At 40.6% G+C, this 268,937-nt stretch overlaps 4 protein-coding genes across 9 annotated transcripts in view; 3 read left to right on the plus strand and 1 right to left on the minus strand.

Annotated features, from left to right (window-relative positions):
• lrrc10 (leucine rich repeat containing 10) overlaps positions 1 to 1,438 on the minus strand; it is a 1,785-nt gene extending 347 nt beyond the window's left edge. The window contains exon 1 of the mRNA XM_043709771.2: positions 1 to 1,438. This exon is cut by the window's left edge and continues 347 nt beyond it. Coding sequence (XP_043565706.1) covers positions 596 to 1,438 — 843 coding nt within the window. The 3' untranslated portion in view covers positions 1 to 595.
• Positions 1,439 to 18,026: 16,588 nt separating this feature from the next.
• Positions 18,027 to 45,296, plus strand: LOC122559769 (cathepsin E-like). The gene is made up of 9 exons (XM_043709769.2): positions 18,027 to 18,225; positions 27,510 to 27,693; positions 28,065 to 28,182; positions 29,953 to 30,071; positions 36,409 to 36,608; positions 37,352 to 37,474; positions 40,295 to 40,436; positions 44,741 to 44,839; positions 44,960 to 45,296. The coding sequence occupies exons 1-9, from the start codon at positions 18,110 to 18,112 to the stop codon at positions 45,149 to 45,151; spliced, it is 1,293 nt and encodes a 430-aa protein (XP_043565704.2). The 5' UTR covers positions 18,027 to 18,109; the 3' UTR covers positions 45,152 to 45,296.
• A 29,698-nt stretch (positions 45,297 to 74,994) lies between these two features.
• Positions 74,995 to 141,434, plus strand: rab3ip (RAB3A interacting protein (rabin3)). Of its 4 annotated transcripts, none has more exons than XM_043709763.2 (12): positions 74,995 to 75,142; positions 95,213 to 95,473; positions 98,866 to 99,121; positions 104,886 to 104,981; positions 110,902 to 110,979; positions 111,779 to 111,979; positions 116,944 to 117,072; positions 118,516 to 118,628; positions 129,276 to 129,299; positions 137,649 to 137,748; positions 137,868 to 137,937; positions 139,055 to 141,434. In XM_043709763.2, exons 2-12 carry the CDS (start codon positions 95,238 to 95,240, stop codon positions 139,135 to 139,137), a joined length of 1,386 nt encoding a protein of 461 aa, XP_043565698.1. In that variant the 5' UTR covers positions 74,995 to 75,142; positions 95,213 to 95,237; the 3' UTR covers positions 139,138 to 141,434. The 4 variants fall into 4 exon arrangements, with proteins under 4 accessions (XP_043565698.1, XP_043565702.1, XP_043565700.1 ...); XM_043709765.2 differs by lacking the exon at positions 74,995 to 75,142 and adding an exon at positions 75,175 to 75,292; XM_043709764.2 differs by lacking the exon at positions 74,995 to 75,142 and adding an exon at positions 75,517 to 75,652.
• Positions 141,435 to 144,351: 2,917 nt separating this feature from the next.
• Positions 144,352 to 220,331, plus strand: myrfl (myelin regulatory factor like). 3 transcript variants are annotated; one of them, XM_087997108.1, is made up of 26 exons: positions 144,352 to 144,370; positions 144,598 to 144,788; positions 150,704 to 150,794; positions 158,292 to 158,353; positions 159,771 to 160,038; positions 160,322 to 160,416; positions 169,810 to 169,957; positions 175,599 to 175,794; positions 181,344 to 181,420; positions 183,484 to 183,594; positions 183,845 to 183,935; positions 186,204 to 186,404; positions 186,797 to 186,905; positions 191,471 to 191,580; positions 192,690 to 192,850; positions 194,651 to 194,711; positions 198,517 to 198,605; positions 201,443 to 201,517; positions 201,695 to 201,759; positions 201,862 to 202,047; positions 205,546 to 205,593; positions 206,627 to 206,714; positions 207,980 to 208,054; positions 214,897 to 215,005; positions 219,703 to 219,777; positions 219,897 to 220,331. In XM_087997108.1, exons 2-26 carry the CDS (start codon positions 144,743 to 144,745, stop codon positions 219,981 to 219,983), a joined length of 2,724 nt encoding a protein of 907 aa, XP_087853234.1. In that variant the 5' UTR covers positions 144,352 to 144,370; positions 144,598 to 144,742; the 3' UTR covers positions 219,984 to 220,331. The 3 variants fall into 3 exon arrangements, with proteins under 3 accessions (XP_087853234.1, XP_087853235.1, XP_043565694.1); XM_043709759.2 differs by lacking the exon at positions 144,352 to 144,370 and having other exon boundaries at positions 144,384 to 144,788; XM_087997109.1 differs by lacking the exons at positions 144,352 to 144,370; positions 186,797 to 186,905; positions 191,471 to 191,580 and having other exon boundaries at positions 144,383 to 144,788.
• The last annotated feature ends 48,606 nt before the right edge of the window (positions 220,332 to 268,937 follow it).

Raw genomic sequence — 268,937 nt, forward strand, 5'->3', positions numbered from 1 at the left:
TAAATTTCTAATATCACTAACTCTGTTCTTCCCTTCACAGTTGCTACATAACCTGATGAGTATTTGCTGCATTGTCTAGCTTTAGGCATTTTTCAAATCAACCTGTTCAGAGGGTGGCTCGCCTGAGCAATGCACGTCCTCAGGAAGTGGTGAATGGGGGTACAATTATAAGACATTTGGATAAGTACATGAATAGGAAAGGTTTGTGGGCCAGGAGCAGGCAGGTGGGGCTTGGTTAGTTTGGGATTATGTTCGGCATCGATAGGTTGGACCGAAGGCTGTGTTGCTGTGCTGTGTGACTCCACGGACCTCTGCAGCAGCTGAGATTTGAATTTGGGAGCCTCCGGGCTCAGAGATAGGGTCACTATCACTGGGCCTAAGAGCCCTCCCTTGCTTAATTATTGCTACTTGTAATGGAGTCCTGGGGGTGGGGGTGGATATCAGTGTCCCATTCCGTTGACGTTCCTCAGAAGAAAACAAATCAATGTTTTAGTACTTTCTGCATATTTTAAAGCGAAACTGGAAGCCTGAAAATTACATTTCTCACGTGTGACATTGGGGTTTAAAATTGTCTGAAGGACTTTACACCTTTTCTTTAAGCGAACTCCTGGTTTTGTCCAGCCTTCGCTGCTGCTTCAACGTCCCTGCTCTCTCCCACTTGCTCGGGCGCTACCTCCGCCGGTGACTTAATGTGGTCCTCGGGGCGGTAGTCAGCCCAGCGCCCCACCCTCCTGACCTCCTGCGCCACCCTGGGGGCGTTCTTGCACGGGTTGTGGTCGTACATCACCAGCTTTAGGTTCTTCATGTGCGCCAGGCTGGGGAAGCACCTGATCTTGTTGCGGTCCACGTCGATCACCTCCAGGCTCTCCATCTCCAGCAGGACCGGCGGGAAGTCGCCGAGCTGGTTGCCCGGCAACCAGATGCTCTGCAGCTGCCGGAGCCGCCGCAACTCCCGCGGCAGCTCCCCCAGCTGGTTGCAGCCGGCGTGGAGGACCCGCAGCTGCCGGAACTCGGCGACCACCTGCGGCACGCGCTCGAAGCAGTTGCACTCGATCCACAGCGTCTTGAGGTCGGCGAGCGCGCTGAGCTCGGCCGGCAGGTCACACAGGCTGTTGTTGCCCAGGTACAGGATGGAGAGCTGACGGAGGCGGCACACCGCCACGGGGAGCTCCCGGAACCGGTTGAAGTCCAGCGCCAGGATCTGCAGGCGGCCCAGCAGCTGCAGCTCGGCGGGCAGGCTGCTCAGGTTGTTGTTGCTGAGGTACAACTTCAGGAGCTGCGTGAAGGCGCAGGCCTGCACCGGGAACCTCCTCAGGTGCCTCCCGCTCAAGTCCAGCATTTTGTCCGGCGGCATCTCCTCGATGTCGCCGCCCAGGACGAGTTTCTGGCACGATTTCGACGGGAAGAAAGCGACGACGGACATCAGAGCGTTGCCCATTCCCGCGCCCGCTGCATGTTCCTTCAAACTGCAGAATGCTCCCCCTGCTCCTGAGCTTTGCAAAGTGGGGAAGAAAAGGTTCCCCTGGCTTTTTAAAATGGTTGGAACTCACCGAGAGGTTTCCTGATAACTGCACTGTGTCGGCTGCAGAGCGAGTTGGACGTGACCTTACAGTGAGGACCATATAAGTTCACTTTCACTGGAAGAATCCAGCACACATTGTCAGCGCCCTTCCTTATCAACAGAGCTAAGTGCTGCTCTTGTCAGAGATATTTGCCAAACCTGAAAGCAGTCGGCTATAAATCACACTCCACTGAAATGCTATTATGCGGCCAGGTCTGTCACACATGACTCGATTTTTCAAAGTTCAGGCAACATTTAATTCAACGAGGTAAAAACAATGACTGCAGATGCTGGAAACCAGATTCTGGATCAGTGGTGCTAGAAAAGCACAGCAGTTCACGCAGCATCCGAGGAGCAGCGAAATCGACGTTTCGGGCAAAGCCCTTCATCAGGAATAATGAAGGGCTTTTGCCCGAAACGTCGATTTCGCTGCTCCTTGGATGCTGCGTGAACTGCTGTGCTCTTCCAGCACCACTGATCCAGAACATTTAATTCAAGTCAAATCCTCAGAACCATTGTCCTTAACTTGCTTCTCATAAATTAAGAAATGTCGCAGAGTAAACATGGAGATTTTATAAGCCCTCGTTTTTATAAATGAAACTATTTATTATTTTCTGTCTGGTGCGCCAAACCACAGGGTTTGTAGGAAATGCTGACACAACAGCTGGCAAAGGCAGGAGAGACATTCCAGCCAGTGCTGCCTCTCATCATCTCTGAACAAGAGCCTGCGATATTTTCTTGTTGCGTATGTATGGCTGCTCCCCCCACCCCGCCTTATCTCGCTTCCACCACCGTTTGCATTTTAATCACGTCTGCCAGAAACGAATCGATTCCACCAAATCCTAGGCATTTTCGATCGTATTGAATGGTGAAGCAGACTTAAGGGGCCGAATGGCCTACTCCCATTCCTTAACGGTCTGACCAACGTGGATTTTACCCTCTAAAGGGAGGCAATGGATAGTGGAATTATTACTGGACTATTAATCCTATGTAATGTAGTAGGGCCCCAAGTTCCTACTCCACCATGGGAGATGATAGAATTTGATTTCGATTTTAAAAACCTGTAATTAAAAGCCTTAAACGTGACCATAAAACCATTCTGGATTGTCATAAAAATCCAGCTGGTTCACTAATTTCCTTTAGAATTTACATACATGTTGAGGGGCAAGGGCTGGTTAGGGATATCAGCATGACTGTATGCATTGAAAATTGTATCTCACTAACTTCAGTGAATTTTTTGACGACATGATCAAAAAGTTAGATGAAGGCAGAGTGGTAGACATTGTCTACATGGACTTTAGTAAAGCCTTTGACAAGGCATGGCAGAACCTGGTTAGTAAAGTTAGATCACATGGGATTCAGGGAGAGCTTGCCAATTGGATACAAAATTGGTTTGATGGTAGGAATCAGAGGGTGGTGTTGGTGGAGGGTTGTTTTTTAGACTGGAGGACTGTGACCAGTGGTGTGCCACAGGAATTGGTATAGGGTCCACTTTTATTTGTGATTTATATATGATTTGGATGAAAATTTAGGAGGCTTAGTGAGTAAGTTTGCAGATGACACCAAAATTGGTGGACAGTGAATAAAGTTATCTAAGATTACAAAGGGACCTTGATTAATTGGGCCAATGGGCTGAGAAGTGGCAGATAAAGTTTTGGATAAATGCGAGGTATTGCGTTTTGGTAAGATGAACAAGGGCAGGTTAATGGTAGAACCCAGGATGTCGATCTATAATGCTGTCGAACAGAAAGTCCTTGGGGTTCAGGTACGTAATTCTTTGAAAATTGCAGGTTGTTAAGGCATTTAGCATGCATACCTTCGTTTCTCAGACCATTGAGAATAGGAGTTGCAATGTCATGTCTTTATACAGTACACTGATGAGGCCACTTTTAGAATACTGTGTACAGTTCTGGTCGCCCTGCCTATAGGAAGGATATTATTAAATTGGGGACAGTTCAAAAAAGCAATTGCCCGGACTGGGGGGGTTTGAGTTATAAAGAAAGGCTGGGACTTTTCCACTAGAGCATAGGAGGTTGAGGGTTGACCTTATAGAGGTTTATAAATCATGAGGGGCATAGATAAGGTGAATAGCAAAGGTCTTTTCCCTAGGGTGGGGGAATTCAAAATCAGAGGGCATAGGTTTAAAATGAGAAGAGAAAGATTTAAAAGGAACTTGAGGGACAACGTTTTCACCCAGAGGGTAGTACATGTGAGGAGTGAATTGCCAGAGGATGTGATAGATGCAGTTGCAGTTACGACATTTAAAAGACATTTGGACAGGTACGTGAATAGGAAAGGTTTACAGGGATGTGGGCCAAATGCAGGCAAATGGAACTAATTTAGTGAGGGAAACTTAGTTGGCATGGACAAGTTGGATCGAAGGGTCTAATTCCAAGCTTAATGATTCTATGAAGGCTACAGTCTCTACCTCATCTTGTCTACATATGACAATGGATCGCCAGGAATGACTCTTAACTGCCCCTGGAATGACCTAACAAGTCACTGCAGACAAAAAAAGTAAGAACCACATCCTATGCATACATTTTAGAAAAAAAACCGAAGAATGCACATGTTCTTCCATTCTTTTCCATTTAAATCATCGTATTGTCGATGCGCATGGTTATTTTATGCTCCATGAAGTTTCACGAGAGGTTAATGCAAATAATTTAATCACACAAGGTCCCAAGTTTATGTTGGGTTAAATGATAATATTCTATTTAGAAAACCAACTTGTTATTACAATGTCCAGCTAACTGGGGGAGGGAGGCAGTGTTGGCCCTGAAGTTATATAATTGAACTAGTCCAATAGGCCCCAAGAAATGTTGTGGGGACAGAGATTCAAATCCCACCATGGAAGCTGATGGATTGTAAATACTACTAATAAATCTGGAATAGCTGAGTAGTGACAATCATTAATTGTCAATCACATGCCCATTTCGGGACCACACTTACCTGGTCTAACCTGCATGTGATTCCAGACCTATGCCAGTGTGGTTGATTATTAACTGCCATCTGACATGATCTAGCAGGGAGAGGTAACAAATGGTGGCTTTGCCAATGTTGCCCACAGAGCAAAAAGAAATCCCAACCAAATTCTATTTAAATGTTCCAGAATTTTGCCTACACTTAAAAGCTCACTCCATATATAGGTCACCCGGTGTGTGAAGAACTCGCAAATATTAGTCCTAAATCTGTATTCTACCAACATGAACATGCTTACCCTCATTCTGCAGACAATTTGAAGCAATTTTATGGACCTACTTTATCTCTAGACATGCTTCTATACATTAATGGATTGTTTCAAAATGGGAATAGAATATTTTGCAGCCATCTTTCTTTCTTATGCAGTCTTCTGTGTCCTTCTAAGGATCACCCTCAAAGCATTTGAACCTCCTGAGTTCACAATTTCTCTCTTTGTCTCTCTGTGACTAGACTGGTAATCAAATTGAAATCAAACCAAAGTACTATTTAATCAAGGCACCAGCTCCACTGCCTCATGTTATAGTGTTGAAGCTATAGTATACAGTTCAGCTTTGTGATGTATGAGCGAATGCAGTTCTGCTTTGATTGGACACGTTGAAAACCCAACTCGACTAAGATTTGTAGTTATATTCAATCCTCTGCTTTTTCAATATAATCTATGCAGCACCATCTACTTCAGGTGCAGGTAACTGCACTTCGATTCCACCTGCCTTTATTTTGCTCAGTTGCCTGTTTCGCTCAATTCATAACCTCTCACAGATCAGGCAGTAGCATTTCCAGTCTGACACAATCGGAGATGTCATTTCGAGGAGGGCAGTTTTTTTCCCCACCAGTATCTTAAAATTATTTAGATGTCGCCGAACACAAAATCTGCCTTGATAGTTTTGAAAAATACTCTATGATATACTTACAAGCGGTAAATGGTTGGCATTTGATTAATGCAGTTGAAAATTGATTCATTGCAAAAAAGATGTTTTAATCACTATTTGCGAGCGATCTGACTTTACATGCATAATTTTCTATAAAGCGTCGGTTATAGCGGGAGGAGTGGTCGGTTTCTTGGTGCAATTAAAAGTAAACATTTAAAAGCTCTTAGGACAGTCCTATTTCCTTGCACCAAGTCGAGTCAGCGTAATTTTTCATCTGTTCAGAGGTCTGCAAACGAGCCTGGTGAATATAAACTCTCAGCGGTGATTCATTCATGCTGGCAGCTTGGCCAGATTGAATGTTTTTTTGCAAAGGGTCACGAGATGCATTGAGTGGAATTTGTGCTTAAAATTCCGCGATTCTTTTGTGGATTTCAGGCAAAATGCACCAAGTTAAAAATCAGCGTTACCGAACAGAAACACCCGGCTGATATTTTTGTGCGCTACCTTTAATCAGAGGTAATAGCTGAATATACCATATGTCAGAATATAAAGAGCGCTGTATTCACGCAGGGACGTTTTATTAACTTTAAAGTGAGAACAATAGATTTGCGATATCTGTCTTGCTCAATTAGTCCCCTGTTTTTTAAATCATCCATTTTCTTCTTCCCCTGGAATTTCAATTCATGGCCTACTCACAAGAGATTCTAACACGAATAATGCTCATTGCATTAATGTCATAATTAATTATACAATTGCTGTCTTCCTAGAATAACATGTATACATTTTAACCTGATTAATAAGACACCAATGGGTTCATATGGTGCAGTGAACCAATGAACCAGAAGGCTTGGGTTCAAGCCCTAAGGGATGAAAAAGTGTATGACCAATAACTGTGAACAGGTTGATTAGGAAAATAATGTATCTGTATCAAAGTGAGGGGCTCTTATTGGTGGAGTGACAACTTCTGAGCCAGGAGCTGTGTGCTGCAGAGGTACAAAGAACAATACAGAACAGGAACAGGCCTTTTGACTTCCCAAACCTTGGGTTCATGTCACACTACAGGTGACGCCATTGCATATACATACACTCGCACACAGACACTCCTTTAGACACACACCCTCTCCTACCGACCCATACACTCACCAGACCCTCTCTTATACACTCACACATGCACCCTCTTACACATTTACCCTTTTACAGTCACACTCATACACACACACTCTCTCACAGACACTCATAACCACCCCTCACCCCCACACACACCCCCACACACATGTTTATGGGGTGAATTGTACTTGCAGAATTACACTTTGCTCAAAAACTGCATGAATCCATGTAAGATTCTGTAAATCCGTTTTTTAGATTAGAATCAGTCTGACCATTGTGGCACAAACAGTCTCACACAGGGTACCTCACACCTTATCTGGGCTGACATGACACCAATTGTTAAAGGTCACTTGAGAATGTAACTTTTAAAAAGGTTTTGCGATTTACATATGAAAGAACTGAAATTAACATGGTCATTCTAAAAGATGAGAGACTTAACAAACAATCCATGTCTTTTTCAATATATAATTTCAGTTACCAACACTGTAAACGTTTGCTATAAATTCTGTGTCTTATGATCTTATACTCCACAACCACCTGATGAAGGTGCAGCGCTCAGAAAGCTAGTGCTTCCAAATAAACCTGTTGGACTATAACCTGGTGTGTGATTTTTAACTTTGTACAAACCTGCACTGACACATTTTTCTCTTCCATATTAAACTATCTTCACTTACAGGATCTGTATCCTTCTATTCCCTTCCTATTCATGTATTCATTCAGGTGCTTCTTGAATGCTTCTATTGTGTCTGCTTCCATCACCTCCTCTGGCAATGCATTCTGGGCACTCACCACCCTTTGTGTGAAAAATGTGCTTCACAGTTCTCTTTTAAACTCCTCCCCCCCTTGCACCTTGAACCTGTGTCCCCTAGTAATTGACCCCTCCACACTAGGAAAAAGCCTCAGACTTTCCACTCTATCCATGCCATTCACAATCTTATAAATGTCTATCATAGAGTCATAGCACAGAAACAGACCCTTCGGTCCAACTTGTCCAAGCAGACCAGATATTCTAACCTAATCTAGTCCCATTTGCCAGCACTTGGCTCATATCCATCTAAACCTTCCCATTCGTATACCATCCAGATGCCTTTTAAATGTTGTAAGTGTACCAGCCTCCATCACTTCCTCTGGCAGCTCATTTCACACACACTCTGTAGGAAAGAAGTTGCCCCTTATGTACCTTTTATATCTTTCCCATCTCACCCTAAACCTATGCCCTCTAGTTCTGGACTCACCCACCCCTAGGAAAATACTTTGTCTATTTACCCAATCTATGCCTCTCATGATTTTATAAAACTCCATAAGGTCACCCCTCAGCCTCTGACACTCCAGGGAAAACAACCCCAGCTGATTCAGCCTCTCCCTATGGTTCAAATCCTCCAACCCTGGCAACATCCTTGTAAATCTTTCCTGGACCCTTTCAAGTTTCACAACATCCTTCCAATAGGAGAGAGACCAGAATTGCATGCAATATTCCAAAAGTGGCCTCTCAGCTCAATGCTCTGACCAATAAAGGAAAGCATACCAAATGCCGCCTTCACTATCCTATCTACCTGCGACTCCACTTTCAAGGAACTATGAACCTGCACTCCAAGGTCTCTGTTCCGCAATACTCCCTAGGACCTTACCATAAAGTATATAAGTCCTACTAAGATGTGCTTTCCCAAAATGCACCACCTCACATAAATCCAAATTAAACTGGATCTGCCACGTCTTGGCCCATTGGCCCATCTGATCAAGATCCCATTGTAATCTGAAGTAACCTTCTTTGCTGTCCACTACATCTCCAATTTTGGTGTCATTTGCAAACGTACTAACTATACCTCCTATGTACATATCAAATCATTTATATAAATGATTCCTGTGGCACACCACTGGTCAGAGGCCTCCAACCCTCCAACATCACCCTCTGTCTTCTACCTTTGAGCCAGTTCTGTATCCCAAATGGCTCGTCATGAGATCTAACCTTGCTAACCAGTCCACCATAGGAACCTTGTCGAACACTTCACTGATGTCCATAGATATCACATCTACTACTCTGCCTTCATCAATCCTCTTTGTTACTTCTTCAAAAAAACTCAATCAAGTTCGTGAGACATGATTTCCCACACAAAAAGCCATGTTGACTATCCCTAATCAGTCTTTGCCTTTCCAAATACATGTACATCCTGTCCCTCAGGATTCCCTCCAACAACTTGTCGAACACTGATGTCAGACTCACCAGTCTGTAGTTCCCTGGCATTTTCTTATCACCTGTCTTAAACAGTGGCACCATGTTAGCCATCCTCCAGTCTTCTGGCACCTCCTCTGTGACTATCGAAAATACAAAGGTCTCAGCAAGGAGCCCAGCAATCACTTCCCTCAATTCCCACAGAGTTCTAGGGTACATCTGATCAGGCCCTGGGGATTTATCCACTTTTATGCATTTCAAGACATCCAGCACCTCCCCCTCTGTATTATGGACATTTTTCAAGATGTCACCATCTATTTCCCCACAATCTTTATCTTCCACGGCCTTCTCAATAGTAAACACTGGTGCAAAACTCGCCCCTCAACTCCTGTATTCCAATGAAAACACAGTCTATCCAACATTTTTTTCATAGCTAAAATGCCCCGTACCAGGCAACATCTTGGTAAACATTTTCTGAACCCTTCCCAAAGCATCCACATCCTTCCAATATTGTGGTGACGAAAATACTATGCAATATTCCAAGTGTGGCCTAACTAAATTTCTATAATAATGCAGCATAACTTGTCTATCCCTATATTCAATGACCCTTCCAATGAATGCAAGCACACCGTAGGCCTTTTTTACTACCTTATCTACCTGCGCTGACACTTTCAGTGATCTCTGGACCTCCACACCCAGATATCTCTGTAAATCAATACTCCTAAGGGTTTACCATTCACTGTATGATTTCCACCTGTATGAGACCTTCCAAAATGCATCACCTCACATTTGTCTGGATTAAATTCCATCTGCCATTTCTCTGTCCATGCTTCCAACTGATTTATATCCCACTGCATTATCTGACAATCCTCCTCAATATACACAACTCCACCAATCTTTGTATCATCCGCAAACTTACTACTGAGACCAGCTCCATTTTCCTCCAAATCATCTATGTAAATCACGAACAGAGAGGTCCCAGTAATGATCCCTGCAGAACACCACTAGTCACAGCCCTGCATTCCAAAAAGCATCCTTCCACCACTGCCTTCTGTCTCCTATGACTAAGCCAGTTCTGTAACCATCTTGCCAACTTACCCCATACCATGTATCTTTATCTTTTGTATCTTTATCTTGAGGCAAACCTTGTCAAAGGCTTTACTGAAGTCCATGTAGACAATATCAACCGCTTTTCCCTCATCAACCATCTTCATCACGTCCTCAAAAAACTCTAACAAGTTAGTGAGGCACAACCCGCCCCACATAAAACCATTCCGTCTATCGCAAATCAGTCCATTTGCTTCTAAATGCTTATAGATCTTGTCTCTGAGAATCTTCTTCAATAATTTCTCTACCACTGGTGTGAGGCTCACAGGCCTGTAATTTCCTGGATTGTCCCTGTTAACCTTTTTAAACAATGGGACAACATGATCTGTTCTCCGATCCTTTGGGAATTCACCTGTGGCCAAGGAGGATACAAAAACGTCCATCAATGCTTCAGCAACTTGTTCTCTTGCCTCCCTCAATATTCTGGGGAACATCCTATCAGGACCCAGGGACCTATCTATCTTAATACATTTTTAAAGATGCATAACACCTCTTCCTTTTTAATAGCAACGTGACTTAGAAATTTGACACTCCCTTCCCTGAGATCATCCTCCACCAATTCCTTCTCTTTGGTAAATACCGATACAAAGTATTCATTCAAGACCTCGTTTAAGACCTCTTCTGGCTCCACACATACATTCCCTTCTTTGTCCTTGGGTGGGCCAACCCTTTCCCTGGCTACCCCCTTGCTTTTTATATATGTATAAAAAGCTTTAGGATTCTCTTTAATCCTGTTTGCTAATGACTTTTCATGAACCCTTTCAGTCCTTCTACTGCTTGCTTAAGTTCTTTCCGACTTGTATACTTCAAGGGTTTTGTCAATTCCCATCCTCCTGGACCTCATGTATGTTTCCTTTTTCTTTTTGACCAAGGTCATAACATCCCTGATCATCCAAGGTTCATGTAACTTGCCATACTTATCCTTCATTCTCACAGGAACATGCTGCTCCTGAACTCTATCAACTGACATTTGAAATACTCCCACATGTCCAATGTGGATTTACCCTCAAACAGCCACCTCCAATCAATACTCTCCAGTTCCTGCCTAATATTGTCGTAGTTTGCCTTCCCCCAGTTTAACACCTTCACCCAAGGACTGCTGTTATCTCAATCCATGAGTATCTTAAAACGCACAGTATAATAGTCACCTCTCCTGAAATGATCCCCCACTGAAACCTCACTCACCTGGCTGGGCTAATTTCCCTAAACTAGGTCTTTCTCTGATTGGACTGATTACATAATGTGTCAAGGAACCCTCCTGAATTGTTCTTACAAATTCTGCACTGTCTAAGCCCACAATTCCCAGTTAATACAGGGGTAATTAAAATCATCTATTACAACAACCCTGCCATTTTTATATCTTTCTAAAATCTGTCTACATGTTCTCTCATCTATCTCTACTGGCTGTTGGGAGGCCTGTAGTAAACCCTCAGCAGTTTGATTTCACTTTTTTCCTATTCCTGAGTTCTACCCATACTGCCTCTCTGAGTCGTCTGATGTATCCTCCATCAGTACACCTGTGAAATATTCCTCTACCAGTAATGCAACTCCCCCATTCTTTTTACATCTCTTTCCATCACACCTAAGCATCTAAATCCTGGGTACACAGTAACACTTCTCAAAAGGTTAATTTTAAAATCTTGTACCTATAACAAGACTTTTAGACTATCTGTTCAAAAGCAGTGCACTCAGAAGCTTATGTAGCTGTAATCCAAGAATGCTGAATATTTATTACTGTGCTTCTTTATATACATAGTTGTTCTAAAAGTAATTCCAGTTCTGTCAAAATAAAGTAACTAAAGGCTAACAAGTACCGAGTATTAAAAACAATGAACTCAGTCACACAGCAAGTCAATAGAAATGAATAGATAGCATTACCACAGTACCTTTCACACCCTCATAACTCCCAATGAGCTTTGCATCACAGGAGAACAGTGTTTCAACACTACTGTTGAAATGTAAACAAGTATAGCAGTCAGTTCATGCACATCAAGATCTCACAAGAAGCAATATGTGTTTTAGTAGTGTGTTGAGAACTAAACTTTGGCCATCAGATTGGAAGAACTCCATCCCCAAGTGTCCTCCAGCTCCCCCATTCAAATAGTGCTATGAAATGCTTTATATCACCCAAACGATCAGAAAGGATCCATATTTGATATTTCACATAAGAGATGTTGCTAAAGTGTCACCCTCGATTATGTGCAAACGTCCCTGAATTGGACTTGAACCCATGAGGCAAGGGTGCAATTATTGAGCCAAGGTATACACTACAAAATAAACATTAAATAAAGGATCCCATTAGCTTTGTTCCTGTAAATTATGCAATTATTAAAATAGTGCCCAGAGTGAAAATGTTCAAATGCATAAATGTTCACTGCACATATGCTGACACTACAATGGTTAATTTTCCTGTAGCTTGTTTACATTCCCAATACTTTGTTGAATTTAGTAAACATAACATGCTGTATCGCAATGTTCTATCAGCAGTAGCAGGTCAAGATGTCCCTTTAGTGCTGAACCAACAGATTGCAAGTGAAGGTTACAAATCAATATTGTTGATACAAAATCAAATAACATAGAAAAATGTAAGGGTTTCCTTATGAGATAAAAATATCCAGAAAATTAATTTTCAAAGTAAGATGATAACCAAGCTGCCAAATATGTCACTGATCTTAACTACCAGTTGAGATTTTCACAGTTATCATTTTATCCTACACTTAGATATACATAGCGTTTAATGCATTTGCAACTTAATGAAAAAAATCTTCTGAATGAATGACTTTTTTTTCAAAATCCAATTATATTATTAAGATTTAACTCAGAAGATGTGCCAGATCTGAGACTCTGAGACTCTAGACTTTTGAATATTATCTTATGATGTAGTGATAGAGATGTATGCTGGAAGAGTATTTGGTTCATGCAATTTGAACTTCACAGCATAGAAAACTGCGAGAAAGGAATATACGTTGGTGGCCTTCTGCCTCAAAATGATATACACATTATATTGATCAAACCCCAGTTAAAGTCTCATGTCTTATATTTATCCCCATTATTACTCAGCTCACCACAAAAATGGACTTGTGTTTCATACAATGGCCTTCCTAATAAAGATAAGAGCATCGGAGGCTGAGGGGTGACCTTATAGAGGTTTATAAAATCATGAGGGGCATGGATATGATAAATAGACAAAGTCTCTTCCCTGGGGTGGAGGAATCCAGAACTATAGGGCATAGGTTTAGGGTGAGAGGGGAAAGATATAAAAGAGACCTAAGGGGCAACCTTTTCACGTAGAGGGTGGTACGTGTTTGGAATGAGCTGTCAGAGGAAGTAGTGGAGGCTAGTACAATTGCAACATTTAAAAGGCATCTGGGTGGGTATATGATTAGGATGGGTTTGGAGGGATATGGGGCGAATGCTGGCAGTTGGGTCTAGATTGGGTTGGGATATGTGGTTGGCATGGACGGTTTGGACCGAAGGGTCTTTTTCTGTGCTGTACCTCTCTATGATTCTATGACTCCAGTGCTTAATTTTCATTCAAGGCATTATTATTTAATTGTAAAGTAGTGCAATTTAGGCATGAGTATTTTTTCTTTTAGATTTTCCCCAATATTCTTGATGGCTGGCACAATTGTTGAAATTGCAACAAATAATATATTTACAATGGAAATTACTTTGAGGTGTTTACACACAATAAAATGAGGAAAATGTATTCATGACAGGACATCAAATGCACATGCATCAATAACTGATGTACTTTTAATATTCATCAGTATCCTGCACCACACTTCTATATGGGCACATCAGATGAATGATATCTTTGCTGTGTATTTCTCACTAGAGAGTTGCTTGCCACCATTCCATCTAACTAGGCTAACCTGCAGGACATTTCTGCTGTAAGAGACAAAAATAGAAATTGCTGGAAAAGCTCAGCAGGTCTGGCAGCATCTGAGGAGAGAAATCAGAGTTAATGTTTCAGGTCACGTGACCCTTCCTCAGTGCTCTTCTGCTGTAAGGATGGCTCTTCACATCACCAAGATTATCCAACATTACAGATTTAATTCTATGAAATACATGAACATCCCTAACGTAAAAATAAATCTGTCAAACCAGTCATGCATGGATGCACCAGATCTGGATAATTGTGATGATGCTATTCCTTTAACAAGGTTATGCTGTCCTTAGCCATTATTTTTCAGAGAGGTTGTAAAAGCAGCAATGCCGAAAAGTCTGGCTTTCAATAGGTTTTAGGGCCAATATGATTATAGCTAACAGGTACTGCCTCAGACAAAAGGCTTTCAGGCTTTTAAAAGAAACACTTGTACAATGAAAGTGGAGTGACTGGTTCTCCAAGCTCAGCTTTGCTCTGGTTAGGTTTGGTTTTAGCAGTCTGGTTGTTCACTGAAAGCAATCAATCAGTCAGTTTGAGGCTGCTGGTCCCAGAAACAGCTACATAGAAGACAGTGTTCCCTGCTGAACCTGTCTGCCATCTCTCTCTCTCTCTCTCTCTCCTGTAAGGCCCTGTGCTTGCTTTTACCTTTTTTGCCAAGGTCTGTTTATGGGGATTGTTGCAAGTATTTGGAACAGCAACATTAAGTTGGGATAATCTGTTAGATTTTCAGATAGGTTAAGTTATTCTGTATTCTGTTCTCTTTTATTTTTGTTTCATTCAGTAATCTTGTAAATAAATTCAGTTCTTTTTAAAACTAAGTGGATTGACCAGCTGAAATATCCACACTACACCTGCTTAAAACAACTAGCAAAGTTAGGGTCCAGGCTACTTTCTTGAAATGTTTTGAGGGGGTCTGGCTTGGTCCATAACAGTAATACCTTCAAAGTTGCCATCCAAGTTGATAGGGTTGTTATGAAGGTGGATGGTGTGTTGGCTTTCATTAGTAGGAGGATTGAATTTAAGAGCCCGGAGGTCATGCTGCAGCTCTACAGACCCCTGGTTAGACCACACTTGGAATACTGTGTTGAGTTCTGGTCTAGAGGAAGAATTTGGAAGCATTAGAGAGGGTGCAGATGGGATTTACTAGGATGGCTTGTCTTATGAAGAAAGGTTGAAGGAGCTAGGGGTTTTATCCTTGAAGCAAAGAAGGGTGAGAGATGACTTGATAGTGGTGTACAAGATGATGAGAAGCATAGATAGAGTGAATAATCAGAGACTTTTTCCCAGAGAGAAATGACCATCATGAGGGGACATAATTTTAAGGTGATTGAAGGAAGGTGCAGGGGAAATGTCAGAGGTTGGTTCTTTACACAGAGAGTGGTGGGTACATGGAATGCACTGTGGTAATAGAGTCAGATACATTAGGGACATTAGAGACATTTAAGCACTGTTGGAGAGGCACATGGATGATAGTAAATTGAAGGGTATGAAGGCTAGTTTGATCTTAGAGTAGAATAAAAGGTCAGCACAACATCAAGGGTCGAAGGTCTGCGTTGTACTGTTTTATGTTCTAATACATTCCTTGTAGAAAAGTGATACCATTCAGGCGGAACTTTCCCCATTGGGCAAGCACAGTGTTACCAAGAATCCACGGCCTAGTGGGTGAGTCCCTACCTACCCATCAGGACTCCTCACAACAACTGTACTGCTTACACAAGCAGCAAGATTTCCCATACAGTTAACATTAAGATGCATGTGACCATACAAACATCATAACGTAACTAAACGCAAGAAGCAAATATAGTGGACAGACATAGGATCTAACAGATATGCATCTTTTTAAAAAAGGTCTTTTGATCTATATTTACCTTAACTCAAAATTCTCATGATAAGTGCAACACCTGTTTGGAAGGACAATAAAAAGGTAATGGTTATGTCGCTGGATTAGTAATCCAGAGGCAAGGCTACTGTTCTGGTGTCATGGGTTCAAATCCTACCATGGATGATTTAAAATTGTCTGTTTAAAATATCTGGCAACTATGTTGATTGTTATAAAACAATCCAATTTGGTTCAATGACCTTTAAGGGAAGGAACTCTGCTGTATTTATCTTATAGCATGTCACTCCAAGTTAAGAGCAATGTGACTGACTCTTAATTGTGCTCTGGACAGTTGGTGTGGTGCTAGTAAAGCACAGATGATCAGGCAACAGGAGAGCCTAAGCTCTTCATCGGGAATGTGGAGGGGGGATTGCCCAAAGGGGCACAGAGATAAATGAGAGAGAAGTGGGGCTGGGGGGAAGGTAGCTGGGAAGGCGATAGGTAGATGAAGGTGGGGTGAAGGTGATATGTCGGAGAGAAGAGTGGAAGGAAGATGGACAGGAAGGACAGTTCAAGAGGGCGGTGCCGAGTTAGAGGGTTGGATCTGGGATAAGGTGGGGGGGGGGGGGGAGATGAGGAAACTGATGAAATCAACATTGATCCCGTGAGGTTGGAGGGTCCCGAGGTGGAAGACAAGGTGTTCTTTGTCTATGTTAGGAGTTGGCAGTAGAGGAGGCCCAGGACTTGCATGTCCTTGGCGGAGTGGGAGGGGGAGTTGTAGTATTCGGCCACAGCACAGTGGGATTGTTTAGTGCGTGTATCTCAGACATGTTCTCTGAAATGTTCCGCAAGTTGGCGTCCTGTCTCCCCAGTGTAAAGGAGACCACATTTACAGCAATGGATACAGTAGATGAGGTGTTTGGAGGTGCAGGAAAATCTTTGCCGCATGTGGAAGGATCCTTTGGGGCCTTGGATGAGGGTGAGGGGGAAGGTGTGGTTGCATGTTTTATACCTCTTGCAGTGGCAAGGAAGGTGTCGAGAGTGGAGGGTGGGTTAGTGGTGGGGTGGGGGGGGGGAGGAGTCACAGAGGGATTGGTCTCTGTGGAATGTTGAAAGGGGTGGGGAGGGAAATATATCCCTGGTGGTGGGGTCTGACTACAGGTGTCACCAGTTTCCTCATCTCCCGTTTCCCCACCTTATGCCAGATCCAACCATCCAACTCAGCAATGCCGTCTTGAACTGTCCTACCTGTCCATCTTCCTTCCCACCTATCCGCTCTACCCTCTACTCTGACCTATCACTATCATCCGCCCCCCACCTTCATCCACCTATCGCATTCCTAGCTACATTCCCCCAGCCCCACCCCCTTCCATTTATCTCTCAGCCTCCTTGGGCGCCACCAACATTCCTGATGAAGGGCTGATGCTTGAAACGTCAACTCTCCTGCTCCTCGGCTGCTGCCTGATTGTCTGTGCTTTTCCAGCACCACGGTTTTTGATTCTGATCTCCAGCACCTGCAGTCCTCACTTCTTCTGGACAATTGGGGATGGGCAGTAAATGCTAAAGCAACCAGCGATGCCAACTTCAATGAACATATTTTAAATAAAACTGTTGTTTTGGGGTGACCTTATAGAGGTTTACAAAATAATGAGGGGCATGGATAGGATAAATGGACAAAGTCTTTTCCCTGGGGTGGGGGAGTCTAGAACTATAGATCATAGGTTTAGGGTGAGAGGGGAACGATATAAAAGAGACCTATAAAAAAAACTATAAAAGATACTCAACTTTCTCACGCAGAGGGTGGTACGTTTATGGAATGTGCTGCTAGAGGAAGTGGTGAAGGCTAGTACAATTGCAACATTTTAAAGGCATCGGGGTGGGTATACTAATAGGAAGGGTTTGGAGGGATATGGGCCGGATGCTGGCAGGTGGGACTAGATTGGGTTGGGATATCTGGTCGGCATGGACGAGTTGGACCGAAGGGTCTGTCTCCGTGCTGTACACCTCTATGACTCTGTGACTCTATTCATATAATTACCAGCTTTTTAAATGACATTCCTAAAGTGAGTTTTCAATTTGCAGGAATCAATTACAAAGAATAATGCATCTCCCTACCACTTAAATAATGTAGCAGTTATTTAAAAGGAACAAATAAAAAGAGATTTGAGCTCTACATAAATCAACAGCATCAAAGTATCTTATTGATCTAGCTGCTCTTCCAAGATATTATTTTTTTAAAAAAAGGGTTTAGCTTATTTTTAGGCACTTCTCGGTACTGGAGAGTGGTGCAAAGCACTTGGAAGCTGCTCCCATTAAGTGTCGGTGATGTCTTCAGGGCAGCAGCATGGAAGCAAATGCACCAAACTGAAAAACAGATGCCAAGATTAGACCAAAAATGGTTTAGAAACAGATTGTAATTTGATCATTGTTTTGCTAATCTAAAATACAGTGGCTATTTTGAAGTCATGAAAACTTCAAACCACAGAATTACTATTGCATAATGTAAACTGTGGACTTCATGCTGCCAAACGGTGACGATGCCTTTTGTTTACCTTGTCTACCACGGGGTCTTGAAGAAAGTTCAATAAATTCACTGCGCCACTCAATGTTACTGACCTGCAGTGAAGTGACCAACTCCGGTTACATCTGTTCTGTCAAAGCAGAAATGAAGTGGTTAATAATAGTTTTATTTTCAATCTACTTTACCGAATCTGTCATCAGGTGAGTGATTTCTGATTGTTTTAAAGGTACAGAAGTGAATGTAATATCTCGAGTCATAACTTGAAAAATTCACCTAGACCGAAATAAACTCATGTGGATCTTTCTAGAAGACTGGATAAAGTCTAATTGTAAAGGTACAATAGAGAATTAATGAGCTAGCAGTTCATGTTCTTGTCTTGTTTCCATCTGAGTTATTAATGTTTTAAACACTAGAACAATATTACTGCTAGCCATGTTGACATTTTAAGTCCAATGACTCTCCTTTGGATCACTTGTGTTCTGAATAAAAAGCACTGGACTCGAAACAATTCTCTATAGAGTTTCTCTATAGCTTTCTGTTTCTATTTTGGATCCTTAGCATCAGCATTGTTTTGATTTTATAATATTGCTGCAACTTGTAATAGAAAGTTCATTATAAAAACAAAATGTGGCATGAAGCTCATATCTTCAACCAGTATGTAAATCCCATCATTGCAGAGGGTTCTGTTCTTAAATTGGGACATAATTGATGTTACACTATGGTTCATGTTTTTTAGTCTAGCTAAACAGATACAAGTGCAAATTTTTTAATAGCAGTGGAACTAAATAAACTGAATATTCTAAATGTCAGTCTATTCTAAATGTCAGTATATCACTGATGGTTAGGTACTGTACTCAAAATGGTGCCCTAGTTGTCTTTTGATTAGCATGAAAATATGTGAAACAAAAACTGAATGTTATTTTTGTACTTGCTGTTAATTTCTATTGTATAACAATAACTTAAACTCACCAGTGAGTATTGGACACTATATTTGTGCATGGAACTTTTGTTTGGAAATTCCTTGCACTTCGCATGCTTTGAAGAATGCGAAATATTTATGTTTAATGGCAAAGTATGAAACAGCATCCAAATAAAACATTAGTTTAGAAGATAATTCAATAATGTAAAACTACATTTTATAAAAGTTAACTACAATCAAAATATGGAACAATATTGGCAAAAGCATCATAAGCACTACAGGAAGATTTATGCACATGCATTTTGCATTAGCTGCTTTAGTCAGAAATTGTAGGGTTGGCCTATTCAAAATGATGCCATCACTGATGTCAGATTCACGAGTAAAGATTATGGAAAATTCAGAATTGGGTGCATGGCAAGGTTAAAACTCTGTACTTAAAGGGCTTTATGCAACGAAAAGATTGAGCAGACCCTGGTAAAAGGGGCTGAAATAGCTGGTAATTTCACAATAGATTGAAGATTGGCAACTTTAATATTTACATGGCAAAAGACTATGAAATGTGGAAAAGTGATTAATATCTCTATGTACATAGATTGTTAATACACAGATACAAAAAGTAAATTAAAGCAGTGAATGATATTGACATTATTGCAAGGGAATTGGAAAATAAAATAAGCAAGTTTGAGTTGTATAAATCCTTCAATGAGACCTGTTTGGAAATACTGCTGTTTTGAATATTGTACCTTTCAGATATGTTGACCTTGAAAGGCAATGAGTACAGAATTTGGTGAAGCTTAAAGGACTAATTTCAGGACAATTTTCATGAAGTTGGCTTGTATTCCCTTGCATTAGAAGGTTCTTCACTAACCTAACTATAGTGTTCAAAACGCTAAAAGATTTGGCAAAGAATCTAATTACTTCAACCTGTGTCTAGCTTTCACTCTATGTGTACAAGGGCATCAAAATCCCAATAATCCTCTGTAGTTCCTCATCTCTCACTGCTCAGGAAACATTTTGATTTGAATCCAAAGTGGACGATCCTCACACTTTTCCACATGGAAAGGTAACTGCCATTTTGCCCAATCAATAAATGAAACTATTTTGTTTGATGGAGAAATCCAGAATGCAGACATGAAATTGGAAAGTCCTTTTCCATACAATGGGTGATAGAGTTTCGAGCCTCTTTTTCTCATGAGGATGTATTTTTTATTCATTCAAGAGATGGGGGCGTCACTAGCACAGCCATCATTTACTGCTTATCCTTAATTGCCCCTGAAAATACGATAGAACTATGGAATCATAGAATCCCTACAGTGTGGAAACAGGTCATTTGCTCCAACAAGTCTACTCTGACTCTCCATAGAGTATCTATCTATTCCTCTATCTATTACTTTTACATTTTCCTCTGACTAATGCACCTAATCTACACATCCCTGAATGCTATGGGCTATTTAGCATGGCCAGTTCACCTAACCTACACACGTTTGGATAGTGGGAAGAAACCGGAGCACCTGGAGGAAACCCATGCAGACACGTGGAGAATATGCAAACTCCACACAGACAGTTGCCCGAGACTGGAATCAAACCTGGGTCCCTGCACTGTGAGGCAGTAGTGCTACACATGAGTTGCATTTTTGAACTGCTGTGGTCCTTTCAGTGTAGGTACATCCACAGTACTGCTTGAAAGGCTGTTCCAGGACTTTGACCCAACAATAAAAGAATGACAATAAGTAATTTTATCAGCTGTTAGAAATTAAATTCAATTATTAAATCTGGAATATGAAGCTGTTTCATGTCACAATTACTGAAATTATCAATTGAAGCAAATACCGATATGATTCAGTGATATCCTTTTAGGAATGAAATCTGCAATCTGGCCTATATGTGACTCCAAACCCATAGCAATATCCACCTTACGAAATAGCCTAGGAAACCACTCAGTTCAAGGACAATTAGGGATAGCAACAAGTGCTGGCCATGCTCATATCCAATGACATAATAAAGTGAAAAATTATTGTTCTAATTCCAGGATGGTGTGTGCTTCAAGGTGAACTTGCAGATACATCTCGCAAGAAGAGTCATACCAGACGCGAAGTGTTAACTCTTTCTCTCTACATATACTGCCAGATCTGCAGTGTTTCTCCAATGTTTTCTGTTCCTATTTAAGTTAGTAATGTTATACAGTAGAAAATAAATTTTTCTGAACAGAGGCCAAGTCATTAGTGAGATCTTATTTCAGTTAAACACACTTCATAAAACTCATACCCTGCTGATTTTTTAGCTGCCCATGTTTATACTACCAATTCAAACCCAATTAACGCTGAATTAATAAATCTCACCAGTTTCTTCATTTCATTAGCTCTCAGGCTTCTCTTCTGACCATTAAATGATAACAAATTCCCCTTTTAAAATATATGAATTATATAATTAAAGGAGGCAAAAGAAAATATACAAAGCAATAACAAATGTTCTCCTTTATTTATTTACTATTTAAAGTTGCAAGCATCTGTTTTCCAGAATGTTCAACAGGTTCTTTTAGAGCCTGCTATTTAAAGAAATTAAACAGCTGACCCCTGCTTTCCATCCATTTCAATTTGGAGAGTTCCCCATTAGATTAGATTACTTACAGTGTGGAAACAGGCCCTTTGGCCCAACAAGTCCAGACCGACTCGCTGAAGCGCAACTCACCCAGACCCATTCCCCTACATTTACCCGTTCACCTAATACTATGAACAATTTAGCATGGCCAATTCACCTAACCTGCACATCTTTGGACTGGGGGAGGAAACCGGAGCACCCAGAGGAAACCCACGCAGAATGTGCAAACTGCACACAGAGAGTCGTCTGAGGCAGGAATTGAACCCGGGTCTCTGGCGCTGTAAGGCAACAGTGCTAACCACTGTGCCACCGTGCCACCCACTTTTAATATTATCCATTCTCCAGTATCGGTTTTAAAACTGCAACAGCAATCCCCAATCTTTTGTCATTCACGCATTTTGAGTTACAAGTTATTCTATAGTGATCGTTATCAATGTAACTTGCAATGGGTGTTGCTGCCAAAATCTTTCTAGAACTTTCTTTCAAATTCTTAGCCTCACAAAGAGAGAGGATCTCTGCTGTGACAGTTCTGTTTACAGTACTACTCTTCTAACTCTGAGCTATAGACTGGTGGTGAGAGTTGATGGAGATGAGGCAATAGCAAGAGGTTGCGCAGCCAGTGGGAAGGAATTTCCTGTGAAAGATCCAAGGGATCAGTTAAAGTGTGTTTGCTTTAATGCAAGGAGTACCAGGAATAAAAGTGATGAGCTTAGAGCATGGATCAGTACCTGGTGCTATGATGTTGTGGCCATAACAGAGACGTGGGTTTCTCAGGGGCAAGAATGGTTGCTGGATGTTCCAGGGTTTAGAACATTTAAAAAGAATAGGGAGGGGGGAAGAAAAGGATAGGGTGTAGCACTGCTAATCAGAGAGGGTATCACAGCTACAGAAGTTACCATTGTCAAGGAGGTCTACCTACTGAGTCAGTATGGGTGGAAATTAAGAACAAAGCTGAAAGATGTGTTGCTGGAAAAGCGCAGCAGGTCAGACAGCATCAAAGGAGCAGGAGAATTGACGTTTCGGGCATAAGCCCTTCTTCAGTAGTAGGGCTTATGCCTGAAACGTCGATTCTCCTGCTCCTTTGATGCTGCCTGACCTGCTGTGCTTTTCCAGCAACACATTTTTCAGCTCTGATCTCCAGCATCTGTAATCCTCACTTTCTCCTTGGAAATTAGGAACAGTAAGGGAGCAGTCACCTCATTAGGGCTTTACTACAGACCCCCCAATAGCAGCAGGGAAATTGAAGAAAGCATAGATCTGCAGATTTTGGAAAAGTGTAAATGTAGTAGGGTTGTTGTAATGGGTGACTTTAACTTTCCCAATATTGATTGGAACCTCCTTCGAGCAGATGGTTTGGAAGGAGCTGTTTTTGTAAGGTGTGTTCAGGAGGGTTTCCTAACTTAGTACGTTGACAGACCGGTGAGGGGAGAGGCCATTTTGGATTTGGTGCTCGGCAATGAGCCGGGCAGGTGTCAGGTCTTCCGGTGGGAAAGCGTTTTGGTGATAGTGACCACAACTGCCTCACATTCTACATTGCTATGGAGAAGGAGAGAAGCAGGCACAATGGGAGGATATTTAATTGGGGAAAAGGAAACTATGATGCTATCAGACGTGAGTTGGGAAGCATGGACTGGGAGCAATTGCTCCATGGAAAGGGCACTATAGACATGTGGAGACTGTTTAAGGAACAGTTGTTGTGAGTGATGCACAAATGTGTTCCTCTGAGACAGGCGAGAAGGGGTAAGATAAAGGAACCTTGGATGACGAGAGCGGAGGAGCTTCTCGTCAAAAGAAAGAAGGCAGCTTACGTAAGGTGGAGGAAGCAAGGGTCTTGCTCAGCTCTAAAGGATTACAGACAGGCGAGGAAAGAGCTCAAAAATGGTCTGGGGAGAACCAGGAAGGGGCACGTAAAAGGCTTAGCAGGAAGGATTAGGGAGAATCCAAAGGCATTTTACACGTATGTGAGGAATAAGAAAATGATCAAAGAAAGAGTAGGGATCAGGGATAGCATAGAGAACTTGTGTATAGAGTCTGAGGAGGTAGGGGAAGCCCTAAATGAGTTTTTTGCTTCTGTCTTTACTAAAGAAAAGGACCTGTAGTGAATGAAACCATTGAGGAGCAGGTAAGCATGCTGGAACGGATAGAGATTGAGGAAGCTGATGTGTTGAAAATTTTGACAAAAATTAAGATTGACAAGTCACCAGGGCCAGACCAGATTTGTCCTCGGCTGCTTTGGGAAGCAAGAAATGTGATTGCTTCGCCACTTGTGAAGATCTTTGCATCCTTGCTCTCCACCAGCGTCATACCTGAGGACTGGAGGGAGGCAAATGTAATTCCTCTCTTCAAGAAAGAAAATAGGGAAATCCCTGGCAATTATAGACCAGTCAGTCAGTCTCACGTCTTTTGTCTGCAAGGTGTTAGAAAGGATTCTGAGGGATAGGATTTATGACCATCTGGAAGAGCATGGCTTGATTAAATGCAGTCAGCATGGCTTTGTGAGGGGCAGATCATGCCTCACAAATCTTATTGAGTTCTTTGAGGATGTTACTAGACAAGTTGGTGAGGGCCGAGCGGTGGATGTGGTGTATATGGACTTCAGCAAGGCATTTGATAAGGTTCCCCATGGTAGGCTCGTTCAGAAGGTCAGGAGGAATGGGATACAGGGAAATTTAGCTGTCTGGATACAGAATTGGCTGGTCAACAGAAGATAGCGAGTGGTAGTGGAAGGAAAGTATTCTGCCTGGAAGACAGTGGTGAGTGGTGTTCCACAGGGCTCTGTTATTGGGCCTCTACTCTTTGTAATTTTTATTAATGACTTGAAGGATGGGTCAGCAAATTTGCAGATGACACAAAGGTTGGAGGTGTCGTTGACAGTATAGAGGATTGTTGTAGGCTGCAGCGTGACATTGACAGGCTGCAGAGATGGGCTGAGAGGTGGCCGATGGAGTTCAACCTGGATAAATGTGAAGTGATGCATTTTGGAAGTTCGAACTAGAAAGTTGAGTACAGGATTAAAGACAGGATTGTTGGCAGTGTGGAGGAACAGAGGGATCTTGGTGTGCAGGTACATAGATCCCTTAAAATTGCCACCCAAGTGGACAGGGTATTGTTAAGAAAGCATATGGTGTTTTGGCTTTCATTAACAGGGAGATTGAGTTTAAGAGTCGTGAGATCTTGTTCCAGCTTTATAAAACTTTGGTTAGACCGCACTTGGAATACTGCGTCCAGTTCTGGTCACCCTATTATAGGAAAAATGTGGATGCTTTGGAAAGGGTTCAGAGGGGGTTTACCAGGATGCTTCCTGGAATGGAGGACTTATCTTACGAAGAGAGGTTGACTGAGCTCGGACTTTTTTCATTGGAAAAAAGAAGGAAGAGAGGGGACCAAATTGAGGTGTACAAGATAATGAGAGGCATAGATAGAGTTGATAGCCAGAGACTTTTTTCCCCAGTAGAAATTGTTAACACGAGGGGTCATTGTTTTAAGTTGTTTGGCGGAAAGTATAGAGGGGATGTCAAAGGCGGGTTCTTTACGCAAAGAGTCGTGAGAGCATGGAATGCGTTGCCAGCAGCAGTTGTGGAAGCAAGATCATTGGGGATATTTAAGAGACTGCTGGATATGTATATGGTCACAGAAATTTGAGGGTTCGTACATTAGGCTTACCTTACATGAGGATCAATGGTCGCCACAACATCGTGGGCTGAAGGGCCTGTTCTGTGCTGTACTGTTCTATGTTCTATGTTAAACTTTGTAGCTTCCCAAGCTAAGGGCAAATCATACCTCCCTTTCCCACAAGAAAAATTACAAACCCTTCTGCATTTGAGAACCCATCACAGATTTTCAGAAGAGGCATTACTAAAAACATCAAGTTCCATGAGGAGAGAGAAACAAAGTTAACAATACAAATCTGGTATGACTATTTAGAAGCCCTACTGGACTCAAAGTATTAACTGTCTTTTTCTCTGTCCATAGAACCTGCCAGACCTGCTGAGTTTCTCCAGCATTCTGTTTACTTCCAATTTTGAATTCTGCTTTATTGAATTTATGACAATGTTTTCAAATTCACGGCTCTCACTCAACCAGAAGTGTTTATGTTCATCAAAAGATGCCTGAAAGCTGCCTCTCATGGTACCATGCTGAAAATGTGTTGCTGGAAAAGCGCAGCAGGTCAGGCAGCATCCAAGGAACAGGAGAATCGACGTTTCGGGCATAAGCCCTTCGTCGATTCTCCTGTTCCTTGGATGCTGCCTGACCCGCTGCGCTTTTCCAGCAACACATTTTCAGCTCTGATCTCCAGCATCTGCAGCCCTCACTTTCTCCTCTCATGGTACCATGTAAACATAGCAGGGTCTACCTTTGAACTCAATTCGCCCCATTTTAATCAGACAGACTCTACTGAGAAGTACAAAACTCTAGAGCATCAATTAGACCATATATGCATTAATTTAACTTCCAGAGTGTTCCCACTGCATTTGGTGCCTCTTTTGAGGATGAATTTCCCTGCTGAGCTGATCTTCCTGCAGAAATATAGCTTTAATGTCAATTGATTAAGACTGCCAAATATTTGTTGCAAGAACATTTGCAAAATTGTTTTTTCTGCTATCAGTGAATCTACATTTTATATCTTGTTTCCCTAGTTTTGCTTCAAAACTTCATGCCACTAACCTTGCTTTAGCCTTACAAGTCATGGTTTCTAAAGAATGATGCCTGACAATTCCTCTTCGGTTGGTAAATTAGTGATAATTAATCCAACCCTTGCAATTAGCCACGCAGAGACATATACTCAAGGGTTTCTGGACAGTGCAGGTGAGGAATGCCCATTGATCCACCTCCCCCTCCAACTGTAGTATCCAAACAGCTTAAAACTATGACCCCTCGTGTTAACAATTTCTGTAAGCCTCTGATTGGGCAACAGCTCTTGGGGTCGGCTTCTGCCTATAATCAGGTGGTCTGGTGGCAACTATTTAATTGGAAAAGTATGGCCCTGGGTCTCACAGCTGGGGAGGTGAAAACTTTCCTGCCCACATGGTGGGAATTCTGCTGACTAAAATTCAGCCCTGGTCTTTGAGAGAGTGGCTGCCCATCATCAGGGGCTGTTAATATTTAGCTGCCATTCAGGCAGGACATAGAAGAGATCATAAAATGATTACAGTGTATAAGGAGACCATGTCCACGTTGACTTCCTGCAGGTCAGGTTTGAGAGGAGATTTGATAGAAGTGTTAAAAATTATTACTGTGATATTGATCTAAGGTGATTGCCAAAACACCCAACAATGGCACGCAGAAAGTTTGTTTCACATTGCAAGTGGGGGTCTGAAATATACTTCATGCTGAGGGTGTGAAGGAGGCAAATCCATTTGAGATTTTCGACAGGGTCCTCTAGTCGCACATGTCCACCCTCCAGCATGCGATTTCTTTCCTCCTCAGGTGCCTATTCACTTTGTTTTTGAAAGCAACCATTTCTATGGAACCCCAGCTTTTCAAATCTGTTCACGCAACTTAAACCACTGGTATCATTCTCAGAAATCTTTTCTACTCCCTTTCCAAAGCATTCATAGCCTTCCTAAAATATAAATCCCAGATTTTGATGCATTACTCCCGAACAGAATTTTAGAAAGGTTCATGATTACTTCTTTGCTTTCTGTAACTAGTATCCATGCACCTCTTATCCAATTTCTCAATTCAATATTGCCAAGGACCTCTTGATGTCACACTTTTGATTAATCACTTTAAAGGGTATTTTCCAAGATACATGGACAAAAATGGACAATAATTTCCTGCGTTTTCAGTAAATAAACAATGTGTAGTACAAAATGATCTCAAGGATGAGAAAATAATGGGAGAGCCAGTGAAATATTTGAATTGGTAGCATCTTAATATGTGAAGAACATGAATGTGTTTTGTGATCTGTATCTTGCATTTGTTCAAGTGCGATGTATTTATTTGAGAATTTAATGTATTTTACAGGATTCCTCTAATTCGTTTTAAGACAATAAGGAGATTGCTCAGAGAAAGAAATGAACTAGAAGAATTTCTCCAAAATCACAATTCAGATGCCTTTTTCCGCAAATACAATAGCTGTTATCCTTCTGAAGTTTTAATGATGCAAGATATTGGTGTCACTTCAGAGCACTTATCAAATTATATGGATGTAAGTTATCTTTAAAAATGACTGGAGATAAAAAGAGATGCCACTGTTGAAAATCTGAAGTAAAAACAGATCAGCTGCCCAATTTTCATTTTCCATGATCCAATTCACAAAAGCACTTTACATCCAGATGGTAAATTAAAACTCTACCCTGTTGAGTCAATCTGAGAAGTGAATATAACTAGGGAATAAAGTTATGAAACCTGAAGGTAGGGTTTATTAATGATATCCAAAACTGAGAGAGTGGTAGCTAACATGGGATAGCATCTTCTGGAAGCAATTCTGTGGCAGGAGACCTTTTAGATTTGAAGAATTTACTGTCAATATTTAAGATGGTGCAGTGGCTTTATTTTATTGTGTCTTTGAACACTTAGGCCCAATATTATGGAGAGATTAGTATTGGAACTCCACCGCAGACATTTACTGTAGTGTTTGACACTGGCTCCTCTAATCTCTGGGTGCCTTCAGCCTACTGCATCAGCAAGGCATGCGGTGAGTAAAATCAAAGTTATATCAATTTATGTTCTGATCAGAAATGATTATAACTGATGTCAAATGGAAATGTAGACTTGCAGTATGTTGCTGGTTTCAAACCAACAACAGATGGCAATCCTATTTTAACTTTCATCGTTATTGAAACAAATCTGTTTGGGGTCTCTCTAAGCAATGCTCGTCAACTTACAAATTTCACCTTCATGGCTAGGTCCATATTTTTGCTTACAAATGAATAATTCTTTGCGGAATTTTACTTGTTTGCTTCTCCATCCTTCCTGGTTGGAAGTTAAATGTAAGTATGGACCGAAGTCTTCTGGTCTCTGCATTGTTGGAGACCCCTGTAGGAATTGCATGGGAAGTTTCAATTTCTAATGGGAAATTTCCCTGCTCCCCAGATATTTCCAAATCTAGAGTTACTGACTTGAGACAGTTTGTGATACTTACCTGGTCATCACCCAGGAAATGTCAGACAAATCAAATCCTACAACCTCTGGTTAACTACCTCCCAAAAACTCACATTGACAGCCCCGCCCCAATGCAATACTCAGTGCTTGACTATTCCCCTGACTGTCCCCCAAATCCCCCTCACACCTGACTATCTCCTGACTGATTGATTAGATTTGATTTATTGTCATCTGTACCTAAGTACAGTGAAAAGCTTTGTTTGTGAGCAGTACAGGTAGATGATAGTAAGCAAGGACATACAGATCGTTGGGTGAAAAAAACTTGGACAGAGTGAGAGTTACAGGTTTTTCTGTACAGGATGTGCATAAGGCAAGAACAATATTAACAAAATGAACATGATTTGAAGTCAGAGTCCATTCAGCAATCTAATTACAGCAGAGAAGAGGCTGTCCTTGAACCTGCTGACTATCCCTAACACAGCCCTGATCCCTGACCTGACCCAACTATGCTTGCTGTCCACCCTCAGCCCTGACTAGCGCCAATTACCCTGTGCCACTCATTTAGCTAACCTAAACCTGACTGACCCCAAATCTAACTTTCCCAATTGACTAATTCCAATCAGAATGGATTAACCCCCATTATGACTGGACATGACAATCCCTCCTGCCCTGACTCAACTACTCCCTGTCCCACTTCATTAGCTCCCAGTCTACTCACTTTCCAGCCTACCTTTTATAAACAAAAACAGAAATTGCTGGAAAGGCTCAGCGGGTCTGGCAGCATCTGTGAAGAGAAATCAAAGTTAACATTTCGGGTCAGGTGACGTTTCCTCAGAGCCCGTGTAAATGTGCTTAGACAGGGAGCAGACCTTGGTAACCAGAACAGGTACTTCAGCTAAGTACATTATAGATAGTGTGGGAAGACAATGTCTTCTTCTGCACTGAGTGTCAGCTGACTGGACACCAATTCCTGTAATTTCCTCAGCTATCCTATTTATCGCATATTACTGTACCCATCTGTAAACTTGTCCACTTACCTTCCCTCACCTACTCTATTCACCAACATCCATTCACCCATCCACTAATATTTTCACACGAGACCATTAAATTTACCTTACTGGAACAAAAATGTAATAACAAGGGAGGAAGTAAACTTTGAGGATAAATTTGTAAGTAATACCAAGATGGACAGCGAGAGGGTTTCCTAATACCAATAACTTCTTTAAATATATAAAATGTAGGAGAAAGGCCAAAGTGAACATAGGTTCCTTAGAAGATGAGGCTGGGGAAATAATAACAGAGAACCAGAAAATGGCAGAAGGATTAAATATTGTATATAGTATCCATTCTTTTTTCTTTCTAGAACGACATCGACGCTTTCAATCATTTTTCTCATCATCATATTCTCCCAAAGGAAACTCTTTTGCCATACGATATGGCACTGGGCAACTCATGGGAATGATGGGTAAAGATAAAATCACAGTAAGTTGGATTACAACTATTACTAACGTGTAAAGAATCTCAATAATCACACAGGAGACAAGCATTGTTTGAGTCGACTCTGTAATAGATCTAAATAGGTTTACCCAAAGGGGTGGGGTGGGTGAGTGTGAATCTGGCTGGTCTGTGCCAGTGAATTTAAAGATGGGGAACACTTAACCAAAGCAGGTGGTGAGTCCACCTCTTTCACACCCATCCCAGGCCTGTACCCAATCTAATGAGGGTTGGGTAAGGCAGTCTGTTAACCCCCATGCCCAGCGTGTCCCTTAATAAGGACCTCATTCCATGTCCTCCCCAATAATATGTGCAGCTGGGGATGGCAACCAGCTGAGCAGTTTGTTGCTTGGGCAAAGGCAGGAAGGTAACGGGAAGTACTTTCTTTGATGTGACTCCTGTGGGCATTGGGAGCACCAATTCCCTTCATGGTACCCCCCCTCCCCCATATGCATTCCCCCCCCCCGAAATCTGGTCCCTCACTCCCTCCTGGGTGAGGTAAATTTCCTTCCCAAAACGAAATACACATGGAAGTCTGGTGTGTACATTCTTCCCTCCTGCAGTCCCAGTAGCAGCTGCTGCTGCTTCTGGCGTTGCTGGGATTACAGAGCTACACCCGATCAAATTGCCTGGCAGGTCTCAGATGTGGGACTGAGGTTCCACTCCTACCTCATTAAACGCATATTAACATGGTGGAAGCTGCAAGAGTTAAAGTCAGCATGGTGCCAGCAGACTTTCCAACTGAGTCATAGAGTCATAGAGATGTACAGCACAGAAGCAGACCCTTCGGCCCAACCCGTCCATGCCGACCAGATATCCCAACCCAATCTGGTCCCACCTGCCAACACCTGGCCCATATCCCTGCAAACCCTTCCTATTCATATACCCATCCAAATGCCTTTTAACTGTTAGAATTGTAATAGCCTCCACCATTTCCTCTGGCAGCTCATTCCTTATACATACCACCCACTGAATGAAAAAGTTGCCCCTTTAGGTCTCTTTTATATCTTTCACCCTCACCCTAAACTGATGCCCTTTAGTTCTTGTCTCCCCCACTCCAGGGAAAAGACTTTGTTTATTTAACTATCCATCTCCATCATGATTTTATACACCTCTGTAAAGTCACCCCAGCCTCTCCCTATAGCTCAAATCCTCCAACCCTGGCAACATCCTTGTAAATACTTTCTGAACCTTTTCAGGCTTCACAACATCTTTCCGATAGGAAGGAGACCAGAATTACATGCAATATTCCAAAAGTGGCCTAACCAATGTCATGTACAGCCGCAACATGACCTCCCAACACCTGTACTCAATACTCTGATCAATAAAGGAAAGCATTCCAAACACCTTCTTCATTATCCTATCTACCTGTGACTCCACTTTCAAGGAGCTATGAACATGCACTCCAAGGTCTCTTTGTTCAACAACACTCTTGAGGACCTTACCATTCCGTGTATAAGTCCTGCTAAGATTTGGTTTCCCAAAATTAAGCACCTTGCATTTATCTGAATTAAACTCCATCTGCCACTTCTCAGCCCATTGGCCCATCTGATTAAGATCCCGTTGTAATCTGAGGTATCCTTCTTCGCTGTCCATTACACCTCCAATTTTGGTGTCATCAGCAAGTTTACTAACTATACCTCTTATGCTCACATAAATGAAGAAAAGTAGTGGACCCAGCACCGATCCTTCTGGCACTCCACTGGTCACATGCCTCCAGTCTGAAAAACAACCCTCCACCACTACCCTCTGTCTTCTACCTTTGAGCCAGTTCTGTATCCAAATGGTGAGTTCTCCCTGTATTCCATGAGATCTAACCTTGCTAATCAGTCTCCCATGGGGAAGCATGTCGAACGTTTTACCGAAGTCAATGTAGATCACATCTACCGCTCTGCCCTCATCAATCCTCTTCGTTACTAATCCAAAAAAACTCAATCAAGTTTGTGAGACATGATTTCCCATGCACAAAGCTATGTACACTATCCCTAATCAGTCCTTGCCTTTCCAAATACATGTACATCCTTTCCCTCAGGATTCCTTCAAACAACTTGCCCACCACCGACATCAGGCTCAATGGTCTATAGTTCCCTGACTTGTCCTTACCACCTTTCTTAAACAGTGGCACCATGTTAGCCAACCTCCAGTTTTCTGGCACCTCCCCTGTGACTATCGATGATACAAATATCTCAGTAAGAGGCCCCGCAATCACTTCCCATAGCTTCCCACAGAGTTCTAGGGTACATTTGATCAGGTCCTCAGGATTTATCCACTTTTATGCGTTTCAAGTCATCCTGCACTTCCTCCTCTGTAATATGGACATTTTTCAAGATGTCACCATCTATTTCCCTACATTTTATATCTTCCATGTCCTTTTCCACAGCGAATATTGATGATGAGGTACTCTTGTTATATCATTTCTGAAGGCTTCCCATTTTCCAGCCATCCCTTTAACTGCAAACATTTGCCCCCAATCAGTTTTTGAAAGTTCTTGCCTAAAACCTCAAAATTTGCCCTCCGCCTATTTAGAAATTCGACTTTTAGGTCTGGTCTGTCCTTTTCCATCACTATTTTAAAATTAATAGAATTATGGTAATTGGCCCCAAAGTGCTCCCTCACTGACAGCTCAGTCACCTGCCCTGCCTTGTTTCCCAAGAGTAGGTCAAGTTTTGCACCTTCTCTGGTAGGTACATCCACATACCGAATCAGAAAATTGTCTTGTACACACTTAACAAATTCCTCTCCATCTAAACCCTTAACAGTATGGCAGTCCCTGTCTATGTTTGGAAAGTTAAAATACCCTACCATAACCACCCTATTGTTCTTATAAATTACTGAGATCTCCTTACAAATTTGGTTCTCAATTTCCCTCTGACTATTGGGGGGTCTATAATACAATCCCAATAAGGTGATCATCCCTTTCTTATTTCTCAGTTCCACCCAAATAACTTTCCTGGATGTATTTCCGGGAATATCCTCCCTCAGTACAGCTGTAATGCTATCCCTTATCAAAAATGCCACTACCCCTCCTCTCTTGCCTCCTTTTCTGTCCTTCCTGTAGCACTTGTATCCTGGAACATGAAGCTGCCAGTCCTGCCCATCTCTGAGCCATGTTTCTGTAACTGGTGGAATGGCAGAGATTATGATGAGGTCCTCATCATGAAATTCATCTCTGTGTCTTTTATTTTTCCTATTTATTTTTTTCAATGAATAGGTTTACATTTAAAACTTATCTTAACTGGACAATGTGAACAGTTAGATCATTGAAATGTATCTCAGTCATATTTTCACTGTTGCATTTTTGTTTAATAAATGATAAATAGCTTCAATGACATATGTCAAATTGTTTTTAGTATAAATTATTATCGTCCTCAACAATATGCACAGCTTTGAACCATTGAAAAGGCCAAATACTTTCATTTAGGCCATCAGAAAGGATTGAACATAAAATGTTCTTTCTTTTGCAGGAAAGAAGCAATAATTTCTGTAATAGAAATAAAATAGTGCAGACACTGGAAATCTCAAACAATCACAGAAAATGCTGGTGAAACTAAACAAGTCTGGCAGGAACTGTGGAGAGAGAGAGAGGCAGTTAACATTTTGAGCTCAGTATGACTCTTTCAGAAATGTTGAGAAGAAGTCATATTAGACTTGAAACATCAGCTCTATTTCTCCCTCCACAGATGCTACCTGGCCTGCTGAGGTTGCAATCAATTTTATAATGCTTCAAATATGTTCAGTGCTGTACTGCATGATAGTGAAGAAAATTAACATATAAACCCAGCAGAATGAAATTGATGCTGGTGCATAGCAATGCATTTCTCCATGAGTTTTAAGAAGTTCTTTCTCTCTCTCTCTCTCCTGCACTGTCCTCACCATATGCTTCCTTTGTCTGTTTTTCTCCCTTTTAAAAGGGATGTTGTTTTGACTTTTTTCTTTCCAAAGTTCCAAAACAATGCAATGGCATATAAAACAATAATTGCTGCCCCTGGAATTCGAGGAAATCACCTCCAACACCTAAAATACCTCAAAAAAGGAATATCTGTTACAGCCAGAAATATTTCCTGTCCCACTAGAGGGCATAGGTTTAGGGTGAGAGGGGAAAGATACAAAAGAGACCTAAGGGGCAACATTTTCACACAGTGTGGTATGTGTATAGAATGAGCTGCCAGAGGAAGTGGTGAAGGCTGGTACAATTGCAACATTTAAAAGGCATTCGGATGGGTATATGAATAGGAAGGGTTTAGAGGGATACGGGGTAGATGCTTGCAAATGGGATTTAGATTAATTTAGAATATCTGGTCAGCATGGACAAGTTGGACCAAAGGGTCTGTTTCCGTGCTGTACATCTCTATGACTCTATGACTCTATAAGTTCTTGCTAATTTAGTTTTATTCTCTCTTTTATTGCTCTGATTCAATTTCATTCAACTCATTTATTACCCGTAGTTTTCTGTTTCTCTGCTTTTCGTATATATACTTTCCTTTCTCATATATTACTTACTTGTCATAGCTCCACATAGGATTCAGAGTATGCTTGTGAATGTATCAAACTTGGCTTAAAGGCAGGTGACAGAGGGTGATGGTGGAAAGTTTTTTTTTGGACTGGAGGCTTGTGGCCATTGGTGTTCCCAAGGAACAGTGTTGTGTCCACTTTTGTTTGTTATTTATATAAATGATTTAGATGAGAACATAGAAGACATGATTAGTAAGTTTATGGATGACACCAAAATTGGTGGTACAATGGACAGTGAAGAAAGTTTTCTAAGATTACAAGGAGATCTTGATCACTTGGGTCAATGGGCTAAAGACTGGCAGATGGAGATAAATTTGGATAAATGTGAGAAATTGTATTTTGGTAAAACAAACAAGGGCAGGACTAATACAATTAAAAGTAAGACCTTGTATAGTGTTGTAGAACAGAGATATCTAAGGGTTGAGGTACATATTCTTTGAAGTTTGCATCACATATAGATAAGATGGTTAAGAAGGTGTTTAGCATGTTTGTCTTCATTGCTCAGACCTAGGGAGGCATAGTGGCTCAGTGGTTTACACTCATGCCTCACAGCACCAGGGACCCAGGTTTGATTTCAGCCTCGGGCAACTATCTGTGTGGAGTTGGCACATTCTCCCCGTGTCTACGTGGGTTTCCTCTGGGTGCTCCGGTTTCCTCCATAGTGTTAAGTACATTAGTCAGAGGGAAGTGGGTCTGGGTGGGTTACTCTTCAGAGGGTTGGTGTTGACTTGTAGGGCCAAAGGGCCAGTTTCCACACAGTAGGTGGTCTAATCTAATCTTTGAGTATAGGAATTGGGATGTTATGTTGAGGTTGTACAAGACATTGGTGAGGCCTCTTCTGGAATATTCTGGTCGCCCTGTTATAGGAAGGATATTATTAATTTGGAGAGGGCTCAGAAAAGATTTACCAGGATGTTGCTGGGAATGGACAGTTTGTCCATAAAGAGACGCTGGATATGCTGGAACCTTTTTCACTGGAGTGCAGGAGGTTGAAGGGTGACCTATTGAGGTTTATAAAATCGTGAAGGGTACAGATAAGGTGAATGGCAGGTGTTTTTCCCCTATGATGGGGAATTTTAAGACTAGAAGGTGTATTTTCAAGGTGAGACCAAAAGGATTTAGAAAAAAGGGGTAGTTTTTGTTTACACAGTGTGGTTCATGTGTGAAATGAGCTTCCAGAGGAAGTGGTAGGTGTAGGTACATTTGCAACATTTAAAAGATATTTAGCTAAGTCCATGAATAAGAAATGTATGAAGGATATGGGCCAAACGCAGGCAGGTGAGACTAGTTTAGTTTGAACTTATGGTTAATGTGGACTAGTTGGACTCTACCGACTGTATTTACTTTTTCATTATAGTTAATCTACGTCATTTTCCTGTTCAATTAATTGCCTCTAAGACTCATATACTTTGAGTCTATTCCCCATGATGATTGCAACATTGCATAGTATCTCTTTCTACTTAAAAATGTGGCTATCATGTATTTTGGGAGAGTCTGGATAGTATTCTGTTTATCAGTTCAAAACTGTATGAAGGCTAATGGAATAAATACCAAGACAGCATTTGCATTAACTTCATTAAAGCATTATATTTTAATCTTGTTTTTAGTATAGTAGTTACTTTGAACTATTACATAGATACTGTGATATGCAGACTATTTATTTTAGACCCAAAAACACGTGAAATAAGATAAATATTTTGTGTAAATGGCTGGAAGGTGAATATGCCTGTCAGTTTTCAGGGTTCAGTTCATTGCATTATGTGGATTTCAGACTTCTAAATACCCACCCATAATTCTTCTTCATTCTTCATAGATTGGAAACATTACCATAAATGGACAAGAATTTGGGGAATCTATCTATGAGCCAGGTTCGACATTTACTGTTGCACATTTTGATGGTATTTTAGGTTTAGGATATCCATCTTTAGCTGAAGGTGATGCCATTCCCGTGTTTGACAGAATGATAAACCAGAGACTGTTGGATAAACCCATGTTTTCCATCCTAATAAACAGGTTTGTTTTACATCTCTATTATATTAAATCAAATGGTGTTTATAAGGCAATTATCTACACCTTAAAGAAAATAAGCAAAAATGTGTATGGCTATTCTTAATGCTTTCTGTAATTGACAAATGGAATATGTATTTGCATGTGCCCACAGCAATCACAAACATTGTCTGATAATGAAGACATTTAACAGCAGGCAATACGAAATGCACTTCTGCATTGCGATGTTGAACATGCAGAAAAACATCCAAAAGAGGAATCAATATAATTTGATAAGAATGACCTTGATCTGTTCTTACAGACCCCATGATCTTAGGCACATCTGCAAGGGAACAAACTCTGTCAGATTAAATAATGACATTTTTCTCTTGAGAAACTTGTAGGGATATAATGCTGTTTTTTGGCAACCACACTATTCCCCCAGTCCAAGGCCACCTCTTCTTCAAACAGAAACCTTAGATTTCTACAGAAGCAAGTTTCCACAAATCAATCCTATCTTTCCAGCCAGTCATGGTAATATCACAAATGGAGCATATAAATGCCAACTACACTCTTAATTTTAATTTAAACTGAATAATTGTGTGTTGAGGCAGATTTATAAAAAGGGCCACAAAATAATACAAGTACAAGTTTCTGAAACAAATATGCAATTTAAATGTGCATTTTTGTTAATATAAAAATTCTGCAGTTTTTGTTTTTAACATGAAGCCTTTTTCATTTCTACACTAAGCATGTTTTTGTATTCCTAGAGAAATAGACAGTGAAAATGGTGGTGAATTGATCCTCGGAGGCATTGACCAATCACATTACACAGGCCGAATTAATTGGGTCCCTGTCTCAAAACAGGCTTACTGGGAAATTGAAGTGCAAAAGTGAGTGTGAAAATATTACTATAAAGCATCTGTAAACTCCCTGAAATGTACTACTACATGAGCAGTGTGCAATTATTGACTTGATACATATTGATGTATGAAACATGTGGAGGGGGCAGTTGGCTCAGTTGGTTGATTTGTAAGGTAAAGTGCTATGAACAGTATAGGTTTAATTCTCAAACCTGGCTGAAGTCATCATGAAGATCCCACCTTCTCAACCATGCCCCTTTCCAGAGGTACGGTGACCCTCAGATTAAATTTAGTATCAATAATACCTCTGTCTCTCTTGCTCCCTATTGAGATATCAATTCTCTGTGGCTACAGTGACTATCTCTGGGGTTTGATTAGATTAGATTAGATTACTTACAGTGTGGAAACAGGCCCTTCGGCCCAACAAGTCCACACCGCCCCGCCAAAGCGCAACCCACCCATACCCCTACATTTACCCCTTACCTAACACTACGGTCTCTGGCGCTGTGAGGCAGCAGTGCTAACCACTGTGCCACCATGCTGCCCACCACCATCATATGAAACCAATCAGAAATATTATTGTTAAGGAAGGCTGGTTAACCTTTATAATCAGTTAAGTTATGCAAATTTAAGCTTATTTTGTGACGATGCTGCTCCTTTAACAAGGCTGTGTTATCCTTAGTTTTTTTTCAAAAGTGTTGAAATGTCTGGCTTGATTTACCTGAAGAAGTTCTAAGTTAAAAAGAACACTTATACAATGAAAGGGGAGTGGCCAGTTCTCCCAGCTGAATTTTTCTCTGGTTTGGTTTGTTTTGTTTTGGGTTTAGCAGTCTGGCTGATCAGAGCAAGCAGTCAGTCAGTTTTGAGGCTGCTGGTAAAATGAAACAGCTACATGGAAGAAGGTGTTCATGCTGAATTTCTCTGCCATCTCTCTCTCTCTCTCTCTCTCTGACATCTCTTCTGTCAGACCCTGTGTTTGATTATACCTTTTTTTGCCAAGGGGTGTTTATGGGGATTGTTGTAAATATTTGGAACAGGATCATTAAGTCGGGATAGTCTGTTGGGTTTTCGGATAGATTGATTGATTCTATATTTTGTTCTCTTTTGTTAGTGTTTCATTCAGTAGTCTTGAAAATAAATTATGTTTTGTTTAAAACTAAGTGGTTGGGCCAGCTGCATCACTCCTGGAATATCCACCTCATGCCTACTTAAAGCAACCACAAAATTACAGTCTGGGCTACTTTCTTGAAATGTTTGAGGGGCCTAGCCTGGTCCATAACAATTTATATAATTGTAATCAGGAGCCAACAGTGAATCCTAGTTAGATCAATCATTCCCGCTTCTAGTACATCCTTTTCAATGGCAAATAGAGTGGCTGTTCTGATATTATTCAGCATAAGGGTATTGTATTATAATGCTTATATTATAAGAGGTCTGGACTAATGAGACAGAGACATGAAATCAAACAGCAGCTGGGGAATAGCATCAGAAATGGCAATCATTGAAACTGCTAGACTGTCATGAAAGCTCATCTAGTTCACTAATGTTTTTAAGGAGGGAAATCCCCCTGGTGTGACTTATGTGTGAGTCCATAGCCACAACAAGATGAGTAATTCTTAACTGCTTAAATGTTCAAACAGGTCCATAGCACCACTTTCCCAAGGGCAATTAGAAATTGGCATTGAACAATAGCCTTGCCATGCAGTGATGCAGGCAGCCTGTGAATTAATTTTTAAAAATCATGATTACCAGAGATGGAGATTTATTTTTGATAACCTGTACTTCAGAAAATTTGAAGTGAGGGAGTGTGAGGTAAAATATGAGTTAAGATTTTTTTTACACAGCAGCTTGGGTATGCCTACTGCAACAGTAAGTTGCATTTACATCAGGAAAATTTTCCTGAGAATGAATACAGGTGCAAACTCCTTCAATTCTATCCATCCCTAAATGAAGAATGAATGATACAAATATAGACATGTCTGGTGATATAGCTAAATCATTGAAGTCAAATGTTTCATTTATTCTTTCATCTCTTTATACTTTGCCCCAACAAATGCAATAATTTTGATCTGGACAATTTTCTCCCCATAAGTAAACCCTTAACTCCAGGCTCTGCGCACAGCTTTGAGTTGTTTGATCAGATTGGCCTAGATTTTGGCAGGATGCATTTTCTATACACGGGAATTGTTTTGAGTTTGGGAAAGACAGAAGAATGGATTTAAAGAATGCCTTACATTTTGGAGTTCTGAATCACAATTTCTGTGGGATGTGGTTATGACTGCCCTGTTTGAGGTGGTGGGGACATATCCCCATTGCAGGGAGGGGGTAATGGTCCAATTGTGATCAAAAGGGAGGTCTGATGATTTGGATGGAAGAAGAAGAGATAGATCATCGGGTAGGGGTTTACTGGCTGGCTTGTTGGGCCTCATGAAAACAATTCTATTCCACCTGGGCCCACAAGAAATGTTGTAAAGGCATTTACCTCATTTTGCCTACTGGGTTTCCTGAGGCTTGGGAAACATGGCTGACACAATTTTAAAAGTAGACAGAAAGCCTCATTATAATATTTGAAAAATTGGTCTCATGCTCCTTGTTCTCCCCTCATTAAAACCAGAAGTGATAATTTTGGCATGGGTTTCTATTTCTGATTTTGTGAATTTTAACTGACATGATGCCAAGTTGCCCATTACTGGGAGTTAAAATTCAGCTCTATGATTCATCAAAGTATCAATTTGTTATCTGAGATCAAAGTCTGTATCTGAATTACCAGTACGTTGATCAAATATAGGTCTACATATATTGTGCCTGTGGTTCAGGGATTACTTACATTTTGCAATGCTTTCTATCCAGAATAAAATATAATAACATTATCACCTGTCAGAATGGGTGTTCTGCAATAGTTGACACTGGAACTTCTTTGATAGCTGGTCCTCCGAGCTCAATAAGAACTATGTTTCCTAATTATAAAGAATTTCAGCTTGGCCGGGGAGAGGTATGTATTTTAACTTGATGTTTGTTGAATTGATCATATCTGTTTCATTTTATAAGAAATAGAAATGTGTAGTGTTTCATGCTGAATTCTAATTGTTCAGGCAAATCAACACATAACTTAAGTGATATTTGAAACATAAAAGAATGGATTTTCCAAGCAGTGGCAATTACATTCAGATTGCCACTCTTATGCTAATTTCTTTCATTAAGAAAGAGCTCCACATTTCAGGAAGGAGATTCTGGTTACAGCTCCTGCATAAATGGGGAATGTACTTTAAATCTAATAGCTCATTCAAGCCACACCACCTTTTTCATGGCATTAATTGCTATGCTCTGTGATTAAATGTCCAGCAGCGCTGGCAGCCATTTTGAAAGCTCCTGTGAAAGAGTAAGTATATAATGTAAGTGCAAGATTAGGGAGCCAGGTGAGTAAGGGCATCATGTAGGCAGAATGGCAACTAACAGGTAGGTAGGGTGCCAGATGGATAAGGTGCCTGGGTACAAGCTGGGAAGTGTATCAGGTAAGTGATGTGTTTGGGGTACGTCAGAATGGACTGAAGTATCATGTTTTGTGAAGAGAGGAGGTGTGAAGGTCTGGTAAGGAGGAGGGGGTATTGGGCGTGGTGGTGGGGTAAGTTGTCAGATCCGGGGATTGAGTAAGTCTGTTGGGCCCTGGTAGTGGGGGGTGCTATTGGGGGGTTAGAGGGTGTAAAAGGATAGCTTTCAGCTACACTGCAGAACTAACTAACTGTGCATCAGAAAATCTGGGTCCTGATATTCTATAAATAGATAGCTATCATATTTTTGAAATACAACTTGAATATTTATCTGCACAGTTAACTTTTGCCATTAAAACATTTGGGAGGTTTAAAATTAGGTTGTGACAGTAGTTACAAAATCATTTCTTGTTTCTGGGATTATGGTTCATGGGATTCTCAATGGAATCACTGTGGCACCTCCACAATTTGAGTGACTTTTTTTTATAATAGAATTAACTATTCATCATTTTTCAAAGTTTAGCCAGATTCCGTAGTTATCAAACCAACTGATATTGCACTTCTGTATAAAATACTTAAGATATATCAGACAACTTATGGCAATAGCAAATATTAACAAAAAGAAGCAGGAGCAAATTACTACTGGAATTTGTACTGAAAACAGAAAGTGCTGGAGATCACAGCAGGTCAGACACCTTCCATGAATGATCTTTTGTTTTCATTAACAAAGTGAAATTGGCTTTTCTTCTGAATCTGTGAAAGAGTAGACTGCAGTTTGTGAAACAGAGACATACAAATGGACAACACTTAGAGTCATAGAGTCAAAAGACCCTTCGGTTCAACCCGTCCATGCCAACCCAATCTAGTCCCACCTGACAGCACTCGGCCCATATCCCTCCAAACCCTTCCTATTCATATATCTATCCAAATGCCTCTTAAATGTTGCAATTGTACCAGTCTCCACCATATCCTCTGGCAGCTTATTTCATACACATACCACTCTCTGCGTGAAAAAGTTGCCCCTTAGGTCTCTTTTATATCTTTCCCCTCTCACTCTAACCCATGCCCTCTAGTTCTGGACTCCCCAACCCCAGGGAAAAGACTTTGCCTATTTATCCTATCCATGCCCCTCATAATTTTGTAAACCTCTATAAGGCCCCTCAGCCTCCGACACTCAAGGGAAAACAGCCCCAGCCTGTTCAGCCTCTCCCTGTAGCTCAGATCCTCCAACCCTGGCAACATCCTTGTAAATCTTTTCTGAACCCTTTCAAATTTCACAACATCTTTCCAATAGGAAGGAGACCAGAATTGCATGCAATATTCCATCAGTGGCCTGACCAATGTCCCGTACAGCCGCAACATGACCTCCCAACTCCTGTACTCAATACTCTGACCAATAAAGGAAAGCATAACTTAGCTGAGTTAATTTATTTCTGCAGTTATAATCTGTCAATTGATTTTTAAGTTTTTTGCTTCTTTAATATAATGCAACTCTTGATCACAGTCCTCTGCATTGTTTCTGATTAGACATCTGCATAAAATGGGAAAAGTCAAACTATTTCATTCAACTGAAGTTCCTGCTATGTCAGTGGATTGCATTAAAGATTTCATAATGTTTGCTCACATTTGAACAGATAATTTATGATGTTAAAAAAATGCAAAAAAGGCATGTTAAAAGACCAGCTGGTTCATTCAACCTGCCTTATTAAGGCATGATGAAATTTCTTCCCCTCCCTCCCTTCCCATCCATCCACATATAAGGCACACACTCTCCTGGAAGAAAGTGAGAGATAAAGAAATCATGGGAGAGTTTAAATAAATCTCTGAAAAAAACTTCTTGTATACATCTGATGGTAATCAATTTAACTATGGAAGGCTATGCTGGCTGAGTATCAATGATCCACCTTCATTCTTATAGGTAGATAAGTTTACTTCTCATAAGAACCTGCTTAGTTAGCAACAAATTGTCCATTATTGTTCAGGGCAATAACTTAATTCAGACTTCTATGGTAAAGAAAAGTTTTCTCACATCTAACTTACTTGTACTTAAGACACATATTTCTATTATCCTAATCTATCTAGCTTTTGGATTGTACTTATTCTTTTCATTGTTTTAAAGATCTTAATCAAGTCTTCATGAAGTTTATGCTTCTCTAAAGTAAAATTACCATTTCCCTTAAACACCCTTGTCCTCCCCAAGGAATGTTTTAGCAATAATTCTTGCGTATTTTTGTACTAAGCTTGCAGCACTGATTGTGGACCATCAATGTCCTATGGATTATAACCCGAGGTCCTTCTCCTATCAGAAAATTTGAGCAAAAGAGACCTTAATCTGTAGAGACATCCCTGGAGTTCTTCCTACATAGATATATAAAATGTAGCTATTATATCTAAATTTGCTTGCCAAAATTATTTTCATCTAAAGTCCTATAAACATAACCATTGCATCCAGTTCTCTCTAGACATGTTCATCCCAGATTATTGAGAATAACTTATCCCAGATTCTACTAATGGCCAGGCCATCTGAAGTCCTCACTTTCTCCATGTCCAGTAGGAGCTCTTCTGTCCACAAGAGAGCACCTAGTTCCATACCCAGCAAAATAATCTGCCAATCAGTTTCACAGGACTGATTCTCATTTAGTAATCTATCATGTGAAGCTTTGTCAAAAGGCTTTTGAAAATCAGAATACATAATGTTGATCTGACTCCCAATATCTACTGTTACGATATGGGTAAACCCCGCCCCCCTTGCTAATTTAAGCCCACAAAACAGAAATGATTTAACCCATTTTGTAATCTGTTTAAAATTGAGAGGCAAAGAACTGTTTGAAAAGTCAATATTTAAAGTAAAAACTAACAACTTTTTAAAAAATCTAACAGAGAATAATTAATTAACAATTATCTACAACTCCTTTGTCTCACCTATATTTTACCTCCCCTCTACAATACTAGTCTGATAAAACCCCCAATTAATATTTACCAGAAAATTCAAATTTCAAAACCAGCCAGCTGTCGAATCTTCTCTTTGTATCTTCCTCTGACTTATTTTCTTCTTGTTCGTGATTTCTGTTTCACAGGTCATTGATAGATAAAGGTATCTTTAAGAGAGCCATTCTACGGGAAGTCTGCAGATGTTGGTGGCTTGACAGTTCTTCCCTCAACTGTTCAAGTTTTCCTGGTCTTATCCCCCAAATTTTCAGATTGTTTCATTGGTTTTTAATATTGTCAATATACTAAATTCAAACTTGATTGGAGGTTGGTATTTTGGGGTATAATTTAAACTGATTGGCCAAATTCAAATTTATTTTTGTCTTGTAGCAACTCAGCTAGTGCGAGCTGCTGGACCAAATGTTACATTATAAATTCCCCAGCAGTCTGAGTGCTTGCTAAGTCCTTCACTCTCTTAAAAGGTACAGTACACTTCTCTACCTTCATAATACTACCAACTTTGTAACTTGAACATAAAATCCAATTATGTTGATGAAATATGACCTTTCTATCCAGTCGCTAAAATGACCTTCCACAATAGCCCTTCTCTGTCCCGGTGATTGCCTTTAATACTTCCTCCAACAACTTGGATATTACCAAAGTTATGTTCTTTTGAATAACTTGGGGTAACTACAAGCAAAGCTAGCAGCCTAATCTGTTTCGCAATGTTTCAACAATTTTAGACAGGATTGTATTTTATATCCATTTTGTACTTAAATAAAACAATATATAAAAAGAGAAGCCCATTCCTAAGTAAAGTAATTTTAAAATGTTTCAAATGTATATTTTCACACATGTATATTTGTTTCTTAATTGTTAGCTTAAGGTAGAATGCAGAAAAATTCCCCAGCTGCCAAGCATGACTTTCACTATTAAAGATGTGGAATATACATTGGAAGCACAAGACTATATTAAAAAGGTATCCCTTTCAACTGGATTATTTATTTTGGTTAGAGAATATTACTATAACACGTTACTATAAATAAAAAGTGTGCAGTTTCTTGTGACATTAAAATATGTCTTTTTTGTTCTTCTCAAGTTTCATGATGAACAGGAAATGTGCCTTTATGGATTCCAGGCAATAAATATGTACTCTTCTAAAGGACCTCTTTGGATTCTGGGAGATGTTTTCCTTGCAAAATTCTACACCATTTTTGACCGTGAACGTAATCAAGTGGGATTTGCTAAATCTCGACATGCAGTGAACAGTGGAGAGAGTGCAGTGGATTGAAATATCAGAAGTGAACTGTACCTATTTATTATCAGTAAAATTGTCTTTAATGGTTGAATGGTACAAAGCAATATTTCATAGCGTTTTTCAAATGAAAAATTTGTACTCAGTTTTACCAAAATAAAAATAATCAATATATAATCAATATAAACTCTCAGGCCTACAGAGACTACATTCCACAGCATAAATGCAAATGGAAAGGTGGAAGTATTTGCAATATCTTTCAGCAGAAATGGCAAACAAATGGTCTCCTCCTGAGATCCCAAACATTAAAGGTGTCAGTCCAAACAATTTCATAAGGAATTGGATAGAATAAAGACCACAAAGGTTGATAACATTTTGGCTTTAGTACTGAAGATTTGTGCTATGGAGCTAGCCAAGTTGTTGGGATACAGCCACAAATTGGAATCTATCCCACAATGTAGAAATTGCCCAGTTATGTCCAATCCACATGAAGGTAATCCAAATCCAATCCAGCCATTTATAGACTCATTATTCCATGATTCTTATTTAATTGTTTAATTATTAGAGAGTGATGCAAGGTGCAATTGACAGTGCTATGAGGAGCAGTTATCTAGCACCAACTTGCCAAAGACCTTTAGTTTGGGTTTAGCTAGTACCATCTGACCCTGGATTACATTACAGCCTTGCTCCAAACACAGACAAATAAGCTAAATTCAAGAGGTGGGTTGAGAGTTATAGTTTTTAATAAGAACATTCTCCATTGCTGAAGTCGTAACTCTCAACAGAGAAAATGGATCAGATGGTCATGATTGTTGGAGGTCATCACTGGCAAGACAATATCTCAGGAGTCCCCTCGGATATTTATATTTTGTAACCTGTTCAGAAATGTTATTGAGCACCTCTGGAACGGGTTGACTTTCAGGATCAGAGGTAGGACACTACCATTACATCACAAGACTCTTCCTTTCCCTAGGATAGTTATTTCTAATCAACTTGTCCAGAGATTATACGCATCTGGAATAGGTCTCACTTGAACAGAGGTAGAGACAGTGCCACTGTGCCAAAAGAACCCCCTTTTCCCTAGGACAGATTTTCCATTCATCTGTTCAGATGTTTACGACACACCTCTAGAGCAGGCAAGCTTGAACCCAGGTCTCCTGGCTCAGAGAAAGGTAGACTACCACAGCCTCACAAGAGCTCTATTTCTCCTAGGATAACTTTTAAAAAATTTCACCTATTTTCTAATCAATCTATTCAGAGATGCTATTACACATCTGTGGAACAGTAAGACTTGAACCCAGGTCTCCTTTCCCAGAAGTAGGAACTTTACCACTGCACCCCACAAGACCCAACCATTTTCAGCTGTTCATCTATTACCTACCCTGAGCATCTCCCCCCCCCCCCCCCCCCCCCCACCTACCTCCTCATTAAAAGGTCAGAAATGGAGATACTCACCAGTGATTGAAGATGTTCAGTACAATTGGCAGTTCCTCAAACAATGACGCCAGTTGTACATCCATGCAGCAAGACTGGGCAACATTCAGGCTTGGGCTGATAAGTGATAAATAACATTTTCATCATAAAAGTTCCAGGTAGTGACCATTTCCAACAGAAGAGAACCCAACCATCTCCGCTTGATATTTAATAGCATTACCATCGATATATCTCCTTCTTTGAATATCCTGTTCTTGAACAAAGCAAAGCATTGACCAGAAATTTAACTGAATCACATATAAATACTGTGGACACGAGAGAAGGCTAGAAGCTTGAAATTCTGTGGCTGGTAACCCATCTTCTACTACCCCAAATTCTGTCCACCATTTACCCGGCACAAGTTAGGAGTGTAAACAATTGTCTCCAGGTGCCTTAGAGATTGCAATACCAATAACCTCTTAATTGATTGCACCCATTCCCCATTTTAAATATTCAATCCTTCCAACACCAATGCAGAGTGACTACATTGTGTGCCATTTACAAGATAGGAATTGCCAAGGCTTCTTTGACAACAAATTCTAAACTAGTTACTTTTACCTCTGTTAGAAGAAGGACAGCAGTTCTTTTGCAAGTTTCCCTTCAAGACACATATCATTCTGAACTATATTACCAGTCTTTCATTGTTGCTGGGTCAAATTCCTGGAGTTATATTCATAACAGCACTATAGGTATACCTATACCACACGGACTGAAGTGGTTTAAGGAGGTGGGTCATCACCAGCTTCTAAGGATAGTTAAGTATGGCTTTGGCAGCAATGATTATATCTCATTAACAAGTAAAATAAGAGAGCCATTATAACTTCCACCACCAGCTAATTTTTGATAATTGAGAAATCAGGTGAATTGCCAACAGTACAGGATATTGTTCCCAGACCAGAAAGAATGAGAAAATAAGGTAAATCAGAATAAAGTCATAACTTGAATAACCATATGTGGAGAAATCACTTAGGAGCAAGGAGCCAACACAACTATGGATATAGTGTAACCAGTAGATGGATCAACTCCAGGCATATCAAAGGAGACAGATGACCACTGCCTAACAAGAGGCTCCAATTGACACAAAGGATCAATTTGTGGGCTGGGGTGGAGGAGCAAGAAATGTGCCAATTATTTATGATACATCGCTATCAAAATATTATCATATGTGTAATGAACCCAGCTGTTCTTAACAGTGGACAAATCAGATTTCAAAGTGAAAATGGGTTTGATAGATCAAACATTTTATTTTTTTAATTTGGTTACTACCATGGTGGTCAATTAATAAACATATTCACATGAGGCTGCTGGGTACTTTTAAAAAAGAACATAACTTTATCACACAAAAGCAAAAAAAAACTATTTTTGCATTTAAGAAAATTTGGAAAGATTATATCTTAAACAGCAGAAAAGAAAAATTCAACTTTTTTTGCAATAATATTCTTTACAGATTCTTAACAACAGTATTACACCCATCTTAACTGTTCAATCTCTACTCAACTGAAGGGATTGCAAGCATTTCATTTTGGATGGACGCTGTCAAACCTGCTAAATTTCTCTTGCATTCACTGTTTTGTTACTCTTTCACCTCTACTTTACAATTGAGTTCTGAAACAATAATAATATTCTACAAATTTACATTGTACATACATTCATACAGTGTATATAAGTATATCCAATTCCTTCTTTTAGATTAAGCATGAAAGCTAAAAAAAAAGTGCATTCTGACAATGACTGGGCATTTGATGTTTACACAGGTAATGATTTGTCTTTTCTACTTGGAATAGCATAGTACTGGTAGAGTAGCCAATGTCAGAGCGAATAAAGGCTGGGGAGGAAAAGGGGATCGATCTTGTGTTCTGTGTGACTTGGTGGGAAGAGACTAAGAAGGGTTAGGTATTGGGGAATAATGGCTTATGTATAAAAAAGGTCAAGCGTAGATACTGCAAGAACCTTGAGGCTAAAGAAAGATGTGAGGGGATGGAATTTAAACAATCCTTCAAAGACATTTGTCTCAAAATTAAACCTGTTTAACCTCATCCTTACCAATCTGCCAGCTGACACATCTGTTCATGACAATATCAGTAAGAGTGACCACCGCACAGTCCTTGTGGAGACAAAGTCCCACCTTCACATTGAGAATAACTCTCACCGTGCTAAATGGGACAGAGTTCAAGCAGATCTAGAACCTCAAGGATCGGCATCCATGAGGTGCTGTGGGCCATCAACAGCAGGAGAATTATACTCCAATCAACCTGTAAACTCATGGCCTGGCAAAACCCCCACTCAACCATTACCATCAAGCCAATGTATCAACCCTGGTTCAATGGAGAGTGCAGGAGGGCATGTCAGGAGTAGCAGCAGGTAAACCTAAAAATGAGCTGTGAACATTACTACTTGCATGCTAAGCAGCAAGTGATAGAGCTAGATGATCCCACAATTAACAGATCAGAACTAAGCTCTGCAGTCCTGGTGTTCCCATGTATCTGCTTCCCTTATCCTTTTTGACAGTTCTGGGTTTGGAAGGTGCTGCATAAGGTACTTCTGCTGTGCATCTTGCAGATCACGTGCACTACTACTAGTGATCATCAAAGAAGGAAATGGAAGCTTGAGGATGTGGTGCCAATCAAGCGGGCTGCTTTGTCTTGAATAGCGTCAAGCATCTTGAGTGTTGTCAAAGTTGCGCGCATCAAGCAAATGAGGAGTATTCCATCAAGTTCTTAGGAGTAAATATCAACAACAATCTGTTCTGGTCCATCAACGTCGATGCTACATAAAGAAAGCACATCAACAATTACACTTCCACAGAAGGCTAAGGAAATTAGGCATGTCCACAATGGCTTTTATCAGTTTGTATAGATGCACCATAGAAAGCATCCTAAAAAGATACATTGCAGCTTTGTATGGCAATCGCTCTGTCCAAGACCACAAAAAACTACAGAGAGTTGTGAATGCAGCCCAGTCCATCATGAAAACCAACTTTCCTTCCATTGACTCCAGCTGTATTCCTGCTGTCTTGGAAAAGCAGCCAACATAATCAAAGACTCTGTCCACTGCAGTTATACTCTCCTTCCACCCTCTTCTGTTGGGCACTAGATAACAATGGTTTGGAAACATATGCCAACAGACATTGTTATCAGACTTACGAACAGACCTCTCGTATATTAGAGTTGATCTTTCTCTGCATCTTCTCTGTGGCTGTAACACTATATTCTGCATGGTACCCTGTTGTACCATGTAAGGCACCATTTGTCTGCTAAGCACATAATACAATACGTTCCACTATATCTCGATATGTGGCAGTAATAAATCAAATCAAACTCTGGATGGCAATAAATGCTAGCCAGTCAGCGATGTCCATGTCCCATGAGAGAATGGAAAAAAAGACTTGGAGCAGAATATTACAGGGATCTGTGTGACGTGAGCTATGGCGATTAATGTAGCACACACTGAAAGATACAGCGAGATACTCAATCTTGAGACAAGAATCTGTATATCAAACTCAATACAACCTGCACTTGGCCAGAAAACTGTAAGTTTCATCCCCAGGAGTAACACGAATTGGTTCCATCCATTGGAAACCTCAACTAAAAACAGAATGTACTGGAAATGCTTAGGAGGCCAGGGAAAAGGAATAGAAGTAATACCAGGATTTGATCAGCATTGAGTACAAATGGAGGTGTGGGACCCATGTGAAAAGGGTTTTGGTATCATCTGATTAAAAATGACACACTGGCTCTCTATAGGACCACTGAGAGAGATGTTTGAGAGATAACCCATTTAGTGACAACATTTGGCTTCGTGGGAACAGTTTCTGTCCACCCACTGGGACTCCCCAGCATTCTACATTCCCTCCACTTCCTAGCCTGCTACTCAAGGCCAGTCAAATCTTGACTAATGATTCATATTGGGTGTTGGCCACCATTTTATATTTATTTCTCCCCTACATCAAAGACATCTCAGAAATGACTGCCAAACTACTTAGACCCCTTAGCATCATGTAGCCCACAAACCCACTAACACACTAAAACAGCACCTAGTAACTTGAAAGACCCTATACAGACAACAAGCAAAATTAATGTTATTTACAAAACACCGTGCAAGGACTGTAACAAACACTACATTGCTCAAACAGGCAGAAAACTAGCCACCAGGATACATGAACATCAACTAGTCACAAAACGTCAAGACCCTCTCTCAGTAGTATCCTTCCATACCGATGAGGAAGGACACCACTTCGACTAGGACAACACATCTATTCTCGGACAAGTCAAACAGAGACACGCATAAGAATTCCTAGAAGCATGGCATTCCAACCAGAACTCAATCAACAAACACATCGGGTTAGACCCCATCTACCACCCCCTAAGAAAAAACAGGAAATGACATCACCACATGAAATGATGTCACCACAGGAAATGGCATCACCAAACCAAAGAAACCTAAACATATAAATAGAAAGCAGGAATTATTAACAGTGCTTCACCCAGAAGCCCACTGAAGATGTTACCTAGTAGGGTGACAAAACGTCTGGAAATGAACCTTCCAGCTCAGCAAGCAAACCTACATCCAGAACCTCAACCTCAGCTACAAATCTTTCAAAACTTGCTAATTTCTCAATGTTTTAATGTTAAAATATTGTATAGTTCTGAAAAGAAGAAATTATACATATGATTAATGTCTTCAATTTCTTTTATGTTGAAGGCTGGTTTCTTCTTAGCCTATGTATTTATGCCTTTTTTAAGATTCAGCTGACATCTGTATTTATGTTGTGATAAAAGGTAGATAATATGTATAATCATTTTTGTGAGTCAGATTTTAAAACAAAGGTAGAGGAACTTTGTCAGTTCCGTGAAGGATTTTTTAAACAGGTCAAAAGTCAATTGGACAGTCACCTAAGTGCATCTGTTTTAAGAAGTCTTATGTTTGCAGCTGCCTATGGATTTAATTGATATGATGTTTATACTGGTGCGTTTATGACAGATTGAGCTTTGTTTTGATTTCAGATCAGAAGAGTTGACAATTCAGTTCAGAATAAAATTTTTTCTGTCAGGGGTATCAAGTTTTCACAATTCAGATCAGGGGAACCAGTCACCTCTGCAGACGTGTTTTCTAGTCTGTGGAACTTCTAAGCCAGGTGAGCTTGCATTCAAGTTGTTAGACTGAGAAAGTTGCAATCCTTCAGAATTGGGAAAAGTTAATATATGCAGACTTAGAAATCAGAAAGTAATTGCAGAAATGTCTCTGCAGTTCATGAAAAAAAGTAAAAGATTAAAGAGTTGAGATAGGAGTATAAAATCTCTGGATCTTAGTATGTGTAATGGATAGTGTTGAGAAACAGGTCAAAACTTTGTTTTGCTGTTTGCGTTAAGATCTTTCTCAGCAGTTTACTATATCTATATTCCTTTTTTCCCTAAGTAAGAGGACCAATTTAAGGAAGAAATACGTAATAATTGACCCAAAGCCCTGCCACTAACAGTTATTATCAGAAATTATTGTTATCACCATACGACCATAAGACATAAGAGTGGAAGTAAGGCCATTCGGCCCATCGAGTCCACTCCACCATTCAATCATAGCTGATCGGCATTTCAACGCCACTTACCCGCACTCTCTACGTATCCCTTAATTCCTTGCGAGATTAACAATTTATCAATTTCTGCCTTGAAGACATTTAATGTCCTAGCTTCCACTGCGCTCTGTGGCAATGAATTCCACAGGCCCACCACTCTTTGGATGAAGAAATGTCTCCTCATTTCCATTTTAAATTGACCCCCTCTAATTCTAAGACTGTGCTCACAGGTCCTAGTATCCCCACCTGACGGAAACAAATTCCCAGCGTCCACTCTTTGTAAGCCATGCATTATCTTGTAAGTTTCTATTAGATTTCCCCTCAACCTTTTAAACTCTAATGAATACAATCCCAGGATCCTCAGCCTTTCATGTATGTTAGACTTACCATTCCGGGATCATCCGTGTGAATCTCCGCTGAACACGCTCCAGTGCCAGTATGTCCTTCCTGGGGCCCAAAACTGGTCACAGTATTCTAAATGGGGCCTAACCAGAGATTTATAAAGTCTCAGTAGCACATTGCTGCTTTTACATTCCAACCCTTTTGAGATAAATGACAACATTACATTTGCTTTCTTAATCACAGATTCAACCTGCAAATCAACCTTGAGAGAATCCTGGACTAGCACTCCCAGATCCCTTTGTACTTTGGCTTTATGAATTTTCTCACCGTTTAAAAAAATAGTCCAAGCCTGTATTATTCTTTCCAAAGTGCAAGACCTCACATTGAATTTCATCAGCCATTTCTTGGACCACTCTCCTAAACTTTCAGCAGCCTCCCCACCTCCTCAGAACTACCTACCTATCCACCTAACTTCATATCATCGGTGAACTTCACCAGAATGCCCCCAATCTCTTCATCCAGATCATTAATATATAAAGTGAACAGCTGCAGCCCCAACACTGAACCCTGTGGGACACCACTTGTAACTAGCTGCCATTCTAAAAAAGAACCTTTTATCCCAACTCTCTGCCTTCTGTCAGACAGCCAATCCCCAATCCATGTCAGTAGCTCACATCGAACACCATGGGCCCTCACCTTATTCAGCAGCCTCCCGTGAGGCACCTTATCAAAGGCCTTTTGGAAGTCTAGGTAGATAACTTCCACTGGGTTTCCCTGGTCTAACCTACTTGTTACCTCTTCAAAGAATTCTAACATGTTTGTCAGGCATGACCTCCTCTTAATAAATCCAAGCTGACTTGTTCAAATCCGACCTTGCAATTCCAAGAATTTAGAAATCTCATTCTTAACGATGGATTCTAGAATTTTACTAACAACTGAGGTTAGGCTAATCGGCCTATAGTTTTCCATCTTTAGTCTTGATCCTTTCTTGAACAAGAGGGTTACAACAGAGATTGTCCAATCATCTGGGACTTTCCCTGACTCCAGTGATTTTTGAAAGATTACAACCAACGCTTCTGCTATTTCTTCAGCTACCTCTCTCAGAACCCTAGGATGGAACCCATTGGGGCCAGGAGATTTATCAATGTTTAGACCTTTTAGCTTTTCTAGCACTTTGTTTTGTAATGGCTACCATACTCAACTCTGTCCCTCGACTCTACTTAATTGTTGGGATATTACCCATGTCTTCCACTGTGAAGACTGACACAAAGTAGCTGATTTCCCAGTGCTCTTGGCCACTTTATAGGCTCTTTCTTTTTCAATGACACATTTCCTGTCTTCCTTTGTCAGCCATAAAGTTAAAAATCACACAACACCAGGTTATAGTCCAACAGGTTTAATTGGAAGCACACTAGCTTTCTGAGCGTCGCTCCTTCATCAGGTGATAGTGGAGGACTCAATCCTAAAACAGCCATGGCTGTCTAATCCCCCTCCAGATAATCTTTCTTTTCTTTGGGATGAACCTCTGTACTGTGTCCTCAAATACATCCAGAAACTCCTGCCATTCGTGCTCTGTCTTCCCCACTAGGCTCTGTTTCCAGTCGATTGTTGTCAGTTCCTCTCTCATGCCCTTGTAATTATTCATTTATTTTAAAAAATTAAGAAAAAATACAAGAGTAAGTAGCTTATTGATATATTGAAACTGTAATGAAACAAAATTATATAAGTAGAGAGAAACATTGATCAATAACAAATATGTTCTTTAATTGTATAAATCTTAGTAAATAATATTGTACATCATGTTTTAAACAACATCTCAAGTGCAACCTGGATATTAGTTTACTTTTACATTCCAATGACAATCTCAATAGAGCTGTTAACACATTTAAAATAAACAGGGAGTCAGCCCTTTAGAAGAACACATACAGGAATTTAATTAAAATGAGCTTAGGCTTTTATACACCGAACATATTCTTTGACCTTAACTCAACTAGGAGATAGAATCATTGCACTATTTTCATATACTGATCTATATTTATTTGCATATATTTTGAGATGCTCGAGTGGATTTTCTTGACTCTCCCAATGGTAATCTTAATAATAGCCTTGAATTTCTTGAGCTTTTGTGGAGGCAAGTATCAAAATTCCCCCAGAACTGCCCTCCACTAACAACACTATCTCTCCACTTCATCTTTCTAAGGCCTGATCGACAGACTGGATGGCAAACGTACTTGTCGGTTACAGTCCTGGAGTTGCGAGAGTGAAACCTGAGTCCCAAGACCCTTTACAATTCGAAATCTAATTACTGTATTGCTAAATTTCCCAAACTGGCTGAGTTACCATGAAGGTTGTACCTTGTTTATAGTGCTACTTTAATCATTTGCAAGTGTAATCAATATTAGTTCGAAATAAACTAAATTGCACTCTGTTGGCATGCCCAAAATTTTAATATAGTGATTATAAACACATTCAATTTCACTCTACATTTTCCAGTCTAAATCTAATTACTGTATTTGCTAAAATGAAAAGGTTTCTTAAAATTGCAAGATAAAAAAAGTAGCTGATTGCAGCAGTGATTAAGCATTATTCTGTGTACTGGTGATGCACGTAAATCACCTGCTGTTATTTATATTGCTATTTTACTTATGTGCCAATGTAATCAATACCTCTTAGAAATAAACTTGATTGCACTAATTCCCCATGCCCAAATTTTTAATGCACTTATTAGAAACAAATTCAATTTCATTCTTCACATTTTCTAGTTTTTAAGTGTTGCATCTTTTATTACCAGACTTCAATTTTTCTCTACCTACCAACACTCACATTTTACTTAATGCTTTAAATCAAAGTGTCATTGATCTTCACCTTGTTCCTGCCAACACCCCGCCTTGCTGCTGTAGAGCGGCTCCATCTAGTGGCCAAATATTGGAGAATATTTTCTTTAAAACAAATTTGGAAATCCATTTATGAAAGTTTACCAGTATTGTTACATGTAATGCACAGAGGAATTCTTCCCTGGACAAGTTTTCAAATCAATCACCTCAAGGTCATTGTCCAGGATTTGGAATCTAAGGGGGGAGTTTTATTTTTTTCTCTCTGGTGGATGGAGACCAGTAAACCTCTTGGGTGGCCTACCCAGTGGTCTCCCATTTATCCTGATTTCTCAGAAGTTTTAGAATGGGAGGAGGCGAGGTCTCAGCCGGATGACCCGTCCTTTTCCAATTGAGGCCTTTAAGTGGCCAATTAATGGCAATATTTGGATCATTTCCTACCTAGACTTAATTTTCAGATTGGAAGATGTTCAACAGCAGGAAGGGAACCTGGAAATCCCTACTCAGGCCTTGAGTGAGAAATTGGAAGGGGAAAAGATGCCTTCATCAACAGCCTCCTTTCAATGTTGAGTGGGGGCTTGTTTGTGGAGACAGAGACAATTTAATGCAGAAGCCAAGACAGTAGCATGTGACTGTAAGAAACAGTGAATAGTGAAAGGGCTGGGGGGGGGGGGGGGGGGGGCAGGTATTGGGTGTGGTGCTTCATTGATGTCAGATGTGGCTATCTGTCTGAAATGTACTTGTCAAGTACAGTGCACGTGGATGAATACCATGATGATATGTGAACAGGAAAGAGAAGATATGCTTTGTGGGTCAATGATGGACACCAGTCAGGTAGGGGTTAGTGCCATAGTCTAGAGCTGTTCCATTTTCAGTTGAAGAGAGTTGGTCCAATGCAAGTTCAGGGATTGGCATCCTTTCAATCCAGGATTGGGCAATGTTTAATCTTTTAACTCAACAAAAATCAATTCAGGTCTTGCTGGTTGCTCAGTTGATGTCACCTTGCAGATGGGCCATGGTTATCCAGGGATGCCTTGCAGTGTCTGTGTAGGATGGGCCATGGTCAACCACGAAAGTCATGCAAAGTCTGTTGGGGAAGGGGGATCACAATGGGGCAGGCAGGTGACTTGTAGAGTCATAGAGATATACAGCATGGAAACAGACCCTTCGGTCCAACTCGTCCATGCCGACCAGTTATCCCAACCTAATCTAGTCCCATTTGTCAGCACTTGCCCCATCTCCCTCTCAACCCTTCCTATTCACATACCCATCCAGATGCCTTTTAAATGCTGTAATTGAACCAGCCTCCACCACATCCTCTGGTAGCTCATTCCATACATGCACCACCCTGTGTGATAAAGTTGTCCCTTAGGTCCCTTTTGTATCTTTCCCCGCTGACCCTAAACCTATGCCCTTTGGTTCTGGACTCCCCATCCCAGGGAAAAGACTTTGCCTATTTATCCATGCCCCTCATGACTCTATAAACCTCTATAATGTCATCCCTCAGCCTCCGATGCTCCAGGGAAAACAACTCCAGCCTATTCAATCTCTACCTGTAGCTCAAACCTTTCAACCCTGGCAACAACCTTGCAAATCTTATCTGAACCCTTTCAAGTTTCACAACACCCTTCCAATAGGAAGGAGACCAGAATTGCACGCAATGTTCCAAAAGTGGCCTAACCAATGTCCTGTACAGCCGCAACATGACCTCCCAACTCCCATATTCAATACTCTGACCAATAAAGGAAAGCATACCAAACACCTGCTTCACTATCCTATCTACCTGCGACTTCACTTTCAAGGAGATATGAACCTGCACTCAAAGGTCTCTTTAGCTCAGTGGTTAGCACTGCTGCATCACAGCACTAGGGGCCCAGGTCCGATTCCAGTCCTCAGGCGACTGTTTGTGTGGAGTTTGCACATTCGCCCCGTGTCTGTGTGGGTTTCTTCCGGGTGCTTCGGTTTCCTTCCACAGTCCAAAGATGTGCAGGTCAGGTGAATTGGCCATGCTAAATTGCTTGTAGTGTTAGATGCATTAGTCAGAGGGAGATGGGTCTGGGTGGGTTACTCTTCGGAGGGTTGGTGTGGACTGGTTGGGCTGAAGGGCTGGTTTCCACACTGTAGGGAATCTAATCAAATCCTTTATAATAGGCACTAACATTTTTCCAACAATAAGCTTTAAGCTGATACCTGTTTCTTTTGTTGCACTCTATTTTTAGTGTTTACCTGGCAGTCAGTCCTTTTCTTGCTGTATGTTACATTCCTTTCAAATTGAATTGGTTTTCAATTTGATTTATTTCAGCATTAAAGTGTTGACTTTTTCTTTCGCCTGTATCTCTGATCTCCTCACAACTGTGAAAGCTAAAGCATGTGTGCAAACTTTAGCTTAGCACTAATTAGCTTTGATACATACTCCTGGATGGTTGTGTTAAAATGGTCCTTGAGTCAAAGACATATGAGTCACATTAGAAATTCAACTCCCATCTGAATATAAGTGAGCTGTCCCACATCCTGAGATTGCTCCTTACACACGCTATCCCTGCAATATTGAAGGATGCAATGCACCTTCACTGTATCTATGAAGCGGGTGGGACTTGAACTCAGGCCTTCTGATTGAGAGGTAGGGACACTATCTCTGCATCCCCCCTCACCTTTGCTGTATCCTTGCAATGCTTAAGAATCCTTAATGTCAAGGCATCCATTGTTATGGAGTATCAATTTTGGATTTTTTTTTCATTTGGCTACATTATTGTGATAAATTGACCTGTACTTTGCTCCTTGCCTACCTTACATTAAATGTTGTAACATGGACCTGATGGTCCAAGTCATATGATAGACCATTCTTTCCTGAAGCATGTTGAAATAACTGCACAGAAGCTGGTACCCATCAGCAAGTCACCAACTATTTATATAAAACATAGTACATAGAACATTACAGCGCTGTACAGGCCCTTTTGACCCTTGATGTTGCGCCACCCTGTGAAACCAATCTGAAGCCCATCGAACCTACACTATTCCATTCTCATCCACATGCCTATCCAATGACCATTTAAATGTCCGTAAATTTGGCGAGTCTACAACTGTTGTAAACAGTGTACTCCATGCTCCAACTACTCTCTGAGTAAAGAAACTACACCTGACATCTGTCCTATATCTATCACCCCTCTATCTGAAGCTATGCCCCCTTGCGCTAGCTATCACCATCCTAGGAAAAAGGCTCTCACTGTCGACCTGATCTAACCCTCTGATTATCTTATATGTCACAATTAAGTCACCTCTCAAACTTCTTCTCTCTAACAAAAACAGCCTCAAGTCCCTCAACCTTTCCTCATAAGACCTTCCCTCCATACCAGGCAACATCCCAGTAAATCTCCTCTGAACCCTTTCCAAAGCTTCCACATCATTCCTATAATGTGGTGACCAGAGCTGCACGCAATAATCTAAGTGCAGCCACACCGGAGTTTTGTACAGCTGCAGTATGTCCTCATGGTTCTGAAACTCGATCCCTCTACAAATAAAAGCTAACACACCATGTGTCTTCTTAACAGCCCTATCAACCTGGGTGGCAACTTTAAGGGATCTATGTACATGGACACAGAGACTCTCTGCTCATCTACACTACCAAGAATCTTACCATTTGTCCTGTACTCTGCACTCCTGGTATTCCTTCCAAAGTGAATCACCTCACACTTTGTATTAAATTCCATTTGGCACCTCTCAGCCCAGTTCTGCAGCTTATTTTTGTCCCTCTATAACCTACAACATCCTTCAGCACTGTCCATTATCTACTGACCTTAGTGCCATCCACAAATTTACTAACCCACCCTTCTACACGCTCATCCCGTTCATTTATTAAAATGACAAAACAAATCCTTGCAGTACACCACTAGTAACTGAACTCCATGATGAACATTTCCCACCAACCACCACCTCTGTCTTCTTTCAATTTCTCGCCAATTTCTGATCCAAATTGCTAATTTGCCCTCAATCCCACGCCTCTGTATTTTGTACAGTAGCCTACCATGGGAAACCTTATCAAAAGCTTTACTGAAATCCATATACACTACATCAATGACTTACCCTTATCCCCCTGTTTGGTCACCTTCTCAAAGAACGCAATAAGGTTAGTGAGGCACGACCTATCCTTCACAAAACCTTGTTAACTATCTCTAATCAACTTACTCCTTTCGAGATGATTATAAATCCTGTGCATGTGCACAATACTGGCTGTGTTCAGCCAGCTCGGAATCAATCCCTGAAGTGAGGAGATTCTGAATCCCCTGTTTATTTTCTTTTTTTCTTTATTCTCACACTGATCCAACTCTCAATATAGGCAAACACCCAAGTAGCCAGTGACAAGCACTGCCCTTCACATAAGGCAATGCTGTGTGATCAGACACTCCTTTTTTTTTAATTAACCCCCATACTACCACTTAACTGCAGTAGTGCTTATTTTTCCCCAGCACCCATGGTGTGTGTGTGCAGGTGTGAGACACAGTGAAAGACACAAAGTGCACAAATCTTTATTCAATTTCCATCACCAGGAAGATAGAAAAATGCCTGGGTGGCCAGTGACAAACACTGCCCTTCACATCAAAGGGTTTTTTTTTCTTTTTTTTGAGAGCTTTACTCCGTATCTAACACTGTGCTGTCTCTGTCCTGAGAGTGTTTGATGGTGGTGGGTTGGGATCTTCACTCTGTATCTAACCCCGTGCTGTCCCCGTCCTGGGAGGGTTTGACGGTGGGAGGAATCCCCACCTGTTCTTTTTTTCTTTTTAACCCCCACACTACCACCTAAGTGCGGTAGATCTCCTGTTTATATATTTTTTATTTTTTTTAAATACAAAGTCTCCTGGTTTTTTATTGTTCTTTTTTAAAATTTAACCCCCACACTACCACCTAAGTGCGGTAGTGCTTATTTTATCCCCAGCACCCATGGTGTGTGTGCGCAGGTGTGGGACACAGTGAAAGACACAAAGTGCACGGACCTTTATTCAAATTCTACCACCAGGAAGATAGGAAAACACCCGGGTGGCCAGTGACAAACACTGCCCTTCACATCAAAGGGCAGTGCTGTATGATCAAAACAGTGAAGGGGAGGGTAGGGACTAAATCAAAATAGAGTTGGAATCCACTGTTTCTATTTTTTTTTGCACTCCACTCCCTGCGGCGCCCACCTCTCCGGCACACCTGTTTTTTTTTTATATAGAGTTGGAGGGGGAACACTCCAGTTCTTTTTTCAAATTCCACCACCAGGAAGATAGGAAAACACCCGGGTGGCCAGTGACAAACACTGCTCTTCACATCAAAGGGCAGTGACACTCCTGTGTTTTTTTTTCTTCTTTTTTTTTTAACCCCCACACTACCACCTAAGTGCGGTAGTGCTTATTTTATCCCCAGCACCCATGGTGTGTGTGCGCAGGTGTGGGACACAGTTAAAGACACAAAGTGCACAAATCTTTATTCAAATTCCACCACCAGGAAGATAGGAAAACACCCGGGTGGCCAGTGACAAACACTGCCCTTCACATCAAAGGACAGTGATTAGATTAGATTATTAGATTAGATTAGATTACATTACAGTGTGGAAACAGGCCCTTCGGCCCAACAAGTCCACACCGACCCGCCGAAGCGAAACCCACCCATACCCCTACATTTACCCCTTACCTAACACTACGGGCAATTTAGCATGGCCAATTCACCTGACCCTGCACATCTTTTGGACTGTGGGAGGAAACCGGAGCACCCGGAGGAAACCCACGCAGACACAGGGAGAACGTGCAAACTCCACACAGTCAGTCGCCTGAGGCGGGAATTGAACCCAGGTCTCAGGCGCTGTGAGGCAGCAGTGCTAACCACTGTGCCACCGTGCCGCCCACTGTGCGATCAAAACAGTGAAGGGGAGGGTAGGGACTAAATCAAAATAGAGTTGGAATCCCCTGTTTCTTTTTTTTCTTTTTCTTTTTTTTATTTTGTTTTAACCCCCACACTACCACCTAAGTGCGGTAGTGCTTATTTTATCCCCAGCACCCATGGTGTGTGTGTGCAGGTGTGAGACACAGTGAAAGACACAAAGTGCACAAATCTTTATTCAATTTCCACCACCAGGAAGATAGGAAAACACCCGGGTGGTCAGTGACAAACACTGCCCTTCACATCAAAGGGCAATGCTGTGTGATCAAAACAGTGAAGGGGAGGGTAGGGACTAAATCAAAATAGAGTTGGAATCCCCTGTTTCTACTTTTTCTTTCTTTTTTTTTCAAATTCCACCCCACTCCTGTTTATTTTTTTTTCTCTTTTTTTTCCCCACACTACCACCTAAGTGCGGTAGTGCTTATTATTTTTTTTCCCCAGCACCCATGGTGTGTGTGAATTTCTTGTTTATTTTTTTTCTTCTTCTTTGTTCAAAACAGTGAAGGGACTCCTGTTTTTTTTTTAACCCCCACACTACCACCTAAGTGCGGTAGTGCTTATTTTATGCCCAGCACCCATGGTGTGTGTGTGTGCAGGTGTGAGACACAGTGAAAGACACAAAGTGCACGAATCTTTATTCAATTTCCACCACCAGGAAGATAGGAAAACACCCGGGTGGTCAGTGACAAACACTGCCCTTCACATCAAAGGGCAATGCTGTGTGATCAAAACAGTGAAGGGGAGGGTAGGGACTAAATCAAAATAGAGTTGGAATCCCCTGTTTCTTTTTGTTTTAGTTTTTTTTCTTCTTTTTTTTTCCTTCAGTGAAAGACACAAAGTGCACGAATCTTTATTCAATTTCCACCACCAGGAAGATAGGAAAACACCCGGGTGGCCAGTGACAAACACTGCCCTTCACATCAAAGGGCAAAGCTGTGTGATCAAAACAGTGAAGGGGAGGGTAGGGACTAAATCAAAATAGAGTTGGAATCCCCTGTTTTTTTGTTTTAGTTTTTTTTCTTCTTTTTTCTTTTTTTTTCCTTCAGTGAAAGACACAAAGTGCACGAATCTTTATTCAATTTCCACCACCAGGAAGATAGGAAAACACCCAGGTGGTCAGTGACAAACACTGCCCTTCACATCAAAGGGCAATGCTGTGTGATCAAAACAGTGAAGGGGAGGGTAAGGACTAAATCAAAATAGAGTTGGAATCCCCTGTTTCTTTTTTTTTCCCATGTTTGTTTTTTTTTCTTTAAACCCCCCTCTCACTACCGCCTAACTGCAGTCGTGCTTATTTTTTACCACAGCTGCTTTTTTTTAACCTGCTTTTTTTTTAAACCCCCACACTACCACCTAAGTGCGGTAGTGCTAACACTGCTGTTTATTTTTTTCCCCAGCACCCATGGTGTGTGTGTGTGCAGGTGTGAGACACAGTGAAAGACACAAAGTGCACAAATCTTTATTCAATTTTCACCACCAGGAAGATAGGAAAACACCTGGGTGGTCAGTGACAAACACTGCCCTTCACATCAAAGGACAGTGCTGTGTGATCAAAACAGTGAAGGGGAGGGTAGGGACTAAATCAAAATAGTATTGGAATCCCCTGTTTCTTTTTTTATTTATTTTTTATTTTTTTCTCTCTATTAACCCCCACACTACCACCTAAGTGCGGTAGTGCTTATTTTATCCCCAGCACCCATGGTGTGTGTGTGTGCAGGTGTGAGACACAGTGAAAGACACAAAGTGCACGAATCTTTATTCAATTTCCACCACCAGGAAGATAGGAAAACACCTGGGTGGTCAGTGACAAACACTGCCCTTCACATCAAAGGACAGTGCTGTGTGATCAAAACAGTGAAGGGGAGGGTAGGGACAAAATCAAAATAGAGTTGGAATCCCCTGTTTCTTTTTTTTCTTCCTTTTTTTTCTTTTCTTTTTTTTTCAAATTTTAACCCCCACACTACCACCTAAGTGCGGTAGTGCTTATTTTATCCCCAGAACCCATGGTGTGTGTGTGTGCAGGTGGGAGACACAGTGAAAGACACAAAGTGCACCAATCTTTATTCGATTTCCACCACCAGGAAGACAGGAAAACACCCGGGTGGCCAGTGACAAACACTGCCCTTCACAGCAAGGGACAGTGCTGTGTGATCAAAACAGTGAAGGGGAGGGTAGGGACTAAATCAAAATAGAGTTGGAATCCCCTGTTTCTATTGGTCGGTTTGGGTTCCCTGATTGGCCCAGGTTAATGACCCCAATCAAGGATCTCATAGTCAATAAGATCAACCTGGTTCCAATCACTACACACATAAAACATTTGACAGATTCTGCCACTGCTCCCTTAAGATGCATATACAAGTTCTACCAGTTGGATTTCCAATGCCCTGGCTCCTCTCCAAGACATTTTTGTTACCTTCTGTGTCCCTGCGAGTAACCTGCAGCACTTGACTGCAATCCTCAACCTATACTTGTGTGCTTCCTTAACAGATTAGGTAACCTCCAGTCGTTCTTTTACTGATACTGATATAGGTATCAAGGAAGAGTGATTGAAATGAGTGGTGAAAGTTTGAAATTCTACTTATTATTATAATCAAATGGCAATTAATGTTAGATCAATTGTTAACCTGAAAGCTGTGATTCATTGATTTTTATTCTCAGAAGATATGGGGGCCTTGGCTGGTGTATGGAGTTACATCACAGACCAGCCATAATCTCACTGAATTACACAAGACCTGAATTACCACGTTTTTATTAACAAACGTAATTTCCAATTTATATCCAGCATTAGTGATCCCTATTTAATGCATCATTACTTCATCATAATTACAAAGTTATGCAATAATAAATTATTAGCTCAAATTGATTGGAAGCGTGTATATGAAATTAGTTTGCAAGTAATAACAAGCAGGGACTTGGAGTAACAGGGTCATGGGCAGGGCAGAGTACTCTGAGCAAATTGTTAATATTTCCAAGCTTTAAGACTTTAAGACTAATAACTTACCAGGAAACAAATTCAAAGCTAGTGCAGAATTGGCAGAGAGGCAGTGGGCTGTGGCCCAAACTAACTTAGGCATTAGGCCGTGTTTGAATGTCACCAAGCAGCTACAGGCTAATGCTTATTGTTTAAAAATGGCAAGAAGTTAGATAGCTGCCAGACTGATCTGGCCAACAGCTCAAGAAGGAGCAGAAGTGATTCTGGTAGTGGTTGGGGGTAGGGGGGTTAACATGTTGGCAGTAGGACATGATTTTCTTGTGGAGTACTTTCTGCTCTTTGAGTGGCCTCCAGCAGCCCCTTCAAGGATCACTGGTTAGGCAGCCCAGTTCCTGACTCAACGAAGTGGAGTGTGTGCTGTGAGGGCTGTACAGTTTCCCTGGAATTTTCCAATCACCGTGTAACAATTTATCTCTGCTCAGCTATAAAACAGACAGGAGAAATCCCTGTGCTATTCTATTGGCTGATGTCATTGGGGCACACCTGGTTAATTTCTTCCCTGGGCTTTAGATACCTCTTGATCATTAAAGAGTAATCCTTCAGTGACTGTTTTCTCTAAGGTAAACAAGTATCTGAAAATAATTACGACACAGACAGAAGTGTGATTTTATATGGAAACTATTTCCACTATCTCTGTCTCTTTTCTTTCATTTCCAGTTTTCATCACTCACCTGGAATAGTTAGCTGGAATAGTTGATAGGCAACTAGCTCCAAGGGCTTTGACAAGAATCAGGAGTTGATTAGTATTAACAATATGTATTATCTTAAGATGAATTGACTTGGAATTTTTATTTGCTGTTTACAGAATTCACGGTCAAAGTATGTGGGCATTTACTGTCTTATATCAGAGTTTCTAATTTACCTTAAAAAATTGTTATATAACAGATAAACTTACTTATATAAAAGTAACAAGCCACATCAATGAAATGGTAAAAATGGTGGTGCTTGTGCAGGAACTGATATCATGTAGCAGTAAATAATGTTCCTGTTCTTCTCCAGAAAACAGTGAAAGCTGGGACATTCAAGTTGTTCAACATTGAGTGAGGTACAATTTTTATAAACAAGCGAGTCAAGGATTATGGAGTATGGATAGGAAAGTGGAGTTAAGATAACTACCAGAGTTGTCATGAGTTGAGAATGATGGTAGAGGTCAATCAGTAAATTAGCTGTGAGATGGCAGTAAGAGGGACTTTTGAAAGGGGTGATTGGTCATTTTTCCAGGAAAGAGAACAATGCTGCTTATAATTCTCCATTGGCACACAGAGAAATTGTCATAGTATTAAAGTTTAAGGTTTGGGAGGAACAGTGATGCCAAAAATAAAATCTGCCATGCATCAATTAAATTCCTTGGATATTTTGCAGAGGATTAGAATCAAGTGGGGCTGGGAACCAGGACGGATATACTGCAGAGAATAAAAAAGTTCCATAGCAGAGGTCTAGCAAAGTCGTGGGTTGAGTCGCTGGGTAATTCTCAAGCAAAGGTAGAGGATCTTGGATGTGAAAGGATAGCTGTGTATGTTTTATGATGTTAATGGTACAATATAAATAAGTTGTTAATGGTTTTACATTAATATTGTTTCTAACAAAGCCAAAACTGTAATATGGACACACACAAATGACTGAAAGTGTTCTCAAAGAGCTTATATTTTCCTCTCAATTTATAAGCTTCCAAAAAACAATTCATCATAGCAGACTGGAAAATTATTGCATTATAAAAAAGTAGTATGCTGCTCTGACAGCATGCATCAAAAGTTGCTTTCAACAAAACTATTGTTCGGGAAAAGCAATCGTAGGAAGTAACAGAATTATATAAAAGGCAAGGGCCTCTTATCTCTGCTCAGCAATCTGTGCAATCAGCTGGGTCATAACATGTCTGATGGTATTCCTTCTACAGGAAACAGACCCCAATGAGCAATACATTTGAAATAAATGCTCTGTGGCCAGTCACCCTTGAAACCTTAACTGATTAAAAAGTCTATCTCAGCCTCGAATATACTTAACAACCTGGCCTCGATAGCCTTTTCTGGTAAAGACTTCCACAGATTCAGTACTCTCCAAGAGAAGAAATCCCTCCTCTTCTTTGTCTTAAATTTGTAACCACTTATTTTAAGATTATGCCCTCTGGTTCTAGACTTGCCTTCCCCCCCCTCCACCAAGCGGAAAGAATCTTCCAACATCTACCTTGTCAAGTCCCCAAAGAATTTTGTATCATTCAATAAGATTACATCTCATTCTTGTAAATTCCAGTGAGTACAGGCCAAACTTACTCAAAATACAGTCCCTCCATACCTGGGACCAGCATAGTGAACCCTTTTTGGACTGCCTCCAATGCCACTATATCTTTCCTTAGATAAGGGACCCAAAATTGTTCACAGTATTCCAACTGTGGTTTGACTTGTGCCTTGTAGTTTTAGAATAATCTCCCTAATTTTATATTCCATTCCCTTAAAATAAAGGACAACATTCCATTTGTTTTCCCTGCTATTCATTGAAATTGGATGGCATCTTTTTTGTGATTCCCTTCATTCTACAGCTTTCTTCAGTCTTTTTCCATTTATACAATATGTAGCTCCTCATTCTTTCTGCCAAAGTGCATAAACACACACTTTCACACATTATATTCCATCTACCAATTTTTGCCCATTCACTTGATCTGTCTATATCCCTCTGCAGACTCTTTGTATCATTCTTACACCTTGCCTTCGCATCTATTTTTATGTCATCCACATACAGCTAAATTACATTCACTTTCCTTATTCAGGTCATTAATCTATATTGTAAATAATTGTGGCTCCAGCACTGATCCCTGTGGCGCATCACCAGTTACAGGTTGCACCTTTATCACAATTTTCTGTCTTCTAGTAGTTAGCCAATTCTCTATCAATGCTAATGTACTTCCTCCAACACCATGGGCTCATCCTATTAAGTAGCCCAATATAGCGCCTTCTGGAAATCTAAATATAATACATCCACTGCTTCCCCTTTATCTACCCTGCTTGTTATCACCTCCAATAATTCTCGTAAATTTGTTAGGCATGATTTCTCCTTCACAAAACTATGCTGATTCTGCTTAATCATATTAACTAGAACTATAGCAAGGTCCAGATAAACTATCCAAAATGGTATAAAAACAGGGTACATCTGCAGACTAATCTCATGGACCTTGTGAGGAGATCAGTATGCATCCTTGAGGTCCTGCGGAAAAAGGAGAAGGTGGATCCTGTCAGGTTGCTTCTTGTGCAGACTGTCAAATTCATGCCAGATCTTTCCAACAAGCACCATGACAACGCTTGATGAGAAGGGCACTATGTGAGATCCTTCATGTACACCTGGACGTTCTACGTTGCCCTTGGTGCGGCTGCGGGGTTGATGAGAATGTGCTGGAATGTGCCTTTGGAAAGGAATTCTGGAGAAAGATGTAGCATTTTTATCACGGTTCATCCCAAGCAGCTCTGTTATGCAGGGCTCTTGTGCTCTACTGGCTGTTCTGTGGGATGCACATTGAGACAAACATCAATTACTCCTGGAGAACCATCAACTTGGTGAAAGATGCTTTTTGGTCTGCCTGAAACTTGTTCGTCTTCCAGAGCAACGAGCTGACCATGACCAAGTATTGCAGACTTGCACATTCTAAGGTCTAGAACTAGGTATTTCTTCCAAAATCAAATCAGGGGTCTGTTTACTTATCAGAACCTCTCGGTGTCTCAAATGTATGTAATGTCTCAAATGTATGTAAACATAATCTTGTACAAGTAAGAAATGCCTTTGGTTTTTTTGTTGGATACAGTCAAACTCTAATGTTTGCTTATTTCTTCAAACTTGACTATACAGAACCGAACTGTTTCAGTGACTACGTATGTATATAAAGATATTTTATGAATAAAGTATATTTTTAAACTTAAAAAAAATGGCCAATGGCAGAGACCCACTGACCATCTGGAGAGAGAGGCAGAGAAAAACGTAGTATAGAAAGTGATAGAGAGAAAGAGAGAGACTGTGCAAATCTACAAGAGACTTGGGAAGTATTGTACATTTAAGGGGCTGAATATGATTAGAGACAGCATTGCTCTGTTGTATAAGCTTTTGTAATTGGTTTCCTAATAAAGTTGGGACTGTTTTGCATTGGCACCAGCTTGTGTTCATTGTGATTTGATCGCTTCATTATTGTGGGACACCTTGGCAAATTCATTCATAACATTCTTGTTGAAGTTGTCTAACTTGTGTTAAGGAGGAACTGGACAACAAACTTGATGCTATTCGTAGCTTTCCTGGTTAACTATGGTTGGCTTATCCCCTTCCTCACTTCTTCCTCACTGGGATGTGTCTTTGCTGTGAATTATGATCTATATTTTCTTACATGTCTGACATTGTTCCTCAACTGTCTTTGCTGCTAAATTCTTTTCCCAGTACACTCCATCCAGCTTTGCTTGTGAAAGTATGTAAGATGTACAGCTTAGATGATCAAACTTATAACAAAAAGCACCGTAATGGCAAACAGAGCTCCAGCTCCATCTAGAAGATGGTAGTCAGTCTTGGTACCCACATGAGATGTGAGATTCTGAGATCATGGAGAATTGGCCATGCTAAATTGCCCGTAGTGTTAGGTAAAAGGGGTGAATGTAGGGGTATGGGTGGGTTGCGCTTCGGCGGGTCGGTGTGGATTTGTTGGGCCGAAAGGCCTGTTTCCACACTGTAAGTAATCTAATCTAAAAAAAATTCAGATACCCAATAGATTAACAGCTCTTACTGACAAGTGTGCATTCATTCCAAATGTCTCCCTTTAGGGAAGAAATTGATACTACTGCTTACAAAAGTTAATTGGGGATCACCTCAAAAAGCAAAGCACATATGCTCAATGCAGTTGATTATCACCTAAATGTAAAACACTAATGTGATGGAAAGTGTCATAAACAGTGCACAGCACTGCCTGAGCAAAAACCTTCTTTATAACAATGAGGACAAATTTGACAGTTTGTGACATCAGAGAATCCTATTAAAATTAATCGCAATGTAAATCAGACAGAAAGCTCACTGGCTGGTGTCATATTTTGCACAAAGGAATATGTTTGTGGTTGTTGGAAGCCAATCATCTTGGTCCTATGGCATCACTACAATAGTTCCTCAGAACAGTGTCTTAGACCTAACCACTGTCAGCTGCTTCACCAGTGAACTTCCTTACATCATAATGTGAAAAGAAATAAATTTTGCTGATAGTTGAATAGCATTGGTGTTTGGGAATGATCATTTCCAATCAAAGAGAAGTTAATAAACTCCCTTTGACACGCAATAACATTCCCATATCTGCGTCCTCGTCCTTCAAGATCTTGGAGATCAATTTATACCAGCTACCTAAATACTTTGGCAACAACAGCAGGTCAAAGAATGGAAATCCTGTAGCAGGTAACTCACTTCATGACTCCCAAAGATTTCACCATCTCCAAGGCTCCAAGAATTGAAAGAACACTGTCTACTTTCCTAAACGAATGCAGCTTCAACAACACTCATTAGGCCTCAGACCATCCAGAACAAAATAGCACACTTGATTGGCACTGCCTGCTTAAAGATTTGCACCATGGCTACAATGTGTAAACAGGTGTAATGTAAAAGTTTCTGAATCAATTCTTCAGAACAAAGGTCATGAGTTCAACTTTCACATGGGTGATGGTCTAAAGGGTTGCTGTTAGTACTTGATTTGGGCCAGCTGAAATCCAAAAAAAGCTATACCAATGCAAAAATACACTGAAGAATTCCTATTAATTAACAAATACTTATTTATTAACATTATAAACTATATACATTCCATCCATATTATTTATCTAACATTTATTCATTAAATTGTAAATGTATAACTACTAATGTAAATGAGTAGATTGAAATCATTAACATCTCCATTATACACACATATTGCACAATTTTCTCATATGGCAATTGTTCTATTTTGTCAGCCTTGATGTGAAAATTCCAGAGGTATACCCAACTTGCATTGTGTCATATGATTAAACTTCAAAGTTTTACTCTGCATATTTATATTGAAAGGAAATTAGTTTTGGAACTCTACCTACAATGAAGGTGACAGATACATTAATTGAAGATGCATTAATAGATTAACATATTGAGGAGTATGTCAAGATACCAAAGATGCTACATCAACAGGTGAGAACTGTGACTGCAACATAATGAATTAATTTACAACCCAAAGGGGTGATGATGCAATGGTAATGTCAACAGACCAGTAATCCAGAGGCCAAAATCCAATGTGCTAGTGACCTCATCACAGCAGATAATGACAGCTGAATTCACTGGAATATATTAGTAGCTGGTTTAATGATAATCATGTAACCACTGTGAATTGCTATAAAAGAAACCCCATTCAATTCTTTAAGAAATCTGCAGTTTTCTTGCTCTGCCCTACATGTAATGTAATTGACTCTTAATTTGAAATAGCGGAAAACGTGTTGCTGGAAAAGCACAGCAGGTCAGGCAGCATCCAAGGAGCAGGAGAATCGACATTTCGGGCATGAGCCTTTCTTCAGGAAACTTTCCTGATGGGCAAAGATGGGCAGCAATATGTGTGTATAATGGAGATGTTAATGATTTCATGCCCGAAACGTCGATTCTCCTGCTCCTTGGATGCTGCCTGACCTGCTGCGCTTTTCCAGCAACACATTTTCAGCTTTGATCTCCAGCATCTGCAGTCCTCACTTTCTCCTTCTTAATTTGAAATAGCCTAGCTGCTACAAAGTCTAAGAAAAATAAACTCAGACAGACCACCTGACTTGGCATTGAAAGGACAACAGCATCCCAGCCCTATTGACGCTGTGAAGAAGTCCTTACTAACATTTGGTTTGTGTCACAATTGGGTAAGGTGTCCAACAAACTAAGTTTAGCGACAGTCTAACATAGCCACACTCAGAATCACATCTTTCCAGAAACAACCATCACCATCCTTGTCCACCAGCAAGGGCAGCAGGGTGGCATGGTGATTAGCACTACTGCCTCACAGTGCTAGGGACACGGGTTCAATTCCAGCCTTATATGGATGACTATCTGTATGGAGTTTTCACATTCTCCTTGTGTCAGCGTGGGTTTTCTCCAGATGCTCTGGAGTGGGTTTCCTCCAGGTGCTCTGGTTTCCCTTCAGAGTCAAAGATGGGCAGGCTAGGTGGAATAGCCATGGGAAATGCAGTGTTACAGGGACAGGGAAGTGGGATAGGTCTGGGTGGATTGCTCTTCAGAGGGTCAGTGTGGACTTGATCGGCCACACTGTAGGGATCCTATGAACAGTGGTCTACTGTGTAAGGGAGAGAGTTACTTTCAACATTGATTCTGGACCTATGAAGTCTAAATGCACCAGGTCAAATGTAGGCATGAAGATTTCCCACCGATTATCACCTACTGCCCAGCTCGCCTTCTCTTCTTGGTTGATGAATCAATCCTCCATGTTGAACAGGACTGGGAAGAAGTGTTGAGGATGGCAAGGTCACAGAATGTAACTAGGGTGAGAGACCTCAATGCCAATCTACCAGAGTGTCTCTATATCACTATTACTGGCCAAGATATCCAAGTTCTGAAGAACATAGTCACTAGACTGGATCTGAGGCAGATGAAATAAGAGGGAAAATCCTTTTGAACTCATCGTCACTAATCTACACATTGCAGATGCATCTATCCACAATTGCATTGGCAGCAGTGACAACTGCACAGTCCTCGTGGTGACAAAGTCTCATCTCCACATTGAGGATAGCTTTCATTGTGTTGTGTGGAGCTAACTATTAAATGGAATAGAAATAGATCTAGAATTCAACACAGGACATCCATAAACTGTTGTGGGCCCTCAGCAACAGCAGAATTATATTCAACCACAATCTATAACCTAATGGTCTGGCGTATCCCAACCTTGATTCAATGAAGAGCATAGGTGGAGATGCCAGGAGCTGAGCCAGTCATACCTAAAAATGAGGTGTCAACCGGATAAAGCTACAAAACAAGGCTACTTTAGGCAAAACAGTGGAAGCAGCATGCAACAAACATTGTTAGGCAATTGCACAACCAACAGATCCCTGCAGCAAGCTTTGCAGTACTGCCACATCTAGACATGAATCATGGTGGACAACTAAACATCTAACAGGAGGCAGCTCCCCAGCACAATAGCATAAATGTGTCAGAAATATTTGCACCCATCATCAGCCAAAAGTGGATAATTCATCTCAGCCACCGAATGTGATCTCCAGCACAACTGAGGTCAGTTTTCATCTAATTCAAGTTATTCCACATGATATGTAGAAATGTCTAAAGGCATTGGATACTGAAAAGATTGTCCACATTCCAACAATAGTTTTTAAGACTGACAGCAACAGCAGCATACACCTGACAATGTAGAAAATTGCCCTGGCATTTCCAGTACACACAAAAAAGGACAAATCCAATTTGAACACTTGATGTCCTATTGATCTAGGTAATGAAGGGCTTTTGCCCGAAACGTCGATTTTACTGCTCCTCGGATGCTGCCTGAACTGCTGTGCTCTTCCAGCACCACTAATCCAGAATCCTATTGATCTACTCGAAATCATCACAGTAATGGAAAGGGTCATTGATAGTGTTACCAAGTGGTACTTGATCAGAAAAATTCACACATTCAGTTGGGTTCCATGAGGGCCACTCTTATTTGGCTCAAGACAATAACTTGGACAAACAGGTTGAATGCCAGAGATGAGGTGACAATTAATGGCCATGACACCAAGGCAAGATTTAACAAGAGTATGGCATCAAGGAGCTCTATCAAAGCTGAAGTGAATGGGAATCAGGGGAAAACCTCTCCAATTTTTTTCATGCCTGGCATAAAGGAAGATAGTTCCTCATGGCAACATCCTAGGCTCAATTTTCTTCATATGTTTCATCAAAGACTTTCCCTCCAACATATGGTCAAAGTTGGGGTATTTATTGATGATAGCAAAATATTCAACACCATTCACAGCTCTTCAAATACTGAAGCAATGTGTTTCCATCAGCAGTCATACCTGGACAATATCAATGCTTGGAGTGATAAGTGGCCAGGAACATTCACTGCACAGCATTGCCAGACAGTGACCATCTCTAAGGCTTTTGCCCGAAACGTCGATTTCGAAGCTCCTTGGATGCTGCCTGAACTGCTGTGCTCTTCCAGCACCACTAATCCAGAATCTGGTTTCCAGCATCTGCAGTCATTGTTTTTACCATCTCTAAAAAGACAACCTAACCATTAAACCTTGGCATTCAATGACATTACCATCAAAACATGCTCCACTGTCAAAATCCTGGGTGTTACCATTGATCAGAAACATAAATACTATGGCTTCAAGAGTAGGTTAGGAACAAGGAATTCTATAGTGAGTAACTGATCTCATCTCCCCAAAGCACTCAAGATGCTCAGCACCACCAGGACAAAACAGGCCACTTGCTTAGCATCCCAGTCATCACCCTTCAATACCGATGCATAATGAGAGCAAAGATATGCAGCAGCAACTCACTCACACTCCTTTGACAACACCTTTCTAATCTGTGGCTCTATCACCTAGAATGAAAAGGGCAGCAGATGTGAGAGAACAGCACCACCTGGGAATTACTCAAGCCACATCATCCTAATTTGGATTTATAAAACTATTCCTTCAATATCATTGGGTCAAAATCTCAGAATCTTGACAATAATAGCAGCAGCTAATCACCACCTGAAGAACAATTAGAGATTGGCAATAAATGCTGGTCTTGCCAGTGCAGCCGACAGCATCTTACTGATCATTGTAGAGATTAGAAGTTGAATTTCTTGTAGTGCAGTGGCAGTGTTCCTGCCCCTCCGTGTTATGTGTGCCTAACACCTCTGAATAGGTTGATTTGAAAATTTTTAAAGATTGGATGCTTTGGTATTAATTGCACTAATCAGGCATTATGTTCACAGAATGATAGAATCCCGAGAGTGTGGAAGCAGGCCATTCGGCCCCTCAGTTTACACCGACCTTCCGAAGAGGAGAAAGCGAGGACTGCAAATACTGGGGATCAGAGTAGAGAGTGTGTTGCTGGAAAAGCACAGCAGGTCAGGCAGCATCCGAGGAGCAGGAGAATCGACGTTTCGGACATAAGCCCTTCATCAGGAAAGTTGCTATGCTTTCCCAGCAACACACTTTCGACCTTCCGAAGAGCATTCCACTCTGCCCCCTACGTTCAATAACAATTAGAGTTCGGGCACCCGTGCTCCAAACCCATCACTCAATTATCAATCCCAACCTTTTTAACCCAAATATTATCTTCCTTTTTTCTCTTCAATTTCCTAGTCTCCCATTTCTGCTTTGTCCATGCCCTTTCTTTCACTATTCTTGCTCTCTGTTCTCCCCTTGGTCCTTTACTGATATTTCCGCACAGATCCTATCTGACCTACAGAGTGTTCCTAGTATTTTTGGTTTTATCTCGAACTACCAGTATTCACAACATTTTGCTTATTTCCCTGCTTAGGCGACAGCAGCAGCTCTACGTGCCCGCGCAGCCGCACACAGTAGGGGAAGACCGGTGTCTGCGCAGCTGCATGCAAGCTCAGCGGAAGGGGGAGGGCGGTGATACCGCCGGTATTGCGCAGCCGCATGCAGGCTCGGGGTGGGCCAGAGGTGAACCGGTACTGCGCAGCCGTAGACGAAAGGGAATGAGCATTTCGGGCGGGATGAGAAAACTGGTACCGCGCAGCCGTAGACGAAAGGGAATGAGCATTTCGGGCGGGAAGAGAAAACTAGTACCGCGCTACCACAAAAGCGCAGGCGTAGATGGGATGAACAAGTGTTGCGAATGCGCAGCCGTAGTAGACAGACACAGGGACGGTGAAATGAGCAAGAAACAGCCGCTATTGCGCAGCCGCAGTGGTTTGGTGAAGGTGTTCAAGCCGAGAGGTAAATGGTGAAAACAGGTGGAGGGAAGTTGAGGGGGGGTCGATAGAAAGGTACGGTGACTGAGGTGGCCGAAGGAGGAGGGAAGGTGGGGAAAAAATACCTATCGACATGTCGGTTTGAGGTGAAGACTTATTGTTTGGCAGGTGTTAGGTGAGGAAATGGCTGTGACGTTAAATGAAACCTGATGTTTTTACCTGAGGAGTCCTGGGCAGTATCTGTGGGGCCCTGTTAATGCAGCTCCCTCTGTCCCGCATCACCAACGGTTTTAACGGCTCGACGTTCCATTATTTCCAACTTGGGTCCGTTAAAGGGAAAGTGGCAGGTTCTGATTTTGTTTTATTATGAATGGACTGAGTTGCCGGCCGCCAACAGCTGAGCCTTGTTGATTCAGCCCTTTAAGGAGAAGGAGGGCTCTCCCTGCGAGCCCTCCCGGCCTTGTTGCAGCTGTGAAACCCGCACTGCTGCATGTTTCTGCTGAGGATGGAGTCTCCGCCTATAATCGTGCATCAGGTTGGGCGATCGTTTTGGTTTTTTTAAAACACAGAAATCCCGACACTGTAGTTAATCTGAAGCTGTTCTCTGCACCCGCTATTTAAACGATAGGGCTGGAATATAAATACGTTGATGAAAGCAGCGAATGCAGTTAATCCTGCAACAGATTTGCATTTAATCGTGACAGCGTTCTGGGGTTTTGCAAATCTTATCGAGTTAATTTAATTTAAGCATTCTTTTATTGCGTATGCATATTTTATAATTAAGGCGAATTCCATATGCTTCTTTAAAAACAGAAGCCAGCTGCGGTAATTTTGTATGCAGTCGTCATTCTTTTGGCGAGAAATTAGTGTACTATAGTATGAAGAGTATGTAGTTATCTTACTTTGTAGAGCTGACAAAACACGCTTGACTTTTAAGTTTCCGGATCAGCTACAGCTTGTATATTGCCGAATTATTCGGGTGATCTGATCGAAAATTGCAGTACAGCACTGAGTTCGCTCCCATACGGTGCAGTTGTAGTTCGCTGCGTGTCCTTGAATGCCCCTACGAATCCCTGGTGGTAAGCGTTATAATAGTGTTTGGTGACAAGCCATCTGACTTTCTGAATCTACTCGGCATTGTATGCTGTCGTCGTCATCCTTTATCACAATACTCCTGTAACTTATTTTTTTTTACTTTTTAATTTGTTGACAACAATGAAATATGTATGTACTCTGAATAGTGGGAGAAACCTTTGCATTTCCATATGCAATAGGTATCTCCATACATGAGAGAAATTCTGGAAAAAAGATGTATTATGGTTCAGATTAGTATGGGAATTATATTGAAGATTAGGTTTGTAAAATGGTATTTTGATTTGTTTTTGTGGTGACGATAGTAATGTGATTATCACAATTTCAGAGTCGTGTTTCAATTTCAATGTGCTACATTTAAAACTGAGTAGAGGTGAAATTTATTGAAGGTCAATTTGCTGTCTTTGTGAAGGGGGTGATGTTAAAAAAACAATTTGGGTAGTTGAATACTTTCAAAGCTGAATTAGACAAAAATTTGATCTGTTAAGAGTGTAAAATTTTGGGGGCAGGTAGAAAATTGGAGTTGAGGCCATGTTCAGATCAGCTATGATCTTGTGTTTCATTCAGTTCAAAGCATGGCATTAAAATTGTGCTGCCTAGTTCTAGAAAACCTTCTCTTAGGATCTGCCCCCAAAAAGCAAAACATCATGTTTTAGTAGGATATCCTTTTACTCTTTTGAATACCAAGGAGTATGTCTTGCTAAACGCATCCTTTTGATAAGTCCTTCATACCATGAAACAGCACTGTGAATCTTTTCTGAATTGATACCAATGCAAGTACAAAACTAAGTAGGAGCTCAAAATTGTACAGAGTACTCTAAGGGTTCACTAATGTACAGTTGTAGTAAGACTTCATGACTTTTATACTCCAGCTTCCATTATTAGCAATAAAAGTGAGCATTCCATTTTCCTTTCCACTGGGAAATGTACAAAGCTACCATCTTTCCAGTTGTCAGATATGTTATTGACTTAGAAATGTAAATAATATATTAGTTCTTCATTATACTTTAAAAATATTTTTAAAATCTCAAATTATTCCAAATTGTCTTCATCCCATCTTGGAACAATGGGTCTGAGACATAATTAAAAGTTTCAGGTCTGTTACTGTTTGACGAACAAATGTCTGAAAAAGACCAGCTGCAACTTGTGTATAAATAAAACTTCTCCCTTTTCATACAATTTTAATCAGTTGTCTTACTTTTTGGTTAGTAACTTGGGGTCTATTTCCACGCTGTACATCTATAGACTTAGACTCCATGATCCAACATGTCCATGCTGACTAGATGTTATAAATTAATCTAGTCTCATTTGCCAGCACTTGGCCCATATCCCTCTAATCCCTTCCTAATCTACCTATCAGATGCCTTTTAAATGTTGTAATTGTACCAGCCTCCTCCACTTCCTCTGGCAGCTCATTCCATGCACTCATCAGTCTTTGCGTGAAAAACTTGCCCCTTAAGTCCATTTTAAATCTCGTCCCTTTCACCCTAAAACTATACCCTCTGGCTCTGTACTCCCCCAACCCAGGGAAAAGACTTTGTTTATTTACCCTATCCATGCCCCGCATGATTTTATAAACCTCTATTAGGTCACTCCTCAGCTTCCGACACTGCAGGGAAAACACCCCAGCCTATTCAGCCTCCCCCTATAGCACAAATCCTCCAACCCTGGCAGCATCCTTTTTAATCTTATCTCAACCCAACTGGATGCTTAAAAGTTGATTACTATAGCATGTAATTTATTGTATATTAACATTTTATTTTATTTGTTTTGATCTCTGCTACAAATTTTGTTTCTTAGCCGTTGAATTAACCCCTCTCTCAGGCAACTGTTTGTTGAATCAGAATCTTGGTATCAGAGTGTAATATTTGTGTCATCAGCATGTCTTTGTTATCTTTAGATTTAACTATTACAGTGTTCCCCTGACCAACTTCCCATCTTTCACTTTGTCTAAAACACCAAGCTCACCTAAAACTTTACACCTAGCCTGGTATTTCGGTTTCAACAGTCTTATCAGTTTTCCAAGTTTTTCATCGTCTTGTCCCTTTTCTATTATTGTAATGTCTCTGAATTACTCCTAGTTTTGTTCTCTTGACATGCTTGATTGTTGCACTATTGGCTACTTTAGCCCTATGCTTCTGGTATTTAGTTCCTCAGTGCTCAGTTTTTATTTCTGCCTCCTCTTCTTTAAAACATTCCTTTCAAAACTGACATCTTTGACCAAACGTTTCTTCATTTGCCCTCTAATAGCTCCTTTGTGACTCAATGTCAAATTGCCTCCATAAAGCTAGTTTGCAGCTGTGCCTGTTGAGGTTTAATCATTAGAGATGCTAATTAAATGTAAGTTGTTTTGATAAAACTCTTACTAGAACGATACAGATTGTAAATTATGTCTTGCTTCTGGTAATGAAATTGCTGTCAGATATTGTCATTCCCTTCAACTTGTCCGTTTAATAAACAGCTGACAACTAAAAATTGCTAGCACTGTAGCACTCCTAACTTGAAGAAGTTTTACTGGGTTAGCTTCAGCTATCTATTCCTAGCCATTTGCCTTTTGAATATATTTACCAGCTAGTGATTGTCTTGAGCATCTTTTACCTCGTTGGACTTGGAGATGGTTGGAAGGTGGTCGGATTGATTTCCCACTTAGTAACTGTTTCAAAAGTACCCCTGTTAGTTTTGTCTGTATAGTTCTGTAGAGTTTGCATCTACATACATAAGGTTACCTGCTCTTTGTCATTGTTACTTGACCTGCTGTTCTTTTTGCAACCATTTTTATTATTTTTTTTCTATTTTTAATTGCATATTGAAAATGGAATTCTTTGTAAGCTTGTCATGCAACAGTGTCTCACCTCAACTAGCTTGTAACTGTTAGCCTAAAAAAAGTATTTGTTGGCAGTTGTGGATTCAAGTGTGGAGACACAAATTATAATGGAATTCCAGTCATATGACCAGAAAAGAGAGAGATTTTGAAATAGGAATAGGAATGCATTGACTGGTCTCCAAAACACTCAATTTCTAGTTGTTTTACCTATAGATTCCTTGCTCTTTGACTCTGTAAGTTCACCACCATGGAGAGACTGATTTTGAATACATATATTGAGACCCTAAATTCTTTAAGGTACCTCTTGTGCAGTTTTTATTTATTTTGTTTTTACATGGAAAAATCCACTTCCAAATGTATTTTACATAAGTAGTTAGTTAGTCCCATTCATACCTATTTTGACTTGTGTTGGCTATAATGTGATTCTGGCCCATTAGTTTGGATGCTGTGAGAACGGAGCTGTCCCGTTATACAAGAACTGACTTGTATGTACTTTGTTCTTTTGAGAAGGTAACACACAAGATAGAAAAAGGGGGATGTGTAGATGTAATATATTTGGATTTCCAAAAGGTATTTGATAAAGTACTGTACGTAAGATTACTTTAGAGCCCATGATGTTGGAGTTAACATATTTAACATGGATAGAAGATTGGCTTACTAAAAGAAGACAGACAGTTCTTCTAGTCCAGTTACAACAGTGGTATCTACCTGACGATGTGGAAAATTGCCCAGGTATGTCCTGTACACAAAAGGCAGGACAAATCCAACTGGCCAAGTATTGCTCAATCAGTCTACTCTCCATCATCAATAAAGTGATGGAAGGGGTCATCGACCGTGCTATCAAGCAGCACCCGCTCAGCAACAACCTGCTCAGTGATGCCCAGTTTGGGTTTCGTGAGGATCACTCAGCTCCTGATCTCATTACAACCTTAGTTCAAACACGGACATAAGAACTGAATTCCAGAGGTAAGGTGAGCGTGATAGCCCTTGACATCAAGGCTGCATTTGACTGAGTGTGGCATCAAGGAGCCCTGGCAAACTGGAATCAATGAGTATTAGGGGGCAAACACTGGTTCGAGTCATACCTGACACAAAGGAAGATGGTTGTGGAAGATCAGTTATCGCAGCTCCAGGACATCTCTGCAACAGTCCCTCAGGTTAGTGTCCTAGGTCCAACAATCTTCAGCTGCTTTATCAACGACCTTCCCTCTGTAATAAGGTCAGAAGTAGGAATGTTTGCTGATGATTGCACAGTGTTCAGCATCATTCACGACTCTTCAGATACTGAAGCAGTCCGTGCTCAAATGCAACAAGATCTGGACATTATCTAGGCTTAGGCCAACAAGTGGCAAGTAACATTCACGCCACACAAATGCCAAACAATGACCATCGCCAATAAGAGATACTTTAACCATCGTTCCTGAACATTCAATGGTATTACCATCACTGAATCCCTTGGTTGCCATTGACTAGAAACTCAACTGGACTCACCACATAAACACAGTGGCTACAAGAGCAGGTCAGAGTCTAGGGATACTGTGGTGAGTCACTCACCTCCTGACATCCCAAAGTCTCTCCATGATCTACAAGACATAAGTCAGGGGTGTGATGTAATACTCCTAGCTTGCCTGGATGGGTGCAGCTCCAACAACACTCGAAGCTTGACACCATCCAGGACAAAGCAACCTGCTTGATTGGCAACACATCTACAAACATTCAATCTCTCCATCAGCACGCAGTAGCAGCAGTGTGTACAATCTACAACATGCACTGCAGAAATTCACCAAAGATCTTTAGTATCTTCCAAACCCATAACCACTTCAATCTAGAAGGACAAGGGCAGCAGGTACTTGGGAACACCACCACCTGCAAGTTCCCCTCCAAGCCACTCACCACCCTGACTTGGAAATATACCGCCGTTCCTTTCCAGTTGTTGGGTCAAAATCCTGGAATTCCATCCCAACCGGCAAATGGACTGCAGCAATTCAAGAAGGCAGCTCACCACCATCTTAAAGGCAAACAAGGATGGGCTATCAATGCTGGCCAACCAGTGACGCCCAAGAACCACAAATCTTGACAGATGGAATCTATCTGGGAAAATGAGGTTATGCAATTTGCCTGGAAGAATAGAAGAGCTGAGTATTATTTAAATGGAGTAAGACTTAGGAAAGCTGAAGCACAGAAGGATTTAGGAAACCTTGTGCATGAATCTCAAAAAACAGCATTCAAGTATAGCAGGTAAGAGGAAAGGCAAATGGAATGGATTGTTGACTTTTTATGTAACAGGGAATGGAGTATAAACATTGGAGAATTTGCTTAAACAATGCAAGGCACTAGACACACCATACCATATTGCAACATTATTTAGTCCCCTTACCTAAGGAATATAGATATTTTATAGTCAACCTGTTCAGATATTATGATACACCTCTAAAGCAAATGGGACCTGAGCCTTGGCCTCCTGGCTCAGAGGTGGTAAGTGCACCATAAGATCTCAAACTGTCATTGGAGGCAGTTCAGGGAAAGTTATTAGGTTGATTCCTGGTCTAATTTCCTTAGAGACTGAGTAGGTTGGGCTTGTACTCATTGGTGTTTAGAAGGATAAGAGGAGGCAATTTATTGAAACATAAGACTGGAAATGAATTTGTGGATTATCAGATCAACCATTATCTTATTGAATGGCATTGCAGACGATATAGACTGGATGGCCTACTTCTGATTCTAGTATTATGGTCCCAAAAGTTACTTAAAGCAGCTTTTATCCTGTTGCAATTTTGAAGTTTATTTTCTGAATGAATAGAAACTACATTTAAAATACACACTCCTTCCTGAATATATTGTAATATTGCGATGTTTTCCATCTTAAAAAGACGACATGCATTTGTAACTGAAATGGTTTCTTTTACATTCTAAACTTGCAATTGGTAATTGAGAATTATGCTGATGCTTTGTACTCAACTGTAAATAATTTATTTTCTATTCTTTGTGTTTTTAAATAAATAAAGACAGCACAGAAGCTTGAGTGACAGTTGATATCTGCAAATACTCATTCAAACAGCCAGCACATTAAATTGCTGTTGGCAGCTTGTTATCAGAAGTGCATCCAGCACTACCCATACCATATATTAGCCGCATGCTTGCATGGTGCACTACCTGTCACTAACAAGCTGCTAAGTGAATGGAATTCATTTATAATCTTAAGATATTTGAATGGTCATGGGGGACATGCAAGGCAATGTGGGTACAATCTATGGTACTTAACAATCTGAAGAAACCTACAGGGCATGTAAAAACTAGTGCTAACATACAAGCTAGGAGCAGAAATAGACAAGTCAGCCCCTGTTCTGCCATTTGTTAAGATTGTGACGGATCTGGTTGTGCTTTGAATTCCACATTCCCATCTACTGCCCAGCCAGAATCTATCCATTCATTTATCTTAAAAGGCTTTGAGTGCCTAAATAACACTAAGATTTTCCTTACCTATGTCCTGCAAGGGTAACCCCTAATTTTAAAGCCATTTTCACTAGTTTTGGACTGACCCACAAGAACAAACATTCTTCCCACATCCACATGTCTACACCAATCAGTATCTTAGACATTTCAATCAAATCATTCTTCACTGTTTTAAATGCCAGTGGAATCAAGCCCATCTTGTCAAACTTATCCTCCTTGGTCATCCTTCCTTAAATAAAGAAATCAAAACTGCACGTGATATTTGAGATGTGGTCTCATCAATGCCCTGTGAGACTAAAATAGAACATCCTTTCTTTTATGTTCATTTCCTTTAAGTAGTGAAAATGTTGCACATAATTGTGGTAGCACACTGAAATCAAACTCTGCTATTCCTGAAGTTGTCACAAAAATTAAAGATTTTTTAAAATGTACAGTATTCCTCAATTTACTTGAATTTCGGATCCAGGTTGATACCTGGCAATGTGATTGACTCTAAACAGCCCTATGGACAATTAAGGACGGGTAGTAAATGCTGAACTAGCCAGCGACATCTCAGTGATGAATTTTAGGGGTGGCATGGTGGCTCAATGGTTAGCACTTCACAGCGCCAGGGACCCAGGTTCAATTCCTGCCTCGGGCAACTGTTTGTGTGGAGTTTGCACATTCTCCCCATGTCTGCGTGGGTTTCCTCCGAGTGCTCCAGTTTCCTCCCACAGTCCAAAGATGTGCAGGTCAGGTGGATTGGCCATGCTAAATTGCCCATAGTGTTAGGTGCATTAGTCAGGGGTAAATATAGGGGAATGGGTGAGTTGCTCTTCGGAGAGTCAGTGTGGACTTGTTGGGCCGAAGGATCTGTTTCCACACTGTAGGGAATCTAATCTAATCTATTAATTAAAAGTCACAGTTTACAAGAACTGCTGATGGAAAAATTAAACTGCTTTTCTTCAGGCTTAAAGTAGTTCTTCAAGGAATCCTTAGTATGGAAGCAAGCCATTTAACCCATCGAGTTTGCATTGCCACCTGAAGAGCATCCACCCAGACCCACCCTATCTCTGTAACCTTTCATTTCCCATGGCTAATCCACCTATCCTGCACATCCCTGGATACTATGGGAACTTTAACGTGGCCAATGCACCTAATGTGCACATCTTTGGACTATGGGAGAAAACTGGAGCCCTCGGAGGAAACCCACGCAGGTATGGGGAGAGTGTGCAAACAGAGGCTAGAATTGAACCTGGATCCCTGGTGCTGTGAGGCAGCAGTGCTAACCACTGAGTCACCATACCGCCCTATGGCTGCAGAGAGCGTTCTTGAGTTGGTGAAGATCTGATGGCTTCTCCCTTTCCTATTAACAGCTTTCAGCTGTTCAGCTGTCTGATCACCAATCACAGAGTTGTTGGCCAGCAGAAGGCTTTTGTCATTGATAACTGTTTGCTAGTCCACAGAGCAATCAGCTACTTGTCACTGACCAAAGCTCCAAAAATAGCCCATCGGCTCTAATTCATCTGCAAGTTGCACCTCAACTACTGCTTCAAGAAGCAGCTATGGTGTTTACAGTAAATGTCAGGTTACTTGCTTTCAAACTGAGCAATAGTCCTCCAGCAATGCTTGGTTTTAAAATGTTTTTTCCCATTTCAGTTCGCAATTAAAAATACAGAAAGCAATAACCAGATGCTACCTTTACGTGTCCCATTAATGGTCTTGATTAGGTCCTGTAGACATGCTATCTTTGTGACTTAGGCAACAGAATCTCTCTACCTTGGAATACTTCAGTCATTTTGTGTTTAAGTAATGCTGTACTTCCTATATTCTTCCTGCCAAAGGTGAGCCACCAGTTCAGAGATGAGCAGGGGATTGGAGCGTTATCCCTAGTGTCCCACATTAGACTCGATCTGCAATATTTTTGCTTCTTTGCTCAACATAGATATCTGTTTTTAACAACCCCCAAATCCAACCTACCTTGGTATCATCTACAAGTTTACTCTCATGTAAAAGTCATTGTAAAATGTTGAGGCCCCAGCACAGGCCTTGCAGGATTCCATTTGTCACATCTTGCAAATCAGATACAGATCCATTTATGAAATAACTGGTCCAAAGAATTGCAAAGATAATTCTTGGTAACTTTTTATTTCAAATGTCCTTTACTGGTCAGAGCACTAAATGTAAGAGTTGGGAAGTTATGTTGTGGCTGTACAGCACATAGGTTAGGCCACTTTTAGAATATTGTGTGGAATACAGATCTCCCTCCTATTGGATGGATGTTGTGAAACTTGAAAGGGTTCAAAGAAGATGTACAAGGATGTTGCCAGGATTGTGGAAATTGAGCTATAGGGAGAGGCTGAATAGGCTGGGGCTGTTTACCCTGTAGCATCAGAGACTGAGCGGTGACCTTGTAGAGATTGATTAAAATCATTAGGGGCATGGATAAGGTAAAGAGTCAAAGTCTCTTCCCTGGATTGGGGGAGTCCAGAATTAGAGGTCATAGGCTTAGGGTGAGAGGGGAAAAATTTAAAAGGGACTTGGGGGCAACCTTTTCACGCCTAAGGTGGTGCGTTTATGGAATGAGCTGCCAGAGAAAGTGGTGGAGGCTGGTACAATTATGAATAGGAAGGGTTCAGAGGGATATGGGCCAAGTGCTGGCAAATGGGACTAGATTAGGTTAGGATGGATGGGTTGGACCCCAGGTTCTGTTTCCGTGCTGTACATCTCTGACTAACTCTGAACAGCAAGCAAGCCAACCATGGGATATCAACGAATATATTATGCTAGTTTTCTATAGAAAATCATCCCTCTGTGTTAGTTGGAGTTAGGGGCAATTACACCAAGACGTAATTTAGTCCAGAGTTTGAAGTTGAAAGGAAAATGTGGAAAATTGAAAGTCACACTGAACCGAGATGTTGATGAGATGCAAAAAGATTGCATTGAAGACAACAGCTGACTGCATTATTTAAAGTTTGATCTAATTTATAAAAACAAAAACCTGAATGCAACTTCTGCGGTTGTCAAAAATCACAGTATACTATACTATTGCAAATAATATGCATTTGAGAAACTACTACTACTCTTTATCTATCTATCTAGCTTGCTTCCTTCCACCAACCTTGCTGCTTTCTTGTCTTGGATCTGATGGCAAATTTAACTTCATCATGGATGCTGACATTACTTTAAATTAGTTGCTATTCCAGTTGGTCCAGTTGAGTGAAAAATGGAACTCGACGCACCTCTTTCGCACACTTGGTGGTTAAATACTGAGGCGGAAATGGTGTGAAATATCTACAACTGGAATTTAAACTAGTTTTCTTGAATTACAACAATTTGCTAAAGGTGCTGTTACTGAGATATATTTAATTTTTTTATTATTGCATGCTCGGCTGTATTTGAAATGACCATGCATAGAGGTATCTCTTTCCAGTGAAAGAACAATGCCCTTTTTAATTGTTTTGAGATGTGAACCAGTTCTTGCTGTGAGATATTTGCCAAGCCTATAAGATGACAAAAAGACCATAAAGTTACATTTTATAATTCCTTCCTTCATGCCACTTTTGGAGCTTTCCTGAAGTTGGGGTCTATTGCTCCCTCTATCATTTGGAGTTGAGATTTCACAGTTGTTAGGAGAAGGTTGAACTGAATGTGCAGGTAGCTGAACTTCAGAAGCAGTGGAGTGAAATCGTTCCGAAACTAGGTGGTGATGCATTCACAGATATGCTTAACTTGCAAATTCAGAAACACAGTTTTGATTAAGAAACACTGTTTTTATTAAGAAACAAAAACAGAAGTTGCTGGAAAAAGCCAGCAGGTCTGGCAGCCTTTATGAAGAGAATCATAGTTGATGTTTCGGGTCTGGTGACCCTCAGAACTCATTGTTTTGATTCAGTCAGACCCTTGACCTGTTTCATAACGATTTTATGAACATAATAAATATGCTTTCTTTTCGAATAGCACCTTTTTCTTTAATTGAATGTGGGCATCACTGGCCTTTCCCTAATTGTGCTTGAATGATCGTGTTACAACACTGAGGCGAACTGCTCGGTTAATTCAACCAAACACCCAGAAAAGCTCACCTTTCCTCATAATCTATTAAAACGAGTGACCAATAACTCCCAAATTCTGTTTCAAGAAAATAACATCAATTTATTTTCTAACTATAAAAGTGAACATTAAACAAAAAACTATTCACAAATCTAAGCCCCCCCCCTTGTCGTAACTGCTTACTATCTGCCTCCAACTCTATAACAATATGCTGTTCCAATGAGATACTTATTAAAATTACATAAACTTAATTTCAAAACCACACAGTCTCTGTCGTCTTCTGTGTCTTCATTCTCTGGCTTTTGATCTTCCTGTGTCGTCATCTTTCTTTTTACTGTGAGTACATAAAAAGGTACCTTTGATTAAAGAGTGTGTTCTAATTTCTTTGAGAGCAAGATGTTATATTGGTAGTTAGTGTGCGCTCTCTATGGCAATTGCTTTTTGACCAATTTTCAAAATTTCCACATTCTTATGCCCTCCAACATTGGATTGTCTCATTGGTTCGATGTTGGCAAAACAATAAGATCAAACTCGATTGGGTTTTAGTATCCTGGGGCATAATTTACACTGGTTAAATTCGAATTGTTGTCAAAACAGCAACCAAACCTCAGATATCCACTTCGCAGCCAAATTTTACATATTTTCAATTTGCCAGTACACTCTGGGACTGTTATCTGGTCATACAAGTAGGTGCTTAAAGTATCTCAGTTCAAAACAACATTCTCCTGTCTTAAAGGTACAATACATACCTTCAACTTCATAGCATTTGGATCAGCAATTTCAAAGGGTTGCTAAGAATCAACCACATCTGGAATTGCATATAGATCAGACCATATAAGGAAAGCAAATTTTATTCCCTCAACCAGATGGATTTTTACAACAATAAATGGTGATTTCATGATCATCGTTGCTGAGACTGTCTTTATAATCACATCTGTTGAAGGATCTAATAATGTCCCCAGAGCATTAGCCTGGGTCCTTGGATTACTGATCCAATGAAATTAGCACAGTGTCATTGTCTCAGTGCTATTTGATTTCTTGTGCCCTGAGTAATTTGTAAACTTGTAATAAATGTACCAAATAATACCAAAATAACTTGGCTTGAAAGCAGATCAATAACGTGTCTGTGAATATCTACTTGTAATTCTATATCAATTGTACTTTGAGCGAAAAGATGAATTTTAATGCCTGTACTGAGTCAATATAAGTACTTATCGAGGTGTTTGAGAAAACATTAAGCATGAATGTTAGGTTCTAATGGTCTGAATCAGAAAATTAGATTATAGCTTCGAATCTGTACTTTTACTAAAATAGCAAATCGATTTTTGTGGCTCAACCAGAATATTAATGCCTGTGGGAGAAGATCTGCCACCCACCCAACCCATAATAGGCACACACAGGCCATAGGAAAGCAAACTTGGCAAACTATACCAAAAACACCCAGAATGCCTCATGACCAAGCTGACTGACAAGTGAAACCAGACAGCACTCGCAGCCAAGGAATACACTTCCCAACACCCACAAACAATACCAGATCAACACAACTGTCGCAAAGCCCCGAGGGCAGTCTCAAAAGCCAGCATTACCAAAGCCACACAAAGAACAGGTCAGACAGAGAGACACCACCAAGGACACTGCTCTTGGGACAGGAACACTGCTCTCATGACAGGAACAATGGAAGCACCTTACTCATCTACCTGCAAAAAAGACTGGAAGCTCCTGACCCATTGCTACTGTCAGGATGTTGCATTGTACCATGAATCAGGACATTCTTCTGATAACTGTTTTCCAGTTACCATCGTTGTAACTAGATTACTCCATTTCCAAATACATTGTATTTTTCCCCGTTTTTAAGAGTCTTGTACAATAAGGTTAATTATAAAACCTGGCTTCACCCTCCGCTCAAGGGAACAGAACACTTGATCTACCTGTACAGACTGTCAGTTCTGTGTCAGCCTCGTCAATTTCTCTCCCAGCTATATTGCTTGTAATAAACAGCTTGTCAATTTCACCCATTCTGATTTGTGTGGTCTCTGCTTTATTGGGCCATAATTTAGTTGCAGGACTAGGTTACTTGGACTGCTGAAACTCACTTTTGAAGTTATGAACACTGACCCCCCTAGTAATTACTTTTGTGTGTATACAAAGTGAATTCTGGATTCTTTTGCTCTGTTAATGTCCTTACCTCTGAGCCAGGAAATCCAGGTTCAAGTCCCACAGGTTTCAGACGTGTGTCTTAGCATATCTGAACAGGTTGACTAAAATATCTATAGGCCTTTCTAGTGTAGTGGTAGTGTTCCTTATCTCTGAGCTCAGAGATCTGGTTCAAGTTCCACTGATTCAAGATGTTTGTAATAATATTTCTAAACCGGTTGATTAGAAATATTTCAGCAACATCAAAAACAATCTGGTAGGACAACAATCTAGACCTTATCAAATAGCAGGACAGGCTTGAAGGGCCTACTTCTCCCAAATCCTATGTTCAGCGCGAATAGTGCAAAATAATGATTTTCGGCTCTCTTAGTTGTGGTAGTTGATAAATTGATCTAATGCAAGGATTTTCTGCTTCCCCTTTCCTGTTGCATTTTGTGGTGTACAGCTTCATTGTAACTTGGGGCTGCCAAAGCCAATGTTCACGTGGTTGTTCCTTGTTTAAATTGAGTGTCATTCAAATGGCCTAACAATTGAACCAACTGCTGATGTCAGTATATTGCTCCTTGGGCTGAGAAAGTTACGTAAGCTATGCAAGGGAAAGTTCTTTATATCAATTGCAGCTCACACTGCAGAATTGAGGTAGTGAACCTTGGCACCTCAAACCCTATGTTAATATCCTACTAGGAAATCTCATTACCCACTGAGCTGTTAGTGTTTCCATTTTCCTTTCCATGTTAATTTCTAACTAAGTTGTGTATGCACTTATTTTACATCAATTACTGTTACTAAATTTCACTTCACCGTGAAATGAAGCCTTTCTGTTTCAATACAGTTGTTTTTACAGACAGGCAGTTCAGTTGTAATGGCATGTTGTTAGGCTGCTGCATGACCCAAAGTCATCTTTGCATAGGGTTTCTGAAATCAAAGGTTTGAAGGCATCCACCATTATTTTTAGGCCTGCTTTTCTGTAGGTATTAATTGATCTGTTTTATAGCGGGCATATCATTGCTGTAATTTGTTTCTTGCACTCCTTTTGAGAAACAATGGCAAACCTGCACCGCAACAAATCTCTGTCCAAGAAAACAACTGTATGACAGGGTGCCAGACCTAATCGCAAATATAATGGGAGCGATTTTGGGAAGAGCAAGTTTAATGTATGAAGAATAGAGAAAAGTAATTGTGAAGAATTAATATAGATATCAGATGAATAATTTGTCATCCACTTCAAAACTATAAAATTAATATTGCAGTATTGCACTAAAAGTGAAGATATGCTCTACCCAAAGTGTATAATGTGTACACCAGTACTACCTAAGAGTCTTTGAAATCCTTCGGAATTGAGATATTAAGTTAATAAGCATGAAACCTCTATTCAAGCACCATTTGCTTTTTGTCATTGTAATTAATCAGTAGCAAAAGGCTTGAGAACCTCTGCTGTAGCATATGACCTAAGTATTGTAAAATATGGGATCTCCGCAATGTGGTTAATTTAGCAGCCTAATGTGTAGTTGTGCCAGTAGAAAATAGTTTGGGAATTTTAATTCCTTTACAAAATCGCCATTCATCAAACAGATCTCTTTAAGTACAATATTTATTGCGTATACATTTTCAACATAATTGGCTTTAGTTGGGGCAATAATCCACGTGAATGTGTTGAAATTCACAACAGCAATGTCTATGTTGCAAATTTATTGTCTGACAGTGACTTGGCATCTCTTCAGCTTTTGAATTTACAGTGTAGATAATGAATGGAACTGGTCAAGGAGAGATCCACAGGATTCAAGAACTACAGGCTCTTATTAGCAGAGCTTATGATGTAAAACTAAAGCTTGGCCTTGCTGAATCAAGCTGAGCCTTTTCAGTTCTGCTCAGTTAATCAAGGGTTTTGCTCCTGACCTGCAGTCTGTCCAACAAACCGTTGTTCATTGATCTTGTAAAATGAACTTTGTAGATTTGTAAACCAAGGACCATAAGTTCTTTGTACTTGGCAAATAATATGAAAGATGGAACTAATAGTTCAGAGATTCTGTTCAAGCTGCACCATAAGAGCTTGAAACTTAAAATTGGTTTAAGAGTTCTGGAAAATGAAAAGTTGGTCTCAGTTATTCAATTTTGGGATTGTTGTTAAAGCCATCTCATTCACTAATGTCATTTAGGAAAGAACAATTGCTAACTTTACTCAGTCTGGAAATGAATTACATGTACCCCAGACTAACTCTTACCTGCCCTTTCATTAAAACAAATAGAAATAGGAAATAAAGGATGACCTGCCAACAGATCCAATAGACAGGGAATTTTTATTTAAATTGTTTATTGTACCTAACATAGTTGTTTTGAAAGTGAGCCAAAAAACAGATATAGGTAAAACTCTAAAATTCACATCATATTGAGTTGACTTAGCTGTGTCCTATCTTTTTAAATTAACATGCACCTGTTGCTGGTATCAAAATCTCTATTACTTTCAACTAGTCTGTGGGAGAAAATGAGGAATTGGTGACCAGTTTCACTGCTGATACAAAATCCTCACTAAGGATATCACTGGCAGGGTCAGGTCTGTTTTAGGATAGGTCATTCAACCTGGCCCAACCTGCTTTACTGGACAGAACAATCTCTGAAAGCGTGGGGCTCATGAGGGATACGTTTGTTTTAGTGCAAGATAGGGAGGTGGATGCCTGCCTCATCCTATATAAAGAGAAGGCCTTTGACAGAATATCGCACAGCCAAGTGTGGGAAGTGCTGCCCGTAGTGGGCATTGGGGAGAGAATTTGCAATTGGATCAGACTGCTCTATACCAAGATCATTTATGTAGACTCAATCAATGGGTGGGAATCAGAAAGCTTCCCAATCAGATCTGGAGTTCGGCAGGGCTGCCCACGCTCTCCTGCCTTATGTTGTAAAGAGCCCTTTGCTGAATCTATTAGGAAAAATGCAGGCCTGAGATGGGTGCCTATTCCAGGCAGCGGAGGTTTGCAGATCAAAGCCTCTCTGTTTTCCTTTTAGATCGGCTATAAGTGTGCAAGCTATTAGCATCTGTGGTGAAAATGTGTTGCTGGAAAAGCGCAGCAGGTCAGGCAGCATCCAAGGAACAGGAGAATCGACGTTTCGGGCATAAGCCCTTCTTCAGGAAGCATCTCTATTAGCATCTGTGACCAGTTTGAACTAACCTCTGAAGCCAAGATAAATTGATGCAAGAGCAAGGCCACACTCTTTGGGAACTGGGCCAACTGATCCTTTATCTCATAACCATCAGGACAGATTACCTGAAGGTTCAGTGAACATGCTTTGGACGGGCAGGAGCTTGCACAGAATCTTGGGAGGAATGCATCACCAAGGTGAGGTTGAAACTGGACTTTTAAGAGCACCATTTCCCTCTCCATTGCAGGTAGAAGCTTGGTGTTTAGGTGTGAGGAGCTCTGTGTTGTATGCGGTGCAGGTCTATCCCATTCCCTGAACCTGTGCCATTGCAGTCATCCAAGCCATCGTCCGCTTATCTAGGGGTCTAAGGTGGTCTGTGTCCGAACATATGCAACATATACAAACTCTAGGTAAGGTGGGAAGGCTGTACCTAATACCTCCCTCACGCTGATGGCCACTTGTTTGTGTTTGGCTGCATCAAGTTCTTCATTGACCATCATATGCAAACACCATAGAGTCATAGAAATGTACAGCATGGAAACAGACCCTTCAGTCCAACCCGTCCATGCCGACCAGATATCCCAACCCAATCTAGTCCCACCTGCCTGCACCCAGCCCATATCCCTCCAAACCCTTCCTATTCATATACCCATCCAAATGCCTCTTAAATGTTGCAATTGTACCAGTCTACACCACTTCGTCTGGCAGCTAATTCTATACCCGTACCACCCTCTGTGTGAAAAAGTTGCCCCTTAGGTCTGTTACCTGTCCCCACTGTTGGAAAGGCTGGAACTAGCCTCGTTGCCACGGAGTGCTCCAAACAGTTGGGTCGTTGTATGTCACCTGTCCTTTGTGGAGAAATTTGCAAGGAAAACATATTTGACAGCAAATCCATCAGGAAGTGATCAACATGTATTGTAGATCCCGTCACGTTGTTCCTAGAACAGACTGCCAAAGTAATTTGGCAGAATATCTCATCAGCAGAACTTTCCAACAAGCTTAGCTGGTGGTGAGAAGGGCATCACCTGTGAGATTTCTGTTTGCCTGTAGTGTATGCTACTGTACACATGTTACGGACCAGACCAGATAGTCTTTTTTTTTACTGGGTTGTACTCTTGTAAACCTTAAGTCTCATGATGTATTATGATCCCTGTTGCCATTACATTAACAAAACAGCCTAACTGGGCAAGTTCAAAAAACAGCTCAAAGAAAAATGCACCCTGTTTTCAACACCCAATTTAAACTACCCTAGTTTTATTATTGAACCCATAAAACTACTTTATTAAGTAATTCCTCCAGAACTAAATTTCCTTTTATTGAAGGATCTGTAGGTTATGGGCCATATTCTGTGGATACCGTGGATTTTTATGGTAGCCCATCAGATCTAACTGGGGCCAAGTGCAATTTTTTTGTTGCAAGTCACAAACAAGTTACTTTTGTGCTTTCACAATTTTGCCTCTGCATTAATAAATTCATAACTGGAATCCCAACTGAATATATTTAACTCAGTTTGGTGACGTTTTTAATAAAGCTAAAGTTTTTATTATATAGCTTCCACATTTATGTTTTTGCTTTCATTGATTTGGACTATTAAAGGTAGCAGTGGCAAACAAAATTAAAATAAAAGCTACAATGAGTTTTCTCCTGACTATTGAGTGTGAAACTATAAGATGTGCATTTTTTTGTTTGTCACCCCACCACCTGAAGAACAGTAGAGAATTTGTCCTCTTCAGTTGTTGAAGCCTGTGAGCTATTTAATGCTCGGTGGAGTGTTAATTAGCTGGAAATGGCTTTTCTGTCCTCACCAGGATGGAAATTTCACTTCCTGGTTGGCAGTCCCCCAGATCAGGAAACGTGTAATCCAGTGTGTTTCAGTGTGGTAAGGGGAAGTCTATGAAAAGAGAGAGTCAAGTTGGGGGTGGGTTCTTAATGTAGGTGCCCACCTGACTGACGAGGGTCACCTGCCAAGCTTTACCCTCTTCTTTCTCATTTTTCTACCCCTGATCTTCCTTTCACACTGTTTCAGCCTATGAAAATAAAATGCCATTAACAACATTCCATTTAAAATCAACGAGGTAAAAACAATAACTGCAGATGCTGGAAACCAGATTCTGGATCAGTGGTGCTGGAAGAGCACAGCAATTCAGGCAGCATCCAACGAGCAGCGAAATCGGCGTTTCGGGCAAAAGCCGCCCAAAACGTCGATTTCGCTGTTCGTTGGATGCTGCCTGAATTGCTGTGCTCTTCCAGCACCACTGATCCAGAACATTCCATTTAAGTCATACCTCTCTTATAAATGAAATTTTAATTGTAAAAGTCATGTGGAAAACTTAAGTTTTAAAGCTGCTATTGTCAGACAGTCTAAATTTTACTAAAGACAATTTATTAAATTGTGATTGCAATGAATGGAAGAGAAACGGAAATACTTGGTTCACCTCTTTGGTGCTGTTGCCGTATAACACGAATGTGCTTTGAATTTTACTAAGAAATCCTAATATTAAGGCAGGTCTACAAAAGTGGCAGGGTACAACCTAATTTCTGGCTTCACACTACAAAAACTATAACCTTCTGTATCATGTTTGCTGAAACATTTGATCTGTATTTTTGTATCAACACTGCATTTGGACTAATATGATGCGATGATGCAATGTCCTGAAAAATGACCAGTGCTTTAGAACCATAATTAGTGAAGCAGATTCAATCCCTTCTGTAGAAGAAGAAGAAAGTTAGTTTAAAAGCAGGTGGTTAAAGTTTTAATCTAGTGACACAGTAGGTTCAATTTCATAGATTCAATGTTTGTTTTTATTGTACTATACAATGAGGACAGCACTTTAGCAGGAGAGCTGTTTATTTCTTATCACAGTCTTGCTGTTTAGTTGTTGGTTACCTTGATTTTCATTTATCACTTAACAATTTGCAAATCATTATTATCCCTGTTTGTGCACATTAAAGAGATTTAAATTTGAAAGGATTATAAGTTATAACCGGTGCTGAGATTAGTAACTACATGCAAAGAAAGAGCAGTGGTCTTTATGATGGAAGTACTAGTGACATGGGGGGAAAATGCAGAATTTTTGATTACTGTTTCCTCAGCAACCAACTCAACTAAGGAAGCAAAGGCGCATTCCCTTTAGCCTGGATATCAGGGTGGTGCCTATCTGGCTATTGCTCTGTCACGGCTGCTTTTCATTGGTTTACTGCAAAATTTGAATTTCTGTCAGGTTCTCTTGCTATTTTTACTAGTGTGGTTAATTCAAAATGTTCTACTTAAGGACAAGCTGGAGGTGCTTGTTTCATGCTACTTTTTTTGCTGTTAAGAGATTAATGAATACATTAAAATTAATTGGATGTTATTGGGGGTCTCCTTTTCCCTAGACTTTTTAAAATTTATCTTTTCTACCTATTTAGGGCTTGTTATAATGAACCTACTGCTATGGCAAGCAACACTCTTGAAGGCTTCCATGAGGTGAACTTGGCTTCACCTTCCTCTCCAGGTTACCCTGAACTGGAGACCTCAGAAATTGCTACTTCAGAGCTTCCTTATCACCCTCTTTCATTGGTGAGCTCAACCCCAATTCAACCCACTACACTGGTTGCTGTAGATCTTCCTACACAGCCAATTTATCCATCCTCTCAACATCTCAGCAGTGGAGAGTCAAGAAATGTCAGGTATGTCTAACCTTCCAATTTGATCATGTGCTGTAACCAATGATATTCTTATGTTTGTTGATGAAGCAAAAAAAATTATAAGGGATAAATGGGTATTTTTGAAAGAAAAATAGTAATTTCAGAGCACGGCCTTTATTTTGGAAATGTCCTTTTTAGCAGATTAGTTTTAATGGCAGTCATTCATGTTTAAGTTTTGTTGCTCTATTCAGGGTTTGTCTAAAGATTTGTAGCTTGCGAGCTGGTTTTCATGGTTGTTGGTATGTTCGCCGAGCTGGGAAGTTGATTTGCAGACTTTTCGTCCCTGTCTCTCTGACGTCTTCAGTGCTATGGAGCCTCCTGTGAAGCTGTTGTTGTTCTATGCCAATAGTAAAAAGGTTGTATCTTAATTGAATAATATTTGGCCACCTATCATGGTGAGACATTTGGTAAATAAAAGTGCAACTAAGGTAGAAATCTTCAAGGAAGATTCCACAGGGTAGTTTTAGAATGCTACAGTTGACTATTATCACCCTTGAGTTAGGGGAATGCCAGCAAGTTTTCCACTCTGGCTCCATCTCAAAAATTATTTGAATCATTTCAATGCACAGCAGGGGAGGAGTGGATCTAACTTTGGATGTGATGGCCCCCATGGCACTAATTGTAAGCACCCCCATTAAACACAGGCAACTAGATGAGATGCTAGAGAACACTTGGGAATCTGAACTGTTTTAAATTTTGGTAGAAAATGAGAGAGAATTTCATTTTAAAACAATGGCAGTTTGCTGAGTAAGTGATATAGTTTTTAGGCAAGGAGGTTTGAGATTCATAACTGCAATAATTGTGCACTGAAAATACATTTTATGCAATTTTTCAAATGTTTTTGTATCAACTTGCTGCAATGTTGGTTTTCATTTTGCAGAAAATTCTTTTTTTTCTTTCATGCTTAGGTCATGTTAACTGTTGTATTTTGCTACCTTGGAGATGGAGAATTTGTTTGGTGTAGCTGTCAAGTGCTAAAAATATGTCCCATATCCTGAGGGCCTGAATCTAAATAATCCTGTATTTAAATTTTGCTTCTAGTTGTAACCGTTATTTTGTTGCATGTACAGAAAAATTAGAACACCGAACAATCTCATTATAGCTGTGCAACAGCAATCTGTTATTAATTTAACTGTGCAGGGTATACCTTTAATGGTCGGCACAGTGGCTCAGTGCTTAGCATTGCTGCATCACAGCGCCAGGGACCCGTGTTTGATTCCCGCCTCGGGCAACTGTATGTGTGGAGTTTGCGCATTCTCCCTTTGTCTGCATGGGTTTCCTCCGGGTGGTCCGGTTTCCTCCCACAGTGCAAAGATGTGCATTTCAGGTGAATTGGCCATGCTAAATTGCTCATAGTGTTAGGAGCATTAGTCAAGGGTAAATACAGGTTAGGGGGTTGGGTGTGGGTGGGTTACACATTGGAGGCTTGGTGTGGACTTGTTGGGCCGAATGGCCTATTTCCATATTATAGGGAATCTAATCTAATCTAATCTAATTCTGTGGTCCTGTAAAGTTTCGCACTTCAGAGTGAATAGGCTGAATTTTGTTAGACTATAAGGCATAGGAGCAGACATTAGGCCATTTAGCCCAGAGAGTCTGTTCCGCCATTCAATCATGGCTGTTAAGTTTCTCCATCCCATTCTCCTGCTTTCTCCCTGTAACCCTTGATCCACTTGACAACCAAGAAATTATCTATCTCTGTCTTAAATATACTCAATGACCTGGCCTCCACAGCCTTCTCTGGCAGTGAATTCCATAGATTCACCAATCTGGCTGAAAAGGTTTCTCTTTATCTCCATTGTAAAAGGTCTTCCCTTTACTCTAAGAATGTGCCTTTTGAATTTTAGTCTCTCCTACCAATGGAAACATCTTCACAATATCCACTCTGTCCAAACCATTCAGTATTCTGTAAGTTTCAATTCGATTCCACTCCCGATATCCTTCTAAACTCCAAGTATAGACCCAGAGTCCTCAAACATTCCTCATTTGTTAAGCTTTTTATTCCTGGGACCATTCTGAACCTCCTCTGAACTCCCTGCAGGACCAGTACATCATCTTGAGGTATGGAGCTCAAAACTGCACACACTACTCCAAATGTGACCTGACCCCAGAGCATTGTAGTGCGTCAGAAGTACATCCTACTTTTATATTCAAGTCCTTGCAAAATAATTGCCATCATTGCAATTGCCTTCCTAACTATGGAATACAGGGAGAACTAGCCATTTGGATACAGAACTGGCTCAAAGGTAGAAGACAGAGGGTGGTGGTGGTGGAGGGTTGCTTTTCAGACTGGAGGCCTGTGACCAGTGGAGTGCCAAAAGGATCGGTGCTGGGTCCACTACGTTTTGTCATTTACATAAATGATTTGGATGCGAGCATAAGAGGTACAGTTAGTAAGTTTGCAGATGACACCAAAATTGGAGGTGTAGTGGACAGCAAAGAAGGCTACCTCCGATTACAACAGGATCTGGACCAGATGGGCCAATGGTCTGAGAAGTGGCAGATGGAGTTTAATTCCGATAAATGCGAGGTGCTGCATTTTGGGAAAGCAAATCTTAGCAGGACTTATACACGGAATGGTAAGGTCCTAGGGAGTGTTGCTGAGCAAAGAGACCTTGGAGTGCAGGTTCAAAACTCCTTGAAAGTGGAGTCGCAGGTAGATAGGATAGTGAAGAAAGCGTTTGGTATGCTTTCCTTTATCGGTCAGAGTATTGAGTACAGGAGTTGGGAGGTCATGTTGCGGCTGTACAGGACATTGGTTAGGCCACTGTTGGAATATTGCCTGCAATTCTGGTTTCCTTCCGAAACTTGAAATGGTTCAGAAAAGATTTACGAGGATGTTGCCAGGGTTGGAGGATTTGAGCTATAGGGAGAGGCTGAAAGGGCTGGGGCTGTTTTCCCTGGAGCGTCGGAGGCTGAGGGGTGACCTTATAGAGGTTTACAAAATTATGGGCATGGATAGGGGCATGGATAGGATAAATAGACAAAGTCTTTTCCCTGGGGCTGGGGAGTCCAGAACTAGAGGGCATAGGTTTAGGGTGAGAGGGGAAAGATATAAAAGAGACCTAAGGGCAACTTTTTCATGCAGAGGGTGGTACGTGTATGGAATGAGCTGCCAGAGGATGTGGTGGAGGCTGGTACAATTGCAACATTTAAAAGGCACTTGGATGGGTATATGAATAGGAAGGATTTGGAGGGATATGGGCCGGGTGCTGGCAGGTGGGACTTGATTGGGTTGGGATATCTGATCGGCATGGACGGGTTGGACCGAAGGGTCTGTTTCCATGCTGTACATCTCTATGACTCTACTAAATTCTTCATACTTTCCTAAATCAGTGTTCATCATCTATTCATAATGTTATTAATGATTCCAGCAATCAGTTCTCAATGTCATGTGCCACTTCTGGAACAGTGTACGGCTCATCAAAACATCAGACGAGTGATATTGGCAATCATCGTGCTGAGGTGGAATTTTTACAAGGTGTACTCGCAAATGAAGTGCAAGAAGATGCAGAAGATGCCTTGGGCCAAAGTACAGACAGTTTGTCTCATTTGAGAAGTCCCTTTGTATTGGAAGTCAGGGAGAAAGGCTACGAAAGACTAAAAGAAGAACTTGCTAAAGCTCAGAGGGTAAGGTTATCTTTACTGTCAAAGGTAATATATTTATAAATCAGGGTTATCATAAATGGTAGTTACAAAGATATAATGCAAAGATTTAATGAAGCTGATACTAAAATAAATGGTTGGGTTTATTCATGACTTTTAGTTTTCTGTCTGAATGCCATTGCTGGCTTGAGAGAGATTATTACTATGGTTTTGCAAATGGGAAGTTTGCTTTTGTATTTTAATTTTCTTTTCACTTAACAACTACAGAAGCAGAAATTTCTCCACTTGAATATTGGAAGCTGTAGCAATTGTTTTCAGTATCTGCTCTGGAGCCCATTCTCTAGCTGCCACCTGCAATCCTCCTCTTAGAACATGACTAGGAGTACCAGCAGGCAATTCAGCCCCTCGGGCATACTCTGCCATTTATTATGATCATGACTGATCTCATCTTGGTCAGAACTCCACTTTCCTGTCTGCTGTTCATAACCCTTCAACTCATTATAAATTAAAAATCTGTCTATTCTCCTTAAGTGCTGGTATTCATCACTCCTGGGTAATGAATTTCTATAACTTGTTACTCTTTGGAGAGAAGTAATTTCTCTTCATCTCAGTTTTAAATCTGCTATTCATTATCCTAAACTGTGGCCTCTTGTTCTACATTGTCACACAAGGGAAGGCCTCTATTGTATATCTACTTTGTCAATTCCCTTTAACATCTTAACGAACTCACTTGGACCTCCCCTCAGGCTTAACTCGAGAGCATACAGGCCTAAATTGCTCAATCTCTCAAGGTAAAACTTTCTTCATTGGAATCAATCTAGCGAACCTCCTAAGCTGCCTGTAAAGCAACCACACTTGTTTTCTGTTCAGATGCCACTTAGGTTCTGCCATGGCCACTCAGCTCCTCGTTATAGCCTTGGTTCAAGCGTGGAAAAAAGAGCTGAAATCCAGACATTAGGTGAGAGCGACAGCCCTTGACATTAAGGCTCTTTTGACTGAGTGTGGCATCAAGGAGCTGTAGCAAAGCTGGAAACATGAGTATCAGGGGATGCAACCTGTGCTCTTTGGAGTCATACCTGGCATATAAGAATTTGGTTGTGGTTGTTGGAGGTCAGTCATCTCAGCTCCAGGACATCCCTGCAGGACGTCCTCAGGGAGTGACCTTGGCCCAGCCATCTTCAGCTGCTTGATCAATGATCTTCCCTCCATCGTAAGACAGAAGGTGGATGTTCCCAGTGATTGGTCTTGAACATTGCACAATCACGACGACTCAGATACTGAAGCAGTCCAATGAGATCTAGAAAATATCCAGGCTTGAGCCGACAAGTGGCAAATAACATTCATACCACACAAATGTCAGGCAATGACCATGAATACGAGACATTCTAACCAGTGCCCCTGATATTCAGTGTTACCGTCACTGAATCCCCTACTGACAACAACCTTGGAGTTACACCTGGCCAGAAACTCAATGGACCCGCCACATAAACACAGTGGCTACACGAGCAAGTCAGAGGCTAGGCATACTGCAGTGAGTAACTCCTGACTCTCCAAAGCCTGTCCACTGTCTGCGTGGTATAAGTCAGGGGTGAATTGAAATACTACCCAGTTGCATGGATGAGTGCAACTCCAACAGTACTTGAGAAATTTGGCACCATGTAGGACAAAACACTTCATCTTCAAACTTTCACCCCTTCCACCACTGACACTCAGTAGTAGCAGTTTGAACTATCTACAAGATACAATGCAGAAATTCACCAAAAGTCCTCCGATAGCATCTTCTAAACCCACAACACTTCTAACTAGACAGATACATGAGCACACCACCACGTTAAAGTTCCTCTCCAGTCCACTTACCATCCTGACTTGGAAATATATCACTGTTGCTGAGTAAAAATCCTGGAATTCCTTGCTTCAACATTGAGAGTTAATCCACAGAATGTGGACAACAGTGGTTCAAGAAGGCAGCTCACCACCATCTTAAGAGCAGCTTGGGATGGATAATAAATGCTGGCCAGCCAGCGATGTCCATGTCCCATGAATGTATTTTTTAATAAAAAAAAACACCTCAAGGAACAAAATTATACACTGTTCTCAACATGCAGTTTCACTAATACCTTGCACGGTTGCTGCAAACGACCTGACTTTAATACTCTTCCTTTAGCGGTAAATGCTAAAATTTCACTTGCTTTCCTTTAATACCTGCTGTAACTACATACTAGTTCTCTGCAGTTTGTGCATGAGGACTCCCAGATCCCCCTCTACTGAAGAACTTTAGCTTCTTTCCATTTAGATAACAAGTTGCTTTTCTATTCCTCTAACCAAAATGGATAAACTTTCATTCATCCACGTTAAATGTCATCTGCCAAACTTTAGCCCATTCATTGAAACTATCCAGACCCATTTTGTAAATATTTTAATTTCTTCTTTGCAACTTATTTTTCCACTTCTTCTGTGTCCTCTACAAATTTAGCTGTAGTTCTTTACTCTCCTTGCATTCATAGCCTTCATGTAGATTGTAATTAGTTGGGGTCTGAGGACTGAATCCTATGACACCTCACTTGTTACATCTTGCCAACCTGGAAAAGATTCACTTATCCCAACTTTTTTCTTTCTGATGGTAAGTGAATTCTCAATCCAAGCTAATACGTTATTCCCAATCCATGTGATAGTATCTAGTGTATTGATCTTTGTGGCACCTTATCAAATTCCTTCTGGATGTACAAATATACTACATCTACAAGATCTCAATTTCCATCTTGCTTATTACATCTTCAAAGAACTTAGAATAATCAAACATGATTTACCCTTCATATAGAGTTGAACAACACGGAACAGACCTTTTAGGTCTAACTTGTCCACTCTGATCAAAAATCCCAATTTGACCTAATTCCGTTTGCCAGCATTTGGCCATTATCTCTCCAGGTGAAAGTGAGGACTGTAGATGCTGGAGATCAGAGTCTAGATCAGAGTGGTGCTGGAAAAGCACAGCAGGTCAGGAATGAAGGCTTTTGCCCAAAACGTCGATTTTCCTGCTCCTTGGATGCTGCCTGACCTGCTGTGCTTTTCCAGCACCACTCTAATCTAGACCCCCATTATCTCTCCATACCCTTCCTATTTATCCAGATACCTTTTAAATGTTGTAATTGTATCCGCTACTACCACCTTCCTCTGGCAGTTCGTCCCATACACACACCAACCTCTCTTTTTAAAGAAAAAATTGTCCCTCGGGTCCTATTTAAATCTTACCCCACTCACCTTAAATCTGTCTTTTAGTTTTGGATTCCTCTAATCTGGGAAAAAGATCTTAGCTATTCACCCTATCTGTGCCCCTCATGATTTTGGGGCATTATATTGTGGTTTTCCAAAGGAACTGGGCCCATTGATTCATCTAGGGAATTTTGGAATAACCACTGTCTGAAACAAAACTAAACTGTTTGTAGACTTGTTGTCATATTCGACCCAAGTTTAGCTTTCAACCATGTCATTCATATCCTCATCAAGACATATCTTTTGTGTCATTTCTGTGTTAATTCATCTGTTGCTAAAATACTCCTGCATTCTCTTTTCACACTTATCCTCAACTATTCCAATGCATTCCTGGCTGGACCCCCACGTCCTACACTCAGTTCCACTTAAGGTTATCCAAAGACTTAAGTCAGAGCACATTCCTTTCGCCTATCACTCATTTGCTCATAGATCAACATTAGTTCCCAGTCAAACAATGTCTTGATTTCAAAAATCAAATTTGTTACTAAATACCTTTTGTAGCTTCCCTTCTTTCTATCTCGTTGAACTCCCTGTCCCGCAACCCTCTGAAATATTTGCTGTCTTTTAATTCTTGCCTCTTGAATATTCATAATTTCTGCCTCTTTGCTTTTGTTACTTTATTCCATTTTGGATTATGTTCTAACTTCAACTTCCTGACTCAAACTCCATATTTAAGTCCAGAGCCTTCAACTGTTTAACAAGACTAAATGTTAGATGTGCTGTGGAGGGTGCTGCGCTCTGTTCTGTAATAGCTGTAATTTACATTAAGTATAGTGAATACTTTGAGGAGAAAGTGAGGTCTGCAGATGCTGGAGATCAGAGCTGGAAATGTGTTGCTGGAAAAGCGCAGCAGGTCAGGCAGCATCCAGGGAACAGGAGAATCGACGTTTCGGGCATAAGCCCTTCTTCAGGAAATCCTGAAGAAGGGCTTATGCCCGAAACGTCGATTCTCCTGTATAGTGAATACTGTCTGTTTGTTGCCAATTGTGGGATCATGCAGTTTGCAAGTTGGTTTGTTCTTTCAATGGTGATGTTAAGGGGAAGAGGAATAGGGAGCCTGATTTAAGTCATGATGCTCTTGCCTTGTCTTAAATTGTCAAGTGGCCAAATTTGATAGACTTGAGCTGGGAAGTTTATGTAGTTATTCTAGTGAAGTAAAATATATAGTTTTAAAATATTTGAAGATGGGCTTATTGCAGTTTTTTAAGGTTGCATTTAATGTTGATGAACAAATACATTTTTCATCTTTGTTTTGGTATTTGCAATAAAGAATAGGTATCAGCTTTTCTTAACTCTTGCTTTTATATCATTATTAAAGTGTTTTTTTACTTGTATATTCTGTACATAAAAAATTGCTTTCTCCCCAGAAGAGTGCATCGTGGCAATAGTATTTAGCAACTTTGATTATTAGTTGAAATTTTAATGTGAAAGCAACTGAAACTTCAGCTTTTGAAATTTACTTCTGGGAATAGTACGGGATTCCAAGAGGTTTTTAAAAAACCTGTGATAGGGTCATTCTTAAATTTACACTGTTTAAAGATATTGAAGTGAAAATCTCTTAGAGTCACAGTCATAGAGTTGTTCAGAATGGAAACAGACCGTTCAGTCCAACTTGCCCATGCCAACCAGATATCCTAAATTAATCTAATCCCATTTGGCCTATATCTGTCTCAAACTCTTCCTCTTCCTCTTCATATACCCATTCAGCTGCCTTTTAAATGTTATTGTACCAGCCCCCATCACTTACTGTGGCAGTTTGTTCCTCACACGCACCACCCTCTGCATGAAAACGTTGACCTTCAGGTTCTTTTAAATATTTCACCTTAAATCTGTGCCCTATAGTTTTGGACCCCCCTGCCCAGGGAAAAGACCTTGGCTACTTACCCCATTCATGCCCCTATTGATTTTTATAAACCTCTATAAGGTCACTCCTCAGCCTTCGCTCCAGGGAAAATAACCCTAGCATATTCAGCCTCCAACCCTGGTAACATCATTGTAAATCTTTTCTGAACCCTTTCAAATTTCACAACATCCATCCTGTAGCAGGGAGACCAGAATTGCACACCATATTCCCAAAGTAGGCTAACCAATGTCCTGTACAGCTGCAACATGATTTCCCAACTTCTATGCTCGATGCTCTGACCAATAGAGGAAAATGTGCCAAACGATTTCTTCACTATCCTATCTACCTGCAACTCCACTTTCAAGGAGCTATGAACCTGTACTCCAAGGTCTCTTTGTTCAGCAACACTCCCTAGGATCTTACCATTAACTGTATAAGTCCTGCTAAGGTTTGCTTTCCCAAAATGCAGCACCTCACATTTTATCTAAATTAAACTCTGTCTGCAACTCCTTGGCCCATTGGCCCATCTGATCCTGTTGTACTCTGAGGTAACCCTCTTCACGGTCCACTACACCACCTTCAATTTTGATGTTCAGATAAATTTACAAAAATACAATATTGTTTGTAGTAGAACATGCAACCAATTAGTTTATAAAATGTTATAACTTGTTTCAGGAGCTGAAATTAAAAGATGAAGAATGTGAGCGATTATCCAAAGTTAGAGACCAACTGGGCCAAGAACTAGAAGAACTTACAGCTAGTTTATTTGAGGTTTGTATTTAATGAGTTTAAGTTGTGCTATGATCTAGAGCAGGTTGAATTAGTCTGATTTTGTTTTTTGCACATTTTAAGTTGATGTACACAAAATTGAAGAATTTAGATGAATATTAAGTGTCAGACATGCTTCATGCCAGTTTAACGTTGGTTTAAACTGATACTCCAGTTTCTAATATCTGCCATCTAAATAATTCAGTGGTGTAATAAATGTAGTTGGTAATTTTGACTCTTGTTCAAGGGTATCTACCAGACTCCACTGCTTTCGTCAGTGTTGTGGAAAACATGTTTGTTACCAATTTTGCAAAACTATCATTGATAGGATGGAAATCCAGTCTATTTTGTCTAAGTCTGTTTTATTTAACTGAGTGAGACCCCATACATTCTTTATTTATTTGTCTGGGGGACAGTAGCTTGTCCTGAGTAACATAGTTGTTACTGGCAACTTGGCCACCACTTCCTGTTTCCTCCTTAGGTCTCTTGTGAACCCCATCTTCTCACTTGGTCTTGCAGCTCCCTCCTTCAGCAACTCATGGCTGCTTGAGGAACCTTGACTCAGAATTGAAGAGCTGGAGTGTGAAGTGTGGATATTGTGACACATCAGGGAGGAGTGAGATACCTTGACTGTTTTAGGAGGCAGTCACATCCTTAGGTTAATTACACCAAATTTTTGTCCATGGTGAGGCAGATAATGGGATCTGGAATTTTCTTGGGATTAGCTGGAATTTGGAAGGATTATGAGCAGTTTGGGTATAAATTTTAAAAGCAGACCACAGAGATAGTAACCTCTATTATTAACTGAGCAACATAGAAATTGATGTCTAGTAAATGAAAATAGATAAATTTGTGGCTCAAAGATGAGGGGTTGGTGGGTAACCTTACAACCTTTAAAAAGCACTTGAAACATCAATGGACATTATGCCAGAAGGTGGAACTAAAGTAGGTGTGGTGTAGCTTTGATAGTACGGATTAGGTGGGCTGAGGGGCCCCTTTTATACTATATTATCTGTGATTGTAAATGTGGGAGAAATAAGTTCTGATTCATGGGGCACCAGCACCGAAACTGGGGAAAGAGTTCAGCTTTGAGATCAGCTTCATTTGAACCATAGGGATGTGCAGGAAGAGAGTTGAGATTAAAACAGATCAAAAATTATCTATTGAATGGTGGGGCAGACCTGTAGGCCTGAGTGGCTTACTCTTCTGTGTTTGTATTCTCGGACCTGTGTCTGGGTAAATCCTCTAACTTGGGTTGTAGGTAGGACCTTAACCTAATTAATGAGGAGGAGGGTTCAATTGGATGGAAGTTTAAAAAATTGAAAAGAAATGAGAGAACAGATGTGCAGGGTAGTGAAGAGGTGAATGATAACCAAAACATGATAAGCAGAAGAATGCAACAAAATAGTAATGTTAAAAAGTCAAAGTTTTACTGCTCTTTATCTGAATAAACTCAGCAATTGTCATAAGATAGATGAGTTGACAGCACAAGTAGAAATGAATGAATACAACTTGATCGTTATGGAGATATAGTTGTACAGTGACTAAGTTTGGAAACTCTATATTCAAGGGTATTCAATGTTTTGGAAGTGTAAGTAAATAAAAGTATTGTTAATACTGACATTTATCAGTGCAGTGGTGAGTAGTGATGCAGGCATGCTAGATTGTGATGTGGAATTAGTTTGGGTGGAAATAATGAATAGCAAGGAAAGAAATCATGGGAGCCAAGAGATGATTCTCATCAAAAGAGCTGTTTCACCATTGAACATATACATCCAGAAACAATGAAGGCCTGGAAGAGGGCAGTACAGTTGTCATAGATTATTTTAATCTGCAAATTGATTAGAAAGATCATTTGGGTGACGGCAACATGAAAGACCACATGTACAGTGTATCAGAGATTGTTTCTTAGTGCAGTATATTACATAGCATACTCAGGAATAGGTTTTTAGATCTGATAATGCATTGAGGTAGGATGAAGTAGGAAATCTCACATTTAAGGATCCTTAAAGAAGTAGCAATCACAATGGTATATTTTCTAAATCATTTTGAGGGAGAGCAACTGTGCTCTCAAACTAATGTCCTTAACTTAAAGGTGATTACAGAGGTACGGAGGAAGAGTTGTTTTAAATGGACTGGGAAAATGGATTAAGGGAAAAGTCAGTGGATAAGCAGTGGCAGACATTTAAGCCAATATTTCATATCCTCAGCAAAAATCTTTTCCGTTTGTAAAGGAGGTCACTATGGAAAGCTTGACTCAGCCGTAATTAACAAAGATGCTCTTGAGGAGCCAATACAATCAAAAAGCTAAGACACACAACGTGCCAAATATGAATGCCAGAGAACTGAGGATTTTGTTAATAAATAAGCAGCAGATGATTAAAAATATAATGAAGAGGGAAAAAAATTGATTATAAATGTAAATTGGCAAGAAATATAAAAATAACAGACTCTTCTATAGAATTATAAAAAGGAAGAGTAGCTAAATTAAGTGAAGCCAAAGGAAGTCACTTGGCAGATGCAAGTTCATAATTGGGAACAGGGAAATTGCAGCTAGGTTAAACCAATATTTTGCATTGATCTTCACAGTGGGGACCACTATTAACATCCCGAAGATATCGGATAAGCTGCTAATGGAAGGAAATATCCTGTGACAGTCTCTATCACAAACAAAAAAGTGTTTAACAAACTACTGAAGGCAGACAAGTTGTCGGAAGCTGATGTTAAAATGCTTGGAAGCAGGCCAAGTGGCTGCAGAGCAAATTGAAGCATTGGTAGAATAAGTCAGAACTCACTGGATTCTGAGGGTTCCAGTGGATTGGAAAATAGCTAATTGTACCACTCCTGTTCGAGAATGAGGTAGACTAAAATCAGGAAACTATAGGCCAGTATGATTGACATCTATCATTGGAGAAAATGCTAGTTTAGGTTATGAAGTGAGGAATTGCAGGACCTTTTAAAAAGGCTTGATGTAATCAAAAAGGTTGCTAAGTATGAAAAGGAAATCATGTTTGTGAAATTTGTTGCAATTCTATTTGAGGATGTAACAAGCAAAGTGGATAAAGGGGAACCGGCAGATGTGTATTTGGATTTTCATTTGATAAGGTGCCGTATAAAAGTTGTACAAGATAGAAGCTTATGGTATTGGGGATAATTTATTATTCTGGGTTGAGGATTGCTCTACACAAAATATAGAGTCAGGATTAATGGGCCTTTTTCAAGTTGGATGCATGTAACTAATGGAATGTTAGGATTCTGCAAGGGGAAGTAGATTGAGTGGAAGGGTAAAAATCTAGTCAGATGGAGCTTAAAGTTTAAAAAAAAAAGTGTGACGCCATTAGTTTGGCAAGAAGAATCAAAGGGCAGGTCACTCTACTAAATGGAGAGACATTCCAAGCAAGTGTTCTTGTGCTTAAAGCAAAACATTAGCATGTCGGTGCAACAAGTCATTGAGAAGGCTATCAGAATGTTAACCTTTTATTAGTAGGGGATTACAGTTTTGAAATGAGGGAAGTCTTGGTGCAACTATGCATGTTGGTGTTGAGACTCCACTGGAGTAATGTACAGTTTTGGTCCCCATATTTAATATACTGCACAATACAAAAAGAAAATGGATTTCATCTCAGACTTTGATTGTGAAAGTCTGATCCTTATTCTGATTACTGGCAAATACTCACCCTGTGGCTGTCTCTCAGCTTCCATGTTAATTCTGTTGACTACCTGTACTTCTTCCCACAAGGCTCAGGTGAGGATCAATAATGATTTCTTCTAGTTTCAAACTAGGCAAGCTTTCCAGCTGCTGTTTGCTTTGTGAATGACAAACTGAGCTTGAGACCTATCCACATTCTACATAACGAACAATAGTTATTTTCTCTGCATAAAGTAAAAGGTTTATGAACAATCATCTCCTGTTGGTGTTCTCAATCCAGTGAGATACTGTCTACTTCAAAGCAACACTGCAGTGCCTGCATTCAGAAAAAAACACTGAGACAACTTAACCAATAGAACTGCCTGTCCCCACGACCCAACTCAAGGACAAGGATATTTTAGAATACCTTCAAAATGAAAAGTAAATCATTTATTTTTCCATTCAACTGAACACTTTGAGCAACCCGTGAATTACTTCTATGTTTTTTTCATTATCTTTCCCAGAATGGCTGACTCTTTGCTGTATGGAGATAATAATAGACACTTTGGTTCTACCAAGATGGCCTTGATTTTTATGTCCTCGTTGTCTACAGGAATAGTGCCAGTAGACTGGAGGATAGCAAATGTGGTTCCCTTGTTCAAGAAGGGGAGTAGGGATAACCCTAGTAACTATAGGCCGGTGAGTCTCACTTCTGTTGTGGGCAAAGTCTTAGAGAGAATTGTAAGGGATAGGATTTATGCACATCTGGATAGGAATAATGTGATCAAGGATAGTCAGCATGGTTTTGTGAAGGGCAGGTCGTGCCTCACAAACCTTATTGAATTCTTTGAGAAGGTGACTAAGGAGGTGGACGAGGGTAAAGCGGTAGATGTGGTGTATATGGATTTTAGTAAGGCGTTTGATAAGGTTCCCCATGGTAGGCTTCTGCAAAAAATACGGAGGTATGGCATTGAGGGTGAGTTGGAGGTTTGGATTAGGAATTGGCTGGCTGGAAGAAGACAGAGGGTAGTAGATGATGGTAAAGGTTCATCTTGGAGTGCAGTTACTAGCGGTGTTCCGCAAGGATCTGTTTTGGGACCATTGCTGTTTGTCATTTTCATAAATGACCTAGAGGAGGGGCTAGAAGGTTGGGTGAGCAAGTTTGCGGATGATATGAAAGTCGGTGGAGTTGTTGACAGTGAGGAAGGATGTGTCAGGTTACAGCAGGATATAGATAAGTTGCAGAGCTGGGCAGAAAGGTGGCAAATGGAGTTCAATGTAGGCAAGTGTGAGGTGATTCACTTTGGTAAGAGTAACAAAAAGACGGGGTACTGGGCTAATGGTCGGATACTTGGTAGTGTGGATGAGCAGAGGGATCTTGGTGTCCATGTACACAGATCTCTGAAAGTTGCCACCCAGGTAAATAGTGCGGTGAAGAAGACATATGGCGTACTGGCTTTTATTGGTAGAGGAATTGAGTTCCGGAGTCCTAAGATCATGTTGCAGTTGTATAAGACTCTGATGCGGCCGCATCTGGAGTATTGTGTGCAGTTTTGGTCGCCATACTATGGGAAGAATGTGGAGGCACTGGAACGGGTGCAGAGGAGGTTTACCAGAATGTTGCCTGGTATGGTAGGAAGATCGTATGAGGAAAGGCTGAGGCACTTGGGGCTGTTTTCATTGGAGAAAAGAAGGTTTAGGGGTGACTTGATAGAGGTGTACAAGATGATTAGGGGTTTAGATAGGGTTGACCATGAGAACCTTTTTCCACGTATGGAGTCAGCTATTACGAGGGGGCATAGCTTTAAATTAAGGGGTGGTAGGTATAGGACAGATGTTAGGGGTAGATTCTTTACTCAGCGAGTCGTGAGTTCATGGAATGCCCTGCCAGTAGCAGTGGTGGACTCTCCCTCTTTATGGGCATTTAAACGGGCATTGGATAGGCAAATGGAGGATAGTGGGCTAGTGTAGGTTAGGTGGGCTTGGATCGGCGCAACATCGAGGGCCAAAGGGCCTGTACTGCGCTGTATTTTTCTATGTTCTAATTATGACCATGATCAATATGCAGGTTAGCTTTTAACTGTAAATGATCCAAACTTGAGGAATTAGATTCACTTCAAAGTTGATTCAGATTTTTTTCAAGTGTATAATCCTTGGAGCTAAAAGTTGTGCTTGACACACGAATTATAAATTCAATGTTTGCAACATATTAACTTCCATCAAATTTAGATCAGAACTGAACTGAAAATGCTTTGCCAATGTTTAACAGTTCTCACTTTGCCCTTTGCTTTTAAGGAGGCTCATAAAATGGTACGAGAAGCAAATGTCAAACAAGCTGCAGCAGAGAAACAGTTAAAAGAAGCACAAGGCAAGGTAACAGTGTGATTCCTATTACAAAATTTAATGAGTTTCCAAAGAGGCTTGTGGTTTTTCATTGATTATAGAGTAAAATTCCTACTTTTCTTAGATTACAATTTTTCAGTTTTGTGTTCTGGTCTGAACCTGTTTGCTTCAACTTTTTGTGGGCCTTTCATATATATATATTTTGCTAATTATAGAGTCATAGAGATGTACAGCACAGAAACAGTGTCTTCGGTCCAACTTGTCCATGCTGACCAGGTATCCCAAACCAATCTAGACTCGCCTGCCAGCACCCAGCCCATATCCCTCTAAACTCTTCCTATGCATATACTCATCCAGATGCCTTTTTAAACGTTGTAATTGTACTAGCCTCCATCACTTCCTCTGGCAGCTCATTCTATACACGTACCACCCTCTGTGTGAAAAAGTTGCCCATTAAGTCTCTTTTATATCTTTCCCCCCTCATCCTAAACCTATGCCCTCTAGTTCTGGACTCCCCGACCCCAGGGAAAAGACTTTGTCTATTTATCCTATCCATGCCCCTCATGATTTTATAAACCTCTATAAGGTCACCCCTCAGCCTCCGACGCTCCAGGGAAAGCAGGCCCAGTCAGCCTCTCCCTATAGCTCAAATCCTCCAACCCTGGCAACATCCTTGTAAATCCTTTCTGAACCCTTTCAAGTTTCACAACATCTTTCCGATAAGAAGACCAGAATGGCATTCTATATTAAGCAATATTCTGTTCAAACTGCCCATAAATTTGTTGAGCTAAATAACCAATGATTTAAATATTCTGCATTTACTTATAAGATTGACGTACTGCAAGCAGAAGTGGCAGCATTGAAAACACTAGTCCAGTCCTCTTCACCAACGTCACCTACGAAGGAGCTTCAGCCGAATGCAAAAGCTCACTTTAAAAAGGGACATGTTCGAAATAAAAGTACTAGCGCTATGGCCAGCAGCAGCCAAGAGCTGAATGTGATGCAACCTATTGTCCGAGATTGTAAAGAGGTAAGTTTCATTTCTAAAGGTTTTCAAAACTAAATTTTGAGTAATATGAGATCCAATGATGAATGGATAACTTGAAGGACAAATCAATGTTCCAAATTAATTGCAAAACCAGGTCTCACGGTGAAATTAATTGGCAATTCAAGGGTTAAATTGGCCCTGATTGAATCAGAAATAACATTATTGATGTGTGGCACGAACATTCCTTGTCCTTCTCAACCTTGATCGCAGCTTGTGATGTGGTCATCCAGCCCACCATCCTCTAATATGTCTTCTGTTTCTCAGGCTGCAGCAGCTGACTCCAGATAATTACCATTGTAGTCCCTGAAAGGAACCTATATTTGATCCCTCCTTTGTCTCACATGAATGTGTTGTTCCTCAGTGGCATTATTAAATGATTGACATCAGATTCTATATGTATGCTGAGAATAGTCACCTGTCCCTCACAATCCCCTCCCTCAAATCTTCCTCCATCATTTTTTTAGCTTGCTTTTTTGCCACCCAGTTCAAGATTAGCTGCAGTTTCCTCCGATTGTGTTGGAAAGTGTGATAAAGTTTCATGATTTATTATTATTTGGAAACTTGAGTTCTCACATGGGCAGAATTATATAAAGCTTGATATATGTAGAGTTAAGAAAGGAAGGCCATCCCAGGTACCGGGATGTCTCGAAATTTGTTCGTATATGTCTAAAAGAGGCGTTTCAAAAATAAACCTGAGAGGAGAGTGGTTTGATGCTTTGGAAATAACCAGAAAACATTTTTAGCCTAACAACAAGGTTTTCTATGACATAGGTAGGCAAAAACCATTTCCTATTAGGCAGAGAGAGCCATCTAGAAGATCTGAATGTGCAAGTTTCCTTCAGATAGAAGCAGATCATTCAGGGAAGTGAAGAAGTGCCAATAATAGCTGCAATTTAACAGCCTCCAGAACAGTCAAGTTAGGAGAAAAGAAGTCCTGTGTGGCTTAATATTAATAAGGAAGAACTCCTGACATGAGGCTAGGGAAGTGGAGTTTAAGGACTCCATGCTCAGAGAAGTAAGCGGTGCTAGCAGTTTATTTAAGAGTTTTTGGAAGAGACAGCAACTGAAAAGAGAGCATTAAGTAAATGCAGCTATTGCGGGAAAGCGGTACAGTTGCACTGACTGAAGAGTCACACTGTTTCCATTTTATTGAAATTTGGGAATCAGTAATATTGTTGAGGGTAAAAAGATTGTGAATCCGTATTTCTGATATTTGTAATAAGACCATTTCACCTAGATCTTGTGTAAAATATTTTGTATGTTTTCCTTTTTTATCTTGGTTCTTACATTAAATTACATTGGCAGTCTCTTTTGAGTACGTTAAGTGACTGATTACACAGTAATGAAACTACATGCTAAATGTATGGTCTATAAATCCAGGTTTCACTCTGATCTGACTTGTCCAATATTATTAGTTGAGACCATAGTTAGATTGGGGCTCTTTAGCAGGATAGAAAGCATTAAATTTAAGAGGGGTCGGTGATTTTTTTAAGGAAAGGAGTATGTAGAAATACAAGATATAAAAACAGGAAACTAGTGTATTAAAAAGGTTTAACTTACAAAATTACCTTGACTGATGCTAAGACTTTTCTAGGAGTAACAAATGTTAATAGTGGATCCTTTGAAATCTTGCTGGAAAAGCGCAGCAGGTCAGGCAGCATCCAAGGAACAGGAGAATCGACGTTTCGGGCATAAGCCCTTCTTCAGGAATCCTGAAGAAGAGCTTATGCCCCTGTTCCTTGGATGCTGCCTGACCTGCGCTTTTCCAGCAACACATTTTCAGCTCTGATCTCCAGCATCTGCAGTCCTCACTTTCTCCTTTGAAATCTTGGCCTAAGGCTGCACATAGAGTTGGTATTAGAAACAAAAGCAGGGTTTGTAAGGATGAGACACTAGTGTTGATCCAACTTTTAGAATTAAAATTGAGATACTTGAAATTTGGTTCATTGCTTGACTTATCTAAATTTAGATGAGATATTTTTAAAAAAACTTTAATTAGAAGAAATGGAAAGGGAATGGAACTATTAAAGAGCTTGCACTCCAAAGAGAGAGGGGAATAAGATAACATGGCTGGAGAAAAGCTTAGAATAGGGGGGAAAAAAAGTTAGCTTGGAGGGTAATTCTCATTCCAATGAGAGATTTGATTTCACCAGAAGCCTGAGTTTAATGCATAAATTTACAGAAGATGGCATTAAAAAATATTTTACTTCAACTTTGCAAGTATCTTTTGAATTGTTGTGGTCAAAAGGTGTTTGGAATTTTAAATGGGTGTGTGTGACCTGATAAGCAAGTCTGTGAACACCAGGCTGTCAGGAGCAATGTACAGATAAAAAGTTTGTGCTCATCTCTAAAGTGTATAATTAAAATTTACAAGGAAGGAAGGAACCGAATCAGACATTGGTAGAGTTTGCATCAGAGAACGAAATGCTGTGGGATCAGTAGTAGGAAATTACACACTGCTAAGCCTTCTTAGGATTTACTCATTTGGAAAAGTATGGACTTGTTAGCGATAGGCAGTATGGCTTTATGTGGGGAAAGTTCTCTCTCTCTCTCAAACTTGATTGAGTTTTTTTAAGGAAGTGACAGATGAGGGCATGGTGTTAGATTTTGTCAATATGGACTTCAGTGAGGCCTTTGAGAAGGTCCCTCATGGCAGGCTGAGACAAAAAGTGAAGTTACCTGGGATCCATAGTAAGCTGGTAAGACCGATACAGAACTGGCTTAGTCATACTCTTCAGAGTAGTGATGGAAGGCTGTTTTTCTGACTGTAGATCTGTGATCGGTGGTGTCCTGAAGGGATCAGTGTTGGGACTCCTATTGTTTCTAATATATAAAGGAGAATGTAGGTGGCTTCATTGGTAAGTTTTGAGGATACGGATTTGGGGGAGCTGTGGACAGCAAGGGGGATTGCCAAAAGATACAGCAGGTTATAGATAGTGGAGAAATAGTAGATGGCATTTAATCTGAACAAATGTGATGGGTTGCATTTTGGAAGATCTAATGCAGGAGGGATGCATGTAATAAATGGTGGGACCTTTAGTGGCATCATTAAAGTGTGGAAAGAGACTGTCTGGTCCATCAGGTCTGCACCAAACACATGAAAAGCATCCCACCATTTATTCCCTGTAACTCTACACAAACCTGGACACTATGGGGCAATTTGGCATGGCTGATCCACCTAACCTGCACATCTTTTGGAATGTGGGAGGAAACCAGAGCAAAATGCAGAAGCCCTCACAGTGAGAATGTATAAACTTCACACAGGCAGTCATCAGAGGCTGGAATCAAACCTGGGTCCCTGGCATTGAGGCAGCCGTACTAACCACTGGCATACAGGTCTACTGTTGCCTCAAAGTGGCAACACCAGTGGCCAATGTGGTCAAGAGGCATATGGCATGGTGTGTAAAAAATCAGCAAGTCATGTTGCAGCTGTTTGGAACTTTTGTTAGGCCACATTTGGAATTTTGCGTGCAGTTCAGCTTGCCACATTACCAAAAGTGGATACTTTAGGGAGGGTACAGAAATGCTTTACCAGGATGTTGCATAGTTTGGAAGGTATTACTTATGAGGAAAGATTGGACAAACCTGGTTTGTTTTCACTTGAACATCCAAGGGTGAGGAGTGACCTGATAACATTGAGAGGTCTGGATAGAATGGATAGCTTGATTCTTTTTTTTTCCCAGGGAAGAAATATAATTAGTAGGGAATATAAATTTAAGGAGATAAGTTTAAAGAGATGTGAGAGGTAAGTTGTTTTTTGGGTAGGGTGGTAAGTGTCTGAAATGCACTGCCAGAGGAGAGGGTGAAGGTGGATACAGTACCAACATTTAAGAGGCATCTTGACAGTTTTATGAATAGGCAGAGGGTAGATGTCTACAGACCATGTAGAGGCAAGGGGTTTTTTAATTTAGTAAGGCATCATGCATTGCTGCAGTCTTAGTGGATGAAGGGCCTGTTCCTGTGTTGTACTGCTTTTTGTTCTAGTTTTAGGGAACAACAGAAGGATGCAGGGATTTTTTCAAACAAAAAAGGAATTTAGAACCTAAGTGACATCAAGAAAATAAGCTTCCATTGTTGTAAGTCTAGACAATACTGAAGACAATTGCTGAATATTAAATGGGAGACACACTGCAGTAGTAGGAATACCTAAGGAAACTTCAGATATCCAGAAAGGAAATGTGTATTAAAACTGTACTGTTAGTACAGGTGGAGCATGTTCCCTCAAGCTGTTAGAAAGGGAGCAATGATTTGAGAAGATCAAGAAAATTATTTCTTGATTATTGCTAAAGAAAATTAGACCACTGGAAGATCTGTATATTTTCTTTAAAAAGGCAAGATATTTTCTTCTTCTAATCAAGGAGATAAATCAACAAAGATATTGAGACACGCTTAGAGGAAGCTGATTGCTGATGGTAGGTAATGAGATTTCCAGTGGGGCTTATGAAGGAAACTATTGGTCGTATACACTCCGGTTACAAACTGGTCCCATTTATGTGGAGTTAGATTAAAGAGTGTCTTAGAAAGTGGATACGTTGTAGTGTGTCAAATCCCTATGGAAGGAATTGCTATTATCTTGGGCAATAATCTGACTCAGGCCTCACCAATGGTGTTTTGGAACAACCAGTGGAAGTAAAAGAAACAGATGTTGCAAGCGGAACGTCCTTGATTGTTTCTTGACAATGTTGAGACTAGATATTGCATGCACAGAATTGGATAGAAAAGTGAGCTTGTAATTATGTAAACTTACCATCCAGTCAGAGTAGGTGCATGTGCTAAACCTTTCTCAAATTTTGTTGTACATTTGTTGGTAAATTAAAACTTCAATTAATAGTCTAAATGGCAATGTTAAATATCATTTTTTTAAAAAAGTTTTGGATTGTTCAAAATTAGAAACTTGCAGTTTGATTTTAGCTTTACTTACAACCTCTTGTCTAACTTTTAAAAAGGTTGATGCGCTTCTGTTTGGTGAATTTAAAGCCTGGAAAGAAGACCCTACAATTGATAGAACTTGCTGTTTTTTAGACAGAATCTATAAAGAAGATATATATCCTTGCTTGACATTTTCAAAAAGTGAGGTAAGAAAGAGCAACAATCTAGTGAAATTGCCAACATAGAAACTAATGAGATTAGTTTACTGAGTAAATTGTGCTTGAATTTATTTAATTTTAAAATATTTTTGTATTGAAACAGCAAATGATTTTGATTCCTCTGCAAATTTATTTCAAGCTGATAACTTTGCTAGATTGGCAATTCGATATCTTGTGTTCACATCTTACTATGGCAAAATGTTTTTGCTGTTCAGACATCTATTATTCACTAATATCTTCAAAAATTAGTCTTGAGGCAATTTTAGTCAATCCTGCAAAATTGTTCTCCTCAATATCAGTGGCTGGTGGGTAAAGCTGCGAGTACTGTTCCTCATAAAATCAGGAGCAGGCCATTCAGCCTAATAAACCTGTTCTCCAAGTTCATTTAGGTTTCAACTGATTTAACCACCTTGTAAAGTGATTCTCATGCCTAACAAAAATCACTGGACAGTACAAGTTTTTCAGTTGATTAGTACTGACTGTCTCCCAAAAGACAGTTCCAGGGTTTTGACTATGCAGTCATAGAGCTGTACAGCATGGAAACAGACCCTTCGGTCCAACTCGTCAATACTATCCAGATATTCTAAATTAATCTAGTCCCATTTGCTGCCAGCATTTGGCCCACATTCCTCTAAACCCCTCCTATTCATATACCTATCCAGATACTACTTAAACGTTGTAATTGTATCAGCCTGCAGCACTTCCTCTGGCAGTTCATTCCATACATGCACCACTCTTTGCGTGAAAAAGTTGCCCCTTAAGTCCCTTTTAAATCTTTCCCCTCTCAGCTTAAACCGATGTCCCCCTTGTTTTGGAGTCCATTACCTTGGTGTGGGGAGGGAGAGAAAGACCTTGGCTATTCAACCTATCTATGCCCTCATGATTTTATAAATTTCTATAAGGTCATCCCTCAACCTCCGACCCTGTAGGAAAACAGCCCCAGCCTATTCAGCGCCTCTTTTAGAGCTCAAACCCACCAACCTTGTAAATCTTTTCTGAATCCTTCAGGTTTTGCAATATCCTTCCTGTAGCGGGGAGACCAGGACTGAATGCAGTATTCCAAAAGTGGCCTAACCAATGTCCTGTATAGCCGCAACATGACTTCCTAACTCCTATAGTCAGTGCACTGACCAATAAAGACAAGCACACCAAATGCCGCCTTCACTATCCTGTCGACCTGGGACTCTACTTTCAAGGAACTATGAACCTGAAATCCAAGGTCTTTGTTCAGCAACACTCCCTAGGATATTACCATTATGTGTATAAGCAGCCAAACATTTAATTGGAGAAAGTGTTCATTTTTATCAGTTTGTTTGGATCATGATGCATATTCGATATTTTAAATTCAAGGTGAAAGTAATATTAATATATTGTAATTCCACTTAAGATTTTTAGAATATTATATTAAAAGAATTATTTCCTCTGATTTAGCTAGCTTCAATGATTCTTGAAGCTGTGGAAGGTAACACACTTAGTATTGAACCAGTTGGATTTCAGCCTCTACCTGTTGTGAAAGTGTCTGCGCTGGAGTGTGGGGGACCCAAGTAAGTTAAAGTTAGACTTGTGTTGTTATTGCTTGAGTGTCCCTCCTACAATTATTTTGAGTAAATTGGGATAAAATATGTATACTTCTTTTCAAATTTGAATAATTCTTAAAAATCTAAGGCATGGCATGTATTTTCAGTTGCTTTTAAGCAATAGATATCAGGAATCTTAAGACAATGATTTGTTGAGTAAGAGTGTCGCTAGAGGGGATTATCTCCATCCTTGAATTCTTTGAAATCATCGAGTTTATCTTTGGTATTCAGACCTTTGTAACACTGGTTTGCTGTACATATTGTACCAGGATATTTGTTCAACTTCGCAAGGTATTGATGGGATCTTGACCTATGAAGTCTAATCATTTCTCTGCATATAGTAGGGTTTAGATGCTCCAGATTTTTCTGTGCATTATCATTTTCAAATTGTTCACAACCCCTCTCATTTTAAAATGTAATCTCAATATCAGTATGTTGTAATATTAAAGATTTTTTAATATGTGCAGACTACATTTGGCAACTTTATCCATTATAAAGTACATTTTCACATTTTTAATGAAATTACGTAAATGTAATTGTTCTGATATAATAATGGTCCTGCCAGCGGTGTAACTGTGGAAGTTCGGCTTTGTTTGAATTTTCCTCTGTACTGATATGCTGCAATTAACTTCCCTTTTTTGCTTCCCAGGTTACTTCAATGTGTATTAATTAACTTGTATCTTATTTGAAAATGGAAACTGACTTATTCTGGGTCCAATTAACCTCCACTCCCTGACTTCACTGTTCAATGATTACACCTGGTGTTGATTTCCCATATGCAATGCCACAGGCAGTCAGTTAGAAACCTTGTGTTTGCATGAGATTTCTGTCTACATAATTTCCTGTTTTTCATTAACCATTTTTCCATTGCCACTACTTATAATGTAAGCTGCGATGTAAATAATTCTAATTGTACAATTTGGCCATTGAGTTGTGTGTATTAGCCTGTACATCTTTCAAAATGCTTTTGAAAATTCTTACCTGTTTTGATATTGGAAATGCTGTAATTGTTTACCCCCAAGAGACATTGATTGCTAACCTTAGTGAGACATTGTACAAACATATAGACAGAGACTTGCTTTATTTCAATTACTTTTTAAAAAAGTATAGCGTTTTAAAGCAAAATTATTTGAAGCTAGATATGTTCAGTTTTGTTTATTAACCAGAATAAACATTATTAAATTCAATTTTTTTATTACTAGAAATTAACAACTAATCTTTAACAATTAATACAAGCCTGCCTTGCTTGTGTGGTAACAGTGGGAAATCTTAGAATTGAGGCACATTATGTAGCTGAGTGTGATGGATTCTGGGAGTTTGTCAAGTTTTAGTTTTTTTGCAGCTCAAAGCCAAAAGACCTTGCTTAAATACTATCTCGCTCGCACGCTCTTGTGCTCGTAAGGAAGAGAACATAGTGCTTGTAAAAACCCTGAAGGGCATTATATATGGTTATGAACAACAACATAACACTCATATTTGATCAAGTAAAATAAGCTAAATCACTTGGCTGCAGTTGAATATGAGCATTGGGTAAGAGTAAAGATAATAGAGGCTCTTCTTTTCAAGCTTGCATGAGAGAGGGATCCAGAAAACAAGACAGACATGAGAGAGAAGCTTAAAGACTAAAACTGTAAGAAGAGGGGTCATTGTGCATTTATTATCTAGGATTATCTGTTTGAATTGAGAATCACCCCTCGGAACTTAGTCACCCAAATAATTAACGTGTTGACCCTTTCTTTCCACCTATTGTACATCTTCCAGGTTGCTACCTGTACATCAATTGTGTTACTTTTTTAAAAAACTGATTTTTTTTTTCTTTAATCTACTTAGATGTTGTTATACACCTCTGGAATTGAACCTGGACCTCTGGTCCAGGGTTATGGTCACTACCACTGCACCACAAGAGGGCCCTTAAGGTAGAGACAGAGACTACCTTGGTCCAGGTAACTCTATCTTGGCCTTGTGTGCAAAACTGAGGATGGCCCTTATGGGAATCTAACCCGCAACCTTGGCATTATTAGCACCATGCTGTGACCGACTGTGCTAACTGTCCTAGTTTTTAGTGACCACCATCTTGCGTAAAATGTTTCCTTTCCACAAATTTATAATGTCCATCAGGGTAGTTGCTGCTCAAAATATAGTTTTCTTAGCACTGGGGAGTCCAAATGCAGGAAAATGGATTGCTATGTTTTGTTCAGTTGTTATTTAATCACTTTTTTTTTTTGAAATTCTTCACCTTGCTTCCTTGCTGACCTCTCTATCTTCAAGTCTCCAGTATGCTTTGTGTTTGAGGATCGGTGCTTCACTCCTTGATGAGAAGCTTTCCAATGTGTTCAATAATCTCAGACCACAATCTCTGTCTCTCTTTCTTTTTTCATGGATGTTCTCGATTTTAATGTTTTTTTTATTGCATTGAAATTGTGGATCATAATCCTTCACACCACCTCAAAATATAATTCTTTACTTGACTCATTTCTCTACCTTTTTGGCTTTGCAGCATCTATGCTTTCACCATTTAGTCTCATCCTATCACAGACTTTGCCTTCCTTTTTCTCACCCTCCCTCCCTTTCACTTAATTAAAATCTCATTAATCATGAATTGATAAAAGCTTGTAAAAAGGATAGTATGATTGTCACGAGTGAGCATATGGACTGGACGAATCAGTTAGGCAAGATAACTTGGAAGACAAATTTAGAGTGTGTTAGGGATTGTTTCTTAGAGCAGCAGATTACACAACCTGCCCAGGAACAAGTTGTTTTAAATCTAATATGTAATGAAATAAAATTAATTGGAAATCTCATATTTAAAAATCCTTTAGGGGGTACCAATCACATGATTAAATCTGAAATTCAGTTTGAATCAACTTGGATCCCAAACCAAAGTCCTTAAGTAAAGGAAAAGAGAGATAAGAAAGAGCTGTCTAAAACAGAGTGAGAAAGTAGACTGAGAAGAAAGTCATCTGTAAATGAGTGGTGGCAGACATTTAACATATTTATAATGCTCAGCCAATATTTATTCCAGTCAAAAAGTAGCAGTTCACAAGGCAGTCAAGGAGCGTATACAATCAAACTACAGTGTACAAAATGGCAGAAAATTAGTAGTCAGCTAGAGCACTGGGGTTTCTTTAGGAACCACCTGCAGGTGACTGAAAAGCTAATGAGGGATGTTAATTGGGAAGAAATATCAAAACAATTGGTAAAAACTTCTCATGTATATTTAAGAATAGCTAAAGTGTGGGGAAGGTGTGACTGAGGAATTGATAACAGGAAACACAAAAGTTGCAGATAATCTAACTTTGCGTTGGTCTTCATGGTGAAGGATGCAGTAAATATCCCAAAAATGTAAGGTAAGCAAAGTACTAATGGAAGGAAATGTTGTGTACAGTCTCTATAACATGGGACAAAATAAGCTAATGAGACTAAAGGCAGACAAGTTGAATAGATCCTATAGCCTGTATCCAAGAATTTAAAGGAAGTGACTGCAGTGATATTGGAGGTATTGTTAAAAATTTTACACAACACCGGAGTCCAGGAAGGTTCCAGAAGATTGAAAGACCATTCTTCTAAATAACACCCCTATTGAAGGAAAGCAGAAAAGTATAGCGTTTTACCAGCAACAGATTTTAGATCAACTGGTCTAGAATCTGTTAATGAGGAAGAAATAACTGGATATTTAGAAAAGCTTAACACAAAGTCAGCATGGTTTTCTGAAAGGGAAATAATATTGACAAATTTGCTAGAATACTTTGAGGATATAACAAGCCGAGTTCATAAAAGGGAACCAGTGGCTATCATGTATTTGGATTTTAACAAGGCACTTGATAAGGTGACATGCAAATGATGGTTGCACAATATGGTAGGAGCTAACAGAATTTGATATAATGTATTAGCATAGATTGAGAAATAGTTGATACACAGAAGACTGAGGCAGGACTAATAGGTCCTTTTCAGGTTGAAAAGACATGTTTAGTGGCATGCCATAGGGATCAGTCCTAGTTCCTTTTTAATCAACTGTGTGTATGGCTTGGAGGGAGGAGCAAATTTTGTAATAACTAGGTTTGCTGATGATACTAAAATAGGTGGTTGGGCATGTTCTCATGAGAGTGTAAAAGAATTTGCGAGGGATATAGATGGGTTGAGTGAGTGAGCAGAAACTTGGCAGATGGAGTTTATTGCAGAAGATGAGAGGTCAAGTGGAGTGCCACAAGGATTGGTACTGGGTCCACTATTTGTCATTTACATACATGATTTGGATGTGAGCATAAGAGGTATAGTTAGTAAGCTTGCAGATGACACTAAAATTGGAGATGTAGTGGACAGCGAAGAAGGTTATCTCAGATTACAACAGGATCTTGACCAGATGGGCCAGTGAGCCGAGAAGTGGCAGATGGAGTTTAATTCAGATAAATGCGAGGTGCTGCATTTTGGGAAAGCAAACCTTAGCAGGACTTATGCACTTAATGGTAAGGTCCTAGGGAGTGTTGTTGAACAAAGAGACGTTGGAGTGCAGGTTCATAGCTCCTTGAAAGTGGAGTTGCAGGTAGGTAGGATAGTGAAGAAAGCATTTGGTATGCTTTCTTTTATTGGTCAGAGTATTGAGTACAGGAGTTGGGAGGTCATGTTGTACAGTGCATTGGTTAGGCCACGATTGGAATATTGCGTGCAATTCTGGTCTCCTTCCTATCGGAAAGATGTTGTGAAACTTGAAAGGGTTCACAAAATATTTACAAGGATGTTGCCAGGGTTGGAGGAATTGAGCTATAGAGAGAGGCTGGGGCTGTTTTCCCTGAAGCATCAGAGGCTGAGGGGTGACCTTAGAGATTTACAAAATCATGAGGGGCATGGATTGGATAAATAGACAAAGTCTTTTCCCTGGGATGGGGTAGTCCAGAACTAGAGGGCATAGGTTTGGGGTGAGAGGGGAAAGATATAAAAGAGACCTAAGGGGCAACTTTTTCACGCAGAGGGTGGTACTTGTATGGAATGAGCTGCCAGAGGATGTGGTGGAGGCTGGTATAATTGCAACATTTAAAAGGCATTTGGATGGGTATATGAATAGGAAGCATTTGGAGGGATGTGGTCTGGGTGCTGGCAGGTGGGACTGGATTGGGTTGGGATACCTGGTTGGCATGGATGGGTTGGACCGAAGGGTCTGTTTCCATGCTGTACATCTCTGACTGTGTCATTTGGTGGAAGAATCAACAAATATGCTATTTTTAATGTAGAAATTGGAAAAACTCCAGAAACTCAAAAGATCTCCGGTCTTGTGCATGTAACATAAAGTTACCATGCAGGCGCAGCAAGTATTTAAGGCGAGTAAAATGTTGGCCTTTATTGCTAAAATGTTGAAGTTCAGAAGTAGAGACATCTTTGTTATTGACGTGCAAGGAGCTGGTGAGACTGTACCTGGACTGGATTGTACAATATCAGTCCCTGTATTTAAGAAAGGGTACCATATTCTGAGGGGGCTTGACAGAATAGATGTTGGAAAGATATTTCCACTGGTTTGGGAATCTTGAACCCAGGGCCGTTGTTATAAAATAAATTTTCTTTTAAAAGTCCAATGAAAAGGAATTTCTTCTCTGAGGATAGTGAATGTCTAGAATTCTCTACCCCAGAGGATTGTGGAGGCTAGGTCACTGAAACTATTCAAAAATGATTGTAGGTAGGTTTTTGAAATATCAAGGAGTTGAGAGTTAAGAGAAGTTGAGGCTTCTGTCTCCAATCAGCCATTATCTTTTAGATGGGCGAGACAGCCTTCAGGAACTGAATGGCTTTGCCCTGCTTTTTAAAAATGTTTTTATTTCTAAAGTTTCTCAGTTCTGACAAAGTTATCAATCCGAACCGTTAACTCTTTGTTTATGAAGATGCTCCTGTTGATCTGAGTATTTCCAGAATTTTCTTTTCAAATTAAATTTTCTGTTTAATTTCAGGCTCCCACATCGGCAGTATTTTGCCTTTGTGTTAGATTTCGTAAGGATAATGAGTTAGGAGCAGAAGTAAACCTGGGCCTGCTCTGCCATTCAATAAGTTCATATCTAATCTGATTGTTGTCTCAGCTCTATCTCCTGTCTGTACCACCCCTTTCCCTCTCCTGCCCTGCCCCAAAATTCTGATTCATTTGTCTATCAAGAATCTACATAACTTAAAATTGAATAAATTAAATGAATCGGGCTCCATTGCTTTCTGAGAAAAGGAATGCCACAAATGAGCAGCACTTTGAGAGAATAATACCTAACATGATCACTGTATGATGTTAAGTTGAGTGACTCAGAGAATACAAAGAACAATGGGAAAATCTCAACTATGCATATGCCAAAAGTCACATCAAGAAAATTTACTCATTTTGGTATGCAGTGTACAGTATATAAAAATTTTAGATCTGGTAGATTTGTGTCCAGGTTATATTAGAATGTTATGTGCAGAAATTGATTTTGTATTTTTAAGTTGGCAGATGTCTTGATCAGATTGGCTAATTAACACACAACTTTAAATTGTCTATTTCAATAACTACTTTAACAGTCACTGTTTTCAAAACTTATGAGCATATTTCTATTTTCATGATGCCTACTTAAACAGCATAATATTTAAATTTAGATATCCGCTGCCTGAACTATTTTGTGTTCTCTATGACAAGCTTTGTAGCACCTTAACAAGGCTTGTTTGGCAGCATCTCCAAAACCTGTGATATCCTCTACTTAAAAGAACAAAAAGAATAGAGAAATGAGAACAGTGTACCCACCAAGTCTTGTACCAATCTTGCGTGGTCATACATTGCTCTTTGTTCATTGTTACTGGGTTAACTTGCGGTATTCACTAGTCAACAACATTGTGGGTGTGTCAGCAATACCCATATCACAAGGATGATTTTTAAAATTTAAAATTGATTTCAACCTCCTATACCAGCACTGCAGAAGCATTTATATTTGTCACTCATCATTTCTAATTTTGTTTTAAACTTTATTTTTTGTGTTTGACTGCACACTTTGCTACATTATATAATTTTCTGTTTAACTACATATGCACTCTTTGTGACAAATATGCCACAATATGAAGAAATTTTTGAAGTCAAACTGAAATAGCAAGTTTTGATTCATGAAACTGTTTGAACTTGAGTCAACCTTGTGTGGAATGAAGCAAGCTGTGAAAAATAGCCATTGTTGAAGAGTTGATTTTTGATCTAGTATGAATATTGCTCAATCCATATGATACAGAAATGTTGAATAAATAAAGATTTGAGTAAAACTAGCAATCTCTACTGCAGTTAGTGAGAGCCAGTATACCTAACTGGGATGTTTTAGGTATATTTTTCAAATATATATTAGATTAGATTACTTAGTGTGGAAACAGGCCCTTCGGCCCAACAAGTCCATACCGACCTTCCGGAGAGCAACCCACCCAGACCCATTCCCCTACATTTACCCCTTCACCTAACACTACGGGCAACTTAGCAGGCCAATTCACCTAACCTGCACGTTAATGGGTATTCAGAGAAAATCTATGTTCTACAATCTTAAAATCAAGAAGTCAGTAAGTTTGAAACAAGAATTTTGCAGAATATTGACCTGTACAGATTCTTCAACCTATGTTCAACAAATGTGTAAATTGAAGTTGACAACTCATGATAAAAGCACAATAGTGATAATTAGTCACAATTAAATAAGATGTTGCATCTTAGTTGTAATCCTTCTGTCATTGGAGGGAGTGGACGTTTGTGGATGTGGTGCCACTCGAGCAGGCTGGTTTGTCCTGGATGGTGTCAAGGTTCTGGAGTGTTGTTGGAGCTGCACCCATCCAGAAAAGTGGTTGGGATTCCATCATGCTCCTGACCTGTGACTTGCAGACAGTGAATAGGCTTTGGGGAATCAGGAGGCAAGTTACTTGCTGCAGTATTCCTAGTCTCTGACCTGCTGTTGTAGCTGATGTGTTTATGTGGTGAGTCCGGTGGAGTTTCTGGTCAGTGGTAACCCCTAGAATGTTGTTAATTGGGGGATTTAGTGATACACCATTGAATGTTGCCATTGTCGCTTTTTGGAGATGCTCATTGCCTGGCCTCTGTGTGGCGCGACTGTTACTGTCCAGGTCTTTTTGTATTTGAACATGGATGCTTCAGTATCTGAGGAGTCCGGAATGGTGCTGAACATGTGCAATCATTGGCAGACATCACTATTTCTGACCTTTTTTGAGTGAAGATCGTTGAAGCAGCAGAAGATGGTTGTGCGTTGTCCACTACCCTGAGGAACCCCTGCAGAGATGACCTGGTGCTGAGATGACTGACCTCCAAAAACCACAACCATCTTTCTGTGTGCTCGGTATAACTCTAACCAGTGAAGAGTTTGCCCTCATACCCATTCTTATCCAGCTCTCCCAATTTTGGCACTAGCTCCCACATGTCAGTAAGGAGGACAAAACTGTTTCTACTTTTCTCTTTGCCGGTGCCTAAGTTGATGCTAGGTGGTCTGGTTTTGTTTCTTTGAGACTTTGTAGTGGTTGATACAACTGAGTGCCTTGCTAGGCCATTTAAGAGTGCAGGTGAAAGTGAGGACTGCAGATGCTGGAGATTTAGAGTTGAGTGTGTGGTGCTGGAAAAGCACAGTAGGTCAGGCAGCATCCGAGCAGCAGGAAAATCAACGTTTCAGGCAAAAACATCGATGTTCCTGCTCCTCGGATGCTGCTTGACCTGCTGTGCTTTTCTAGCATCTCACACTCGACACTTGAGTGCAGTTGAGAGTCAACCACATTGCTGTGAGTCTAGAGTCACATGTAGGACAGATCAGGTGAAGAAGTTAAATTTCCTTCCTTGAAGGACATTATTGAACTGACAAGGTTTTCTGACAATTGATAATGGTTTCCCGATCGTCAGATTCTTAATTTCAAATTTTTATTGCATTCAAATTCCACCATCTGGCATGGCGGGAATGTTCCCCAGAAGGTTAGTCGAGTTTCTTGATTTAATGATCTTGTGATAACACCACTAGGCCATCACCTTCTCTAAAATTGCATATGATGAAGTTATTTCCAGGGATTTTGTTAAAAATGATTTTGGTAATTCCTTTGTTGCAAAACATCAAGTAGTCGTCTTTTGACTGAATCAGAAGTCACACGACACCAGGTTATAGTCCAACAGGTTTACTTGAAATCACAAGCTTTCGGACCGCTGTTTCTTCGTCAGGTGAAATCACCTAACAAAGGAGCAGTGCTCCAAAAGCTTGTGATTTCAAATAGACCTGTTCATCAATACTTTGGTGTTGTGACTTCTGACCTTGTTCATCCCAGTCAACACTGGTACCTCCAGATCATCTTTTGACTGAGAATAGAAGGAAGTTAATTTATTCAGTCAGGGTGTTGAAGTATGTTTCATTGAGCACAGAATTGGGCTCAATATCTCTCATTACAGGTCAAATATGGAAGCAGTTATAAGCAGGCAGTATGTACTGAGATGCTATCGGGGTCACTTGAGTTTGCCAAGGAAATAACTTCAGTCATATAGATTACTGCTGATCTGAAATTTATCCCCAATTTCAACATAGGAAATAGGAACATTAATAGACCAATAGACCTTTTGAGCTTGCTCCAGTATTAATAGAATCTTTATTGATCCTCAGACTGAAGTTCACTTTTTGACCCACTCCCGTTTTCCCTCTCTTTCCCCGAGAAATGAAAAATCTTCTATCTCATTATACAATACTATAAAAAGGAGTATCCACAATTCTTTAGGATAAAGAATTCCAAAGATTTATGATCCTGTGAAGAAATTTCTCCTGTCTCAGCCTTAAATGCCCCTTATCCTGAGCCTCTGTTCCCATGCTTCAGGTTCCCTAGTCAATCTGGTTTGTTTAGCATGTGCTGTCCAATTTCAGAACCTGTCTAATGTTAGATATCTATTATGTGTTTTGTAAGCATGGACTGGTTGAGTATGATCAGTGACCCTGCCCGATATGAACTGTGAAAGAGATGTGCTGTTTGATACATTCACCAGTTATTTGGCTGATTTTGATTCTGCTAAGAATAGCACTAAAACAAATTTAAATTATTTGGGTCTTGAAGTGTAGGCCATTTGTGTGCTAGAAACTGCATATAATCGCAAACACAAGACATTGTCTTTTGCATCACAAAACGAACATCCACATTAGTAACGAAACAAAAGCTTGAGGGATAGTAATTCCCTGGTGTGTTCCACATGGGGATAATTCAATCATCTGACTTGCTAGGTATGAATTGAAATAAAAGCTTGTCTGCCATGTGTTTCCTGGTGCATTCTCTGCGGCAGTGCCACTTATCCACCCGTCTTCCAATCAGCACCTGCTTGTTTTATGTCATATAGACCATTTTTCCTTTAAAATGTAATATTCTTGCAATTATGCCCTGATAGATGCAAGATGAAAAGCTTTGACAGCCTGTTACACCTTCCAGTAATAATCGAGCTCTGTATATGAAGCAACAATAAATTTTCCTATTTTGTGATTAGAGCAGTTTCAAAACTAAAATACTCAAGATTTCTTTTGCATGAAAAACAAACTCATCTTTATCCTTTGCTTTGCTGAAGCTGCTTTTTTTCTTTTTCTTTCCTATCGTTTTGCATCCTGATGCCTTTCCCCCCACCTCTCTGTATAGTGGATGGAGAGCTGAAATTGCAACGTAAGTTATTTTTTGCACTTTGTGTAACCAGTGAGCAATTAACATTGTATCTTTCTTGATCAATTGATTCTCTAGAATACCAAAATTAGTTTTACTATCATCCCTCTAAGGTTTATTTTAAACAAAAAACACAATTACAAAAACATTGACAGACATTTATTATCATGTAATATGCAAAGTTTGAATTTTAAAAAAACTGCTGAACATCTGGATTGAGAGGCTGAAGGTTGTAAATTTGTGGCCCAAGAATGGTACTTCAGTATTGTTAAGAGCCTTGTTTTATTAGGGTAATGCAACAATTTTAATAATGTGATAAATGTAAATAGTGTACAATACATTTAATAGTGTTGTAGAATATTGTGGTAGTTTGAGCTCAACTAATGCCAGGTGGATATAGAAACAGTTCCCCTCAATTGGGTAGCAGTTGACCATGACTTGCACTTCTGACTGATATCCAATTCCTCCATGTGGCAAGTACATATAAGTAGACATTATTCTGGTGCCAACAGTTGCAAAGTAACTTGTTAGGTCGATGGGAAGAATGGTATTTTGTAGAGAACACATTCCATTTGGGTGCATTACCTCTTTGAGAAATCCATGCCCTCTTTTGATGCTAAGTTAAAAATCACACAATACCCGGTTATAGTCCAACGGGTTTAATTGGAAGCACACTAACTTTTGGAGTGCTGCTCCTCCATCAGGTGATTGTGGAGGACACAATTGTAAGGCACAGAATTTATAGCAAAAATTTACAGTGTGATGTAACTGAAATTATACATTGAAAAATACCTTGATTGTCTGTTGAGTCTTTCATCTGTTCGAATACCATGGTAGTTTCACTTCTTTCATGTGTAAGTCACAAAACCTTTTTTTAAAAAAGTTGCATTCTCAGGTTAGCTGTAACAATTGGTGTTAGCTAGCTACACATGGTGTTGTGTGACTTTTAACTTTGTACACCCCAGTCCAATACCGGCATCTCCAAATCATGACTGTTTTGATGCCTGTTTGATAGAGTAATTTCTCACTGCTAGATTATAGTGAGTTTTTTTAAAAAAAAATTCTTGAGACGTAACGGCATAAGGCAAGGTATCTCCAACCATCTACTTATCCAACGAGTTTTGCATCAAAAACCAATTTACTGATTATGAATCACTTTGTGATGTCTTAACATGCTGAAAGATATTTCTTTGAGAACATTGCTGCATAATGCCTATGTGATTTGTTAAAAGGCAAAAGGATTCCAGTCATCTATTAATTTTACAGAAGGCAGTATTCTTAAGTAGTTTGTCTCTGGTTCAGTAAATTAATTACTAATTCACAAAAATGTATCTTTAGAAACCAGAGAAATTACGTTTTGAATGCAAATGTCTTTCATACAAAAATGCAGCAAACCTTAAAAATTAAGCTATTAGTGGCTAGAAACTGAGGATCTGATTCGGGCATGTTCTTCAGATTCATTGCATTAAATTGCTGTCACATTTGTAATCTATTGACAAAATTCATCCATATTGAATAGAAGTGCTGATATGTGTAATAGCTTTACACAAAACACATTGACACCATAATAAATAAGTAGTTCAAATACTATAAAAAATGGTGAATTTATTTGTAAAGCAAATTCACTGACCAGAGCAAGAGATTCTTCAAAATACCTGTTGTTTATGTTGTAGTATGTTGCGTGGCGATCATTTTCTGCATTATGACAGTTGGAAGAGCAGAGTCTGATTAGAACAAGTCAACATGGATTTAGTAAAGGGAGGTCATGCCTGACAAACCTGTTGGAATTTTTTGAAGAGGTAACATGTAGGTTAGACCAGGGAAACCCAGTGGATGTGGTCTATCTAGACTTTCAAAAGGCCTTTGATAAGGTGCCACACGGGAGGCTGCTGAGCAAGGTGAGGGCCCATGGTGTTCGAGGTGAGCTGCTGGGATGGATTGAGGATTGGCTGTCTAACAGAAGGCAGAGTGTTGGGATAAAAGGTTCTTTTTCAGAATGGCAGCCGGTGACGAGCGGTGTCCCGCAGGGTTCGGTGCTGGGGCCACAGCTGTTCGCATTATATATTAATGATTTGGATGAGGGAACCGGGACCATTCTAGCAAAGTTTGCCGATGATACGAAGTTAGGTGGACAGGCAGGTAGTACTGAGGAAGTGGGGAGGCTACAGAAGGATCTAGACAGGTTGGGAGAGTGGTCCAGGAAATGGCTGATGGAATTTAACGTGAGCAAGTGCGAGGTCTTGCACTTTGGCAAAAAGAATAAAAGCATAGACTACTTTCTAAATGGTGAGAAAATTAATAAAGCCAAAGCACAAAGGGATATCTGGGAGTGCTAGTCGAGAATTCTCTAAAGGTAAACATGCAGGTTGAGTCCGTGATTAAGAAAGCGAATGCAATGTTGTCTCTTATCTCAAGAGGGTTGGAATATAAAAGCAGAGATGTACTACTAAGACTTTATAAAGCTCTGGTTAGGCCCCATTTGGAGTACTGTGTCCAGTTTTGGTCCCCACACCTCAGGAAGGACATACTGGCACTGGAACGTGTCCAGCGGAGATTCACACGGATGATCCCTGGAATGACAGGTCTAACATATGAGGAATGGCTGAGGATACTGGGATTGTATTCGTTGGAGTTTAGAAGATTAAGGGGAGACTTAATAGAGATGTACAAAATAATACATGGCTTGGAAAAGGTGGATGCTAGGAAATTGTTTCCGTTAAACGAGGAGACTAGGACCCGTGGACACAGCCTTAGAATTAGAGGGGGTCATTTCAGAACAGAAATGCGGAGACATTTCTTCAGCCAGAGAGTGGTGGGCCTGTGGAATTCATTGCCACGGAGTGCAGTGGAAGCCGGGACGCTAAATGTCTTCAAGGCCGAGATTGATAGATTCTTGTTGTCTAGAGGAATTAAGGGCTACGGGGAGAACGCTGGTATGTGGAGCTGAAATGCGCATCAGCCATGATTGAATGGCGGAGTGGACTCGATGGGCCGAATGGCCTTACTTCCACTCCTATGTCTTATGGTCTTAATTTTCAGCATAGCTGTGCCATGGGAAATACAGCACGGGATGTGACAATTTCTTAAAAAAAAAAAATCTGCCACATTTCAGGAACAAGTTGTAGGAAGAATTAGAAAAAAATAAGCATTTTGAAGATGATGAAAAGGTGTCATTAGAATGAGTAAATTATGTAGTTATTGCTCTTGGACAAGCATATTGATAGTTTGAACTTATTTTAAAAGAACCCTGGAAATGACTATTTGGTTCAGTTTTTAAAAAAAAACTGAAGCTGTTAGATTGATGTAGAAATTCAGCTGGTTTGATTGAAAGCTGTCATTACCTAGTCTGGCCTACATCTGATTATAGTGAAATAAGATTAAAGGTAGGTTGGAAAAGCTCAGCAAGTCAGGCAGCATCGGTGGAGAGAATCATAGTTAATGTTTTGGGTCAATAAAATCCCCAGGACCTGATCAGTTGTACCCGAGAACTCTGGGAAGCGAGAGAAGTGATTGCTGGGCCTCTTGCTGAGATATTTGTATCATCGATAGTCACAGGTGAGGTGCTGGAAGATTGGAGGTTGGCCAACATGGTGCCACTGTTTAAGAAGGGTGGTAAGGACAAGCCAGGGAACTATAGACCAGTGAGCCTGACCTCGGTGTTGGGCAAGTTGTTGGAGGGAATCCTGAGGGACAGGATGTACATGTATTTGGAAAAGCAAGGACTGATTAGGGATAGTCAACATGGTTTTGTGCGTGGGGAAATCATGTCTCTCAAACTTGATTTGAGTTTTTTGAAGAAGTATCAAAGAGGATTGATGAGGGCAGAGCGGTAGATGTGATCTATATGGACTTCACAGTAAGGCGTTCAACAAGGTTCCCCATGGGAGACTGGTTAGCAAGGTTAGATCTCGCGGAATAAAGGGAGAACTAGCCATTTGGATACAGAACTGGCTCAAAGGTAGAGGACAGAGGGTTGTGGTGGAGGGTTGTTTTTCAGACTGGAGGCCTGTGATCAGTGGAGTGCCACAAGGATCAGTGCTTGTCCTCTACTTTTTGTCATTTAAATAAATAATTTGGATGTGAGCATAAGAGGTACTGTTAGTAAGTTTGCAGATGACACCAAAATTGGAGGTGTAGTGGACAGAACTAGAGGGCATAGGTTTAGAGTGAGGGGGGAAAGATATAAAAGGAGACCTAAAGGGCAACGTTTTCACACAGGATGGGACGTGTATGTAGTGAACTGCCAGAGGAAGTGGTGGAGCTGGTGCAATTGCAACATTTTAAAAGGCATTTGGATGGGTATATAAATATGGGTTTGGAGAGATATGGGCCGGGTGCTGGCAGGTGGGACTAGATTGGGTTGGGATATCTGGTTGGCATGGGCGGGTTGGACGGAAGGGTCTGTTTCCATGCTGTACATCTCTATGACTCTGACTTGTTGTCAGAACTGAAGAGAAATGGTTGTTTAATTGAAAGTAGTACAAAATTCTCCATATCACTTGGAGTGTTTGGGGCTTTGGATGGTGAAAAAAAAATGAAAGTGCAAAGGCAGGTGCTGTATTTCTTGAATGGGGAGGATGGATATGTAAGCAGTGACTGGGAAATGCAATCAACAATCTCTGCAGAATGAAGAAAAGGAAGGCAGTGGAAATGTCTTCAGTGGTTACTTTGTAGTGGAGCTGGTGGAAACCAGGAAGGCTGATGCATTGAGTATGAAGTCTGGGAGTGGATGGTGAGGATAAAGGGAAATGTTATCATGGTTTGTAAGGGAGGGTGAGGGGTGAGAGGAGATATGGGCGTTTTGCTGCTTTATCTTTGTCATATTCCTTTATCCCTTCATGTTGCATTCAGATTTTTAAAATAGGATTTCATACCCCATTTAGATGCAACCTTAATTGATTCAGTATATTTATTGCTACCCTTTTTGGCTGTTGTCATTGAATCTTTTACTATTTTATTTCCTTTGGCACTATCCTATCAAAGATCGCCTCTGTTCCTCCCACCTTCTGCTTGTTTTAAGAACTCTTAAATCTCTCTTTCTGCTCAGTTCTGGTAAAAGGTTGTCAACCTGAAATGCTCACTTTTCTTTGTCTCCACAGCTGTTATCAGTACTGTTAAGTTTTCCAGCATTTCTGTTCTTATTTCACGTTCCCAGTATCTGCAGTATTTCACTTTTGCCAAGCCAAAGGAATTAATTAATTCTGACTGCCCTTTTAAGTAGCCTAGTAAGCTACTTTGGTTCAAAGAAGCTGCCTGCTATCACCACCTTGAGGCAAGCTAGAGTTGGGCAATAAATGATGCCGGAAACACGCATCCCCAAGAGTGCAGTTTTTTTTGAGTTACACAGAACATTTATGGAGGTGAAAGATTTCTTTCATTTACAGGGACACACGTGAGCTTTTACTTGGAATATCTTTAACCACCATCAACCCCCCATCCACACGCTTGCGCGCTGTCTCTCGCGTGTAGAGCCTCCACTGGCTTGCACGCGCTGCCCCTCCATCACGATTCGTGCACCCCCGCCCCTCCCTCACAGCAGCTCCTGCACACCCCCCCCCTCCCACCCTCTATCACGCCTCGCGTGCACGTCCCCTGCCCCCTTTGCGCGTTCTCTCTCTCTCTCTCTCTCTCTCTCTCTCTCTCTCTCTCTCTCTCTCTCTCCTATGCCCTGTCTCTCCCTCTCAGAAGACATCTAAGGGATTGTTAGAATGCTAGCTTGGTGATTACTTCCCGCTCCTCCGCCCTTGAGCCCCGTCCCTCCAATCGCCACCAGGACAGAACCCCACTGGTCCTCACCTACCACCTCACCAACCTCCATATACATGTTGTGGTTCTGTTCGCCGAGCTGGGAGTTTGTGTTGAAGACGTTTCGTCCCCTGTCTAGGTGACATCCTCAGTGCTTGGGAGCCTCCTGTGAAGCGCTTCTGTGATGTTTCTTCCGGCATTTATAGTGATTTGTATCTGCCGCCTCCGGTTGTCAGTTCCAGCTGTCCGCTGCAGTGGCCAATATATTGGGTCCAAGTCGATGTGCTTATTGATTGATTGAATCTGTGGATAAGTGCCATGCCTCTAGAAATTCCCTGGTTGTTCTGTTTGGCTTGTCCTATAATAGTAGTGTTGTCCCAGTCGAACTCATGTTGCTTGTCATCTGAGTGTGTGGCTACTAAGGATAGCTGGTCATGTCGTTTCGTGGCTAGTTGGTGTTCATGGATGCGGACCGTTAGCTGTCTTCCTGTTTGTCCTATGTAGTGTTTTGTGCAGTCCTTGCATGGGATTTTGTACACTTGCATGGGGTTTTGCTCATGATGGGTATCGGGTCCTTCGTCCTGGTGAGTTGTTGTCCGAGAGTGGCTGTTGGTTTGTGTGCTGTTATGAGTCCTCGTGGTCGCAGTAGTCTGGCTGTCAGTTCAGAAATGTTTTTGACGTATGGTAGTGTGGCTAGTCCTTTGGGTTGTGGCATGTCCTCATTCCGTTGTCTTTCCCTTGGGCTGCACCCGATGTGGCCTTCTCTATATTGGGGAGACAGGTCACCTACTTGCGGAACGTTTCAGAGAACACCTCTGGGACATCCGGACCAACCAACCCAACCACCCCGTGGCTCAACACTTCAACTCCCCCTCCCACTCCATCAAGGACATGCAGGTCCCTGGACGACTCCATTGCCAGACCATAGCAACACGACGGCTGGAGGAAGAGCACCTCATCTTCTGCCTGGGAACCCTCCAACCACAAGGGATGAACTCAGATTTCTCCAGTTTCCTCATTTCCCCTCCCCCCACCTTGTCTCAGTCAAATCCCTCGAACTCAGCACCACCTTCCTAACCTGCAATCTTCTTCCTGACCTCTCCGTCCCCACCCCCACTCCGGCCTATCACCCTCACCTTAACCTCCTTCCTCCTATCGCATTTCCAACGCCCCTCCCCCAAGTCCCTACCTTTTATCTTAGCCTGCTTGGCACACTTTCCTCATTCCTGAAGAAGGGCTCATGCCCGAAACGTTGATTCTCCTGCTCCTTGGATGCTGCCTGACGTGCGCTTTTCCAGCAAAACATTTTTAGCTTGGTGATCAGCAAATTCTCTCTTTGCCTATGCCAAGACCAAATGCAGATTGCTTCACTGCTTTGCAGAGTACCTCTGAGCTCTCCACAAGAATCACATTGATCTTCCATTTGCTTGGCATTTTTAATAAAAATCTTTTTGCTTCCATGCTAACAGTTCCATCTTGTGTTTGGTGTAGTCTTCCAGCAAAGTTCTACATAAGCTCATTTTCCACTTAGGTGCTTTACAGTCTTCAGGACTCCACATTGATTTCAACAACTTCAGAGCATGATCTCTCTCTCTGCTTTGTTTTGATTCTACCCCTGCTGATTTCTTGACTTTGCTCTTAGCAGAGCAGGTTCACTTACTCCTTTCTAACACCTATAATTTACACCTATTTTACATTTCTATTTATCCTTTTCCACCATTAGGACTCATTTTGCCTTGGGCTTTGGGCATACTTGCCATCTGTTCCACTCGCTCCTCCTTCCCCCTTCAACAACATTAAACTAACCATTTTCCATCCCCTTTCAGTTTTGAATAAGAGTAATAGCAGAATTGAAACTTGGAATTCTGTTTCTCTCTTCACAGCTGTTGCCAAATGTGCTGAGGTTCTCCAGCATTTTCATGTTTCGATCAGAAAACTGTAATTGGTAAAATAATCTATCTGGATGGACATGGGTGGGAGGTGAATAAGAATGCCACTATCTCCAGTTCCCATGTAAACCCACACCATGCAAACCTGAGCATGCATCACCATTTCTTTTAAAGTAACTTGCTCAAAATCTTGGAACTTGCTATCTAACCATTCTGTGGGGATACCTTCGCTATGTGAACTGCAGTGGTGTAAGAAAAACTGTTTTGCCATCTTTCAGGAACATCTGGGGGTGGATAACAAATTCTGGCCATTTCGGTAATACCTGTGTCTTGAAAATGAACAAAATAAACAAGTTATTGAAGACATTATTGAATACCTATACTCTAAGGTTCTAATAATTAAATAGTTTGGCCAATAATTGCCTCAAATCACTTTTTTTTTTATTACAGCAAACACTCCATTTGCTCTTTCAATTCAAGGGTTCCTCACCATTGGTTTAGTAAGGAAATATTGAAAATAAGAGGTCTTCCTGCGTTCCTAGTTCTGGTATACATTTAAATATGTATGTTTATCCCTTCAATGATTTTTGGTTAGCATATAGTTTCCTGTGCCTTAGCTTCACTGGAGCGAATCTCCAGCTATTAAGTTTTGATGATGATTACATAATATGATTTGAATTTGCTTCATCTCTCTTATTCTGCCATACTATTTTCACAGAAAATGTGCTCTAAGTGGTCAAACTAAAACGTGTAAGCATCGAATAAAATTGGGAGATTCCAGTAGTTATTACTATGTTTCACCATTTTGTAGATACAGGGTAAGGAATGTTTCACCTTCTGTATATTCAAAAAGTATCATTGTACTTTAATTCTGTAAATCAGATAATTGGTATAATTCTGGTACAAACATAGTTTTTTTTTCTGTCTTGCCCTCTAGATTATGTCTGTATGCAACTTCTTCACTTATATTCGGTATATTCAGCAGGGTCTTGTTAAACAGCAAGATGGTAAGTGATTATTTTGAAAATGGCAATTGCAATTAAACCCTTTTTTTTTTTGACTGTTAAGGGTGCACCAGAGTTATAGTATCATACAGCACAGAAACCGACCCTTCAGTCCAACTCCTTCATACCAACAAGGTTTCCCAAACTGACCTAGTCCCAAAGCAAATTATGAACTTGCTTTTCTAAGGTCCCAAAACATGCGCAATTTTTAAGTGGTTGTGGTGGTATCTGACACTGAAATTGCAACTTTCAAAATAGTAGCAGTATCGAAATAAAGTTCAAGTAGGAAACTAGCAAAAGTGGCTCAATGAATTCAAAAAAGAAGTTGTTGATTCAAAACAAATTACCTATGGAGTTAACTGTGAAGCATTCTGAGTTGTCTCCACAGGTCTACCCAAACCTTTCTGCTTATACAGGAGGGACTTGTAATAAAAAAGCTTCCTTGCCAAGAAATTGTTCATATGCTTTTGTGCCCTTTATTGTGTATTGGATTGTCGCAGTGGCACAGAAGCATTCTTTGTTGCACCTCTTTTTCCAAGTTCATACAGGTGTATTTTACTTTTCCATCAACCAGCCATTCCCTCCCTTCACATCTAAATTCTCACCTCCCATCTTCTCAGTTCCCAGTTTGTGCTGTTTTTCCTGCTTATGGACTTGCTGATATAGGAATTCTTTATTTTTTTTTCTCCCTTAATTGGCATTCTCTTATTATTAAAGAAAACAAAAATAATTTGCGTTTATATGGATGCTTTAATCTTAAAGAACATCCCAAGCCATTTTGAAGAACCACAATCAGTCAGAAATGATGACCAAGTAAAAGAAGATTTTAGCAGCCATGATTAAAGTTTGCTCAAAGATGTGATGTTCGAATTTGGAATTCTCATCCCCAGTGAGCAGTGAAGGTTGGGTCAATGCGTGTATTCAAGTTGGGTTAGACAAATTTGTTTTGAGGTATGGGTAGAAAAATGAATTAAAGCACAGACTGGATCAAGGATGATCTTATTGACTGTTGGAGCAATTATGAAGTGTCAAATAACTTACTCCTCCATCTATGTTCTTATGTGAGAGTTATCTATATATATAAAATTTATATTTTTCTGTTTGCATTTTGTTTTTACAGTTGAACAAATGTTTTGGGAAGTGATGCATCTGAGGAAGGAAATGTCACTAGCCAAACTGGGATTTTACAAGGAGGAACTCTGAAGTCCAGCCATTGGAAAAAATGCATGAGTTTTACTCAAACGATCAACAATGATGTAGTTCCTAAGACTTATTCTCCAAATATTTATTTCTGTAGTCGGCCTACCATCTCTGATTTTGTTTTTAATAGTTGTGCTTAAGTACTACAAGGGTAGTTAATTTCAACAAATGACAATGGACTGGAAAATATTCTTTCTGTTATTTGCATTTAGTTTCGGGCATTTGAAGGACTAGAGAATATTTGCGACTGTATCAGTGGCATTGCATAGAAAATAAATTGTGTGTAATGAAAACAGCTGAAATAAATGTTGACCTCTTAACTGTTCTGCAACATGTTTGCAAGAGAACTAAATGCTTTGTGTGTATTGGCTTTCTATTTTCATAAGGAATATTTCAAAATAATTTGACAGGATGTGTGGCTTTCATTCACTGTAAAGCAATCAAACTTTGCATCATTTTCATTCAATATTAGTTAATAATGGTTGAGTTATTGATTTGACATTGTGCACTTTAAATACAGTGTATTTTCTGAATACAACACTTTGTAATGCAAATCTAAGACAAATTAAGACATGAAACTGACTAATATGAAATGCATTAATGATACAGTAACAATCTTAAAATGCACTAAATGACAATAAATATGTTTGGTAAATGTTAATTTGCAGTTTTGAAGATTATCTGCTCATGTTATTGTATAATTGGGAATATTAATGCTCCTGAATTACCAGGAGAATTTGATGTGTACAATTTTTGTTATACTTGTCATATTGTGAGCATGCTATTCTGAACTTTGGTCATTTGTATTTTTATGCTGTACCATAGAATTTCTGAAGGATCATAGAGTCATAGAGATGTACAGCATGGAAACAGACCCTTCGGTCCAACCTGTCCATGCCGACCATATATCCCAACTCAATCTGGTCCCACCTGCCAGAGCTGGGCCCGTTTCCCTCCAAACCCTTCCTATTCATATACCCATCCAAATGCCTCTTAAATGTTGCAATTGTACCAGCTTCCATCACTTCCTCTGGCAGCTCATTCCATATACGTACCACCCTCTGTGTGAAAAAGTTGCCCCTTAGGTCCCTTTTATGTCTTTCCCCTCTCACGCTAAACCTATGTCCTCTCGTTTTGGACTCCCAGACCCCAGGGAAAAGACTTTGTCTATTTATCCTATCCATGCCCCTCATAATTTTGTAAACCTCTATAAGGTTACCCCTCAGCCTCCGACACTCCAGGGAAAACAGCCCTACCCTATTCAACTTCTCCCTATAGCTCAAATCCTCCAACCCTGGCAACTTCCTTGTAAATCTTTTCTGAACACTTTTTCAAGTTTCACAACGTCTTTCCGATAGGAAGGAGACCAGAATTGCACGCCATATTCCAACAGTGGCCTAACCAATGTCCTGTACAGCCGCAACATGACCTCCCAACTTCTGACCAATAAAAGAAAGCATACCAAATGCTTTCTTCACTATCCTATCTACCTGCAACTCCACATTCAAGGAGCTATGAACCTGCACTCCAAGGTTTCTTTGTTCAGTAACACTCCCTAGGACCTTACCATTAAGTGCATAAGTTCTGCTAAGATTTGCTTTCCCAAAATGCAGCACCTCACATTTATCTGAATTAAATTCCGACTGCCACTTCTCGGCCCATTGGCCCATCTGATCAAGATCCTGTTGTAATCTGAGGTAACCTCCTTCACTGTCCACTACACCTCCAATTTTGGTATCATCTGCAAACTTACTAACTATACCTCTTATGCTCGCATCCAAATCATTTATGTAAATGACAAAAGTAGATCCACTGGTCACAGGCCTCCACTCTGGAAAAACAACCCTCCACCACCACCCTCTACCTCTTGAGCTAGTTCTGTATCCAAATGGCTAGTTCTCCCTTTATTCAATGAGATCTAACCTTGCTAATCAGTCTCTGTTTTCATTTACTTAATGCCAATAATATCCTTCCTGAAGTTAGGAAACCAAATTTGCTTCCTATCCCATGTACTTTAATTTTGCTTACCAGCGTTTTGTGGGGAAGTTTATCAGAAACCTTCAAAAATCGAACATATTGTGTTCACTGAATCTCCTTTTTTAATTCTGTTAACTGTGATTTTAATCCTGTGACTCTTAAGTCACATTCTTGAGATAACTTAAAAGTAGTTCTGAGATTTATGTTTTAATGAACCGAAACCTGCTATCCATGATAAAAGACTTAACAGTCATCTAGGTTTGTTCAAGATATCATTTCAGTTGCACGACACTAATCTTTTGCTATAAATTCTGTGTCTTATGGTCCTGTTTGAAGGCTCATCATTTAACAACTTTTGCTTTTTGAACTTACTAAGTATTTGATGGCTTTAGTTTTCAATGGGGTAGGGAGAAGGGTACATGGAATTCTAATGCCCAGCAATGAACCCAATAGGGATGGGCTATAGAGGCTCTTCCAATCTTCAGACTTCTCTCCAAAAAAACCTTGCGTTATCTTGCCTGACAACTAGCCAGATTAACTATCTAGCAGGCAGACATTGAGTAGCCAGCTCTCTGGTGTATGAGGCACAAGTTGAGGTCTGTATGATTGGTCGCAAGTGGTACGAGGAGGAGAAAGGTGGACAGAATCTCTAATGGGAAAAGCAGTATTTTCAGAAAATTCTGATCATGTGAGAAAGAAATTTGGTGGGTTGTTGAAGAAGCTGCTAGAGTTTGGGCCTAGAGCATAGTGAATGCCCAAGGTTTTCATGTGAGGCTTGAAACAACACACTTGGTCACTAAGTATATACAAACTTAAATTACATTTGGGCCACTTCTGCCCCACTCACTCATTCAAAACCTGCTGCCTTTATTCTAGATCCTAATGTTAACCTGATCTTTTGAACCAACTGTTTCTTTCATATTTAAAAATCCCTAGGAAAAGCACAGTATCTGTGAGCGTCCATCATTTATTTTCTTTCTGGGCCATCAGGTTGAACACTGAAGAAACATAAGTGGCCTTCTATTTATAAAGATTGAGAGAAACAAGGCCTAATTTTTGCTGCCAAATTAACACACATTTAACAGTGCAAGTGTGGAAATCCCTTAATTCATGGGACTATTGCAGTGAGCTATTGTTTCCGCCATGTTCACAGTTGTGTTGCAAATCATCCAGCAGTTTGTCAACTCAGTTTATTTCTTTCTCACTAAATTACAGGGGTTTTGTTTTACACACAAGCAATACATACAATTAACTTGATAAATGCAACAGCGTCTTGATCAAATGGGCCTTGCCAAAACCCTGCAGTCCCACCTTAATCTGCAGAGGGAGATGGGCCAAGTGCTGGCACACAGGACTAGATCAGTTTAGGATTTCTGGTCGGCATGGACGAGTTGGACAGGAGGATCTGTTTCCGTAGTGTATACTTCTATGACTCTGACCCAATCTATCAGTTAGAAATGTTTCTCAACCTGGTGGCCCAGAAAGAAATGAAGGCTTGGATTGCATCGTAGATGCGGGAGTGATAAGATCATGTGTCATTAAAATCTAATGTACAAGTATAGAAATGGAATATTAGCCCTAATCTCAAGTGATGGAAATTAAATGCGACAGCATTGTGCTTGTGTTGAATATGTCTTCAGTCAGATTCTATAATGCTTTTGGTTGTGGACACTTCAGCAAGTATATATGGATCTTCACTAGGCTGTTGTGCCAATTTGCTAGTATGATGTAGGGCCTGGAGAGTTAAAATACAAGAGTAAGTTGCATAAACTTGATTATAGAAGATTGAAGGTTTGTATGATCGAGGCATATGAAATGTTAAAATGATTTGATAGTACAGAAATGGCTGATACTGAAAGCCAAAACAGTAGATGCTCTAGAGGATTATAGTGTGTGCAAGGGGAAACTTAAAGAAATCAGGAGAGCAAAAAGGTGGTATGAATGAATAATGGCAAACAAAATAAAGAAAAGAACTTTAAAAAATATATTTGAGATTGGTGTAAATGTAGAAATCAGGGAGAAGAACTGATATGCTTAACAAAGTTAGCATTGACAGAGAAGAGGTTCTGAGTGGTCTGGAAGGCTTCAAACTGGATCAGTTTCCACTGCCAGATGAAATGTATCCCAGGCTGTTAAATGAGGCAAATAAGGAAATAGGAGAAGTGTTGGCAATAACTTTTTTTTAGTTTTTTTGTGCAATGAAAATCATAGGTTTGGAAATAGTGTAAATTTTGGATGAGAGTTGCTGAGTATAGTGTTTTGATGACTTATTCCACAGTGGGAGTTCCAAATGAGTTTTGCGTTATAACTACTTTTTTTAAAAAATGGTCTGAATTTTGTGCTTTTGCACTTGCCATACTGCAATCTTCAATTGCTTTTAAAGGGAAGAAATTTAAGGATTTGCAAGAAAATCTGACAACTCAGCCTTTCTTATTTATTTTTCATGATTTAAAGGAACTGTGGTCCACTGTCCAAATTGCATTGTCCAGACCATAGCTACAATGTGTAAGCTCCCTGTACTTCAGCTGATACAAAATGTGACTACAATGCACAAATATAAATCCTGCATTAGCATTTAAGGAATTTTGTTTGTTAAAGGTAAAACATATGTACAGTACAAGAAATGATATCTCACAGCATTGATCATTGTTGGGAGGACAGAAAGACCAGAAATTCAAATCAAGCATTCTAACTTTGTCATCCTCTGAATCAACTAATTTATCCAGTTCAACATTTAATCAGACATGTTTGTTTTTGGGATATTAACAATCAAGATGACACAATGTGGAAGCGTGGGTATAAGTAGTAGGCCTCAGTCTTAGCAGCTTAAACAGTTTATGATTGCAAACGGTATACTTGTGATACAAAGCACTCAAGGCCATGGCCCAAGTACTGAAAAATGAGATGAGAACACTTAGGTTGGTTTTGACTAGCACAGGCATGATGGGTCAAATGGTCTTTTTATGTGCTATTAACCTCCATGACTCAGACCTCTATTTTCATATTTTTCATAACCATGTATTGATTCTTTTCTGAAAGTAAATAACCCTATTACCTTAATAGTTCTTGCCCTTTAACTCTCCTCCTTTCATATCTCATTATTAACAGTGCTTTGACCTTGGTAACCAGGAAACAAGGAGTGTAGTTTAACAAAGTGCGCAGTTTGTCACTTACGTAATAGTTTCACTGCCTATGCAATAAAAGTAAATTGCTGTGTTCTGCTTGTATGGTAATAATTGGGAAAAAAAAAGGTTTGAAGGTACTGGTCAAAGGTCTAAGTATTAAGAATGAGGAAAGAATTTGTGTATTAAGTGGGCTTATTGAGACTATTCGAGAAGGGCTTATTCAAAATCATTTGCCATCTTGGAATATTATAAATCACCATGAAGATCTGGCAATTTCCTGTCGAATATTACCTTTAAAAATACAGTAATTGGGCAAAGGTAAATTGTATAGGAAGATTGAAAACAACTTGTACTTCTGCAGGTTCAACATAGAAATGTACCTCTTGACCAGTTTGCTGAATGTGAACTGGGAGTGTAATCTTTTCTGAACAGCTGAGGAACCTGAGAGCTTGTTGAAGAATTTTTAGAGAAGAGTTTCAGGTTCGTGTGCTCTTAAGACTTATCCAATGGATGTTTTAGGAGAAAATGAAGCACTGCAACAGTTTTTTAAAGGTAAGATGGTCTCTGAATTGTCAGTTTTAGAATAAGGTTCTCTGTCTTTCAAACATATTTTACTTGTATAATCATTACAGAGTGATTTTGGAATGAGGACAACTTGGAAGCATGAGCCAGAGAACGTCCTTTGGCTCTTTGAGTCTGCGCTACAACTCAATATAATCATGGCTGATCATCTGTCTAGACTTCTGACCCACTGTGATCTCCAGTATTTTGTTAGTTTCAGTACCCTATTCTTATTTTCTCCATATACCGTTTAGCCTTAAGAATCTAGTTTTCTGTGGCCGAGATTTCCCGGGCTCATCAGTCTGGATGAACAAAGTTAAAAATCACACAACACCAGGTTATAGTCCAACAGGTTTAATTGGAAGCGGTGAAGGAGCGGCGGTCTGAAAGCTAGTGCTTCCAATTAAACCTGTTGGACTATAACCTGGTGTTGTGTGATTTTTAACTTTGTACACCCCAGTCCAACACCGGCATCTCCAAGTCAGTCTGGATGAAGAAATTTCTTTGCATCTGTGTTCTAAATGGCTTTCCCTGCATACTTAGACTGCAATTCTGGTTGCCTCCTTCATCAGGAGTATCATTCTTGCCTTTACCTTGCCTAGTTCTGTTGAAATGTTATAGGTTTCTATGCGATTCCCTGAAACCCTCATTCTTCTAAACTCCAATAAATATCATCCTAACTGATCCAAGAAGCTGGAGCATGCTTAAGATGCTGACACATTGAGTTGTGTAGCGATGTGACCTGGTCATCTAGATTTCCAATTTATACCTTGTCTTCCCACTGCCTGCCATCCTGCTTCCAACCAACATGTCTTTGAAATGTATTCTACCCTAATTTATACAATGTAGTTTTTGTTTGGGTGTTTGTTGTAGCTGTCACGAATCAGGTAGTGAAGGATGGAACAGACGGCAGACCTACCTGACCAAACTATCTGCTTTTGTTATTGATATGGCTTTAATTTACTCACTGCAGACTAATAAAAATTCCAGTTTCTTGTTCATATTAATAGAGGTCAATTATACTGATCTAGTAGAAAAATGTTTTTAAAATTTTTGCTTTAAAAAAACAAATCCAGAAGAAGCAGCATGATGTTGAACTAAGTAAATGTTGAATATTTGATTTCCATGGTAATTTTAATTTTACTTCAATAGTTCGTTATACACTTTGAGTGGAGGCCAAAGTCATACAGTTCTGAATGCTGATGGATGTAAATGTTCCAGCCTTAATTGTTTTTTAGTTGCAATGTATTTTTAATCTTTTTTCTTAATTTGAATTTCATTGGATTGTTGGAACCAGCCATTTTTCTTTACGTATTCTGTAGTGGCAGCACTTGGGTCAGCTTCCCCTTCCCTGTTCCACATCTGATTCCTCCTTTCAATGCCCAGGGTCAGTTCTGTCATCTCTGTCTGCCCCCTCTTTCTCACTAGCTAGTCTCTCGGATATTTATCTACCTTTGTCTCACAGGTCAGTGACAGCTCCCAGGGTCCAACTTCCCTGACTTAATGGGTCTTTTTGTTCAACATTAGTGATCAGCCAAATTTGCTGACTGTTTGGGCACTACTGCTCCCTCCTCCCAAACGGGAGTCTGAATTGGAAAGAGTGTGGAGTTTTTGAAATGCCCCTCGAGGGGTATTATCTCTCTCAGGTGGTTTCAATTTTAAATGTCCATATCAATGATCATAAATGAGTGCATTAAACTATTCTTTTACTTGGTGTATTCTGAACAGACCATTTCTTAAGGGTATAGCCTCTGGCACTAACCAGTACACAGTCAAAATAATCCTTTTTGCTACCTCTGAGGATAAGAGGGAATAAGCTAAATGAGCCTTTCCTATCAGCAGCATTCCTATTTTTTTTAATTCTGTGTGGACCTCCAAGGACAATACTGATCAGAGACTACCGGAAGTGGAAGTCAATGTAACGGATAGCATGAGCAAACTGATTGTTATGTGCAGAGCCAAGCAGAAATTTGTCTGTCAGACTGTCCTGTAACTGCTCAACAATTGACTTTCAAAAAAGGTATAGAAGGTGTCCCCCTTTTCCTCTTCTAAGTTAGGGATTAAATGGCCAAACTTAAATGCTTCAGCTCTGAAGCCTGAATTAGGTGTCTTTCCCTCATCAGAGTTGTCTTAATTCTCTCCTTTCAGCTTAAGCTGTCTCATTTGGAACTCTGTCTTTCTTAAAACTTTCTGTTGGTCGGTCATTCTCTATCTGTTCCTGGAATCCTCTTTTCTCTGATGGAATTCTATTTCCAATCCCTGCTGCTCCAGGTTTAATTTGATTTCCAGGTTTTCTTTGCTTTCTGGTGGAACTCTATTCTAAGTGCTTAGTTATGACTTTTAATGGGTGGCTCAGTGGTTAGCATTGCTGCCTCAGAGACCCGGGTTCGATTCCAGCCTCGGGCGACTGTGTGGAGTTTGCACATTCTCCCTGTGTCTGCATAGGTTTCCTTCGGGTGCTCCGGATTCTTCCCACAGTCGAAAGATGTGCGGGTTAGGTGAACTGGCCATGCTAAATTGCCCATAGAGTTAGGTGCATTAGTCAGGGGTAAATATGGGGAATGGGTCTGGATGGGTTACTCTTCGGAGGGTCGGTGTGGACTAGTTGGGCTGAAGGGCCTGTTTCCACACTGTAGGGAATCTAATCTAATCAAACTCTTAAAAGAGTGTGGTTTTTAGTTTTGCACAACTTATTTTGTTCTGTCCTACAAAAGCATTAATTTCAAATGTTGGCACCTTGAAGGTCAGTTAAGACTAAAAAAAAATTTTTGCAGGTTTTTTTGTGCGTGGCATTTGAAGGAAAATTTGTTTCCCCCACTCCAATTCTATCATTTGCCAATGGGACACCTCAGACAAATCCATAATTTATTATAACCATGTGAGGAGTGGTTATGGCGTACATTTTGAAAGAAATCATCTCTTCATTAGTCGCAACATTTCTTTTTTCTTTAGGACCTAGCTATCCTACTTCCATTAAATTTCATTAAACAGGTCAAAATGAAGGAGAGCCAATTCCAAGGTTTAAATGAAAGGAGAATAGATACTTTCAAGGTATTAACAAGGAACGACAAGGTAGATAAAGAATTTCCACTCGTTGGGGATTTTAGAACTAGGGGCATAGTCTGAGAATTAAGGCCAAACCATTCCGGAGAGGTTAGGAAGCACTTCTACATTCAAAGGGTGGACAAAGTTAAAGAAAATCACACAACGCCGGATTATAGTCCAACAGGTTTATTTTTCAGCTCTTTCAGAGAACTGCTCCTTCAACAGGCAGCTAGTGGAGCAGGATCATAGGATACAAATTTATAGTAAAAGATCATAGTGTTATATAACTGATGCAATGTATTGAGCAAACCTAGATTGCTGTCATAGACTCATAGAGATGGAAAGTATTCTGCTTGGAGGTCAGTGACCAGCGATGTCCCATTGGGATTTGTTCTTGGGTTTCTGCTCTTTATAGTTTTTACAGATGATTTAGATGAAGAAGTGGGAGGGTGGGTTACTAAGTTTGCCGATGACGTAAAGGTTGGTGGTGTTGTAGATAGTGTTGAGACTGTTGAAGGCTACAACCTGACATTGACAGGATGCAGAGCTGGGCAGAGAAGTGGGAGACGGAGTTCAACCTGGATAAATGTGAGGCGATTAATTTTGGAAGATCGAATTGGAATGCTGAATACAGGGTTAAAGACTGGATTCTTGGCATTGTGGAGAAACAGCGGTATCTTGGGGTCCATGTACATACATCCCTCAAAGTTGCTACTCAAGTTGATAAGGTTTTTAAGAAGGTGTATTGTATTTTGGTTTTCATTAACAGGGGGGATTGAGTTTAAGAGCCACAAAGTTTTGCTGCAGCTCTATAAAACCCTGGTTAAACCACACTTTGAATATTGTGTCCAGTTCTGGTCACCTCATTATTGGAAGGATGTAGAGAGGGTGCAGAAGAGAGTTACCTGGATGCTGCCCGGATTGGAGGGCTTGTCTTATGAAGAGACATTGAATGAGCTCAGACTTTTCACACTAGAGAGAAGGAGGAAGAGAGGTGACATGATAGAGGTGTACAAAGTAATGAGAGGCATAGATAGAGTAGATAGCCGGAGATATTTCCCCAGGGCAGAAATGGCCGTCAAGAGGGGTCATAATTTTAAAATGATTAGAGTAAGATACAAGGGAGATATCAGAGGTAGGCTGTTTATGCAGAGAGTAATGGGTGTGTGGAATGCACTGCCAGCTTTGGTGGTAGAGTCAGAGACATTAGGGATATTTAAGTGACTGCTGAACAATTACATGGAAAGCAGTAAATTGAGGGGTGTGTAGGTTAGGTTGATCTTAGATTAAGATAAATGGTCAGTACAACATTGTGGGCTGAAGGACCTGTACTGTGCTGTACAGTTTTACGTCAATGTTCTATGAATCGAAACCTGCAACCCATTCTAAAAGATGAAAGACTCAACAGCAATCGAGGTTTGTTCAATATTTTGCACCAGTTGTATGGCACTATGATCTTTTGCTATAAATTCTGTGTCCTATGATCTTGCTCCACTAGCTACCTAATGAAGGAGCAGTGCTCTGAAAGTGTGTACTTCCAAATAAACCTGTTGGACTATAACTTGGTGTTGTGTGATTTTTAACTTAGTAATTCTGAGGAGATTTTTGATCATGAGACATGAGGGAGGTTAACCAATTTTGAAAAGTAACTTACATGGGCCGGTGGAAATGTTCCAGCTCACCTTGATTTATCAGCAGTGCTGTAACTGCATTTACATGTTGGTAGAGGCAGTGCTCACTTCAGTCTAAGTTTCCTGAGGCATGAGGAAACTTGATAGTTATTAACTCCAAATAGCTGCAAAAATCTCATTCACGCAGTCTCACCTCAATGTTATTTATTGACTAAAATCTCAAAACTGACTTACTCCCCAATCTTTCCCCGTTAAACTGGAAATAGACAAGAGCCCTTGTGGGATGTGGTCAGATTTTCCAGTTTTTTGTTATAAAGGTGGCTCAGTGGTTATCACGGATGCCTCACAGCACCAGGGACCTGGGTTCAGGCGAATGTCTGTGTGGAGTTTGCACATTCTCCCTGTGTCTGCGTGGGTTTCCTCTGGGTGCTCCTGTTTCCTCCCACACTCCAAAGATGTGCAGGTTAGGGTGGATTGGTCATGCCAAAATGCCCATTGTGTTCAGGCATGTGTAGGTGAGGTGCTTTAGTGAGGTATAAATGTAGGATAAGAGGGTCGAGGAATGGATCTGGGTGGGTTACTCTTCAGAGGGTCAGCATGGACTTGTAGGGTGGAAGGGCCTGTTTCCACACTGTAGGGATTCTAGGATTCTAACTCCTCCTCCTTTTACCACCATACTGTTCTTCCTGGAGGTTTAAAATTTGACCCACCTCCGATCCTGTGTATGATGACCTCAAAATCCTTTCCAATGTTTCACTTTATTCATATCCATTTCCCATTTTCATTTGAACTGTATTTTGTGCAGCAACTTTCTGGACATCATTTAATGAATATAAATTCTTCTCATTTGCTGTGTTTATGGTGATTAGTTACTGTGATTGCTTAGTAATTCTTACTTGGTCTGATAGGGACGCTCTTCACGTCTTCTCACCAGTGCATAAGGGGTTTCTGTTGTGGGTCCACCGTTGCAGGTTGGCTGTGCAAAGTCCCCAATTTGTCCTGAACCTGTTTATTCTTACCATGTTCTCCAGTCATAAATTAGTTGCCTGACAGGAATTGTTTGTTAAATAAGTACGATTATAAATCAAATGAACACATGAAAATGTATTGGTGTATATTATAATATTGGGCCAATATTAAAGCTTTTAAGTCAATTAATGTTCTTTAGTGTCTGCATTATAAAATAAACCGTTTTGTACAACATAGCAATAGTTCATTTTTCTCTCTCAGGTCAGGATGTAACTGGAGCACTGGAGAATCCTTTTGTTGACACCAGTATGCTGGAAGCGTATATTAGTAATGACTTGGATTCAGGAGCCATGTAAGTAGATGACGCCATGCATGGAAGTAATATTTTAAATGGTATTTCTGATTTGGTTCATGTGCGTATTAACCTGTCTTTTGAATTGCAATTGTGATTTTGCCTTAATTTTATTTATGACTTGTATTTGACAGAGGTATCATGATGACTTCTAAATAAAATTTGCATCAATTAAATTACCTTGTGGATTAAATGCTAATTGAATGACCTGTTTGTGTGTATAAATTCTGTGTCAGCTGAATATAACAACTTCAGAGGACAAAGTGAAAAAACAAAATAAGAGAACTAAAGACAGAATATAGGAGAATGGAGCTAACATAAAATCAAATCCAAAGTGTCTTCTATAGACACACAAAGAGTAGAAAGCGGAAGAGCAGGACCAATTAAGAACAAAAAATAACCACACATGGAGGCTGAGTACTTGATTGAGGTGCTAAACAAGGACTCTGTAAATGTCTTTATCAGGAAGATGATACCACAAGAGTTATGATAAATGATGTAGTTGAGATGCTGCTCAGACTCCTAGAAATTGATAAAAAGGTTATTATGAAGGCTGGTTGTCTTAATGTGGACAAATCACCATGAGTGAATGCAGAGGGAAGTAGGGTGGAAGCTTGAGATATTGACCATATTGGAATGATAATCCAGGGCAAAATTATCAGTCGCTTCAACAAGGGTAAATTGATCCAGCACATATTTGTAATAGGCAAATCATGTTTAGCTAATTTAATGGAAACTTTTGATTAGAGTATCAGGAAAATGTAATGAGTGGTAATGAATTGATGTGACATGGACTTCCCAAAAACATTTGATTAAATGTAATATGTTTACTAGCAAAATTAAAAATTGTGCAATACAGGGGACGAGTAGGATGGTTGCAAAGTTGTCTGAGTGATGGGAACTGGAGAGTAGTGGTGCAAATACTTGAAGAGGAAGGAATACAGTAGGGCTTACTGCAATCAGTACTTGAGCCATTGCATTTCTTGTTATATATTAACGATCCAGGTTTGGTTGCATGAGCCAAAGTTTCAAAATTTGCAGATGATAAAAACCTGTAGTAGTGACAGATGCCATGACAGCATAGACAGTCTGGTGAAATTAGTTGGGCACACAGCAAATGAATCACTTGACAGTTCTCTGCATTAAATGGTATTTTAATAGGAAAGATGAAAGAACACAGCGAAATCTGGGTGGATAGGTGTATGAATCATTGGAAGTATCAGGGCAAGTTGAGAAAATATATTTTGCAAAAGCATGTGTGCCTAGGCTTTAAAAATGGAGGCATACAATACAAAATCAAGGAGGTTATGGTGAACCTCAATAAAATTCTGGTTTGGCCTCCACTCTGTACAATTCTAGGCACCACAGCTTTAGTGAAAGTACAGAGAAGCTTTATCAGAGTATTGAGTACAGGAGTTGAGAGGTCATGTTGTGGCTGTACAGGACATTGGTTAGGCCACTGTTGAAATATTGCATGCAATTCTGGTCTCCTTCCTATCGGAAAGATGTTGTGAAATTTGGATCGGTTCAGAAAAAATTTACAAGGATGTTGCCAGGATTGGAAGATTTGAGCTATAGGGAGAGACTGAACAGGTTGGAGCTGTTTTCCCTGGAACAACGGAGGCTGAGGGGTGACCTTACAGAGGTTTTTAAAATCATGAGGGCCATGGAAAGGATAAATAGATAAAGTCTTTTCCATGGGGTTGGGGAGTCCAGAACTAAAGGACATAGGTTTAGGATGAGAGGGAAAAGATATAGGAAGAGATCTAAGGGGCAACTTTTTCATGTAGAGGGTGGTATGTATATGGAATGAGCTACCAGAGGAAGTGGTGGAGGCTCTTCGGAGTGTTGGTGTGGACTGGTTGGGCTAAAGAGCCTGTTTCCACACTGTAGGGAATGGAATCTAATCACTCCTTCCCCTTCTTTATGGATGACGGAAAAAATTTCTGGCTGTAACAGCTGCTCCTTTTTTGAGATATTTTAGGTGTTGGAGGTGATTTCCTCGAATTCCAGGAGCAGCAATTACTGTTTTATATGCTGTTGCATTATTTTGGAACTTTGGGGAAAAAAAAGTCAAAACAACAGCAGTTTTGAAAGGGAGAAGAGCAGACAAAGGAAGCACATGGTGGGGACAGTGCAGGAGAGAGAGAAAGAGAGAGAGAAAACCTGCACAGTTACTGCCTTTGCTGTTTGAATTCATGTATCGCTGGACATTGGAGTGCATCTGGGAAAATTAACAAACGGTGAAATTTACAACTGATCTTGGAGGAACTGTTGGGCGAAGTTCACAGCACAGAATCAGATAAATTAATTGTTGTTTTTAAGTGTGGCCTACAAAGAATTTGCAGTAGTGAGTAGAGTGGGTTCTTTCTTGATTATATGTTTTTGGAGATATGCCATAACTATTAATTTAACCTGGGGCAATGTTTGTAGGGGAATAAGACTGTGTTATTTTCTGGGTCTGTAGATTGTGAAGGAGCAAAAATGGCCTTTAATAGAGTGATATGTACTACTTATCAGATGTGGGAGTTTAAAGAGAGTTTAAGGGTTACTGCGAATTATATCTGCCATAAATGCTGTTGGATGCGAATCTTATCAGATCGAATGAATTGGTTGGAGAGACCGTTAGAAGCGATGAGGAATTTGCAACAGCAACAGTATGTGATGGATGGCACTTATAGGGGAGCGGGGGGAAGTCTCAGATACAGTCACATAGATGGGTTAACTCCAGGAAGGGGAAGGGAGGTAGGCAGCTAGTGCAGGAGTCTTTTGGGGATATACCCAATTCAAACAAGTATGCTGTTTTGGAAAATGTAGGGGGTGATGGATTCTCAGGGGAACGTAGCACGAACAGCCAAGTTTCTGGTATTGAGACTGGCTCTAATGCAACGAGGGGTACGTCGGCTTCCAAGAGATCAATTGTGTTAGGCAATTCTCTAGTCTGAGGTACAGACAGACGTTTCTGTGGCCAGCAGCGAAAAAACAGAATGGTGTATTGCTTTCCTGGTGCCAGGATCAAGGGTGTTTCAGAGAAGGTGCAGAATGTTCTCATGGGGGCGAGGGGCCAGCAAGAGGTCATTGTCCACACTGGAATCAACGACATCGGAAGGGAAAAGGTTGAGATTCTGAAGGGAGGTTACAGAGAGTTAGGCAGAAATTTAAAAAGGAGGTCCTTGAGAGTAGTAATGTCTGGATTACTCCCGGTGCTATGAGCTAGTGAGGGCAGGAATAGGAGGATAGAGCAGACGATTGCATGGCTGAGGAGCTGGTGTATGGGAGAAGGATTCACATTTTTGGATCATTGGATTCTCTTTTGGGATAGAAGTGATCTGTACAAAAGGACAGATTGCACATAAATTGGAAGGAGACTAATATACTGGCAGCAAAATTTGCTAGAGCTGCTCAGGAGGATTTAAACTAGTAAGGTGAGGGGGGTGGGACCCAGGGCGATAGTGAGAAAAGAGATCAATCTGAGACTGGTACAGTTGGGAACAGAAGTGAGTCAAACAGATAGGGCAGGCAGGGACAAGGTAGGACGAATAAATTAAACTGCATTTATTTCAATTCAAGGGGCCTAACAGGGAAGGCAGATGAACTCAGGGCATGGTTAGGAACATGGGACTGGGATATCATAGCAATTACAGAAACATCGCTCAGGGATGGGCAGGACTGGCAGCTTAATGTTCCAGGATACAAATGCTACAGGAAGGATAGAAAGGGAGGCAAGAGAAGAGAGGGAGTGGCATTTTTGATAAGGGATAGCATTACAGCTGTGCTGAGGGAGGATATTCCTGGAAATACATCCAGGGGAGTTATTTGGGTGGAACTGAGAAATAAGAAAGGGATGATCACCTTATTGGGAGTGTATTATAGCCCCCTAATAGTGAGAGGGAAATTGAGAAACCAACTTGTAAGGAGATCTCAGCTATCTGTAAGAATAATAAGATGGTTATGGTAGGGGATTCTAACTTTCCAAACATAGACTGGGATTATCATAGTGTTAAGGGTTTAGATGGAGAGGAATTTAAGTGTGTACAAGACAATTTTCTGATTCAGTATGTGGATGTACCTACTAGAGAAGGTACAAAACTTGACCTACTCTTGGGAAATAAGGCAGGGCAGGTGACTGAGCTGTCAGTGGGGGAGCACTTTGGGGCCAGCGACCATAATTCTATTAGATTTAAAATAATGATGGAAAAGGATAGACCAGATCTAAAAGTTGAAGTTCTAAATTGGAGAAAGGCCAATTTTGATGGTATTAGGCAAGAACTTTCAAAAGCTGATTGGAGGCAGATGTTCGCTGGTAAAGGGACGGCTGGAAAATGGGAAGCCTTCAGAAATGAAATAACGAGAATCCAGCGAAAGTATATTCCTGTTAGGGTGAAAGGAAAGGCTGGTAAGTATAGGGAATGCTGGATGACTAAATAAATTGAGGGTTTGGTTAAGAAAAAGAAGGAAGCATATGTCAGGTATAGAAAGGATAGATCGAGTGAATCCTTAGAAGAGTATAAAGAAAGTAGGAGTATACTTAAGGGGGAAATCAGGAGGGCAAAAAGGGGACATGAGATAGCTTTGGCAAATAGAATTAAGGAGAATCCAAAGAGTTTTTACAAATATATTAAAGACAAAAGGGTAACTAGGGAGAGAATAGGTCCCCTCAACAATCAGCAAGGTGACCTTTGTGTGGAGCCACAGAAAATGGGGGAGATACTAAATGAGTATTTTGCATCAGTATTGACTATGGAAAAGGATATGGAAGATATAGACTGTATGTAGATATGTAGGGAAATATATTGGTGACAGCTTGAAAAATGTCCAGATTACAGAGGAGGAAGTGCTAGATGTCTTGAAACGGGTAAAGGTGGATAAATCCCCAGGACCTGATCAGGTGTACCCGAGAACTCTGTGGGAAGCTAGAGAAGTGATTACTGTGCCTCTTTCTGAGATATTTGTATCATCGATAGTCATAGGTGAGGTGCCGGAAGACTGGAGGTTGGCTAACGTGGTGCCACTGTTTAAGAAGGGTGGTAAGAACAAGCCAGGGAACTATAGACCGGTGAGCCTGATGCCGGTGGTGGGAAAGTTGCTGGAGGGAATCCTAAGGGACAGGATGTACATGTATTTGGAAAGGCAAGGACTGATTAGGGATAGTCAACATGGCTTTGTGCGTGGGAAATCGTGTCTCACAAACTTGATTGCGTTTTTTGAGGAAGTAACAAAGAGGATTGATGAGGGCAAGCGGTAGATGTTATCTATATGGACTTCAATAAGGCGTTCAACAAGATTCCCCATAGGAGACTGATTAGCAAGGCTAGATCTCATGGATTACAGGGAGAACTAGCCATTTGGATACAGAACTGGCTCAAAGGTAGAAGACAGAGGGTGGTGGTGGAGGGTTGTGTTTCAGACTGGAGACCTGTGACCAGTGGAGTGCCACAAGGATCGGTGCTGGGCCCTCTACTTTTTGTCATTTACATAAATGATTTGGATGCGAGCATAAGAGGTACAGTTAGTAAGTTTGCAGAGGAGACCAAAATTGGAGGCATATTGTACAGCGAAGAGGGTTACCTCAGATTACAACAGGATCTTGACCAGATGGGCCAATGGGCTGAGAAGTGGCAGTTGGAGTTTAAATCAGATAAATGTGAGGTGCTACATTTTGGGAAAGCAAATCTAAGCAGGATTATACACTTAATGGTAAGGTCCTTGGGAACGTTGCGGAACAAAGAGACCTTGGAGTGCAGATTCATAGCTCCTTGAAAGTGGAGTCGCAGGTAGATAGGATAGTGAAGAAAGCATTTGGCATGTTTCCTTTATTGGTCAGAGTATTGAGTACAGGAGTTGGGAGGTCATGTTGCGGCTGTACAGAACATTGGTTAGGCCACTGTTGGAATATTGCTTGCAATTCTGCTCTCCTTCCTATCGGAAAGACGTTGTGAAACTTGAAAGGGTTCGGAAATGATTTGCAAGGATGTTGCCAGGGTTGGAGGATTTGAGCTATAGGGCGAGGTTGAACAGGCTGGGGCTGTTTTCCCCGGAGTGTTGGAGGCTGAGGGGTGACCTTATAGAGGTTTACAAAATTATGAGAGGCATGGATAGGGTAAATAGACAAAGTCTTTTCCCTGGGGTGGGGGAGTCCAGAACTAGAGGGCAAAGATTTAGGGTGGGGGGGGGAAAGATATAATTGTGACATGTGGGCCAACTTTTTCACACAGAGGGTGGTAGTGTATGGAATGAGCTGCCAGAGGAAGTGGTGGAGGCTGGTACCATTGCAACATTTAAGAGGCATTTGGATGGGTATATGAATAGGAAGGGTTTGGAGGGATATGGACCGGGTGATGGCAGGTGGGACTAAATTGGGTTGGAATATTTGGTCGGCATGGATGGGTTGGACCAAAGAGTCTGTTTCCATGCTGTACATCTCTATGACTCTATGATTCTAGTGCAATTGCAACATTTAAATTGCATTTGGATGGGTATATGAATAGGAATGGTTTGGAGGGATGTGGGCCCTGTGCTGGCAAGTGGGACTAGATTGGGTTGGGATAACTAGTCAGCAGGGACGGATTGTACTGAAGCGTCTGTGTCTGTGCTGTACAGCTCTATGACTCTGTCTCTAAGAATTAAGAGGACAGTAAAAAGGATAAGTCAGAGAGAGAACGTTCAGAAAAAAATTGACAGCAGTGTTCACAGTTCGGCAGGTTTCAGAGAGAATTTGATCCCAATGAAGGAAAGGATGAGAATCAGAGGACCCTGATTTAAGACTATCTTTAGATAGCACCTTCCAAACTCATGACCACTCCCATCTAGAAAAATAAGGGTGACCAACACATGGGAACACCTTCACCTGCAAGTTCTCCTCCAAACCACACACCATCCTGACTTTGAAATGTCATTCCTTCAGTGTTGCTGGGTCAAAATTCTGGAACTGCCTCCCCAATGGTGTTGTGGGGCTGCCTACAGCAAATGGACCTTAATGGTTCAAGAAGGTAACTCAATATCACTTTTCATAAACACACAAATTAATGTTTTTTTAAAAAGTGATATTTGTAAAAGGACCAAAGATGACACAAAAAGGAAACTACATTTATGCAGAGTGAATAGGATCTGGAAGTACACTGGCGGAGAGGCAAATTCTCGTATGTTTTCAAAAGGTGATTGGAAGAGCACCATTTTTGGAATTACAGGGAAAGTGGAGAAAGTGGAATCAGTTAAATGTTTCTTGTAGAAAAATGGGTGGGCTGAATGGCTGTCCTCTCTTTGCCTGTAATCTATAATTCTGTATTATATATCAAATAGTTGCAATGTAGTTGATTTACCAGGTAATTACAAATTCCAGTCTATATGTTCTTTCTTTCTCTCTTGCTCGTCCTCTCAGATCACTGATCCATGCTTTCTGTATAATCATGCCCACTTTGATGTGAAGCTAAAATGTAGCAGTATGAAGTTTGTTTTTAGCATATTGCATTTAAGTTAAATCTTTCCTCCTTAACACAGTACTTTACCAGACTCCCCACCGGATTCTGTATCTGAGCGCTGTTCACCTCCACAGATGACGGGTATGTGACATGTAAGATGTAGCTCCAAGTGACAAATGTTGAGTTTTTTTGTAAAATGAAGTTTTTGAATGTGTAAGTGTGCAATATTGTAAGTTACAGTGAAGCTATCTTAATGCTATTTGAAATTCTTGTTTTGTTGGCTTCCCAAGAACAGAAGGCTATTCATCCTGCTCCACAATTAATATGATTATGGCCGACCAAACACTTTATAAATTTTACCTATAATCTTCCCATTACCCTTTGCACTGTTGTTTCCCTCTGTTCTAAACGGCATCCCCACTTATTTTAAAATTGTGCCCCAGTTTCTAGACTTTTCAACCAACTCAATGATAAATTTCTGATACCTGCTTTTATTTTCAAAGTTTACAAGCTGTATTCTAATTTTCAAACTGCCATAGTGAGATTTTAGCCCTCAATCTTGGGACGATAGTCCAGGCCTCTGATTTATTGTGCATCCAATCGAATACTTGCCAAACACTTTTCCTCACTCTGATCTCATTTTGAAGTTTAAAAATTGCCACAACTCTTCAGTGAAAATCGTTGTGTGGGAGGACAGTTGTACAGCTGTTAGAACTGGGTGACCATTACTGCCTCAGTTCATGACCCCAAATTCAAGCTCGTTACCCCACTTGGCATCCTGATCCTTGCTTTGGGAAGCCCTGGTCTACTGTCTCTCTGTACTGGAGCAAATAAGTTCAGAACATTTTAAGAGGATTGTAAAGGTATGAAGATTTTGACAGAATCACAACATGGTGAATATGATTAAAAGTCATAAATCTGGAATATAAAACTAGTTTCACTATTGGTGACTCTGGTAACTATTATTTATTTTGTAAAAACGCATCTTGTTCACTAATGCCTTTGGGGAAAGAAACCTGTCAGCCTTACAAGTTCTGGCCTGTGATTCGCCATCAACAGTAATGTGGTTTATTTTTAACCCTTCTACGATTGCCAAGCAAGCCACCCAGTTTAAGAGCAGTGAGGGAGTAGATAACAAATGATGACTTTCACATTGATGCTTAGAAATCTTTCTTTGAGAGTTGTAGTAGATATCAATTTAATATGGTTATTAACTGGCGACAGAGTTTAAGAAGAATTTTCTATTATGGTGAGAATGGTTGGAATGCTTTCCTGTAGTTACTGGTTATAACAAGGACTACTGTGCCTTTCAGAGAGAAAATTGAACAAATACTTGAGATGTCGAACTCTGATAGAGAATATAGTTTTGAATTATTTATAAAGCCAGCTTAGATACCAGAGTTCAAGTAACCTCATCTGTGAACTTCTATTGCTGACCTTGCATGTGGCTGTACAATTTTAAAATGTAACTTTAGTTTTGTTTTCCTTCGTCTCACACTCCATTTCAAAATGGCAGAAATGCTTTTCAGTATTTCAGGAATAATTTTCTTTCATTTAGATGTCCAATATGGTGGTCCACGTGGAGCTGGATTTAATTCCCAAATAGATCAATCATCTTCAGTGAGTCATCCAAACACTCCATGTAGGTTTACTGAGCTGGTTCTGCCTACTCATTCTAACTTGCCACAACAACATAGACAAACTGGACGTCGTGAATATTTTATGAAACCTGATGTAGCTATCCCTGCAAACAAAACTTCAGAATCACCCAGTTATGTGGATTTCCCAATTCTTCCCACTTATGAGAGTGCCCCTTGTCACTCTGAGTAAGTAACGTTTATATCAATATTAGCACAACATTTTATATTCGAGTTTATTATTGTGGGGTGATCAAACCAAGTTTAATGCATTTCAAGTTGTTCATGATATTCACCTGTTACAGTTTAGCACACTGAAATACCTTTGACTTAAAACTAAGCAAACAAATTAAATAGTCAGTCCAGAAGAGGTAAGTAATTGGAAAATGGTTTGCACTGGGAACTTTATTCATAAAACCAGAATTATGCAAAACATAATCTACAGATGTTTGACAATAATTCTCTGTTCTAGAATTTTGATTCAACATTCAAAGAAGAGGAAGCGTTCAGAATTATGTGAGAATACCATTGATATGTGGAATGATATTCAAAGCCAAGAAGGCAACAGTAGGTATATTCAGGATGTTTTGATGTTTTAAAATTTGAATTTGTCCATTGCCGGCAAATATGAAGAATTTCTTGAATAAGGTATTTAAAATTGGAAATAATTTTATTAAAGTGTAGAATTAATTTAAATTAATTTAGCCTTAATTTTAGAAAGTTAACTGTATCTTTTAATATTATTATTTGGTCACGGGTGGTGAAATGGCGAATTTGTTTGTAACTGATCAGATCCAAACATCTGTGTAATCCCTGTGAGGAAGTTAACCTTTATTCCTGAAGTGTGTGCACAGTTTGAAAATGGAGTTGGTCAAAAATTACTTGAGAAGGGTATCATTCCTTTGCAAAGCTAAAATATACATAGAGACAGATGTTATCTATTCAAGGGGGATTTTTAAAAAGAAATAAGTGTGAATGAGTTGGACTGAAGGGTCAGTTTCTGTGTTGTATAACTTTATGACTCTATAACTCTATGACTCTATGATTGTTAATCTCTCAATATTAACGTCTATCACATTTTTAAGAATAATGGGATATGGGTGTCATTGGCTAGTGCAGCCTTTATTGCCCATCCCTAGTTGCGCTTGGGTAGTGAGCTGTAGCCTTGAACTGCTGCAGTCCATGTGCTGTGGATAAACCCACAATGCTGTTAGGGAGGGAGTTCATGATGTGACATGATGGATTTCTCTTTAGGATAAATTACAATTCTGAAATTTAATCTGGTTCTTGCATGCCATCTGAAACAGGCAGGAATTTTGAGCCACTCATTAAAATATTGCATTGTGAAGTCCAGGTTACATATTTAACTGCTTATTTTCATTTCTAAAACGGCCTTATCAAAATTAGATGAGAGTTAGATTTGTTCATCGGGGCATTTTATTTTTAAAAATTCTAACAAAAGCAGGGAATATGGATGGCCACCATCTTGCAAAATGGCATTTTGGAAGGAAGCCTTCTAGATTAATACAAATAGTTTATTTTTATTGCAATGCCTATTGTTTCGTGTATTATCTTATTACTAATACTGACTTCTAGTTTTAGCATGTGTGATTATATAACATCTACTAACTTTTTAGAATATTCAGAATTTGGTTAGTGACCCAGATGACCTTCAGTGACCATTATTTCAAAATAATTTTGAATCCTTAGGCAATTTCTCCATCTGATGGCAAGTATAAGTGTAAAGTTCCAGTTCATTGGAAATTTGGCCTGACCATGGGAGCCCAGTGGATCATTTGTGAACATGATGTAATTTAACAATGTAATAATTGTTAATATCATAACAAGATTTATGCTTGGAATAAGATTGTTCCTTCATCTATAGTTTTGTTCCTTGATACACTATAGTACCACAGTGCTTGCTCCCTTCTTGTTGTTCATGTATCGTCTGGTCATAAAAGATGTGCAATTGTGCTTGGTAACAGCCATCTGTTGGATGATGCATGTATTCAGAGGGATCCAAAATGCTATCCACTATCTAGGCACATGTTTCTGAAGTAAAACTTGTCAGAAGTCTTTTTGGTAAATGGATTAGAGAGTTCACCAGGGGAATGTATAGATCATTACGTCAGTTGGCATGATATGCTGTTTTGACACTAGCTTAGCCATTTTCTAGCCTCATGCTTTGGTCTTTTACCTTGCCTCACCCAAAAAGAGTGTTAGTGGTGCTGGAAGAGCACAGCAGTTCAGGCAGCATCCACGGAGCTTCGAAATCGACATTTCGGGCAAACGCCCTTCAGGAATAAAGGCAGTGAGCCTGGAGCGTGGAGAGATAAGCTAGAGGAGGGTGGAGGTGGGGAGAAAGTAGCATAGAGTACAATGGGTGAGTGGGGGAGGGGATGAAGGTGATAGGTCAGGGAGGAGAGGGTGGAGTGGATAGGTGGAAAAGGAGATAGGCAGGTAGGACAAGTCCGGACAAGTCATGGGGACAGTGCTGGGCTGCAAGTTTAGAACTAGGGTGAGGTGGCGGAAGGGGAAATGAGGAAACTGTTGAAGTCCACATTGATGCCCTGGGATTGAAGTGTTCCGAGGAGGAAGATTAGGCGTTCTTCCTCCAGGCGTCTGGTGGTGAGGGAGCGGCGGTGAAGGAGGCCCAGGACCTTCATGTCCTTGGCAGAGTGGGAGGGGGAGTTGAAATGTTGGGCCACGGGACGGTGTGGTTGATTGGTGCGGGTGTCTCGGAGATGTTCCCTAAAGCGCTCTGCTAGGAGGCGCCCAGTCTCCCCAATGTAGAGGAGACCGCATCGGGAGCAACGGATACAATAAATGATATTAGTGGATGTGCAAGTAAAACTTTGGATGTGGAAGGCTCCTTTAGGGCCTTGGATAGAGGTGTGGGAGGAGGTGTGGGTGCAGGTTTTACAGTTCCCCTGGCCTCTGAACCTATTCCGCCATTAGCCATGCGGCTAATGCAGCTGCCACCCCCACGCTGATTGACGATGTCACTTCCGCCCCCATCATGGCCACTCCCACAACCACTTCCACCCCTCACAATTCCTCATGCATCACACGTGACATCACTTCCACCCTTCACATCATCGCTGATGCCACATGCTCAGTGACTTCCACCACCCCTACTGCTGTTGTCACCACCACTTCCGTCCCCATCAGTGGCACTCACCTGCATTTTGCTGACATTTCCCCCATAGACCCCACTGTCACTATCCCCACCCCCCAGAACCCCGAGGGGAACACTACTCCTGCTCATGATTCCACCCCCACTCCCCCCACCATCACACCCCCCACCATCACACCCACTCCAGTTACAGGTTCCGCCCCCACTCCCAGCTCTACACCCACACCAGATCCGAGCTCCCAGCCCTGCCGAGTTTTAACCATCCCTCCAGACCTTCCCCTTACTGAGGATGAACGATCAGTCCTCAGCAAAGGACTCACCTTCATCCCCCTCCGTCCACGCATCAATGAATTTAATACACGCCGTGACGTCGAACAATTCTTCCATCGCCTCCGCCTCCGAGCTTACTTTCACAATCAGGACTCCCGCCCACCTTCCGAGGACCCCTTTGCCCACCTCCAACACACTGCATCCACCTGGACACCTCGCGCTGGCCTATAACCTGCCCTCGACCTCTTCATTTCCAACTGCCGCCGGGACATTAACCGCCTCAACCTGTCTACCTGCCTCCCCCACTCCAACCTCTTACCCTCACAACACGCAGCCCTCCAATCCCTCTGCTCCAATCCAAACCTCACCATCAAGCCAGTGGATAAAGGGGGCGCAGTGGTTGTCTGGTGCACTGACCTCTACACCGCTGAAGCCAAACATCAACTCGAGGACACCTCTTCCTACTGCCCCCTCAACCATGACCCCACCCCCCATCACCAAACCATCATCTCCCAGACCATACAGAACCTCATCACCTCAGGAGATCTCCCACCCACAGCTTCCAACCTCATAGTCCGGGAACCCCGCACTGCCCGGTTCTATCTCCTTCCCAAGATCCACAAGCCTGACCACCCTGGCCGACCCATTGTCTCAGCATGCTCCTGCCCCACTGAACTCATCTCTACCTACCTCGACACTGTCCTATCCCCCCTAATCCAGGAACTCCACACATATTTTCGAGACACCACCCACGCCCTCCACCTCCTCCAAGACTTCCGTTTCCCCGGCCCCCAATGCCTCATCTTCACCATGGATATCTAATCCCTCTACACCTCCATCCGCCCATGACCAGGGCCTCCAAGCCCTCCGTTTTTTCCTCTCCAGACGTCCGCAACAGTACCCTTCAACCAACACACTCATTCGTTTGGCCGAACTGGTCCTCACCCTTAACAATTTCTCCTTTGAATCCTCCCACTTCCTCCAGACCAAAGGGGTAGCCATGGGCACACCTGTGGGCCCCAGCTATGCCTGTCTCTTTGTTGGCTACGTAGAGCAGTTGATCTTCCGTAATTACACCGGCACCACTCCCCACCTCTTCCTCCGCTACATTGATGACTGCATTGGCACCACTTCATGCTCCCGCGAGGAGGTTGAGCAATTCATCAACTTCACCAACACATTCCACCCTGACCTTAAATTTACCTTGACCATCTCTGACACCTCCCTCTCCTTCCTGGACCTCTCTATCTCCATTAATGACGACCGATTTGACACTGACATTTTTTACAAACCCACCGACTCCCACAGCTACCTGGATTACACCTCTTCCCACCCTACCTCTTGCAAAAATGCCATCCCGTATTCCCAATTCCTCCGCCTCCGCCGGATCTGCTCCCAGGGGGACCTGTTCCACCACAGAACACACCAGATGGCCTCCTCCTTTAGAGACTGCAATTTCCCTTCCCACTTGGTTAAAGATGCCCTCCAACGCATCTCGTCTACATCCCGCACCTCCGCCCTCAGACCCCACCCCTCCAACCGTAACAAGGACAGAACGCCCCTGGTGCTCACCATCCACCCTACCAACCTTCGCATAAACCAAATCATCCGCCGACATTTCCGCCACCTCCAAACAGACCCCACCACCAGGGATATATTTCCCTCCCCACCCCTCTCCGCCTTCCGCAAAGAACGTTCCCTCCGTGATTACCTGGTCAGGTCCATACCCCCCTACGACCCACCCTCCCATCCCGGCACTTTCCCCTGCCACTGCATGAACTGTAAAACCTGCGCCCACACCTCCTCCCTCACCTCTATCCAAGGCCCTAAAGGAGCCTTCCACATCCATCAAAGTTTTACTTGCACATCCACTAACATCATTTATTGTATCCGTTGCTCCCAATGAGGTCTCCTCTACATTGGGGAGACTGGGCGCCTCCTAGCAGAGCGCTTTAGGGAACATCTCCAGGACACCCGCACCAATCAACCACACCGCCCCGTGGCCCAACATTTCAACTCCCCCTCCCACTCTGCCGAGGACATGGAGGCCCTGGGCCTCCTTCACCGCCGCTCCCTCACCACCAGACGCCTGGAGGAAGAACGCCTCATCTTCCTCCTCGGAACACTTCAATCCCAGGGCATCAATGTGGATGTCAACAGTTTCCTCATTTTCCCCTTCCCCCACCTCACCCTAGTTCTAAACTTGCAGCCCAGCACTGTCCCCATGACTTGTCCAGACTTGTCCTACCTGCCTATCTCCTTTTCCATCTATCCACTCCACCCTCTCCTCCCTGACCTATCACCTTCATCCCCTCCCCCACTCACCCATTGTACTCTATGCTACTTTCTCCCCACCCCCACCCTCCCCTAGCTTATCTCTCCACGCTCCAGGCTCACTGCCTTTATTCCTGATGAAGGGCGTTTGCCAGAAACGTCGATTTCGAAGCTCCTTGGATGCTGCCTGAACTTCTGTGCTCTTCCAGCACCACTAATCCAGAATCTGGTTGCCAGTATCTGCAGTCATTGTTTTTACCAAAAAGATTGTTATGCAAGCTGAATGATCCCCTGCCCCTCAGCAGTAGTTGCTGGTTCATTGCTCCTGCTTTGCCACAATTCTGCATATTTTAGGTGTTTTTTTTGCCATTATTTTAAGGTTCAGAAGTCCATATGAAGTGTGGTGGCACGTGATGAAATATTTCTCTGCTGAATTGAAGACTTCTGTACAAACCAATTGCTTCCAGACATTGGGTGCATTTGTAGGTATTTTCTGTTAGACCTGAGCATGACTAGGACAATGACCAGAGGTGCCACATGGTAGGGTTAGCTGTTAGGATGAGAAGGGTGTATCTTCATGGTCATAGAGTCATAGAGATGTACAGCATGGAAACAGACCCTTCGGTCCAACCTGTCCATGCCGACCAGATATTCCAACCCAATCTAGTCCCACCTGGCACCACTCGGACCATATCCCTCCAAATCTTTCCCATTCATATACCCATCCAAATGCCTCTTAAATGTTGCAGTTGTACCAGCCTCCACCACATCCTCTGGCAGCTCATTCCATACACGTACCACCCTCTGTGTGAAATAATTGCCCCTTAGGTCTCTTTTATTTCTTTCTCTTCTCACCCTACACCTATGCCCTCTCGTTCTGGACTCCCTGACCTCAGGGAAAAGACTTTGTCTATTTATCCTATCCATGCCTCTCATAATTTTGTAAATCTCTATAAGGTCACCCCTCAGCCTTCGATGCTCCATGGAAAACAGCCCCAGCCTGTTCAGCCTCTCCCTATCGCTCAAATCCTCCAACCCTAGCAACATCTTTATAAATCTTTTCTGAACCATTTCAAGTTTCACAACATCTTTCCGATAGGAAGGAGACCAGAATTGCACACAATATTCCAACAGTGGCCTAACCAATGTCCTGTACAGCCGCAACATGACCTCCCAACTCCTGTACTCATTACTCTGACCAATAAAGGAAAGCATACCAAATGCCTTCTTCACTATCCTGTCTACCTGCGACTCAACTTTCAAGGAGCTATGAACCTGTACTCCAAGGTCTCTTTGTTCAGCAACACTCCCTAGGACCTTACCATTAAGTGTATAAGTCCTGCTAAGATTTGCTTTCCCAAAATGCAGCACCTCGCATTTATCTGAATTAAACTCCATCTTAAAGGTTTCAGTGTCAGTAGGGGAGCGACCATAATTCTATTTGTTTTAAAATAGTGATGGAAAAGGATAGAACAGATCTAAAAGTTGACGTTCTAAATTGGAGAAAGACCAATTTTGATGGTATTAGGCAAGAACTTTTGAAAGCTGATTGGAGGCAGATGTTCGCAGGTAAACGGATGGCTGGAAAATAGGAAGCCTTCAGAAATGCGATAACAAGAATCCAGAGAAAATATATTCCTGTCAGGGTGAAAGGAAAGGCTGGTAGTTATAGGGAATGCTGGATGACTAAAGAAATTGAGGGTTTGGTTAAGAAAAGGAAGGAAGCATATGTCAGGTATAGACAGGATAGATCGAGTGAATCCTTAGAAGAATATAAAGAAAGTAGGAGTATGCTTAAGAGGGAAATCAGGAGGGCAAAACGGGGACATGAGGTAGCTTTGGCAAATAGAATTAAGGAGAATCCAAAGGGTTTTTACAAATATATTAAGGACAAAAGGGTAACTCGGGAGAGAATAGGGCCCCTCAATGATCAGCAAGGCGGCCTTTGTGTGGAGCCACAGAAAATGGGGGAGATACTAAATGAATATTGTGCATCAGTATTTACTGTGGAAAAGGATATGGAAGATATAAATTGTAGGGAAATAGATGGTGACATTTTCCAAAATGTCCAGATTACAGAGGAGGAAGTGCTGGATGTTTTGAAACGGTTAAAGGTGGATAAATCCCCAGGACCTGATCAGGTGTATCCGAGAACTCTGTGAGAAGCTAGAGAAGCGATTGCTGGGCCTCTTGCTGAGATATTTGTATCATCGATAGTCATAGGTGAGGTGCCGGAAGACTGGAGGTTGGCAAACATGGTGCCACTGTTTAAGAAAGGCGGTAAAGACAAGCCAGGGAACTATAGACCGGTGAGTCTGACCTCGGCGGTGGGCAAGTTGTTGGAAGTAATCCTGAGGGACAGGATGTACATGTATTTGGAAAGGCAAGGACTGATTAGGGATAGTCAACATGGCTTTGTGCATGGGAAATCATGTCTCTCAAACTTGATTGAGTTTTTTGAAGAAGTAACAAAGAAGATTGATGAGGGCAGAGCAGCAGATGTGATCTATATGGACTTCAGTAAGGCATTCGACAAGGTTCCCCCATGGTGTTTAGATTTTCCTGTCTGTACCTAATTGACAACTGATGTTTGAGATGTCTGCTCTTCATGAGAAGATTGTCACTGGAATTGGTATTTTCTGCATCTACAACTCTAAACTCAGCTGCTCAAGGACTGCATTGCTAGTGACTGTAAACTTCTAAATGCCTCACTTCTTGCAGGTTGGGCAGACAAGCAGCATCTCTTGGTTTACAGTGTGTTGTGTAGCCACTGAGACGTCTATTCAAATAGAGATAATGTCATTTTATTCTTGCCTGAGTGGAGTGCGCACAAGAGTTGCAAGAATTGCAGGCTTCCCAAAGTACAGAGTGCTGTTGACTGCATGTACTTTGTATCTCATGTCAAGTCTGTTGTATAACGTGAACCAGAAGAAGTTTCACTCCATCACTGTGCAGTTTGTATATGATGATAGGCAGCACATCATGCATTCCTCAAACTTGTTTTACATGCAATTTTGATACTACAACCCAGTGGAGTAGTGCACCATAAACTGGGCCATACTAATACTGCAGCTGTGCCAAATGTTAAAGTGTGCATGGTATCCCAATTTACCTGACTTTTTGACCAAAGCTCATTGAAACCACAGACCAGGTTTTCTTTGGAACAAGAATTATATTCATTACAATTAATTAGACTATAGCTACAGCTAAACAAATGTAAACCATGGGCATAAAACACTACTAATTAAAACTCTAATCCCCTTATAAATCCCTCTGAGTCATTCAGACAATAGTGAAAATAAATTATCGGTGGAAATAGAAAAATTATGTAAAGTTGGTTCAACAGTCTTTGATTCCTGGCTTCAATGATGGGATGATCATTCTTTGGCTGGCCAGACTTGTTCTTTTCTGAATGGTTTCACTGGTTTGTAAGAAATACAGAGTGGCTAACTCACTCAGAAATTGTCTCTGATTTATCAATTCAAAAATCACAGTTTGTCGCAATTGTTGTAGGATTAGTAACTGGTTTTCCTCAGGTTTAAACTGAGTTTTTGGCTGTAGAGAACAGGCAGCTCCTGTTGGGGAGAACAACTGTGTACGTTTCTTGCCTTTCACTGTGCCTCTGTGTCTGTAAGTTGTTTCCAGTTCCAGCCTACTTAGCTGTGAACCAATCAGCTTTATTTATAAACAATGCCTTGTTTCCTGATCATCTTACTCTTTGCAGGAGCCAAACCAACAGAGTTAACAACAGGTATCAAATTCCTTGCTGTGAAATTATGCAGCCATCCTGGTAAATCCTGTTTTGAAAGCAGTTTTTTTTTTTCATTGCAGTCCATAGTTTTTAAGAGACAGAAAAGTAAAAAGACATGGTCCATACACTCTTTGCTATAAGCTCCAAATATTTCTTGCTTTATTTGTCCAGAGGTTTAGTTACAGTTACGGACTTGTAAACTACATTCACAGCATTTTCTGACTTTTTTGATTTTCATAATGGATTCTACTTTTCATAGAATCCATAATGGATCCACCTGGACTCACCCATATGGATTCTACAATCCTGATCCTCTCAGCCAAGGCCCTTTCTTGATATTGCCGTGTCATTAGCACAATGTCTTTGTTGCCTCTATGTGGTTTGCAGTGATAATTAAAATATTGATGACACAGTGGACTGCTGCAGAATGAATGCATAATTAACTGATATATCTTCTGTAGATAATTAATCTAGTCAATCACGTGAAGTAAAAGTTTGAATATTTATATTTATTTTCTGTCAATAATAGATTCTAGAGAACATAGCACTGATGTCTATAGTTATGATAATGACAGTCAAAATGGAGTTTGCATGGACTGGAGCTATCCATGTTTGAAATGGCACCATTTTCAACCCAATCATTGGGCAACTTTGTTTGACAGTAATTACAATGAATTGTAAGTATTCATTTTGTATTTATGTTTGACTTTCAGCTTTAAACATTTTTTTCAACAAATCTTGCAAGTGGCACAGATGATGAGACAATACTCTGGGGAAGGTGATGGTCTAGTGGTATTATCGCTGGACTGTTAATCCAGAGATACAGATAATGTTCTGGGGCCCCAAGTTCAAATTCTGTCACAGCAGATAGAATTTTAATTCAATTTAAAAAAACGAACTGAATTAGGAGACTAATGCTGACCATGAATCTACTGCTGATGGTTGGAAAAACCCATCTGGTTCACAAATGTCCTTTAGGGAAGGAAACTACAATCCTGGTCTGGTCTACATGTGACTCCAGACCCACAACAATGTGGTTGACTCTTAACTGCCCTCTAGGCAATTATGGATGGGCAATAAATGTTGCCTAGCCAGCATTGCCCTCATCCTGTGAATGAATGACTAAAGAAATACGCCCTGGACTTTGCTCTAATAATATTGTGATGCTCTCAACATCACCATCATGATTGGGTAAAACCAAAAGTAACTTCAAAGGTCTGCATATGCACAATTAAATGTGGAAATACAGATGTTGCTGACAGAAATGACAAACGCTATCACAAGGTACACTATTGTAAGATCACTGATTAAATCAACATTAAATCACTGAACAATGAATGTATGAACCCAAACTGATTATTTACCTTATTTACTTCCATAATAACACTGCCTTTGCTATAAGCTCCAATTGTTTGTTGCTTTATCTATCCAATAATTTAACGTCTTATGAACTACATTAACCAACATTTTCTATTGTTATTCCTAAATTTCACCCATGTTGATGTTCTTGGCCAAAGTTACTTTCAAGTGATGTGGCAAATGAAGCAAGAGTGATGTGTGGGAAAAAAAAAACTTTTTTTCACACAGCAAATATTTAGGGTATAAAACATACTGCGTGGACATATTTTGGAGGCAGGTTCAATTGAGACATTCAAGAAAGTATTATGCTAAATCATGGAGATGGGCAACCAAATCAAATCAACATCCCTATCCCTGGTTTTGCAACACAGTAAAACTAAAATACTCAATGACCCTCAAAATTGACCACCTTAGTTCCTAACCAGATTTTTTGAATAACCAGTATCATACTGTGAATAATCAATGTCAGACACCAAATATACAGCTTAAACAAAACAATGAAACATTTATTAATAATATAGTGGTTTTAAGAGAGCCAGGTTAAACCTCAAGGTAACCTAATTAATGTCAGGATGCATTTGGCTAGTTCATGATCTGTAATCTCACAGGTACATGGGATTATATCTTGCTTGGTTTCTGAAGCTGTCAGTTAGTACAAACAGATTTCAGTAGGCACAGAAGAATATTTACTTATAACTGAGAATCTGTTCTCTCAAACTTTTCATAATTTGATAATGGAAAGACAACCACAGAGCAATCAAACTTCTGTTCTGTAGTTTTGGCAGGAATAACCCTTCTGACTTAAACACTGTTAAAAATCCAGTTCAAACTTTGGTTCCTCTGGGTTAAACTGTTTACATCCTTACGAATTGAATTGAATTTATTGTCATGTATACTGAGGCATAGTGAAAAGCTTTGTCATGTGAGCAGTTCAGGCAGATCACAGAGTTAAGTAGCATAGAAAAGTAAATAATAGGTAAACAGCAGCAAAAAAAAATACAGGTACAGGCAAATATTAAGAGTTTGTGAATCCATTCAATATTCTAACAACAGGAGGGTAGAAACTTATGAAACCGGCTGGTGCGTGTGTTCAGGCTTCCGTACCTTCTCCCCAATGGTAGAGGTTGTAGAGAAACATTGCCAGGGTGGGATGGATCTTTGAGCCTTTCCTTGACAGCGGGCCTGGTAGATTGATTCTATACATGGGAGGTTAGCCTTTGTGATTGTCCGGGCCAAGTACACCACTCTCTGTAACTGTCTCCAATCTTGAATGGTACAGTTGCCATACCCAGGTAGTGATACATCCAGACAGAATGCTCTCAATGGCACACCTATAAATGTTGGCATGGGTATTCGCCGTCATGCCAAATTTCCTCAGCTCCCTGTGGAAGAAGAGACGTTGTTGGGCCTTCGTAACCAGTGTGTCCACACGAAGAGTCCAAGAAAGCTTGTCATGACCCCTATTAACTTTCAAATATCTGCGATCTGTTTGAGCACATATGCATCTCTGGGACTAGAACATTAAGGGAATTTTTTAAATAAAAATCAACCTGCAATTGGCTTTCTGGTCTGGCTTCATTTAAAAAAAAACACGTGTAGTATATGTGTAGCATACTAACAGTCTGAAGGTCACCTTTATCTCTCAGCTCACAGCTCCAATACAAAAAGAATTTTAAGAAAAATGAAAATCAGCAATGATATGGGCAAAACACAGCAAATTAGCACTAAATAATAGAACTAGGTGCAAGCACAATGGGCCGAATGGCCACCATCTGTACTGTAACAATTCTCTGATAGCTTTATTTTCACTATACAAATCAATGAATGATTTGAACTTTTATTGAGATGTCCCAAACATCAGTGCAAAAAGGCAGAAGCATTTGCATCCTCTTTCTTACAGAAGTTAGAAATGGGTGATCCATCTCAGCTCCCTCTGAGGTTCCAACATCATGAATAACAATCATCACTCAATTCAATTCGATCTACTTGATATTAAGAAATGAGTTAAGGCACAGGATGCTGCAAAAGCAGTGGACCTGGACAGCATTCTGCCAATAGTACTGAAGCCACCCTCAAGTCAAATGGTTTCACTTTAGTTACAACACTTTATCTGCTGTGGAAAATTGCTCATGTAAATCCTGTTCACAAAAAAAGCAGGACTAATCTAGCCCAGCCAATTACCACCCTATCAGTGTACTCCAAATAATTGACGAGTTGGACTGAAGAGTCTGTTTCTGTGCTGTACGTCTCCATGACTCTAAGTGATGGCAGCGGTCATTGCCAATGCTGTCAAACGGGATGTACAATAATCGGATGTTTAGTTTGGATTATGTTGGAGCCAATCTGCTCCTGGACTTTATACAGCCTTGGTCCATATGTGGACAGTACAGCTGAACCCCCTGAGGTAAGATGAGAGTGACTGAACTTGACATCAAGGCAGCATTTGACAAAATATAGCATCAGAGAGCCCCAGCAAACTGAAGTAAGTAGGAATCGGGAGGCGGAGTGAAATGGAACTCTCCATCCGTTAGGGTCATACCTAGAATGAAGGAACGTGGCTGTGGTTGTTCGAGTCAATCATCTTTCCCAAGCCATCAACTGCAGGAGTTCTTCAGGGTAGTATCTTAGTTGCAATAATCTTTTCTCCATCATAAGGTAAGAAGTAGGGATGTTTGCTGATGATTGCACAATGTTCAGAACCATTTGCTACTCTTAGAATTAAAACAAAATTAGCTTTATTGTCACATGTACTCAACTGAGTACAGTGTCAAACTGTACAAGTCGCCACTTACAGTGCCATTTTAGGTACAAAGGTGCCCAGGTACAGCTTTTTCAGTTACTGTCCTTGGAAAAATAGAGAAGCATTGCAGATTTTAGGAATAAATTATAAAAAGGAGGAAAAAGAAGTTCAGAACAATGGTCTTCTGACCTATACCTTACTGGCACCTTGCCTCCAATCAGCACTGAGCCTTGATTCCAGACTGCACTGGCTGCCCTTCGGTTTCACAACACTGGGAAGAGGAAGGGAAAACTAAGATGAAAGAGGGAAAAAAGAGGAAAAACACGGAAAAGGAATGGATGGAGCAGACAAGCTCCAGCTGAAGCGTCCTACTCAGCTGCCATCTTGGAAATAAATATTCTCATTGAAGCAGCTTATACAGTAATACATAGACACCGTCCAGGGCTGATAACTGGCAAGTGATTGTTATGCTACACATGTGCTAGGCATTGACTATCTCCAACAAGAGAGAGAATCTGATCATCTTTTTGATATTCAATGGCATTATCATTGCTGAATGTCAACATGGTTAAGAAACTGACTAGACCAGGCACAGAAATACTCTGGCTATAAGAGTAGTTCAGAGGGTAAGATTCTGCAGCAATAACTCCATCCAATCTCTGCCACCACCTGCCCACTATCCACAAGGCACTGTAAGGGAAAACTTTCCCCTTGTCTTGGTGGTGCAACCACATAACTACACATGCAGCACAACACCATCCAGGACAAAGCTTGATTGGCACCTCCATTCAGAAACCTTAATCTTCATTCCCTCCACTATCAATGCACAGTGGCAGCAGTGTGTGCCATTTTCAAGATGCCGTGTAGCAATTCACTGAGGTCCCTCCTACAGCATATTCCAAACTTGTAAGCTGGACCTCCTAAAAGGATAAGGGGCAACAAATGAATGATGACACCACCTGCAAGTTTACATTTCTGGTGTACACTGTCCTGACTTGGAACTGTATCATTGTCGTTTCACTGCTGCTGGGTTAAAATCCTGTAATGTGGGTGCGTCTGTACTCCATGGGCAGAAATGGTTCGAGAAGGCTGTCCAACACCACCACTTCTTCAGGACTTAGGGATGGGTAACAAATGCTGGCCTAGCCAGCAATGCTAAGATTCCATGAAGAAATTTTCAAAGTACTTTATTTTAAAGTGAATTAAGCTAAGCTATTACAGAGCAATGTATATGGCCCTATAAAAATAATTCTTTCAAGTGTACAGTATAAAAACTCAAAAATTAAATGTTGTTGCCTTTTAAAAAAAAGTTTTGTTTTATATTTTTTATTCCATTCTATTTGGGTTTCTTCCTTGATCCCACCTATTGTCCCATTCCGATGAAAGGATGTCAACTTGAAACAGTAACTGTCTCTCTTTCTAAAGATCCTGCCAGACCTGCTGAGTATTTCCTGCAATTTCTGTTTTTATTTCAGATTTTCAGCATTGGCGGTGTTTTGCTTTTGTTTATAACTCCTCTTTATTTTGCTCCTGCCCCATGATTTAAATGTAATTTTGATTTCCTGCTTTATAACTTTCTGCTTTGCCATCTGTGGGAATTCTTCGATTGGATTGGTTGATCAGTTTCCTTCTGCCCGCTCTGTTCCTAGTCCCAACAGATCCCCTGTGATTCAATTCACACACCAAAAAGAGAGATTCTCCACTGTAGAAACTTCTATATCTTTATGAACATTATGTTTCAAGGGGGAAAAAGAGAATGCCAGTCCTTGACTGCTGACCACAAAATCTGGGCCACTACTTGTGATCTTTGGGAAAAATCATCATGCAATTATTATATTTTCAACTTCAATGTCAGGTTCTTGCTGTTTATTAGTTCATTTGTTTTTTATTGTTTTAGTCTATCGCTTAAAGTGATTAAATCTAAATGTAAGGCAGTCAGCTATTGAACTATGACTTTTCTATAACTTTATACTTTAATAATTGGTCTAAACAGTGCAAAAAATATCAGATTTTATCTTGAGCATCTTTTGTATATTGGATTTGAAAAGCAGACCATAGCTTGAGGAGTTGTTTGAATTATAATGATTATTGCTGCAAAATGTTTAGAAAATATTTTGTTCAATTTCATTAAATTAATTTCAGATCATTTTAGGTTATGATTAGGATTATTTATTTATGCACTTCAACTTTTCATTTCTTGTATTTGCTGTTTTATTTAGACCTGCTCCAGGCTATAGAGTAGATGCGGACAAAGGATTTAATTTTTCTACAGTAGATGATTCATTTGTTTGTCAAAAGAAGAACCATTTTCAGGTCACAGTTCGTGTCAGTTTGATTGGATGTCCAAAATATGTTAAAACGCCTCTGGGTCTTAAACCAGTTGAAACATTCTTCTTGAAGGTATTTGGATTAAAGGTAAGTTTCAAAATTAGATTTGCTTCGGTAGTTACATTTTAATATTGAAATAACTTGTATGTGATTTATCCTTAACCTTCTATCCTGGAAGGAGAATAGTACCTATTTCTGTAATCCCACCACATGACTGATGTCTTTCATCAATGACACTGTTCTATTAAGCCTCTTCTGCTTCTGTCCTGAAGCCTTGCTCGGTTAGTTGAGGCCTAATCAATGTTTTAAAAAGATTTAACATAACATGTTTTTATTAATGAATGGTAAAAATTTGCAGACCTTGTAGGGAGAATAAAAATGGAAAAAGTAAAGTTGCTCTGTGAACGTATCTAAACTGAATTTGATTTATTAATATTCATGAGAAATTGAAGGCAAATCAGCACCAACTGCTGCATTTGGAAAATATTCATTGCTCTTCTGTGAACTGAAGAGATGGTAAAGTTCCTGTTGTCATATATACTTATGAGGTGTTTAAACTGGAATAATAAGAACCTGCTAACTCAAATGGAGTTGGGTAAGAACTTTGGAAGTTGATTTTAGCAAATTTCTGTTACTTCTGTGATTTCCAAGTAGGTGTACAAGAGATAGGAAGTATTTGCGAGAAAAGTTTTTGTGTCAAACAACTGACATACGGTATTGTTATGGGTGATAGAAAGTCATTTGAGAGTGAAAGAATTGCAAAACTAAGTCACTGCAGAGTGATCAGTTGCATGGTGTATAAAAATGTTTGAATACTATTTCAAGAATAATTTACAGTTTGAGGCTACTGGCTACATTTTGCTTTAGCTGGTCTCTGACGTATAAAACAACAAATTTCTGGTGACCCAGCCTAGAAGCAGCCTTCTTTGTTACCATCCACATAATGCAGACTTCCACATCATTACCACTCCCTTTCAAAAAAAAACCCCTCATATCCTTCCTGTGTCTTTTACCCTAAACCTTACATTAACTCCATTTTATACAACCCCATCCCTTGTACTGTCTGCTAATGGGAAAGCATTTCTTTGGCTGTTTTATCTAAATCTTTCATAGTCAAAAAACTGCTTAAACAAAATTATCCTTATGCCTTGTGTCACAAAGTCGAAAACAGTACGTTCACTTCAAAACACAGTGTTTTCTGAATGTTGATGTAAACTTAAAGTGCAGGCTCAGCTGTCCAAATGGAAAGGCTGGGGGATGAGCTGTTCCAAAATAGACACGTGTAGCAAATGGCTGCCTGAGTTTTAGTTGCTCTTTCAGCAACAATTTAAATTTAGCCAATCAGTTTAAATTATGCCCAGGATACTAAAACCCAATCGAGTTTGAATTTACGATGCTGCGGGGCAAAAGAAAAGTGGGCATTTTGAAAATTGGAGAGAAAGCAACTGCCTTTGATCAGCCAAGCAACTATCTTAGAGCTGGAGAGCTAACAGCCCATTTAACATCTTGCTCTCCAAAGAAATTAGAAAACACTTTCTATCAAAGGTACCTTTTCATGTAAAACAAACTCGCAGAAAAAATTAAAAAAAGATGACCCAGGGAGATCAGACAGAAGATTGAAGACAGTGGAGAAGACAGAGACTGTGTGGACTTGAGATTAAGTTAATGTAATCTTTAATAAGTATTTTTTGGAACAGCATTTTTGTAGAGTTGGGGTCAGATAGTAAGTAGGCAAGAGAAAGGGGGCTTGGATTTGTGAATGGATTTTGTTTAGTGTTCACTATTAGAGTTAGGAAAATAAATTGTTATTTTTCTTTAAATAGTGGAAATTAGGAGTTCTCTGTCACTCATGTACATTTTACCAGATTAGGCAAGGCAAGCTTTTCTGGGTGTTTGGTTTCAATTAACAAAGGAGTTCAACTTCCGTGTTGCAAAACTTAAAGTTAGTTGGTTCCATGTGCTTGGTGCTTTAGTGGAGGAAATTACCAGTCTGAGGAATACCTGGAGTTTTGATAAATGATAAATTCTGATCCATAGTAGTCTCTAAATCAATAAACCATTTTTCTTTCTGGCTATTACTTTTTGCCCACTGAACTGCTCTGGTCCATAGCTGAAAACAGTAACGGGCAGTTTTGGCTATCTCGTCTGGATATCCACTACAGCTCTTTGATATATTTCTGTTTCTCTTGTCCCCCATTTATTCATGGGAGCCTGTGTTCTCCTTGAAACCTATTTGTGATTATTGTTTTGAATGCATTTGATAATTAACAATTTTTGTTTTTTAACCAAAAACATGTAATTACTATTTTGTCTTGTTGTCCCTTTTTAAAAAAAAGAGTAAAGTACTCCATGCACTTAAGTTCTATACTTGGTAGAAAACAATATGGTACTTACCATGGCAGCAGAAGGTCATTAAGCCCACTGAGTCCTTGCCAGATCCCTCTTGAGCAATCCAATGTGTCCTATACTCCCAGCTATACTTCCATAGCTGTTCCTATTCAATACATTTTTGTAAATCAATCAAGATTTCACCTGCCGCCACCCTCATAGCCAGTGACTTTCAGATTATTCTCATTCATTTTCTCTTTTGTTTTGAAAAAAATGATCCTTCACGCCCCTGTTGTACGTTTTGCTAAAAACCTAACATAGAAACATAGGAGCAGGAATAGGTCATTCAATATGATCATCAAGCCCAGTACCCTGCTCCCTCTCTCCCCATACCCTTTGATCTCTTTAGCCCTAAGAACTTTTATGTGGATACTTCTTGAAAACATTCATTGTTTGTCCTCACTTGCTTTGTGGCAGAGAATTTCGCAGACTCCCTGCTCTGCATGAAGAATTTTCTCCTAATCTCAGTCCTAATCAGCCAACTCTGCATCTGTGAACTGTGACCCTTCTTCTGGCCTTCCTCGTGATCTGGAACACTCTTCACATTTACCCTGTCTTGTCTTGTTAGAACTTTATAGCTTTTTATGAGATCCCCTCTCATTCTTCTGAGGTCCAGTGAGTGTAGTCATAACCAATCCAATCTCTCTTCATATGCTAGCCCTGCCATTCCAGAAATCAGTCTGATAAACTGACGTTGCACCCCCTCCATAGTCAGAACATTTATTCTTTAGATAAGGAGACCAAAACAGCATACAATACTCCTCCCAAGGTACTGCACAACTGCAGGAAGACATCCCTGCAACTGTCCTCAAACCCTCTCTTTGTGAAAGCCAACATACTATTTGCCACCTTTACTGTCTGCTGCATTTGCATGCTTACTTTCAGACTGGTGTGCAAGGACACCCAGACATTGTTGTACTTCCTCCTTTCCCATTCACATCCTAATTCACCTCTCTGTTGTTTGCTACCAAAGTGAATAACCTCACATTTATCCAAATTATACTTCCTCTGACACACATCTGCTCACTCTCTCAACTTATCCAAATCACACTGAAGCATCTCTGCATCCTCCTCACAGCTCAACCTCCCAGTTTTGTGTTGCCTGCCAGCTAGGTGAGAGAACATCTCTGGGACACATGCACCAAACAACTCCACTGCCTGTGGCCAACCACTTCAGTTCCCCCTCACACTCTGCTGAGGATATGCAAGTCCTGGGCCTCCTCCACTGCCAGATCCAAGCCACCTGACACATAGAGGAAGAATGCCTCATCTTCCACCTTGGGACCCTCTAACCAGATGGCATCAATGTCGATTTCACCAGTTTCCTAATGTCCCCTATCCCCACCTCATCCCAGATCCAACCCTCCAACTCAGCACCGCCCTCTTGACCTGTCCTACCTGTCCATCATCCTTCCCACCTATCCGCTCCTCCTTCCTGTCTGACCTATTGCCTTCAACCCCCACCTCCATCTCTTATCATCTTCCCAACTACCTTCCCCCCCACCCCCAGCCCCACCCCCACATTTATCTCTTAGCTCCCTTCCACCCCCCCCCCCCAACATTCCTGATGAAGGGCTTATGACCAAAAGCAACAACTCTCCTGCTCCTCAGATGCTGCCAGATCTGCTGTGCTTTTCCTACACCACACTTTTCAATCCAGCAAGCTCGGTGATATTGCATTTCATTCCCTAATGTAAAACATCAATATATATGTATTGTGAATAGCTAATGTCCAAGCATTGATTCTTTCAGTACACAACTCTCTTCACTGCCTGCCACTCGGAAACCTTTGTTTTGTCTCTGCCAACCAGTCCTTTATCAAAGTTAGTACAGTACCTTCAATCCCTCGCACTTTAAGTTTACATTGCTAATCTATTGTGTGGGACCTAATTACAAGCCTTCCGAAAGTCTAAGTCCAAGCCATGTCTATCGGCTCTCCCTTATCAATTATGCTAGTTACATTGTCCAAACATTGCAGTACATCTGTCAAACACTATTTTGCTTTCATAAATCTGTATTGACTCTGGCCAATCTGGTCACTATTTTTTAAGTGCTATGCAATTAAATTTTCTGTAATAGACTCTAGTAGTTTCTCCACTACTGATGTCAGGTTAACCAGTCAACAATTTCCTATTTTCTTTCTACCCCGTTTTTCAAAAGGGCTGTTACATTAACTACATTACAATCCATAGGATCTACAGTATTCTAGAATCTTGAAAGATGTCCAGCAATGCATCCATTATTTCTAGGGACACTTCCTTAAATATTCTGGAACATATTGAACTCTTGGGATTTATCTTTCATTCTTCCCAATGATTTTCCAACACAATTCCCCAACTAATACTGATTTCCTAGACCTTGTTTCCCCCAACAATTTGGAATATCATTTCTTTGTCCTTTGTGAAGATGGAACCAGAATATGGATTTAACTGGCCTGCCATCTCTTTGATCCCTTTTATAATTTCCCTTGTTTCTGACTGTAGGAGCTTTACATTTGTCTTCACTAATATTTTCCTTTTCACATACAAACTGATTATAAAAGCTTCTATAGGTATGTTCCCTGCAACCTTGCCCTTGAACTCTATTTTTCCCTTCTTAATGAATTCCTTTGTCCACCTTTGCTGAAACCTGAACTGCTTCCATTCCTCAGGAATGCTGCTGCTTTTCTTGGGTCAATTTGTATGCCCCTTCCTTGGATCTAATATAACCCCCAACTTCCACTATTAGCCGTGGTCGGCCACCTTTCCTGTTTTGTATTTGTGGTAGACAGGAATGAACAATTGTAGTTTATTCATGTGCTGTTTAAATGTTTGTCATTACCTGTCTACCCCAATCCCTTTAAGTAACATTCCCCAGCTTATTATAGCCAGCTCACATTCATACCATGATAGTTTACATTCTCTTTAGGGCTCAATTTTCCCTTTACCGATTTCCCCTATTGGTAATCTGCCTTGAACTTAGACTTGCTCCCCACTATGATATCTCTTGTGGCTGTAACACTTGTTTAAATCTTCATCAACTTTAACCTGTACCCATAAATCTAATATTTTTATCTACATTTCTTTGGTGAATACTTTAGAAAATGAACTAAAAGTACTTTAGCAAATTCATTATCTTCAGATACCATTCCCTCAATTACATTTTTTTTAGGGGGCCCCTTTTTGAGCTAAGTTTCCCCATGTAGCTGTGTAATATTTTCTTTCATACTTGCAGTTAAAGTATTACAGAATTTAAACTTCCCTTCATAGGTTGAGACCACAAATCAGATGATCACCATTGAACAATCTCAATCAGACCGGAGTAAGAAATCTTTTGATCCAGTCAGGTAAAATGCTTCATATAGGAGTCTTTATTTTTGAGTTGTAAGATATCATAATGACCTCTTCAATTCATGCATAGGCCTGGATTATTAAGAAAAACAGTTGCTATCAGAGTTTACACTTTTGTTTTGAAAGAGTAAAGCACATAGAACTTTCTAGCAATGAACTTGTGAAGTAAGCGCACAAATCAGGAATATGTCCTTTTTGCCCTTCTACTGAACTACAGCAGACAGTGGAGTCTCACTGAGATTGAAATGTGATGCAATGAATTTAAGGTATTCACTGACTACAAACTCATTAGAAAAAGTAAGAGCTTATCCCTTCAAGTGTTAGTGACTTTTTAAATAGTGTGTTGCGTCCTATGTAACTTATCTCCTTTTGAAAAATCAACTTTTTACACTGGAATCTCACCCCTTCAGATTTTAATTATTACTGGAGATTTTAAAGGAGACTTGTGAAATATTTTGTTCTGTCCGTTCTATCTCTTAAATCCACCTGACATTTCCGTTCTGTCACTTTCTTTTCAAGATTTAGAGGGAAATGGATGCAGAGTGAAAATGTCACTGGGTTGATAATCCTGAACTTTACATTGATATCCTGGGAACATGGGTTCAAAATCCCAATATGGCACATGATTAAAATTAAATTTAATAAAAACCTAATAGTAACAATGGAACTACTGTTGATGATTATAAAAACCCATCTGGTTAACTAATATGCTTTAGAGGGGAAAAAAAGGTACCATTCTTGCCCCATCTGGCCTAATTGCAACTCCAGATCCACAGTAAAGCAGTTGACTTTTAGGTACCTTCTGGGCCAAGTGAAGCCCACATCATACAAATGAATAAAAACACATTTTAAGTCGCGCTTCTTGATCATAACCTGCATGACTAGATGAGAATTCTTCAATCCTATTGGTTAATAATATTCACCTTTAATAATGCTGTTAAGATTAAGATGCGTTGTAGAGGGACTTTGTGCTTTTTTGAATTTCTGTTGGCTAAAGCATAAGATTAAAAAAATTCTGGGACAGGTGTAATTGATTAGAATTTTTCACTTTCCCATAACTACAAAACCAAACACAATAGAATTACTCCAAATTTTAAAAAAATGTACAGTTTTGGTACCTAGTTCTTAATAGTTGCTGATGTCAGAAGCAATGCACCACTTGGCTTAAATTGCTGAGCAAGGTGGGGTTATTATCCATATCTACTCCCTGCTGGTGTCAATTGGAAAGAGTTCTGTTTCACTGCAATGTCTCCTACATTGTGGTTTGTTGACAAGTTTTAATAGAAATACTTGACGAAAGGTTCAAATTGATACAAAGAAGGGGTAGCAGTATCTCATTGAGAAACATGCAGAGAATGTGGTAATAAGTAGAAATTTGTACATTAAAATTTTCATCACATCATCATTATTGATACTTTTAGCATTTCAAGGAAAAGTTAATTAAATTATTGGTAATCAGTGAGCGATATGTTGTTAAATATCAGTAATGTTAAAGGCACAAGTAGTTTCTTATCTTTGGATGAACACAACAATCCAATTGTTAAGGATTATCAGATCAATCATAATCTCATTGAATGATGGAGCCACCATGATGGGATGAATGTCCTACATTTCCTTCTATGTGTTATAATTTTTGTCCTGTGACTGTAACCAATAAATTGTAGGATATATTGAAGCTACAGTTTCAGTACTGGCTCAAGGAAGCATCCATTTAATGTTGTGGAGTGACGGTTTAATTCTAGAATTTGGGTACACATTGACTTTTCAGGGACATTAGCCCCAGCACTGCATGAAATAGCAACCAATTTACAATGATTTACAAATGTTTGAAGATTTTAGCCCATGTTATTAAAGCATTTAAAACAAAACATCTGAGAAACACAACCACTGGTTGTATCTGTGTGATTCTACTGTAAACAGGCTAATATCTGGATTGACACAATGGTGCAAATCTGCAAGTTTTTGTTAAAGCAATATTTTAGGTTAAATGTCTATCAATTACCTCACATTTTACACAGAAACTTTCATGGTTTATGCTGAATTGAGTGTTTTTTTTAAGGATTGATTTGCCAGGGAACCAAACTACAAAAGTAACTTTAGGAAGATTGCACTTTGGTGAAACAACAGCAAACAACATGAGGAAGAAGGGTAAACCTAATCCTGATCAAAGGTATATGTGACCAATATATAATAAAATATATGGACAGTATAGATATATTATTTGACACTCTGTATTAATTGCAAGGAGGATTGAGAGAAAGTATTGCTGATAAACTTGTGCAAGGATCCTGTGTTTATTTTTATCTCAATTTGTGTCTTTTTCAATATTAATGATTTTGCAAAAGACCACTCATAACTCATTGTAATTGCCAGTGTTTAATAATGAAAAACATCTCTCTAATCAGGCTCTTCTTTTTTAGATACTTTATGCTTGTAGTTGGTTTATATGCTACCTGCCAAAACCAGAATTATTTATTGGCTGCTCACACATCTGAAAGAATAATTGTGCGGGTAAGTATGTTGAAATTTGGCTGTTTACCAAAATAATTTTAAATGCAATAGAAAAGTATAAAAAATTATTTATGTAGCTAAAATTTAAAAGTGGATCACTCTGATTATGTTTAACAAAGGCAAAAACATAATGAAATAATAAAATTTCAATCTTTATCACATTTTTGCAGTTGAACAACAGGTGTGTAATTTTAAATTATATTTAAGTTTTTGTTCGTCATGTTTGATAGAAACTGATAGTTAGCTCCAACACAGGCCCCGACTCATTTGGGAAAGTGTATTGATATTTGAATGACATTGTTCCCAGAGTCATCATAAACGTTAAACAATTTAATCAAATTACGCCGTCCTCAATTTCCTTGTCTAATGAACTCAGGTTAACAGAAAACATTGACCAGACTTCTATATTTGCCAAAAACTATGTATTACAAATAAATCCGTTCTAACCATAGGCAAACAAAATATGAAATATGAACAACTTATAACTCTACCCGTTCTTAAATCTCTGCACATATGAAGATAGACCATTGAAACAAATGGTATTGGTGGAGAAAAAAAACTGCTAGAAGAACACAGTCCAATAGCACCAGTTCATGGGAGAAGATGAGTTGTCCTTTTGCTGCTTCAGCATCGATGACTATTATTCTTAGTCCTTCTGATCTCTGATCTTATCCTTCCAAGTCCTTTCAATTATTTTCTGAAGACAGAGGGCACACCAATTGTTCAGTATTTCCATCAGTAATTACAGGCAGCAGCTAATTAGCAAGTGATGAGTGAGAACAGCTAGCTATCTTCCAATTCTTAATTACTGTTTTGTATGGAAGAAGAGGTGTTGTTTTTTAGGATTGTTGAGGCTTTCTGCTGCCATCTTGAACACCTGTCCAGGAGCCAGTCTGAGATTGGTTGCCATAAGCTGATCCTGTGTGAAAAACACAATCAACTGCTTTGGGATAAACGTGCCCTGAACACGCACAAATGAGTCTCCAGCTTTATTTCCTCCTCCTCTTTCCTCTCTCCCTCTCTCTCGCTCTCCCTTCCTCCTCTCCAACACCTTGAGGAAGGCATCAGTACAAATACTACTCACAATGTGTTCTAGTAACTTGTGTGAAAACTGCAACATATCCTTCCACAATCTCCTTGGTATATCAGACAGGTAATCAGGCAGAGCTGGCATGGCTGTGTCAATGAGCAATCATTTTTAACCAACTTATGAGCTCTTTGAAGAAATAACTTGTTCTGTAGATAACGGAGAACCTGCGGCTTTGTTGTGCTTAAATTTCCAGAAGGCATTGATGCCACGTTAAAGGTCATTGCAGAAAGTTAAAGTTCATGATGTTGGAGGTAACAAATTGGCATGGATGGAAGATTGGCTAGTTAAACAAAAGCAAACAGTCTTCTTCAGGCTAGAAGGGTGTCACAAGGGCTGTGCCACAGGGATTGGTGCAAGGACCTCAACTCTTTACATACAAATGATTGGGATGAAGGAATCAAAGGTATAGTAACTAAATTTGCTGATGACACAAAGATAGGTAGGGATGCTCCTTTAAGACACAGCTGACGAAACATGTTTTCCCTTGGAGAGTCTTTGAAATTCTCTTCCTCAAAAGCGGGAGTTGCAGAATATTTTTAAGAGATATGTAGATAGACTCTTGATTTCCAAGGGGATGAAAGATTGTCGGGGATATGCAGGAATGTGCAATTGAGGTTAAAATCTGATTGGTCATGATCTTATTGAATGGTAGAGCAGGCTTGAAATGCGTAGTTCCTTCTTTATATGTTTGTAAAGCTGAATCCTTTTTCCATTTCAGTCCACAAACCAGAATTTTAAAAGTATTTACAAACAATACTGTGGGATTATTCAGGAATTAACTTTGTTGTTCGATGCAATAGAAGAAAATCACTTCTGCATGTTATAAAGTCTTATCTTCAAATGTTACTGTCCTTTCAATGAAAGAAAAAATAGCTATGGTCTTGTAATTTGATTTTACACATGTAAGATGTTATCTAAAGTTGCAGGAGAAAGTGAGGACTGCAGATGCTGGAGATCAGAGCTGAAAATGTGTTGCTGGAAAAGCGCAGCAGGTCAGGCAGCATCCAAGGAGCAGGAGAACCGACGTTTCGGGCATGAGCCCTTCTTCAGGAATTCCTGAAGAAGCGCTCATTCCTGAAACTTATCTAAAGTTGCATAAAATTACTTCTTCTTCACTTATGTCTTGATATAATATCTACAGCTCCTGTTCAGGAATTTGAATATTTAATTTCTTTCAGGCTTCAAATCCTAGTCAATTTGAAAGTGAACTTGCAGGGACATGGCAACAAGGGAACGCTCCTAACGCAATTATCTGTCACGGTCAAGTGGGAATCAACACAGATACTCCAGATGAGGCATTGGTTGTGTGTGGCAATGTAAAGGTAATGGGATCAGTCCTGCATCCATCTGACAGACGAGCTAAACAGAACATTCATGAGGTGAGTTTGTATTGAATGTACTAAGAAATTCAAATTTTCTTCTGAAGTACAATTGTCAGCTAACAGAATAAGGATACTATCTCTCTTTCCCTCACACTCTAACCTACTTTGCTGTAGTGTAAGATCATCAGAAAATTTGTTTTGGTTGTTTTCTGGTGGCATATGCATCTGTGCTCGAGTGAGCTTGCTTTTAGGGAGGTGGATGAAATGGTTGTTGCTAATACAGTACAGGGGCAGGCAACTTTATTGAGAAGAAGAAAAAATGCGAATATTTTAAAGTGTTCGAAATTTCATGATGCAGATCTTTTGCCAATGCTGTCATGGAAAACTGTCTTAGTTTCCTTTCTACAAAATGTTAGGATTTGATCCATTGCAAGTATCTTATCTTGTAGGTTGATACAACGGAACAACTGAAACGGATAACACAAATGAGGCTAGTTGAGTATGATTACAGGCCTGACTTTGCAATAAAAATGGGAGTAGACCACCCTCATGAGACTGGTAATATGGCTCTGGTTTCATTAACTATTCTGAAAATGTTCATTGGGGTATCTTATTTTAATGCTTTTAAAATTGTTAATTTGGTGTGATGGGTGCATATAAAAACAAATAAGTGGCATACATGAATACAGGCACCAGTATAATGAGCATTTAACTAGCGAATAGGACAGACTACAAACCTCTGTGTAATCTGTCTTTGTCTAATGGTTGCATTATTGACATGTCACAACAGGAAAACATGCTAGGTTGGGGTTACAATAATCATAATCTGGATGAGGCAAGAGGGACAGAATGACTAACCCCTGTTTCTACGTGAGATATTTAATGTTCAATGATCAGTTGATTTATGTGCATTATCAATTTTATTGTGTCATAGTTTTATGTAATGACCCAATTTAGTTTTTCTTATTTGATGATTATGTTAGCACACATCTTTTTCCAATTGGGGTCATTTATCCTCATCACAAGATCAGAAACTGGAATCTTCAGCACCATTTGCGATTCCTCGAACACTGAAGCAGTCTAGCTCCATTTGCAGCAAGACCTAACCGCTTTCAGGCTGGGCAGTTGAGTGACAAGTAACATTTGCACCACTCTCTGCAATGACGATCTCTAATGAGAGAAGCAAACCATCTCCCTTTAATGAATCCTCCATGATTAACAAGCTTGGGTAGGGGTGGGGAGGAGGGCGTTATCATTGACCATAAACTGATCTAGACCAGCCATATGATACTATAGCTAAAAGAGCAGGCTAGAGGCTAGAAATTCTATAGTAAGTAACTTGCCTCCTAATTCACCATGTTCTGTCCGCCATCTACAATGCACAAAGCAGGAGTATTACTCTCTCCCCTCACCCCCCCAGCTTTTGGAACAGGCTGTTGCGCAGGCCCAAAAACACTCAAGGAGCTCAACAATATCTGACATGAAATATCCTGCTTGTTTGGAACCTGATTCCACCACTGCAGACAGTGGCACAGGCTGTGCTATCTGCAAGATGTACTGTCACAACTTATCAAGGCTCTTTCAACAGGACCTCATAAAACCCGAACTCTACCACCAAGAAGATGGTGAGGGGTGAATCACCATCTGCAAGTTTCTCTCCAAGCTGTACCATCCTGACTTGGATTTATATAACCAGCCCTTTTACTCCTGATGAGTCATATTCTTGAAACTCCCTCACTGAAAGCAATGATGGTGTATGTACCCCACCTCGCTCTCCAATCTCCAATGGCTCTAGTTTTACACATGGCTACAATAATGGTTAATCTCTATATCTTTTACATGGGGTAACTGGATTAATTTATCATCTGTTATGCTGTATTCTCAGTTGGCACCTCTCAGTTTTTAATTTTTTTTTGCACTTGCCTGTTGTTTTTGGCAGTGCAGTAACATTGATTACCCCTTGTATTATGTAACAAATTACTATTTCATGCTGTTTGTTTTAATCTGTCATGGAAATACATAGCATATACAGAAGCCAGCGACTAGTAATGGCAGGTTAATGAGCTAGGAAAATCAAAGTTGTTTCTATTTATAGATTTTAGTTGGCACCAAGTTTTAACCATATTCATCTGCACCATAGTATTTTGGCCATTTATTTTAATTTCTTATCCTTGCAAACAGTTTCTCCAAAAGCATTTTGTTACCGTTTACACATCATTTATTTGGTGCTTTTGCTACTTAAAAACAATCTCTTGTTTTTCTGGGTGTCCAAAATTAGGAACATTCAGTTTTGGTCACTGATACATCTAACAAGAAATTCAGAAATGCTACTTAATTGAGGTGTAAGATTGTGGGACACTCTACCAGGTAGAGTAGTTGAGGTGAATATTATAGGAGAAAGTGAGGACTGCAGATGCTGGAGATCAGAGCTGAAAATGTGTTGCTGGAAAAGCGCAGCAGGTCAGGCAGCATCCAAGGAACAGGAGAATCGACGTTTCGGGCATAAGCCCTTCTTCAGGAATCCAAGGAACAGGAGAATCGACGTTTCGGGCATAAGCCCTTCTTCCTGAAGAAGGTCTTATGTCCGAAACGTCGATTCTCCTGTTCCTTGGATGCTGCCTGACCTGCTGCGCTTTTCCAGCAACACATTTTCAGAGGTGAATATTATAGCCAAATTTTAAGGGAAAATGAGATTAGTAAATAAGGAGGAATGTGCTGGTAGGTTTTGCTTACGTTCTGTGACTTTACTGAGTTCTTAATCGAATTTGAGAAGATTTGTAGCTCAGATTGAGGTTCTGGATGTAGGTTTGCTCACTGAGCAGGAAGGTTCATTTTCAGACGTTTCATCACCATACTAGGTAACATCTTCAATGAGCCTCCGGATGAAGCACTGGTGGTGTCACCCGCTTTCAATGAATGTGGTGACTCATTAAAATAATGTGGTAATTTTAGCTTCGCTTGTGGCTGCAGCACACTGCAGCACAGAGGAACTACAGAGAGCAGAGGAAAATCACATATACAATGTATTCAAAAAGAATGGGTACCCAATGATTACAGTCCGCCGATTTCTCAGCAACAAACCCAAACAAGCAGACAAAACATGTCCAGAAACCCTAGCCACTCTCCACTACATCAAAGACATCTTGGAAAAGACTGCCAGATTACTCAGACCCCTTGGCATCATGGTAGCCCACAAACCCACCAAAACACTAAAACAGCAGCTAATCAACTTGAAAGACCCAATACAGACAACAAGCAAAACTAATGTCATTTTCAAAATACCTTGCAAGAATTGCAACAAACACTACATTGGACAAACAGGCAGAAAACTAGCCACCAGGATACATGAACATCAACTAGCCACAAGAAGACATGACCCTCTCTCACTAGTATCCTTATATACGGATGAGGAAGGACACCACTTCGACTGGGACAACACATCTATCCTGGGACAAGCCAAACAGAGACATGCACGAGAATTCCTAGAAGCATGGCATTCCAAATGGAACTCTATCACCAAACACATTGAATTGGATCTCATTTACCACCCCCTGAGAAAAATAACAGGAAATTACATCACCAACCTAAGGATACCCAAACATCTATATTGAAAGCGGGCTACACCACTAGTCCTTCACCTGGAGGCTCACTGATGGTCTTACCTAGTATGATGACGAAACGTCTGAAAACGAACTTTCCAGCTCAGTGAGCAAACCTACATCCTGAGTTCTTTATGTTAGAATTTAATCTGTTTAAATGACACTGTTTATTTTGGGATGTGATATCATGGTAGAAAATTTGTTCATGCAGCAAAATGCAGTTAATTCACTTGCTAAAAAGAAACCAATGGTGAAGTGATATTATATTTAGAACATAGAACATTATAGCGCAGTACAGACCCTTTGGCCCTCGATGTTGTGCAGACCTGTAGAACCAATCTGTAGCCCATCTAACCTACACTATTCCATTCTTGTCCATATGCCTATCCAATGGCCATTTAAATGTCCTTAAAGTTGGCGACTCTACTACTGTTGCAGGCAGTGCATTCCACACCCCTACTACTCTGAGTAAAGAAACTACTTCTAGCATCTGTCCTATGTCTATCACCCCTCAATTTAAAGCTATGTCTCCTCGTGCTAGCCATTGCTATCTGAGGAAAAAGGTTCTCAGTGTCCAACCTATCTAACCCTTTAGCTCAGCAGCTACTTCGAGCCAGTTTTAGCTCAGTAGCTATTTCGATTTCTTTGAAACCTGTCTGGTTGCATGTTCGCATCCAGTTAACTGCGGGCGCTGCCCGGCGCTTCATTCCTTCAGTGGACGGCACGGTGGCACAGTGATTAGCCACTGGTTCAATTCCCGCCTCAGGCCACTGTCTGTGTGGAGTTTGTACATTCTCCCCGTGTCTGTGTGGGTTTCCTCCGGGTGCTCCAGTTTCCTCCCACAGTCCATAAATGTGCAGGTTAGGTGAATTGGCCATGCTAAATTACCCATAGTGTTAGGTGAAGGGGTAAATGTAGGGGAATGGGTCTGGGTGGGTTGCTCTTCGGAGGGTCGGTGTGGACTTGTTGGGCTGAAGGGCCTGTCTCCACACTATAAGTAATCTAATCTAATCTAATCTTTACTGGTGCTTGCTGTACCAATAATTATGGAAACTGGACTTCTTTTACATATGACTATCTTTAATATTAGATTGCAAAATATTAAACCATTGAATCAATAGCAGGTTTAAAAACCATTGTTATAAAATTTTAATTTAATTATGCAGTGTTTTAAAAATACAGATTTGCTTTTATAATGACTTAAAAATTGCACAGGAGAAAGTGAGGACTGCAGATGCTGGAGATCAGAGTCGAAGGATGTAGTGCTGGAAAAGTACAGCACGTCAGGCAGCATCCAAGGAGCAGGAGAGTAGACATTTCAGCCGTAAGCCCTTCATCAAGAATATAAAGTCTGATGAAGGGCTTATGCCTGAAACGTCGACTCTCCTGCTCCTTGGACGCTGCCTGACCAGCTGTGCTTTTCCAGTACCACACTCTTCGACTTAGAAAATTGCTCATAATACTAACCACATTCTGTCATTAGGTACAGCAAGCTTTATACCTAATGACCTTTGTTTTAAACAGGTATTATAGCACAGGAAGTGAAGGAAATCCTGCCATCAGCTGTAAGAGAGGTCGGGGATATCACCTATACCAATGGTGATAAGATCGAGAATTTCCTTATGGTTGACAAAGTAATAGAATTTGGAATTTCTAATATTTGTGACTGTTTTGTGATCTGAAATATTCAGAAATATTGGCAATTTCTTTGGCTTTAACCTTATAGACTCCTTGACAGTTAACATATTAGTACGTGAATCAACATTGATGCATTCTTTGAAAAGCTGTCTTTCAGCATGTTAGTGATTAAAACTGTTTGAATATATGCTTGCCATAAAAGATCTTCAAAACAAAAATCACAAGGTAATGACTGGAACCCCAATTTGCATTTGATAATGAGAAACCAATTTCGACTTTCTGTGAAATAAAAGCTAGATTGCATGCTACAACATTTACACACCTCTAATGAAGGTCAAATGAATGTAGAGTTATAAAACACCTTTCACTTTTTAATTGTTATAACTTTGTTTAAATACTCATTGCAAAGAATGTGTAATCGTTAACTTTTGACGTGATAATTGCTTGTTGTTTTCAATCTTTCGTTCCTCATTCTAAGATGAAAATGTGCTTTGCAGTTTACTCTGTAACGCTCTGAAAGACCTATCTCTTCACACAAAAGACTAAAAGGATGTTTGTCCAATTCACATTGTTTTCTTAAGGTTAAGCCCCAAGTTCTGTTAACAGCTCGATAAATATTCTCCTCCATTAAAATTAACACACACTATTTAATTATGATTATTCTCTTTCTTGTTCTAAATGGCCTAACCAAGACTCCATTCGCTACACTATTCCATCGGTAACAGCTTTAAAGTTCCTCTTGTATTTTATTCTATTCTTCATATGATCAACTGAAAAGACTAATTGACAAATCCAACAAGTTTACTTTGATATTGCCATTGGCTGCATCGCACCTACATCTAGGGAGCTCATGAAGGAAGTATCAAACACAATATTAAAGCTACTTAAGTTAAAGCAGGTGCTATTTAGAATGTTTTTCGTCCAGCGGTTGCTATGAAGGCAGCCCAAATCTTTTCTCTCTTTATAAGACACTTAATTGGTAGTTAGTAATTTTAAAGAAAATTGATGTCACTGTTAGTCTTATTGTTACTCCAACTGTTGTACAGATTTATGGATTTCTCCCTTCTTTCATCAGCTAAAGGCCAATGTTGACTTTTTCCTGTAGGAACAGATTTTCATGGAGAATGTCGGAGCAGTGAAAGAGTTATGCAAGTTGACTGACAATTTTGAAAAAAGAATTCAAGAATTAGAAGTCTGGAACAAAAATCTTGCCAAGCTGAAGTTGATTGGGAGTGTGAAATCTAAGACGAGTGAGAAAAATAGCAGGTGTGTATACTTTCCAATTTATATCTTGTAATAATTAACTTCACAGAAAAAGTGAACTACTTATATGTGGCCCTGCATGGATAATTTCTCTCTAGAATGGGGCATTTGGCCACATACATGAATTTCCATAGTTCTTGTAGTGATTTGGCAAGTCTTGTCAGAAGAAGAAATAAATCCACAAAAATGACCATGTATTCCTAGACTTGGGAAAGAAACAATTCCCTGAAGTTCCCATCTTAATTACTTTTGGTACTTGGTGCTGGAAGTGATTATGAAAGGCTGACGTGAAGAGGATTAAAATAGTCTGACATCACTCATTGGATAATCACTCATACTAACATTATCTGGGAATGCCCAAGTCCTTGTAATGCCTGTGAAGCTGGATAAGGGTACATGCAGCAAAAGAGAAGGAAACTAAATTAATATAAAAAAAAGAAAATTAAAGAAAAGTTGTACTTTGTTTCACAAGTTATTTCCATGAACACTACATCATACTATTACCACAATATACTAATGTGTAAATGATGCTAAAATATAATTATCATTACTATTTTAATGATACTAAAATGGTATAATTAAGTGGTATCTGTAACTAACTTGCTATAAACATATTCCATGATTAATTACATCATTAGCTGTGTGAAACAACATATTAATAATTCGTTACAACAATGAGTATATGCCTGTGATAGTCTGTATTCTTTCTTAAAACAGAAATAGATAACATTAGCTTTATTCGTGTTTGTAAAAACCTTCTCTGGTATTAAAAATATATAAATACAACCTTAGATCAAGGGAGAATGAATGATTGTGCTTTTGTTTGGGTTCTTTGGGTCTTGAGATAAGCTCAGTCCAGACTTCTTGGAAGGTTTTAAATTATGTTTATTGTTGCACAGTACAGGATAAGGCAGCAATGCAGAGTGCTGTCCTGTAAAGGATAAGGCAGCAATGCAGACTGCTGTGGTGTACAGGATAACGCAGTAATGCAATGTGCTGTGCTGTACAGCATAAGGCAGCAATGCAGACTGCTGTGGTGTACAGGATAAGGCAGCAATGCAGAGTGCTGTGCTGTAAAGGATAAGGCAGCAATGCAGACTGCCGTGGTGTACAGGATAACGCAGTAATGCAATGTGCTGTGCTGTACAGCATAAGGCAGCAATGCAGACTGCTGTGCTGTACAGGATAAGGCAGCAATGCAGAGTGCTGTGGTGTACAGGATAAGGCAGCAATGCAGAGTGCTGTGCTGTACAGGGTAAGGCAGCAATGCAGAGTGCTGTGCTGTACAGGCTCCAACACTGATTAGAACATGAACTTATGACGACTGAGGTCTCAGTGACATCATCTCAGTTGTTCATCACATAATGATTAAACTCTATCACTACAAGAAGTCAGCATCTTGCTGAGTACTTCCTTTTACTCTGAGGAAAACTGGAATTTTATTTTGGCTCTTTATCTGATTTTGTTTTTTAAATCTTGCCAACTATAACATTTTTTTGAAGAGTCATTTACCCGGGAATGAAGGGAATTTAAGGCCAAACTCACTGCTCGTTCCTGCACTATTCACTCTCTCTCATCCTGCTTATGCCCATCTTTTGTATTCTTTTTGTTCAACCCAGCTGATTCCATTTCTGCATCCCTGTGTGACCAATTCTTCAACTTCAATCATCAGCTGAGATGGAGATATGTGGCTCTTTGAACACAATTCAGTGCATTTATGCATTTTTTTTTTTAGAAAAAATGTTATTTCTTTTAGCATATCAAAAGCGAAGCTAACATTTGTTAACTTTGTGTTTTTTAAAGCATATTTCGCCGGGCAAGCAACATGACAACACCAAAGAAACCTGTTATGGCCAAACACAGGGTAAGTGCAGCAAATTTGAATGATGTTATTTCATCAGTTCCTTTCCTGTTGGAGATGTGAGCAACATGGAAGAGTATTTGTTTGAAATGCCAGCATTTCTGCATCAAAATTATGAGGGGGTGGGACTATGCATGCAGGAGAGAGCGTAGTCCAGTGTTGAGTGTAGGTAACCATAGGGCCAGGTTAGAAAGCTTGTTCTGGTTCACCCTTTTGCCCTCTTAACCTCACCGCGCCCTCCTTGGCCATTCATATCAGATTTAAGACCCGCCTACTCCAGAAGTGTGTAACAGTATCTTTGAACAAGTTGAATGGAAAGTAGCTGGAGTGGGATAATATGGGTGATTACTGGTGATGATTAACAGTTTTTAAAAAAAACAAAAAAAGTGGTGATTTGGTGGGAAAGCTGTTCCATTGTGTGTGATAATACTTCTGGATGTAAAAAAAGGAAAAAAAAATGCAGAGTAGGCCATGTCAGGCTGGCTATAAACAAGGCCAACCAGCAAGCTGTGGAGAGGGTTATATCTGCCAACTATCCTGTCCCTCTTCCGTGTTTATGTCCATGCCTGGCTATTATTGGAGCGGTAATGTGTATTGTCCATCAACGCTTTCACTGCCTTTAGAGAGAAGTGGGATACAGTGCTTTATTTCCTGCTCCAACTCGATTTTGATTAAGTTCCTTCCCTTTCTCCATACCATCCCCACCATTTCTGATGGTTCATATCGCCCATAGTGGGCTTTGCTTGTAAATTTCGAGTTGGCTGCACGGAAGATTAATACTTGGCTTCCTTACTGTGGTTTGTTTGAACTTTGCAGTTTGAATTTGATGTAAATGGAGGCCAACTTCTTAGTAGAACAGGAAACAGGGGCTTCAGCATCCAGATCCTATTCCCCCAATTTGTAAGCTCGGGGAGTCTGTAAAACTCCACAAAAATCCAGCCCAAAGCCTGAATTAATGAAGTATTCGTATACCTAGATTAATATTAATTCCTGTGGTGCGGATCTCAGCAGTGAATCCAGAATTGGAGAATGTGGCACTGTGGCACAGTGGTTAGCACTGCTGCGTCACAGCATCAGAGACCCGGATTCAATTCCCGCCACAAACTGACTGTGTGGAGCTTGCACATTCTCCCCGTGTCTGCGTGAGTGTGCTCTGGTTTCCTCCCACAGTCCAAAAAATATGCAGGTGAGGTGAATTGGCCATGCTAAATTGCCTGTAGTGTTAGGTAAATGTAGGGGAATGGGTCTGGGTGGGTTGCGCTTCGGCAGGTCGGTGTGGACTTGTTGGGCCGAAGGGCCTGTTTTCACACTGTAAGTAATCTAATCTAATGTGAACCTTAGTTGAGAGTGTGTTGCTGGAAAAGCACAGCAGGTCAGGCAGCATCCAAGGAGCAGGAAAATTGATGTTTTGGGCCAGAGCCCTTCATCAGAAACTGACTGATTTGTTGTGCTTTTCCAGCAACACACTTTCAACTCTGATCTTCAGCATCTGCAGACCTCACTGTCTCCATCATGTGAACCATAGCTAATTCACATGGATTGATGCACTGAATGTAACGGGCAATGAAGCACTGTACCTAGCACCACCTGAAAACCAGAGACTGACCTGCAACAGTGCTGTCTTAATATTCAAGCTCTACTGAAGAAGCCAAGTAGTGCACCAGCAAACTGCAGCCAACATATCAATGGGAAACGTTGAGTGGTTCCATAGTTGAGAGCAGGTTCTCCTCCAGGCTGCATGTGAAAGATAGAAGATAATTTTCCTGCCTGGCCAAAGAAGCCTGGATGGAGATAACATTGGAGGTCAGCAATCATGAGTCAATCAAAGCTCATGAGCCTTCTTAATGCAGCAATGTGTTGCTGTGGAGTCCCTGTACACATATGGATCCCTGGAAGGAATTAGATGCATAAAAGTTCAATGCAACTGCATCACACATCTGCTGCATGGGTTTTCAGTAAGATCCTGATGAAGGGCTTATGCCCGAAACATCAATTTTCCTGCTCCTTGGATGCTGCCTGACCTGCTGTGCTTTTCCAGCGTCACACTCTCCACTTTGTTCTCCAGCATTTGTAGTCCTCCCCTTCTCCTGGATCAGTTGTCTTGCTTGTATTCCCCATTATCACACAATGCTGTTGGATGAGTTTATTCCCCGGTTCCCAGGAATCCAGCTGGACACTGTAGCACTGCACCTGCACTTGCTCTGCTGAGAAGCCATGGCCACAATTGAAACCACTGATCCTCAGAGCTGTTTCCCATTCGAGATGACCCACTGACACATGTTTCTCAGCCTCAGTTTCTCAGCCTGCAAGTTCCCGTTCCTCGGAGCTGGTCCAACAACATTTTCCCCTCAGTTTTGACTTCTGCCTCTTGCCCCACAGTTTGGTACCCCCTTTCTTTCAACCATCTACAGCACACTAGAGGCAACTGTGATATGACTGACATCCATATGTGAACCTGAAGATTCTCCTAGCTCCTATCAGCGCTCTGTGTTCAGGAATTTGAATGCCCGTGATCCCAATGTGCTGCTTATTCAATTTGGAACACTACACCTCACTTGATTGCATTTGATTCATTGTTAATTGTCTACATGACATGCACAGTTTGTTTCCTGCTGCATTTTAGTCATAACTCACATTGAAAGCTTCCTGCAGCTGGAAAAATGTAGAATCAATATCGAACCATTGTGTTTCCTCTCCCAGTTCTATGTCTGTCCATCCTCCCATCCTGCTTTGTAGTTAGATTGAGCAAGCCATATTAGATTACACCCTTATTTATGCCTGACTGACATGCTTCCAATTGAACACCAATAGAATTTCCAGAAGAATCACTTCATACAAATTCTAGATTAGTGTGGTGCTGGAAAAGCACAGCAGTTCAGGCAGCATCCGAGGAGCAGGAAAATCGACGTTTCGGGCAAAAGCCCTTCATCAGGAATAGAGGCAGAGTGCCTACAGGGTGGAGAGATAAATGAGAGGAGGGTGAGGGTGGGGAGAAAGTAGCATAGAGTACAATAGGTGAATGGGGGTGGAGATGGAGGTGATAGGTCAGAGAGGAGGGTGGGGGAAGGTAGCAAAGAGTACAATGGGTGGATGGGGGTGGGGATGGAGGTGATAGGTCAGAGAGGAGAGTGGGGGAAGGTAGCAAAGAGTATAATGGATGAATGGGGTTGGGATGAAGGTGATAGGTCAGAGAGGAGGTGGAGTGGATAGGTGGGAAGGAAGATAGGCAGGTAGGACCAGTCATGGGGACAGTGCTAAACTGGAAGTTTGGAACTGGGGTGAGGTGGGGGAAGGGGAAATGAGGAAACTGGTGAAGTCCACATTGATGCCCTGGGGTTGATCTCTCTACCCTGCAGGCACTCTGCCTCTATTCCCGATGAAGGGCTTTTGCCTGAAACATCGATTTTTCCTGCTCCTCGGATGCTGCCTGAACTGCTGTGCTTTTCCAGCACCACTCTAATCTAGAATCTGGTTTCCAGCATCTGCAGTCCTTGTTTTTACCTCATTTCATACAAACACAATCCTTCATGTATTACCCATATCAAGGGTCAAATTCCGTGCAAGCATATCATTCCATTTTCGCTAGAATTTTGGTACATTTTTCTATAATGCATGAAAATGGTACATCCTATATGGAATAATTTTTAATGATGGCATTGCTCATCATATTAATTTTTTTGTTGATGACATTTAGTCTTTTAAGCTACTTGTGAAACTTTGTCTTTTAAATAAATTCTGCAAAGGCTCTGGCATCAGAAAGTTGGCTAATCTCAATGTAAAAGTTTTGTTCTTAATTATTTGTAAACAGGCCTACCTTAACCAGCATAAAGGTGACTGCTCTCTTCAGAAGGTTTTCCATATTGTCATCATGGCTCTAATGGGTCTCATGGCCTTTTGGTAAGAAACTAAACTTGGTAAACATCATGCAGCAGTTTCTCAATTTGTTGTTCTGCATTTGTTAGTTTCTGCTTCAGGGCTATGATTGCAGCTATGATCTGTAATTCTTCAGTGTTTGCCCCAGCCAGGGGGATAAAGAAAACATGTTGAACTTGCTGGTTTACTTATAATGTCCCATTTACTGTTCCCTGGATGAGAGAAGCAATTCATTTCAATCTTGTGTCAATGACTGCTCTTTACTTGACCCATTGTAATAATGTAAATAAGCGTGCCATGATCTTCCATTTTCATATTATCTTCCAATGAATAACCTATTCACTGTTTCTGCTGACCAGGACTGCACAAAACCTCCTATTATAGGTTCAACAGAATGTATAACATCTAGTTTAATATTCAGTTCGTACCAAATGTCAGAAAGCTGAAAGAACAAGATGTAACAAAATGAAGTAGAATTGATATGCTAATTTTAAGTTTTAAAGTAGATGACTGAAGAAAGCAAAGTCTGAGGGAGCTAAGAGTTCTACAGTTGTGAGAATAATTGAGTGAAATGAGTTGGAGGATGAGTGTGGGAACATTAGAATTTTTACTACTGAAGGGTAATTGTGCCATGCCATTTTGTTGCCTAGTTTTAAATATTCTGAAGAACTTCTGGAACTGTTATTGACTTAATTTTCCATTGGATGTTTGGTTAAATGTGAAGCCAGCGAAAAAGAAATGAAGACATTAATCTCAATTTAATATTCATGGCAATATGACTAAAATGACTAAACAATAAACGATCCTTAACTTGACAATTCAACCTCCTTTATTGGGGCAGTCATATTGTGGAGAATGATTCACCCTGTTCACTGACACGGAGTTAGGATCTGCCAATGCCACTTAGCTCGTGATGTTGTTACTGCTTTGGTTCAAAAGTGGACAAAGTATTTGAGATCGAGGTGAGGCGAAAGTGACTGTCCTTGTCATCACAGCAGCATTTGACTGAGTGTGAGATTAAGGAATCCTAGCAAAACTGCATGTGATGGGAAAACTCTCTCCTGCTGTTTTTGGATGCCAATAATCTCAATCTTGAGAGATTGATGCAGGAGTTTTTCAGGGGAATGTCCCAGTTCCAACTATATTCAACTGCTTCATCAGTGACCTTTCCTCTAACATAAGGTCAGACGTGGGATGTTTGCACAATATTCAGCACCATTTGTGACCACTTAGATACAGAAGCAGGATGAGCCCAAATATGGCAAGACCTGGTTGTTGCCCTCGGGCCATTAAATGGGAGGCAATGTTTTCATGAAACAGATATCAGGTAATGTTGAATTCCAACATGAATTCTAACCACATCCCCTTGACATTCAATGGCATTCCCATTGCTGAATCCCCACACATTAAATTTCTGGGGTTAATATTGACCAGAAACTGAACTGGTCAGCCATATAAACGCTGTGTTTGTAAGCGCTGGCCAGAGGCAGGGAATTCTTTTGTGAATCTGTGACACTTATATCTTGTGAAAGAATTAAGAAAAAAACTTCACACATATGCACGCCTTCCTGCCATTTCAAAATGTTGTATCCAATGGAAAATAGTTTTCTGATTGATCCAGTAAATCTATCTCGTATTGATATTACTTGTACAGTCATTCTTTATTTTGTGGCATGAGAAAAACCTCTGGTTATCATTGAAATCATAGAACGTTTGCAGCACAGAAGATCAATTGTCCATGCATCTGCACCAGCTGTACTACCCACCCAATCTAATCCAATATTGCGGCATTAAATTTGTGTTCCAACACATGAGTATCCAACTAGATATCTTTTAAATGAATTGAGAATCTCTGCTTCTGCTATCTTTGAAGAGAGTTCCAGACCCCTTATGCTCTCTGGGTGAAAAATGTTTCCTCATCACACCTCTAATCTTTCTACAAATCAATGCTCTATTGTCCTGACCTCTCTGCTAAAGTAGATAGACACTGTTGTCATTACTTAAACCCCTCACAATTTTGTACATCGCAATTTAATCTCTACTAGCTTCACCTATTCCAATAACAACCATCTGAGCCTATCCAATATTTCCTGACCTGCAATTTTCCCATCCAGACCAGAACTGCAGACAGTATTCAGGTTGTTGCCTAACATTATTTATACTGTTTCAGGGTAACATCTCTTATCTTATATTCTAGGTTAATAACAGAAATGACTCTGCATGCCTTTTTAATCAGCTTAGTGACCTATCCTGCTACCATCAAGGATCTGTGGACATTTTGCTCCAAGTTCCCCTATCACTTATTCCTCTGCCTCGTTTGATCTCCCCAAATGTATCATCTCACACTTCCTCTTCATTGTGCCAATTACCAATTTGATTATAACAGCATAAGTGTGAGTGGAATCTTTGTTTCTTGATAGATGAACAGAGCATATATTTGCTACAATTGTAGTGGCTTCCTAAGTAGCAATGGATGAGGAATGGCTATTTGTATGGCCATAATCCATTTGTTTCCTGAAAATCAAGCTTGCTTACCTACAATAATAGGCTCTGAGTTTAAGCTCTACCTACTTCAGTTTAAGTGAAAAGGTGCTGGTAACACTAGCTCTTGTAGAATACAATGTCCGGCTCTCTTGTTATGTTTTCATTGTCATTGCATTTCAACAGTGAACTCAGGGAACAGTTAGTGACAGCAGAACAGTAGCTTTTAACTAAGACAGTTTGGGCTTGAATAAGTTGAATCAGTTGAAACTTTTATTTACACTTAAGCCAAATTAACCAGAGGTAAGGAAAATTAATTGTTTATCTATAGAGTTATTTATATTAGTTATGTGACAAATAACACTTCCTTTTTGTGACAGTGTCATTTTGATATCCGCACTTTACGTACTAACGTTGAATGAAGAACGAAGTGCTGTTAACAAGCTGAATGAAAGGTAAATACTTTGTAATACATCAGTACAACTACCTCTAAATTTTTGCTGTTTACATTTCCTGACCATCTTGCTGTTTGTAACAAAATAAAAGTCAGCTTTTTGGTTGGCGATATGTTTAGTTTTAAATAAAGATTTCACAAAAATATGTTAACTCACTGATTATGTTTACTGTTACAGCTTTATTTCAGAGTCATTTACAACAAACAAGCATGCTACCTTTATAACATATACAGCATTGCCAGGTAAATTGTTTCCCTGAATGCATTTGAAGTGTTAAATAGTTTTTAAAAATTATCAAATGTTTTGTAACATAAGCATGCTTTGCCCATTTTATCTTTTAACAGAAAATGCAAGTTTAGTTTATGCAACAGCAACCTCTGAAATTCCCCGGCCTGAAATAAGCTTCTGTAATATCCTACCTTGTGTCACTGTGCAGTGTTGTGCACTTCAATCACAAAAAAAAGACATTTCTAATGATTGGACAAACAGGAGAATTGCCAAAGGTCTTGTACAAAACTACTTTCAACCAAGTAAGATTTTATGATTCTCTAATCAATTTAAAGAAATTAGCATTTACATTTAAAAAATATTTATACTATTTTCTTTTCCAAGAACACCAATAGTTGATGGTACTTGCATTGCATAGTCTGTATCGTGTTTTGAATTCCCAAGTGCACATTTTAATGTGATGATATCTATTCCTGATACATAATAAAGGTTCTCCACTGTTTTGTCTAGGGATGGATATAAACAGACAAATAAGTCACTTAAGTAACTTACCTCTTATTTGGTTAAGAATGATTATAAAGGACCTTCACCAGCAATCCTATGCTGGGTATCAGGATAAGTAAAGTGCAGAAAATATCTTGGAGCAGGTTAAACTTCCATAATGCAATGAGTGATAGTGATGGTGAAGACCATAATTTGAGCTTTTTATTATGGTCAAGAATTGTTGCTGTTTGAAAATATTTACTTACAGAAAACAGATTTGAACTATGTATCACTACACTAATTTAGTGAAATGCCTGACTGGTGCACCAATATAGTTTCTCCTGGATTTTGTTTTTCTGTTCTCGTAGTAAGCTCCAGAGAAAACAAATTGTAATACATCTGTCCTGAGCTTATTTCCAGCTATAAAGAATTGTGGTGTTTTATACAGTAAGTAACTTAGGACCATGAGGAAAATGGTGGGAGCAATGCTTTACACAAAGACAAGGTTTTATAACCGATACGTTGAAAAATAGATGTAAATAATGCATTCTTATTTATTACTGTTGCCACCAATCAAAAAGAGTCTATTCCATTATGAGTGTTTAATGTTGGAGAACTTGATAACAATAACAAATTCTCAGAAATAAAGTTGTATATTGGATAAACTGTTTAGAATGCCTAATTTTTAATCAAGCATTGGAGCCTTTATAGTTAGATTTCTGATTGATTGTGTGCACACAGATTTAGTCCTAAAGGGGTCCTTTCAACAGTTTACCTCCTGTTGAAAACACTGAAAGTGGTGAGCAAAATAAAATGGTCTAATGTAGACATAAAACTTTCTCGTTTTGCCAGATTTTAAATGAAATTGTAGTAAGAGATACATGAAGGTAGTTTTCATCTCCACTTACCATCTGTCTTTTCCAGCAGAATCTTTGTCCTCTCTATCCAACCTATCAGATGCTGTATTCATCAGATCATCCTCCAGCACGATACTGTCACCAAACTGAGCTGCCGCTCTCCTCTCCTTTAGCATTCTGATTGGACCTTTATTTCCCAGATACCCTATTGCAGTACTCCATCATCATCATTTCCTTTTTCCATGCAAGTTTAGGAGATGCAGCACCTATTGTTTTTGCCTCCTCCCTTCACACCATCCAAGTCACCAAAGCATTTCTCACAAATTAAACTGCAATTTACTTGCACTACTTCCGTTTTAGCTCACTGAGTTTACTGTTGACAATATGCTACCTTCTGCGTTTGAGAGATCAAATGTGGACTGAATAATCCTTTGCTGACACTTGTATCCAGTCCACTGGAGTGACTTCAAGTTTTCAGTTACCTGACATTTTGTTTCCCCCGACCTTCTGTCTTTGGCTTGTTATGATGTTCCATTGAAGCTCAATGCAAGCCCAAGAGACAGCACCTCAACGTTTGACTGAGCAATGTGCTGCCTCTGAACTCAACATTTGCATTCATCACTTTTAGATCAAAGCTTCTACTCACACTTCACTTCCTCCTCTTTGTTAGTTTGTTTTTATGCCCCCTATTCTTATTTCCTTTAATTTTTGTTCAGGCGGCAGCTATTCTGTCATTCACGCCACCTTGAGATATAGTTTTTGTTTCTTGTTCCATTTATGCTCCTTTGGTTTTGTTCCATAAAATCTTTTTCCATTTTATCTCTCCTGCCTTTCATCCTGTCACAAATTTGCTTTTATGTTTTTTTTTCTCCTTTTCTCTTCCCCTCCACCATACTTAGTTAAAACGTATTGCATTTCTAACACCAAAAGAAAAATTGCTGGACCATTTGTCAAAGCTGCCAGGCCTGCTGAGATTTTCCAGCATTTTCTCTTTTGGTTTCAGATTCCAGCATCCGCAGTAATTTGCTTTTTTTTTTGCATTTCTAACACTTCAGCTTGGATGAAAGATCACAGACCTGAATCATTGATTCTTTCTCTGATGAATGCTGCTAGAATTCCTGAGATTATTCAGCCTTTACTGCTTTTATTTTGTATTTTGGGCATCCACAATATTTTGCTTCCTGGTATTTTATTTTGACCTTCCTGGAAGAAATTCTATTTGGGCATATTATCTGCATTTTCATGTATTTTATCAAATACAATACTTCAGTTTAACTGAGCATACTGTACTGTGTGGAAAAGTTTCTGTTTACATCAGCCCATCATCTTATTCTCTTGATTGTCAGCATTTTCAAGGGAGGGCTAATCTGCTCAAAAGATCCCTTCATATCACTGATGGCACCTGTCATAACCTCACCATCATCTTTAAATTGTCAGACCACTTGTCCAACATCCAACAATGGAGGATGTGAAATTTCCTCCAATTATATATTGGGATGAACGAAACTATTGTCTTTGGTCCCTCCTACTGAACCACTAGATCCCTCTCTCTTCCTGGTGACTCTGATGCTGATGGAAATTGCTTGCAATATTGACTTATCACGTCATCAAAGTTGATGCCAATGTCTACATTTATGCCATCAGAAGACTGCTTATTTTCATCTCCATATGGTCACCAACTCCAGTCTTGTCTCAACTCATCTACCACTAAGTGCACACCTATGCTTTTATTACTTAAAGACTTGGTCATTCTGATGCATCCTGCCCGGCTTCACATTTTCCATTCATTGTAAATGTAAGGTCATCCACAACACTGCCCTTTTCCTAACTTGAATCAAGTCTTATTTGTCCCTCACTTCTGTGCTGACTGACCAACAATATCTCCTCGTTAAGCTATGTCTTGATTTTTATATTTCTATCTTTGTCTTCTAATTACTTCATTGTCTCACCACAAGCTATTTACATAAGCTCCCGCAATCCTATACCTCTCCCAGATATGTATATTCCTCAAATTTTGGGCTCATAAGCATCCTGATTTTAATTACTCTATCATGGATAAACATGCCTTTGGCTGTCTTGTCGTAAGTTCTGATCTCATTAAACATTCCACCTGTTCCTTAAGGTGTTGCATGAAAATATTCATCTGTCTTAATATTTCCTTATATGGCTTGATATGAACATTTGTTTGTTCAACTACATATGTATCTTTGAATGTCTGGTCTGACTCATTAGGTTTTTAAACCTTTGTTTGACTGTTAACAGTTATAGAGCTTAAAAGGTATTGAAACTAGCACAAGATGTGCACGTTTTGTTTTTCTACATGATGAGTTTTGCTTCTTTTGTTCAATAACTTCAACTGCAACATATTTTCAGTTCCAAGATTTCAATAAATCACAGATATGCTTGTTCTGTATATTATACTCAAATGTTAGATAACAAGGTTTTGAATTCTTCTTTCAGAACTGGTAACAAGCCAAATAAATATGAAGAGAAATCAAAATAGTGATTGTAAGTAAAATCTTTAGTTTGTTTCTATGTCTTCAATAACAAATTGGTAACTATTGATTTTTTAAAAAAAGTTGTATAATGTTGTGATAAAATATAACATTTGTTAATTTAGTTACATGTTTCCTAAACGAGAGTGATCTATTTCAGAATGTTTCCCTAGCATTGGGATTTGAAAATGATCCTACAATGCATCATAGACCAGGAATTAAAAAGACAGCAAAGAGACTGACTGCTTGTTTTTAAACAGCAAAGATTTTTTTATAAATCTCTCGATAAAAATTGGTAATGGGAAACATTGTTGATGTAAGATAGATGATGCTTTAATGAGCAATAAGGAAATATACAGGAACCTTTATAGGATGATAAAAGACAGATCTGATCCGGATTTTGACAACATTCCCAACTTTACCATTTTCACTCAATACAGTATTCGAGTATCAGCCTAAATTATGTCTGAAGTGATATGTCACTTAAGTGACATTATGTCTTATGTCTTCACAACTTCAAGCTTGTGACTCAGGCTTCAACTATTCTGTCATATAATAAATAATCATAGATAAGATTGAAACAATCAATCCATACTTGTCAAGTCAATACATTTATTGTATTATATGAAAAATATAAGACATAATGTTGTTACACTAGGTTTTAAGCTAAACATGATAGTAAGAGAAACTTGGCTTTCCCTCAAGACGAGTTAAGTATGTAATAGAATAACCATTACAGGCTTCTGGGTATACAAGTCTTGATGGGCTGAATGATCTTTACTGAAATATATTAATTTGGTGTCAACTTTCATCGCTTTGTTCTACAAATAAATAGTGGTAAAACATGCATTGTTATATTTGCTGTACAGAGCACTGGCACTTAAGAGCTATAAAGAAATGTATGCATCACAGAACTGATTAAGAATGATTGGGTCATTTGGTGAAATGTATTTCAGTAAAGTTGATATTTTGAACAGTTACATTGGTTGAAAAATTGTTTTGCAAATTGAATTTTATTGATTTTGGTTTGTTTTTGATATTCATAGGGTTTGATACATCTATTAGATCAATAAGAGTTATGGAAAGTCAGCAACAAATTGACCAACATTACTGTGTTAAAGGAATTCATTGTGGGTTAGTTACTTTAAATATTATTGATATAACAATTTCATTTCTCAGAAAGCAATCCTACTTCAATTGGTGTTTTTCTATTATGTTTTTCAAATTTATGGTCAGAGTTGGGAAAATATCAAACCAATGTTGATTGGAATTTAACTTGGGCATGGCTCTATTTGTGATAGGTCAGACACCAAGATACAGTATATGTTACAATTAATTCTTGAGAATAATATTTCCCTCTGCTAATTATATTCATATGTTTCTTAGTTGTCATTTCATTTTTCAGTTTTGTAGAAGGGGTTTTTCTCATAATTTTTTTTGTGTTTATTTCTAACCTTGGTTTTGTTTAGATTAGATTAGATTACTTACAGTGTGGAAACAGGCCCTTCGGCCCAACAAGTCCACACCGCCCCGCGAAACGCAACCCACCCATACCCCTTACCTAACACTACAGGCAATTTAGCATGGCCAATTCACCTGACCTGCACATCTTTGGACTGTGGGAGGAAACCGGAGCACCCGGAGGAAACTCACGCAGACACTGGGATAACATACAAACTCCACACAGTCAGTCACCTGAGGCGGGAATTGAACCCGGGTCTCTGGCGCTGTGAGGCAGCAGTGCTAGCCACCGTGCCGCCCACGGTTTAATTTTCCAATGGTTTCGTTTTTATTACATTTGTAGTCTGTACTTCAAGTGATAGGACCATAATTGCTCCATCCCACTTTACACTCTAATTATGTTAATTCTTCGTCCAATGATAGCATTGATTACGAATCTTTTGGCTTTTCTAGTGTAGTGGTCATGTCCCTACCTCTGAACCAGGAGGCTAAGATTCAAGTCTTCATCTGCTCCAGAGGTGTGTAATATCATCTCTAAAAAGGTTGATCGGAAAATATCTGGGTTGCTAATTTCGCAGAGTGATGAGTGAGGAAAAACTTTGTAAAATAGTTAAATGAGAGCCGAGTCTTTCTGTTTTACTCTTGGACTATAATTGCATAATCAGGTTGTAAGGCTTTTGAAGGATGCAGATCAAAAGATACCAATTGTAGTCATTTTGGCTTGTGCAGTCACATGCCATTAAAGGGTATTTCACCTCTGTTTGAGTAATGAGTGGGCTAAATTCATTTAAACTGTTATTTAAAATAGTATAGCTGTTTTTTTTACTGTATATGTAGTCCTTGGAATTCAAAGTTTAATAACTATGTGCTTTGCATGACTGATGAAACTACTGTACTTTGTTTTCAAATTAGTTTTGTTTTCACTACTCATCTTTCAGGAATGGCAGCTATAGCTACGTAATTCCAATCAACAAGTATACACCTGTTAATATGAGAATTACTTTGGAAATGAAGTAAGTACTATTATAAAGATTTGTATTTTATATTCTTTCTAAATCAAACCCTAATTAGCCTATAAGTACCAATATTTATTTGTAATCATACCTTCTATTGTTTCCCATGGATTAAACTTAATTCAAGCCTGTTGTTTGAAATGAATTATTTAATGAAGTTTCTTATATTTTCTAATGGATTTTGTTTAAGAATATTTAAAAGTTTTTTAAGCATGCTGATGTGATTTTTCTGTTTTGGAATACTATGTGACATTGTTGCAAGGTGACACATGAATTTTTATTTTGTACATTTGATAATGCTACAATTAATTAATAATTTGAAATATTAGCCATGGCAACATTATTAATAACGCAGTACAGGTTCGTGTTGGAAGGCAATTTTTCAGTTAAAAGGATTTGCTGTAATTTTAACTGCATTTTTGCATGATCAAATATTTGCACGTCAAAACTGCAGTGTTCTGTGCATGTATAGGTTAGAGAATGGCAACTTAGAAAAAGCTGCAAGCAAATATGCTGGGCTGATCAATGTTAGGATGGATCTCTTTGTGAAATCTTCTTGTGCATTATTTAATTAATAGGAAAAGGGAATAGCCATTCCCAAAACAATATGCCTTCTGTTTTACCACAGCTTTGTGGCCCTTGCCTATCCTTCATTAAAGAAAAATGTCCATTATTTTGGTCACCTGTATTATATAAACTTTATGTCAGGAGAAATAGAGGACTTCATATGCTGGAGATCAGAGTTGGGAGTGTGGTGCTGGAAAAACACAGCAGGTCAGGCAGCATCCAAGGAGCAGGAGAATCGATGTTTTGGGCATAAGCCCTTCATCAGGAACCTTTATGCCATGAAGAGTTACTCAGCATTAAGATTGTTATGAAAATGTGGGTATACTGTACCTTTAAGAAAGTTAAAAGCTAACAGAACTACCTGACAGCACTAAGTGTTCTCAACAAGATACAATGTAGCATGTGGTGCAGCAGTTAGTGTAGCTGTGTCCTAACAGTTTGGGGGCTCCTGTTCGGGATTTGAACTGGTGCTGACAGATTTGAATAGTTTTGGAGGTATGGAAAATCCCAGCTGATTTAAACACTTGCAGGTTAGTGTCCCAGATCTTTAAATAAAACGTAGGTGAGACAATTTGTTTAATTTCGGTGATTTGTGGTTGATTGAATTAAAAGTAAGAGAAATGGCTCTTAAAATTGCTAAAGGAGGTTCTGGGATTTGAAGATGATTCTCAAATTTGCCAAGAAAGTTTAGAAGGGAAGAAAAATGCCATACTTTCAGAATGAGCAAATAAGTTAGATTTGGGTTTTACCAAGGACAAAAGTAAAGCTGAAATTGTAATGAAATTACTCAAACACTTAGATATGTCAGAGAAACAGACAAATGCAGTAGAGGTAAAAAAAAACTTAAATTACAATTGAGGAAATTGGAGTTAGAAGATAAAGAGAGGAGAGAGAGGAAAAAGCGAGAGAGAGAAGGTTCTTGGCTGAGCAAAGGGAGAGAGAAAGAGAGAAAAGGTTCTTAGCTAAGCAAAACGAAAGAGAGAGAATTTGAACTTGTGCAGTTGCGGCTTAGTCAGCAAAGTCAAGTTAACAGGATGGAGCTTAAAAGAGAAGGTAGAAATATATATAAATATGTCAAAACTTTGCCACATTTTGATGAGAAAGATGTTGAAACCTTTATTTCATTTGAAAAATTGACTAGACAGATGAAGTAGTCGAGGATTTATGGATAATGCTAGTTCAGACTAAAGTGGTAGGCAGAGCTAATGAGATAACGGGTCAATAGATTATGAAGAGGTTAAACAGGCTATTTTAAGTGCTTATGAATTGGTACCAGAAACACAAAGAAGGAACCAGGTCAGATTTATGTTGAGTTTAAAAGAATTAAACATAATAATTTTGATCAATGGGTGTGTGCTATGAAAATAGATAGGACCTTTGAGGCTTTAAGAGAGATTATTCTGCTGGAGGAGTTTAAAAACTCACTTAGAGATGGTAAGGATTCACATGGAGGAACAGAAAGTTCAGGAAGTGAGAAGGGCAGCAGAATTAGCGCATAAGACAAGCTTCTGGCCAGAATTTCATCTTGTGAGGGATAGAAATTGGGAGAAGGGGAGATCCTACACAACGAAACCAAGAGTAGAGAGCACTGGATAAAAAAGAAGCCCAAGAGGATAGAAAGGCCTCAGGTGTTTCCACTGATGAAGTGGGACAAGTAAAGCCACAGTGCTGATCGTTAAAGAAGGGGCTGTGGGAAAAGATGAGGTAAAAGAAGCTAAGCCAGTGGCATTAGTGAAGGTAGTAAAGGAGACCCCAAGAAGAGCCGAGGAGCTGCAGGAGAGTGTACAGCCTGGGCAGGGACTGGGTATGGAATTAGTACATGATCTCTACAAAGAATTTGCCTCTGTGGGTAAAGTTTACTCGGAAAGAACAAGGGGACAATAAATTACAATTTTGAGAGATACAGGATCTAACCAGTCGCTGATAGTAAGGGATGAGCAAATATGCACCCTTTCTGACCTGTTACCCGAGAGTATGGTAATTTGTGGGATAGATAGACAGAGATTTAGTGTTCCCCTATGTAAGATCAGGTTGGAGTGCCGACTCAAGACTGGGGAAGTTACAGTGGGAGTGATTGACAGAATGTCAGTTCCAGGAATTCAGTTTGTTCTTGGGGATGATTTGGCAGAAGCCAAGGTAGAAGTGGCACCCCCTGTTGTGGAGAAGACCAGGAAACTGAGGAGTTAAAACAGAAATATCCTGGTATTTTCCGAGCCTGTTATGGTAACCAGATCCCACTATCATAAGTCACATCATGAAGTGAAAGGTTAAGACAAAGATGAAAGTGTTGAAGTTCAGTCAGCAGATACCCTGTTTGACATAATGTGTTGGAAAAACCTGAACAGGCTGAGAGTCAGACAGAAGTGTTTAGTCCTGATAGGCTAAGAAACTTGCAACAGCAAGACAAGACCTGTGGATGTGTACTCTGAAAAGAAGGCTGAGAATATTCCGGAGGGTTATTATCTTAAAGATAGAATCCTAAGATGGAAATGGAGACTACGGCAGGTTAGTGCAGAGGAGAAATGGACTGAAGTGCACCAGATTGTGTTGCCAGTAGTATACAGACAAGTGGTGTTGGGGGTAGCACATGAACTACCTGTAGGAGGTCACCTTGGGATACAAAAAACTCAGGCTAAGGTACAAAAACATTTTTATTGGCCTGGAATGCACAAGGATATGGTTAACTTTTGCCGAATGTGTCATACATGCCAAATGGTAGGTAAGCCACGGGCGGTAATAAAATCTGCACCTTTGTTGCCAATTCCCGCATTTGAAGAACCTTTCACGTGAGTTATAATTGATTGTGTCAGTCCCCTCCCAAGAACTAAAAGTGGGAACCAGCACTTGTTAACCATAATGGATGTGTCTATCAGATTTCCAGAGGCAATTCCATTACACAGTCTCAAGGTAAAAAAGGTGGTAGAGGAGTTAGTACGGGCTACCCAGAGAGATTCAGTCAGACCAAGAGTCAAATTTTACTGCTAGGCTGTTTTAGAAGTTTATGGATAGCTTAGGTGTATAGCACTTTAAATTCAATGCTTATCACCGTGAATCCCAGGGAGCTTTAGAAAGGTGGCATCAGCCCTTGAAGATCATGTTGAGAACGTACTGTCAGGATTACCTGAATGATTGATTGGGATAAAGGTATCCCATTTGTTTTGTTTGCCATTAGAGATGCCCCAAATGAATCTACTCAGTTCACATACTTTGAGTTAATATTTGAGCATGAAGTGAGATGCCCTTTGAAATTAATTAAAGAAAAATTGACAGGACCAATGACGGAGATCTCACACTTAGATTATCGGAGGTGAGGGAGAGATTAAATCAAGTAGGTAAGTTAACTAAACAGCACCTAAAGAGGACACAGCATAGAACGAAGCAGGTGGCAGATAAAATCTCTGACACTCAGACGTTTTCCCGAGGGGTGATGTGTTAGTACTGTTACCAGTGATAGAAGATCCTTTCAAAGCCAGGTCTAGTGGTCCCTATCAAATTGAGAAAAAGTTGAATCAGGTGAATTATCTAGTAAATATGCCAGATAGGAAAAAAAGGTATTAGGTATGTCATGTGAACATGTTGAAACTGTATTATACTAGAGAGAAAGAACTGGAGAAACAGGTGTTAGTTACTGCCCTGCAAAGTGAAGAATCAAATCCAGATGATGTGGATTTTGAGGTGCGTCCAAATAGATTTAAAAATGAAGAAGTCCTTGAGGAGAGTGATAGGTTAGTAAATTATCTGTCTCAGGAGCATAGAACGCAGTTGAGAGATTTGTTACTGCAGTACAAGGACATATGTAAGAATCAGATGCTATTCTACAAGAAGTAGACGTAGGGAATACTGCTCCAATAAAACAACACCCCTATTGGCTTAATCCTTTCAAATCTAGACAGGTCCAGATGGACAAGGACATCATCGAACCAAGTCAGAGTGAGTGGAGTTCGCCGATCATCTTAGTTCCTAAACCAGACGGGACTCAATGATTCTGTGTGGGTTATTGGAAGGTCAACTCCATTACAAAATCAGACTCATGTTCAATTCCTAGATTGGAAGATTGTATCGAGAAAGTCAGACAAGCCAGTTACATCAGCAAGTTGGACTTAATGCATGGTTACTGGCAGGTATCTTTATTAGAGACAGTGAAAGAAATTCCTGTGTTTGTAACCACAAATGGGCTATATCAGTTTAAAGTGATGCCCTTTGGAATGAAGAATGTACCCGCCACATTCCAAAGACTCATGTACAGAGTTGTGTCTGGGTTAACAAACTGTGCAGTCTATTTGGATGATGTAGTGATCTTTAGTAAGTCCTGACAAGATCACATGGTACAGTTGACAGAGCTCTTTGAATGACTACGAGAAACAGAACTGTTGATAAGCTTAAATAAAACTGAATTCGCGAAAGCAGAGGCGACGTCTTGGTACATAACATCGGTCATGGAAGGTTGACCCCACAGAACGCAAAGATGAAGGCCATCGAGGAATTTCCACGACCAATCTTGAAGAGGCGCTTCGATTCTTAGGACTCAGCAGATTCTATTGGAAGTTTGTTCCAAACTTCAGCAGTATAGTGGCACCGTTAACCGATTTGCTGAAGAAGAACACAAAGTTTTGGTGGACAGAACAATGCCAGGAGGCATTCGACCATTTGAAAGCCATATTAACCATCAAACCAGTTTTAGCCACACCAAACTTTTCAAAACCTTTTAAGGTCATCATCGATGCTAATGACATTGGAGTTGGAGCTGTACCCCTACAGAAAGATGAGGATGGGATTAAACTGCCAGTTGGTTACTTTTCAAAGATGATCAACATCCACCAAAGGAAAAAGAACTATTGAGTTTGGTATTGGCCTTACAGCATTTTAATGTGTATGTCACGAGCAATGTGTCAGAGATGGTTGTGTACACGGATCACAATCCCCTTACATTCTTAGAATGCTTTAAAGACAAGAATGAGGCAATTTCTTTGGAGTATTATGTTACAGACTTTTAATTTAAAATCATACATGTTGCAGGTTGTAAGAATGTAATTGCAGATGAGTTATCGTAAATTTAACTGATAAAGTTTAGATGAGATTTGTACACGTAGAAGATTCTTTATCCAAAATTGTCAGGACTAGCTGTTTTTCGAATTTCAGAATAAGTGATAGTTTGATGGTGAAATTTTAAAAATCCCACCAGAGGAGCAGACTTTCTAACTAAAACAGGCCTTGAGTAAGAATCCAGGCCTGCTGGTGCTGGGCCATGTCTTCCCACGTCGCATCTGAGTGACACACATTGAGTGGGTGTCGACTTGGGTTAATTGTTTGCACGCCAAATAACCTTGTTAATGAGAATAAAAAGTCATAAAAAACTTCAGTTTTTGGATTTTGGAACTTCTGATAAAGGATCATCTACTTGGATTTATTTAATGTTTTATATATATAATGTGTGTGTGTATATATAAATAATATGGGAAGAAGTTAAGGTGAACTTAGATTAAAGTTAATATATGTTAGGGTAATGTGTTTAAAGAATAGGAAAAGAAAGCCATATTTTCATTATGATGGTTCATTGTTTCTTAAGGGGGGAGGTGGTATGAAGAGGTGGGTGTACTGTACCTGCAGACCTACCTGACAGCACTAAGTATTCTCAATAAGATGCAATGTAGCATGTGTTCCAGCAGTTAGTGTAGCTGGTTGCCTGGAGACAAAACAGATTCCATTAGGCCAATCAGTTTAAATTACACCCTGAAAAGTACCAAACTCCAATCAAGTTTGAATTTAGTATATTGACAATTTTAATAGCCGATGGCACAATTTGAGGGTTTCAGAGTATAATACTGGGGAAAATTGAACAGTTGAGAGGAGAACTGCCACACAACCAGCATGTAGAGACTGCCTGAAAAATAGCTCTCTTCAAGGTACCTTGATTGATCAGTGACCTGCAAAACAGAAATCCCTAAGAAAAAGAAAAGAAAACCGAGGAAGAGAAGATTTAATGTCTGGCTGGTTTTGAAAACATGAATTTTTGGTAAAATTTAATCGGGGAGTTTTATCGGCCTAGTATTATAGAAGGGAAGGTAAAAGATAGGTTAGAGGAAGGAGTTGTAAATAGTTGTTAGTTACCTATTCTCTGTTATTCTTTAAGAAATAAAGTTGTTAATTTTTACTTTAAATAGTTCTTGGCCTCTCAAATTTTCACAGATTATGGGATAAATCTGTTCGGTGTTGCTGGTTTAAATTAAGCAGGAGGGTTTACCCCATGTTATAACAATATTATTTATATGTTGCAGCACAACAGCACCCGTGATTGTTTATAAATGTAAAGTGAACCTTGGTGAGACATGTGTAACACCTGCACACAAAATAATGAAAAGGGATGCATCACAGGAAATGTCTCAGGTAACTTGCTATGCTGGACATTACAACAATATTGTGAAATATATGTTTGATTTTAGAAATTATCTGCACTGAGGAAACGTTTGACTGGGCTTTTCAACAATTGATGCCTACAGATGCTGACCTGCGCTTAACACTGAAATTTATTGCAACATAACTGAAAACAAATTGCATTTGTACAGTCCGTTAATTGAAATATGTATCTTAGAGATTCACAGAGGGTTTTTCAAACTTCCTCCAGACCAAGTTTGTAAGCCATTGCTTCCCCTGTCTTCCAATTGCCTGCATGTTCCAGGACTCTCCTTATGACCTCAGCAACCATGTATATCAGTCTGTCTTGGGACCAGCCAACTTCTGAGGCCAGAACTGGCTGCAGCTCATCAATAATAATACAATAAAAGGCTGGCAGAACAATGTCCTGCAGTCCTGCCACTGATCCCATTAGATGTATGTAGCACTGAAATCTTACCTGGATTTTGATACAGTGTAATTTCTACCCCCTTTACATCAGACATGTGGTCATAGGGTAGAACTTAGTTTCACTAACACATAATGGAAAATGACTCAGATGCTTTAAGCTTAGAGATAATGGGGAACAGTAGACCAAGGATATCCTTAACTCAAGATGATCATGAAGCAAATGGAGGAGAAATCCATTACGAAGACAAATAGAATGTTGGCCTTTATTTAGAGGAATTTAGAGAATAATGTGGCGTTGTTAGCCTATGGTATTATCGCTGGACTGTTAAACCAGAGACCCAGGTTCCTGGGTTTGAATGCCACAACAGCAGATGGTGGAATTTGAATTCAATAAGAATCTGGAATTAAGAGTCTAATGATGACCAGAAATCCATTGTCGATTGTTGGAAAAACCCATCTGGTTCACTAATGTCTTTTAGGGAATGAAACTGTCATCCTTACCTGGTCTCGACTACATGTGACTCCAGACCTATAGCAATGTGGTTGGCTTTTAACTCCCTCTAGGAATGGGCAATAAATACTGATCTGGTCAGTGATTCTGCCATCTTGTGTATGAATAAAAGAAAAATGAAGTTAATGAAGTTTTGCTATAATTGTGCAGGGCGTAAGTGCAGTACCTTGAACACTATATTCAGTTGGTTTCATTGTTTAGGGAGAGGTGATATATTTCCATTGCACATCACACAAAGAATATTGACTAAGTTGATTCCTGAGGTGTAGGGTTTGTCTTATGAAGAATGGTTGGTTGATCAGACTTGGCCTACACTCCATGGAGTTGGGGTGAATGACATGTAACCTTATTGAAACTGACAAGATTCTGAGGGTTCATGGCAAGCATGGATGTTCAGAGGATGTGCCTTCTCACAAAGGAGTCCAGATTAATGGAGCAAAGGACTACTTGGTAGCATTTTTGTTTTGAAAGTCATGGATCTTTGGCAGTCTCTACCCCAGAAAACTTGAAGGGGACAGCAGATTTTTGAAGCAGAGCACTCAGGTTTTGGTGAACAAGCAGTAAGGTGGAGGTTAGAACAAGATAAGATTAGTCATCATTTTACTGAATGGCGGAATGGGCTTGAGGGCCTGTACAGCCGGTTAAACGTTTTTTGGTCTTATGGTTCTGACTGTGAATGTAACATGGGAAGAACCCAAACCTGGCAGGCTTAAATTTGATAATGATGATGTGGAGGAGCAGGTGTTGGACTGAGGTGGGCAAAGTTAAAAATCACACAATGCCACAGCATTCCGAAAGCTAGTGCTTCCAAATAAACCTGTTGGACTATAACCTGATGTGTGATATTTTACTTTTAAATTTGATAATACAGTACAACTTCAATAAACAATGTAAGCTGAGAAACTGATGCCTACAGCATTGACCGAGTTTCAATTTTATAGATTTGCCATTTTTCATATCATTCTCTCTTGTATATACATGAGAGCAGTCAGAGTTGCTTCCTTCCTGAGGCATCTTCGTACCTCATACCAATTTTGACCAAGATTCCCCACAGAGGTATTTATTTAGAAACCGCTGTTTTGTGCTAATTATTTGTTTCAGATTAACAAAAAACATGTCCAAACTTGGGTAGCAAAATAACTCAAAAGTTAGACTGGAAACTTAATATCCTGAAGAAGTTATTTTTTTTCAGTGGCGTTGCTATCTGATGTGATGCAAGTCGAGGGCCTGGAGTCACAGAGGTTTACAGCATAGAAAAGGCCATACAGCCTGTCTGTGCTGATCAAAACAATGACCTACATATTCTAATCCCATTTTCCAGCATTTGGCCTATAGCCTTGTATGCCTTGACATCGCAAGTGTACATCTAAATATAACTTGGGCATTGAGGGTTTTTGTCTCCACCATCCTTACAAAACAGTGAGTTCCAGATTCCCACCACCTTCTGGGTGAAATTGTTTTCCTTACATCCTGCCCTCAACCCCCACCCCTTCCCTTGAAACTATTCCCCCCAGTCATTGATCCCTCCACCAAGGGGAAATGTTTCTTCCTTCTGTGCCCCTCATAATTTTATAAACTCAGTCATGTCTCCATTCAGTCAATTTCAGCTCCAAGGAAAACAACTCCAACTTATCCAATCTCTCTAAATAACTAATACTCTCCAGCCCAGGCAACATCCTGGTAAATCTCCTCGATACCCTCTCCAACATAATCACATCTTTCTTATAATGTGGATTCCAGAACGGTACACATTATTCAAGTTATGGCCTAACCAACATTTTATACAGTTACAGCATCATCTCTTTGCTGTTAAATTCTACAATTTTGCTAATAAAGGCAAATATCCCATTTGCTGTCTTGACCACCTTATCCACCTATCCTGCTATGTTAAGAGTCCAGTGGATCTGCACACCAAGGTCTCTCTGATGCTTTTTTCATGTATTCCTTTGCCTTGTTTGTCCTGCCCAAATGCATCATCTCACATGTATCTGGATTGAATTCTGTTTGCCACTGATCAGCCTACATGACCAGCCAGTATATATCCTCCTGTAATTTGGTTTAAGGCTATCCTCCTCACTACTTACCATTGCACCAAATTTCCTATCATTCTACTTCATGTTGATCAACTCTCCTGCATTCAAGTTTAAATTGTTTATATATGCCAACACTAATCCCTGAGGAACTCCACTAGACCCAGACTCCAGTTACAAAAACATCCCTCAACCATCACCCTCTGCTTTCTATCTCACAATTCTGTATCCTGTTTGCCAAATTCTTTGGATCCCAGTGGTCCAACCAGCAACTGCTTTGTCTTGCCACTTCCTAAGGCTTGTGCATTGTCTTTTTTTTAAGTTAATACATTAAAGTTATCTAAATATAAAAAAAAAACTGCCCAGGTAAGCATGCTCAGAAAGCTATCCTCATTTCAATGAGGAGACCCAGTACTGGCAGTATACTTGTGGTTTTCTAAGCCTGTGTAAGCAAACTTAAGAATTGCCGCACATAAAATCTTATTTCTGGCCAGTGATAGAATCCCAAGAGTGTGGAAACAGGTCATTTGGCCCAACAAGTGCACACCGACCCTCTGAAGAATTTTCCACCCAGACCCATTCCCCTACATTTCCCCTGACTAACGCACCTAACCTACACATCCCTAAGCACTATGGGCAATTTAGCATGGCCAATTCACCTAGCCTGCAAATCTTTGCAGCATGGTGGCACGGTGGTTAGCACTGCTGCCTCTCAGTGCCAGAGACCCGGGTTCAATTCCCGCCTCAGGCGACTGACTGTGTAGAGTTTGCACATTCTCCCCGTGTCTGCGTGGGTTTCCTCCGGGTGCTCCAGTTTCCTCCCACAGTCCAAAGATGTACAGGTCAGGTGAATTGGCCATGCTAAATTGCCTGTAGTGTTAGGTGAAGGGGTAAATGTAGGGGTATGGGTGGGCTGCGCTTCGGCGGGTCAGTATGGACTTGTTGGGCCGAAGGGCCTGATTCCACACTGTAAGTAATCTAATCTACGAGGAAACTGGAGCACCCGGAGGAAACCCACACACACTGGGAGAATGTGCAAACTCTACACAGACAGTTGCCCGATGCTGGAATCAAACCTGGGTCCCTGATGATATGAGGCAGCAGTGCTAACCACTGAGTTACCGTGTCACCCTAAAATTCCTCCCCATCCGGGAACCGGACCCTGGTTTCCCACATGACAGGCTGGTATACTAACCACTGTACTATCGAGGAAATTCAGTCATACAAGATAATATAAGAAAGATTTTAAAGGGGCTTGGTAGAGTTAGACACAGTGATCGTTCCTCCCTGCCCGCGGAATCTTGAACATGAGGGCACAGCCTTAGGTTAGCCGGTTGATCATGAAGGGTTGAGAGACGGATCTTGGAATTCACTGAGGATCATATATACTCCATAATTCAATATATTCAAAGTGAAAATTGAAAGACTTTTATTCTGCAGGATTCTGAGTATGGGGTAGACAGGTAAGTGGAGTTAATGCTGAAGAGCAGCCATGTTCATATTGAATGGAAGAGCAGGTTTGATAGGCCATATGGTCTTGTACAGCTATTGTTTATGTTCTTGTGTACACACACAGTAGGCAATTGAACTGCCAGAAATTGAAGCAATCTGAAACAATTGGTTGTTATTTATAAAATATTTAAGTAACATAGCATTTTTATTGGCTTGCTTAAAATGTATTATACACTTGATAGTTTGTTGTGAGCTCCCTCTCATTAAATGTTTAAATATTCTTGCAGGGGTATCAACATTTCTGGTTCTTGCCAGTAGCACATCTTCATGAGTGTACATACCACTTTCGCGTTGCAGCACCAGTAAGTCAATCTGCAACTAACTTAAAAGCTGAGATCAATCTGAAGCACTTGTCAAAATAGAAATTGTGTGCAAATTGTATCTTTATCTGCTTAATCATTGAGTATTCTCTATTGTACAGGGCCTGGCAGACTGCAGAACAAATCCGAACTTTGCTCGAATATTCTTCACAGATTACCACTTGTACTTCTATCGACAATGCAGCTAATTCAGAAGAACAAATCCTATACCTGTATTGATCTTTATTGAAGTACATTCTTTTCATACAGACTTCATATAGCATCTTTTGTTATTTAACATCTATTAATCAACCAGATTAATTCTTGGATGTAAAATACACACATTACATACTAATTATGATTCTTGTCATCTCGAGGTATGTGAAACACAGGAGTAGCATCTGACTGGAATGGAGGAACAGCACATTTTTACATAGATTTGCCAGTTGTATTTTACAGGGATTGCTAAGAGTGAGAACTAATTTAATATTTTTACTTCTGTGAAGTTTATAAATTAATAAAATTTGAAGCAGTCTAAATTCTTAGGGTTTTTTTGCTAAATACAAGTCTTGTTGAGTTTGGAGTAATTCTTGCTGTGAGGCAAAGGGAATTTTTTTCAACGTATCCCACCAAACCAAACACACACATTGGTTTTGGATTATTGCAAGTTTCTTATCTATATCCTGGCCCATCGTACCAGGTGTTGTTACCAGGGCAACTTGCCACTCACTGGTGATACCAAAACTGACTGGTATTCCTGACGCTGGTGCCATATTTAAAAGGCCATTGTGCACTCAGAGTGGGCATGAGGAACTTACACTGGTGGGGTGAAGGAAGGCATTGAACTTTATTTCAACATTGCTGGACATTCTGCCAATCAACTGAGTCTGCTCTAACATTAGTGGCAATCATGGACTGGGCTGGCATGGTCTAGTGACATAGCCTCCATAGCTGGTCTTTGTGTGGACATCAAAATTCAGCCCGTGCACCATCCTGTGCAGTAGGATCACATCCACAATAAATGAAAACAGGTCTGATTACAAATACACGGCTGCAGGGTGACCAGGGATGGGAACTGAATGTCCAGGAGTATTCAATATTTAGGAAAGACAGATAGAAAGGAAAGGTGGCGGACTTGCATTGTTAGTTAAAGGGGAAGCAACACAATAGTAAGGAAGGATACCAGCTGGAATGCTGTGGACTGTATGGACAAAGCTGAACAGCACCAAGGGGCAAAAAGCATTATTGGTGGTTGTACATTGACTCTTGAAATGTAGGGGTGATTTTGGGATTTGTGTTAAACAGGAAATTAGAGATGCATGCAATAATGGAACATCTGAAATTATGGGTGGCTTCTGCCCAATCTATATGCAGGTTAGTCATATTAGCACCCAGACAGCAGAGAAGGGATTTCTGGAGAAAAACAGGATAGTTTTCTAGACCAATATGGATAACTTGAGGATCCAACTAGAGAGTAGGTTGTTCTAGACTGGATATTGTGTAATGAAAAAGAAATAATTAGTAATGTAGTTGTGTGAGGCCCCTTAGGCAGAACAACTATAATATGATAGAATTCCCCGTCAAGATGGAGAAGGACATAGTTGATTCCGAGACTGGAGTTCTGAATCTAAATAGAAGAAATGGCGATAATGAGACCAAGTTAGTGTGATAGACTGGGGAACATTACTTAAAAAGGATGACAGTGGAAAGGCAATGGAAAGCATTCAGAGAGCAAATGGGTAAACTGCAAAAATTGTTTGTTCCTGTGTGGCGCAAAACGGAAAGTGGGAAGGTATCCAAACGATGGGCTACAAGGAATGCTAGAGACAGTGTTAGAGCCAAGGAAAAGGCATACAAATTGTCGAGAAAATAATACATGTATAGATACAAAAGGATGTTCCCATGATGGGAGAGACAAGAACTAGGGATCATAGTTTTAAGACACAGGGTAAACCATTTAGAATTGAGAAGAAGAGAAATGTTTTCACCCAGAGAGTGGTGAGCCTGTGGAATTTGCTACCGCATTGAGCAGTCAACACCAATACATTGTATAATTTCAAGGAGGATTTGGATGTTGTACTTGGGGCTAAAGGGATCAAAGGATATAGGAGAAAACATGAACCAGCGATTGAGTTGGATGATCAGCCACGATCATAATGAATTTGCAGAGAAGGCTTGAAGTGTGAATGGCCTAGTTCTGCTCCTATTTTCTGTTTCCATGTTTCAATGAGCTGGGCCTGTGTCTTGGAGCACATAGTGTCCTTTCTGCTGTATTACAATGATGATTGCCCTTGCAGCCGAGGTACAACATTGAAGTGCAGAAGAATCCTATAAGTGGATTGGATCCATTCCATGGGGGTGTGTCTGATGCTGATGTCCGTGGAACATGCCTGAGGTGTTGGGACCTGATGTTCAAAGTGGAGGTCTTTTGGAGCAAGTGGCAAGAACACACTCTGGTTTTCATGTCGACTTTTCCCAACTGCTAAATTTTACTGTGGGTTTGATTCAGATCCCAGCCTCTGGCAAACTGTACTATTAACAAGGTGTTTAACAGCCAACAATGTGCGTCAACTGGGAATTCACCGCTGCCTAGTGAGATTCTCACCATGTCACTTGGGAAAACATACAAGATGAAGGGAGGTGATCTTGATGCTGTAATGGGGCTCGCGGAGCATTCGGCCTGATTCTCCCACTCATTTCCCCATAGCCCACAGTGCTCAGAGCCTGATGAGATTCCACCTACAGAATCTAAATTGCTGAAATATTTCACTATACGATATCCACAATGGAAGCAGCATAGGCCTTGATATTTTAGAAATCATAATTTCCATAAACTATATATCAAGTTTATGCATTTTGCTAAATTAGGTGGTGTAATTAAGTGAGAAGATTATAGTAGAAAATTTCAAAAGCTATAGATTCCATGAATAGACCAATAATAAATGGAGTATAATATTTGTAAGAAAGTACACTTTAGATGAACAGATGGATGTAACATATGATCAAATTAAGGAAGCATGCGAGGAGGGGGATTTAATGTTCAAAGGGTTGTGTTCAGGTACAAAACATTTAACTCATAGGTGCAAGACTCAAACAAAAAAAACCCATAAAATTTAAATACAAATGTTAGAATATAATACAACTGTCATATACCAAGCACTAGTTAAAATATATTTGGAACATCATTTTTCACTTTGGGTACTCCATTGTAGAAACATGGTTTAATGTAGCCCTGAAAGAAAATATTCAGCTCATTTGAATGTTGTCAGCTATCCAATTCATCCCACACCTCTATTTTCCCATGACAAGTCTTCCCACTAAATACTTAATTATCTTTTTTGATCAGTATTATTAAAGCTGCTTGTGCCATCTTTTAGGCAGTGCATTCCAGATCATTAATTGCATTTTTTTTCTCTCATGTTGTCTCTCGTTCTGTAGTTAATTGCCTTAAATTATGTCCTTTGGCTACTGATCCTCCTGTCACTGAAACTGTTTCCTCTTTATTCATGATCAAAATCCATTGTAATTTTATTTTCCATTTGTTTAAAGATATGTAAATTGCTGGAAAAGCTAGCATTTAGAGTCATAGAGTCATAGAGATGTACAGCATGGAAACAGACCCTTTGGTCCAACTCATCCATGCCGACCGGATATCCTAAATTAATCTAGTTCCATTTGCCTCACCCATATCCTCTAAACCCTTCCTATTCATCCAGATGCCCTTTTAAATGTTGTAATTGTAGCAGCTTCCACCACTTCCTCTGTGAAATCATTGCAAATATACACCAGCCACTGTGTGAAAAAGTTGTCCCCTTACGTCCCTTTAAAATATTTTCCCTCACACCCTAAGCCTATGCTCTCTAGACTATTCAACCTATCTATGTCCCTTATGATTTTATAAACTTCTATAACGTCATTCCTCAGCCTTCGACGCTCCAAGAAAAACAGCCCCAGCCTGTTCAGCCTCTCCTTTAGTTCAAACCCTCTAACACAGGTAACAGCTTTGTAAATCTTCTCTGCACTCTTTCAAGTATCATAACACCCTTCCTATAGCAGGGAAAGCAAAATTGCACGCAGGATTCCAAAAGCAACTGAACCAATGATCTGCAGAGACGCAACATGACCTCACAACTCCTATACTCAATTCACTGACCAATAAAGGAAAGCATACCAAATGCCTTTTTCACTTTCCTATCGACCTGCACTCCAAAGTCTCTTCGTTCAGCATCATTCCCCAACAGGACCTTACCATTCAGTGGATAAGGAGACAGTGAGGTCTGCAGGTGCTGGAGATCAGAGTTGAGAATGTGTTTCTGGAAAAGCACAGCAGGTCAGGAGGCAGCATCCGAGGAGCAGGAAAATTGATGTTTCGGGCTGGAGCCCTTCATCAGGAATGAGGCTGGAGCCTCGGGGGTGGTGAGATAAATGGGAGGGGGGTTGTGGCTGGGGAGAAGGTAGCTGAGAGTGCAATAGGTGGATGGAGGTGGGGGTAAAGGTGATAGATCGGAGAGGAGAATGGAACGGATAGGTGGGAAGGAAGATTAGGTGGGACAGGTCAGGAGGATGGTGCTGAACTGGAAGGTTGGAACTGGGGTAAGGTGGGGGGAGAGGAAATGAAGAAACTGGTGAAATCCACATTGATGCCCTGGGGTTGAAGGGTCCCGAGGCAGAAGATGAGGCGTTCTTCCTCCAGTCGTTGGGTGGTGAGGGAGTGGCGGTGGAGGAGGCCTAGGACCTGCCTGTCCTTGGCAGAGTGGGAGGGGGAGTTGAAATGTTTGGCCACGGGGCAGTGGTGTTGGATGGTGTGGGTGTCCCGGCAATGTTCTCTAAAGCACTCTGCGAGAAGGCTTCCACTCTCCCTAATGTAGAGGAGACAGCATCGGGAGCAACGGATACAATAAATGACGTGTGGAAGTGAAGATGAAACTTTGATAGATGTGGAAGGCTCCTTTGGGGCCTTGGATGGAGGTGTGGGCGCAGGGTTTGCAATTCCTGCGGTGGCAGGAGAAGGTGCCGAGAGGGGAGGGTGGCTCGTTAGGGAGCGTGGACTTGACCAGGTTGTTGCAGAGGGAACGGTCTTTTCAGAAGGTGGATAGGGGTGGGGAGGGAAATATATACCTGGTGGTGGGATCCATTTGTAGGTGGTGGAAATGTCAGCAGATGATGTGATTAATGTGGAGGTTGGTGGGGTGGAAGGTGAGGACCGGGGGGTTCTGTCCTTGTTGCAGTTGGAGGGATGGCATTCAAGGGTGGAGATGTGGGACGTGGATGAGATATTTTGGAGGGCATCTTTAACCACGTGGAAGGGGAAATTTTGGTCTTTAAAGAAGGACGCCATCTGGTGTGTTCTGTGGTGGAATTGGTCCTCTTGGGAATATATACGGCAGAGGCAGAGGAATTGGGAATACGGGATAGCATTTTTGCAGGAGGTAGGGTGGGAGAAGGTGTAATCCAGGTAGCTGTGGTAGTCAGGTTTGTAAAGAAAAGTCAGTGTTGAGTTGGTCCTCGTAGATGGAGATGGAGAGGTCTAGAAAGGGGAGGGAGGTGTCAGAGATGGACTTGGTGAATTTAACATTGTGAAGTTAAATTCACTAACATTGTGTTAGTGAAGTTGATGAACTGCTCAACCTCTTCACGGGAGCATGAGGTGGCGCCGATGCATTCATCAATGTGACGGAGGAAGAGGTAGGGAGTGGTGTCGGTGTAACTCCAGAAGACGAATTGCAAAACCTGTCCCCACACCTTGCCCCTTACCTCCATCCAAGGCCCCAAAGGACCCTTCCACATCCATTAAAGTTTCACCTGCAGTGCCACACATGTCATTTATTATATCCATTGCTCCCAATGCAGTCTCCTCTACAGTCTCCCGCACCAACCAACACCACCACCCAACAGCCAAACATTTCCACCCCCTCCCACTCTGAGGACATGCAGGTCCTGGGTCTCCTCCACCGCCACTCCCTCAACATCTGATGGCTGGGACCCTTCAACCCCAGGGCATCCATGTGGACTTCACCAGTTTCCTCATTTCCTCTCCAACCCCCTTACCCCAGTTCCAACCTTTCGGCTCAGCAGGCCCTCATGACCTCTCCCACCTATCAATCTTCCTTCCCACCTATCTGCTCCACCCTCCTCTCCGACCCATCACCTTTACCCCCAACTCCATCCACCAATTGCACTCTCAGCTACCTTCTCCCCAGTCCCACCCCCTCCACATTTATCTCTCCACCCCCCAAGGCTCCCAGCCTCATTCCCCATGAAGGGCTCTGGCCCAAAATGTCTATTTTCCTGCTCCTCGGATGCTGCCTGATCTGCTGTGCTTTTCCAGCAACACACTCTCAACATTGTGGATAAGTTCTGCCCTCATGTGCGTTTCCGAAATGCAGCACCTCATACTTATCTAAATTAAACTCCATCTGCCACTCCTCAGCCCATCTGATCAAGATCCTGTTGTACTCTGAGGTAATCTTCTTCATTATCCACTACGCCACTAATTTTGTTATCATCTGCAAATGTACTAACCACATCTCCTATAGTCACAGCCAAATCATTTATATGCAGTCTTGTGGATCCATCTCTCTCCATTGTCTCACAGTGGTCACCTTGCATGGTCATATCTTGACAATATCAGCAGGGCATGTGACCACATTATTGTCAAGATCCCCTCCCATATACCTCCCACAGGGATTCAGTCAGAGCAACTACGGCTTGTGTTCTTCCTTCTTAACGCCAGACACCAATTTTCTTGTGTTCAACTTAACTACTAAGTCAGGAAGGTGCTGATGTCAGTCAGAGCCAAACAAGACAGAAAAACAACAGATAAGTAAAGTGACCACAGGCTGACATCTCTTTAGAGAGAGTGAAAGATGGTGGTGGTTTGACCGGTTGAGACGGAGAGTCTTTCATGATAACCTCAGTGACAGAATTGAACCCATGCTGTTTGCATCACACTGCATTGCAAACTAGCCACCCAGCCAACTGAGCTAACTCACCCCTAACAGAGATCAATTAAAATAATAATGTAATAAAGTTAAAGCTGATATAGGAATCTGCAGTCAGAATGGAACCGAGCAGTGAGATTCAGTGTAATCTTGCTGAATTGTTGGGAACTTAATGCCAATTGTCATTCAGTTTTGGTTAGTTGAATTATTGCTCATCAATAATTGTTCTTGAAAAACCACATTTGTTCTTGAACAACTACAGTCCATGTAGTGTGCCTATTAAAAAGGGGATTCCAGAAGTTAAACTCAGTGATAGTGAAGGAACAGTGAAATTGTTCCAAACTGAGGGGGAAATTTGCAAGTAACAGTGTTCTTGACTTCCACACTGGTCCTTCCACAAGGTTAGAGGTTGTGGATTTGGATGGTGCTGTCAACTGAGACTTGGTGACTTGCTGCAGTATGTTTTGTACATGATACACACTCCTGCCACTAAGAACGCCCTCCACCGCAAATTCTATCAAATCTCTCCAGAACAAAACCAGTTTCTCAAATTTTCCCTTGTAGTAGAATTATTTCAACCCTGATATTATTCCAGGCGTTTTCTTCAACACCATTCTCTGTGATCTAGATATCCTGCATAAATTGTGGAATCCAGAACAGGCCACAATACTTCAGCTGCAGCATAACCAGTGTTATTTAATGTTTGAACTTGACTCCCTGGCTTTTGGGCTCTTTAAAACCAAGGATCATGTGTGATTTATCAGGCTTGAATATACTCCATTATGTTTCTGCACTTCTTATTAAAATGGTGCAATTTTTCTCTTCTTCAAACACTACCTATAACCTCTTGCCCATGCATATTCCTCCACTCCTCCATTATAGTCAAGCCAGGGGACTAACCCTGATTGCAGGACAGCGTGCCAGGAGCAGCACCTGGCAAACCTAAAATTGAGATGTCAACATGGTAAAGCAACCAAACAGGCAGAAGCACCAAGTGACAGATAAAACTAAGTGATTTCACAGCTCTCAGATCAGATCTAAGGTGTGCAGTCCTGCTACATCCATTAATGGTGATGAACAATTAAGCAACTGACTGGAAGAGGAGGCTCCACTAATATCCCCATTTTCAATGATGAGGGAGCCCAGTGCAAAAGATAATACTGAAGCATTAGCAACAATTTTCAGCCGGAACTGCCCAATGGATGGTCTGTCATGGTCCGCAGATACCAGTCTTCAACCAGTCTGATTCACTTGACATGATATTAAGAAATGGCTAAAGGCACTGGGTACTGCATAGGCCAAGGATCATGATGACATGCCAGCAACTGTACTGAAGAAATTCGCTCTATAACTTCTTGTGCTGCTAGCCATGTTGTTCCAGTACAGGTATAACATTGGTATCTACATAACAATGTGGACAATTGCTGAGTTATGTCCCATATACACGTAACAGACAAATCAAACTCAGCCGATACCACACCATCTGTCTCCTCTTGATCATCAGTAAAGTTAGAGAAGATGTTATCAACAATGCTGTCAAGTAACCCTTGCTCAGCTTAATGTGGTCACGCATGCTCCAGAGGGTAGGTGAGAGTAACAGCTCTTGAATTCAAAGCTACATTTGACTGAGTGTGGCATCAAGGTGCATTAGCAAAACTGGCATCAGTTGGAACTGGGGTGGGTTTCTGATAGTTGGAGTCTCCTATGGCACAATGAAAAACAGTTGTAGTTGTTGGAGGTCAATCATCTCAGCTCTAGGATAACTGAGTTCCTGAGTGTAGTGTCCTAGGTCCAACCAGCTTCAGCTGCTTCATCAGTGATCTTCCTTCCACCATAAAGTCAGAAGTCGGGATGTTCACTGATGATTGCACTACATTCAGCAACATTTGCAATTCCTCAGATATTGAAGCAACCCATGTCAAAATGTGGCAAGAACCAGATGATAACCAGGTTTAGGCTGACATGTGACAAGTAACATTTGCTCCATGCAAGTGCCAGGCAATAACCATCTCTAACAAGAAAGAATCTAACAATTCAATAGCATTCCCATTGCTGGATTCTCCTGGGGGTTATTATTGACCAGAAACTGAACTGGACAAGCCATTATAAAGACTGTGGTTAAAAAGAGCAATTCAGGGAACAAGAATCCTGCAGTAATTCATTTCCGGTCTTCAAAGTCTGTTCACCATCTACCTCACACAAGTCAACATTTATCTCCTTTAAGTTTCATTTATCACTTGTCTTCCTATTTCATCATTGTATAAAATGTATGTCACTATTCTATAGTTTACCATAATTACAAATCTGTTTCATAATTCTGCCATTGGCATACTTTTAAATTATGCTCAACATACCCAATAATATCTCTTGACTGGGTTTTATTAGATCTGTAATGAACCTCCAGAAAAATGCAAAGGATGAAGGAAAAGATGTATCCACAATAGCATTTTGGATAAACTTCAGTTGCACTCACTCATCATAAGATTAAGGGATGATTTGTTTAAGGACATTTGCAATGCAAGTAAAAGCTCCAATGAGAGAATCAGGATAATCAGAATCAATTACAAAATCAATCAAAAGAAAGACACCTTACCTGAGAAGCAAGATCATTGAGTGACTGTGGAGATAGGGTTTGAGGAGACAGAGCTTCTGTGACTAGTAATATAGAGGAACAGACTGAAGAGTTTGTCATACTTTGTTCTTTTTTCCAATTCCAAAAATGGAGTATCTGGTGTTCCAGGAGTTAAAGTGAACAGCTGAAGTTTGCCAGTCATGGTTGAAGATGATAGAATGATTCCTGAAGAAGGGCTTATGCCCGAAACATCGATTCTCCTGCTCCTTGGATGCTGCCTGACCTGCTACGCTTTTCCAGCAACACATTTTCAGCTCTGATCTCCAGCATCTGCAGTCCTCACTTTCTCCTCGATGATAGAATAATGGTTTCTATGAATCAGTTGGAGAGATAGAATGAATAGGAAAGTGCTTTGCTAATCCAGGTTGGTACCAGTTTGACACAGTTGGATATTTTAACAAATGAACTTAGAAATGATATTGCACAGTGAAGGAGGAGACAAATAATTAAACGTAGCAAGGAAAGAGATGTGCTCAGGATTTGAGAAGCAGTGGAGGTACCAGATAGACAGGAAATAATAAGCACAGTTGCATGTTCCACTAAACAGTTTGATATTCAATAAATTATTTCTCCTTTAATTTTAAGGGTAATAAATGCTTTAGGAAGAAGAATATTCCATCACAACAATGCACAATAGCTGTGTTTCATTAAAAGTGTTGCACTCATGCTCTGTCTTAATAAAGAAGCTTGTGGAACAACTTTATTTTATACCTTTTAACATTGAAGTTTGGATGTAAATTCCCAAAATATCACAAACTTATTTTCTGAAAAAAACCTTCTGGCCAAAGTATTTTGTTCAGACAAGTCGTTGTGCAGATTAATGGAATTTGCAGTACAAGTCCACCAGAGGGCTGCATGTAATTCTACAAATAAAACAAAATATGAGTTAATTTTGTAAACAAGGATAGGTCATTGCAAGAGTTCCACTCTCTTTAGAAGCACATTTTCATTGTGGATAAAATAGTCACCTAGTGTAAAGCAAAGACAAACAGACCAGAGATTGTAAGTACAATTGCTTCTAAATAAAAACAACCTGTTCAGACAGCTTGTGACTCATTTATTGAACCCAAGTCACAGAGGTGGGGACACTATCACTGCACCACAAGAATAGTACCTAGGTTCAAATCCTAGAGCACTGCATTAATCTATTGCAACACAGTGGCTCAATGGTTAACATTGCTGCCTCACAACACCAGGGATTCCTGGTTCCATTCCAGCCTCAGACAATTGTCTGTGTGGAATTTGCATATTCTCCCCAGGACTGTGTGGGCTTCCTCCCACAATCCAAAGATGTGTAGGTTAAGTGAATTGGCTGTGCTAAATTGTTCAGGGATGTGTTGGCTAGGTGTACATGTAGAATAATAGGGTAGGGGGAATGCGTCTGGGTGGGTCACTCTTTGGAGAGTCAGTATGGACTTGTTGGGCTGAATGGCTTGTTTCCACACTATAGGGATTCTAATGTAATAATTTAATATTGGATATGAACTTGGGCACCTTGGGTAGTTTTGCCACTAAAACCGTTCTTGTAGGTGTCAGTCTAGGCTACTTATAGTTTGTTGGGAAGGATGCCAACGAACATCCTAGGCAGAAGGTAGGCACAATCCTCTTGAACATTAAATAGGTTTTTCCACATTACTTCATAGCTGGTTACTTTGTTTTTTTGTAACAATTGGCTCAACTTAAAAGTAGATTTACAAAGTACCGCTTTGGCTGCATACTGTTAATAAGAAGGTCAACCGCTAATTATTTCCTCCCAACAACCATCCTTATATCCTTGGGACATCATGTTATGGTTATACAGGATGGTAGTGAGGCCTCTTCTGGAGTACAGTATGCAGTTTTGGTCGCCCTGTTATAGGATGGATATTATTAAATTGGAGAGGGTTCAGAAAGGATTTACCAGGGAATTGCCAGGAATGGAAGGCTTGAGTTATAAAAATAGGCTGGATAGACTGGGACTTTTTTCACTGTAGCGTAGAAAGTTGAGGGATGACTTTATAAAATCAGGAGGGGTATAGATAAGGTGGATTGCAAGGGTCTTTTCCCTAGGGTGGAGGATTTCAAAACTAGGGGACATACTTTTAAGGTGAGAGGAGAAAGATTTAAAAAGGACTTGAGGGGCAACCTTTTTACATGGAGAGTGGGTTGTGTGTGGAACGAACTTCCAGAGGAAGTGGTGGATGCAGGTGTAGTTACAATATTTAAAAGACATTTGGATAAGTACTTGAATAGGAAAGGTTGGGAGGGATATGGACCAAATTAAGACAAGTGGGATCAGTTTAGTTTGGGAACATGGTTGGTGTGGACCAGTTGAACTCTATGACTCTAGATAGAGTTTGTCTCATGCTACCGGTTAACCCTTACAGGTTCAAATAGCCTCATTCAAGAGTTAATAGTTAAGTTATTACAATCAGTGTTACAAGGATATGAAGGGAGAGGTCGGCTGAGATTCTTTTTACTGACTGCTATCCAGTAACACTTCACAGAGGAAGCTGTGTGTGGGTATGAGATGAGAAGACACTCCTGGTTCTGCCCTCTGTGCCATGCACTAAATGTTGCATGAAAATTGAATACTATTCTAATGAGGTATCAGACAGCCTATTGAAAGGAACCAAAGGAAACTAATTCAAGACAAAGGGAGGTTGGGGTATGGAAGGAACAGGGTGTTATGTTTGACGAGTCTATGTTAAACTGTATCATGTACATTATAGGAGGGAGATGGTAGCCTAGTGGTAAAGAATTATCAGTTCACTGAACCGGTAATCAAAAGACCCAGGTTAGTGCCCTAGGAGCATAAGTTCAAATCCCATTGTGGTAGCTACTGGGACTTGAATTCAGTTAATAAATCTGCATCATAAAATTAATCTCAGTTTCGTGGTCTCCATCAATTATTAAATCTCATCTAGTTCAGTGATGTCCATCAGGGAAGGAAATCAATATGTTACTCCAGACCTGGGATACTGTAGTTAACTCCTAACTGCTCTCTGAAATGACCTAGCAAGGCACAAAGGTGCAATTTGGATTGGAAAACCAATATTGATCTTGCTCATGACGGAATGGGCACTAACATGTAGTTGAAAATGGGTTGGCAGTGCTGGGACAACCCATAGAGAACAGGACCTAGGTGGGAGATTCAGTAACAAACACGATAGAAGGTGTTCTAAATGTCTAGGTTTGTTGACAATGCAGGTGGGAAGGCCAGCCACATAGAAGCTACAAGGGCACACAAACAGATTAAATAGACAGTCAGAAAATAAAACAAAGAATCGAGGATGCTGGATATCTTAAACAAAACTAGAAATTGCTGGAGAAACTCAGTAGGTCTGGCAGCATCTGTAGGAAGAAAGCAGAGTTAATGTTTTGAGTCAGGCGACTGATGAAGAGTCACCAGTCATCAGCAATTCTGTTTCTGTGTAAGTAGAGAGACATTTTGTGAGTTGGCAAAAAGGTGGCAGATGATGCTTAATGTGGGAAACTATAATATTAATCACTTTCATCATAAGAATAGAAGAAATATGTTTTAAAATGTGTGAAATTTTAAAATGCTAATTGGGAAATATTGGGTGTACTTGTACAAGATACCATTCTTATTTTTTATTCTTTATGTTCTTCTTATAAGATATATTGAAAAATATGATTTCTTGATTCTCAAGAATAATTGCTGGGGTCTTTCCTGTTACAAATCTTAACTATTAGGGTTTCTCATTCATACTGTTGCATTTGAAGTTGGATTGTTTTACTAGCAATTTCTGGCACTCTTTAAAAAAAGTCTGGATATCAGTATAGCACAAGAAAAGTTAAAAGTGAAATGCTGCAAATCTGAAATAAACACAGAAATTGTTGGAAATGCTTATTAGGTCAAAACAAATCTGTGGTGGGAGGAAGAGGTTACTGTCTCGGGTTGATGTCTTTAACCAGTCAGGTGCATTAGGTTTTATCAAATACAGAAACAAGGAATGGGGCAGGAGGAGAAACAAATAGGAAAATTGCTGATGGGGTGGAAGGCAGGAGAGATTAAATGATAAAAGGGATGATAAAAGGCAAAAAGAGATGGTGATGCAACAAGTTAAGAAACAAAAAGTGATCCTGGCAGTATGTTTAAATAGAAGAAGCAGAATAACCAATAGCTGTCATTCAGAAACAAACAAAAGGGGACAAAGTTTATGCTCTGAAATTGTTCCTCTCTGAGTCCATTAGGACGCAAAGCATCTAATCTCACGACTCTGTTTCTTGAGCTCACACTAAACCTCACTGGAACGATGCAGGAAGCCAAAGTCAGAGTGGAATTTGGGTGCAGACTAAAATGACAGTCATGCTACAGGATGAATGGAGCTGATCGCAAAGTGACAATCTAACTTTTACTCTGTCTCCCAAATGTGGAATAGCCTCATAAATAATAGTGTACTGAATAGAAAAAAAAAATCTATTTTAGCTGGAATGAATTTTTGGGGCCTTGACAGGGAAGAAGCAAGGAGCTAAAAGAGCAGGTGTTCCAACTCCATGCCGAGATTGGTCTCTGGAAAGAGCTGTGCATGGATCTTACTGAGGGAATGGTCCTGCAGGAAGGCTGAAAGCAGGGGAGGGGGATATATTTCCTTGTAGCAGCATACTGGGTATGGGGGAAGTGATTGATGCCATTTGATTAATGTAGAGCCTGGGGTGAAAGATAAGGGTAGGGGAACACGATTGCGGTTCTGGTAAGAAGAGGAAGTGGTGCCAGATACTATATATTAAAAATTTACTTTTCCTGCCATGTGTCTGTTGGAAAAATGTAAGAACTATGCAACTGTGTTTTCCAGTCAGCAAATCATTTCCTGATAAATGGCTGTTAATGATCTACTGGAAACAGTGCCACCGGTTAAATAGAGTCAAAGAGTCACAGAGATATAAAACATGGAAACAGACCCTTCGGTCCAACTCGTGCATGCTGACCAGATATCTCAACCCAATCTAGTCTCACCTGCCAGCACCTGGCCTATATCCCTCCAAACCCTTCCTATTCATATACCCATCCAAATGCCTCTTAAATATTGCAATTTTACCAGCCTCCACCACTTCCTCTAGCAGTTCATTCCATATACGCACCACCCTCTGCATGAAAACTTTGCTCCTTAGGTCCCTTTTAAATCTTTCCCCTTTCACCTTAAATCTATACCTCTAGTTCTGAACTTCCCACCCGAGGGAGAACACCTTGTCTGTTTATTTTATCCCTGCCCCTCACGATTTCATAAACTTTTATAAGACTGGGTAATCCAAGATGGAGGATGGGAAAAATTTCTGGCTGTAAGAGCTGCTCCTTTTTTTTGAGGTATTTTAGGTGTTGGAGGTGATTTCTTCGAATTCCAGGAGCAGCAATTACTGTTTTATATGCTGTTGCATTGTTTTGGAACATTGGAAAAAAAAAGTCAAAACAACAGCAGTTTTAAAAGGGAGAAGGGCAAATAAAGGAAGCACATGGTGAGGTCAGTGCAGGAGAGAGAGAGAGAGAACCTGCACAGTTACTGCCTTTGCTGTTTGAATTCGTGTATTGCTGGACATCGGAGTGCATCTGGGAAAATTAACGAATAGTGAAATTCACAACTAATCTTGGAGGAACTGTTGGGCAAAGTTCACAGCACAGAATCAGGTAAGTTAATTGTTGTTTTAAGTCTGTCCAAGAGAGAGGCTTCAATAGTGAGTATAGCGGATTCTTTCTTGATTATATGTTTTTGGAGATAAGTCTCTTGGTTAAACTTAAAATATAAGCCATAGCTATTAATTTAACCTGGGGCAGTGTTTGTCGAGGAATAAGACAGTGTTATTTTCTGGGTCTGTAGATTGTGAAGGAGCAAAAATGGCCTTTGCAGTGATGTGTACTTCTTGTCAGATGTGGGAGTTTAAAGAGAGTTTAAGGGTTACTGCAGATTATATCTGCCATAAATGCTGTTGGATGCGAATCTTATCAGATCGAGTGGATCAGTTGGAGAGACAGATAGAAGCGTTGAGGAATTTGCAACAGCAACAGTATGTGATGAAGGCAGTTATAGGAAGGGGGAAAGTCTCAGATACAGTCACATAGATGGGTTAACTCCAGGAAGGGTATGAGAGGTAGGCAGCTAGTGCAGGAGTCTTTTGGGGATATACCCATTTCAAACAGGTAAGCTGTTTTGGAAACTGTAGGGGGTGATGGATTCTCAGGGGAACATAGCACGAACAGCCAAGTTTCTGGTATTGAGACTTGCTCGAATGCAACGAAAGTTACATCGGCTTCCAAGAGATCAATTGTGTTAGGGGATTCTGCAGTCCGGGGGCAGACATTTCTGTGGCCAGCAGAGAAAAAGCAGAATGGTGTGTTGTTTCCCTGGTGCCAGGATCAAGGATGTCTCAGAGAGGGTGCAGAATGTTCTCACGGGGGAGAGGGGCCAGCAGGAGGTCATTGTCCACATTGGAACAAACGACATTGGAAGGGAAAGGTTGAGATTCTGAAGGGAGATTACAGAGAGTTAGGCAGAAATTTAAAAAGGAGATCCTCAAGAGTAGTAATATCTGGATTACTCCCAGTGCTACGAGCTAGTGAGGGTAGGAATAGGAGGATAGAGCAGATGAATGCATGGCTGAGGAGCTGGTATATGGGAGAAGGATTCACATTTTTGGATCATTGGAATCTCTTTTGGGGTAGAAGTGACCTGGACAAGAAGGACGGATTGCTCGTAAATTGGAAGGAGACTAATATACTGGCAGGGAAATTTGCAAGAACTGCTTGAGAGGATTTAAACTAGTAAGGTGGGGGGGGGGGGGGGGGTTGGGGGGGGGGGGGTTGGGGGACCCAGGGAGATAGTGAGGAAAGAGATCAGTCTGAGATGGGTACAGAAGTGAGTCAAACAGTCAGGGCAGGCAGGGAGAAGGTAGGACTAATAAATTAAACTGCATTTATTTCAATGCAAGGGGCCTAACAGGGAAGGCAGATAAACTCAGGGCATGGTTAGGAACATGGGACTGGGATATCATAGCAATTATGGAAACATGGCTCAAGCATGGGCAGGACTGGCAGCTTAATGTTCCAGGATACAAATGTTACAGGAAGGATAGAAAGGGAGGCAAGAGAGGAGGGGGAGTGGCATTTTTGATAAGGGATAACATGACAGCTGTGCTGAGAGAGGATATTCCCAGAAATACATCCAGGGAAGTTATTTGGGTGGAACTGAGAAATAAGAAAGGGATGATCACATTACTGGGATTGCATTATAGACCCCCCCAATAGTCAGAGGGAAATTGAGAAACAAACTTGTAAGGAAATCTCAGCTATCTGTAAGAATAATAGGGTAGTTATGGTAGTGGATTTTAACTTTCCAAACATTGTCTGGGATTGCCATAGTGTTAAAGGTTTAGATGGAGAGGAATTTCTAAAGTGTGTACAAGACAATGTGGTTGTACCTACTAGAGAAGGTGCAAAACTTGACCTACTCTTGGGAAATAAGGCAGGGCAGGTGACTGAGGTGTCAGTGGGGGAGCACTTTGGGGCCAGCGACCATAATTCTATTCGTTTTAAAATAGTGATGGAAAAGAATAGACCAGATTTAATAGTTGAAGTTCTAAATTGGAGAAAGGCCAATTTTGACGGTATTAGGCAAGAACTTTTGAAAGCTGATTGGAGGCAGATGTTCGCAGGTAAAGGGACGGCTGGAAAATGGGAAGCCTTCAGAAATGAGATAACGAGAATCCAGGGAAAGTATATTCCTGTCAGGGTGAAAGGGAAGGCTGGTAGGTATAGGGAATGCTGATTGACTAAAGAAATTGAGGATTTGGTTAAGAAAAAGAAGGAAGCATATGCCAGGTATAGACAGGATAGATTGAGTGAATCCTTAGAAGATTATAAAGAAAGTAGGAGTATACTTAAGAGAGAAATCAGGAGGACAAAACGGGGACATGAGATAGCTTTGGCAAATAGAATTAAGGTGAATCCAAAGGTTTTTTACAAATATATTAAGGACAAAAGGGTAACTAGGGAGAGAATAGGGCCCCTTAATGATAGGCAAGGTGGCCTTTGTGTGGAGCCACAGAAAATGGGGGAGATATTAAATTAATATTTTGAATCAGTATTTACTGTGGAAAAGGATATGGAAGATATAGACTGTAGGGAAATAGATGGTGACATCTTGCAAAATGTCCAGAAGAGGAAGTGCTGGATGTCTAGAATTGGTTAAAGGTGGGTATATCCCCAGGACCTGCTCAGGTGTACCCGAGAGCTCTGTGGGAAACTAGAGAAGTGATTGCTGGGCCTCTTGCTGAGATATTTGAATCATCGATAGTCACAGGTGAGGTGCCGGAAGACTGGAGGTTGGCAAACGTGGTGCCACTGTTTAAGAAGGGCGGTAAAGACAAGCCAGGGAACTATAGACCGGTGAGCCTGACCTCAGTGGTGGGCAAGTTGTTGGAGGGAATCATGAGGGACAGGATGTACATGTATTTGGAAATGCAAGGACTGATTCGGGATAGTCAACATGGCTTTGTGCGTGGGAAATCATGTCTCACAAACATGACGGAGTTTTTTGAAGAAGTAACAAAGAAGATTGATGAGGGCAGAGCAGTAGATGTGATCTATATGGACTTCAGTAAGGCATTCAACAAGGTTCCCCATGGGAGACTGATTAGCAAGGTTAGATCTCATGGAATACAGGGAGAACTAGCCATTTGGATACAGAACTGGCTGAAAGGTAGAAGACAGAGGGTGGTGTTGGAGGGTTATTTTTCAGACTGGAGGCCTGTGACCAGTGGAGTGCCACAAGGATCGGTGCTGGGCCGTCTACATTTTGTCATTTACATAAATGATTTGGATGCGAGCATAAGAGATACAATTAGTAAGTTTGCAGATGACACCAAAATTGGAGGTGTAGTGGACAGCGAAGAGGGTTACCTCAGATTACAACAGGATCTGGACCAGATGGGCCAATGGGCTGAGAAGTGGCAGATGGAGTTTAATTTAGATAAATGCGAGGTGCTACATTTTGGGAAAGCAAATCTTAGCAGGACTTATACACTGAATGGTAAGGCCCTAGGGAGTGTTGCTGAACAAAGAGAACTTGGAGTGCAGGTTCATAGCTCCTTGAAAGTGGAGTCGCAGGTAGATAGGATAGTGAAGAAGGCGTTTGGTATGCTTTCCTTTATTGGTCAGAGTATTGAGTACAGGAGTTGGGAGGTCATGTTGCGGATGTACAGGACATTGGTTAGGCAGCCGTTGGAATATTGCATGCAATTCTGGTCTCCTTCCTATTGGAAAGATGTTGTGAAACTTGAAAGGGTTCAGAAAAGATTTACAAGGATGTTGCCAGGATTGGAGGATCTGAGCTACAGGGAGAGGCTGAACAGGCTGGGGCTGTTTTCCCTGGAGCGTCAGAGGCTGAGGGGTGACCTTATAGAGGTTTATAAAATTATGAGGGGGATGGATAGGATAAATAGACGAAGTCTTTTCCCTGGGGTCTGAGAGTCCAGAACTAGAGGGCATAGGTTTAGAGTGAGAGGGGAAAAATATAAAATTGACCTAAGGGGCAACATTTTCACGCAGAGGGTGGTACGTGTATGGAATGAGCTGCTAGAGGATGTGGTGGAGGCTGGTACAATTGCAACATTTAAGAGGCATTTGGATGGATATATGAATAGGAAGGGTTTGGAGGGATATGGGCCGGGTGCTGGCAGGTGGGACTAGATTGGGTTGGAATATCTGGTTGGCATGGACGGGTTGGACCAAAGGGTCTGTTTCCATGCTGTACATCTCTGTGACTCTATGACTCAGCTTCTGACGCTCTATGGATAACAGCCCCAGCCTATTCAGCCTCTCTCTATAGCTCAAACCTTCTGATCCTGGCAACACCCTTGTATATCTTTTCTGAACCCTTTCAAGTTTCACAACATCCTTCCAATAGGAGGGAAACCAGAATAACCAATGTCCTGTACAGCCGCAACATGACCTCCAAGCCCCTATACTCAAGGCTTTGACCAATAAGGGAAAGCACACCAAACACTATCCTATCTACCTGTAACTCCACTTTCAAGGAACTGTAAACCTGCACTGCAAGGTCTGTTTGTTCAGTAACGCTCCCAGGATCTTGCCATTAAATGTGTAAGTCCTGCCCTGATTTGCCTTCCCAAAACGCAGCACTTCATATTTATCTAAATTAAACTCCAACTGCTTCTCCTTGGTCCATTGGTCCATCTGATCAAGATCCTGTTGTACTCTGAGGTAACCTTTTTTGCTATACACTCCAATTTTGGTGTCATCTGCAAATTTGGTAACTATACTTCTTATGTTCACATCCAAATCATTTATATAAATGCTGAAAATGGCCATCGAATAAAAAAAACACATTGGTGAAATGAAATCTGTTTTTAAGTAAGAAAAGTGAGGGGTAAGGAAGTGTCTAAGTTAGGTGAGAACTGTAAATTCATTGTAATTGAAGCATAAATAGGTAAGCTCATAAAAATCCATATGTTTATTTTGATGATATTGAGAGGACAACGACTATGGACTTCACTTTGTTTTCAAAAAGTAGTGAAGCTTTATTTGGTTTTAAAGCATTTATGGGGCACAATTGCACAATTGACAAGTATTTGCTTTTTTTTCTCATCAATTTCCTCCTTGAAATTCATGATTAAATTTGGGAAATGGTTTCACAGACTCTGCTGTTCCTTTCGTACCTCATTGTAGTGGCCATTGTCCATGTGTAACTTGGTAAAATCAGGCGATTTAGCATTGGGCTGTCCATTATAGCTAAGTAGAATTCACTGCTTCACAATTCCACCCAGTATCCTCGAACCTTTGGGTGAAGCAACTCAAGACGGGGGAACTGTATCTGATTGGACTCAACATCTCTTGGTCAGAAGTGTAAACACCTGATTAATTTGTTTTGATCTTTTATGAATGGCTATTGAAGCTAGTTGTCACCTCCACCTTCAATTCCAGCAAAGATTGTTTGAATAGGGTCAAAATTGTATCTTTGATAATTAAACCACTAAGAGGCATCTCTATTAATGTGTTCTATATCTGTTGTGGTACTTTACAGGATTTGAGATCAAGTTGCATGATATTTCTATCGTCAGAAAATCAAATTTCATGAGTTATGCCCAGATGTGAAAGTATCAAAGCTTAATAAAAGTTAATAGTTAAATACATTTCACAAAATATTTTAAACACGACTGAAAGACTCTTGAAATTCCCCGATAAGATTAACTGCAAATATAGAACTGTACTTCACAATTTTCTAAGCAAAATGCAATAAAACTTTTGAAAATTTGTGCTAATTTTCATAAATTAAATATTATTGTTTTCTAATGTGTACATAATGAAGAGCACAATCACCTTAGTGTGTGCTTAAATTAAATTTCTTTCCATCATTTTAACAAATGTTGAGCCATTTAAAATAGTTAGTTTAATGTCAGCATTTAAGCAGAAATCAGCAATTTCTTATGCGCATACTAATCATTCAAATGATGATATCACTCATAGGAATTCCCAGTCTCTTTTATTGATTTAATGTATGATGGCTTTTCCTCATTATGCTCAGAGCATTTACAACATTTTTAATTGTCTGTAGTGTTTGCTAGTTCTGTATCACGCGCTATAGTTTCATTATTTTGGATCAGCAAGTTATTTCATTTTCATGAGACATAATTATCATTTGACAAATAGCAGTTAAATAAGCTGCTATGGAAATTAGAATCAAGTTGAATACTATTAAATATTATTGAAGAAAATAGTGACGTTAGAATGTGTACTTATTCTCATATGTTATAAGTAGAGATAAATTATCTATCAATTATTGTGACAACATAATCACATTACATTGCTTGACTCTGGCATGCATGTTTCTGCCACAGGCAATACATTTATCAACATTGATTAAGTCAATTATTCAAACAGTGCTTTCTTAGATAAATTTATTGGATTGTTTTTCCTAAAGAGCCCTTGGTCGATATGATAACAACTCAACTGTTACAGAAGCTTTGGTCAAGTTAAGTAAGTGGGCAAATACATGGCAGATGCTATATAATGTGGATAAATGTGAGGTTTGGTAGTAAAAACCAGGCAGGCAAATGATTATCTAAATGGTGGTAAATTGGCAGAATGGGAAAACTTGATGTGCTCACAAACAAGTTGCTGAAAGTAAGCACGCAGGGAGTGAAAATAGCAAACTCTACGTTGGTTTTCATAGTGAGAGGATCCAAGTACAGAAGCAGGGATGTCTTGCTGCATCTGTACAGAGCATTGGTAAGACTGCACCTGGCTTATTGCATTCTGAAGAAGGGTCACTAGAGCGGCAATGTTAACTCTGCAGTTCTCTCCACAGACGCTTCCTGACCTTTTGAGTTTTTACAGTAATTTCTGATTTTAGCCTTGAATTACTGTGTGCAGTTTTGGTGTCCTCAGCTGAGGAAGTATGATGTAGCTATTGGAAGAATGCAAAGAAGCTTTAGTAGACCAATTCCTGGGATGGTATTTTTATCCACTGAGTAAAGTTAGTTGAATAATGTATAAAAAATTTCCCAGAAATAATCCATGCCATCTTCTCTTACTATATATTTGGATTAAATTCTGAAACATTTGTCAGCTTAGAATAAATCTAATAACAGAAATAAATCAGCAACTTGCTTTCATGAAGCATACTTAATGATGAAAAATGCTTTATACAGAAGAATTTAGCAATTAGTTAGAATGGTAGAGAATGTAGAGAAATAAACTTTGATGTTTTAAAAACGTTCACATTACAGAAGAGGAAGTTCGGGAGGTCTTTGAGAATAGGATTTATGAACATTTAGAGAGGCAAAACTGATTAGGGATAGTCAGCATGGTCTTGTGCAAAGAAAAATGTGTCTCACAAACTTGTTTGAGTTTTTTGAGGAAGTTACCGAAATGATTGATGATGGCAGGGCAGCAGACATTGTTTATTTGGATTTTAGTAAAGCCTTTGACAAGGTTCTGCATGATAGACTAATCAGTAAAGCTTGGTCACATGGGATTCAGGGTGAGTTTGCCAATTGGATACAGAATTGGCCTAATGGCAGGAGATAGAGAGTAATGGTGGGGAGTTGCTTTTCAAACTGGAGGCCTGTGACCAGCAATGTTCCACAGGGATCGATTCTAGGTCCTCTTTTGTCATTTATATAAATGATTTGGATGACAATATAGAAGGCATGGTTAGTAAGTTTGTGGATGACACCAAAATTGATGGCATAGTGGACAGTGAAGAAGGTTTCCTAAGATTACAAAGAGATCTTGATCAAATGGGTTAATGGGCTGAACAAATGGCAGATGCAATTCAATCTTGCTAAATGCAAAGTATTATATTTTGGACAAACAAACAAGGGCTTATACAATTTATTGTGGGGCCTAGGGTAGCATTGTAGAACAGAGGGACCTAGGGGAGTATGTGCATAATTCTTTGAAGTTTGACATCACATAGACAGGGTGGTTAAAAAGGTGTTTGGCTCACTTGCCTTTATTGCTCAGTCCTTTGAGGGATTGGGAAGTCATGTTGAGGTTGTACAGGACATTTGGTGAGGACTCTCCTGAAGTACTGTGTCCAGTTCTGGTCACCCAGTTATAGGAAGGATAGTATTAAGCTGGAGAGGGTTCAGAAGAGATTTACTAAGATGTTGCTGGTTATGGAAGGTTTGTATAATAAAGAAAGGCTGGATATGCATGGACTTTTTCAATGGAGCTTAGGAGGTTGAGAGGCAATCTGACAGAAGTCTATAAAATAATGAGAGGTCGAGACAGAGTTAATGGTACTTGTCTTTTCCCTAAGATGGGGGATTTCAAGACTAGGGTGCACATTTTTAAGGTGAGAGGAGAGAGAAAAGACATGAGACAAATTTTTTACATGGAGATGATTTGTGTGTGGAATGGACTTCCTGAGGAAGTGGTGGATGCAGATACAATTACAACATTTTAAAATATTTGGACTGATATGCCCCCTCGACCATGAACCCACCTCTCATCACCAAACTGTCATGTCCCAGACTATCCACAGCTTCATCATCTCAGGAGATCTCCTATCTACAGCCTCCAACCTCATATTTCCCCAAACCGCACCACCCGGCTCTACCTCTTACCCAAAATACACAAACCTGACTGTCCCGGTCGACCAATTATCTCTACTTGCCCCTGCCCCATTGAACTTATCTCCTCATCTCAGCTCTGTCCTATCCCCCTTGGTCCATGAACACCCCACATACATCCGAGACACCCATGCCCTATACCTCTTCTATGACTTTCAATTCCCTGGCCCTCAACACCTTGTCTTCACAATGGTCATCCCTATACATCTCCATCCCTCATGATGAAGGCCTACAATCCCTCCATTTCTTCCTCTCCCACTGACCCAACCAATCCCCTTCAATGATACTCTCATTCGATTGGCGGAACTGGTTTTCACACTCAACAACTTCTCTTTCGAATCTTCCCACTTCCTACAACCAGAGGTATAGCCATGGGCATCTGCATAGACTCCAGCTATGTCTGCCTCTTCAAGGACACATGGAAGTCTCTCTTCTGGAGTTACACCGAGACCATCCCCCACTTTTTCCTCTGCTACATTGATGACTGTATCGATGCCACCTTGTGTTTCCACAAGGAGGTTGAACAGTTCATCAACTTCACCAACACCTTCCACTCTGACCTTAAGTTCACATGGGCCAACTCTGACACCTCCATCCCCTTCTTGGATCACTTGCATCTCTGTCTCTGGCGACCGACTCAACACAGACACCTATTTTAAACCCACCAACTCCTTCAGCTACCTTGATTACATCTTCTCTCACCCCACCTGTAAAAATGTGATTCCTTATTGCCGATTCCTCTGCCACCACCGTATCTGCTTCCATGAAGAGCAATTCCATTTCAGGACATCCTAGATGTCCTCCTATTTCAAGGACCACAATTTCACCTCCCACATGATCAACAATGCCCTCCATTGCATCTCCTCCACTTTCTGTCCTTGAATTCCATCCCTCCAATTGCAACAAGGTTAGAAACCCCTCTGGGTCCTCACCTTCCACCCCACGAATCTCTGGATGCAGCGCATTATCGTCCGCCATTTTTGCAATCTATAATCATACCCCACCACCAAAGATATATTTCCCTCCCCAGCCCATCTGCGTTCTGCAGAGACCATTCTCTCTGTGACTCCCTCGTTAGATCTACCCTCCTCACCAGCCCACCTTGTACACCAGCACCTTCTGCCACCGCACAAGGTGTAAAACCTGGACCCACATCTCCCCCCTCACCTCTGTCCAAGGTCCCAAAGGATTATTTCAAATCCAGCAGAGATTTTCCTGCACATTCATCCATCTTATCTATTGCATTTGTTGCTCTTGATGTGGTCTCCTGTACATTGGGGAGACAGAATGCCAACTTGTGGAGTGTTCAGGGAACATCTCTGGGTCTGCATGCACCAACCAACCTCACTACCCTGTGGCCAGCCACTTCATCTCTCCCTCTCACCCCCTCAAGGATGTGCAAATCCTGGGCCTCCTCCACTGCCAAACCAAAGCCACCCACTAACTGAAGGAAGAACGTCTCATCTTCTGCCTTTGGACCGTACAACCACATGGCATCAACACTTCACCAGTTTCCAAATCTCCCACCTCATTCCAGATTCAACCCTCCAACTCAGCATTGCCCTCTTGACCTGACCTACTTGTCCATCTTCCTTCCCACCTATCCGCTCCAGCCTTCCCACCGACCTACCACAATTACCTCCCACCTCCATTCACCTATCACCATCCCATCTACCTTCTCCCCAGCCCCACCCCCGTCCTCTTATTTATCCCTCAGCCCCTTCCCCTTCCACATTCTTGATGAAGGGCTTATGCCCCAAACATAAACTCTCCTGCTCCTCAGATGCTGTCTGACCTGCTGTGCTTTTCCAGTGCCACAATTTTTGACTCTGACTCTCCAGCCTCTGAAGTCTTCACTTTCCCCTCCCTGATACATGAATAAAAAGGTTTGGAGGGGTGTGGCCAGGATCAGGCAGATAGGGCTAGTTTAATTTGGAATTATGTTCAGCATGCACTAGTTGGACTGAAGGTTCTGTTTCCCATGCTGTACGAGTGTATGAGTCTATGGATAAAGGGTAAAACATGGGAAGTCTGTAAGAATGATGTTGGAGGAGTGGAGTACTGAGGTGTCAAAAGCATCAGGAAGCGTTTTAGTCAAGGTGAGGCTGAAGTCAAGATATTGGTGAGAAATGGTGCAAAGAAGGAAATAGAGCCCAGTTAATCCAATGGCCAGAGTGTTGGAAGGGTATTGTAGTCTGAAGTTGTCCATTGGGACCATCTGGAATCCCTGATGTGGCTGAATCCATGGGAATTGCTCAGGAAATTGAATTTTGCATTTCCCTACATTTGGAACCTTTCAAATCAGTCCATTAAAGTCAGGATTTAGACGATTCTTCCTCACTGAAGCTAATAGTTACCCAGGGAAAGTTAGAGGATTAGAAATCTGGTCTAACCCCTGGATAACTTTAAGATGAACACCCCCTACTGTCCCACTTATACTTCCCCTGATACTTTCAATATCCTACCCCCTGATCAGACAGACCCATAGCTGACCTGACTTGATCTCACCTCTTCTGACCTGACCTTGCAGACCCAAAACCCCTGTCAGCCTGACCCCGACCTCCCTCTGGATCTGACATCTCACTCCAGACCTGACACCTTTCTGGACCTGGTTGATCCATACTCCAATGCCCCCAACATAACCACTGACCTGACTCCCCTCACTTCCCCAAAGCCCTTCTTGTTGGCTTGATGAGCCTGTCCATCACTTCCTCTCCAAATCCCTCTGCTGATGGCCTGACCCTGCTAGTCCAGACCTCCCCTCCACCATTGAGCTGACCACACTCTTATCCTAGAACCTGACAACCAACACCACTAGCCTGACATCCCCTGGACTTGCTGTCACCCCCACCACCAGCACCCCTTGTTCCTCTGATCTGACACCGCAGTTCCACACCCAGTCTCTGCCTCACCTTTTGGAATCTGTGGTTCCTGCCCAGTCTAACAGTTGACATTATTGAAGGTGAGGCCATGGGGTGGGTAAGCATTTTTGTAGCACGTTGGAGGGAGCAATAAACTGTCAGTGGAGGTGAGGGAGAGGTGATCACTATCTTTGGCGCAGGAGGGTGGAGTTGAGATCGCAAACAATTATGGTCAGAGAGGGGATGTTGATGGTGGATGTGGAAGGTGAAATGGGTGTTCACATTGAATGAAGAAATATCAGCAGTGGGATAATGAATAATTACACAAGGGCAGCTTTGGGACTTCACTGGATCTACTGGCAGTGAAAAAGTGGTTTGACCTCCCTGGGTTATCCTGCATTTTGAGGGAACGGTTGGAGTTAGGTGCATTGTGCACTTCTAAAGGAGCCAGGATCTGAGTTGATGATGGGGAATGCAGAACGCAGTCCTAACACAAGAAAGTAGGTGCAGGCTGGCAATCTGATAATGATTGCTTCTGCGAATATCAGGCTAATAGATCAAAATGATGAGCAGCATTACAGGTGAATTTACCACAGGGTAAGATACTGCAATGCAGTAAAATTACAGATTTACAAAACATGCAACTTCACACCAAAGCACCAAATAAATATGGATCCATTGTCTTAGTTGTACTAGCAGGGATCACCTTAATTACTAAAATTGAGTTTCCTTGTTCGTCGGTGGTTGTGCAGTTATCAGAGAACAGCTTTGTTTATAGCATAGGATTGTCACTATGTGGTTGAAGAGAGAACAGCTTGTAGAGTTTAAACATTGGCTATGCTTGGTTATATGTCAGGAATGAAACTTTTATTGAAAATGTATCTCATGGGTGTTGAGTTATGGTTTGAGCATTGCAGCTTAATATAAATAATTTCTTTAAATAGCTGCTAACTACATGGCTAGTTGGATTTTTATACAATATGAAGTTGGCCATTGCTGCCATTATTTTGAAGTTAAGATATTTATGCCTTGCTGTGAAACATAGGACAAATTAAGAAATTATTCTCAAGATATTTGACCTGTTCCATTATTCATAGTGGTGTTGATAGTGATAATGACTGGACCTTTTTTTGCTGTTTCTATGTAAATTCCTGCACAACACTTCAAAATAAAGTACATTTTCATTGTATGAGGGATCTGGGCCAATATACAAAACAATAATCAACACGAGTCAAAGTAGATGTTGATTATGACTAAAAGCAGTCACACATTCATAAAATGTAGGAAAACGAGTTTATGCATCACTTCCATTCTTGTGATTTACAGTTTAATATTTTGCAAGAAATTTTATGTATGATTAATTTGTCTTCTTTTGTATGTTCATGTCCATTTGCTGTCAAAAGTCTCTTACTCATTCTAGAATATTCTAAGTGAAAGCGGTTGCTGCAGATGATGGAGATTAGAGTTAGGAGTGTGGTGCTAGAAAAGCACAGCAGGTCAGGCATTATCCAAGGAACAGGAAAATCAATGTTTCGGGCAATGTTTCATCCTGACCTGGTGTGCTTTATCAGCACCACACTCTTGACTAGAATATTCTAACCCTATCTACACTATTCTAGTTATATCCAGTGAGGTACACCTCATGACATCACTGCAAGGTTTCTCCAGGGTTCTGGAACCCTTACTCAACACCTTCCCGCATTCCCCAAAGCATTTTTCCCTGTCGTAAATCTTGATTATGCATTCTCAATTAAATTATCTAGGTTATTTCTTTTTATAGCATTTACTGTACATTTTGTCCTTATTTCTTTCACCTCCTTTCCAGGTCTCTGAATTGATTCATCAGTGTGAAAAAGTGGAAAGACTTGAAGTAAACTTAGTGGTTTTGTTTGTTTTTTACTGGCTTCTGGTAGACCAGGGATTTAATTGATCTGGATGATGGAACTTGTGCAATGTAACTGCAAGAATGTATGAGAAGTACAAGGCAGTTATACTTCTTCTCCATTAGTAGCATTAGTTATCAGTATCAGTACCCCTAGAAAAAATGAAGGAATCCATCTGTGCGTTGTATTGTAGATGTACAGAAGTTTGTTCATTTGCAGTATGCATTTGCTCTTTGAGATTCTGTTCCAAAGCACGAATATACATGCTATTGGTGGGAATAATTTCATTTGTGTTTGGTATATTCTCCAGGCTGCAGCACATGTTTGAGAAGTGACTGATTTTGCGACAATGAGTGTATTGTTGATGGAAGACTGGATGGTTTTGTTGTCACTGACATGGGGTTTTAGAAGCACAAAACACTGCAGTATCAGATTGCTTAGGATTTTGTGTTGATGGTGTCACATGCAGTTTATTGTTCAGATGCCTGCCTTATCTGATCAGATCATTTCTTGGGCTTTAATTAATCAACATGATCTGTTGAAAGATTTAATTAGGTGGAATCTTCACTGCATAATGCTTCTTTGCAGTTTCCTAAACTACACTGTTATTTGGGCTGCTCTGTCGAGAGTTACATCCTCTTTGATTTAAGAAGTTCTATGATTGATCTATCAAACAAACCAATGACAGCTTTGTTGCAAATGAGCTCCTGACGTAAGTTTCTGTAGTTGCATGGTCCAGGTAGTATATACAAATCATTAATGAAACCATCCACAGACTCTCCTGGGAGTTGTACCTGCTATTGAAATGTGATCCAGTGTATTATTTGTTCACAAATTGAAATATTGATCAAAAGCTATCAGGAGTCTGTCAAACATAATTTGTTTCTCATCAGTCTGTTTTCTGTGTAACCCATGATCTTATGTTCTTCAGAGGGAATGGAAAGGTATGCTATCCTGTTCTATAGTTGATTTGGTGTCCAATCTAGAAGCTGTTTGAAATTTCAGGAAGTGAGCTATCTATGTCTGCCAATTCACCGATCCATCAAATAGATCTCAAAGCTTAAATTTTTATGGTGGAATGATTGATATCAGTGAACTTTGTAGCATTTGTTTGATTGTTAATTCACATTTTAGGTTGTTAGTTATTTTCTTGATTTGGTTTTCCTTGTACTACATTCACTTTCTGATGTTCTTGATTGGTTAGAATTGTTGTTGAATCTTTAGAATCTTCCTTGTATAAAGATTGCTGTTGTAATTCTAAAGCTGGAAGCAAGTGAACATTCTGCTAGTTTCAATGTAAAGCTTAGTTTTCCTTTACAAAATGGTGCCTTCAAGGAGACATATGTAAATACTCCTGTTACAAGCTAGCAGGAAGATTTCCCAAAGAGTTGTGGATAAAACTTTATTAGAATGCCTTCATTCAATAAGAATCAATGAGTTTTTAATGGCAAAGATGACTTCATTTAAGCTGATGTTTTTCTGTGTCTGAGATATTTTTGTGCTGAATTTGGCACCGCATAAGATTCATGCTCTTTTTCTTTATTCAGTTTTGTTGTATTTTAATAAATAAAAGCAATAAAACATCATAAATGTTGAACAGAGCCTTAATTTGTTATTAAAATTACTAAGATAATAAAGTTAATATCACACAATACCAGGTTATAGTCCAACAGGTTTAATTGGAAACAGTAGCTTTCAGAGCGCTGTTCCTTCGTCAGGTGGTTGTGGAGTACACAATTGTAAGACACAGAATATAGAGCAAACATTACAGTGTGATGTAAATGAAATTATACATTGAAAAATACCTTGATTATTTGTTAAGTCTCTCATCTGTTAGAATGACCATGTTAATTTCACTTCTTTCATATGTAAATCACAAAACTGTTTTTAAAAGTTACATTCTCAGATAAACTTTAACAATTGGTGTCAGCCCAGATAAAGTATTGAAGGTGTTAGCCCCCTGTGTACTGCTGTCTGTACCATAGTGTTTAGACTGGTTCTAATCTAAAAAATGAATTAACAGAAACTTACATGGATTCATGCAGTTTCTGAGTACAATGTAACTCTACAAGTACAAATTCACCCCACAAACATATATGTGGGTTTGTGTGTGTTGGAGGAGCAATGGGGGTTTGTGAGAGAGAGTGTATATGCGTGTTTGTGTGAGTGTAAAGAGGTCTAAGTCTGTGAGAGGGTGCATGTGTGAGTGTGGGAGTGTGTGTGAGTGTCTGTGTGCTTGTATAGTGCAATGGGGTCCCTGTAGTGTGATGTGGACCCAACATCCCAGTTGAGGCCCTCCCAATTGCGGGCGGCATGGTGGCACAGTGGTTAGCACTGCTGCCTCACAGGCGCCAGAGACCTGGGTTCAATTCTTGCCTCAGGCAACTGACTGTGTGGAGTTTGCACATTCTCCCCATGTCTGTGTGGGTTTTCTCCGGGTGCTCCACACAGACAGACAGCCGAGGCTGTAATCGAACCTGGGACCCTGGTGCTGTGAGGCAGTAGTGCTAACCACTAAGCCACGGTGTATTTGTGAACTCACTGTTAGAATTCTTAACTGTTCTCGTCAGCCTAGCTTTACAAAATGAAACTTTTGTGTCCTCTCCCTTAAAGGTCAAATTTGTTTTGAGTGTTGGCAATCAACCTCTTTTGTGGTACTCAGTTTGGATTTATCCCCTTAGTTGCAAGTGGCTCATACTGATCTGACTAATTTTCTTAAAGGCTTGTTTTCCCTATGACTGGCTGGAAAAGGGTTTTGGAGACTTTCAGTTTTCTGATGGTTTCTTTGGAATAGTTCCTGTTCTGAGATGTTTCCTGTACAGCAGATGTACAACTCTGTCTTTTTTGATCATGAGCTAGTATCGAATGTGTATTGCCAATTTTTTGAAAGATGATTTTATTGAAATTCTTCTCGGTTCATTTCTTGATGTTGGCTGCTATAATTTTCTAGACAGGGAACCTGTAGCTGCTACTATCTTTGTTCTGTGATTCTTTTGCCACACTAAGTTTGGGTTTGAGACAGACTTGTTGAAGAGAAAGCAAGGACTAAGAATTGTCTTTAGACTTAGAATTCAAAGGCACATATTATTAAACTTTCATATTAAATACTGTTATTTGTGATAATCCTAGATAAACCAGGTCATGGCTTTTAGTTGGAGAAAGTGAGGACTGCAGATGCTGGAGATCAGAGTCAAGAGTGTGGTGTTGGAATGGCACAGCAGGTCAGGCAACATCTGAGGAGCAGGAGAATCGACATTTTGGGCATAAACCCTTCATTAGGAATAAGGCCTCATCCCTGCCTGACCTGCTGTGCTTTTCCAGCACCACACTCTCAACTATGGGTTATATTAATATATTTTCTTCATGCGTTCATATCCAAGTGATATCAAGGCCTTCTCATTCTACAGTGTTTTGGCTCTGCCCACCATGTGCTATTTATATCCAATAATGCGCAGCTCTATTATGTAAGTTCAAAGTTACTCCAGGGCTCTGAATCATTCCACAGCATTGAGGAAACTCAACCTTAGCAGCAGAAAATAAACATTCCTCTGATCCAAAACCAAACATTTAAATAAACTAGATTTACTTATTTAATTTTTAAAGTTTTAAAAAACCTTATAATAGAGGACATGGACCTTCCTCTTTCAGACCTCTTAGCTTTTCAAACTTGCTGTTTCTCTTGCAGCCTGTTTATATTACACAAATTTTCTTTCCAACATACCCCATTTGTTTTCGTAACTGTTCCCAGAAGTGGTCAGTATATGAGCTCCCTGTTCCCTTCCTCAGGCAAGCACCTTTACGTTTATTTGTCAAAATCAAGCTAATAAACAAATGTGTGCATGAGTATTTCATATGAAGTGTGTCAGATGGAAGTTTTAGTTTACAATTTAATGATTTCATGTTTCTTAGTTATTTCTCTAAAATGTACCACTCATTTAGTGAAATTTATTCCACTTGTTGTTCAGAATTTAAAATATTACACATACCAGGATGAATGAATATAATAATTACTGATGAGTTATGTAGAGTCTATCTGAATGATCTTTTGAGCATCAAATATTTCCTGTTATACTTATTTGCACATAGAAAAAAAATTGAAACATCTTCAATTGTACAAAGGCTAGTAAAATCAAAAATATAGTAATCATACCAAACATTCATAAATCTGAGACTACATCACAATTTCCCCTTTTGTTGAAATGTGTGTTATAAAAATAATGAAACAGAATTCTCAACTGCACTTTCAGTGATGAATAGATGTTGCTGAAATACCACCTGCAACTTAAGTATTTTTCAAAATTTAACTGATTTTAATGTCTCTTTCTCCAGGTATTGATCTCAAACTGCTACAGTCCAGAATTTAATATGAGGTTGCCAAGGAAAATAATCTGATAATCTGCAGGACAAATCGAATTTACTTTTGTTTAGATAAAATGGTAATTGTGTGCTGGCAATGTAGATCAGTCATCTTGGGGATAGATGTTTGGTTCTGGCAATAATCCTTTCATCTGTTTGCTGTCATTTTATGGTGTACATAATTGATGCTGCTTAAATTAGGAGATTTGTCTGGTACTGAAGAGCTTCTTTAGGAAGGGAAGGTTGTCTGAACATCACAGAATCAGCTATCTTGCAGGGTTGCAGCTCAGATATTGGAGGCATATTTCCTTACACTGGTGATGTTTGATACCAAATATTTAGAAATAGATGCAAAACCTAACAAAAAAAAATCAACCTCATAAAATAATGATGTGCAATTGCAGGTGCAGATTTGGATGTAGACTTTAATGATGGGAATGGAAAATCTTAATTGGTTGAAATTTAAAGTGATGTGAACATTAAGGAAAGGACAATAAACACTGACCCATCCAGCGATGCCCACGTCTTACCAGTGAATAAAAAATAATCATAGCACAATACAAAGCCCTTCATGCCTGCCTGGCTCTTCAAAACACTTCTGAAAATGTGTTGCTGGAAAAGCGCAGCAGGTCAGGCAGCATCCAGGGAACAGGAGAATCGACGTTTCGGGCATAAGCCCTTCTCTTCAAAACACTTCCCCTAATGAAGGAGCAGCCCTCTGAAAGCTTGTGATTTCAAAATAAACCTGTTGGACAGTAACCCTGTGTTGTGTGACTTCTGACTGTCTTCAAAAGAGATTAGCAATCAGTCACATTTCCCTGCTCTTTACCCACAGTAAAGCACTATTTTTCTTTCAAGTATTTATCCAGTTCCCCTTTGAAAGTTGTCGAAGTATCAAAGAAATCCTTTGCAGTCTTAATCAAAATCCAAAAGATATTGCAACCCACTCGTAGCTTTTGTCAAGGTTGCAGAAGGAAAGCATAATGCATGAAAATGAAGTGAAAGGAAGAGTAATGTGCAGGCATGTGTTTACGAGCAAGTGATAGAATAACCATGTCTGTAGGTTAGCAGGACAGCAGTCTTGGAAATAGTTGCTGGTAATTTTGATCCTGCAGATGATCGGCGCATGTTACTAACCCTGTTGTCCTTTCAGCAGATTGCATTGCTTCTGAATCTCTAGATTCTGAGATAACAGTCCTATATTGTTGTCGCTAAGAAATGCATCCATGTTTGTAAATGTTACCAGTGATATTCTGCAACTGTGGTGAAGTGGCTTATCTTGAAAAGAAAACCTTCATGCTTTTTTTTTCTCATACAATGCCACTGAAAACATGACCCTGTGATTTGGGTTGTTTAGAAAGAACCAGCAGTGTTAGTAATAGTCAGAACTTCATCCACACAGTAGTATGGATGTGCTATCAGTGCCTACTTTGGGAATTAAAGTACACACATGGACTAATCCTTGGTGGGCGGCACGGTGGCGCAGTGGTTAGCACTGCTGCCTCACAGCGCCAGAGACCCGGGTTCAATTCCCTCCTCAGGCGACTCTCTGTGTGGAGTTTGCACGTTCTCCCTGTGTCTGCGTGGGTTTCCTCCGGGTGCTCCGGTTTCCTCCCACAGTCCAAAAATGTGCAGGTTAGGTGAATTGGCCAAGTTAAATTGCCCATAGTGTTAGGTGAAGGGGTAAATGTAGGGGAATGGGAATGAGTCTGGGTGGGTTGCGCTTCGGCAGGTCGGTGTGGACTTGTTGGGCCGAAGAGCCTGTTTCCACACTGTAAGTAATCTTATCTAATCTTGGCAATTCAGATGGCAGGTAACGCAGATGACTTTCAGTTATTTTGACATTCAGCCAGAAGAATGTCTGGCATGTTAGCATCTTAATATTGCACAGACAGTTTAAGGAGCATGGCAGCGAACATTAGAAACATTGGCTAATGCAGCTGATTAACAACTGCATATAGGCAAGTATACCAGAGCAGACAGGCAAGTATACCTTTAAAACAGTTAGGAGCAGGAATCCTGATGAATCCAAAGGCTCGAAACGTCGATTCTCCTGCTCCTACTGTGCTGCCTGACCTGCTGTGCTTTTCCAGCACTACACTCTCGACTCTGAGCTCCAACATCTGCAGTCCTCACTTTCTCCTAGCTCACTGCTCCTCTTCAAAATAGTTCCATGGAATTTCCTCTTGCCCTCCTGTGAGGGCAGTAGAGACCCAAGCTTATTGTTGCATCTAAAAGATGAGTGCAGTGCTACCTTAATTCTGTACTGTTGTGTCAGCCTGTAGTTTATGCACAAGCCTCTGAAGGCATATTTGACCCTTCAGCATTGGAAGTACTACCAAAAGGGAATCCTAGCCTTGTGATCATTTAGCTGAAATTAAATAGGACAGCTGCAATTACACTTATCATTCCTTGGATTCAGGATTGGGGGTTGATTGTAACAATCTTTCTTCTGGACTGAAAACAACAAATGTTGGAGATCACAGCAGGTCAGGCAATATCCACAGAGAGAGAGCAAGCTAACGTTTCAAGTCTTGATTACTCTTCATCAGAGCTCCCTCAACCCTCCAATGTTTTGGTGTGCTCAGTCACCTAGCTAGACAATGTCCATGTACAAATATGACACAAAGACAGGAATTACCTAGTATTGAAACAGTTAATCTCTGTGTTAACCATACCCAGCATTGCCCATCCCTACTTGCCCACAGGGTAGTTAAGAGTAAACCTCACTGCTGTGGGTCTGGAGTCAGATTAGGCCAGACCAGGTAAGGATGTCAGAGTTTCTTCCTTAAAGGACACTAGTGAACCTTTTTTTGTCTTTGCAACCATCAGCAGTGATTACATGGTAACCATTAAGCTGGTTGTTCATTCTAGATTTATACTGAATATAAATTTCATCTTCTGCTGCAGTAGGATTTCATCCAATATCCCCAGAATAGTTAGCATTACCATGCATACAGTGGATGCAATGCCATCTGCCATTTCTTGATAATATGTGGGTGAAAACTGGCATCTGTAATGTTGGCGAACCTCTGGAGGAGGCTGAGACAAGAAGTAGCTACAGATCAGGCTGAAATGATGGGTAAGCAGATGTAATGTAGGATAAGACGTGCAGCAGAGTTCAGGCAATATTATTTAAGGTTTAGGGGGCCAGCAAGAAGAGTGCTGATAGGATTGGAGATAATTAAGATGAAGATAGTTTTTTTTTCATTCATGGAAATGAAGTCATTACTGACTAGGCCAATATTTCCTGCCCATCCTTAACTGCTGCTGCAAAGAGGGTGTGAGTTACATTGTTGAACCATGCAGCTCATGTGGTGTACACACACCAACAGTGCTGTTAGCAAGTGAAGCAGTGATGGTGTCTATTCAGGCTGGTGTGTGATATGGAAGGGAACTTGTGGGTGGCTATGTTTCTTGTTCTTGTTGGTTGTAGTGGTTGTGGGTTTGAAAGGTTCTGTTGAAGAAACTTCGGTAAATTGTTACAATGCACCTTGTAGGTGGCACAAACTGCTGTCATTATACATTGGTGTTAGAGGGAGTAAATGTTCAAGTTGGTGGATGGGGTGTCAGTCAAGTGGACTATGTTAATTCCTTGAACTTCCTGTTTTTGAAGCTGCAACCGCTCAGGAAAATGGAGAGTATTCATCACATGCCTCTCGTGTACCCTGTAGTTGATCGAAAGGTTTTATGGGGGTTATTCACTACAGAATTCCTAGCCTTTGTCCTCCTCCTGTAGTCACAGTATTTGCTGTCAGCGGAGCAGAGATATTGACTCATTTTCACAGCTAACATTTCCTTGACAATCACTCCTTTACCATCATTATCATTGTCTTTGTCTTTTTCTCTGGGCACATTCACCAGTGCAGATTCATAGCTCCTTGAAAGTGGAGTCGCTGGTAGATAGGAGAGTGAAGAAGGTGTTTAGTATGCTTTAATTTATTGGTCAGTGCATCGTACAGGAATAAGGAGATCATGATGTGACTCTACAGGACATTGGTTAGGCCACTATTGGAATACTGCATGCAGTTCTGGTCTCTCATATCTAGGAAGGATGTGTTCGGATAAGATTTACAAGGATATTGCCAGGGTTGGAGGGTTTGAGCTACAGGGAGAGGCTGAATAGACTGGGGCTATTTTCTCCAGAGTGTCGGAGGCTGAGGGGTAACCTTTCGGAAGTTTATAAATTCATGAGTGGCATGGATAGGATGAATAGACAAGGTCTTTTCCCTGGGATAAAGTGAGGACTGCAGATGCTGGAGATCAGAGTCAAAAGGTATGGTGCTGGAAAAGCACAGCTCATCAGGCAGCATCTGAGGAGCAGGAGAGTTGACATTTCAAGCATAAGCTCTTCATCAGAAATGTGTGGGGGGCACGGTGGGCTAAAGGGAGCTGAGAGATAGATGGGAGGGGAGGTGGGGCTGTGGGGAAGGTAACTAGGAATGCAATAGATAGATGAAAGTGGGGGTTGGGGGTAATTGTGATAGGTCGGAATGGAGGGTGGAGTGAATAGATGGGAACGAAGATGGACAAGTGGGACAGTTCAAGTGGGCAGTGCCAAGTTGGAGGGTTGTATCTGGGATAGGGTGAGGGGAGAGAAGATGAGGAAACTGGTGAAATTGACATTGATCCCATGTGATTGGAGGGTCCCATGGCGGAAGATGAGGCGTTCTTTGTCCAGGTGTCAGGTGGCTAGGATTTGACAGTGGAGGAGGCCCAGGACTTGCATGTCCTTGTCAGAATGGGAGGGGGAGCTGAAGTGGTTGTCCACAATGTGGTGGAGTTGATCAGGTGCATATATCACAGAGATGTTCTCTGAAATGTTCCACAAGTTGGCGCCCTTTCTCCCAAGTGTGCAGGAGACCACATCAATGAAGTGTTTGGAAAATCTCTGCTGGATGTGAAAGGATTCTTTGGGTCCTAGGATGGAGGTGAGGGGGGAGGTGTGGGTGCAAGTTTTACACCTCTTGTGGTAGTAAGGAAAGGTGTCAGAAGTGGAGGGTGGGTTGGTGGTGGACATAACGAGGGAGTCACGGAGGGAATGGTCTCTGCGGAATGCTGAAAGGGGTGGGAAGAGAAATATGTCTCTGATGGTGGGGTCTGACTGTATGTGGCAGAAATGGCGGAGGATAATGTATTGTATCCAGAGATTGGTGGGGTAGAAAGTAAAGACCGGGGGGTTCTGTCCGGTGCGGTTGGAGGGGTGGGTTCAAGGGTGGAGGTGCAGGAAGTGGAGGAGATGTGCTGGAGGGCATTGTTGACCACAAGGGAGGAAAGATTGCTGTCCTTGAAGTAAGAGGCCATCTTTGATGTTCTGAAGTGGAATTGGTCCTCCTGGGAGCAGACACAGTGGAGGGATTGGGAGTAAGGAATAGCATTTTTACAGGAAGGAGGGTGGGAGGAGGCGGTGCGGTCCAGGCAGCTGTGGGAGTGGGTAGGTTTGAAGTAGATGTCTGTGTTGAGTTGATTGCTGGAAATGGAGGGAGAGGGAAGTGTTGAGATGGTCCAGGTGAATTTTAGGTCAAGGTAGAAGGTATTCATTAAGTTGATGAACTGTTCAACCTTCTCATGGAAGCAAGAGGTGGTGCCACTACAGACATCGAAGTTAACAAAGGAAAAGGTGGGGAATGGTGCTGGTGTAGCTACGCAAGATGGACTGTTCCACGTACCCGATGAAGAGGTAGGCATAGCTGGGGTCCATGCAGGTGCCCATGGCTCCCCCTTTGGTCAGAAGGAAGTGGGAGGATTTGAAGGAGAAATAGTTGAGGGTGAGGACCAGTTCAGCCAATCCAATGAATATGTTGGAAGGATACTGGTAGGATCAGTGGGACAGGAAGACATGGAGGGCTTGGAGGCCTTTGTCACAGGGACTGGATGTCTATGGTGAAGATGAGGCATTGGGGGCCGGGGAACCAAAAGTCATGGAGGAGGTGGAAGGCATGGGCGGTGTCCCGAATGTATGTGGGCGATCCTGGAACAAGGGGGACAGGACGGTGTCAAGGTATGTGGAGACACTTTCGGTGGGCAGGAGCAGGCAGAGACAGTGGGTCAACTGGGACAGTTGGATTTTTAAATCTTGGGTCAGATGTAGAACTGGGTGGAGCAGGGTTCATGGACTATGAGGTTGGAGGGTGTGGACAGGAGATCCCTGAGGTGATGAGGTTGTGGATGGTCTTGGTGATGATTGCTTGGTGATTGGAGGTGAGGTCATGGTCAAGGGGGCAGTAGGAGGAGGTGTCCATGATTTGGCACCTGGCCTCAGGAGTGAAGAGGTTGGTGTACCAAACTACGACTGCACCTCCCACCCCTTGTCTGCTGGTTTGATGGTGAGGTTGGGGTTAGAGCGGAGAGAATGGAGGGCTGCGCATTGCAAGGGTGAGAGGTTGGAGTGGATGAGAGGGGTAGGCAAGTTGAGGGGGTCAATGTGTGGCAACAGTTGGAGATGAAGAGATAAAGGGCACGTAACAGACCAGCATGGGTCTGGGATGGTGAATCCAAAACTAGAGGGGGCATAGGTTTAAAGTGAGAGGGGAAAGATTTAAAACTGATCTGAGGGGCAGCTGTTTCATGCAAAGGGATGTGCATATATTGAGTGAGCTGCCAGAGGAAGTGGTGGACGCTGGTGCAATTACAATATTTAAAAGGATCTGGATGAGTACATGAATAGGAAGGGTTTAGAGGGTTATGGGCCAAATGCTAGCAAATGGAACTCGATTTATTTAGGATATCTGGTCGGCATGGATGAGTTGGACTGGGTCTGTTTTCTATCTGTGTATCTCCCTTACTCTATGATCTGTTCTACTTGCTCCTCTGTCACCAGCATATAAAGCATCATCTTTCAGCTCCTTTCAGTTCTGATGGAGTCATATTGGACTTGAAACATTCACTCAATTTCTCTCACCACAGAAGCTACCAGCATGCTGAGTTTCGCCAACACTTTTTTTTATTTCAGAAATTTTCAGACTTCCAGCATCTGCAGTGTTTTGCTTTTATATATTATTGCAGTATTTGAATTGCTGGTTTGATTCAGCTTCAGATCAATGGTAACCCTTAGGATGTTTATAATGGGGGATTCAGCAATGTCATTGAAAGTCAAGCAGTGATGGTTGTATTCTCTCTTGTTGTATATGATCGTTTCCTGTCACCAGTATGGCGTGAATGTTACTGGCCATCCAACAACTCAAGAATGGATGTTGTCCAGGTCTTGATGCATTTAGACATGGATTGCATCAGTATCTGTGGAGTTGCAATCATGGTTGAATATTGTGCGATTATCAACAAATGTCCCCACCTTCGATCTTTGGATGGAGGGTGTGCGAGATATGCGGCTGTCCAGCCCCATCTCCGGCACTTTTATTTCCCTTCCCAGGAACAAAGACACAGAGGAGTCTGTCCAAAACTTTTCATTCAACTTTGCAAAGTCGGGTGCGAAAATGGTACACACCCCTTAATAATAATCTCCACACATTATATACACGTAAATGTGGGCTGGGTCTCCTACTGCTGTCTTGACCAACGGGTGCTAGGGTTCCCCATTGTTTTCCTTATTTGGGTTCTGGTGCCTGTTACTCACTTGGCCAATCAGTGTTCGAGTTCCCCGTTCTTTCCTTATATGGATGATGTTGTACAACTGTGGTTAAGGGCGGCCTCTCAGCTATCGAGGAAAGCTGTTACAATTGTTTCATTCATAAAAACATGGGGGAGGTCCGGCACCGGTTTCGAGTGTCTGCTTGTGTTTACTATAAGGCACTTGTGTTTACTATAAGGTAGAAAAGACTAAAATGCAGCTAACCGTTTAAAAATTACACTACCCCCTACAAGGGAAGGTCATTGATGACGTACTTGACAATGGTTGGGCTTAGGACACTATTCTGGAAAACTTATAAAAGCATGCAAATTTTTTTTCCATTCATTAATGGGATGTGGGTGTCATTGGCTGAACCAGCACTTATTGCCAATCCTAGTTTCTCTTGAGAAGATGGTGGTGAGTTGGCTTCTTGAACCACAGCATTCCATATGCTGTAGATCAACCCACAATACTGTTGAGAAGGGAGTTCCATGACAATGAAGGAGTAATGATATATTTCCAAGACAGTATGGTGAGTGACTTAAAGGGGAACTTGCAGGTGGTGGTGTTCTCATGTATATGCTGCGGTTGTCCTTCTAGATTGAAGCAGTTGTTGGTTTGAAAGGTGCTGTCTAAGAGGGTTTGTTGTGGAAGTGGAAGTGAATAGCCTTGTAAATGATCTTTTTCTTTCTTTCTTTACACTAAATTATCAAACAATATATCCTTTTATGCTTCTATCTATGGGAAGGAATTGTTCACCTCCTTGGTATACCCATTAGCGAAATGAATCCAACCAGTTTAATTCCTTTCAGGTGACTTGTCTAATATTGCAAAAGCCATCTCTTGGAAGAAACCAGATTGTTACTGACTGTATAGAATAAGATTCAAAATCACTTGGAATCTCTTATTTCACACTGAATGTACCTTGTTCATTTCTGGTCTTTCTCTGCCTCCTGGTTGCTCTGGATACTCTTAGATGGTTCACTTCTCTGTCATTTTATTTGATTTAAAATTAAATATCAATCACTCAGCAAACATATTTTGTAGGTTTAAATGGGTTTGTGTTCTAAGTCATTCTTTTCCAACAGAAATGTCAATTCTGACAACACATTTCAGGGCACCTTCAGCTCCCTCTATGTGAATTATTCCTGACATCCATGTCAAATGTCATGTCAAACTGTCATTTGTCAAATTGCAAGCTGGGGCTGGTAGTTTGAACCTTAAAGCTAAATAGGATCTCAGAATTATACCATGGAAGCTGCAAAACCGCCAATTATTCTTCAAATGTCTGAGGTCTGAATCTCTAATATATAATTGGGATTTTACTTAAATTCTGTAGTAATTGGAATATACTGGGTCATTAGACTATTAATGAGGCCTTATAGATGTGTCTATTTTCCTATAAAACCTCATTATTTAAATTACACACATTTGTTCTGAAGTTATCATTCTTGATTCCATTGCTTGTTATTCAAGGATGAATACAATTGAAAGGTCACAAGAAGCTGGATAATTACCAACAATAAAGTATGTTTTCGATTCCCTACAGTGTGGAAACAGGCCCTTCGGCCCAACAAGTCCACACCGACCCTCTGAAGAGCAACCCACCCAAGCCCATTCCCCTACCCTATATTTAGAACATAGAACATAGAAGAATACAGCGCAGTACAGGCCCTTTGGCCCTCGATGTTGCGCCGATCCAAGCCCACCTAACCTATACTAACCCACTATCCTCCATATACCTATCCAATGCCCGCTTAAATGCCCATAAAGAGGGAGAGTCCACCACTGCTACTGGCAGGGCATTCCATGAACTTACGACTCGCTGAGTGAAGAACCTACCCCTAACTTCAGTCCTATATCTACCCCCCCTTAATTTAAAGCTATGCCCCCTTGTAATACCCGACTCCATACGCGGGAAAAGGCTCACACTGTCAACCCTATCTAACCCCCTAATCATCTTGTACACCTCAATCAAGTCACCCCTAAACCTTCTTTTCTCTAATGAAAACAGCCCCAAGTGTCTCAGTCTTTCCTCATACGATCTTCCTTCCATACCAGGCAACATCCTGGTAAACCTCCTCTGCACCCGTTCCAGTGCCTCCACATCCTTCCTATAGTATGGCGACCAAAACTGCACACAATATTCCAGATGCGGCCGCACCAGAGTCTTATACAACTGCATCATGACCTCAGGACTCCGGAACTCAATTCCTCTACCAATAAAAGCCAGTACGCCATATGCCTTCCTCACCGCACTATTTACCTGGGTGGCAACTTTCAGAGATCTGTGTACATGGACACCAAGATCCCTCTGCTCATCCACACTACCAAGTATCCGACCATTAGCCCAGTACCCCATTTTTTTGTTATTCTTCCCAAAGTGAATCACCTCACACTTAGCTACATTGAATTCCATTTGCCACCTTTCTGCCCAGCTCTGCAGCTTCTCTATATCCTGCTGTAACCTGCCACATCCTTCCTCACTGTCAACAACTCCTCCGACTTTCGTATCATCCGCAAACTTGCTCACCCAACCTTCTAACCCCTCTTCCAGGTCATTTATAAAAATGACAAACAGCAATGGTCCCAAAACAGATCCTTGCGGAACACCGCTAGTGACGGCACTCCATGAAGAAACTTTGCCATCAACTACTACCCTCTGTCTTCTTCCATCCAGCCAATTCCTAATCCAAACCTCCAACTCACCCTCAATACCATATCTCCGTATTTTCTGCAGTAGCCTACCATGGGGAACCTTATCAAACGCCTTACTAAAATCCATATATACCACATCTACCGCTTTCCCCTCATCAACCTCCTTCGTCACCTTTTCAAAGAATTCAATAAGGTTTGTGAGGCACGACCTGCCCTTCACAAAACCATGCTGACTATCCTTGATCACATTATTCCTATCCAGATGTGCATAAATCCTATCCCTTACAATTCTCTCTAAGACTTTGCCCACAACAGAAGTGAGACTCACCGGCCTATAGTTACTAGGGTTATCCCTACTCCCCTTTTTGAACAAGGGAACCACATTTGCTTTCCTCCAGTCTTCTGGCACTACTCCTGTAGACAAAGAGGACATAAAAATCAAGGCCAATGGCTCTGCAATCTCCTCCCTTGCTTCCCAGAGAATCCTAGAATAAATGCCATCAGGCCCAGGGGACTTATCTATTTTCACCTTTTCCAGGATTTCCAACACCTCTTCTCTACATACCTCAAAGCCATCCATTCTACTTATTTGTGACTCAGTATTCACATCGACGACAATGCCCTGTTCCTGAGTAAATACTGAAGAAAAGTATTCATTCAGTGTCTCCCCAATCTCTTCCGCCTCCACACGCAACTTCCCACTACTATCCTTGACTGGACCTATTCCTACCCTAGTCATTCTTTTATTCCTAACATACCTATAGAAAGCCTTAGGGTTTTCCCTAATCCTACCGACTAAGGACCTTTCATGTCCCCTCCTTGCTGCTCTTAGCTCTCTCTTCAGGTCCTTCCTGGCTACCCTATAACTCTCAATCGCCCCAATTGAACCTTCACGTCTCATCTTGAGATAGGCCGCCCTCTTCCATTTAACAAGGGATTCCAATTCCTTATTAAACCACGGCTCCCTCGCACGACCCTTTCCTCCCTGCCTGACAGGTACATAATTATCAAGGACACTCAATAGTTGCTCCTTGAACAAGCTCCACATATCATTTACACTCTTGCCTTGGAGTCTACTTTTCCAAGCCACACATCCTAAGTCATGCCTCACCGCATCATAATTTCCCTGACCCCAGCTTTTACTCTTGCCCTGTAGTACACACTTATCCCTCTCCATCACAAGTGTAAAAATCACCGAATTATGGTCACTATCCCCAAAGTGCTCACCTACCTCTAATTCTAACACCTGGCCTGGTTCGTTACCCAGAACCAAATCCAGTATGGCCTCACCTCTTGTTGGCCTGTCTACATATTGTGTCAGGAAACTCTCCTGCACACATTGAACAAACACTGACCCATCTAACGAACTTGAGCTATAGCTTTCCCAATCAATATCAGGAAAGTTAAAGTCCCCCATAACAACCACCCTATTACTGTCACTCATCTCCTGAATCACCTTCCCTATCCTTTCTTCAATGATTCTAGGACTATTAGGAGGCCTGTAAAAGACTCCTAACAGGGTGACCTCACCTTTCCTATTCCTAACCTCAGCCCAAACTACCTCAGATGGCAAGTCCTCATCCATCGTCCTTTCCACCACTGTAATACTATCTTTGACAAGCAATGCCACACCTCCCCCTCTTTTACCCCCACCTCTGACCCTACTAAAACATTTAAATCCTGGAACCTGCAACAGCCAATCCTGTCCCTGTTCTAGCCATGTCTCCGTAATAGCCACAACATCGAAGTCCCAGGTACCAACCCACGCTGCAAGTTCACCTACCTTATTTCGTATACTTCTTGCATTGAAGTATACACACTTCAAGCCACTTTCCTGTTTACAGGCACCCTCCTTTGAAATTGATGCCATGTTCCTAACCTCCCTACACTCCAGGCCCTGCACCCTGAAGCTACAATCTGGGTTCCCATGCCCCTGCAGAGTTAGTTTAAACCCCCCCCAAGAGAACTAGCAAACCTCCCCCCAAGGATACTGGTGCCCCTCAGGTTCAGGTGTAGACCATCCTGTTTATAGAAGTCCCACCGTCCCCAGAAAGAACCCCAGTTATCCAAAAACCGGAATCCCTCCCTCCTGCACCATCCCTGTAGCCACGCATTTAAGTGTTCTCTTTCCCTATTCCTCGACTCTCGATCACGTGGCACGGGTAACAAACCAGAGACAACAACTCTGTTCGTTCTAACTCTGAGCTTCCAACCTAGCTCCCTGAAAGCCTGTCTAACATCCTCGGCACTCCTCCTACCTATGTCGTTGGTGCCAATATGGACCACGACTTCGGGCTGCTCCCCCTCCCCCTCCAGGACCGGGAAAACACGATCAGAGACATCACGTACCCTTGCACCTGGGAGGCAACATACCAAACGTGAGTCTCTCTCGTTCCCACAAAACCGCCTATCTGTGCCCCGAACTATCGAGTCCCCAATTACTACTGCTCTGCTCTCTTCACCCTTCCCTTCTGAGTAACGGGGACAGGCTCTGTGCCAGAGACCTGAGCCCCGTTACTTACCCCTGGTAAGTCATCCCCCCCACAAGTATCCAAAACGGTATACTTGTTCTTGAGGGGAACGGCCGCAGGGGGCCCCTGCACTGGCTGCTTCCTCCCAGTCCCCCTCACTGTCACCCATCTATCTGCCATCTTTGGAGTTACTACTTCCCTATAACTCTGATCTATGACCCCCTCTGCCTCCCGAATGATCCGAGGTTCATCCATCTCCAGCTCCAGTTCCCTAACACGGTCTTGGAGGAGCTGGAGATGGGTGCACTTCCTGCAAGTGTAATCGGCAGGGACGTCGATGGCATCCCTCACTTCATACATGTTGCAGGAGGAACATTGCACTGCCTTCACTGCCATCCCTCTAAAGCTAACTTTTATTTAAAAAAAAACTGGGTCTAAAGAATACAACAAGCAAAATTCAGCACTTACCTACTTACCACAACAGATGTTATTATTAGGTTAGAGGACTAACATACCTAACACTACGGGCAATTTATTATGGCCAATTCACCTAACCTGCACATCTTTGGACTGTGGGAGGAAACTGGAGCACCCTGAGGTGAACAATTCCTTCCCATAGATAGAAGCATAAAAGGATATATTGTTTGATAATTTAGTGCAGAGAAAGAAAGAAAAATATCATTTACAAGACTATTCACTTCCACTTCCACAACAAACCCTCTTAGACAGCACCTTTCAAACCAACAACTGCTTCAATCTAGAAGGACAACCGCAGCATATACATGAGAACACCACCACCTGCAAGTTCCCCTTTAAGTCACTCACCACCCCGAGGAAACCCACGCAGACATGGGGAGGATGTGCAAACTCCACACAGACAGTCGCCCGAGGCAGGAAATGAACCCAGGTCCCTAGCACTATGAGGCAGCAGTGCTAACCGCTGAGCCACTGTGCCGCCCCATGGAGCATAAATTTATTGCTTTCATTTCTAAGCAAAATTGGACAGAAATCCAAATGTGGTTACCTCTGAGCATCTTCAAAAGATTAAAAGAATGAAATTCAACTTTGATAGGTGCGTGTGGGCTAATGAGGTGGGGTTTAGAAAGGATAGCCAATTTCCTAACAAACATTTTGTGCCCATGCTGAAGTTTACTTTTACCCCTTAGCTTTCTCAAATGTACAACCTATTGAAATAGGTATGCAATTAGTTAACTGAACTTGACGTCACTGCAGGAGTCCTGCGAGAAATTCAAGATGGCAGCAGAGTAGCAGTGCTGCATTTGACTCCTGTTCTGGGGCTTGTCCACTTCTGTCTGCTTTCTTTATTTTTTTTTGCTTTTGCTTTTGTTCTCTTTTCTTTTTAAGGCCTTTTAAGGCAGTGGCATCAGTAAAGAGTGGGACCACGGTGTGTGGAGGGGAGAGTGAGCCGACTATTCAAGATGGCAGCACCAGCACAGTAGGCTTGTCTGCTCCGGGCTGGCCACATTTTTCTTTTCTTCTCTCTCGTTCACAATTTTTTTACCTACCTTCCGGAATTCTGGAGAGAGAAGTAGCAGCAGCTATGACATCGTCGAGAATGTGGCAGCAGCTGTGGGCCAAGACCAGTGTTGCTAGAGGTCCAGTGCAAGGAAGGGGCTGTGGGCCCAGAGTGGAGTCGGCTGGAGGTCCAGTGCAGGGAAGTGGCTGTCGGCCCAGAGCCCAACATGGTCAGAGTGAGCCCAAAGTGTCAGTGAGGGAGATCGCTTTGCATCTGCGGCATTGAGAGCAGCAAGCCCAAGGTGTCCCAGAGTGGGCCAAAGCAGAGGAGACTGAACCCTTGCAGACAGTGCACTTAAGAGAGACTGTTGAACTTTTACTTTTATTCCTTTATTTTTCCACTTAATACTGTGAAGGATTGTAATGTTAACTTTGAACTTTATTTCTTTATTTTTCTACTTATTCTAAGAACTTGTAAGTTTGTTGCTTTGTTACTATTTGTACCCAAGTTTTGTATGGTACCTCGGTACCTTCATACCTAAGATGGCACTGTGTGTGGTGACATTGTACACTTTTCACTGCACACCTGTATTTCTGTATTGAGATTACATATTGAAAAAAACCTGGATTGTTTGTTAAGTCTCTCATCTTTTAGAATGACCATGTTGGTTTCAGTTCTTTCATATGTAAATCATGCACTTGAGAATGTAACTTTTAAAAAACGTTTTGAAAGAACTGAAACCAACATGGTCATTCTAAAAGATGAGAGACTTAACAAACAATCCAGGTCTTTTTCAATATGTAGTTTCAGTTACATCACACTGTAAACTTTTGCTATAAATTCTGTGTCTTATAATCTTATTCTCCACAACCACCAGATGAAAGAGCAGCACTCCGAAAGCTAGTGCTTCCAAATAAACCAGTTGAACTATAACCTGGTGTTGTGTGATTATTAACTGGATAGTTCAATTGTTGTAAATTTCCTAATGTTAGATGCCTGTTCTAGTTAAATAGTATTAAATAATCTGAATTAAATTGAATTAAATAAATTATTCTGCCTAATCCACACAACTTTTACAAATAAATGCCTATTTATAATTTCAGTCTGCATCCTGCTCTTTACTAGAACATTAGACACTTGTCCCAGTACTGATCTGCATGCCTCCCAACCATGTAACTCCAATATTAACATTTCAAAGTCTGCAATAATGGGAAAGAGAAAGATTATAGAATTGCTTGCCTTTGGATTGAGGATTCCTTGGACATACTTGAATATCAAAATAACAAAAGGGATGATTGTGCCTTGAGAGTCATAGAGATGTACAGCACAGAAACAGACCCTTTGGTCCAACTCGTCCATACCAATCAGATATTCCAACCTAATGTAGGGCCACTTGCCAGCACCCAGCTCATATCCCTCCAAACCATATAACAACCTCCAAATTCATATAACAACCAGATGTCTTTTAAATGTTGCAATTGTACTAGCCTCCACTAGTTCTTCTGGCAGCTCATTCCATAACGCACCACCCTCTGTGTGAAAAAGTTGCCCCTTAGGTCTCTTTTATATCTTTCCCCTCTCACCCTAAACCTATGCCCTCTAGTTCTGGATTCCCCCAGCCCAGGGAAAAGGCTTTGCCTATTTACCTTATCCATCTTCCTCATGATTTTATAAACCTCTATAAAGGTCACCCGTCACCCTCCGACACTCCAGGGAAAACAGCCCCTACCTATTCAACCTCTCCCTATTGCTCAAATCCTTCAACCCTGGCAACATCCTTGTAAATCTTTTCTGAACCCTTTTGTTTCACAACATCTTTCTGATAGGAAGGAGACCAGAATTGCACACAATATTCCAACAGTGGCTTAATCAATGGAATGTACAGCCGCAACATGACCTCCCAACTCCTGTACTCAATACTCTGACCAATAAAGGAAAGCATACCAAACACCTTCTTCACTATCCTATCTACCTGCGACTCCAGGGTGTGGGGAGTGGTGGTGGGACCCAGGGAGATAGTGAGGAAAGAGATCAGTCTAACACTGGTACAGTTGAGAACAGAAGTGAGTCAAGCAATCAGGGCAGGCAGGGACAAAGCAGAAAACAAGGTAGGACTGATCAATTAAACTATTTATTTCAATGTAAGAGGCTTAACAAGGAAGGTAGATGAACTCAGGGCATGGTTCGGAACATGGGACTGGGATATCATAGTAATTACAGAAACAT

Source organism: Chiloscyllium plagiosum, unplaced genomic scaffold, assembly GCF_037043375.1.
Source record: "Chiloscyllium plagiosum isolate Xiang-an unplaced genomic scaffold, Cpla_swu_hap1 HiC_scaffold_19, whole genome shotgun sequence".
NCBI classification, from domain to species: domain Eukaryota; kingdom Metazoa; phylum Chordata; class Chondrichthyes; order Orectolobiformes; family Hemiscylliidae; genus Chiloscyllium; species Chiloscyllium plagiosum.

Coding starts and splice junctions, on each gene's coding strand:
- rab3ip (XM_043709763.2), top strand. CDS start 95,238: ATGGCAAGCAACACTCTTGAAGGCTTCCATGAGGTGAACTTGGCTTCA. Junction 104,982..110,901: donor TTACAGCTAGTTTATTTGAG/GTTTGTATTTAA, acceptor TTTGCTTTTAAG/GAGGCTCATAAAATGGTACG. Junction 111,980..116,943: donor TTGTCCGAGATTGTAAAGAG/GTAAGTTTCATT, acceptor ACTTTTAAAAAG/GTTGATGCGCTTCTGTTTGG.
- myrfl (XM_087997108.1), top strand. CDS start 144,743: ATGGATGTTTTAGGAGAAAATGAAGCACTGCAACAGTTTTTTAAAG. Junction 175,795..181,343: donor TGAAGGTATTTGGATTAAAG/GTAAGTTTCAAA, acceptor TTCCCTTCATAG/GTTGAGACCACAAATCAGAT. Junction 201,518..201,694: donor GTTAACAAGCTGAATGAAAG/GTAAATACTTTG, acceptor TTACTGTTACAG/CTTTATTTCAGAGTCATTTA.
- LOC122559769 (XM_043709769.2), top strand. CDS start 18,110: ATGTTACTGACCTGCAGTGAAGTGACCAACTCCGGTTACATCTGTTCT. Junction 27,694..28,064: donor ACTTATCAAATTATATGGAT/GTAAGTTATCTT, acceptor TTGAACACTTAG/GCCCAATATTATGGAGAGAT. Junction 28,183..29,952: donor CTGCATCAGCAAGGCATGCG/GTGAGTAAAATC, acceptor TTTTCTTTCTAG/AACGACATCGACGCTTTCAA.